General features: G+C 44.4%; 3 protein-coding genes across 3 annotated transcripts; 2 read left to right on the plus strand and 1 right to left on the minus strand.

The window, feature by feature from the left end:
* Positions 1 to 63,852: 63,852 nt before the first annotated feature.
* LOC129861468 (EMILIN-3) lies at positions 63,853 to 83,125 on the plus strand. Its single transcript, XM_055932844.1, has 6 exons — positions 63,853 to 64,708; positions 76,682 to 76,804; positions 78,419 to 78,744; positions 78,852 to 79,189; positions 79,450 to 79,797; positions 80,031 to 83,125. The coding sequence occupies exons 1-6, from the start codon at positions 64,509 to 64,511 to the stop codon at positions 81,174 to 81,176; spliced, it is 2,481 nt and encodes an 826-aa protein (XP_055788819.1). The 5' UTR covers positions 63,853 to 64,508; the 3' UTR covers positions 81,177 to 83,125.
* A 12,882-nt stretch (positions 83,126 to 96,007) lies between these two features.
* Positions 96,008 to 153,627, minus strand: b4galt5 (UDP-Gal:betaGlcNAc beta 1,4- galactosyltransferase, polypeptide 5). The gene is made up of 9 exons (XM_055932862.1): positions 153,083 to 153,627; positions 114,579 to 114,698; positions 109,137 to 109,250; positions 108,476 to 108,603; positions 107,239 to 107,355; positions 106,446 to 106,633; positions 106,156 to 106,278; positions 103,644 to 103,745; positions 96,008 to 103,141 (listed from the first exon to the last, which is right to left on the minus strand). Exons 1-9 carry the CDS (start codon positions 153,186 to 153,188, stop codon positions 102,991 to 102,993), a joined length of 1,149 nt encoding a protein of 382 aa, XP_055788837.1. The 5' UTR covers positions 153,189 to 153,627; the 3' UTR covers positions 96,008 to 102,990.
* Positions 153,628 to 160,078: 6,451 nt separating this feature from the next.
* On the plus strand, positions 160,079 to 186,523 carry slc9a8 (solute carrier family 9 member 8). Its single transcript, XM_055932850.1, has 16 exons — positions 160,079 to 160,432; positions 160,951 to 161,123; positions 162,615 to 162,695; positions 163,606 to 163,664; positions 170,840 to 170,923; positions 171,066 to 171,167; positions 171,795 to 171,829; positions 175,501 to 175,644; positions 178,383 to 178,521; positions 178,645 to 178,750; positions 178,853 to 178,969; positions 179,199 to 179,281; positions 181,320 to 181,431; positions 181,547 to 181,767; positions 184,471 to 184,617; positions 184,854 to 186,523. The coding sequence occupies exons 1-16, from the start codon at positions 160,197 to 160,199 to the stop codon at positions 184,965 to 184,967; spliced, it is 1,953 nt and encodes a 650-aa protein (XP_055788825.1). The 5' UTR covers positions 160,079 to 160,196; the 3' UTR covers positions 184,968 to 186,523.
* Positions 186,524 to 288,358: the final 101,835 nt, after the last annotated feature.

A 288,358-nucleotide genomic window follows, 5' to 3' on the forward strand; every position in this document is an offset into this window, starting at 1 on the left:
CAGTGACTAGACTTATACATTACACTGGGCAGTGACTAGAATTATACATTACACTGGGCAGTGACTAGACTTATACATTACACTGGGCAGTGACTAGAAGTATACATTACACTGGGCAGTGACTAGAAGTATACATTACACAAGGCAGTGACTAGACTTATACATACCACTGGGCAGTGACTAGACTTATACATACCACTGGGCAGTGACTAGACTTATACATTACACTGGGCAGTGACTAGAAGTATACATTACACAAGGCAGTGACTAGACTTATACATACCACTGGGCTGTGACTAGAATTATACATTACACAGGGCAGTGACTAGAATTATACATTACACAGGGCAGTGACTAGAATGATACATTACACAGGGCAGTGACTAGAATTATTGTCACGCCCTGGCCTTAGTATTCTTTGTTTTCTTTATTATTTTAGTTAGGTCAGGGTGTGACATGGGGAATGTTTGTGTTTTGTCGGTTTTGGGTGATTATATGGTAAAGGGGGTGTTGGGTGTATTGTATGGGTTTGTGTGTAGTGCATGTGTCTAGCGTTGTCTATGTAGAACGTTTGTAGCCTGTATGTGTATGTGCACAACGTTATTTAGCTTCACGGTCGTTTGTTGTTTTGTTTAGTTCATAAGTGTGTTTGTTTCGTTTGCCTTCTTCATCAAATAAAAGAAGATGGCTTATTTTCCAAATGCTGCGTTTTGGTCCGTCAATCCACCACACGATCGTGACAGAATTACCCACCAAAGGATCAAGCAGCGTGAATTGGAGCAGTGGCCTGCTACACAGGATTATTGGAGTTGGGAGGAAATATTGGACGGAGAAGATCCATGGGCACAGCCGGGAGAATATCGCCGTCCCAAAGCTGAGCTGGAGGCAGCGAAAGCAGAGAGGCGGCGATATGAGGAGGCAGCACGGAAACAAGGCTGGAACCCCGTAAGTCAAACCCAAAAATTTCTTGGGGGAGGGCTCTCGGGTAGTTTAGTTGGGTCAGTCGGGAGACGTGAGCCAACTCCTCCTGCTTACCGTAAGGAGCTGGTGAGGGCGGATTTGGAAGTGAGCGACGCAGAGACAGTAAAGGAATTAATGGAGAAATTGGAGGAGAGAGTTATGAGGGATGTACTGGTTTGGTGCATGAGGCACGGCATCCGTCCGAATGAGCGTGTTGGTGAGTTAATGTCACCGGGAACAGCTCTCCATACTCGTCCTGAGGTGCGTGCTAGCCGTCTGGTTAAGACAGTGCCTACAGCACGCACAAAGCCTCCTGTGTGTCTCCAGAGTCCTGTGCGTCCTGTTACTGTTCCTCCACGTACTAGCCCTGTGGTGCGTGTCTCCAGCACATTACCACCAGTGCCTACACCACGCACCAAGCCTTCTGTGTGTCTCCAGAGTCCTGTACGCACTGTTCCTTCTCCCCGTACTCGCCCTGATGTGCGGGTCCTCAGCCCGGTACCACCAGTACCGGTACCACGCACAAGGCCTATAGTACGCCTTGAGAGTCCAGTGTGCCCTGTTGTTGCTCCCCGCACTAGCCTTGAGATGCGTGTCCCTAGCCCGGTACCACCAGTTCCGGCACCACGCACTAGGCCTAATGTGCGTCTCCAGGGTCCAGTATGCCCTGTTCCTTCTCCCCGCACTAGCCCTGAGAAGCGTGTTCCCAGCCCGATACCACCAGTGCCGGCACCACGCACTAGGCCTAATGTGCGTCTCCAGGGTCCAGTATGCCCTGTTCCTTCTCCCCGCACTAGCCCTGAGATGCGTGTCCCCAGCCCGGTGCCACCAGTCCCGGCACCACGCACCAGGCCTACAGTGCGCCTCAGCCGGCAGGAGTCTGCCGTCTGCACAGCGATGCCTGAACTGCCCGTCTGCCAAGCGCCACCTGAGCCATCCGTCTCCCCAACGCCATCTGAGCCATCCGTCTCCCCAGCGCCATCTGAGCCATCCGTCTCCCCAGCGCCATCTGAGCCATCCGTCTGCCATGAGCCTGCAAAGCCGCCCGTCTGCCATGAGCCTGCAAAGCCGCCCGTCTGCCATGAGCCTACTGAGCCGTCCGCCAGACAGGAGCCGCTAGAGCCGTCCGCCAGACAGGAGCCGCTAGAGCCGCCAGCCAGACAGGAGCCGCTAGAGCCGCCAACCAGACAGGATCTGCCAGAGCCGCCAACCAGACAGGATCTGCCAGAGCCGCCAACCAGACAGGATCTGCCAGAGCCGCCAACCAGACAGGATCTGCCAGAGCCGCCAACCAGACAGGATCTGCCAGATCAGTCAGCCAGCCATGAGCAGCCAGATCCGTCAGCTAGCCATGAGCAGCCAGATCCGTCAGCTAGCCTTGAGCAGCCAGATCCGTCAGCTAGCCATGAGCAGCCAGATCCGTCAGCTAGCCATGAGCAGCCAGATCCGTCAGCTAGCCATGAGCAGCCAGATCCGTCAGCTAGCCATGAGCAGCCAGATCCGTCAGCTAGCCATGAGCAGCCAGATCCGTCAGCCAGCCATGAGCAGCCAGATCCGTCAGCCAGCCATGAGCAGCCAGATCCGTCAGCCAGCCATGAGCAGCCAGATCCGTCAGCTAGCCATGAGCAGCCAGATCCGTCAGCCAGCCATGAGCAGCCAGATCCGTCAGCCAGCCATGAGCAGCCAGATCCGTCAGTTAGCCGTGAGCAGCCAGATCTGTCAGCCAGCCATGGGCCGTCCCTCAGTCCGGAGCTGCAGTCCCTCAGTCCGGAGCTGCCATTCCTCAGTCCGGAGCTGCCATTCCTCAGTCCGGAGCTGCCATTCCTCAGTCCGGAGCTGCCCCTTATCCTGGTGCTGCCCCTTATCCTGGTGCTGCCCCTTACCCTGGTACTGCCCCTTACCCTGGTACTGCCCCTGACCCTGGTACTGCCCCTGACCCTGGTACTGCCCCTTACCCTGGTACTGCCCCTTAGTCCGGAGCTGCCCCTTAGTCCGGAACTGCCCCTTAATGCTATGGGGTTAATGTGGAGGGGGGTCATTTGGAGGAAGCTAAGGAGGCGGTTAGGGACTATGGTGACGTGGGGACCACAACCAGAGCCGGAGCCGCCACCGTGGATGGAAGCCCACCCAGACCCTCCCCTAGACTGTGTAATGATGCGCCCGGAGTTCGCACCTTAAGGGGGGGGTTATGTCACGCCCTGGCCTTAGTATTCTTTGTTTTCTTTATTATTTTAGTTAGGTCAGGGTGTGACATGGGGAATGTTTGTGTTTTGTCGGTTTTGGGTGATTATATGGTAAAGGGGGTGTTGGGTGTATTGTATGGGTTTGTGTGTAGTGCATGTGTCTAGCGTTGTCTATGTAGAACGTTTGTAGCCTGTATGTGTATGTGCACAACGTTATTTAGCTTCACGGTCGTTTGTTGTTTTGTTTAGTTCATAAGTGTGTTTGTTTCGTTTGCCTTCTTCATCAAATAAAAGAAGATGGCTTATTTTCCAAATGCTGCGTTTTGGTCCGTCAATCCACCACACGATCGTGACAATTATACATTACACTGGGCAGTGACTAGAATTATACATTACACTGGGCAGTGACTAGAATTATACATTACACAGGGCAGTGACTAGAATTATATATTACACTGGGCAGTGACTAGAATTATACATTACACTGGGCAGTGACTAGACTTATACATTACACAGGGCAGTGACTAGAATTATACATTACACAAGGCAGTGACTAGACTTATACATTACACTGGGCAGTGACTAGAATTATACATTACACAGGGCAGTGACTAGAATTATACATTACACTGGGCAGTGACTAGAATTATACATTACACAGGGCAGTGACTAGAATTATACATTACACTGGGCAGTGACTAGAATTATACATTACACACGGCAGTGACTAGAATTATACATTACACAGGGCAGTGACAAGAATTATACATTACACAGGGCAGTGACTAGACTTATACATTTCACAGGGCAGTGACTAGAATTATACATTACACAGGGCAGTGACTAGACTTATTGTAACAGTCCTGACCTGTTTTATGTTGTTTTTTATGTGTTTATGGTCAGGGCATGTGTTTTGGGTGGGCAGTCTATGTTATCTGTTTCTATGTTGGTTTCGGTTTGCCTGGTATGGCTCTTGATTAGAGGCAGGTGGTTTGCATTTTCCTCTAATCAAGAGTCATATTTAGGTAGGGCATTTTCACTGCTTGTTTGTGGGTGATTGTCTCTTGTGATGTCTTCGTTTGTGTTCGATATATTCACTTTTGGAGCTGTTGGGCTGTTCGTATGTTTCGATGTCCGTTCCTGTTCGTGAGTTTACGTTTGTCTATGTAAGTTTATGTTCAGGTTTCGTTGTACGTCGTTTTGTTATTTTGTAAGTTTTGAAAGTGTTTGTTTTCGTGTCATCAGTTTTCGTTATTAATAAATAAAGATGGCATATTTCCCGGACTCCGCATTTTGGTCAGAAGATCCTTCTCTCCTCACCTCTTCCGAGGATGAGGAGAGCGACAGCTATGACAGAATCACCCACCAAAATACAGAGACCAAGCGGTATGGGAATGCTCGACGGAGCAATAAGGATTTCTGGACTTGGGAGGAGATATTGGACGGTAGAGGACCTTGGGCTCAACCAGGGGAATATCGCCGTCCAAAGGAGGAGAAGAAGGCAGCCACAGCCCAGGAGCGCTGGTATGAGGAGGCAGCGCGACGACGCGGTTGGGAGCCCGTGAGTAAGACCCAAAAATTTCTTGGGGGGGCACACGAGGAGTGTGGCAAAGCCGGGTAGGATACCCGAGCAAACTCCCCGTGCTTACCGTGGAGGTAGAAGGCGTCGTACTGGTAAGACACCGTGTTATGCGGTAAAGCGCACGGTGTCCCCAGTACGCGTGCTTAGCCCAGTGCGGGCTATTCCACCTTGCCGCACTGGGAGGGCTAGGTTGGGCATCGAGCCGGGTGCCATGAAGCCGGCCCAACGTAGCTGGTCTCCAGTACGTCTCCTCGGGCCGGTGTACATGGCACCAGCCTTACAGGTGGTGTCCCCGGTTCGCCTGCATAGCCCAGTGCGGGCTATTCCACCTCGCCGCACTGGCAGGGCTACGGGGTTCATTCAACCTGGTAGGGTTGGGGAGGCTCGGTGCTCAAGAGCACGTGTCCTCCTTCACGGTCCGGTATATCCGGTGCCACCTCCATGTACCAGTCCTTCGGTGGCAGCCCCCCGTACCAGGCTGTCTCTCCGGGTTCTCTCTCCTGCTGTTTCCTCCTCTCCAGCGCAGCCGGTGCCTAGACCACGCACCAGGCTGTCTCTCCTTCTCCTCCCTACAGAGCTATCTGTCTCCCCAGCGCCATCTGAGCCATCCGTCTCCCCAGCGCCATCTGAGCCATCCGTCTCCCCAGCGCCATCTGAGCCATCCGTCTCCCCAGCGCCATCTGAGCCATCCGTCTCCCCAGCGCCATCTGAGCCATCCGTCTCCCCAGCGCCATCTGAGCCATCCGTCTGCCATGAGCCTGCAAAGCCGCCCGTCTGCCATGAGCCTGCAAAGCCGCCCGTCTGCCATGAGCCTACAGAGCCATCCGCCAGACAGGAGCCGCCAGATCCGTCAGCCAGCCATGAGCAGCCAGATCCGTCAGCCAGCCATGAGCAGCCAGATCCGTCAGCCAGCCATGAGCAGCCAGATCCGTCAGCCAGCCATGAGCAGCCAGATCCGTCAGCTAGCCATGAGCAGCCAGATCCGTCAGCCAGCCATGAGCAGCCAGATCCGTCAGCCAGCCATGAGCAGCCAGATCCGTCAGTTAGCCGTGAGCAGCCAGATCTGTCAGCCAGCCATGGGCCGTCCCTCAGTCCGGAGCTGCAGTCCCTCAGTCCGGAGCTGCCATTCCTCAGTCCGGAGCTGCCATTCCTCAGTCCGGAGCTGCCATTCCTCAGTCCGGAGCTGCCCCTTATCCTGGTGCTGCCCCTTATCCTGGTGCTGCCCCTTACCCTGGTACTGCCCCTGACCCTGGTACTGCCCCTGACCCTGGTACTGCCCCTTACCCTGGTACTGCCCCTTAGTCCGGAGCTGCCCCTTAGTCCGGAACTGCCCCTTAATGCTATGGGGTTAATGTGGAGGGGGGTCATTTGGAGGAAGCTAAGGAGGCGGTTAGGGACTATGGTGACGTGGGGACCACAACCAGAGCCGGAGCCGCCACCGTGGATGGAAGCCCACCCAGACCCTCCCCTAGACTGTGTAATGATGCGCCCGGAGTTCGCACCTTAAGGGGGGGGGGTTATGTCACGCCCTGGCCTTAGTATTCTTTGTTTTCTTTATTATTTTAGTTAGGTCAGGGTGTGACATGGGGAATGTTTGTGTTTTGTCGGTTTTGGGTGATTATATGGTAAAGGGGGTGTTGGGTGTATTGTATGGGTTTGTGTGTAGTGCATGTGTCTAGCGTTGTCTATGTAGAACGTTTGTAGCCTGTATGTGTATGTGCACAACGTTATTTAGCTTCACGGTCGTTTGTTGTTTTGTTTAGTTCATAAGTGTGTTTGTTTCGTTTGCCTTCTTCATCAAATAAAAGAAGATGGCTTATTTTCCAAATGCTGCGTTTTGGTCCGTCAATCCACCACACGATCGTGACAATTATACATTACACTGGGCAGTGACTAGAATTATACATTACACTGGGCAGTGACTAGAATTATACATTACACAGGGCAGTGACTAGAATTATATATTACACTGGGCAGTGACTAGAATTATACATTACACTGGGCAGTGACTAGACTTATACATTACACAGGGCAGTGACTAGAATTATACATTACACAAGGCAGTGACTAGACTTATACATTACACTGGGCAGTGACTAGAATTATACATTACACAGGGCAGTGACTAGAATTATACATTACACTGGGCAGTGACTAGAATTATACATTACACAGGGCAGTGACTAGAATTATACATTACACTGGGCAGTGACTAGAATTATACATTACACACGGCAGTGACTAGAATTATACATTACACAGGGCAGTGACAAGAATTATACATTACACAGGGCAGTGACTAGACTTATTGTAACAGTCCTGACCTGTTTTATGTTGTTTTTTATGTGTTTATGGTCAGGGCATGTGTTTTGGGTGGGCAGTCTATGTTATCTGTTTCTATGTTGGTTTCGGTTTGCCTGGTATGGCTCTTGATTAGAGGCAGGTGGTTTGCATTTTCCTCTAATCAAGAGTCATATTTAGGTAGGGCATTTTCACTGCTTGTTTGTGGGTGATTGTCTCTTGTGATGTCTTCGTTTGTGTTCGATATATTCACTTTTGGAGCTGTTGGGCTGTTCGTATGTTTCGATGTCCGTTCCTGTTCGTGAGTTTACGTTTGTCTATGTAAGTTTATGTTCAGGTTTCGTTGTACGTCGTTTTGTTATTTTGTAAGTTTTGAAAGTGTTTGTTTTCGTGTCATCAGTTTTCGTTATTAATAAATAAAGATGGCATATTTCCCGGACTCCGCATTTTGGTCAGAAGATCCTTCTCTCCTCACCTCTTCCGAGGATGAGGAGAGCGACAGCTATGACAGAATCACCCACCAAAATACAGAGACCAAGCGGTATGGGAATGCTCGACGGAGCAATAAGGATTTCTGGACTTGGGAGGAGATATTGGACGGTAGAGGACCTTGGGCTCAACCAGGGGAATATCGCCGTCCAAAGGAGGAGAAGAAGGCAGCCACAGCCCAGGAGCGCTGGTATGAGGAGGCAGCGCGACGACGCGGTTGGGAGCCCGTGAGTAAGACCCAAAAATTTCTTGGGGGGGGGCACACGAGGAGTGTGGCAAAGCCGGGTAGGATACCCGAGCAAACTCCCCGTGCTTACCGTGGAGGTAGAAGGCGTCGTACTGGTAAGACACCGTGTTATGCGGTAAAGCGCACGGTGTCCCCAGTACGCGTGCTTAGCCCAGTGCGGGCTATTCCACCTTGCCGCACTGGGAGGGCTAGGTTGGGCATCGAGCCGGGTGCCATGAAGCCGGCCCAACGTAGCTGGTCTCCAGTACGTCTCCTCGGGCCGGTGTACATGGCACCAGCCTTACAGGTGGTGTCCCCGGTTCGCCTGCATAGCCCAGTGCGGGCTATTCCACCTCGCCGCACTGGCAGGGCTACGGGGTTCATTCAACCTGGTAGGGTTGGGGAGGCTCGGTGCTCAAGAGCACGTGTCCTCCTTCACGGTCCGGTATATCCGGTGCCACCTCCATGTACCAGTCCTTCGGTGGCAGCCCCCCGTACCAGGCTGTCTCTCCGGGTTCTCTCTCCTGCTGTTTCCTCCTCTCCAGCGCAGCCGGTGCCTAGACCACGCACCAGGCTGTCTCTCCTTCTCCTCCCTACAGAGCTATCTGTCTCCCCAGCGCCATCTGAGCCATCCGTCTCCCCAGCGCCATCTGAGCCATCCGTCTCCCCAGCGCCATCTGAGCCATCCGTCTCCCCAGCGCCATCTGAGCCATCCGTCTCCCCAGCGCCATCTGAGCCATCCGTCTCCCCAGCGCCATCTGAGCCATCCGTCTGCCATGAGCCTGCAAAGCCGCCCGTCTGCCATGAGCCTGCAAAGCCGCCCGTCTGCCATGAGCCTACAGAGCCATCCGCCAGACAGGAGCCGCTAGAGCCGTCAGCCAGACAGGAGCCGCTAGAGCCGCCCGCCAGACAGGATCTGCCAGAGCCGCCAACCAGACAGGATCTGCCAGAGCCGCCAACCAGACAGGATCTGCCAGAGCCGCCAACCAGACAGGATCTGCCAGAGCCGCCAACCAGACAGGATCTGCCAGAGCCGCCAACCAGACAGGATCTGCCAGAGCCGCCAGAGAGCCATGAGCAGCCAGAGCCGTCAGAGAGCCATGAGCAGCCAGAGCCGTCAGAGAGCCATGAGCAGCCAGAGCCGTCAGAGAGCCATGAGCAGCCAGAGCCGTCAGAGAGCCATGAGCAGCCAGAGCCGTCAGAGAGCCATGAGCAGCCAGAGCCGTCAGAGAGCCATGAGCAGCCAGAGCCGTCAGAGAGCCATGAGCAGCCAGAGCCGTCAGAGAGCCATGAGCAGCCAGAGCCGTCAGAGAGCCATGAGCAGCCAGAGCCGTCAGAGAGCCATGAGCAGCCAGAGCCGTCAGAGAGCCATGAGCGTCGAGAGCCGTCAGCCTGCCATGAGCGTCGAGAGCCGTCAGCCTGCCATGAGCGTCGAGAGCCGTCAGCCTGCCATGAGCGTCGAGAGCCGTCAGCCTGCCATGAGCGTCGAGAGCCGTCAGTCTGCCATGAGCGTCGAGAGCCGTCAGCCTGCATGGACCTGCCAGAGCCGTCCAAACAGGACCTGCCAGAGTCCTTCAGCTGGGATCTGCCCCTTGTCCCGGTGTTGCCCCTTGTCCCGGTGTTGCCCCTTGTCCCGGTGCTGCCCCTTGTCCCGGTGCTGCCCCTTGTCCCGGTGCTGCCCCTTATCCAGGTGCTGCCCCTTGTTCTAGTGCTGCCCCTTGTCCCGGTGCTACCCCTTGTCCCGGTGCTACCCCTTGTCCCGGTGCTGCCCCTTGTCCCGGTGCTAGCTGTTTATTTAGGGGAGGGTAGTGTTAGGGTGGTCATTAGAGGGGGTAGACAGAAGAGGGGAGTGACTATGGTGGTATGGGGACAGCGTCCTGAGCCGGAACCACCACCGTGGTCAACTGCCCACCCGGACCCTCCCCTGGACTTTGTGCTTGTGCGCCCGGCGTGCGCATCTTGAGGGGGGGGTACTGTAACAGTCCTGACCTGTTTTATGTTGTTTTTTATGTGTTTATGGTCAGGGCATGTGTTTTGGGTGGGCAGTCTATGTTATCTGTTTCTATGTTGGTTTCGGTTTGCCTGGTATGGCTCTTGATTAGAGGCAGGTGGTTTGCATTTTCCTCTAATCAAGAGTCATATTTAGGTAGGGCATTTTCACTGCTTGTTTGTGGGTGATTGTCTCTTGTGATGTCTTCGTTTGTGTTCGATATATTCACTTTTGGAGCTGTTGGGCTGTTCGTATGTTTCGATGTCCGTTCCTGTTCGTGAGTTTACGTTTGTCTATGTAAGTTTATGTTCAGGTTTCGTTGTACGTCGTTTTGTTATTTTGTAAGTTTTGAAAGTGTTTGTTTTCGTGTCATCAGTTTTCGTTATTAATAAATAAAGATGGCATATTTCCCGGACTCCGCATTTTGGTCAGAAGATCCTTCTCTCCTCACCTCTTCCGAGGATGAGGAGAGCGACAGCTATGACACTTATACATTACACTGGGCAGTGACTAGAATTATACATTACACTGGGCAGTGACTAGAAGTATACATTACACTGGGCAGTGACTAGAAGTATACAATACACAGGGCAGTGACTAGAATTATACATTACACAGGGCAGTGACTAGAATTATACATTACACTGGGCAGTGACTAGAATTATACATTACACTGGGCAGTGATTAGAATTATACATTACACAGGGCAGTGACTAGAATTATACATTACACTGGGCAGTGACTAGAATTATACATTACACAGGGCAGTGACTAGAATTATACATTACACAGGGCAGTGACTAGAATTATACATTACACTGGGCAGTGATTAGATTTATACATTACACAGGGCAGTGACTAGAATTAGTCCTGTTGAGTTAGCTTCCAGGGTGTTACTTATGGACAGGACTATGATAATGTCCTGTTGAGTTAGCTTCCAGGGTGTTACTTATGGACAGGGCTTATCTATGAGGATACAGGCATGTAACACTGATCCTGATGCTCAGGCTTGATAACACACCTCTCACGCATGGGGATAGGAAAGTGTGTCTGTGTCTTCTCTTTCCACTCTGCGGTGGGTCAGGTCATCCCTTATGACACCAAAAGGTCAAAGGTAATTGCTATCTTCTGCAGATTTCATTCCCATGAATACTCACTTTCGCTTTCATTCTTATGCCATTCCCTCAACACAAGTTAAACACAGCACAAACACCACATTCCTCTTCATCCTGTCCAATTTGTAGACATGCGAGAACTCCAGCCAGTGGTTGTGCACTGCCTATCATTTCTCATTGGGGGATAGCTTGTGTGACTGTGTGTTGATTTACAGAGAGCAGTCAGGCAGCCCGCTGAGGCAGTCTCCTAATGGTGTGGCACTGTATGAGGAGATCTCTTGGACTGCTAGGCTTGTTTTTCCTGCTATGATTGTCTCTGGAGGCCACCCGACTTGATCGCTACCAGCCAGTTAATGCAACCGCTGTGTCAGATTTCAAAAACACTTTATGGATAAAGCAAACCATGCAATAATCTGAGTACGGCGCTCAGAGCCCAAGCAAAACAAAAAGATATCCGCCATATTGTGCAGTCAACAGAAGGCAGAAATAACATTATAAACATTCACTTACATTCACTTACCTTTGATGATCTTGATCTTCATCCCAGGAATCCCAGTTCCACAATAAATGTTTGTTTTGTTCGATAATATCCATCATTTATGTCCAAATAACTCAGTTTTGTTCGCGCGTTCAGTACACAATCTAAACTCATGACGCGCAGGCAGGTCCAGGCAAAAGTTCAGACGAAAAGTCATATTACAGTCCGTCGAAACATGTCAAACGAAGTATAGAATCAATCTTTAGGATGTTTTTAACATAAATCTTCAATAATGTTCCAACCGGAGAATTCCTTTGTCTTCAGAAATGCGATGGAACAGAGCTTGCTCTCACGTGAACGTGCATGGTCAGCGCATGTTCAGCTCATGGCAGACCTTGCTCAATCCCCTCTCATTCGGCCCCACTTCACAGTAGAAGCATCAAACAAGGTTCTAAAGACTGTTGACATCTAGTGGAAGCCTTAGGAAGTGCAACATGACCAATATCCCACTGTATCTTCAATAGGGAATGAGTTGAAAAACGACCAACCTCAGATTTCCCACTTCCTGGTTGGATTTTTTCTCAGGTTTTTGCCTGCCATATGAGTTCTGTTATACTTACAGACATCATTCAAACAGTTTTAGAAACCTCAGAGTGTTTTCTATCCAAATATACTAATAATATGCATATATTAGCAACTGAGACTGAGTAGCAGGCCGTTTACTCTGGGGACCTTATTCATCCAAGCTACTCAATACTGCCCCCAGTCATAAGAAGTTAACTGGCCACCTGGGAGCCCTGTTCGCTGAGTGTGTGCGTGTATGTTAAAACTTCTTGCGGATCAGTGGGACGCTACCGTCCCACCTGGCCAACATCCGGTGAAATTGCAGAGCGCCAAATTCAAATAAAATTACTATAAATATTAAACTTTCATGAAATCACAAGTGCAATACATCAAAATAAAGCTTAACTTGTTGTTAATCCAGCCGCCGTATCAGATTTCAAAAGGCTTTACGGCAAAAGCAAACCATGCAATTATCTGAGGACAGCCCCCAGCACACAAATGCATAACAAATAATTTTCAACCAGGGAGTTGAGACACCAAAGTCAGAAAAAGCGATATAATATATGCCTTATCTTTGAAGATCTTCTTCTGTTGGCACTACAAAAGGTCCCAGTTACATTACAAATTGTCCTTTTTTTCGATAAACTCCTTTATATCCATAAAAACTCAGTTTAGCTGGCACGATTCAGTCAATAATCCACTCGTTTTCACTCCTTCAAAATGCATACAAAACGAATCCCAAACGTTATTAATAAACTTATCCAAACAAGTCAATCAACGTATATAATCAACCCTTAGGTAACCTAATACACAAATAAATGATCAAATTTAAGACGGAGAATCGTTATTGTCTTTCCCGGAGAAAAATACCCAAGAACGCGCTCTCATTCACACGCTTGGAAATACTACAGCCAAAATGGGAGCCACCTAGAAAAACTACAATTTCTGGCTCATTTTTCCAAAAACCAGCCTGAAACTGTCACGACTTCCGCCGAAGTCGGTTCCTCTCCTTGTTCAGGCAGTGTTCGGCGGTCGACGTCACCGGTCTTCTAGCCATCGCCGATCCATTTTTCATGCTCCATTTGTTTTGTCTTGTTTTCACACACACCTGGTTTCAATTCCCTAATTACATGTTGTATGTTTTCCCTCTGTTTCCCCCATGTCCTTGTCGGGAATTGTTTATTGTAAGTACTCGTGCTATGTGTTACTGGTGCACTACGGGTTTTGTACCCATGTGTTTGTTGTTTTGTATGCCGTTAGTTTTATATACACTGCTCAAAAAAATAAAGGGAACACTAAAATAACACATCCTAGATCTGAATGAATGAAATATTCTTATTAAATTATTTTTTCTTTACATAGTTGAATGTGCTGACAACAAAATCACACAAACATTATCAATGGAAATCAAATTTATCAACCCATGGAGGTCTGGATTTGGAGTCACACTCAAAATTAAAGTGGAAAACCACACTACAGGCTGATCCAACTTTGATGTAATGTCCTTAAAACAAGTCAAAATGAGGCTCAGTAGTGTGTGTGGCCTCCACGTGCCTGTATGACCTCCCTACAACGCCTGGGCATGCTCCTGATGAGGTGGCGGATGGTCTCCTGAGGGATCTCCTCCCAGACCTGGACTAAAGCATCCGCCAACTCCTGGACAGTCTGTGGTGCAACGTGGCGTTGGTGGATGGAGCGAGACATGATGTCCCAGATGTGCTCAATTGGATTCAGGTCTGGGGAACGGGCGGGCCAGTCCATAGCATCAATGCCTTCCTCTTGCAGGAACTGCTGACACACTCCAGCCACATGAGGTCTAGCATTGTCTTGCATTAGGAGGAACCCAGGGCCAACCGCACCAGCATATGGTCTCACAAGGGGTCTGAGGATCTCATCTCGGTACCTAATGGCAGTCAGGCTACCTCTGGCGAGCACATGGAGGGCTGTGCGGCCCCCCAAAGAAATGCCACCCCACACCATGACTGACCCACCGCCAAACCGGTCATGCTGGAGGATGTTGCAGGCAGCAGAACGTTCTCCACGGCGTCTCCAGACTCTATCACGTCTGTCACATGTGCTCATGTGCTCAGTGTGAACCTGCTTTCATCTGTGAAGAGCACAGGGCTTCAGTGGCGAATTTGCCAATCTTGGTGTTCTCTGGCAAATGCCAAATGTCATGCACGGTGTTGGGCTGTAAGCACAACCCCCACCTGTGGATGTCGGGCCCTCATACCACCCTTATGGAGTTTCTGACCGTTTGAGCAGACACGTGCACATTTGTGGCCTGCTGGAGGTAATTTTGCAGGGCTCTGGCAGTGCTCCTCCTTGCACAAAGGCGGAGGTAGTGGTCCTGCTGCTGGGTTGTTGCCCTCCTACGGCCTCCTCCACGTCTCCTGATGTAGTGGCCTGTCTCCTGGTAGCGCCTCCATGCTCTGGACACTACGCTGACAGACACAGCAAACCTGAGCTGCACTACCTGAGCCACTTGTGTGGGTTGTAGACTCCGTCTCATGCTACCACTAGAGTGAAAGCACCGCCAGCATTCAAAAGTGACCAAAACATCAGCCAGGAAGCATAGGAACTGAGAATTGGTCTGTGGTCACCACCTGCAGAACCACTCCTTTATTGGGGGTGTCTTGCTAATTGCCTATAATTTCCACCTGTTGTCTATTCCATTTGCACAACAGCATGTGAAATTTCTTGTCAATCAGTGTTGCTTCCTAAGTGAACAGTTTGATTTCACAGAAGTGTGATTTACTTGGAGTTACATTGTGTTGTTTAAGTGTTCCCTTTATTTTTTTGAACAGTGTATTAAACTGCTCCGGCTATTCACCAAGTTCTGCTCTCCCGCATTTGACTTCCCTGCCACCAGTTACGCATCCCTTCCAGAAACTCTTTCTAAAGACTGTTGACATCTAGTGGAAGCCCTTGGAACTGCAATCGGGCACAATTTCGCCCTATTATAAAAGTTGGGATGGTTTGTCCTCAGGGTTTCACCTGCCATTTCAGTTCTGTTATACATACATTATTTTTACAGTTTTGGAAACTTTAGAGTGTTTTCTATCCAAATCTACCAATTATATGCATATCCTAGCTTCTGGGCCTGAGTAGCAGACAGTTTACTTTGGGCACGCTTTTCATCCCCCTATCCCAAAGAAGTTTTAACTGGGCAGCAGCAGAGAGCCAAGTCTTGTGACTGACTGAGGGACACTGTAATGTCTGGGATGGGGTCAAAGGTGAACATCAAAGGCATGCCATAGACAACTACAACAATAACAACAACATCAACAACCTCAACAACAACAACAACAATAACAACAACATTAATAACAACTGAAGTATTAACAACAATACAACAACTCCTCCAACTCCTTATTCCTTCGTCTCACTGCAGAATTGTCTCTAAACGTTACATTTCAAAGTGTTTTTGACACTCTGGGTTGACTCCTCCTGCTCAGTATCTTACCATTTCTGGAAACGTCAAATTTCGAAGTTGCTCCAGACGTCAAGTTTAGAAGGTTAAGGGTTAAGGTTTATTTTTTAAACACAGTCCTACTTGATGGTAACAGTGCTCACTGCTTCTACACCTGCATTGCTTGCTGTTTGGGGTTTTAGGCTGGGTTTCTGTACAGCACTTTGTGACATCAGCTGATGTAAGAAGGGCTTTATAAATACATTTGATCGATTGATTGTTGCTCCTAGTGGCTGGTTTTAAAGGCATTTCCGAACATCCTTAAGACATGGATAGACATCCAATTTTGAAGTCACTCTTGATTGATCTGCCTGCTGTGACTTACAGTTCGAGCATTTATCTTAAAGTTAGGTGGGACAACCACATACCTCAGTCATAGTAAGTAGATTTTTCCTCAATAGTAGCTATCAGCAAAGTCAGAGCTAGTAAAGTAGAAAAAAAGTAAAGCGCTAGTTAGTTCACAAAAAGTTAGTTAACATAATATATGTACATTTTTATAAAAATATTAATTGACGAGGTCGCGGGATGCTGTAGGATTATTTAACTTCTTGGCGCTGCGGATCTCGTTACCGGGATCATTTTCCTAAACAACCACTGAATTGCAGAGCGCCAAATTCAAAAATAATCCTAAAAATATTTATAATCATGGAATCACAAGTGAAATATACCAAAATATACCAAAACACAGCTTAGGTTGTTGTTAATCCACCTATCGTGTCAGATTTTGAAAATATGCTTTACAGCGAAAGCAATCCAAGCGTTTGTGAGTGTATCTGTCAATGCTAGAACAGTTAGCCTTATATTAGCTTGGTCACGAAAGTCAGAAAAGCAATAAAATTAATCGCTTACCTTTGATAATCTTCGGATGTTTGCACTCACGAGACTCCCAGTTACACAATCAATTTTATTTTTGTTCGATAAATATGAGTTTTATAACAAAGAAACGTCATTTGGGTTGCGCGTTATGGGCAGAAAACCACATGCTCATTCCGGTCCTGAAAGGCAGAAGAAAATTTAAAAAAGTATCATATTCAAAAAATAATACAACAAATATTTATAATCATGCAATCACAAGTGAAATATACCAAACACAGCTTAGCTTGTTGTTAATCCACCTATCATGTCAGATTTTGAAAATATGCTTTACAGCGAAAGCAATCCAAGCGTTTGTGAGTGTATCAGTCAATGCTAGAACAGTTAGCCTTAAAGCTTGGTCACGAAAGTCAGAATAGCAATAAAATGAATCGCTTACCTTTGATAATCGTCGGATGTTTGCACTCACGAGACTCCCAATTACACAATAATTGTTTTTTTTTGTTCGATAAATATTAGTTTTATAACAAAAAAAACGCCATTTGGGTTGCGCGTTGTGTTCAGAAAACCACAGCCTCGATCTGTTCCTGAAAGGCAGACAAATTCCAAAAAGTATCCATAATGTTCGTAGAAACATGTCAAACGTTTTTTATAATAAATCCTCAGGTTGCTTTTAACATACATAATCGATAATATTTCAACTGGACTGTAACCTACTCAATAAAAGAGAGAAAAAAAATTTGAGCTACCCCTCTCGCGCGCAGGAACTAATCAAAGGACACCTGACTCGTTTTGAAAAATCTTGCTAATTTTTCTAAATAAAAGCCTGAAACTATGTCTAACACCTGGTCACAGCCTGAGGAAGCCATTGGAAAAGGAATCTGGTTGATACGCCTTTAAATGGAGGAGGGGCAGGCAACAGAACAGGGATTTTTTTTTAAAGCACTTCCGGGTTGGATTTCCTCAGGTTTTCGCCTGCAGAATCAGTTTTGTTATACTCACAGACAATATTTTGACAGTTTTGGAAACGTTGGAGTGTTTTCTCATCCTAATCTGTAAATTATATGCATATTCTACGATCTGGGCCTGAGAAATAGTCCGTTTACGTTGGGAACGTTATTTAAAATAAAATTAAAATCTGTCCCCTAGCGTCAAGAAGTTAAGATATATTTTTTGAAGAGGTAGGGTTTCATAAGGTTTTGGAAGATGGGCAGGGAGTCTGCTCTCCTAGCTTCAGGGGGAAGCTGGTGCCAACGTTTGGGTGCCAGGACAGAGAACAGCTTTGGCTGTGTTGAGTGGGAGCTGTCCTCCCATCGAGGTGGGAGGGACAAGAGACCAGAGGTTGCAGAACGTGGTACTCAGGTTGGGGTGTAGGGTTTGAGCAAAGCCTGAAGGTAGGGAAGGGCCATTCCTCTTGCTGCTCCATAGGCAAGTACCATGGTCTTGTAGTGGATGCAAGTGGAGTGTGTGGTGGAGCACTTGGGTTGGTTGAAGAGCAGATGGGCTGCAGCATTCTGGATAAGTTGCAGGGGATTGATGGTACAAGTGGGGAGCCCAGCCACCAGAAAGTTGCAGTAGTCCAGACGGGAGATGACAACTGCCTGGATTAGGATCTGCGCCGCTTCCTGTGTGAGGTAGGATTGTACTCTAGGGATGTTGTACAGCAGGGATCATCAACTAGATTCTGCCGCAGGACGTTTTTTTCTTCAGGAGATGGTCAGGGGGCCGGAAACATAATTACAAATAATTTGTGTAGACTGCAAATTGACTGCAAGAAGCCCAGATATAATATTTGACTAAAACATAATAATTTAAAACCTTGCTTACATTTGTAGATGATCACGCGTCTCATATTTTCCATAGGAAAACTTGGGAACAGATTTCAAAAACAAAATCACTTGGTGCTGATTTCCTGGTGTTTTTACAGTCTTTTATGTCCAACAATAAAAATTCAAAAATAAACAAATATATACCGTACCAGTCAAAAGTTTGGACACACCTACTCATTCAAGGGTTTTTCTTTAATTTGACTATTTTCTACATTGTATAATAATAGTGAAGACATCAAAACTAGGAAATAACACATATGGAATCATTTAGTATCCCAAAAAGTTTTAAACCAATACAAATGTATCGCATGGAATAGCCTTAATATCTCAGAACAAGAATAGACTGACGAGTTTCTGGACATTTTGAGCCTGTAATCGAACCCACAACTGCTGATGCTCCAGATACTCAACTAGTCTAACTAGTCTTTAATCAACGCAACAGTTTTCAGCTGTGCTAACATAATTGCAAAAGGGTTTTCTAATGATCAATTAGCCTTTTAAAATGATAAACTTGGATTAGCTAACACAATGTGCCATTGGAACACAGGAGTGATGGTTGCTCATAATGGGCCTGTATGTCTATGTAGATATTCCATAAAAAAATCTGCCGTTTCCAGCTACAATAGTCATTTACAACATTAACAATGTCTACACTGTATTAATGATCAATTTTATGTTATTTTAATGGACAAAAAAATTGCTTTTCTTTCAAAAACATGGACATTTCTAAGTGACCCCAAACTTTTGAATGGTAATGTAGCTTTCTGTGCACATAAAGTCCAACCCACCATTTTGTACAAGGTGCAATGGTGGGTGAGTGATTTGGCATTTTTAATGAATTGCAAGGATGCGTGATAAAAAGAGTCCAGTCTGTGTAAAACAGAGGAGGTTGCATGCATATACAACAAGTCACCATAATCAATTACAGAGAGGAAAGAACTGAACAAGCTTCTTTCTAGCCATAAGCGGGAAGCAAGTCTTATTACGAAAATAAAAACCCAACCAAATTGTATTTGTAGGATGACACTTTTTCAATGGATAAGACACCAGATGTGACAATGCTAACCTCTGGCTGAATTTGAGCTCTGGTAAAGGTCATAGATTTCGTTTTTTGTACATTCAAGACCAGTTTGAGACCATGAAGGGAGGCCTGCTCTTCAACAGCCTGAACCAGAGAAAGAGCACATGAATATACACTATGACTGTATCATCTTCATATAGATGCAGCATTTAATTTCCCAGATTGTTAATACAATTTCAAAACAACACAGTGGATTAAATGGAACCAGGGGGCACACCTCTATTAATCTCAAGAAAGCTTGACTTGTGATTGTCAGCATATATACATATGGCAGAGGCGAGTCACTTGGTGTATAGTGAGAAGAGGAGAGGGCCTATAACCGAGCGCTGGGGGACACCTGTAGTGAGAGTATGTGGTGCAGACACAGATCCTCTCCACGTCACCTGGTAGGAGTGGCCTGCCAAGTAGGATGTAATCCAAGAGTGCAAAGTCTGAGACAACCAGCCCTGAGAGAGTGGAGAGGAGGATCTGATGGTTCACGGTGTGTCAATGGTTGCGGATAGATCTAGGAGGATGAGAAGAGAGGAGAGATAGTTAGCCCTTGGCAGTGCGGAGAGGCTCCGTGACACAGAGGAGAGCAGTCTTGGTTGAGTGACTTGTCTTGAAACCTGACTGGTTGAGGTCAAGAAGATCATTCTGAGAGAGATAGTGAGAGAGTTGGTCAGAGACAGCCCGCTCAAGTGTTTTGGAAAGAAAAGAAAGTAGGGATACAGGTCAAGTCGAAGAGGCAGAATCAGGAGACAAAGAGGAGAAGGATTTAGCAGAAGGGAGAGATGATAGAAACGGATAGAGTAGTGGGAGAGAGAGAGCGAAGATTGTGATGGCGCATTATCATCTGGGTAGGGGAGAGGGAGACAGAAAAGAAAGTACTGATCTGAGACCTGGAGGGGCGTTGCAGTGAGATTAGTAGGCGAGCAGCCTCTAGTAAACATGAGGTCAAGCATATTTCCTGCCTTGTGAGTGCGAGGGGACTGGGAAAGGGTGAGGTCAAAAGAGGCAAGGGGGGAAAAGAAAGAGTGTTGGGAGGTTGAAGTCGCCCAGTACGAAGAGCGGTGAGCCATCATCAGGAAATTAGTTTATTAAGATGTCAAGCTCATTGAGGAACTATCTAAGGCCACCTGTTAGGCGATAGATGACAACAATGTTAATCTTAAATTGACAAGCAATGACCAGATGCTCTCGGACTATGAAAGAACACGTTGTCAGATGAAGAGAGAGCAGCTGGAGTAACAGTGTTCTCTGGGGCGATCCATGTCTCTGTCAGGGCCAAATAGTCTATGGCAGCATTAGGCTGAGATAAACTTGCCGTTCTTGACCGCAGATCAGCAGTTCCAAACGTTTCAGGAGACCAGGAGTTGCACATGGGTTGTGCGCGCAGGGTATAGTAAATTAGAAGGGTTTCAGCCAAGGGGTGGGGAGCGTCTGTAACGCCTACAGGGAGAGGAGCGAACAGGTATAGAAAACACACACATAGTTGCCAAACCTACAAAAGAGCTAGATGAGATCATCTGAAAATAACTAGGTAAGAAACTCAAGTGAGAGAGTGGTGTGGAGCCTTCCTCTCTTTCCTGACTCGAATAACTCAGAAGAACAACTTGGCAGAACAATCTTAGTTTTGGTGACGAGACTGCCACTGACAAGAATGCAGCTGAAAACGTGAGACTGAAGTACTAACACTACTTGCTAATTGCTAAGAAATCACTCCCTCTCCTATACAGCCACTGATTACGAAACAACAACATTCACAAATTGCCCTGCCCCTTAATCCTGGTTGATGTGTAAACAATCACTTAAAGTAGATGGCCCTAGCTAGCAAAAAGAGAGTACTAGACAACAACAGATTAAGAAAACAATTATTCTTATCACTCCTGGAGATAAGGAGTCCTCTAGCAATGATGTGGCTCTGACTGGCTTAGAATGTAAACAAGCTGACAAGACACACACACAAAAACACAAACATACACTTCTTCTTTCCTCTCCTATCTCTGAAATATTTGTTCTGCTCCCTGGAACTACAGCATATTTCAACGTGTCGCCCTTCCTTTCTCTCTGATACTGGGCGTGTGTATGTGTGTGTGTGTCTGTTACTCTGATCCACAGATGTGGAGACGGGATATTTAGTAGTTATCTCCTCTACAGAGCTATGTACTAAACTCAGATAAAAAAAGAAATGACCTCTCACTGTCAACTGCGTTTATTTTCAGCAAACTTAACATGTGTAAATATTTGCAGACACGTGACTAACAGAAATGGAATAATGTGTCCCTGAACAAAGGGGGGGGGTCAAAATCAAAGCATTAAGTACTGCAGTGCATCTCCTCCTCATGGACTGCACCAGATTTGACAGTTCTTGCTGTGAGATGTTACCCCACTCTTCCATCAAGGCACCTGCAATTTCCCGCACATTTCTGGGGGGAATGACCCTCGCCTTCACCCTCCGATCCAACAGGTCCCAGACGTGCTCAATGGGATTGAGATCCGGGCTCTTCGCTGGCCATGGCAGAACACTGACATTCCTGTCTTGCAGAAAATCACACACAGAACGAGCAGTATGGCTGGTGGCATTGTCATGCTGGAGGGTCATGTCAGTATGAGCCTGCAGGATGGGTACCACATGTGGGAGGAGGATGTCTTCCCTGTAATTCACAACGTTGAGATTGCCTGCAATGACAACAAGCTCAGTCCGATGATGCTGTGACACACCGCCCCCGACCATGACAGACCCTCCACCTCGATCCCGCTCCAGAGTACAGGCCTCGGTGTAACTGTCATTCCTTCGACGATAAACGCGAATCCGACCATCACCCCTGGTGAGACAAAACCGCGACCATCAGTGAAGAGCACTTTTTGCCAGTCCTGTCTGGTCCAGTGACGGTGGGTTCGTGCCCATAGGCGACGTTGTTGCTGGTGATGTCTGGTGAGGACCTGCCTTACAACAGGCCACCAAGCCCTCAGTCCAGCCTCTCTCAGCCTATTGTGGACAGTCTTAGCACTGATGGAGGGATTGTGCATTCCTGGTGTAACTCGGGCAGTTGTTGTTGCCATCCTGTACCTGTCCCGCAGGTGTGATGTTCGGATGTACCAATCCTGTGTCGGTGTTGTTACACGTGGTCTGCCACTGCGAGGACAATCAGCTGTACGTCCTGTCTCCCTGTAGCGCTGTCTTAGGCGTCTCATAGTACAGTCATTGCAATTTATCTGCAGTCCTCATGCCTCCTTGCAGCATGCCTAAGGCACGTTCACGCTGATGAGCAGGGACCCAGGGCATCTTTCTTTAGGTGTTTTTCAGAGTCATTAGAAAGGCCTCTTTAGTGTCCTAAGTTTTCATAATTGTGACCTTAATTGCCTACCATCTGTAAACTGTTAGTATCTTAACGACCGTTCCACAGGTGCATGTTCATTAATTGTTTATGGTTCATTGAACAAGCATGCGAAACAGTGTTTTAAACCCTTTACAATGAAGATCTGTAAAAAAAAAAACTATTTTGATTTTTACGAATTTTCTTTGAAAAACAGGGTCCTGAAAAAGGGATGTTTTTTTTGTTGTTGCTGAGTTTACATGACTGTGGGCCTAATATAAGGTGGTGAATGAATTCTGAAGATAATTAGGTCATTGGATCAAGCTATTAAGGTCTGATAACGCTGTCGTGAGTCTATCACCGGCCTCATTTGACCTTGATAACCCTGGCTGCAAGTACAATTCAAACCAGACTCAAGCCAGACACCTCATAATTGTGTATCAGTAAAACTGTTCATGCACACTCCCCACAACCAAACCCCTACCTCTTACTCTGTTTAACTATGTGGCTTCACATGGTCTGTTGATACCATATACTTTAATATACAGTAGATGTTGTCTAATCTGTCTCGTTGAGGTTCTTACTAAAGCCTCATTCTATATGAGAGAGAGAGAGAGAGAGAGAGAGAGAGAGAGAGAGAGAGAGAGAGAGAGAGAGAGAGAGAGAGAGAGAGAGAGAGAGAGAGAGAGAGAGAGAGAGAGAGAGAGAGAGAGAGAGAGAGAGAGAGAGAGAGAGAGAGAGAGAGAGAGAGAGAGAGAGAGATGTGACAGTGCAGTGGAGGGGTGAGAGATTAGAGGGCAGAGTGTAGGGGGAGAGAGAATCCTCTAATCTGAAGAATGTGTCTCACGGCCTACATATGGCTGTAATGATGGAGGTAGACACACACACAGACACACACTGGCGTCTCCCAGCCTGAGCATATTCCACTGGGGCTGGATGATGGCACACACACATACCCTTGGCAGAGTGGGACCCCTCAGCATCCAGGATTGAGCCAAGATTTACCCCCACTCACACACACACACACACAGGCAGTTGTGTACTGAAAAACTGTTGGAGACGCCATATGGGACATTCTGCTGTAATTGAAGTTATTTGTTGTGGCACTCGGCAGTGCTGACGCTGTACTTATATTGAAGTCAAGCTGCGAGCATCTCAACTATTCAGAAAACTGTCAATTATCTAGCTGCCCCTTTTTCTCCCTTCTATCCCCCCTGCCCCATTTTTCCCCACTCACCCGTAATTTCCCCTTCTGACTCTCCCACTGTTTGCCCCATACTTCCAATGCAATCTGTTTTTTACACGTATCACGCCTTCCATCCGTGCTCAGTATCTACTTCTTTGGTCTCTAACACATTCTTCTCTACCCATAGCCTCCCTTGTGTCTCCTTCAATTCCCCCTCTATTTCCCATTTTATACCTCTCGGTTCTCTATCCGTGATGCAAAGCCGTAATAGAACCCTGTTGTCAATTATCACTGTCTCTCTCCTCATTATCAATTGTGGGAGAGGAATGTGATGTCGCAGACAGAGGCCAGCTGGTATGAGACCACCCTTACATCCCCTACCACCAACCCACCACTTGTAATGAACATGATGGGAGATAGAGAGCTGGTTTCAAGAGTAGGGAGCAGCAGGTGTTAATATGTAAGGGACCACAGGAGGAGAAAGGAAGCTGGATCCAGGGGCAGGCAGAAGGTCATACACATGGGGTCCAAAAAGGCAACATTACAGGCAGGGAAAAGGCTAGTAACGTCCTCCGGGAGATCAGGCAATAGGTTGATAACAGGAAATCCGAAAGGCTAAAGTACAGGCAGCAAATTGGCAAAAGGCGTCTTTAAGGCAGGCAAACACTATCATACACGGGAGGATCAAAATTGCAGGGAAACACAGCTCTCCAAATAGAAGTGTGTCACAAAACAAACAATACCTCACAATGATGGGTGCAAAGAACTGAACTAAATAGTGTGTGATTATGACATACAGATGTGTGAACAGGTGATCAGAAGTCAGGTGATTGGGATCTGGAGAGTGAGCTGCGTTCAGGGGATCTAGGTGTTTGAGAGTGTGAGCTGGAAGCAGACGTTACACCACTCCTGTTCATACCATGCATTAGTGGTGGTTGAGGTTAATTCTCCATCATTCAAAGGGTCTGGATAGGATAATATCTCTCACCAAATCCAAAATTCCCAGTTATTGATTCAGTAACTCCTAGCAGTCCTAGCAATTGTTTTGATAAATAATTCTCATCAATTATCTATCTATCAATTTAACACACAAAGTGTACCCAAACACGCTTCAGCCCAGTTTGAACAAAAATGGAATCAGGTGCTCGACTGAGGGACTGGGTCAAGGAATGTTTTTTGGACATTCCAAGTCTTTTTTTCCCACCAGTAATTCAACATTCCAGGTAGTCATCTCCCACACTTCCCAGAGAAACCCAAATCTGAATGGATCTCCGTAACCCCAGTCCTCATAGTGTCATCCAACATCTTTTCCCACTCCCATAGTGACTGGGCTAGGTCCATATCTCAGACCAGTTCTCTTTGATTCCAGTCTGACCACCAAACCTGACCCTGAGCTTTGAAAGACAGGTCTTCTTTGATGCTGTGTGATATCAGTATGTTTAGATTACGACTGGCCATAGGCGTGTGTATTCTCTCTGGAGATGTCTTGCTCTCAATGATTGATGTGATCAGAATGTAGATTTGAGTCTGGACCAGGGTTCAAGCATTTTAAAGACGATTCACAGCGGTCCAAATTTAAACTTGAACTTTCTCACAAATCTTCTATCTACACAGTATATGAATCCGTCATTTTCAGGAAAAGCTGAAGATGAGTGTATGTTTTTCTCAAGTTAAATGTCACTATGAATGTAGAACATAGACGTTATCATACACGTTAGGATCAAGATCATTTCTTAGAGCTGTGAGACGTAGTCTCAATTTCAGTCAAAACAGGAACTAATGTCTGATAGGAAAATCCTTTCGTCTGTATTCAACGAAACTGTTATGAAAGTAAAATGTGGTGCCAACTTTGTTTGCCAATCAGATCAGCAGACCTTGAGTCAATTTTTCCAAAGGCTCATTTTAGAGCAGGGACCGCCAGTGTCCAACATTCATTTAAAAGAACACAGAACTTTAGTAATGGATCAAAACATAATGTAGTCTTTATTTGTTGTTGCTTGTACTCATCTGTGGTCACATGGGTAAAGAGAAGATCATTAATGGGATAAACATGGTCATGGAATTGTAAAGAGAATACATAGTGTTGACATGGATGGGTAGAATAGATCAAATACTGACCCTAGTCTTTGTTTGTCTATAGCTGGGGTCTCTGAGTACAAGCTAGCAGACTGCTGCCTTTGTCAGTTACCCACTCTGCACATTGATGGTATCTTACCTTACATATACAGTAGGCATACATTTACCCATTAAGCAATTGATCAGCCCATTCTCGGGCCTTGGCATGTCGTGGTCCCACATGGGTAGAGGGCATGTGTGGAGTGCCCTGGGGCCCTGTTTGTGTATAGCTGTGGCCTCTGTATGCAGATCAGAAGACTCCTGTCTTCATTGGAACTGCTTTAGAGAGTAGGGTCTGAAAGTAGAGCCCATTCACTGACAGTAAACATAGTCAGAATATCAAACCAACAAAAGCAGCTGCCGTCCCTTTAACAAGAGTTTCCCTCTCTTTCTCTCAGTACATTTTTGCTTATATCCATTCCGTAACCCCAAATCCTTTTCTCTTGCTCTTTTTTTTCTTATCCATGAACAGTTTTTTCCATTTCAATTTGTTACTGTGTGCTTTGGGGCCCATTTGCCCATGAAAACATGTCCCACCCCTCTCTGTCCCAGCCTGCCCTCTCTGGTCAAGCACACACACATACGCATGCACACACTAACCCCCACCAACACACACACTCCCTCTGGGTGCGTTTAGGCAGAGTGTGGTTCCATCCATGCATCCCGCAGCAGCAGTTATAATGTTGAGGCTTGCTCTGCTCTGTAATTTCCCAGAAGGTCACTGCCAGCCAGTACACACATAATATCTCCATCAATACACATAATATCACTGGGCACTGCCAGATGAGAAAGCCAAGCCATCCTTATGATGTTGTATATGGCAGACATTAGGTCTGCCCATCCATGATTCATGGGTCACTGCATTATAAAAACGTGCAGTTATGCAGTTGCTGCAGGGGATCTGAACTTTGCTGTTCATTACGGATTGACTGATCTGCCACAATAACAAAGCCATGTTGCACAACCCAGTCTGTAGCTAATCCAGTCAACTACGTAACACATACTCACCCAACACTCCAAAGCTTCCTCACGTTAACCAAGATTTCTCTGCAGCCTGTCACCATGTATCTGTGCTGTGAGTGTTTTTGTTCAGATGGCCCTGCTGTTTTTTTACACTCTGCTTTTCATTGGCTTCATGAGCGCAACTGTAAATTCCTGAAGGGCTGGTCAGCGCTGTCACAATGGACGCCATCCAGGTTTTTCTCCAGATTTAGGAACCTCTCTTTCCAATGTGCAGTTGAAACAATAAAGTGGTCACCCAACCACTGTTTTGGTAGAAAGCAGAGGGATGGGGCTGGAGAAATGTACTGTAACCACTCTCAAATTCATAGACAGAGCTATGGATAAAAGGACTAACCATCCATGATATCAAATTATAGTTTAAACCATGTTTTGAGACTATACAGTGTTTGTTTACATTTATGCTGTTTACAAACTTTGGAGTAAAGCAAGCTTATATTTTTGGTTCTGATGTGATACGACAGTTGAACTAAGCTCATGAGGCATTTCTAAGTCATTTTGTTGAAGAATAAATGGGAATACGTGATTGATTTATAAGTCCAAAAAATGAATTTATGAACCCATTCAGCCAATTTACAATCAATCGATAATAAAATAGACGAACTACGAGCACGTACATCCTATCACAGGACATTAAAAACTGTAATATATTATGTTTCACCGAGTCATGTCTGAACGATGACATGATGAACATACACCTGGCGGTTTTAAGCTTTTTCGGCAGGATAGAACAGCGGCCTCACTATTTACCAAGAGAGTTTACATCTATATTTTTTACATACCACCGCAGACCTATGCTTGCGCTAAGACCACACTCAATGGGCTGTATATGGCCATAAGCAAACAGGAAAACGCTCATCCAGAGGCGGCGCTCCTAGTGGCCGGGGACTTTAATGCAGGGAAACTCAAATCAGTTTTACCTAATTTCTATCAGCATGTTAAACGTGCAACCAGAGGGAAAAAACTCTAGACCACCTTTACTCCACACAGAGAGACGCGTACAAAGTTCTCCCTCCCTCAATAAGAAAGTGGTCAGATGAAGCAGATGTTAAGCTACAGGACTGTTTTGCTATCACAGACTTGAATACATGTATGTTCCGGGATTCTTCTGATGGCATTGAGGAATACACCACAACAGTCACTGGCTACATCAATAATTGCATCGATGACGTCGTCCCCACAGTGACCGTTCCTACATACCCCAACCAGAAGCCATGGATTAAAAGCAACATCCACACTGAGCTAAGGGGTAGAGCTGCCGCTTTCAAGGGGCGGGACTCTAACCCGGAAGCCTATAATAAATCCCGCTATGCCCTCCGATGAACCATCAAACAGGCAAAGCGTCAATACAGGATTAAGATTGAATCGTACTACACCATTTCCGATGCTCATCGGATGTTGCAGGGCTTGCAAACTATTACAGACTACAAAGTGAAGCACAGCCACGAGCTGCCCAGTGACACAAACCTACCAGACGAGCTAAATTACTTCTATGCTCACTCCGAGGCAAGTAACACTGAAACATGCATGAGAGCACCAGCCGTTCTGGATGACTGTGTGATCACGCTCTCTGTAGCTGATGTGAGTAAATCCTTTAAACAGGTCAACATTCACAAGGCCGCAGGACCAGACGGATTACCAGGACGTGTACTCCGAGCATGCGCTGACCAACTGGCAAGTGTTTTCACTAACATGTTCAACCTCTCCCTGACCGAGTCTGTAATACCAATATGTTTCAAGCAGACCACCATAGTCTCTGTGCCCAAGAACACTAAGGTAACCTCCTTAAATAACTACGACCCACAGTACTCACGTCTGTAGCCATGAAGTGCTTTGAAAGGCTGGTTATGGCTCACATCAACACCATTATCCCAGAAGCCCAAGATCAACTCCAATTTGCATACCACCCCAACAGATCCACAGATGATGCAATCTCTATTACACTCCACACTGCCCTTTCCCACCTGGACAAAAGGAACACCTATGTGAGAATGCTATTCCTTGACTCCCGCTCAGCGTTCAACCCCATAGTGCCCTCAAAGCTCATCACTAAGCTAAGGACCCTGGGACTAAACACCTCCCTCTGCAACTTGATCCTAGACTTCCTGACGGGCCGCCCCCAGGTGGTAAGGGTAGGGAACAACATATCTGCCACACTGATCCTCAACACAGGGGCCCCTGTGCTCAGTCCCCTCCTGTACTCCCTGTTCACTTATGACTGCATGGCCAGGCACGACTCCAACACCATCATCATGTTTGCTGATGACACAACAGTGGCAGGACTGACCACCGACAACAATGAGACAGCTTATAGGGAGGAGGTCAGAGACGTGGTTGTGTGGTGCCAGAACAACAACCTCTCCCTCAATGTGATCAAGACAAAGGAGATGATTGTGGACTACAGGAAAAGGAGGACCGAGCACGGCCCCATTCTCATCGACAGGGCTGTAATGGAACAGGTGTAGAGCTTCAAGTTCTTTGGTGTCCACATCACCAACAAACTAACATGGTCTAAACACACTAAAACAGTCGTGAAGAGGGCACGACAAAGCCTATTCCCCCTCAGGAGACTGAAAAGATTTGGCTTGGGTCCTCAGATCCTCAAAAGGTTCTACAGCTGGACCATCGAAAGCATCCTGAGTGGTTGCATCACTGCCTGGTATGGCAACTGCAAACAGAGTGTAGTGCGTACGGCCCAGTACATCACTGGGGCCTAGCTTCACTGCTGTTTAATTATTTGTTAGTTTCATTTCAATGTTTTACTTAACACTTTTTTTTCTTAACTTCTTAAATCATTGTTGGTTAAGGGTTTATAAGTAAGCATTTCACTGTAAGGTCTACCCCTGTTGTATTTGGCGCATGTGACAAATGACATTTGATTTGATTTGAATGTAGCAACTGCGGATTTCCCTTTTAACTGCCATACCAAAAGTTGCATAGACACACCTTTCACTAACTCTGTTTGCCTTGTGGAATGTGTTCCACTAATTATGAAGCAGTAATGGGTGAGTGTAAAACTGCTGAGGGGTGTCGTGGTTCTGTTGGAGGAAAACAGGGCTTCCCTGGTCTCTCAATCACATAGTGTACTGTTTCCATGTAGTCAAATAAAGGCTCAGTCCAGTAACTATAAGTCATTATAACAAGAGGAAAGGATGATGACCAAAACAAGGACTGTAATTACTCAATACCTCACTCAGGCCACTTCTTAACATTGCTATGACAAACTCACAGTAATGACATTGGAGTATTGTCTCGGTTCCAATAAAAACAGCACTGACTACTTACTTCTATTCTGGGATGCTATGGAGATGTACAGTATATGATAGTCAAATTATATTTTATGGAGCTTATCTGGAAGATGGGATGGAGCCGTATAGTTATTGTGATGATGTCTGGTGATATGTCTAAGGAGAAGCTGTGATATAGGCTGACGTGTTCAGTTGTTAACAATGTTTTATAGAAGTGGTGGGGGACTGTACTGGGACCAGCTCTGGAGGAGAAAGTTGGGGGGAGAGAAAAATAGAGGGGAATGAGGGGCAGGGCTGGGGAGTAGCTGATTATAGTTACGTTACCAGCAAAAATATTGTTTATTCACCGATACTTTTTTAAAACTAGATGACTAGTTCTTGGATTACTTTTAAAATCAGAAAGGATGCTAGCAAAACAATACATTATGTTTTCTCAATGACATTCAATTCAGCATTGAAAAAGTTTATGTTTGTTCCACCTGAGCGAGTCTGACCACAAGTCAGAGACCACTATGATGACACACCAAATTAGTTTGATGGATGATTTTTGTCTTCCTCGAAAGCCTCTTAAGGGCAAAGTAATCCAAATGTAACTGAAAGCAATCAGATTTCGTTACTGAGTTTAGGCAATCAAAAAGTTACATTACTGATTACAATTTTGCACAGGTAACAACTGTAACAGATTACATTTATAAAGTAACCTACCCAACCCTGTTGATATGATAGTGAAGGGAGGGGTAAAAGAGGAATCTAATTGGGCTGATTGAGAAAGAGAGAGAGAGAGAGAGACAGAGACAGAGAGATAGAGACAGACAGGGGGGTAGCGAGTGAAGGAGAGAGTTTAGAGAGAGAAAGCAAGAGTTTTTTCGGTGGTTAAATGAGGAAGGTTCTTAAAGGTCAAGAGCAGCAGACTACAAGGTGTTGAAAGCGTTCCACAGGGATAATGACCCATGTTGACTCCAATGCTTCCCACAGTTGTGTCAAGTTGGCTGGATGTCAATTGGGTGGTGAATCATTCATGATATACATGGGAAACTGTTGAGCGTGAAAAACCCAGCAGCGTGGAGATTCATGACACCGGTGCGCCTGGCACCTACTACTATAACCCGTTCAAAGTCACTTACATCTTTTTTTTCTTGCCCAATTACCCTCTAAATGGCACAAATACAGTTCAAGTCGGAAGTTTACATACACCTAGGTTGGAGTCATTAAAACTCGTTTTTAAACCACTCCACAAATTTCTTGTTAACAAACTATAGCTTTGGCAAGTCAGTTAGGACATCTACTTTGTGCATGACACAAGTAATTTTTCCAACAATTGTTTACAGACAGATTATTTCACTTATAATTCACTGTATCACAATTCCAGTGGGTCAGAAGTTTACATACACTAAATTGACTGTAAAATTCCAGAAAATTATGTCATGACTTTAGAAGTTTCTGATAGGCTAATTGACATCATTTGAGTCAATTGGAGGTGTACCTGTGGATGTATTTCAAGGCCTACCTTCAAACTCAGTGCCTCTTTGCTTGACATCATGGGAAAATCAAAAGAAATCAGCCAAGACCTCAGAAAAAAAATTGTAGACCTCCACAAGTCTGGTTCATCCTTGGGAGCAATTTCCAAACGACTGAAGGTACCACGTTCATCTGTACAAACAATTGTACGCAAGTATAAACACCATGGGACCGCGCAGCCGTCATACCGCTCAGGAAGGAGACACGTTCTGTCTCCTACAGATGAACGTACTTTGGTGCGAAAAGTGCAAATCAATCCCAGAACAACAGCGAAGGACCTTGTGAAGATGCTGGAGGAAACAGGTACAAAAGTATCTATATCCACAGTAAAATGAGTCCTATATCGACATAACCTATAGGCCACTCAGCAAGGAGGAAGCAACTGCACCAAAACTGCCATAAAAAAGCCAGACTACGGTTTGCAACTGCACATGGGGACAAAGATCGTACTTTTCTGATGAAACAAAAATAGAACTGTTTGGCCATAATGACCATCGTTCTGTTTGGAGGAACGAGGGGGAGGCCTGCAAGCCGAAGAACACCATCCCAACCGTGAAGCACGGGGGTGGCAGCATCATGTTGTGGGGGTGCTTTGCTGCAGGAGGGACTGGTGCACTTCACAAAATAGATGGCATCATGAGGAATTGAAAATGATGTGGATATATTGAAGCAATATCTCAAGACATCAGTCAGGAAGTTAAAGCTTGGTCGCAAATGGGTCTTCCAAATGGACAATGACCCCAAGCATACTTCCAAAGTTGTGTAAAAATGGCTTAAAGACAACAAAGTCAAGGTATTGGAGTGGCCATCACAAAGCCCTGACCTCAATCCTATAGAAAATGTGTGGGCAGAACTGAAAAAGTGTATGCGAACAAGGAGGCCTACAAACCTGATTCAGTTACATCAGCTCTGTCAGGAGGAATGGGCCAAAATTCACCCTTCTTATTGTGGGAAGCTTGTGGAAGGCTACCTGAAACATTTTACCCAAGTTAAACAATTTAAAGGCAATGCTACCAAATACTATGAGTGTATGTAAACTTCTGACCCACTTGGAATGTGATGAAAGCTGAAATAAAACATTCTCTCTACTATTATTCTGACATTTCACGTTCTTAAAATAAAGTGGTGATCCTAACTGACCTAAAACAGGGAATTTTTACTTGGATTAAATGTCAGGAATTGTGAAAAACTGAGTTTAAATGTATTTGGCTATGGTGTATGTGTAACGGCTGTCTAATGCCTAATACGGCTGTCTAATCCTCATCCGAGGAGGAGGAGTAAGGGTCGGACCAAAATGCAGCTTTGAATGTAGACATGATGAATTTATTTGACAAGACGAACACTGACACGAACTACTCTTGATAATTAACAAAATAACAAACCAACGACGTATACTGACCTGAACATAAGAACTTACATATAGACACGAAGAACGCACGAACAGGAAAGACTAGCCAAACAAATGAACAAACAAAACAGTCCCGTGTGGTGCAACGGACACAGACACAGGAACAATCACCCACAAACAAACAGTGAGAACAGCCTACCTTAATATGGTTCTCAATCAGAGGAAACGTCAAACACCTGCCTCTAATTGAGAACCATATCAGGCAACACATTTAACCCCACATAGAAACACATAACATAGACTACCCACCCAGCTCACGTCCTGACCAACTAAACAAAGTTAAACAAAGGAAAATAAGGTCAGGAACGTGACAGTATGTAAACTTCCGACTTCAACTGTACACAATCCATGTCCCAATTGTCTCATGGTTTAAAAATCCTTATTTAATCTGTCTCCTCCCCTTCATCTACACGGATTGAAGTGAATTTAACAAGTGATATCAATAAGGGATCATAGCTTTCATCTGCAGTAAATTAGTTAATAGACCAATAAGACAGAGAGTTCTGAACCTTTCTGCCAATAACAGATAGTTTTCAGGGGGGTTTTGCTTGAAAAATTGCACTTTGCTAAGAAAAAAATGGTGTTTCATTTTTTAACAATTTTTATTGAAACCAATCACAGTAAGGTACTTCATTGTTACCCAGAAAAGGGATGACAAAGTGTTCTCTTGATACGTATGTGAATTTGACCATTTTCGTGTCCTGCTAAGCATTCAAATTGTAACGAGTATTTTGGTTGTCGGGGAAAACGCATTGAGTAAAAAGTACAATAGTTTCTTTAGGAATGTAGTGAAGTAAAAGAAAAAGTAGTCCAAAGTAAAAATGAAAAAGTAAAGTACAGATACCTCCAAAAACTACTTAAGTAGTACTTTGAAGTATTTTTACTTAAGTAATTTACACCACTGCAAACCGCAGGATGCTTAAATTAGGAAGATTCTTAGACCATCTGTTTTTGCAGATGTGTGTGTGTGTAGGTGTGTGTGTGTGTGTGTGTGTGTGTATGTGTGTGTGTGTGTGTGTTTATCTGTAACAACAGGAGGTGCATTGTACTCTGCTTAATTTGTGTGCATTCTGTTCTCATTCGTGACCCAGGGGGTACAAGTATTGGTTAAGAATGCACAGCAGGCCAGTTCCCATCTCACAAACACACACAAACACACTCCTGCCCAGGAGTGAACATTCCCAATGTCAAACCAGTTGGAGAACGTTCCTAGAACATTATCAAAATTGAAATGAAATGTAACCATGTTAGAACTATGTTTTTTGTCAAGTTCCTTAAATGTGCTGAGAATGTTCCAAAGCCAAGCAACTATCCTGCACTATTCCCAGAATGCTGTGGGAAGGTTGCATGCAAAATAACCATAGGACAACCACGCTTTCACCAAGCTCTAAGAAACATATGCTTCTCAGAATATTATTATTAAAAAATAAAAAATAAACATTCTCCCCAATTTCGTGGTATCCAATTGGTAGTTACAGTGTTGTCTTATCGCTGCAACTCCCGTATGGACTCGGGAGAGGCGAAGGTCGAGAGCCATGCGTCCTCCGAACCATAACCCAACCTAGCCGCACTGCTTCTTGACACAACGCACATCCAACCCGGAAGCCAGCCGCACTAATGTGTCGGAGGAAACACCGTACACCTGGCGTCTTGGTCAGCGTGCACTGCGCCCGGCCCGCCTCAGGAGTCGCTAGAGCGCGATGAGACAAGGATATCCCTGCCGGTCAAAACCTCCCTAACCCGGACGACGCTGGGCCAATTGTGCGTCGCCCCATGGACCTCCCGGTCGCGGTCGGCTGCGACAGAGCCTGGGGCTCAAACCCAGAATCTCTGGTGGCACAGCTAGCACTGCGATGTGCCTTAGACCACTGTGCCACCCGGGAGGCCGGTTCTCAGAACATTGTGCTAGCTGGGTAGTGTTTGTTGTAATCCCTAGCACCAAGGAGTGGTATATTTAACCTGATATCAGAGTCAGCAGATGAAAAATGAGTAGGAGACAGTCAGTTCAAAGTGTTCAGATGAGGCAGACAGGGGTTTGAGGTAATTGCTGGGATCTCTTAACATCCCAGTCTGACAGAAGAGTGGAAGTCTCAGCTGTAGGAGGCAAACATAAGCAGTGAAACAAAATATATTTCCAGCTATGTGGGGGGAGAGTATATTTAGTGTGTACAAAATACCATACTTACCCTTGAACCAGGGGCTAAAGTTCTGAATGACATTCCTTCTTGTGTCACTGGAGAGAAAGGGAAAGGGAGAGAATGGGACCTTTTTAAGGGAAAAGATGTGAAAAGAGAGAGAGAAAGGACTGGCAACCGGGTTGGAGTAAACAGGGCAGAAAGAGGAGATGAGGGGGTTAGGAACTGATCCATCTGCACCAGTGATCTCATCCCGATATCCTCCCAGTACTCTCCCAGTCCATCCACCCAAGTCGCATCCCTATTCCGATCCTGGTTTCTGCTGCTCTTTCCCATGATCAGCTAAAACCTCCATTATGTCTGTGTGTGTGCGTGTGTGCCTGTGTGTGTGCGTGTGTGCCTGTGTGTGTGCCTGTGTGTTTGTGTGTCTGTCCAGTCCATTCAGAGCTTCCTCTCTTTATTGGTTGCCAGTTTGGCCACGGAGTCTATGAGTTTCACCTTTGAGCCAGGCCTACCCACACTGTGGCCCCATCCCAGAAAGGAGGAGGAGGAGGAGGAGGAGGAGGAGGAGGAGGAGGAGGAGGAGGAAAGGGTAGAGGAGGGGATGAAGGAGGAGGAGAGGGAGGAGGGGATGGAAGAGGAGGAGAGGGAGGAGGGGGAAAGGAGGTAATAAGTTGGTGGGGAGAAGAATAATGAAGATTTAATTTAAAATTGTATTGACAGCACTTTTTACAAAATGTTAAATTACAAAAGTATCCTTACACACCTCACAGCAACAGCAGGAACCTGGAACTAGCCAGCCTAAGATCAAGACCAAACACAGGTGCTTTATAAAAATGCCATTGTATCAGAATGAATATCTAAAACAGACTGAAAGGAGAATAATGAAGAGGTTGTTGAAGTATGATCCTCCGTTGGCAGCTTTTCTCACGGCTCATTTTCAAGAATTCGTGAACCTTTTATGGTTGTTGGTATTGAAAGGCAGTTTGCTGAGCAGAGAAAATATGTGCTGATCCAACACAAACATGCAGATTACAGAAATACGGAATATATTGAAATATACAGTACATCTCCTGCTATGCTCACACAAAATAGAGAATGTTATTTGTTGTAAATATAATGGCACTCCATGTCCAAAATAAATGTTTTGAGCATATGGAACATTTTATGTATGCAGCTTATTAGTACAGACTGTTTGTGTGCATGCATGTATGCGTGGGTGGGTGGGTGTGCATAGGTGCAGGTGCATGTCCCAGGCTCCCAGACACACTTTGAAGACATGACTTCTACATACATTGAACCCCCTACTGTTTAAAGGAGCAGCTAATTGCCTTGTAGTAAAGTTGTGTGGGTGTGTGTTTGACATGAGCCAGGTGGCATTACAAAGTACCTTGTTGCTTTCTTTTCTTTGGGGAGTATATGGGTCGTACCTAGAAAGTTGTCTTCCATTAAGAAGGCATGGTAGTTCTCTGTTTATTAGCTCCTACGGTCCCATCTGACCGCCACCCCTTTTAAACATTGTGGGCACTATCGTAAAAAACCTAACGCAATGGTAAATCTCAGAGCTGGCGGTAGGGCTATAGGTCCGGGGGGGTGTCAGAAATATTTTTGCTATTTTCACTGTGGGAATTATGAGCGCAATAGCTGGCATATTGCGAAATGGCTGGGTTTTGATTAATAAATAAATTCCACTCACTGGCCAATCAACGCATTTCATGGTTTAACATCTTCACTTCTTCAGGATCAGTGGCGGATCCTTAAGAACTTCTTCGGGATCGGTGTCCCGTGCACGGGACGGTTGAGCTAACGTAGGCAAATGCGATTAGCATGAGGTTGTAAGTAACAAGAAAATTACCCAGGACATAATCATATCTGAAATTGGCAGAAGGCTTACATTCTTTCTAATCTAACTGCACTGTCCAATTTACAAGACCTATTACAGTGAAAGAATACCATGCTATTGTTTGAGGAGAGTGCACAATTTTGAACATGAAAAGTTATTAATAAACAAATTAGGCACGTTTGGGCAGTCTTGATACAACATTTTGAACAGAAACACAATGGTTCATTGTATCAGTCTAAAACTTTGCACATACACTACTGCCATCTAGTGGCCAACATCTACATTTCCCCTGGGCTGGAATAATACATGATGGCCTTTCTCTTGCATTTCAAACATGATGGTACAAGAAAAATACAAAAGAACATTTGTTTTTTTCTTTGTATTATCTTTTACCAGATCTATTGTGTTGTATTCTCCTACATTCCTTTCACAGCCAGCAGCATACCACCCTGCATACCACTGCTGGCTTGCTTCTGAAGCTAAGCAGGGTTGGTCCTGTTCAGTCCCTGGATGGGAGACCAGATGCTGCTGGAAGTGGTGTTGGAGGGCCAGTAGGAGGCACTCTTTCCTCTGGTCTAAAAAAAAAAATATCCCAATGCCCCAGCGCAGTGATTGGGGACACTGCCCTGTGTAGGGTGCCGTCTTTCGGATGGGACGTTAAACGGGTGTCCTGACTCTCTGAGGTCATTAAAGATCCCATGGCACTTATCGTAAGAGTAGGGGTGTTAACCCCGGTGTCCTGGCTAAATTCCCAATCTGGCCCTCAAACCATCATGGTCACCTAATAATCCCCAGTTTACAATTGACTCATTCATCCCCCTCCTCTCCCCTGTAACTATTCCCCAGGTCGTTGCTGCAAATGAGAACGTGTTCAACTTACCTGGTAAAATAAAAATATATATTTTTTTACACAAACCTCAAAGTGTTTCCTTTCAAATGGTACCAAGAATATGCATATCCTTGCTTCAGGTCCTGAGCTGCAGGCAGTTAGATTTTGGGTAATTTTAGGAGAGAAAAAAAAGAAAAGGGGATCGGATCCCTAAAACGGAATGCCGGAGTAGCTACTGCTTTTGGTTTGTATCCATCCCTATTTTCAATGAGTGCCTCTTTTCTGGTTACGCTCTCCTCCCAACAAATTATTCAGTCCTTTAAAGCCATATCAACGCTAGGCCTAGGCTATATCTTGCTTATTGAGAACATGCCTCACACATACAATCAGTGGTGGAAAAAGTACTCAATTATCATACTTGAGTAAAAGTAAAGATAACTTAATAGAAAATGACTCAAGTAAAAGTGCAAGTCATCCAGTAAAATACTACTTGAGTAAAAGTCTAAAAGTATTTGGTTGTAAATATACCTAAGTACCTAATGCAAAAGCATTATGGCAGAAGCCTCACGAGTAGGCCATTTCGAAACCTTTTATCAATAGGCTACTTGGCTAATGAATGGCCAGGAGAAGCAAGACAGCAGACACGTTGCTGTCGAACCAGTTTTCATTAAAGTAGGCTACGGGTAGCCTATTAGTGCTTGCTTTTTAATCAAATCAAATTGAAAACAAGCAAATGTTACAGTAAAATAACTTGGAGGGTTTTTTACACACAACCAAATTAACAACAGGAGCTGTGCAATAAAATAATGTACTATAGCCTACATAGATAAAAAGAGGATGCTCCAAACTGAATCTTTGAATAAAGCTTTGGTGATTAAGATTTACTTCAAAGGGGTCTCACGAGCCAAACCCTTTATGATAGTCTTGACTACTTAGCTAATGCACTGGGCAGGACACATACAAAAAGCCTTCTTTGAGGGAGGGGTGGCTACTCTTGGTTTTTAATTAAATTAAACGAAATGGGTAAAAAAACTAAAACATTTTACGTTTCTAAATAAGAGGTTTATGGGCACATAATGATATCTCACTTGTTCCAAGCTCTCATAAGACAGGTAAATTACCAATCCTGGCGCTTTGGTTTGAAAACAGAAGAGTGCCTGCTTTAAAGGTCGAAATTGCAAACAAGTTTGCGTTTAACAATTGCTATGACTTAATGCCAGCCGGAAATAGAGCCCGGTCTGTTTGAGCTACAGACTGCTGTTCAGAGGGTAGTTGTGCTGGTGAACTCCCATGTTGCCAAGCCTCCTAATTGCGGTTTAAGAGTGAAGAGAAACAGATGCAGTAATTAAACTCCCCACTTGGTTTAGAGTGGAGTAGACAGACGGAGTACAAACCCAGACGGTTGTCTGTGATGGCTGATCAAAAACATGACCCTTATCAAGGCTGTAATGCCAACACGTGTTTGGTCTTAATCAAAACTAAATAAAATGTTTTAACAAGCTTCTATTTTACACCAGAGTGGCTGGATATGTTTTGTATATCAAATTTTAAATTGTGCACCTTGGTTGGACTGAGAGGTAGCCAGCGGCAGCAGACTTTCTCTGTGTGAGATGATTGGTCACGCAGCACTCAAGCTGGCACAGGGTGTGACACAGGGGGATGTAAATGGGTGTAACACAGGAAATGCCTATTTTAGACAGAAATACCCAGTTCTGAGTCAGGAAACACTACACAATGACTCTATACAATGACATGTATACAGTACCAGTCAAAAGTCTGGAGACACCTACTCATTCAAGGGTTTTTCTTTATTTTTACTATTTTCTACATTATAGAATAATAGTAAAGACATCAAAACTATGAAATAACACATGGAATCATGTAGTAACCCAAAAAGTTTTAAACAAATCAAAATATATTTTATATTTGAGATTCTTAGTAGCTACCATTTGCATTGATGACAACATTGCACACTCTTGGCATTCTCTCAACCTGCTTCATGACGTTGTCACCTGGAATGCATTTAAATTAACAGGTGTGCCTTGTTAAAAGTACATTTTTGGAATTTCTTTCCTTTTTAATGCCTTTGAGCGAATCAGTTGTGTTGTGACAAGATAGGAGTGGTATACAGAATATAGCCCTATTTGGTAGAAGACCAAGTCCATATTATGACAAGAACAGCTCAAATATGCAAAGAGAAACAACAGTCCATCATTACTTTAAGACATGAAGGTCAGTCAATCTGGAACATTTCAAGAACTTTGGAAGTTTCTTCAAGTGTAGTCGCAAAGATCATCAAGCCCTATGATGAAACTGGCTCTCATGAGGACCGCCAGAGTAATGGAAGACCCAGAGTTACCTCTGCTGCAGAGGATAAGTTCATTAGAGTTACCAGCCTCAGAAATTGCAGCCCAAATAAATGCTTCACAGAGTTTAAGTAACAAACACATCTCAAAAGCCACTGTTCAGAGGAGACTGCGTGAATCAGGCCTTCATCGTCGAATTGCTGCAAAGAAACCACTACTAAAGGACATGAAATAATAAGAAGAGACTTGCTTGGTCCAAAAAACACGAGCAATGAACATGAGAACGGTGGAAATCTGTCCTTTGGTCTGATTAGTCTAAATTTTAGATTTTTGGTTCCAACCGCCGTGTCTTTGTGAGACGCAGAGTAGGTGAACTGATGATCTCCTCATGTGTGGTTCACACCATGAAGCATTTAGGAGGTGGTGTGATTTTGTGGGGGTGCTTTGCTGGTGACACTGTGATTTATTTAGAATTCAAGGCACACTTATGCAGCATGGCTACAACAGCATTCTGCAGCGATATGCCATCCCACCTGGTTTGAGCTTAGTGGGACTATCATTTGTTTTTCAGCAGGACAATGACCCAACACACCTCCAGGCTGTGTAAGGGCTATTTGACCAAAGAGAGTGATGGAGTGCTGCATCAGATGAACTGGCCTCCACAATCACCCGACATCAACCTGAATGACATGGTTTGGGATGAGTTGGACCGCAGAGTGAAGGAAAAGCAGCCAACAAGTGCTCAGCATATATTGGAACTCCTTCAAGACTGTTGGAAAAGCATTCCTCATGAAGCTGGTTGAGAGAATACCAAGAGTGTGCAAAGTGTGGCTACTTTAAAGAATCGAAAATCGAAAAAATATTTAGATTTGTTTAACACTTTTTTGCTTACTACATGATTCCATATGTGTTATTTCATAGTTTTGTAGAAAAGAGTAAAAATAAAGAAAACCCTTGAATGAGTAGGTGTGTCGAAACTTTTGACTGGTACATTACCACAACGTATGGTGCTCAATTGTAGTAAGCTACATATTTATCCCATCAGTCTCTATGATATCCATGCCAGCTGTAAAAGTATGAAAGGGTGTAGTGTGTGTATGTGCATTCATGCATAGGCCTATTTTGTGTGTATACCTACTAAATGTAGGATCCCAGACCATAAGAGCTAGGCCACTTTGATTGCACTCTACATTGGTACATTCTCTGCCTTCGATGGGCACAAACAAACAACCCAGAAGACAAACTGCATATCTCTCATACAACGATTGATATACCCTGTTTGGAGAGCTCTCAGATCACTGTCTGGTTGCGGTGAGGTTTAGCATAGTGTTGGCTACTGGCACCGACCAGCGCCCTTTCTCTCTGGTTAACTGGGTTGTTTTATATCTAATTGCTTGCCGCAGATGTGACAAATGATGCCAGGTACCACAAGGGAAATAAAACCAGCCATACATTATATACACACGCAAACACACACATGCACACAAGCATGCACCCACGTACCCACAAACACACATACACTTTTACCATATAAGATTTATAGGATTGGTGGGGAATAGTGGGGCTTATTTATAGAATGGTGGTTACTAGTTGTGGCCCCAGGGAATGGAGAGTGGCCAGAGCCTGTGCCAACAGTCTGTGGCACGTGGGAACAATTAACTACTCTCCCTGCTAACAATAATGAGTCTTTAGGACGTCCCCGGGACATCAAGAAATGGTCACCTAAAAGTCACCAGGACGTTGTGTCATGGTCCCCTGAAGGTTTTGTCTAGTTTACTGTGGTCCCAGAGGATGATTTTAGGATGTTCTTGGGACGTTGTGGCATGGTCCCCTGGAAGTTTCTGTCGGGTTCCCGGTTTGACCCGGGGACGTCACCTGATGGTCTCAAATAAACGTTCTCCCCTTACAAAATAAATAAATAAATAAAGCATTCTACCTAGGTTGCGTTCACCCCCCACACAAACAGTGCTTCGAACACACTGTGATTTACATTGTGTATGTTAATTCATACAGTAATTATTAATTAACATGTACTTTTTACTCCATACATTTTCCCTGACACCCAAAGTACTCATTACATTTTGACAGGAAAATGGTCCAATTCACACACTTATCAAGAAAACATTCCTGGTCATCCCTACTACATCTGATCTGGCGGACTCACTAAACACATGCTTTGTTTGTAAATGATGTCTGAATGTTGGACTGTGCCCCTGGCTATTCGTCAATAAAAATAAAAAAAGGAAATTGTGCAGTCTGGTTTGCTTAATATAAGGAATTTGAAATGATTTATACTTTTACATTTACTTTGATACTTAAGTGTTTTTAAAACCAAATACTTTTATACTTTTACTGAAGTAGTATTTTACTGGGTGACTTTTACTTGAGTCATTTTCTATTAAAGGTATCTTAACTTTTACTAAAGTATGACAATTTACTACTTTTTCCACACTGTATATGTATATAAATATATACTTTCACTATATATACAAAAGTATGTGGACACCCCTTCAAATTAGTGGATTCAGCTATTTCAGCCATACCTGTAGCTGACAGGTGTATAAAACCGAGCACACAGCCATGCAATCTCCATAGACAAACATTGGCAGAAGAATCTCCTTACTGAAGAGCTCAGTGACATTCAACGTGGCACCGTCACAGGATGCCACCTTTTCAACAAGTCAGCTTGTCAAATGTCTGCCCAGCTAGAGCTGTCCCGGTCAAATGTAAGTGCTGTTAATGTGAAGTGGAAACGTCTAGGAGCAACATCGGCTCAGCCTCGAAGTGGTAGGCCACATAAACTCACAGAACGGGACTGAGTGCTGAAGCACATAACGAGTAAAAACACTTACTACCGAGTTCCAAACTGCCTCTGGAAGCAACGTCAACACAAGAACTGTTTGTTGGTAGCTTCATGACATGGGTCTCCATGGCTGAGCAGCCACACACAAGCCTAAGATCACCAGGCGCAATGCAAAGTGTTGGCTAGATTGGTGTAAAGCTTGCCACCATTGGACTCTGGAGCAGTTGGAAGTCGTTCTCTGGAGTGATGAATCATGCTTCACCATCTGGCAATCCGACGGACAAATCTGGGTTTAGTGGATGCTAGGAGAACGCTACTTGCCCAAATGCATAGTGTCAACTGTAAAGTTTGGTGGAGGAGGAAAAATGTTCTGGGGCTGTTTTTCATGGTTTGGGCTAGGCCCCTTTCCACTAGATGTTGGAACATCGCTGCAGGGACATGCTTCCCTTCAGCCACAAGAGCATTAGTGAGGTCGGACACTGATGTTGGGTGATTAAGCCTGGCTCTTGTCGGTGTTCTAATTCATCCAAAAAGTTGTTCTATGGGGTTGAGGTCGGGGCTCTGTGCAGGCCAGTCAAGTTCTTCCACACCGATCTCGACAAACCATTTCTGTATGGACCTTGGTTTGTGCATGATGGCATTGTCATGCTGAAGCAGAAAAGGGCCTTCCATTTCCTGCATGTGTAGGTGTGTGTGTTTGTGGCTGAGAGGGAGATCAGTGAATCTACATTCCATAACTGGTCTTTAAGGGGAGATCAGTGATGACAACTGAGTGACAACTGAGTGAATCTTAATCTACCAAATTATTGTGACACTGAATCAGTTCATTGATGTCTCTTATCAATGGAGGATTGTTGGCCACAGTAAGTGGACACACTTATTTCTCCATATGTCCATTACAAGCTAATTTATCCTTCCTGTTAGCACATTTCCTATGTCTGACTTTAGGTTAACACCCTGCTCCTTCTGTATCTGTCCCTGTGTCTCAGAGACATGAATAGACACTCTATCATTTCCTATCTGCTCTGCTCTCTAAAGACACAAGTTCTATCACTTCTATATTGGTTCCTCTTTTTCAAATAGATAGAGAGAGCGGCTGTCTGTCGTTTTGTACTCATGTTCTCAAGAGATGGGTCCTGTCCTTGTACTGTCAGATCTCTATCTTATAGAGAAAGATATATACTTACTCAGGGCTCTGCTACTGCCTAGCCCAGCCCAGAGCTCATATTCTGCTCCAGTGTTTTAATAACTGGCGGCTGTGTGTTTCATGGTTTGATGCTGTACCTCTTGCATCCTGTTTCTGCTCCTAGGTATGCAGTCCAGGGTTTACTAACGTGGTGTATGTGTGTGTTGCGCGTGTTTGCGCATGTGCAAGCGTGCCTGCATGCATGCGCATGAGTGTGTGTGTGCGTGCATGCATATATGTGTGTGTGTGTGTGTGTGTGTGTGTGTGTGTGTGTGTGTGTGTGTGTGTGTGTGTGTGTGTGTGTGTGTGTGTGTGTGTGTGTGTGTGTGTGTGTGTGTATATGCATGTGGGAATTTGTGTGTGTATGTGTGTATGTGCGCCCCAGACTGTGGCCCGTATGAGCCAGTCTTTACTACATGCCGGCCTCACAGGAAATTGAGAAAAAAGCCAAAGCTTTAACTCTCAGACAGAGTTTTATGAAAATGTGCGGTGTGTGTAGCTTTCTTACTGAGTTGAAAGAGTTGGTACCTTTATTTTCTCAAATGTTTTGTGTTGATTGCAATCACCTCAATTAAGAACCTCAAATCAAGCTTTAAAACAAAAACCCCAAAAATACAAAATGTAAATATCTTCTACAGTATATGTGTGGAATTTTTTTTGCAAATGTCAAGTGTCAATGAAACACAAATTGTTGTGTCTTCAGGATTTTTACCCAGTTGGTCATTTCATTATATTAAGTGTGGTCTTGAACCCGTTCTCCAGTTAGGGGATTAGTTATAGGCATTAAAAACTCATCTACCCCATCATTGCTTTTAATGTTCTACCATAAATTTACCTGACAGAGGACTTGACAGAGGATATTTTACTAGAAAAAAGGAAGGAGCGGTTGGTGAGAACAAGCGAGAGAGAGAGAAAGAGAAACCGACTGACCATAGGACCAGCACAGATCAATCAGCACAGAGACAGCCTACTGTGGACAGGGCTATGGAGAGGAGGAGGGGAGGGGAGGTAAAGGTGGACAAACCAGGCAGTTGTCCCCTGCGCCTGTGTGTGTAAGTGCGCTCGCACTTGTGTGTATGTCCATAGACTGTGGAGGGCCAGAGGTTAAGTACTGTATGTAATCCTTCCTCTGATCCTTCACACGGCAGGGGAGTTCTGTCTTAAATCATGGAGACAGTCTTGTGGAGAGAAGAGAGCACATTAAAACTGTCCAAAAACTGTTGATTTTGGGCCCCAGCAATGCTGAGGCACATTCTTCACAATTGCATTTGAATCTGTCATCTAGAAGAAGATCATACTCAGTCCCACTTTATTGCCACACAAAACTGTTGAAAAAAATGATCTTGGTGATGTGCAAGGATAAAAACAGTAACAGAAACACACACTATTGTCAGTTCAGGGTCAATCAATTGACTGTGTGGAAGTTCTCCCACCAGCCGACCCCCATTCAGGGATCTGATGGCTGTCAGTGCGAGGCCTGAGTAAGGGCAATGCTTCATTGATGGGGCGTGCATGGAGGGAGGGAACTCCATTCCCCTCATTCAGACTCAGAATGGCCTACTCCAGTATATAGACCTGGGAAGGGCTATTTTAGTATGCAGCATCGTGGGATAGTCACTTGACCAGCCACTTTTGAGTTTACCATCAAACCCCACTGTTTTTGTGGGCCTGAAGTGAATAATGCTTTGGAGGCTGAAGGTTTGTTGTAAGATCAATGGTTGAGGAGACCATTCAGTGGAAATCTCTATAGCCAGTCCAGGACCTCCTCCAGCTCAATACAACCAGACACTGCTGCTGTAGATTTGGGGGGTCAGAGTATATTGTGACACCAAGCGCTTTGTTCCAATCCAAAGGTTTCTGGGCTGTCTTTGTCATTGTCACTCCAACCAAGCTCCTGGTTCTATGGTTCTACTCCAAACATTCCCCAGTCGTCTTGGCCTGTTCCCCAGTGTTTTGGAAAGCGGTGACATTGGTACCGCTCAATACTTCAGAATCAGCTTAGAACCCAAGCCAAGCCGGTGGCCAGGGAGAAACACTGGTCAGCCCACAGAACCAAACTCCATTAGTATGATGGAGAAATGGGGGTTAGGGGTTGGTGGGGCTTGTGGTTGGGTGGTGGGGTTTGGGGTGAGTGAGGGTGTGACTAAGGGATGGATTACTGGTCTTGGGGAGGTTGGTGGAGTGAGGGTAGGGGAGGAGAAGGTGGTGGGTAACATTCTCAGGCCAAGATGGAAGGGGTCAAAATGGAGCAAGTAGAGAGTGTGTTGGTGTGTTACTCTATTTTATAATACCAAAACAAAATGGATGAACTCATGGCCCTATATAAGACAAACACTTTCACTTCACACACCACCCACACGGTCTGTTTAGGTGACCTTGAGTGAACCGGACACATGCACGCCGGCACTCGTGCACGTGCACACAGACACGCACACGGGTGCTCACGCACACGGGTGCTCACACACGCACGCACGCACGCACGCACGCACGCACACACACACACACACACACACACACACACACACACACACACACACACACACTAGAATCTAGTGCCAAACCATTAGAATGATAGGCCCACTTGCAGAACATTGACCCAGAACCACAAAGGAGCAAACACATTTATTCCAGGCCCCTTCACTGACTACGACAGGACAACACCCCTCTTATCAGGAGCAAGTGTAACTTGGCTTGATTCATGTGCCTGATAATATAATCCTCAATGATTTACGTAACTCAAGCCACAGCAGGGTTGAAGTTTTGGTTCTCTGTTAAGTTCACAGCAGAGAGAGGGTAGGCATATGTGTGTCCACACAAAGTAAAGTGTTAAACCCATTGAACTTGACTCGCTCAACCATTTCCAAACACAGCTTCCAGACCCTTCATATGATGCTGGGCTTTCCCCTTTCATGTGTGTATCTATAGTCTTATTGGAGAGGAATCAGAGAGAATGGAGAAAGACCTTATCCCTCACATATGGACACAGTTATGCCACTTCACACAATGTGGAGTTTAGTGCTATCATGAGGATCTGCCTTCCGAGGTATTCCCACAGCAAAAACACATACCCTGCACATTCCCACCAGATCCCTGGATACCGACCCACAAAACCGGAATAATATTTAGCCTCGGAATATTCATTACACAGGGCGTTTATTTGTGGTATGAAAGGGAATAACATTGACGTTATTGCAAATTTCTTGCCTTTTCAGCCCAGCCTCGATTTGTAAAGGTCATCAGTGGGTTGAACTGTCCTAAAAGGTCACATACATTTCTCTGACTCAATATACAGGGGAGGCAATACATACAACCAAAATATGTAACGGAGCTAATTTACACTAAATGTTGATTGAAACTGTATACTGGTAGAGTGGGGGGATCAATCAAACATAAGATGATAGTTCCACACACTGCCTGTTATATGTGTTCTCAATGACCTACCAGGCTTATTACAGTTTTTTACAATCACTTTAGTACTAATTTCAGAACCTTGATGTCATTTTTCAAAACTCTGGACACAAAACTCACAACTGATGATCAAAATGCAAATGTTTTAAACCTCTAAACACTTTTACCAATTGCTTGGATACAATACACATAAAGCTAAGATCATTTGTTCATTGAACTAAAATCACCTGTTCAAAATTACAACTTAACATCAAAGTATTACCATTTCAAAATGCAATTCACACATTTCATCTGAGATTGTCATGCCCTGACCTTAGAGAGCCTTTTTATATCTCTAGTTGGTTTGGTCAGGGTGTGATTTGGAGTGGGCATTCTATGTTTTGTTTTCTATGTTTCTTTATTTCTATGTTTTGGCCGGGTATGGTTCTCAATCAGGGACAGCTGTCTATCGTTGTCTCTGATTGGGAATCATACTTGGGTAGCCCTTTTTCCCTCCTTTCAAAGTGGGTAATTATCTTTGTTAGTGGCACTTAGCCCTGTAAGCTTCAGGGTTGTTTTCTTCGTTTGTTGTTTTGTTGGCGTCATTTTTCTAAAAATAAAAGGAAAATGTACGCTTACGACGCTGCACTTTGGCCCACTTCTTTCAACGGCCGTGACAGAACTACCCACCACCAAGGGACCAAGCAGCGTGGCCGGGAGGAGCAGCGCTATCTGGAGGAATGGACATGGGAGGAGATATTGGAAGGCAAGGGACCCTGGGCACAGGCTGGTGAATATCGCCGTCCTAAAGAGGAACTGGAGGCAGCTAAAGCAGAGCGGCAACGCTACGAGGAATTGGCACAGCGTAATAAGCACGAGAGGCAGCCCCCAATTTTTGGGGGGGTGGCACATGGGGAGAGTGGCTGAGTCAGGGTATAGACCTGAGCCGACTCCCCGTGCTTATCGGAAGGAGCGTGGTACTGGTCGGGCACCGTGTTATGCGGTAAAGTGCACGTGTCTCCAGTTCGCTCTCATAGCTTGGTGCGCTACATCCCAGCTCCCCGCATCTGCCGGGCTAGGGTGAGCATCCAGCCAGGACGGATGGTACCGGCTCAGCGTGCCTGGTCTCCAGTGCGTCTCTTCGGCCCAGGATATTCTGCGCCGGCTCTGCGCACTGTGTCTCCGGTGCGTCTGCACAGCCCAGTGCGTCCTGTGCCAGCATCCCGCATTTGCAGGGCGAAGATAACCATCCAGCCAGAACGGGTTGTGCAGGCTCTACGCTCCAGACCTCCAGTGCGCCTCCACGGCCCAGTGTATCCGGTGCCTCCGCCAAGAACCAAGCCTCCAGTATGTCTCCCCAGCCTGGTGAGTCCTGTGCCTGCTGCCAGAACCAGGCCTCCTGTATGTCTCCCCAGCCTGGTGAGCCCTGTGGCAGCTCCACGTACCAGACTGCTCATACGTCTCCTCACTCCAGTGATGATCCATGGCAAGAAGCCTCCAGTGATGATCCATGGCACAAAGCCTCCAGTGATGATCCATGGCAAGAAGCCTCCAGTGATGATCCATGGCAAGAAGCCTCCAGTCATGATCCATGGCACGAAGCCTCCAGGGATGATCCATGGCAAGAAGCCTCCAGTGATGATCCATGGCAAGAAGCCTCCAGTGATGATCCATGGCACGAAGCCTCCAGTCATGATCCATGGCACGAAGCCTCCAGTGATGATCCATGGCATGACGCCTCCGGTGATGATCCATGGCAAGAAGCCTCCAGTGATGATCCATGGCACAAAGCTTCCAGTGATGATCCATGGCAAGAAGCCTCCAGTGATGATTTTTGGCACGAAGCCTCCAGTGATGATCCATGGCAAGAAGCCTCCAGTGATGATTTTTGGCACGAAGCCTCCAGTGATGAACCATGGCACGAAGCCTCCAGTGATGATCCATGGCACGAAGCCTCCAGTGATGATCCATGGAAAGAAGCCTCCAGTGATGATCCATGGCACGAAGCCTCCAGTGATGATCCATGGAAAGAAGCCTCCAGTGATGATCCATGGCACGAAGCCTCTAGTGATGATCCATGGCAAGAAGCCTCCAGTGATGATCCATGGCACGAAGCCTCCAGTGATGATCCATGGCAAGAAGCCTCCAGTGATGATCCATGGCACGAAGCCTCTAGTGAGGAGTCATGGCACGAAGCTCGCAACGAGGGTCCCCAGTCCGGAGTCTCCAGCGACGGTCCCCAGTCCGGAGCCTCCAGTGACGTTCTCCAGTCCGGAGCCTCCGGCGACGTTCTCCAGTCCGGAGCCTCCAGCGACGTTCACCAGTCCGGAGCCTCCAGCGACGATCCCCAGTCCGGGGCCAGCAACGAGGGTCCCCAGTCCGGAGTCTCCAGCGACAGTCCCCAGTCCGGAGCCTCCAGCGACGGTCCCCAGTCCGGAGCCTCCAGCGACGTTCTCCAGTCCGGAGCCTCCAGCGACGTTCACCAGTCCGGAGCCTCCAGCGACGATCCCCAGTCCGGGGCCAGCAACGAGGGTCCCCAGTCCGGAGTCTCCAGCGACGGTCCCCAGTCCGGAGCCTCCAGCTACGTTCACCAGTCCGGAGCCTCCAGCGACGGGCCCCAGTCCGGGGCCAGCAACGAGGGTCCCCAGTCCGGAGTCTCCAGCGACGGTCTCCAGTCCGGAGCCTCCAGCGACGGTCTCCAGTCTGGGGCCCGCAACGAGGGTGGCCAGTCAGAGGCCCGCAACGAGGTTGCCCAGTCCGGGGCCCGCAACGAGGGTGCCCAGTCCGGGGCCCGCAACGAGGGTGCCCAGTCCGGGGCCCGCAGCGAGGGTGCCCAGTCCGGGGCCCGCAGCGAGGGTCCCCAGTTCAGGGCCCGCAACGAGGGGCCCCAGTCCGGGGTCGGCGACCTGGGTCCCCGCACCAGATGTGCCACCAAAGTGGGGTGAGCCAGAGGTGGAGCAGGGTCTGCGTCCCGCACCTGAGCCACCACCGCGGATGTCCACCCAGACGCATGCAATGGATGACGCATGCACTGACATCACGGCAGACAGTGTCTGGATTCGACTGGATTTGCCATGGCCGAAGATCCTTCCCAAGATGTTTGGCTAATGAAAACATTCGTTGTGACGTGGGTGATAACCTGTGACCAAATCCACAAGACAGGGTTGATGGAAATATAGAAGTACAGTAGTCAATCCTGTGTTTTGCTTTTTACAGTACGCCAGGTGAGGAACACTGCAGTTGACATATACTGTAGTTTCTTTCTTTTTGTAGCTAATTATTTTTGCTTTGTTTCAAAGAAACCTATGTTGTGATTTTATTGTATTTCATCAATACAGTTCAGATTTTGTTCAGTGATTCCACTGTGTCTGTAGTATTCTCTCTACTAGTCATTTTACAGTGATGTATTTACGTGTAGTACCATAATGAAACAATGTTTTACATATTTTGTACTACAATATTTCATAGTTGTATGAACAACTACACAGTGAAACTATCGGTATCTTGTGTGTGGGTGATCTAAATGAATGTTCTGATGGTATTTCATGATAAATTAGTTATTTGAACCAATTATTCTGCCAGTGCAAGGTTTCTTTAAAGACATGAATGCACAATGCAATGTTTTGAACATTGGATATGCTGTGTTACAAGTGATGACCGTTTTCAGTTTTGTGTCTAGAGTTTTGAAAAATGACCACATGGTTCTGAAATTAGTGTCAAAGTGATTGTAAAAATCTGTAATAAAGTGAGCACAATAGAAAATCTGACCTCAGCGTTACCATGGCATTACAATCAGCACTCTACCTGCCTCCTGAAAAACCTGAGCGAGGTTTTAAAGTGCTCTGGAGACAGTGCATGCCCTGTGCATTGTGAAGGCAGTATGTTTTCTCTGCCAGACCTGGAAGGTGTGTGAACATCAGCATTGGTCACAGCTCCGCGGCCAGGGCAGCAGGAGGATTGCGTCAGAGGTAGAAAGAGGAACAGGACTGGTCCTGGCCAGTAAACTGCTCTTTAATTGCCATGCAACTGAGAGCACATTGGTCTGGAAAACAAGGGACCCATTGTAAAAGCATGTTCATCTCAACACACCTCATATTTTCAACACACCAGTTCTCCCCAGCCCGCCAGCCTTCCAGCCCTGCCAGCCCCACCAGCTCTACACACACACACAACCCCAGCAAGAGTCCACAACATTTACGAGCTAACACAAACAGAACAATTAGGATACATGAACGCAACAATTAAGATAAAGGATCCCAGTCCTACACGCACACACACACAGACACACACAGACACACACACACACACACACACACACACACACACACACACACACACACACACACACACACACACACACACACACACACACACACACACACACGTATGCGTGCAGGTACGCACACAGCAGTAATAGTGGTACTTTGGTCTGATAGCCTACAGCCAGCTCTTTGTCCAACGTGGTGAGGGGATTGAGGTATGTAAATGGTAAACTTGGCTCTGTCCCTAGATAAAAGGAGACATTGTGCTTGGATTTTTCAGGGACTGGAGAACGATATAATGAGGTATGGAATATGGCTGAGATGATGGCTGTATGTGCGTGTCTGTAGTGTGTCTGTTGTGTGACTGTGGTGTGTGTGTGTGTGTGTGTTGCAGTAGTTGTGGGGAGGGTGGTGGTGGTCTGCGGTAATCAAAGCCTGATGTTGAGTAGACTGTTGTACCCCCTGGAGAGAGAATGGCTCTGTGTGTTTCTATGTCTCTCTCTGTGTGTGTGTGTGTGTGTGTGTGTGTGTGTGTGTGTGTGTGTGTGTGTGTGTGTGTGTGTGTGTGTGTGTGTGTGTGTGTGTGTGTGTGTGTGTGTTTCTACAACGTGACAGAGAGAGTGTTGATGATAAATCCAATGTAATCACAAAGCCATAATGGCAAACCAGGGATGTCGTGCAAGTTAGTATGAGCTCATGTCTCGTATGGATTGATCCATCAATCATATGGATTTCATAGAATAACTGTACCGATAAGGACAGCTTGGCAAATGGAAAGCATAGATCTATGTATCTAGATCTGTGATTCAGACCTCTTTTACTGTAGATGCTTTTGGATCCATTTTGACATGTTAACCTAACAAGTGACCTGGACAGATTTAATCAATTTCATCTGTTGACCCATTTAGACGTAATTACATTTGGAGGCATGATTGATTTTTGATTTTTGGTAAGAACTTTTTATTTTTTTTCGCAAATGATTTTGTGTACCTTTTTTTGTTAACAATGCCACCACTGTTGCATAGGTTGACCTAGAAAGTCCCATTTCATTTTGTTGGGTATTTACACTATGATGAATCTGAAAGTTCTGGCAAATAATTAAATAAACGACTAAATGTAATCAACATATAAGTTCTCTCAGAAGAGGACATTGTGTTTATCTTTTTACAGAAGGTAACAAAGTCCCCCCTGTTTGTGTAAACCGCCATGAGGCCATCTGAAATTGAAAAACCTGGACAGGATTCGAGATTTGTATTAACCTTTATTTAACCAGGGGAACCCATTGAGACAAGGGTGTCATTTCCAATGGTGCCCTGAGAACAACAGTTCAAGCAATGTGAGCAACAATTCAAGCATGATCATTACAAATGTATTTACAACATTTCTGATGAATGATGTTGCATTCAAAAGGGCAGTAGAAACAAATGTATACAATCAATCAATCAAAACAAGTGCCGTTTTCATTGGTCACATTTTTTATTTACCTAAATTGATCTTTTGGGACCAAAGAATCAAGTTTAAGAGTTCCAGGACTGAGGAGTATAGTAACTGAAAGCAGTCTTCCCTAACTCAGAGGAGACCTGTGGAACCTCTAGAACCAACCAGTCTTGAGAGTGAGTCTTATAGTTAATACATTTCCATCTTAAAAGTGAGGTGATGTTTTTGGAGAATGTTGGGTCCTTCTGGTAGACAGAGACTCCCAGCCTACAGAACTATATAAGTAACAATAATGTGTACGGAAATCATCACCAGTGATAAAATGCAAGGCTGAGTGGTAGACTGAATCTAGAGGTTTTAACACAGAGGCTGTACATTGAGTCGCCATAGTCAATTACTGGGAGGATCTTCCCCCTATTTTCAAAAATGAGACTGGATGTATTTTTATACAGGAAACCAATATTTATTTGCTCATTTTTTGTCAGCTTATGAACGTGTGTTTTAAAGTACAGCTTATGATCAATCCAAAAACCTATATACATGTACGTATAATGGGGGACTAGCTCAATTTGGACTCTTCTCAAGGTGCAGAAACGCAGGTCTTCAGGATACATTGTACAAGACCCAGAGATAAACATAAACTTGGTTTTATCAATATTTACCACTAATTTAAGATCAGTGAGTGATTCTTGAATTGAATGAAAGCCAAGCTCATGAATGACCTTCTGCACTGAGGGGTCACGGTAATAAATAACTGTGTCATCCACAAAGAGATGTAATCCCCAGTTCTTATTATTCAGGGACAAACCAACATTATTCATGTAAATAGTGAACAGTAATGTAGTAGTTTGGTAATCTGCATCAGACTCAGTGATGACTGCTGTTTTGTATTGGACCTTAGTCATCAAACAACATTTTACAGTGTGTTCCTGTGAGAACAGGTTGTCTCTGTTTCAGCCTGGGTGTCTGTTGTCATAAATATCTCCGGTGTAGAATAGACACACAACTCTTTGACAGAGTCACAGCGAGAGGTAGCTAACTACCTCGTACACTTGCACATGGACTCAGTACTGGTACTCCCTGTATAGCCGTGTAACTTTTACTCATTATTGTTATTCCTTACTGACTGTGTATTTATTCCTTACTGACTGTGTATTTATTCCTTACTGACTGTGTATTTATTCCTTACTGACTGTGTATTTATTCCTTGTGTAACTATTTCTATTTTTATCTTCATCTTTTTTTGCATTGTTAAAAAAAGACTGGTTAGTAAGCATTTCAATGTTAGTCTACACATGTTGTGTGCTAAGCATGGGACAAATAACATGGGACTAGATTGAACAAACTGCTTTACTTCATAGAAAGATAATGAGAGAGAGCAGGGCTCATACGTAAACTGCTTTTCATTTGGGACCGTTGTAATTCTCTTAAAACCTGTTGAGGACAGAGGGTGCTGTTTTCACTTTGGGGGAAAATCGTGTCCAATTTAAACGGCCTCGTACTCAATTCTTGCTCGTACAATATGCATATTATTATTACTATTAGATAGAAAACACTCTCAAGTTTCTAAAACCGTTTGAATTATATCTGTGAGTAAAACAGAACTCCCTTTGCAGCAAACTTCCTGACAGGAAGTGGAAAATCTGAAATCGATGCACTGTTCTAGGGGCTGCCTATTAAAGTCCTTGATATTTATTAGTTTAGAGGCACTTCATACGTCTTCCACTAGATGTCGACAAGCAGCGAGAGAAGAAAATGAGTGTGTAACTTGATCTGGGCTCGAATTATAGCTCTTGGCATGACGTGTCACCAGTTTCCTGTTTTCTGGAGAGCGCGAGGAGGGACCTGGATTTGCCTTCTGATAAGCTGACGTTATGGACGACTAATATCTCCGGCTTTGATTTTATTTGATACATGTGACAATATCATCGTAAAGTATGTTTTTTTAATATAGTTTAATCAGATTATAAAAAAAAATTCAGGAGTTTTGCCGTGTTCCGTTCTCTTCCGTTTGTTGACGATGGAGAGATTCGTGCCACTTGGCAAGTGTGCTTGCTAAATCGAGAGGGAAAAAGGCTGTTCTAAAACCAAACAACGATTGTTCCCGACAAAGGACCCCTTGTACAACATTCTGATGGAAGATCAGCAAAAGTAGGACCCATTCTATGATGTTATTTCATATATCTGTCGTACATGTGAACTAGTCGTTTGCGCCCAGCTTTTGGGTACTCTCTCGCTATACCTAAGCTGGATGTCGTAATGAAGTTATTTTTAGAATTCTAACACGGCGATTGCATTAAGAACTAGTGTATCTATCATTTCCTATACAACATGTATTTTTTAGTTATATTTATGAATAGTTATTTGGTCAGAATATGTGTCAGAAAAATATCTGGACGTTGTGGGAAAAAGATGCTACGTTAGCACAACGTTAGCACAATGTATAACCACTGATTTCAGCTCTAAATATGCACATTTTCGAACAAAACATAAGTGTATGTATAACCTGATGTTATAGGACTGTCATCTGATGAAGCTTATCAAGGTTAGTCAAAATTATATATCTTGCTGGTTTATTCGCTATCGCTAACGTGCCTATTGCTATCGCTAACGTGCCTTGATGAATGAATGCGGTAGTGTGGTAGGCTATTGTAGTAAGCTAATATAATGCTATATAGTGTTTTCGCTGTAAAACACTTAAAAAATCGGAAATATTGGCTGGATTCACAAGATGTTTGTCTTTAATTTGCTGTACACCATCGATTTTTCAGAAATGTTTTATGAGTATTTAGGTATTTGACGTTGGTGTCTGTAATTATTCTGTCTGCTTTCGGTGCAATTTCTGATTGTAGCTGCAATGTAAACTATGATTTATACCTGAAATATGCAAATTTTTCGAACAAAACATAGATTTATTGTATAACATGTTATAAGACTGTCATCTGATGAAGTTGTTTGTTGGTTAGTTTGGTTGGTTCTTGGTTAGTTAGGTTGGCTTTGTGCATGCTACCTGTGCTGTGAAAAATGTCTGTCCTTTTTTGTATTTGGTGGTGAGCTAACATAAATATATGTGGTGTTTTCGCTGTAAAACATTTTAAAAATCGGACATGTTGACTGGATTCACAAGATGTGTATCTTTCATTTGCTGTATTGGACTTGTTAATGTGTGAAAGTAAAATATTTCTAAAAAATATCTTCTGAATTTCGCGCTCTGCCTTTTCAGTGGAATGTGGGAGGAGTTTCGCTGGCGGAACGCCAGCGCCAGACAGGTTAACGGTGGCCAGGATGCAATATGCCCCCTCCAATCACAACTGGGTACCTCTCTGTCTCACCTCACCTCTCTGTGACAACGTCCTCACCCTCCTCCCGTGCCCCCATTCCCTCTCACCCCTATTCCCTCCACACCTCCACCACAAACCTAACAGAGGGTGAGTAGTCATACACACCTGTCACAGGGACACTAAAAAACATGAGGGACTGTGTGGGTTGAACAAAGGAAAGAGGAAAGGAAAAGGTGAGCATTGGTTCTATATGGTGAAATGTTATTCCATTCCCACACCTATCTATGTCACATTCCTTTGGTCTTATTGTGGAGAAAGAGATATGATTTCATCACAGGAAGCCAACCTGTGAACCTAATGAAAATGTCTTTGTCCCTCTATCTGTGGGTGGCTAGAGGGCTGGTCTATAGGGCTGGTTGATAGGGCTGGTCTACAGGGCTGGTCTACAGGGCTGGTCTATAGGGGTGGTTGATAGGGCTGGTCTACAGGGCTGGTCTACAGGGCTGGTCTATAGGGCTGGTCTACAGGGCTGGTCTATAGGGGTAGTCTACAGGGCTGGTCTATAGGGCTGGTCTACAGGGCTGGTCTATAGGGCTGGTCTACAGGGCTGGTCTATAGGGGTGGTCTACAGGGCTGGTCTATAGGGGTGATTGTAGGTAATGTAGGTGTTTGCATACTGTATACCACACACACGCATACACACGTGTATGGTAGAAAATACTTAATGAAGTCTTTGAAATGGTGCTCTACTCATGGGGGAAAATGGAAGATAAATAAAATTAGACATATTTAGCCTTCATCAAGGTACCTTTTCCTCTGCTCATGTGAATGTCCACTACTCACCAACCATCCGTTACCCTGTATGTCCCCCCTCTTTGTGGAGATCATCTGTGGGCCTTTAATACCAGTGGTGTGTAAATTGGGGGGTAATTTATTGCTGTCCATCGTGAGCGGTTAAAGATGGGGGTCTGATTTTACAGTTGGTGTCAAATGTTAACAGCCAGGGTTTATAGTGGAAGTGTGTGTGTGTGTGTGTGTGTGTGTGTGTGTGTGTGTGTGTGTGTGTGTGTGTGTGTGTGTGTGTGTGTGTGTGTGTGTGTGTGTGTGTGTGTGTGTGTGTGTGTGTGTGTGTGTGTGTCAGATGGTAGCCCTTTAACTCCTACCTGTATTCAGGTTGAAAGTGGCCACTAATATGCGCCTGAACTGGAAAGTAGTGCCTGTACATAGATACATGACATCAGACCTCTGGCTCTGCCTTCAGAGTGCTGTGTGGGTTTTGACTGCCTTGAGTTGCCCCCATCCCTCCCGCTAATTGGGCAACTTTTACGTATTTTTTGTTGTCTAAGTGAGGGAAATATTGTAAATTAAAGGAGAAGTTTACTCAAAATCCAGAAACTTCCAAGTGATTCCATACATTGAAACTAGCGGCGATTTCCCTCTCCCCTCTCTCTCTGGAATGCAGGCAGCTGCAAAAACAGGTCACTTGTGACGTTGCTGGATGCAGGCCTCGCTCTGCTCCATTGTCAGTGAATACATGATTCACAAATCCGCAAAACTTTGGACAAATTCATTGTTTAATTGAAAGCATATGCCATGTGGCCAAATGATTTTTGTCAATTTTTGTCAAAAGTACTGTCAGTTTTGAGTCAAAATCTGTACTTTTACACCTATGTCATTATTTTATGTAGCCAACTGCCACAGTGGTGGAGATGTGTAACTGTGCATGTGCACCTTCATGGGGGAAAGCCTACCCACAATATGCCCTTATATGGAGCTTGACGTCACAGATTTATTTGGTGGGAGAAGGGGTTGGTGCAAAAGTTGATAGAGTTATACGTATCGCAGGTAAAGTTAGTTTCACAGAGTGGAAAAAGACATGGTATCAAGAGCAGGCTGGTGTTCAGTCTCTAGCTGCACTTTATACAGGAAATCAGGGGAAGGAGGCACCAAATGTTATTGTTTTCCCAGTAAAAGATATATATAGAGATGCAGAAGATCAAATCAAATCAAATGCGTTCAATATCCTTACTACTTCTACCCTCCAAAAAACATGAATCTCTGACATCCACCTCCATATAAGGGCATATTGTGAAGTTTCTACGTAGCAGGGTTTCCCCTACGAGAGCGCTTATGCTCCGTTGTTACCCATCTCCACAGCTGTGTCGGTCAGCTACATAAAATAATGACATAAAATTAATAGCAAATATTTTAGGTGGAAAAGTACAGATTTCCTGACTCCAAACTGATAGTACTTTGGACAAAAATAGCCAATTCGGCCGTACTCTTTCAATAAAACCATGAATTTGTCCACAGTTTGTGTATTTGTAAATCATGCATTCACTGACAATGGAGCTGAGTGAGGCCTGCATCAAGCAACTTCACAAGTCATGTGACCTGTTTTTGCAGCTGTCTCAGTTCTGCACTCCAGAGAGAGAGAGGGGAAGAGGGCAAACTCCACTGAACTAGTTTCAATACGTGGAATCACTTAGACGTTTCTGGATTTTTGTTAAACTTCTCCTTTAAGATGACTAGATGTAATTTGAAAGATAAGATGTTGAGAATTATAAAAAATACCGCTTTCATGTCATACAAGCAAGCCAAACACGCATGAGTGCAAATGTGCACTTCACATTTCCCTATCATAAAGCTCATGTCATATCCAGTGTCAACGTTTCTGATCACTGTGTGATGTACAGTTACAAGATGACATGGCGTCACACCCTGGTTGTTCTGAACACAATGAGCCTGTTAGTCGACTGAAGAAAACACCTGGATACACTCATGACTCCTTTCTATGTGCACCAAAGTTATCTGTTTCCCTGAATTGCCTTGTGAAAGCTGAACACTCATGACTCCTTTCTATGTGCACCAAAGTTATCTGTTTCCCTGAATTGCCTTGTGAAAGCTGAACACTCATGACTCCTTTCTATGTGCACCAAAGTTATCTGTTTCCCTGAATTGCCTTGTGAAAGCTGAACACTCATGACTCCTTTCTATGTGCACCAAAGTTATCTGTTTCCCTGAATTGCCTTGTGAAAGCTGAACACTCATGACTCCTTTCTATGTGCACCAAAGTTATCTGTTTCCCTGAATTGCCTTGTGAAAGCTGAACACTTTAAGATCGTATTTTATAACTTAGCTAGACATGTTGACAATAGAACAATCTTCAAATCATGCCCACCTGGCCCAGAGTGAGATCTATAATGGACAATTTTGGGATTGCGTAAACAACAACATTAATTGTGTGATGGCGGGGATGCAGAGTTATGTTCCATACAAAACAACTACAATTGTGCTTGCTCTAGTTCCTCAAAGGCACAGCTAGGAGAGCTCAAAAAAAGACTTTATAGTTGAACTCTTCTTTGAGTCATAAAAGTGGATTGAAATTACTTAGGAACTGTACACACTTTGGAGAGGTGTGTTGCAACTTGAAGACACCAGTTTAGTCCTCTCACCCAAACCCATGTAATGTTTTGAGTTGCACCTCCCCCACATTTTTCAGGAATAGTCATCATGTTACTGAATGTATCCAGAGTATTTTCAGACTTTGTTATCAACAAATGCGGCGAAAAGTACATTAAATGTAAAACGCAAAAAAAAAAAATCAGCAGTGTAATGTTTGGATTCAGTCTTGTGTCAGGTGAACGGTTGTGTCCTCACCTTTGGTCTAATAATGTTCCATTTTACTTTCAAACGGTTCCCTTTCAGTTGTTCCCATGATTATGCATCATTTTCATATTTCTTCTGTAAAAAACATTTACATTTAGCCCTATCCGTAGAGGCCAATTCCCAGGAGTAAAGGGTTAATGGCCAGGGTTTAAAGAGTAAGAGAGTGAGGTCAAATCCCGTAAAGGGTACGTCACACGAGGCAGACCCTATACTTTCTTTTACCTCACAGTTTTTTAGTTGATACAAGAATCAATGAAAACTGAAGTTCAGGCTACCTGAAAACCAACAATCACACATGCAAACACGCATGAACGCATACACACACACCCTCCCTCTCTTCCCTCATACACCACGAGGCTTCAAATGGCCCCATGTTCATTGGCAGAAGCATGGCGAAGGGAAATCAGCATATCACCATATATTAGAACTGATTATGTACACATGTGACCCAGGCCCATTCTCCACTCTGGCAGCAGCTGCTAAGCTGGAGCGAAATCCACATGCCTATGAAATCCATAATAACTTAAATAAATATTCTCTCCTTCTTTTTCTTCTTCCCTCTCTTTATGGAGAGAGGGTCGTTTCCCAGGTCACTACTGTGAGAATGGATCGAGTGTCCTAACTCTGAAATAAAAGGCTGATGTCACAACCCAGGAATCTCACTCTCTCTGTGTGTGTCTCTGTCTGTCTGTGTGTGTGTCTCTGTCTGTCTGTGTGTGTCTCTGTCTGTCTGTGTGTGTCTCTGTCTGTCTGTCTGTCTGTCTGTGTGTGTCTCTGTCCATCCGTCCGTCCGTCCGTCCGTCTCTCTCTTTTCTGTCTGAATCTAATAGAAGTGTGTCCAGAAAAAGCACAGGCTGATAATAGGAGGCAGTGATGGGTCATAGAAGGGTTACAGTAATGCAACTAATTGAGTGGTGTACTGTTTCGCTAAAGTGGTTTCATTAAGCCAGTCTCTGGTGGCTCTTTCAGCGCAGGACTGTTCACATTGTGTTGTGGGACCATAGCTGACAGTTGGGCTCAGGGAGCTCTCTAGACTTTAAAGTAGTGCTGAGAAACCTTGGAAAGCATTTGACATATTCACAAAGTGAACAATAGGAGGCCAATGCATGGATATAATCGGTTTGTTTTTGTCTCCTAAGTTCTCTTGGAGGTATGGACGCTATTTGTCCAGATAGATAAGAGTGCTTATTTGGAACTGCACACAAACGTTTTATAAAACTATGAAGCTACGAGGAATCTGAGTACCATATTGAACTGATCTACACCAAATGACAGAGAAATAACCAGAGAGAAGATGCATCAAACAAGAGAAAACAATCATGAGTATTATTATGGATTACCAGGATTCCTATCACCTTCATTTGTTTCTTCAAGTTTGTTTTATAACAACTTACCAATTTGATTAAAGTTCATATACCTGACAGCACAAATCACTCTATGTGCACACCTGCACTGACTAAACAGCAAAGCAAGAAAGCTCCCAGAAAGCAGAAAGCTCTGCTACAGAACATAGTCAAATATGTATTCTTCCATGATTTGATCTACTTTATTTCCCCACATAGTCCCTGACTGGATAGGCTAGGGTCTTAATAGCATCTGGTTTAGGAGTGGCTGGGTTGGAGACAGCCATCAAAGTCTCTTGTCAGTGATCCACCAGAAAGATGGCTTCAAAACACACTTCTCAAATGATCTCTCACTGCCAGAAAATACACTGTTGAAAAACCGTTTCCTCTTCACTTTTCACATTTGTCTTGTCTTGGAGGTGACACCGTTGAAAAACGGTTTCCTCTTCACTTTTCACATTTGTCTTGGAGGTGACAGTTATGGGGGTGACAAAGGGTGAATCTTCACCAACTGCCTCCGTAGACAGAATCAGTGTGTGTGTGTGTGTGTGTGTGTGTGTGTGTGTGTGTGTGTGTGTGTGTGTGTGTGTGTGTGTGTGTGTGTGTGTGTGTGTGTTTGCGTGCGTGCGTGCGTGCGTGCGTGCGTGCGTGCGTGCGTGCGTGCGTGCGTGCGTGCGTGCATGCGAGTGTGTCAGTTATTGGGAAGACAGAGAGTGAATCTTCATCAGCTTCCAGAATCTAGATCAGCGGCAGCATGAAGCTGCAGCGAAACAATTCTGCAGAAACCAACACTTTGGGCTTTTTGGACGAACAGTGTGTAACATTTTTTGTTTGCTAAACAGCTCTACCAGTGCATCGCTTTTATGAGATAAATTCCATTGCAAGTGTTGAGTGATATTCTTTGTGCAATTCAGAGGACAGAAAATGTGTTTGTGTGTGTGTACCTTTATGTGTGTGTGTGTGTGTGTGTGTGTACCTTTATGTGTGTGCATCGTTTAGAATAGTGTGAGGTGCTGTTTTCCTTTTACAATGGCTTACAGATGAAGAGCAAAGAAGACAGTGTAAACTATAGGCACATTGGTAAGAAGGGTCTCCCACATCAAACACTCAAACAAAGGGGTCGTTTCATACACCTGTCTCTCCCTTCACGACTCTCAGGATGGCTCTACTCTCTTCTCGCAGTCAACAATAAGACACCGTTCGGGAGGAGGGAAGGGAAGTGACATTTAGAACCCTAAACCAGACACAGGTGACCATCTACTTACTGGTTATTTATCCAGGTGTGACCAAATGACATTGCTATATTTTAAGCTGATAGGAGATATACAGAAAGCAAGGTGGTGTTTAACTGATAAGACTATGTGAGTTCTCTGACACTTGAGTATATTTGGGTTTACCAGGTTTATGAAAGACATGGTCGTATGGGGAACACTTTGGCTGACACTGTTTCTTTCACTGTTCATCACCTTAATTGTATGTGCATCAGTTTAATGTACTCCACTGTCGTTTTGTCATGTACTGTAAGTAGACATGTTGAAGATGGATGAAGTGGCTATATGAAGATGGATGAGGTGGCTATATGAATGCATCCAGTGGGGGCTGAGAGTTGTGGGGTAAGGAGTAAGTGGTAGAGGGAACACAGGGAGGCTGAGAGAGTGTCCATCCTTGTGTCTGGGTAGAGGCGCACATGGAAACCCCTCACTGCACAGTGGCTCCCCTTTGATGTCCAGCTGCTAGCGAGAGACTGGCGGAGAGGGATGGGGACGTATAGGAAGGAGGGAGTGGGGGACCTAGAGAAAGAGACAGAGAAGGAAGTGGATGGTAGATATGAGAGAGAGAGAGAGAGAGAGGTAAGCCTGCTGCAAGAGCTGGTGTGTGTGGAGAAGAAGAGAGAGAGGTAGTAAAGGGGGAGGAGGGGTAAAGGGAATGAGGGGTTAAGGAGGGGTAAAGAGAAAAGAGGGTAGGTTAGGAGGGTGGTGGCCTGGATTGCTCTGTTTTTCCATTTGAGTCTGGATGGAGAGAGAGAGAGAGAGAAAGAGAAAGAGAAAGAGAAAGAGAAAGAGAGAGAGAGAGAGAGAGAGAGAGAGAGATAGATAGATAGATAGTGAGAGATAGTTAGAGAGAGAGAGAGAGAGAGAGAGGGGAAAGCCTGCTGCTGCAAGAGCTGGTGTGTGTGGAGAAGAAGAGAGAGGTAGTAAAGGGGGAAGGAGGGGTAAAGGGAATGAGGGGTTAAGGAGGGGTAAAGGGAATGAGGGGTTAAGGAGGGGTAAAGAGAAAAGAGGGTAGGTTAGGAGGGTGGTGGCCTGGATTGCTCTGTTTTTCCATTTGAGTCTGGATGGAGAGAGAGAGAGAGAAAGAGAAAGAGAAAGAGAAAGAGAAAGAGAGAGAGAGAGAGAGAGAGAGAGAGAGAGAGAGAGAGAGAGAGAGAGAGAGACAAATAGGGGTTGTTCCCCTGTGTCTGGGCTGGGCAACATGTCAGGCCAGGGGTAGGGGCTGGGGTTTGGGAGGGATATGCAAATGACTGCTGCCTGTCAGCCTGCCCCCTCAGAGTCAGTAGTGGAGCACGCTGCTCCACACACCTCACACACACACACACACACACACACAGCATACAGAAGGCTGGGGGAGCTTAGTCAGCACGTCCCCCACTCACTCACACACTTGCGTTTGTGTATAGAGCTGTGGCATTCCTAAAGACCATCTCTGCCTCTCTATCTCTCTCTCCTCTGTCTGTCTCCCCCTTTTTCACCTGTCCTTTACTTTATATTTGGTTGTGCTCTCTCCCTCCCTCCCTGTTTCCCTCTTCATCTCATTCTCTAGGTTTTCTTCTGTTCTGCCTATGGCTGGCAGCGATGTGTTGAAGTGGAGAGATGCAGGACAGGTCAGATTGCTGTTGACACTGAAGATATTTGGACTAGAGGTTTCCCTCAGGGCTGACTGAAGACAAGACAACAACACTGCAGATGTTTGGACTAGAGGTTTCCCTCAGGGCTGACTGAAGACAAGACAACAACACTGCAGGCACCTGACACACAGCTCTTTTTTCAAATCTCCTTTCTAGGTATCAATCGGTTCCTTAATCATTTATATTGGTCCTCCTTTTTGGTGCTTTTCCACGGGTGCTATTTTGGCAGCCTCTACGAAGAGAAAATGAGGTCCAAGTTTTCTCAAGCTGCTCTGCAGCCCTTTATTCTAGGAGTGTTCCTGTCACTGGTGGACACCAAAGGAACCTTCTATGGAACAGGCCATGGGAACCCGTTCTTTGGAGGAAGTCATGGCAACAGATACAACCTGTACAAGGCTGGAGTCAACCCACACTACACCCCAGGAAAACCCATGACCCGCCACAAGTAAGTGCATCTCCTGAAACTGTGCATAGCGTCAACTTTACTAGTCATACATTTATACAGCACCTCTCCAAGTGATTTACAAGGCAATAAGGATTTCCATGGCAAATAGAATATGGGTTTATAGCTCTTTTCCACATTAATCTTATATCTTAACCCATGTTACGGATGGGTAATACAAATATGCTTTCGGTTAGTGTATCGCTTCAATAACACTGGCTGAATTGACTCTGTTTCTCTCTCTCACACCCGCACACCGTCAGCCTATCTCTGCGGTTAAAACCATCTGTGACTAAAGATAAACATTATGAAGAAACAATGACACGCTGCATTATGGAGACAAAGAGCTCATTATAAGAGGAGAGCTGAGCTGATGTCAGGGGTATTGATCTTCTGAGCTCTGTGTGTGTGTGTGTGTGTGTGTGTGTGTGTGTGTGTGTGTGTGTGTGTGTGTGTGTGTGTGTGTGTGTAGGGGGAGCTCAATTAGAAGCAGACATACAGCTGGGTACCCCTAGCCAGATGGGAGTGGTGCTAATAGAAGTCTAAACCAGTACCAAGGCTTGTTGCTTTTGGATCCTGTTTTAGTCATGTAATAATTCACAGCTCAATTCAATCAAACCCTTATTGAGGTATGATATATTTTGGGAAGGGAAAGACCTACTTCTACTACCTGACAGGCTTCCCTCACATTGAGTCTTGGGGCTTGTGTCAAAATAAGAAGTGTGTGTATGCTGGCTAAAGTTTGGTCATGAAGACATGACTGTGGTGAATTTGATTGAATTCCAGCCTCAGTGTAATTCAATACCAGGCTACAGTAGATTTACAGTAAGGGGTAAAAATGTGGGGACATACTTTGTGCTCCGACGCAAGTAAAGCTTTTGATCTCTTCTAGTCAGCACCAAATACTTAACCAAGTGATAAAATAGCTGGCTCTGGGGGGAGAATCTCTCGCTCCACTTCCTGTGGTTCTCTCCCTCGTTTTATTATAAAACCTAAAAACGACCATCATGGCAATTAATTGATTATACACACGAACGTAGGAATTGTTAGGTTGTTGGGCCCTGGGGTCTTTCTGTTGTCTCCTTTCTCTCATTCTCCTGCTTGGCTTCCCCTGAGAGCTGGACCACTCTGGACAGCTCCCTGCTGTTTTCCTCTACCAGCCCCAGCAGCCTGGCCCTACTTAGACGTTACCCTCACCACTCCCTCACCCTTCCCTCACCCCCTCTCTACTCACCCTTCCCTCACCCTCCTCCCTACTCACCACCCCCTCTTTACTCACCACTCCCTCATCCTTCCCTCACCCTCCTCCCTACTCACCACTCCCTCACCCTTCCCTCACCCCCTCTTTACTCACCACTCCCTCACCCTTTACCTCACCCTCCTCCCTACTCCCTCACCCTTCCCTCATCCTCCCTCTCACCCTTCCCTCACCCTCCTCTTTACTCACCACTCCCTCACCCTTCCCTCACCCTCCTCACCCTTCCCTCGCCCTCCTCTTTACTCACCATTCCCTCACCATTCCCTCACCCTCCTCACCACTCCCTCACCCTTCTCTTTACTCACTACTCCCTCACCCTTCCCTAACCCTCCTCCCTCCTCACCCCTCCATCACTCTTACCCTCTCCTCACCCTCCTCCCTTCTCACCCTCACCCCTCCTTCCTCACCCTCCTCCCTTCTCACCCTAATTCACCAAGCAGACAGACCCTGACCCAGCCCGACGTAGTCTTTATTCCGACTCTTAACCAGCCTCTATCACCCGCCTCACCCATACCCAGAGGTGGAAAGTAATAATTGAGTAGCTTTTCCAAGTACTTTTTGGACTATTATTCAAAGTCTGTAATTTTACTTCTACTTGAGTAGGATATTTCAGTATTCTTTCCATCCCTGGTGAGGGAGTGAAAGGGAGTGTGTGAGTGAGGGGGTGCGTGAGGGAAAGAGGGAGTGAGTGCAGTGAGGGAAAGAGTGTGAATGGGTGAGTGAGTGAATGTCAGCCGGTCCCATGGAGTAACAGAGGGGTGAACGAGGGATTGAATGGGTGAAAGAATTAGACATGTTTATTTCTGGAGTCTGAAGTATATTGAAGTCTGGAAATCTTATTGTTTATGCACCTCACTTTGCATTGCGTTTTTATTTATCAATACATTTGAATTGCTTTGAATGTTTAATGTTAATTGCATATTTTTGTCAAATCCTTAGTTTTCTTTTACAGACAGATGTACCTTATTGCAACTCATAAAAAAACGTAGTTCCTACTGTACATTCATTTCCTCTCTTCCTTTTTCAATGTAATGCATTGAAAAGATCATGTGTAACAATGTTCAGGTAACCTTAGCAAAATGAGCTCATTATCAAGGTCAATCATTACTTTTTCTCTGAGTACTTTTTAAATGAGCTACTTTTTACTTTTACTTGAGTCAAATGTAATTGAAGTAACGATACTTCTACTAGAGCAGGATAGTTCAGTTGTCAAGGCTCAGGAGAAGACCCTGATGCAGACAGTTTCAAAGTAACTGAGTAACAACAGTTTCAAAAGTTTATTACAAAAACGGGGGGGCAGGCGGAGGTCAGTAATCCAGGGTGGTGTGACAAGGTACAGAACGGCAGGCAGGCTCAGGGTCAGGGCAGGCAGAATGGTCAAAACTGGGAAAACTAGAAAACGGGAACTAGAGAAAGACAGGAGCATGGGAAAACCGCTGGTAGCCTTGACGAAACAAAAAGAACTGGCAACAGACAAACAGAGAACCCAGGTATAAATACACTGGGGATAATGGGGAAGATGTGTGACACCTGGAGGGGGGTGGAGACAAGCACAAAGACAGGTGAAACAGATCAGGGTGTGACATCAGTACTCTTTCCCCACCTGCCCTTATCCTTACCCTTATCCTTTCCTCACATTAATTCACCCAGAGAGGTCTCTCCTAATGTTGTCTTTATCCTGCCCTAATCCATATATTCACCACACCATTCCTCACTAGTTTTCACTCACTCTCTCTCTCCTTCCTCAGTCTCTCTAACCTCACCCTCAATCAATCACTCACTCACTACCTCTCCCTCTCCTTCACCTTCAACCACCTTCCTCCCTGTCACTCCATCTCACCCTCAACCTCCCCCTTCCTCCCTATCCCTCCCTATCCCTCCCTCCCTCTCACTCTCAACCTCCCCCTTCCTCCCTATCACTCCGTCTCACCCTCAACCTCCCTCTTCCTCCCTCCCTCTTCCTCCCTATCACTCTGTCTCACCCTCAACTTCCCCCTTCCTCCCTATCATTCCCTGAATGAGTCTCTAAAGAGTTGAGTGTGGCAATCTTTAATTCTGTGCCTTTAGCTGCAGTGGAGGCATAGTTGAAGGTAAACAAAAAGAGACAGGTGGGCATCTATCTATCCTCCAGTTGTATTAATAGGCTGTCTAACTCACCCAGGTCCTACAGGACCCTGGGGATCTGTCACAGGCAAACAGCCCCCGTAGATATAGGACTTCAGTTGGTGTCTGGGGCAGTGGATATGCCCTATATGACCGAAAGTATGTGGACACCTGCTCGTCAAACATCTCACTACAAAATCATGGGTATTAATATGGAGTTGGTCCCCCCTTTGCTGCTATAACAGCCTCCACTCTTCTGGGAAGGCTTTCCACTAGATGTTGGAACAAATTAACTTTTAACAAGGCACACCTGCATTCCAGGTGACTACCTTATGAAGCTGGCTGAGGGAATGCCAAGAGTGTGCAAAGCTGTCAAGGCAAAGGGTGGCTACTTTGAAGAATCTCAAATATAGAATATATTTACATTGTTTTTATTACCACATGATTCCATGTTATTTCATAGTTTTGATGTTTTCACAATTATTCTACAACGTAGAAAATAGTAAAAATACAGAAAATGAGTAGGCGTGTCCAAACTTTTGACTGGTACTTTAACTTGAATAATATCACACGCGCTGCAATGAGCCTGTGTGTGTGAGAGAGAGATTATCTGGAATTTCAAACACAGAAATACCAGTAATAACATAACACACATGTACAAAGCTAGGCTTTAGTCACTACTAGTCACTACATGGAATGAACACATCACAACGGTCTCCGTTCAGTCTTCAGCCGTTGGTTTGTTGGCCCTTTTTCTTGTTTTGCTTTTAACTGTCTTGTTGCAATGGAGCATGTGATTTGACAGCCGTTCAGCCCCATTCATGCCGACTATTTCCTGGTGGGAGGGAATGTGGCCCTCTCCTCATTGGTAGTAACAAGGTAGACAATGATCACAATGCCTACAGCTGGACTGCATGGGGACTTACACAGACCATAGAGGGCTACAGGGGGAGTATTGGGGAAAATGTTTGTTTTGCACTTAGCTCATTGGGATGTTGTTTGTAGTGTATTCTACTGCTGCCATGTGTCTGTCTTCATTTAAACACAACTCCAGAAATGTAGTGGTTGCAGACACAGCATTCAGAGGGAGGGCTCCACAGGAAACGTATGCAGTGCAGCCCCAAGCTAGATTCACATGGGACTGTATGGTCCTGTGTCATTCATCTCAAACTCAAGCAGGAGTCAAGCCAATTCAATGCAAGTTTAGCGTTTTGAGGTATTTCCATGTGAAAATATCATGGGATGCTGCTTATGATGGTACTGCTTTTTGCTTGGTCGTGTTCTGTTTTGTTGGTGGCCCTACTCACTGATGGTAAACAAATATTACAGTGAGGGAATATTACGTCTTCGGGATCGGTGTCCCTTCCACGGGATGGTTGAGCTAACGTAGGCTAATGCGATTAGCATGAGGTTGTAAGTAACAAGAAATCTCCCCAGGACATAGATATATCTGATATGGGCAGAAAGCTTCAATTGTTGTTAATCTAACAGCCCTGTCCAGTTTACAGTAGCTATTACAGTGAATGAATACCATGCTATTGTTTGAGGAGAGTGCACAATTTTGAACATGAAAAGTTATTAATAAACAAATTAGGCACATTTGGGCTGTCTTGATACAACATTTTGAACAGAAATGAAATAGTCCATTGGATCAGTCTAAAGCTTTGTACATACACTGCTGCCATCTAGTGGCCACAATCTAAATTGCACCTGGGCTGTAATAATACATTATGGCCTTTCTATTGCATTTCAAAGATGATGGTACAAAAAAATACAAAAGAACGGTTGTTTTTTTCTTTGCATCATCTTTAAACAGATCTATTGTGTTGTATTCTCCTACATTCCTTTCACATTTCCACAAACTTCAAAGTGTTTCCTTTCAAATGGTACCAAGAATATGCATATCCTTGCTTCAGGTCCTGAGCTGCAGGCAGTTAGATTTGGGTATGTGATTTTAGGCAAAAATTGAAACAAAGGGGGCGGGTTCTTAAGAGTAAGCTGATTCTCACAAACATCTTGTCAATAGACTCTGAAAATGGTTATGTGAGCTAGACCCAGATATGGATACCAGTGGGTAGGGGGCATAGGCTATACCGGGTCTGTCTGTCTGTCCGTCCGTCCGTTCATCTGATAAACTTGACAATTACAAGTTGTGTATACAGTATATTGTTAGATTTGCAGAGATGACAGCAGTGATAGACATTCTTGAAATTCTCCAAGATCAAATCAAAACAAATCTTACTGTCACATGCCACGAATACAACAGGTGTAGACTTTACAGTGAAATGCTTACTTACAAGCCCTTAACCAACAACGCACTTAAGAAAAATAAGTGTCAAGAAAGTATTTACTAAAATAAACTGAAGTAAAAACGATAGACAAAGTAAAAAATAAGAAAATAGAAAAATAACAAAAAAGTAAATGGCAACAATAAAATAATAGTAACAAGGCTATATGCAGGGGGTTCCGGTACAGAGTCAATGTGCGGGGGCACAGGTTATTTTTAGGTAATGGAGGTAATATGTAAATGTCGGTAGAGGTAAAATGACTATGCATAGATAATAAACAGAGAGTAGCAGCAGAGTAAAAATGGGGTGGGGGGGTGGGGGGTCAATGCAAATAGTCCAGGTAGCCCTTTGATTAGCTGTTCAGGAGTCTTATGGCTTGAGGGTAGAAGCTGTTAAGGAGCCTTTTGGACCTAGACTTGGTGCTCTGGTACCACTTGCTGTGCTGTAGCAGAGAGAACAGTCTATGACTAGGGTGGCTGGAATCTTTGGCAATTTTTAGGGCCTCCGTCTGACACTGCCTGGTATAGACGTCCTGGATGGCAGGAAGCTTGGCACCAGTGATGTATTGGGATGTACACACTACCCTCTGTAGGGCGTTGAAGTCGGAGGCAGAGCAGTTGCAATACCAGGCAGTGATGCAAACAGTCAGGATGCTCTCGATGGTGCAACTGTAGAACTTTTGGAGGATCTGAGGACCCATGCCAAATCTTTTCAGTCTCCTGAGGGGGAATAGGTTTTGTCGTGCCCTCTTCACGACTGTCTTGGTGTGTTTGGACCGTGATAGTTCGTTGGTGATGTGGACACCAAGGAACTTGAATATCTCAATCTGCTCCACTACAGCCCCATCGATGAGAATGGGGCTGTAGAGGCTTTGACATGGATGCATTCAGCTATAGTCAACTCTGCTGTTGTGTGCTGTATGGGTCCATAACGGAGAACCAGAGGTTAGAAATCACTTTTTAATACTCTTTAATATTTCTCAACAAGCAGTTGAGCTTGTCACTATGATTTTTATACTGCTTTCTCTTTGCTCACTCATAATGCGAAGTAGATGTCCGACAGACAGGCATGCATTATACTGTAGCAAACACAACATACTTTCCCACGATGGCAGTCATTTTACCCCCGGACTGCAATCCCTTACTTTTAGTAGCTATAGCCTAAAGTAGATTAAATGCATCAGGAAATACCTTGGGCTAAAGAGAGGTATTTAAATGGGCTAGCACAAGAACTCCCGGTGTTGGAGTCTTACTGTGCTTCTAAAGGTAAACAAGCCATAGGAAATGTGTGTGCCATTTGTAAGTGGGATAACACAACAGTGTGTGCACGGTATATGTCTGAGCTGAGTTCTGGAAAAACAGCCCCTGGATCGTTTCATTGTTCTAAGACAGGGATGGGCAACTACGGCCCGCATGACCACTTTTGAATGTTCTTTGATTTATTTGGGTGGGGGGGGGGGGCCTCAACTTACTTTTGCGAGTTAGAATTTTCTAAATTTGATTGTGCATCATCAGTTTTTCTCTCGTTATGTAAGTCACTGATAGTCAGTCAATTAGCCCACGCCAGCTAACATTTTTCAGATTGCTAAGTTAGTTTAGCGGCCAGCAATGTAAACTTGTATCATGGTTGAATAACCTGCTGGGGGGCCCCCATTGATTGTCTCACTCAGATATCATATTAAAAACTGCACCTGCATCATTTCATTGTTCTAAGACAGGGATGGCCGGGAATTTAGCTATAAAATTGCAAAATCTTCTCTCCACCCCATGGCAAACTGTTTATAATTGCACAAAATGTACTCTAAAACGGGGGGGGTGGGGCAACTGCGGCCCCTCGTGATGAGTTTCAGAAGAGAGAGAGACCGAGAGATAGAGAGACCGAAAGAAAGAGAGAGAGAGGGGCCGAGAGCGAGAGAGAAGCCAGGAGAGAAATCAAGAGAGAGATTTTGGGGATCATATGCAAGACTGATCATACGCAAGACTGTTGAAACTTTTTGGAAAGTTTCTTCCCTAGTCCGCTAATAAATCTGTCTGAGGTGACATGAAGGGACAGGCAGGAACCTTGCAGTTGAGAACAACATGTTAAAATCACACTTCACATTGTCTCTACAACTATGGAAGACAGCGAGAGAAGGTGTGGAATTTTCAATGTTGGACATAAAAGACTGTAAAAACAGGAGGAAATCAGCAGTGATATTCATTTTAAGAAATCTGTCCAAGTATTCCCATGCATCATAGAGTGACACGTGATCGTATACAAATGTAAGCAAGGTTTGAAATTATGTTATAGTCAAACATATGAGAAAGTTAGGAAATTAGATATAAATTGAGAAAGAGAGAATGAGGAGGAGGAGCAGAGAAAGAAGGAGAACAAAGTAAAGGGGAAATGAATTGAGGTAGGCCGTCATTGAAAATAAGAATTTGTTCTTAACTGGCATGCCTAGTTAAATTAAGGTTAAATAAAAAAAATGTAACGCCAATATTTTAGAGAGAGACACATTTTTCCCTCAGATTACACAGATCCACAAAGAATTCAAAAACAGACTCAATTTTGATAAATTCCCATATCTATTGGGTGAAATACCACAGGTTGCAATCACAGCAGCAAGATATGTGACCTGTTGCCACAAGAAAAGGGCAACCAGTGAGGAACAAACACATATTTATGTTTATTTATTTTCCATTTTGTACTTTAACCATTTGCACATCGTTACAACACTGTACTTAATATGACATTTGAAATGTCTTTATTCTTTTGGAACTTTTGTGAGTGTAATGTTTACTGTTAAATTTGTATTGTTTATTTCACTTTTGTTTATTATCTACTTCACTTGCTTTGGCAGTGTTAACATATGCCAATAAATCCCTTAAATTGAATTTTGAGAGAGAGAGAGAGAGAGAGAGAGAGAGAGAGAGAGAGAGAGAGAGAGAGAGAGAGAGAGAGAGAGAGAGAGAGAGAGAGAGAGAGAGAGAGAGAGAGAGAGGAGGAGAGAGAGAGAGAGAGAGAGAGAGAGAGAGAGAGAGAGAGAGAGAGAGAGAGAGAGAGAGAGAGAGAGAGAGAGAGAGAGAGAGAGAGAGAGAGAGAGAGAGAGAGAGAGAGAGAGAGAGAGAGAGAGAGAGAGAGAGAGAGAGAGAGAGAGAGAGAGAGAGAGAGAGAGAGAGAGAGAGAGAGTGGAGAAGTATTGGGAGAAAGGGTGAGGAAGGGACTGTGCTCTGTCTTTTGGGGGAGGTTGGGGGGGAGTGGTGTGAGGTGAGGCCTAGAGAGAGAGAGTGGAGAAGTATTGGGAGAAAGGGTGAGGAAGGGACTGTGCTCTGTCTTTTGGGGGAGGTTGGGGGGAGAGTGGTGTGAGGCATAGAGAGAGAGAGGGTGGGGTAGGGTTGAAGAGGAAGGGTTGTTTTGGGGAGAGAGCTTGGAAGGTGAGATATCTGTTCTGGGTAGTGTGGAATGGTTGAAAAGAATGACGAGTGAACTGTTTCAGGCAATAGCGTGTAGGGTTATCGACAGATCTCTGTTGTGTACACATCTTTGATGGTAAAGACGGAAAGACTGAGAACAGTGTGAAGTTTAATCCTCTCATCTCAGATCCTGGATCAGTTCATCCCTGTTCCCCAGAGTCAGGATTAACGCAGTCTTACCACAATAGACCAAGTCCAAATTCTCAGTACCAGGACAGCAGCTGAGACAATCACTCACACAGACACACACACACACACACACGGCTATGAAGCCCTCGTAATCTTTACGGCTCTTGCTGTGCGGTCTCAGTGGTCGTGAGGCGAGGAGGTCAGATCTTCAGTGTGTGTGTGCGTGCGTGCGTGCGTTGTTCTCAGGTTTATCTCATCATCATCTCCATTAACGTTCTCTGTTTCTCATTTACCCTATTTGCTGCTTTCCAAAGCAGATGGATTGGCCTTGAGGTGCTCTGGCCCAAATCACTGTCTGTAGAGAGACACACTGAGTTCACAGTATCTTAGCTCTCTCTCTCCTCTCTCTCGCACTCTCTTTCTCTCTCACGCTCTCTCTCATGCTCTCCCACTCTCTCTTTTTACCCTTCCTCCATCTATCTGTCTCGCTCTCTATCTGTCTTTGAGACACCTGCTAGGGTTGAATAACACACAGAGACCCAAATTACATTGACAGACCCATGAAATGGAAATGGGGAGCTGGAGAGAAGGGAGAAGGAGAAGAGGGGGTAAAAAGGGGGGGTGACAAGTTGGAGAGAAAGGAGAGAGTAAGTTTGAGAAGAAAGTAGAGGAAGAGGGAATGGGAGAAGGATGAGGGAGAGGGGGGGGGGTAATCAGAGTGGAGGAAGTAATGTGAAGGAGGAGGGGAGAGAGGGATGAAAGCAAGCAGGGAAAGAAGGAGAGGAGGGGAGCAGAGGCTTTCTGGTGGCTGTGCCCATTTGGATTCCTGGTCTTTAGGCCTCAGTGATAAGAATCTAAAGGCTGCTCACTCAGCCCAGATGTGCACCTGACACCACACAAATACAAACACAGTCCCCTTTCCATCAGCTGTCAATCACCTTAACTTCTTAACCCTAAAACAAGCCTTCTCCTTGCACTCTCATGAATTAACCAATAGCAGGAAGTAAACCTGTTTCATACTGTCAATAAAGCCAGCCTTTATAGGGAAGAAACTACCACCATAAAATACTCTTCAGCATTTTACTGTATGATTTTAAAACCAGTTGTGATGTTGTGCATTTTACTGTATGATTTTAAAACCAGGTGTGATGTTGTGCATTTTAATGTATGATTTTAAACCCAGGTGTGATGTTGTGCATTTTAATGTATGATTTTAAAACCAGGTGTGATGTTGTGCATTTTACTGTATGATTTTAAAACCAGGTGTGATGTTGTGCATTTTACTGTATGATTTTAAACCCAGGTGTGATGTTGTGCATTTTAATGTATGATTTTAAAACCAGGTGTGATGTTGTGCATTTTACTGTATGATTTTAAACCCAGGTGTGATGTTGTGCATTTTAATGTATGATTTTAAAACCAGGTGTGATGTTGTGCATTTTACTGTATGATTTTAAACCCAGGTGTGATGTTGTGCATTTTACTGTATGATTTTAAACCCAGGTGTGATGTTGTGCATTTTACTGTATGATTTTAAACCCAGGTGTGATGTTGTGCATTTTACTGTATGATTTTAAACCCAGGTGTGATGTTGTGCATTTTACTGTACAGGAGGTCTTCTACATGAGTGTGGGTGTGAGGGGGGGATGTGTGTGTTCATGTTTGCCTTGTCTGTGTATGTGTGCACAGGGATTTGCACTTTCTTGCTTTTTGTTATTTTGAGAAAATGGACACAGACTTTTCCAAAGGCACAATATATCCCTCCCACTAGAAAGTGGTGTTAGTGCAGTCCATTGACTCTAAGAACATCCCATAATACTTCACCAGGTCAGGCCACACGACAGCACCGCTAACTACTTCCTTGACGACGCACACCCCGGCAACAGGTTTCCTGCTCTGTATGAAAGGAGCCCAGTCATTCCTGCCCCAGTCCCCTATCAATAGAGTCAACACAGGGAGAAAGCGAGAGTTCACACACACACACACACACACACACACACACACACACACACACACACACACACACACACACACACACACACACACACACACACACACACACACAGAGAGAAAGCTAAGGGATGCCTAAACCAATAAGGCAGTGGTTTCTCATCATTTCCGATAGCCTGTCCTCTCTCTTTGCCCCATGAACCTGTTAACTTGGCATACACACACTTCTCTGCCTCAAACGTATTCCCTCATTTTCCTCCAAAACACTTCTGTGTGCCCTGGAACTGCTGTGGAGCAGTGCTACGTTTCACACTTAATAATAAGTATCCCTTGGAACCTCAACAGCGTCTAACGTCCTAAAGAAGCCAGAGCACTGCTTGATGTGTGGACCAGCCTAGGAACATTTAGCAGTTGCTATAGTTGCACTGGTGTCAAAGTGACAGAATGAGCCTGCAGAGCCTCTTGGAGACAGTCGATGGCTGAGTCTCAACAACACATATGTCTTCATGTAGGATTTTGGCCTCAAGAATAGTGCACTGAATGCGGGAATCAGTTTCATTGGAAATGTCTAACATGGGCCAGAATTCAACTTGATTTTCATCACGGCACTTTCAGAAAGTGTGGTACGGAATGAGTGAATTCCAACCTTGGCCATTGTGAAGAGCTGCTGTGTGTGCTGGAGTGGCAACCATCACTAATGTTGTTATGGACAGAGTTCTACAGGAGAAACAGCATTGGCTTGAGGACTTGATGATATCCTGTTGTTGTTATTGATATTCTCTCTCTCTATCAGAAACCACTGTGCGTATGTGGTCCAGAAGAACATCACGTGTACGACGCAGGACGGCATGGCCACTTACGTGACGGCAGAGTACACCACCAAGTGCATCTGGGGGCAGAAGTGTCCTGTCGTCATGTAAGTACACTTCACTTGCTCACGCGCACACATTTACACTGACTCTGCACACACACACAGGCACACATACTCACATGCAATCATCACATATGCTGCTGCTACTCTGCTATTCATACTGTATCCTGATGCCTAGTCACCTTACCCCTAAACATATCTACCTCTATCACTCCAGTATCCCTGCATATTAAATATGCTATTGGCACTGACCCTGGAACTGACCCTGTATATTGCTTACTTACTTTTTTTTATGGAACTATTGCATTATTGGGAAAGGACAATTAAAACATAAAACTTGAAACAATATAATTACTGTAGAGAATTCAGACCCAGCAGCCTCTGACATTCATACTAACAGTAAGAGGAGGTTGAAAAGGATACTGACAATGAGACTCAACCACTGTTGTACACTTTCCATGTAGTTTTGATGAGCATGGCAAAGCAGCCAGTGTGCTTTGCATTTGGACCAATGATATGTATAAATCATGGATGACTGACAGGGGGCGCTGTTTGGAAACAACCATGCAGCCATGATGATAGTCATATTGCAAACAAGATTTTGGAAGCTTTAGAATGACATGTTATAATATCTACATTCGTTTTTGAAAAGTATATTCTATTACATACACCTTATTGCATACTTTAAAATTATATTATGTGAACTGAACATCCTTTTTTAAAATTAGGTTAAAAATATTTTCCTTAAAGTGTTTTTGTGCTGCCCTCTGGTGGTGTCAGTGTGTACTACTAGTTAACGCCATACTGACCCCCCAGCTGCACACCCAACTGTGTTGTTTTGTCAGTGGCTCTGTGACTCTGAACCGGCCACATGGGTTTGAAAGTGTTCTTTGACCATTTCTTTTCATCCCAGTGGATTATAAACAAACATATATTATGGTTATTAATGTAATGAGGGTGTGAGCAGGGATGTCATATTCTCTCTGGTGTGACTGAAGCCTCTCAAAGGTCCTCTGTAGTGACATCACAGAGATAAATAGTCAAAGGATTTCTACTTCAAATAACATGGAGGGAATCAGAAAAACAGATTTTTTTTTTACAATGACAGCCTACCCCGGCCAAATCCTCCCCTAACCCGGACGATGCTGGGCCAATTCTGCGCTGCCCTATGGGACTCCCAATCACGGCCGGTTGTGATACAGCCCGGAATTTGAACCAGGGTCTGTAGTGACGGCTCTAGCACTGAGATGCAGTGCCTTAGACCACTGCGCCACTCGGGAGATGGAGGGAGCATGAGAGAAAGAGAGTAGAGATTACTATTCTTCATTAGAGTAGTGTAGACTCTTAAGTGAGATAACAGGTGTAGTGAGGGTAATAACCCTGGTAACAATCCCTCACTTGAGCCTGTATAATCTCCACACTACACCGTCTCTTTATCCCCTGATCTACTGTTTATACCCTCCACCATCTCATTATACACACCCTAATCCTTTGATCTATCCTGTCCTCTCATCTCACTTTCTGATCTCTTGTTATCTGCTCTCTCCTCCTCTCCACCCTCCACTCTTTCTCTCTCCTCCTCTCCACCCTCCACTCTTTCTCTCTCCTCCTCTCCATCCTCCACTTCTGCTCTCTCCTGCTCTCCATCCTCCACTCCAGGTACCGGACCTTCTACAAGCCTAAATACAAGGTGGGTTATAAAACCATCACTGAGCTGGAGTGGAGGTGCTGTCCTGGCTACTCTGGAGAGAACTGCTACGATGGACCCACCTCCCTGCCCGATATGATGCCCCCCTTCAGGGGTGGTGCCCCCCACCGCCCAGGAACGAAGGGATACCCTCACGGGCAGCCCCGACCCCCCTTGGGCCACAAACCTGTCCCTGGGGGGGCTAATCTGGAGCCTGGGAGGCCCTTCCCAAATCAGCCTGATAGTAGACCCATTCCCACTGGACAACTGCCCACCGGGAACGGCAAACCCAACTATGGTCAGACCAGACGGGTGGAATATTAACCAATTTATATTTTCAAACCCTGATTTACTCTTCCCTCTCCTCCCCTTGCCCTATGTAGTCATTGTTTTCTTTCTCTCTAGGTTTTAAAGTTGGTGTTAGTGGAGAGCGTCTGGACAATATGGAGGTGGACCTGCGTCGCCTAACCCAGGGTCTGGACACTCTGAACGGGGTGGTGGCTGGCCTGGAGGACCGCCTGCGCCTCTCTCTCCGGGAGGATACCAACAAGATGCTGGGCTCCCTGCTCTCCACTGCCCCCCGTCTCTCTGACTCCTCCGTTGGCTTCGGGGTGATCCCTGACGGGACTCCAGACAGCCTGAAGGGGGGAGAGGGTTTCCCCGGCTTTGGGGATCTGGCTGGGAGGGTGACACAGGTGAAGGATGAGCTCAGAGCCAAGGGACACATGCTGGAGGAGATACAGGTGGGTGCTGAGGTTTTGTGATTAGAATAGTTTATGCTAGATTATGGAAATGTAGAAAAACAAGTAGAAGTACAATTATAGATATATTATTGAACAAGTAGAATAATCAAACTTTTGGCACAATGCCGATCAGAACGATCCTGAATCTCACACTGAGATTCTGTATATCGTTGACTCCACACTGACCTATTTCCACACAATGTCAAGAGTTTGAGGAAAGTGCTACCTAAAACCAAACCATTGTCATTCTCATTCATTAGGGCATGGTTCTGGGCCATGACTGGCAGCTGAAGAGGATGTTGGAGGCTGCGACCGGCAGGCCCATCCCTGGATCGGGCTCTCCCTCCATCATGGAGCTGCTGGATGCTAAGCTTGCCGGCGTCCGCGCTGAGATCCTGGACGGCTTCGAGAGGCGTCTGTCTGGCCTGGAGAACCACTGTGAGGAGAGGATAGGAGAAGTCCAGAGACAGTGTCATAATGAACACATGGACGGACAGGAGCAGATTCAGCAGTCACTGGACGGCAGAGAGACTGGCCTGAGAGAGGAGCTGGGTACTCTGCAGGCCCAAATACAGGGACTGACCCTCACTGAGAGCTGCTGCGGACAGGTACCAATTCACTTTGGGGCTCTATTCAATCCGTATAGCTGAAATTTAAAGGCAATCTTCCCGCTTTAGCGGAGAATGCATTCACAGTAACTGCTGCATATGACAGCTCAATCGTAAATGTACTTTACATTTCTTTACATTTTCACACAATCTATAAATGGCTTAAACATGTACATGACTAAAGCATTGGCTTATTGCTACACTATATGCCTGACATATCACTGTCATTGCAGGTGAACAGCCTGTCTCAGCGGGTGTTGATGCTAGAGGAGTCAGTGACGGGGTTAACAGAGTCTCAGCACCAGCTCCAGGCTGCTCTCACTGACCAGACTATCCACATGGAGACCCTGATAGAGGCCCGTCTGGAGAACATGGATGCCCGGCTCAATGCCACCGAGTCTGGGGAAGTAGGGGTTGGCGGGGTGCCTTGGGACCTGGACGGCTTCAAGACCCTGCTGGAGGACAAGCTGAAGACCCTGGAGAACAGGGTGTTTGTGGCCGTGGAAGAGCTGAGAAACGCCACCGCCCCAGCTTTGCTGGAGGGTCAGGTGGTGCCTGCCCTGGAGACAGAGATCGAGTCAGTCAGGAGGAGGGTGGAGGGAGACCTGGACGGCATCCAGAAACAGCTCACAGACCTGGAGCTCCTCTGCACCTCCTCCTGCTCCCCCTCAACTCCCCCTGAAGGAGGCGCAGGGACAGGCCTAGCAGAGGAGGAGTGTGAGGAGGTGGAGAAGAAAGTGTCAGGTCGTCTGGACTCCCACGCCGACCAGCTAAACCATCTCAACACCACGCTGCAGACCCTTCTGAACCGTATCGCCCAGGAGCATGAGGAAGGCTCTGTCCAGGGAGAGATCACCCTCCTCAAGATCAATGTCAACTCTGTCAACCGCACCCTGAAGGGTCTGAGGGACTCTGTTAGCTTATTCACTAAGGGAGTGGGCCATGCTAATGCCACATGGACACACAGGGAGAACCAGCTAGCCACCGAGGTCCAGGGCATCACCCAGCTGGTGGGGCGCCAGGCCTCCCTCCTAGGGGCTGGGGAGCGCCGACTAGCCCAGCTGAAGGTGGAACTGGTGGGCCTGAGGAGGAGGCTGGCCGGAGAGCTGCAGGGCTGCTGGAGCACGGCCCTTGGGGTTCAGAGGGAGGTGAAGGAGGTGGATAGTCGCGTGTCCCAGGTGGAGGGACAGTGTGGCAGCCTGGGGGAGCTGGCGGACCACCTGGAGAGGATCAGGGCAGAGCTGGAGAGACACTCTGACTCGTACCTATCACAGGTGAATGGAACGCTGGCCAGTCACTCTACACAGCTAGCCGAGCTGAAGGGAGAGATCAAAGACTGTGTCGGTAAGCGCTCAGCCAATCATAGGGGAGACCAGTAGCAGCTGAGCTACAGAGAGAGACTTGTGTGTGTCAGTAGTGTGAAGAGGAGTCACATTTTCGTCTGCTTTCCTTCATCTCCTCTGATGGGAAAGGTGAGAAGAAATTCAGAGCAGGATTCCATCATATTGCTTTGACCTACCCAAACTGTTCAGATCAGGGAAGGAGAGGAGATGAGGAGAAGAGGCGATTTGAAACTATTGACATGCACCCTTGGTTGTATAGTTGGGCAATATTTTCCCTAAAGGGACATTTTTGTTGTTTTTCTGATATTTTTGTTGTTTTTACATTTTATTTAGATTTTTATTAACTGACTTTTTAACTTATATGAAGAAAAGATGGTTGCATTGTTATATCTTACGTATTAGAGGTATTTGTGTAAAACCAATAACAAAAACAAAGTGAATGATGTAAGTCTAATGAGCAGCTATGGGTTTCTACTGGCAAACACACTCCACTCTCTGTGTGGACTCTTCCTTTAAAAATACTGTAAGCCTATGTCAACATGAAAGGTGCTATAATATTTGTAAACTTTTTTTTTTTTGTAAAAAAGAAATGTATTTCTCCTTAAAGTTGTGTGTATTGTGTTTTCTTCTTTGGTCATTCTGATGTCTAAGACGTAATAGTATTATGCTGAAGAGTTTTGATACTAAAGGTGAACTAGTAGCCTGGTCCCAGATCTGTTTGTGCTTCTTCATCTCCATTGCTCATTGTCAAGCCAAACAATGAGTGACGGGCAGTTGACATGATGGCACAAACCGACTGGCACTCATACTAGGTCACTGGGCCTACTCACACAAAAAACCTCACATTACCCATGCAAGCTAAGGTAACTGAACTAAATGACTATCACCCTGTAGAACTCACCTTTGTCATCATGAAGCGCTTTGAGAGTCAAGGACCATAAAACCTTCATCTTAAACGACACCCTAGACCCCCTACAATTTGCATACCACCCCGACAGATCCATGTACGATTAAATCGCTTAAGCACTGCACACCACCCTATCCCACCTGGACAAGAGGAATACCTGTGTGAGAACGCTGCTCATCGACTACAGCTTAGTTTTCAACACCATAGTGCCCTCCAAGCTCGTCACTAAGCTCAGGGCCCTGGGTCTGAACTCATCCCTGTACAACTGGGTCCTAGACTTCTTGACAGACCAACATCAGGTGGTGAGGACAGGCAACAACACTTCTGCCATACTGAGCCTCAACACAGTGCTTACTCATCCCCATCCTGTACTCCCTGTACACCATGACTGTCTGGCCGATCACGACTAACTAAATCATCAAGTTTGCTGACGACATGACAGTGGTAGGCCTGATGACCAGAACAACAAGACAGCCACCAGGGAGGAGGTTAGAGCCCTGGCGAAGTGTTGCCAGGAAAATAACCCCTCCATCAACGTCAACAAAGCAAAGGTACATCCTAGCCGGGACTGAGAGACTGAGAAACAGCTTCTATCACCAGGCCATCACACTGTTGAACAGCCATCACTAGCCGGCTACCTGCCCGATACTCAGCTCTGCACCTTGAGACTAATGCCCCATGTGAGACATTGAACACTGGTAACTTCATATACTGTTTATATACTGTTGCTTACTCACTGTGTATGTATATACTGTATTCTCCAAATACCCCGTCCTAATATACCTACTATTGTACATACCATTTTCTTTTCCAAATGATATACTGTCTATAAAAATCACCACGTATTTATATTCTGTAACTGCTCACGCTAATATACAGTATCTTTGGATTATTAATTGGACTAGTTCTGACAGTTCTTGATTTATTGTTTTGATTTATTGATTATTTGTGTATTTGTATTGTGTTTGAGAGACATTCTACTGCCCTGTTGGAGCTAGTAACATAAGCATTTCACTGCACCTGCTATAACACTTGCAAATCTACGTAAGCAACCAATAAACTCTGATTTGATTTCTCATGTTCTGATGCAGATCTAAGAATAGCCAGCAGGAGGCATCAAATCCTCTGATAGGGACAGAAGTTTTGTGGTTTATTCTTTAGAATTTCAGTAGTATTTCCAATACACAAGAACAGTATGTTAAACCCTTCCACCTTATCAGGGACTGCACATTGCATACCATTCACTAAACAGAACAAGATGTTTTCCATGCCAGGTGGGCTAGACTATTGGACTACAGGGTAAACAGAAGGACAGGATGTGACTCAGCACAGTCACCAGGATTGGGAGGCTCCATAGGAGAATGAAAGGGTGGCAGTGAAAGGAGGGGGAGGGGGGGTGAGAGTAGAGAGATTGGAAACACTGCTGTGGTTGGCAGTGTTAGAGATGGAAGGGTGAGAGGGAGGAAGAATGACATTGGAAGAGGGGGAGGAAGAGGAGAGTGTTTGAAGAGCAGATGGGTGAACAGGCGTCACTCGTGTCCCTGACAAATATGCAGGCAGGAGTCACAACAAGGCTGTGGAATTACTGTGATGGGATGCGCACGCACACACGCACACACACACGCACACACACACACACACACACAGTTGAAGTCAGAAGTTTACATACACTTAGGTTGGAGTCAATAAAACTAGTTTTTCAACCACTCCACAAATTTCTTGTTAACAAACTATAGTTTTGGCAAGTCAGTTAGGACATCTACTTTGTGCATGACACAAGTCATTCTTCCAAAAACTGTTTCCAGACAGATTATTTCACTTATAATGATAGGCTAACTGACATCATTTGAGTCAATTGGAGGTGTACCTGTGGTTGTATTTCAATGCCTACCTTCAAACTCAGTGCCTCTTTCCTTGACATCATGGGAAAATGAAAAGAAATCAGCCAAGACCTCAAAAAGAAATCGTAGACCTACACAAGTCTGGATCATCCTTGGGAGCAATTTCCAAACACTTGAAGGGACCACGTTCATCTGTACAAACGATAGTATGCAAGTATAAACACCATGGGACCACGCAGCCGTCATACCGCTCAGGAAGGAGACGCGTTCCGTCTCCTAGAGATGAACGTACTTTGGTGCGAAAAGTGCAAATCGATCCCAGAACAACAGCAAAGGACCTTGTGAAGATGCTGGAGGAAACCGGTACAAAAGTATCTATAGCCACAGTAAAACGAGTCCTATATCGCCAAAACCTGAAAGGCCGCTCAGCAAGAAAGACGCCACTGCTCCAAAACCGCCATAAAAAAAGCCAGACTACTGTTTGCAACTGTTTGGCCATAATGACCATCGTTATGTTTGGAGGACAAAGGGGGATGCTTGCAAGCCGAAGAACACCATCCCAACCGTGAAGCACGGGGGTGGCAGCATCATGTTGTGGGGTTGCTTTGCTGCAGGAGGGACTGGTGCACTTCACAAAATAGATGGCATCATGTGGATGGAACATTATGTGGATATTGAAGAAACATCTCAAGACATCAGTCAGAAAGTTAAAGCTTGGTCGCAATGAGTCTTCCAAATGGACAATGACCCCAAGCATACTTCCAAAGTTGTGGCAAAATGGCTTAAGGACAACAAATTCAAGGTTTTTTTATTTTATTTATTTTACCGTTATTTTACCAGGTAAGTTGACTGAGAACACGTTCTCATTTGCAGCAACGACCTGGGGAATAGTTACAGGGGAGAGGAGGGGGATGAATGAGCCAATTGTAAACTGGGGATTATTAGGTGACCATGATGGTTTGAGGGCCGGATTGGGAATTTAGCCAGGACACCGGGGTTAACCCCCTACTCTTACGATAAGTGCCATGGGATCTTTAATGACCTCAGAGAGTCAGGACACCCGTTTAACGTCCCATCCGAAAGACGGCACCCTACACAGGGCAGTGTCCCCAATCACTGCCCTGGGGCATTGGGATATTTTTTAGACCAGAGGAAAGAGTGCCTCCTACTGGCCCTCCAACACCACTTCCAGCAGGTATTGGAGTGGCCATCACAAAGCCCTGACCTCAATCTCATAGAAGATTTGTGGGCAGAACTGAAAAAGCGTGTGCGAGCAAGGAGGCCTACAAACCTGACTTACAGCAGCAGGAGGAATGGGCCAAAATTCACCCAACTTATTTTTTTATTTTGTTTTATTTCACCTTTATTTAACCAGGTAGGCTAGTTGAGAACAAGTTCTCATTTACAACTGTGACCTGGCCAAGATAAAGCAAAGCAGTTCGACACATGCAACAACACAGAGTTACACATGGAATAAACAAACATACAGTCAAATAATACTAAAGTCATAATACTAAAGTCTATATACAGTGTGTGCAAATGAGATAGGATAAGGGAGGTAAGGCAATAAATAGGCCATGGTGGCGAAGTACTTACAATATAGCAATTCAACACTGGAATGGTAGATGTGCAGAAGATGAATGTACAAGTAGAGATACTGGGGTGCAAAGGAGCAAGATAAATAAATAAACACAGTATGGGGATGAGGTAGTTGGATGGGCTATTCACAGATGGGCTATGTACAGGTGCAGTGATCTGTGAGCTGCTCTGAGCTAGTGAGGGATATATGAGTCTCCAGCTTCAGTGACTTTTGCAGTTCGTTCCAGTCATTGGCAGCAGAGAACTGGAAGGAAAGGCGGCCAAAGAGGAGTTGGCTTTGGGGGTGACCAGTGAGATATACCTGCTAGAGCGCGTGCTACGGGTGGGTGCTGCTATGGTAACCAGTGAGCTGAGATAAGGCGGCGCTTTACCTAGCAGAGACTTGTAGATGACCTGGAGCCACTGGATTTGGCGACGAGTATGAAGCGGGGGCCAGCAAACGAGAGAGTACAGGTCGCAGTGGTGGGTAGTATATGGGGCTTTGGTGACAAAACGGATGACACTGTATCCAATTTGTTGAGTAGAGTGTTGGAGGCTATTTTGTAAATGACATCACCGAAGTCGAGGATCGGTAGGATGGTCAGTTTTACGAGGGTGTGTTTGGCAGCATGAGTGAAGGATGCTTTGTTGCGAAATAGGAAGCAGATTCTTGAATTAATTTTGGATTGGAGATGCTTAATGTGAGTCTGGAAGGAGAGTTTACAGTCTAACCAGACACCTAGGTATTTGTAGTTGTCCACATATTCTAAGTAAGAACCGTCCATAGTAGCGATGCTGGAAGGGCAGGCAGCGATCGGTTGAGGAGCATGCATTTAGTTTAACTTGCATTTAAGAGCAGTTGGAGGCCACGGAAGGAGAGTTGTATGGCATTGAAGCTCGTCTGGAGGTTAGTTAACACAGTGTCCAAAGAAGGGCCAGAGGTATACAGAATGGTGTCGTCTGCGTAGAGGTGGATCAGAGAATCACCAGCATCATTGACGTATACAGAGAAGACAGTCGGCCCGAGAATTGAACCCTGTGGCACCGAGACTGTCAGAGGTCCGGACAACAGGCCCTCCGATTTGACACACTGAACTCTATCAGAGAAGTAGTTGGTGAACCAGGCGAGGCAATCATTTGAGAAACCAAGGCTGTTGAGTCTGCCGATAAGAATGTGGTGATTGACAGAGTCAAAAGCCTTGGCCAGGTTGATGAATATGGCTGCACAGTATTGTCTCTTATCGATGGCAGTTATGATATCGTTTCGGACCTTGAGCGTGGCTAAGTTGCACCCATGACCAGCTCTGAAACCAGATTGCATAGCAGAGAAGGTACGGTGGGATTCTAAATGGTCGGTGATCTGTTTGATAACTTGGCTTTCGAAGACCTTAGAAAGGCAGGGTAGGATAGATATAGGTCTGTAGCAGTTTGGGTCTAGAGTGTCTCCCCCTTTGAAGAGGGGGATGACGGCAGCAGCCTTCCAATCTTTGGGAATCTCGTACCATACGAAAGAGGTTGAACAGGCTAGTAATAGTGGTTGCAACAATTTCGGCAGATCATTTTAGAAAGAGAGGGTCCAGATTGTCTAGCCCGGCTGATTTGTAGGGGTCCAGATTTTGCAGCTCTTTCAGAACATCAGCTATCTGGATTTGGGTGAAGGAGAAATGGGGGAGTCATTGGCGAGTTGCTGTGGGGGGTGCAGGGCTGTTGACCGGGGTAGGGGTAGCCAGGTGGAAAGCATGGCCAGCCGTAGAAAAATGCTTATAGTTAGGGATGGACATTTCAGGGTTTTTGGTGGTCTTCCTAAGCCAGGATTCAGACACGGCTAGGACATCCGGGTTAAAACAAACTTAGGGAGGAGGCTTCTAATGTTAACATGCATGAAACCAAGGCTTTTACGGTTACAGACGTCAACAAATGAGACCACCTGGGGAATAGGAGTGGAGCTAGGCACTGCAGGGCCTGGATTAACCTCTACATCACCAGTGGAACAGAGGAGGAGAAGGATAAGGTGACGGCTAAAGGCTATAAGAACTGGTCGTCTAGTACGTTCGGAACAGAGAGTAAAAGGAGCAGGTTTCTGGGCACAATAGAATAGATTCAAGGCATAATGTACAGACAAAGTTATGGTAGGATGTGAGTACATTGGAGGTAAACCTAGGCATTGAGTAATGATGAGAGAGATATTGTCTCTAGAGACGTTTAAACCAGGTGATGTCACCGCATATGTGGGAGGGGGAACTAAATGGTTGGTTAAGGCATATTGAGCAGGGCTAGAGGCTCTACAGTGAAATAAGACAATCACTAACCAGGACAGTAATGGACAAGGCATATTGATATTAGGGAGAGGCATGCGTAGCAGAGTGATCATAGGGGTCCAGTGAGTGGTTGGGCTGGCTGGCGATTCAGACAGCTAGCAGGGCGGGGCTAGCAAGCTAGCAGAAGGGCCTTAGAGGGATGTCGCGACGGTTTTAGCCTCCTCGTGCGGTGATGTCGATAGACCAGTCATGATGGATTAGTAGGATTCCGAGTAGCAGAGGGGTCCAAGTCCAATTGGCAAAATAGGTATAGTGGCCCAAGAATCTATTCAGCTAAAAGTCCAATATGCTCTAGACAGCTAGCGAGCCGCAGCTAGCAGGCTAGCTGATGGGCATTCAGGGGACGTCGCGACGGACGGGCCTGTTGGAAAAAAACCCTCGGGCAGATTACATCGGTAGTCCAGTCGTGATGGATAAGCAGGGCTTTGTTGAGCAAAAGGGGCCCAGGCCAATTGGCAAAATAGGTATAGTGGCCCGAGAAATTGGCCAATGGGCCTATTAGCTAACAGTCCGATACGCTCTAGACAGCTAGCGGACCACAGCTAACAAGCTAGCATATGGGCATTCAGGGGACGTCGCGATGTAGGAGCCAGTTGATTACCCCCTCGAGCAGATTACGTTGGTAGTCCAGTCGTGAAGGGTCGGCGGGGTTCCGTGCCCCGTACCGGCAGTAGAAGAGGTCCGGGTATTGTAGCCCAGGAGTGGCTGATGGGCCTCTTCAGCTAGTCAGGAGATGGGCTAGCATGGGCTAACTCCAGGCTAATTGGTGCTTGCTTAGAGACAGAGATGTTAGCAAGGAGTAGTCACTCGGATTGCAGCTAGCTAGCTGCGATGATCCAGGTGAAAAGGTTCAAAGCTTGCGGTACACACACACACACATGTAACAGTATAACTTTAGTATGTCCCCTCGCCCTCGGGCGCGAACCAGGGACCCTCTGCACACATCAACAACAGTCACCCACGAAGCGTCGTTACCCATCGCTCCACAAAAGCCGCGGCCCTTGCAGAGCAAGGGGAAACCCTACTTCAGGTCTCAGAGCAAGTGACGTAACCGATTGAAATGCTATTAGCGCGTACCCGCTAACTAGCTAGCCATTTCACATCCGTTACACACACATATACAGTTGAAGTCGGAAGTTTATATACACTTAGGTTGGAGTCATTAAAATTAGTTTTTCAACCACTCCACACATATCTTGTTAACAAACTATATTTTTGGCAAGATGGTTAGGACATCTACTTTGTGCATGACACAAGTCATTTTTCCAACAATTGTTTACAGACAGATGATTTCACTTATAATTCACTGTATCACAATTCCAGTGGGTCAGAAGTTTACATACACTAAGTTGACTGTGCCTTTATACAGCTTGGAAAATTCCAGGAAATGATGTCATGGCTTTAGAAGCTTCTGATAGGCTATTTGACATAATTTGAGTCAATTGGGTGTGTACCTGTGGATGTATTTCAAGGCCTACATTCAAACTCAGTGCCTCTTGCTTGACATCATGGGAAAATCAAAAGAAATCAGCCAAGACCTCTTGTAGACCTCAGCAAGTCTAGTTCATCCTTGGGAGCAATTTACAAACGCCTGAAGGTACCACATTCATCTGTACAAACAATAGTACGCAGTATAAACACCATGGGACCACGCAGCCGTCATACCGCTCAGGAAGGAGACGCGTTCTGTCTCCTACTTTGGTGCGAGAAGTGTAAATTAATCCCAGAACAACAGCAACGGACCTTGTGAAGATGCTGGAGGAAACAGGTACAAAAGTATCTATAGCCACAGTAAAACGTGTCCTATATCGACATAACTTGAAAGGCCGCTCAGCAAGGGAGAAGCCACTGCTCCAAAACCGCCATAAAAAAGCCAGACTACGGTTTGCAACTGCACATGGGGACAAAGATCATACTTTTTGGAGAAATTACCTCTGGTCTGATGAAACAAAAATAGAACTGTTTGGCCATAATGACCATTGTTATGTTTGGAGGAAAAAGGGGGAGGCTTGCAAGCCGAAGAACACCACCCCAACCGTGAAGCACAGGGGTGGCAGCATCATGTTGTGGGGGTGCTTTGCTGCAGGAGGGACTGGTGCACTTCACAAAATAGATGGCATCATGAGGAATTGAAAATGATGTGGATATATTGAAGCAACATCTCAAGACATCAGTCAGGAAGTTAAAGCTTGGTCGCAAATGGGTCTTCCAAATAGACTATGACCCCAGCATACTTCCAAAGTTGTGGCAAAATGGCTTAAGGACAACAAAGTCAAGGTATTGGAGTGGCCATCACAAAGCCATGACCTCAATCCTATAGAAAATTTGTGGGCAGAACTGAGTGCGAGCAAGGAGGCCTACAAACCTGACTCAGTTATAAGAGCTCTGTCAGGAGGAATAGGCCAAAATTCACCCAAATTATTATGGGAAGCTTGTGGAAGGCTAACCGTAACACTTGACCCAAGTTAAACAATTTAAAGGCACTGCTACCAAATACTTATTGAGTGTATGTAAACTTCTGGCCCACTGGGAAGGTGATCAAAGAAATGAAAGCTGAAATAAATCATTCTCTCTACTATTATTCTGACATTTCACATTCTTAAAATAAAGTGATGATCCTAGCTGACCTTGACAGGGAATTTGTACTAGGATTAAATGTCAAGAGTTGTGAAAAACTGAGTTTAAATGTATTTGGCTAAGGTGTATGTAAACTTCCGACTTCAACTGTATGTATGTATGTATGTATGTATATATATATACGTACACACACACACACACACACCCTAATAGAAAACACACAGCAGGATAGATAAAATACACAGCATGAGCAGAGCCCCATGGGCAGGGAACAGCTGGGTGCCCACTCCAGCAAACTTAACCCTCTCCCTCCCTGGGGATGCAGCGAGGCACAGAGGGACCCAACCATGGATGACCTAGAGAACAGAGACACAGGATGGAGAGAGAGAGAGAGCAGCTCTGAGGCTTGTCACTTTGTGTGCTGATATGAAGGGAAGTGACTGAAACACACACACACACACACACACACACACACACACACACAGAATAGGAACAGAGTGCTACCCATAGAATGAGATATTGCCATTCTTCAGCACTGAAGGCCAACTCTTTCATTAGTGGCATAAAGACTGCTGGAGAGAGGCACAAACGCACGTACATACATATACTGAACAAAAATATAAAACGCAATGTCAAAGGTTTGACTGAGTTACAGTTCATACAAGGAAATAAGTCAATTGAAATAAATTAGGCCCTAATCTCTGAATTTCACATGACTGGGAATACAGATATGCATCTGATGGTCACAGATCATTACAAAGCAGTAGGGGTGTGGATCAGAAAACCAGTCAGTGTCTGGTGTGACCACCATTTGCCTCATGCAGCACGACACATCTCCTTCACATAGAGGTGATCAGGCTGTTGATTGTGGCCTGTGGAATATTGTTAAACTCCTCTTCAATGGCTGTGCGAAGTTGCTGGAAATGCCTGTCCATACCATAACCCCACCGCCACCATGGGGAAACTCTGTTCACAACTTTGACATCTGCAAACCGCTCGCCCACATGACGCCATACACATGGTATGCGGTTGTAAGGACGGTTGTACTTACTGCTAAATTCTCTAAAACGACCTTGGAGATGGCTTATGACAGAGAAATTAACATTAAATTATCTGGCAACAGCTCTGGTAGACATTCCTGCAGTCAGTATACCAATTGCACACTCCCTCAAAACTTGACATCTGTGGCATTGTGTTGTGTGACAAAATTGCACATTTTAGAGTAGCCTTTTAATGTCCCCAGTACAAGGTGCAACTGTGTAATGATCATGCAGTTTAATCAGCTTCTTGATATGCTACACCTGTCAGGTGGATGGATTATCTTGGCAAAGGAGAAATGCTCACTAACAGGGATGTTAGCTTTTTGTCCATATTGAATATTTCTGGGATCTTTTATTTCAGCTCATTAAACATGTGAACAGCACTTTACATGTTGCGTTTATATTTTGGTTGAGTGTACATATGCATACGCACATTCCCCGGGCACCGATGAAATGGACTTCGATTACGGCAGCCCGCCGCACATCTCTGATTCAGAGGGGTTGAGTTAAATGTGGAAGACACATTGATCACATTCAGTTGTGCAACAGATTAGGTATACCCTTTCACATTCAAACACATTTTTCTAATAAAACCGTCAAAAGAAATGCGTGTCACTGCACAGAGTGTATATTTTTGGTGATTTTAATATTCATATGGAAAAGTCCACAGACCCACTCCACAAGGCTTTTGGAGCTATCATCGACTCAGTGGGTTTTGTCCAACATGTCTCTGGACCTACTCACTGCCACAGTTTTGTCCCATGGAATAAATGTTGTGGATCTTAATGTTTTTCCTCATAATCCTGGACTATCGGACCACCATTTTATTACGTTTGCAATCGCGACAAATAATCTGCTCAGACCCCAACCAAGGAGCATCAAAAGTCGTGCTATAAATTCTCAGACAACACAAAGATTTCTTGATGCCCTTCCAGACTCCTTCTGCCTACCCAAGGACGTCAGAGGACAGAAATCAGTTAACCACCTAACTGAGGAACTCAATGTAACCATGCGCAATACCCTAGATGCAGTTGCACCCCTAAAAACTAAAAACATTTGTCATAAGAAACTAGCTCCCTGGTATACAGAAAATACCCGAGCTCTGAAGCAAGCTTCCAGAAAATTGGAACGGAAATGGCGCCACACCAAACTGGACGTCTTCCGACTAGCTTGGAAAGACAGTACGGTGCAGTTTCGAAGAGCCCTCACTGCTGCTCGATCATCCAACTTTTCAAACTTAATTGAGGAAAATAACAACAATCCAACATTTATTTTTGATACTGTTGCAAAGCTAACTAAAAAGCAGCATTCCCCAAGTGAGGATGGCTTTCACTTCAGCAGTAATAAATTCATGAACTTCTTTGAGGAAAAGATCATGATCATTAGAAAGCAAATTACAGACTCCTCTTTAAATCTGCGTATTCCTCCAAAGTTTAGCTGTCCTGAGTCTGCACAACTCTGCCAGGACCTAGGATCAAGAGAGACACTTAAGTGTTTTAGTACTATATCTCTTGACACAATGATGAAAATAATCATGGCCTCTAAACCTTCAAGCTGCATACTGAACCCTATTCCAACTAAACTACTGAAAGAGCTGCTTCATGTGCTTGGCCCTCCTATGTTGAACATAATAAACGGCTCTCCATCCACCGGATGTGTACCAAACTCACTAAAATTGGCAGTAATAAAGCCTCTCTTGAAAAAGCCAAACCTTGACCCAGAAAATATAAAAAACTATCGGCCTATATCGAATCTTCCATTCCTCTCAATTTTTTTTGAAAAAGCTGTTGCGCAGCAACTGCCTTCCTGAAGACAAACAATGTATACGAAATGCTTCAGTCTGGTTTTAGACCCCATCATAGCACTGAGACTGCACTTGTGAAGGTGGTAAATGACCTTTTAATGGCGTCAGACCGAGGCTCTGCATCTGTCCTCGTGCTACTAGACCTTAGTGCTGCCTTTGATACCATCGATCACCACATTCTTTTGGAGAGACTGGAAACCCAAATTGGTCTACACGGACAAGTTCTGGCCTGGTTTAGATCTTATCTGTCGGAAAGATATCCGTTTGTCTCTGTGAATGGTTTGTCCTCTGACAAATCAACTGTACATTTCGGTGTTCCTCAAGGTTCCGTTTTAGGACCACTATTGTTTTCACTATATATTTTACCTCTTGGGGATGTCATTCGAAAACTTAATGTTAACTTTCACTGCTATGCAGATGACACACAGCTGTACATTTCAATGAAACATGGTGAAGCCCCAAAATTGCCCTCGCTAGAAGCCTGTGTTTTAGACATAAGGAAGTGGATGGCTGAAAACGTTCTACTTTTAAACCCCGACAAAACAGAGATGCTTGTTCTAGGTCCCAAGAAACAAAGAGATATTCTGTTAAATCTGACAATTAATCTTGATGGTTGTAAAGTCGTCTCAAATAAAACTGTGAAGGACCTCGGCGTTACTCTGGACCCTGATCTCTCTTTTGACAAACATATTAAGACTGTTTCGAGGACAGCTTTTTTCCATCTACGTAACATTGCAAAAATCAGAAATTTTCTGTCCAAAAATGATGCAGAAAAATGTATCCATGCTTTTGTTACTTCTAGGTTAGACTACTGCAATGCTCTACTTTCCGGCTACCCGGATAAAACACTAAATAAACTTCAGTTAGTGCTAAATACGGCTGCTAGAATCCTGACTAGAACCAAGAAATTTGATCATATTACTCCAGTGCTAGCTTCCCTACACTGGCTTCCTGTTAAGGCAAGGGCTGATTTCAAAGTTTTACTGTTAACCTATAAAGCGTTACATGGGCTTGCTCCTACCTATCTTTCCGAGTTGGTCCTGCCGTACATACCTACACGTACGCTACAGTCACAAGACGCAGGACTCCTAATTGTCCCTAGAATTTCTAAGCAACCAGCTGGAGGCAGGGCTTTCTCCTTTAGATCTCAATTTTTATGGAATAGTCTCACCCATGTGAGAGACGCAGATTCGGTCTCAACCTTTAAGTCTTTACTGAAGACTTATCTCTTCAGTAGGTCATATGATTGAGTGTAGTCTGGCCCAGGAGTGTGAAGGTGAACGGAAAGGCTCTGGAGCAACGAACCGCCCTTGCTGTCTCTGCCTGGCCAGTTCCCCTCTCTCCACCGGGATTCTCTTCCTCTAACCCTATTACAGGGGAGTCACTGGCTTACTGGTGCAATTTCATGCCGTCCCTAGGAGGGGTGCATCACTTGAGTGGGTTGAGTTACTGACGTGATCTTCCTGTCTGGGTTGGCGCCCCCCCTTGGTTTGTGCTGTGGTGGAGATCTTTGTGGGCTATACTCTGCCTCGTCTCAGGATGGTAAGTTGGTGGTTGAAGATATCCCTCTAGTGGTGTGGGGGCTGTGCTTTGGCAAAGTGGGTGGGGTTATATCCTTCCTGTTTGGCCCTGTCCGGGGGTATCATCGGATGGGGCCACAGTGTCTCCTGACCCCTCCCGTCTCAGCCTCCAGTATTTATGCTGCAGTAGTTTATGTGTCGGGGGGCTAGTGTCAGTTGGTTATATCAGGAGTACTTCTCCTGTCTTATCCGGTGTCCTGTGTGAATTTAAGTATGCTCTCTCTAATTCTCTCCTTCTCTCTTTCTTTCTCTCTCTCGGAGGACCTGAGCACTAGGACCATGCGTCAGGACGACCGGGCATGATGACTCCTTGCTGTCCCCAGTCCACCTGGCCTTGCTGCTGTTCCAGTTTCAACTGTTCTGCCTGCGGCTATGGAACCCTGACCTGTCCACCGGACGTGTTACCTGTCCCAGACCTGCTGTTTTCAACTCTCTAGAGACCGCAGGAGCGGTAGAGATACTCTTAATGATCGGCTATGAAAAGCTAACTGACATTTACTCCTGATTATTATTTGACCATGCTGGTCATTTATGAACATTTTGGCCATGTTCTGTTATAATCTCCACCCGGCACAGCCAGAAGAGGACTGGCTACCCCTCATAGCCTGGTTCCTCTCTAGGTTTCTTCCTAGGTTTTGGCCTTTCTAGGGAGTTTTTCCTAGGCGCCGTGCTTCTACACCTGCATTGCTTGCTGTTTGGGGTTTTAGGCTGGGTTTCTGTACAGCACTTTGAGATATTAGCTGATGTACAAAGGGCTATATAAAATAAACTTGATTTAATATGAATGAACAATGAGCAAATATGACACAGTAAAATTCTGTGGCATATGTCTCCTAGTGGTTTTGTATGATTGAATGGAGCCAAATGAAGAGGCGGGTGACTGCAGTGGGCTAACCTGAGATGTCCTGCTGTTGATGTTCTAAATGTCGCCCACTAAATGCAGCTGTGACCCTCCTGTCGGACTCTCTGGTTCCTGCTGTGACGGATGACACACACACACAAAATTAAACAACCAAAACCTTTGTCCCAGTCACTGATATGATACAGAACAGCTGTGCAGTGGAGAGTCCTGTTAACAGAAGACATGATTTGGTCTAGTTCTACTACAGTACTGGTGTGACTAGCTCTGACCACTCCCTCTTCTCCTTACTCCTCACATTTCTAGCCCTTTTCTGAGCCAACATGTCCCCCTTAATTTCAATCATTTCAGAGCACATGGACATCATTTAAAGTTAATTTTATTGGTGTACTTTGACAATAACGATGGTAAAAAAAAAACATCATACAAATGTTCAATAAACAAAAGATAATGCAGCCAGACAGACAGACGTAAGGCTGACATCGAGTTTTTACAAGTGGCTTCAGATGGCTTCAATTCAAGGAGAAATAAAGTCCTTACAATCAGAGAAAGATATATTAGTAATATAGTAATGACTTATTCATCTTTTAATTTGCCTTTATACAAAAACACATTTTGGGGGTGTATAATCTGGAGTTGGTAGCAGTTGGAACATGGTTTGGCTTCCTTGTCCCATTACTATAAGCATAATGGTGTTTTTGGCTGATGTAGTTCTCCCTATAAGCAGTGCTGGACTTGGACTGATATAGGTTCCGGTACTCATTTTGGGTGCCGGTACTGTTTATATTTAGGTGCAGGAGCTCCACAATACTTTTGAGCTAGTATTCTATAAGAGGAACAGGAGCTCAAGCAGTAGAACATTTGAGGTGCCGGGTACTCAGCTCCGGTGAGCTCCTCCCCAAGTCAAGCACGGCCTATAAGCTACACCTACACCGTACCACTTTAGACTACTGAGATGACCCACATCATCTACTTCACGACAATGGGAACTATTCCAGAATGCTGATGGGTTCTAATGCTGATGGACTAACCCTTACATTATTCCTTATCTACAATGAGTTTGGAACCAACAATGTGAAAGTGATTATGTAGTGCTTGATGAGGGTAAGCAGGTCCATGGCACCAGAAAGAACTCAGCGGAACCCCTTGTTCGTTAAGCATTTGTAGGGATTTAAGACCTTTAATTTCAATAACACTAGACACAATATTTACATAGTGAACATTTATCTTATATGCACCTTTTCCTTCAATTTACATAGATTTGCTCATAAAAAATGTAAGCGTGTGAAAACACTGAAAAAAACGAAAGAGGTTTTTATTAAGGCTTGCCAGTCTGTCAGGGCGCCAGTGCTTATCTCTGAGACGACTAGCCTCCATGATTATCCAGTCTGCTACATGTACATCTAGACAGAATAATAACAGTGGCTAGTCATACCAGGGAGGAGCAGCGCTGGGCCCTTCATTTGGACTGGCACAGAATGGATCAGATCATGGCTCTGCTAGGTCAGAGAGGAGCCTGACAAGACCGGGGCGTTGCAGCAAAGGGACACCCTGGCTGAGCTCACCACACTGACACAGGATCATTTAGAACAATCTAAACCCCATTGTCTTCCGGCAGATGCCGTTATTCTAACGGGACACGCCGTTAAGACAATCGTTGGGCTATCTGACGTAAGACCATGCCTAAACTAAATGTAAACCAAGGTGTCCCCAGTCCTAATCCTCGAGAGCTGCAGCACTGTAAAGACCAACCAATGTCACTGACAGGACAGAGTATACTACAGTACATGTTTACTTGGTTTCCCAGGTCTAGGTCACTCACTGGTTCAAGGCAAAGAAACAGAACCAGAGGCTGCAGGCCTCGGGGTCTGGACTGGGGCTAACCTTGAAGGTCTGGGGTTAACCTAGAAGTGACAGACAGCAGGGGGATTCACACCCAGGCCTCAGGTTAGCACTACTGCTGGGTTATATTCCTCTCCTCCTCCAGCAGTAGTGGAAACCTTAGGGCTCGAATCAGAACACTCCAGCCGACAAACTCAGGCTCTCTGAGCAGAGCAGAGCTTGAAAACAAACAAACCTAAATATTTACAAACAAAAAACAACAACCTCTTGTAAATGACACCTGGGCCCCTGGCATTGACAGGCTCCACCATTTCAATCAAACACACTCGAAGAGAAAGACTTTAGAAAAACTAGCAGCTAATGTCAACAACTCTCCACTAAGCACCTCCAACGTGATTGGCTACAGTAGGTAAGTAAACACATGCTTCTAGTTGGGTGACATTAAAAAGAGGAAGGATGAACCAATAAGAGGGGTACTTCCTGTAGCTATCTACACACAGGATTGGTTCCCAGGCAGCACGTAGTGAGTGGCTCCCCCAATCGAAGGGCAAGCAGATCAGCACCATTGATTATCGATGAAGAAACAGAAGGTGCTTAGCAGGAGGAAGTGACTTTAATTAGGCGTCTTCCTCTTCTTGTGGTTGTCACACAAAATGGCCTACGTCTACAGTGCCGGTTCAGCTGATTAACGAACATATAAAATCCAAAATTAACCCCTAGATCCTAATCTCTATGCATGTGTGTAGATCCAAGTGGATTGGACAGGTATAAGCAACATGGCAGACATTCCAACTAGCATTTTCAAAAAGGCATGGTGGAGCCGTTCCCATTTTGCTAATTGTATCAGATCTAAGTGCATAGAGTTTAGGGGCAGTGATTAATTTAGAACATATTTCCACACAGGTTGAACTTCCAATCTCACACCAATTTCACAACCACAAGTTTCAGTGCTTCTAACACAGCCTGTCTCACAGCAGGTTTTGTACTGAATCATCATCACCACAATATCAACCACAACAAAATCAATCAATCACAGGAAGTCATCTTTAAAAGATTAAATAAATAAAAGGAGGTCCCGCCTCCGTCATATCATGAGAACAAAAAAACTTTTTTCCCAAATGATAAATCTGAAGAAAGTCAATGTTTTGACAAGGCGATGTGTGTGAAATGAACTATCAGTATATTAAAGCTATGGAGACACAGAGACATGGATGGGCCGGTGTGTTGGAATATAGGCCTTTGAACAGAGACAACAGTAGGACCACATTTGATGTTACTTCAGTACTGTGACAAAACAAATTCACTCAAACACTGCCACACACACACGCTAGCACATGCACTCTACACACACACATACGTATGATGGGATTATAAATGTTCTACTGTAATAATGTTGTACTGTTTTATTTTTGCCTTCATTTGTTTGGACCCAGGAAGAGTTGCCATAGCAGCAGCTAATGGGGATCCTTAAAAACTACAAATACAAAAATACACATATCTGCACACACGAGAAGACGAAGGGCTGGAATTGCTGGAGATATTTGGAGCGGTGAATGTACCATAGTTTGTGAGGTCTCATGTAGCATACCACCCAAACACAAAAGCCAGTACTCAGACTTTTCCCACACACAGACATACACACTGGCTAAAGATTAACCACTTGCTAATGACTTCATCTGTGTCTGCAGTTACTTTCTGACCTTTGAGCAGTGCCTAAGGGCACCGTCATCATAGTCCAGCAGGATGGGGAGCGGGCTGGAAAGCATTGCCACGGTGTCGAACCAACGTCAGAATGACATTACACGAAGCGGCTGCAAACAGTGCGGTGTCTCTTTAAATAGACATTAGTGAAAGTGCCTCTGCAGGCTCCATCGCAAATGACCCTATAGATTAATAAACATTTATGTTTAGGGTAAAGGGGATATAACAGGGTCTCTAGTTTTAGACTACCTCTCAAACATAATCCTATTCCTATACAGTGTTACACATTATTTTGGAACACACAGGCCTATATGGAAAAGGGTGTCAATTGGGAGACAGGCTTAAACTGCATGGCATGATGTGAACAGTGAACATTTCAGTTTAGGAGACTCACTAAACATGTGTCTGACATCAGATAATCCCTCAAAGCAGTGAAAACAGGATGCTAACAAGCCCATGTGCATAGCTATCCCTCTCTCTCTCACTCATACATAGCTATCCCTCTCTCTCTCACACATATACATAGCTATCCCTCTCTCTCTCACACATATACATAGCTATCCCTCTCGCTCTCACACATACATAGTTATCCCTCTCTCTCTCACACACATACATAGCTATCCCTCTCTCTCTCACACATATACATAGCTATCCCTCTCTCTCTCACACATATACATAGCTATCCCTCTCTCTCTCACACACATACATAGCTATCCCTCTCTCTCTCACACATATACATAGCTATCCCTCTCTCTCTCACACATATACATAGCTATCCCTCTCTCTCTCTCACACATACATAGCTATCCCTCTCTCTCTCACACATATACATAGCTATCCCTCTCTCTCTCACACACATACATAGCTATCCCTCTCTCTCTCACACATACATAGCTATCCCTCTCACACATACATAGCTATCCCTCTCTCTCTCACACATACATAGCTATCCCTCTCTCTCTCACACACATACATAGCTATCCCTCTCTCTCTCACACATACATAGCTATCCCTCTCTCTCTCACACATACATAGCTATCCCTCTCACACATACATAGCTATCCCTCTCTCTCACACACATACATAGCTATCCCTCTCTCTCACACACATACATAGCTATCCCTCTCTCTCACACACATACATAGCTATCCCTCTCACACATACATAGCTATCCCTCTCACACATACATAGCTATCCCTCTCTCTCACACACATACATAGCTATCCCTCTCTCTCTCACACACATAGCTATCCCTCTCTCTCTCACACACATAGCTATCCCTCTCTCTCTCACACATACATAGCTATCCCTCTCTCTCTCACACATACATAGCTATCCCTCTCTCTCTCACACATACATAGCTATCCCTCTCTCTCTCACACATACATAGCTATCCCTCTCTCTCTCTCACACATTCATAGCTATCCCTCGCTCTCACACATACATAGCTATCCCTCTCTCTCTCTCACACACATACATAGCTATCCCTCTCTCTCTCACACATACATAGCTATCCCTCTCTCTCTCACACATATACATAGCTATCCCTCTCTCTCTCACACATACATAGCTATCCCTCTCTCTCTCTCTCACACACATACATAGCTATCCCTCTCTCTCTCTCTCACACACATACATAGCTATCCCTCTCTCTCTCACACACATAGCTATCCCTCTCTCTCTCACACATACATAGCTATCCCTCTCTCTCTCACACATACATAGCTATCCCTCTCTCTCTCACACATACATAGCTATCCCTCTCTCTCTCACACATACATAGCTATCCCTCTCTCTCTCACACATACATAGCTATCCCTCTCTCTCTCACACATACATAGCTATCCCTCTCTCTCTCACACATACATAGCTATCCCTCTCTCTCTCACACATACATAGCTATCCCTCTCTCTCTCTCACACATTCATAGCTATCCCTCGCTCTCACACATACATAGCTATCCCTCTCTCTCTCTCTCACACACATACATAGCTATCCCTCTCTCTCTCACACACATACATAGCTATCCCTCTCTCTCACACACATACATAGCTATCTCTCTCTCACACATACATAGCTATCCCTCTCTCACACATACATAGCTATCCCTCTCTCTCTCTCACACATACATAGCTATCCCTCTCTCTCTCACACACATACATAGCTATCCCTCTCTCTCTCACACACATACATAGCTATCCCTCTCTCTCTCACACACATACATAGCTATCCCTCTCTCTCTCACACACATACATAGCTATCCCTCTCTCTCTCACACACATACATAGCTATCCCTCTCTCTCTCACACACATACATAGTTATCCCTCTCTCTCTCACACACATACATAGCTATCCCTCTCTCTCTCACACACATACATAGCTATCCCTCTCTCTCTCACACACATACATAGCTATCCCTCTCTCTCTCACACACATACATAGCTATCCCTCTCACTCATACATAGCTATCCCTCTCTCTCTCTCACACATTCATAGCTATCCCTCGCTCTCACACATACATAGCTATCCCTCTCTCTCTCTCTCACACACATACATAGCTATCCCTCTCTCTCTCACACACATACATAGCTATCCCTCTCTCTCTCACACATACATAGCTATCCCTCTCTCTCTCTCTCACACACATACATAGCTATCCCTCTCTCTCTCACACACATACATAGCTATCCCTCTCTCTCTCACACATACATAGATATCCCTCTCTCTCTCACACATACATAGCTATCCCTCTCTCTCTCACACATACATAGCTATCCCTCTCTCTCTCACACATACATAGCTATCCCTCTCTCTCTCACACATATATAGATATCCCTCTCTCTCTCACACATACATAGCTATCCCTCTCTCTCTCACACATACATAGCTATCCCTCTCTCTCTCACACATACATAGCTATCCCTCTCTCTCTCACACATATATAGATATCCCTCTCTCTCTCACACATACATAGCTATCCCTCTCTCTCTCACACATATATAGATATCCCTCTCTCTCTCACACATACATAGATATCCCTCTCTCACTCACACTGTCAAAGACTTTCAATTTGCTAGGCTAGTATGTTTATTTAGCTAAAGGTGTGTCTACTGTGCAGTTTGCTGTGACCAGTCAGCCACTCTGCACACAAGTCACTCTCAAGCTAATGTTATACCTTTGTCCACAGCCTCCCTCTCTCCCCCTCCATGTCCTACACAGAGCCAGCTGTGAGGACCTACTCTGTGCGTGTCTGTTGTTCACAGGTTTAATAAATCAATGAAAAATATTCATGTCAAATATTCAAGGTCAAAATAAAATCAACGCCTAGGGACCGTGTCAGCAGATTTGTGTGTGTGTACAAACTAACTCCTTCAGCCACATACACAAACTACACTACTGTCCCCTCCACACCACAGCCCTATAGAGGGAACGTGTTCCTGTTATGGTTACAGTTGCCATCGTCTCCATGAGTGAATTAATGACTTACTGAACAAATGAATGAAAGAATGAATGCTAAAGGCCCAAAATGGTGTGGAAGGCAGGTGGAGACAGAAAAGTGGAGAAGCCCGGATGATAGAAACGATTGATGGACCACAGCACAAAACGAGTGCGGCTTTCTCCTTACACGTCACGAGGATTGATCAATCAACACCGTTCTGCATGTCTTCTTCTTTTGCTTAAAAAAACTGAATCAAAGTAAATTAACTAAAAAGTCCTAAGGAGTGCTGTGACTGGTGAGATATGGCTGACGTCCATAATGACTTCATTTCCCCAGAGGGCTGTGCGGCCCGCTGCTTCCTGGTCAGTTATAGTCTGCTATAGGGGCTAGCTTCCTGCTCAGGCTGACTGATATGTTGGTGTAGAGAGGCCTCCGGGATAATAGGGGGGAGTACTGCAGGTTGTTGAGCCCATCCAGACTCTGTCTCTCCTTAGAGCGCCTTAGAAGAGTGTACCTGGGAGGACAGAAGAAAGACAGGGATCAGACAGAGGAGGATGAAGTCTGCCGGCCTCGAGCCTAGACGCTGGTCCAAGGTCAGTTTGGGTCCCAGAGAAGATGAAATAGAAGAGACCAGAAGGAAGCCATGGAAGACTATTGGGAAATACCCCAGGTTTACGATGGCTCAATTTGACATGTTTGACCAACTGCTGACTTGTAAAAGATGTTAAGTATTTAGGAATGAAAGTAGAGAGGGTATGCTTGGAATGTAGCTCCCAAGCAAGTCACATGCAAAATCTTTGTAGGAGTGGAGAAATCCCTGAAAGCCACTAACTCGGACTCTTCATGTGACTGGCTCACATGGTTCCGGGGCTACATTCCTCTCACAAACACCCTCTTTATCCAAATCCCCAAGTATCATCGGGGGTGTGTGTTAGTGTACTAGAGAGTGGCGTGTGTGTGTGTGTGTGTGTGTGTGTGTGTGTGTGTGTGTGTGTGTGTGTGTGTGAGAGACTAACCTTCCCAGGAACTGCACCTCGCCACGGTGGTGGTGTGGGATTGACATGTAACGGCCCAACTCTCCATGCGGCCGACTGACCGTGTAGTTAGCATACTGCACCCTGTCAGACACACAGTAACACTAGAGTCACACACTCACAACGGCATGGTATAAACCATTCAAACACACAGCACAAACTGTACAGTACATACTGTAGTCAGTGATTGTGTAAAGCTTGGGGCGCAGTAGACACATCTGCTTCAGTGGGAGTGGACTCTGAGTCGTGTGTGTGGGGGGGAGGGGATAATAATGCTGTATGGCAAAGACAAATGGAGGAAGAATGCCTGCTGTGTGTCCAACTAGCTCTCACAGTCTCACTACACAACAAATTTCTAAGTTGTCCCAAATGTCAAATTTAGAAGTTTAAGATTTTGGATAGGGTTAAACATTAAGTTGAGGCACTCATTCTGAATGGTTAAGGTAGGGGTTAAGGTTTGGGATAGGGTTAAACATTAAGTTTAGGCACTCATTCTGAATGGTTAAGGTAAGGGTTAAGGTTTGGGATAGGGTTAAACATTAAGTTTAGGCACTCATTCTGAATGGTTAAGGTAAGGGTTAAGGTTTGGGATAGGGTTAAACATTAAGTTTAGGCACTCATTCTGAATGGTTAAGGTAAGGGTTAAGGCAGTGGTATTCAAACTTTCTCTGGGGACCCACTTTCTCTCCCAAGAATTTATTGCGACCCCAACCCACCTCAAATCTAATGACACAACCTTAAAAAATATCTGTCAATTTCGATTTTTACAACAACAAATAACCTTCAATTCATTGCATTTTTATCTCTTATCAAAATGAAAAGAAACCAATAAATACATTTACTCAAAAACATGTGAGAATGCTGTTCATCGACTACAGCTCAGCATTTAACACCATAGTACCCTCCAAACTCGTCATCAAGCTCGAGACCAAGGGTCTCGAGCCCGCCCTGTGCAACTGGGTCCTGGACTTCCTGACGGGCCGCCCCCAGGTGGTGAAGGTAAGTAACAACATCTCCACACCGCTGATCCTCAACACTGGGGCCCCACAAGGGTGCGTTCTGAGTCCTCTCCTGTACTCCCTGTTAACCCATGACTGCTTGGCCATGCACGCCTCCGACTCAATCATCAAGTTTGCAGACGACACTACAGTGGTAGGCTTGATTACCAACAACGACGAGACGGCCTACAGGGAGGAGGTGAGGGCCCTCGGCGTGTGGTGTCAGGAAAATAACCTCACACTCAACGTCAACAAAACAAAGGAGATGATTGTGGACTTCAGGAAACAGCAGAGGGAGCACCCCCCTATCCACATCAACGGGACAGTAGTGGAGAGGGTAGTAAGTTTTAAGTTCCTCGGCGTACACATCATGGACAAACTGAAATGGTCCAACCACACAGCGCGGGGAACAAGGCGCAGCAGCGCCTCTTCAACCTCAGGAGGCTGAAGAAATTCGGCTTGTCACCAAATACACTCACAAACTTTTACAGATGCACAATGGAGAGCATCCTGTCGGGCTGTATCACCGCCTGGTACGTCAACTGCTCCACCCATAACCGCAAGGCTCTCCAGAGGGTAGTGAGGTCTGCACAACGCATCACCGGGGGCAAACTACCTGCCCGCGAAGGACACCTACACCACCCGATGTCACAGGAAGGCCAAAAAGATCATCAAGGACAACAACCACCCGAGCCACTGCCTGTTCACCCCGCTATCATCCAGAAGGCGAGGTCAGTGCAGGTGCATCAAAGCAGGGACAGAGAGACTGAAAAACAGCTTCTAGACCATCAGACTGTTAAACAGCCATCACTAACATTGAGTGGCTGCTGCCAACATACTGACTCAAATCTCTAGCCACTTTAATAATGGAAAAATGTATGTAATAAATGTATCACTAGCCACTTTATATAATGTTTACATACCCTACATTACTCATCTCATATGTATATACTGTACTCTATGCCATCCACTACATCTTGCCTATGCTATTCGGCCATCACTCATTCATATATTTTTTTATGTACATATTCTTACTCATTCCATTACACTTGTGTGTATAAGGTAATTGTTGTGAATTGTTAGGTTAGATTACTCGTTGGATATTTTTGCATTGTCGGAACTAGAAGCACAAGCATTTCGCTACACTGGCATTAACATCTGCTAACCATGTGTATGTGACAAATAAAATTTAATTTGACATTGTATCTTTCTCAAAAACGTATTTAAATTGTCTCATACAATATGCACTGTGACCGAACTGAAGTTCTCCCGTGACCCCACTAGGGTTCGTGAGGCCGACTTTGAATTGCACTGGGTTAAAGTTCGGGATAGGATTAAACAATGTCAACACTATCAACAGCCTCGCACTGTAAACCTGTCACATGGGACATGGTGCCTGTATGGAGGTGTGTGTGTGTTGTTTATGTTCTGTATGAGTACAGGAAGTAATAAAAGGGAGGAGTGAAGCGTGTGGGTATGGAGGGCGTTCTCCTCACCTGTTCCAAAGGTCGTCGTCCTCTCCTCCCCAGCCCCAGAATGCATTGGGAAAGCCATTGATCTTGGTGAACTGTTCCACTGTCAGACCACTGACGCCACCAAAGAACTCATTGTAAGGAAGCCTAGACACACACACACACACACACAGAGTTAGCATTACACACACATATCTAAGAAAAGGTTAGGAGAAACCTGGACAACTCCAACTAATGGAAAAATAATGTGTGTATGTGTGTGTTAGCACGTGACAATACACACACGCGCGTCTGAAAGTTTGTGAGAGACTCACATGTAGGAGTACTTGTTGAGTTTGACAGCGAAGTGGCGAGGCATGTCTCCACAGCCGTAGTAGTTCCTGTCGTTCTCCAGCATGTGGTCTACATCGTGGAACACCATACAGTCCCAGTCCAGGTCCCGCATAGCCTCCCGGAAGCCCACGTTAAACAACATAGCCCTATTGAAGGGCTCACTACCAACCTAGGAGGAGAGGAGAGGGAGGAGTGGTCCGAGGGAGGGCGGGAGAGAGGAGAGAAAGGTTATACAGTGAGCCACACATACCCAAGCAGTTTTGTGGTTATCCAGTGAGCCACACATACCCAAGCAGTTCTGTGGTTATCCAGTAAGCCACACATACCCAAGCAGTTTTGTGGTTATCCAGTAAGCCACACATACCCAAGCAGTTTTGTGGTTATCCAGTAAGCCACACATACCCAAGCAGTTTTGTGGTTATCCAGTGAGCCACACATACCCAAGCAGTTTTGTGGTTATCCAGTGAGCCACACATACCCAAGCAGTTCTGTGGTTATCCAGTGAGCCACACATACCCAAGCAGTTTTGTGGTTATCCAGTAAGCCACACATACCCAAGCAGTTCTGTGGTTATCCAGTGAGCCACACATACCCAAGCAGTTCTGTGGTTATCCAGTGAGCCACACATACCCAAGCAGTTTTGTGGTTATCCAGTAAGCCACATATACCCAAGCAGTTCTGTGGTTATCCAGTGAGCCACACATACCCAAGCAGTTCTGTGGTTATCCAGTGAGCCACACATACCCAAGCAGTTTTGTGTGCGTGCGTGTTTACCTGCTCTACAACATAGAAGGCGAACTGTAACCTCTGTCTCTGTAGTGCTGGTATCAGGTGTCTGAGTAATATGGGCAGGTGCTCATGGCGGTTTCGGAATGGGACCAGTATCGCCACCTAGGGATAGGGAGGGGAACAACATTATTACACATCAGATAAGGCACAACCACTAAAGAAGTAAGGAAGAAGGCATTTAAGTATTTCAATAGGCCTTTCAAAAATATAAATTTCACACAATCAGATATGACATCTATTGATCATAGCATGGGGATAGGTGGATTGAAGGCCACTCTGGAGAGGGCCAACTAAATGCTTTCCCTGGTTTTGGTTTTTAGAAGAGTCATCTTAGTAACAGCAGCAGATTTAAAGAGATTATACAGTACTTTTGTATACTTCTTAGAAGTAGTTCTGAAAGAAGTGCTCACAAGCCAAAACTGATCCCAGTAAATTGTGTACTTGTGCACCACGTCATTGCTCTCTTTCTCGCTCTGCTGTGTGTGCATATTGTTAGCTGTCACTCAAATGGCAAGGAGCTGAAGCTCACTGGCTAGAACTCGAATTGCTAGAGGGCTGGCCCACTTGGGGGAACTTTTAGGGAAAATGGTGCAGCACAGGTTCCAGAAAAACGGTCACTTTCAAACTAGGGTTACGTGGCTAAGTGAGGTAAAACCGTAATTATTCTCAGAGATGATGCATGTATGAACTACACATTGACACATCCAGCCCAAAGCAGGAGGTTTAAAAAATACTTAGTAATTGCCAAAGTTCCAGAACATGTCTTTAGGTTTCCTTTGAAGCTGAGTAGTAGTAGGGAAATGGAGATGTTAACCATCACCCCCCTCTGGCTTGGACTGTAGTTTCCTCTGTCAATCAGCTGTCTTCCTGCAGAAACAGTGTCTGGTTCACACACATCTAGCTGGAATTTAGTGTCACTGTTAGGCTGCTCTGTTTTAAGAATGTGTGTGTGTGTGTGTTTGTGTGCCTTCATTTCCTTGAGAAGAAGTTAGACATGGGAGGAATGTAGTCCTGGCTGCACACTCTTCAATTGCTAGATATATTTCCAGTTCAATTTTAAAAGACTAATAAATACATTATCCAGGGCTGGCGCGTTGATCCAGAGAGGACTGTACAGTACAGTGCCTCCATCAGAGTCCTATACAGGCCACATGCATGTGCAGTATGACAGTGCTATTGTGGTGTGTGTGTGTGCGCTGGACTGCGCCAATCACTAACTCACCTTCCAGCGTGGGACACAGTCCCTGGGCTTCCAGTAGCCCCCCAGGGTCATGCTAGGCTCAGCATTCAACAGAACCCTCTCCACATCCTCCAGAGCCATCTCACTCATATTCACCTCCAGCCTCCCCTCTGAGAGAGACAGATAGGGGTCAACACTGAATGAACAGGACAGCACTCAACCATATATACACTCGTAAGACTAAATAAACTTACATTCAAGAAATGAGGTAACAGTCTTTCACTTAACTAGCTAGGTGAGCCCAGAGCCCAGAATAGAACTCTATAGGTATAAAATACCAATCTCATTGTGAAGTGAACTCTTTGAAAGTAGTGCTTGAAATAAATCAAACCTGTTTACACAGTGACTAGCTAATGGTTTAAGTCCAATATTCTAGAGTGTGTGTGTGTGTTTATGGTTTTACTATCCTTGTGGGGAACAGAAGTCCTCACAAGGACAATAAAACAATAAAACCAGTGGGGACCTTTTGCCAGTCCCCACAAGGAAAAAGGATATTGTAGGCTTAGGTTTACAATAGGGTTAGAATTAAGGTTAGGGATTTGGGGTTAAGTTTATGGAAAATCAGATTTTTAAATGGGAATCAATCGCTTGGTCCCCACAAGGACAGAAAAACAAACGTGTGTGTGTGTGTGTGTGTACTCACTCATGGAGGGCAGTCTCTCTGGGCAGATCTGTGAGGACAAATAGGTGAAGCTGTCGGGGAGGTATGTGGTGGGCGGCACATCACTCTCACTCAGGTTGAAGTCATAGGCATAATCTGGTCCCAGACAGAAGGAGAAATCAATGGCCTAACCTAAACACATTTCCACTACTGCCAGTATGTTGCTCAGTGTTAATAGTCCGGACACACAGACTGTTTACCAAAATGGCACACTATTCACCTTGTGCTCTGGTCAAAAGTAGTGAACTATAAAAAGGAATAGGATGCCTAGACGCAGCCAGAGAGAATTCATATTAATTATGACACCTTAGACTACTACAGTGAGCTCCAAAGGTATTGGGTTTTTGCTCTGTAATCCAGCACTTTGGATTTGAAATGATACAATGACTATGAAGTCAAAGTGCAGACTGTCAGCTTTAATTTAAGGGTATATTCATCCATATCGGGTGAACTGTTTAGAAGTTACACATTTCAAAAATTGTACATGGTCTCCCCCTTTTAGGGGACCAAAAGCATTAGGACAAATTCACTTACAGTACCAGTCAAGCGTTTGGACACACCTACTCATTCCAGGGTTTTTATTTATGTTAATATTTTATACATTGTAGAATAATAGTGAAGACATCAAAACTATGAAATAACACATATGGAATCATGTAGAAACCAAAACAAAGTGTTAAAAAAATCAAAGTATATTTTATATTTGAGATTCTTCAAAGTAGCCACCCTTTGCCTTGATGACAGCTTTGCACATTATTGGCCTTCTCTCAACCAGCTTCATGAGGTAGTCACCTGGAATGCATTTCAATTAACAGGTGTGCCTTGTTAAAAGTTCATTTGTGGAAATGTTTTCCTTCTTAATGCGTTGGGAACCAATCAGTTGTGTTGTGACAAGGTAGGGGTGGTATACAGAAGACAGCCCTATTTGGTAAAATACCAAGTCCTTATTATGGCAAGAACAGCTCAAATAAGCAAAGAAAAAGTAATGATTGACTGTAAATTTAAGACATGAAGGTCAGTCAATCCGGAACTTTTAAACTTTCTTCAAGTGCAGTCGCTAAAACCATCAGGGTGCTATAATGAAACTGGCTCTCATGAGGACCGCCACAGGAAAGGAAGACCCAGAGTTACCTCTGCTGCAGAAGATAAGTTCATTAGAGTTACCAGCCTCAGAAATTGCAGCCCAAATAAATGCTTCAGAGTTCAAGTAACAGACACATCTCAACATCAACTGTTCAGAGGAGACTGAGTATCAGGCCTCCATGGTTGAATTGCTGCAAAGAAACCACTACTAAAGGACACCAATAAAAAGAGACTTGCTTGGGCCAAGAAACACAAGCAATGGACATTAGACCATTGGAAATCTGTCCTTTGGCCTGATTAGTCCAAATTTGAGAGTTGGTGAACGGATGATCTCTGCATGTCTGCAGGTGTGATGGTGTGGGGGTGCTTTGCTGATGACACGGTCTGTGATTTATTTAGAATTCAAGGCACACTTAGCATGGCTACCACAGCAATACGCCATCCCATCAGGTTTGCGCTTAGTGTGACTATCATTTGTTTTTCAACAGGACAATGACCCAATACTCATCGCCAGGCTGTGTAAGGGCTATTTGACCAAGAAGGAGAGTGATGGAGTGATGCATCAGATGACCTGGACTCCACAATCACCCGACCTTAACCCAAATGAGATGGTTTGGGATGTGTTGGACCGCAGAGTGAAGGAAAAGCAGCCAACAAGTGGCTCAGCATATGTGGGAACTACTACTACTCAAGGCTGTTGGAAAAGCATTCCAGGTGAAGCTGGTTGATTGAATGCAAAGAATGTGCAAAGCTGTTATCAAGGCAAAGAGTGGCTACTTTGAAAAATATAAAATATATTTTTTACTACATGATTCCATATGTGTTATGTGATAGTTTATGTCTTCACAACTATTCTGCAATGTAGAACATAGTAAAAAATAAAGAAAAACCCTGGAATGAGTAGGTATGTCCAAACATTTAACTGGTACTGTATATGTGAATTAAAGTAGTCAAAAGATTAGTATTTGGTCCCTTATTCACAATGATTACAACAAGCTTGTGACTCTACAAACTTAATGGATGCATTTGCTGTTTTTTTAGGCGGTAGATCAGCTTTAATATTGCAGATAGATTGTGGGTTCCATCAATTCAATTGTCTGCATTATTTCCAATCACCATATATATTTGTTTGTAAATATATATTTTGTATATATTTTCCTTTATTATTTTACCCTAACCCTACAGCCCTCCCGTAACCCTACCACCCCTCCCCTAACTGGAGTAAACTAATGGACGACAACACTTAGGCTCCTACTTCTAGCTTATACATACATTTTATGGACACAGTATATTTTACAATAGTAGGGGTTGGGCCTGTTTGTTTTTAGTCCCACCCTTCAGCTCCCCTCAACCCCTCCCATTTTTCTCTGAACACCATCCAGGTTTGATTTCTATTTGCCATATCCTTTTCAACTGTGCTGTTTCACAAAAGTTCTGAACTTCAATACATTTTACGGACACAGTATATTTTACATTAGTTATGTTGTTTTTTAGTCCCACCCTTCAGCTTCCCTCAACCCCTCCCATCTATTTCTGAACACCATACAGTTTCTATTTGGCATATATTTTTCCAACTGTGCTGAATCTTTCTATTCTCATAGTTTCTACAGATTGTAAATTAAATATAAAATGTTTTGCTAAGAGAATAATTATATTATTGATCGATTGACTATAACTTTTTTAATTACCCATTTGCTGTTTGTTTTGGTTTCAAATCATTTTGTGCCCAACAGAAATGAATGCTAAATAATGTAGTCACTTTTTTGTAAAGAATAAGTTTCTAAACACTTCTACATTAATGTGGATGCTATTATGATTATGAAGAATCCTGAATGAATAATGATGAGTGAGAAAGTTAGACGCACAAATATCGGTGATGCACCGATATTTCATTTTTTGGCCGATACCGATATTTCCTTGCCAAACCCCCCCCCCCCCCGATATAACCGATATTAAAAAATGTTGCTGCCTTTTATGCATTCTAGTACAGTTAAATATTAACACACACACACGGCACTGCATCTCAGTGGAAGAGGCGTCACTACAGTCCCTGGTTTGAATCCAGGCTGTATCACATCCGGCCGTGATTGGTAGTCCCATAGGGCGGCGCACAATTGGCATAGCGTTGTCCGGGTTTGGCCAGCATTGTAAATAAGAATTTGTTCTTAACTGACTTGCCTAGTTAAATAAAGGCTACACACCACACTGACCAAAAAGTTATTTTGTTGACATTTACATATGTCCCCATTACCAGTAAAACATAATCAAGACCTATTTCTTTCACTTGCCGTGCTGTTTCGTTGTTCATTTGTTCAGTCGTTTCCTTCTCAACCAGGATTTCTATGGAGCGCCGTTCGGGTCTTGGCTACGGAGCGCCGTTCGGGTCTTGGCTACGGAGCGCCGTTCGGGTCTTGGCTACGGAGCGCCGTTCGGGTCTTGGCTACGGAGCGCCGTTCGGGTCTTGGCTACGGAGCGCCGTTCGGGTCTTGGCTACGGAGCGCCGTTCGGGTCTTGGCTACGGAGCGCCGTTCGGGTCTTGGCTACGGAGCGCCGTTCGGGTCTTGGCTACGGAGCGCCGTTCGGGTCTTGGCTACGGAGCGCCGTTTGGGTCTTTGCGTGTCAAAAAAAATATGACTTAACGTGTCAATTAAGCTTTTTGACCAATCAGGACCTGAATATGACTGCACGTCACATAATAATTTAACGCATTTATTAACTTTTTATGTTCACATTGATTACACTATCACTCGTATTTCATATGTCACAAAGATTAATCAAGACGTATGCTATGATGCTGGTAAAGTTGTCTCGCGCACCTACAGTGCTGGTCATAAAAATAAGCTAGTCAGCTCATGGATGCAGACAATGTTCTTCCCCAAAAACATAGCAAAGCGACAATCTGTTTCAGTAGCTATAGTTAGCTAGCCAACTATATACTGTAGCTAGGTGTCATCATCTAAAATAACCCTACATTTAAAAGACAGTTCGTATTTGATTCATGGTGGTCGGACCCATCTATGTGAAGCTAGCCACAATAAGGATTAGCCACAACAGTGTACTTTGCGGTTATTGTTTAAAATAAAAGTATGGCATAATTCTACTATTTGTATTCATTTGCATCACTGTCAATGACAATTTAATTTTGAAGGCAAACCGCGAATTAGACTATTGTTCCTAATCCTTATTGTGGCTAGCTTCACAACACATTGTCCGGTCGAGCCTCACTAGCAAGATGAAGCTAACTGGCTGCTTATAACGTTAGCTTTGGGCAACAGGGTTAAGTAGCTGGCTAGCTATTTATTTTCATGAACTAAAGTTCAATTTCAATAGGCGAACAACAAGTGGCAACTTAGCTAATACTTACTCACAAGGATTCCAAAATCGTTGATAAGAATAATGAAAATGACTACAGTTTCTACTGGTCATTGTTTTTAGGCTGGTTGTATTTGTTCTAGCTAGGTACCAAGGCTAAAGCTAGCTACCCCAGAAGTTGCAGTCTAACAAATGATGCTTTATTACCAACACGGTATTGAAAACATTGTTCGTGGCCGGTGTTTGCAGACTTTCTTGTACAGCTTTGACAGTGCTACTGTATCTTATTTTAACACGCAAAGACCCAAACGGCATTCCATAGTATGTATGTCGTGAAGCTAATAGCAGTGACGCTATTACTGTGCAACTCCGATAGGGCAACATCTGGAAAATAGCGCACTTTGTAGTGTGTACCGGTGCTCGACCAGTATGCGAAAGCCAACATCACCCACGACAGAGAACGGTTGATTGTCAAGGGCAATGAATTCCATTATCTTGGCTTTAATGGATTTCGCCTTTGAGTTGTCTCACTGAAATTTTCTTACTCTTTCAAATGACTGCTGGACTGGTTGACTGCTCGATCCACACAGCAGATATTGTGGGCCAGGTTAGGAATGCTGTGTTTCACGTGCAGTGCAACATTTTACGTGGCGTCATTACGTCATGTCCCTACATTATATAGGTATGCACAACAGCTTTGACATCGGTTTTGCACATCGGCGTTAAACTAGACATCGGCCGATACTGATGTTGGTATTTTTAGCTTATATCGTCCGATTCCGATATGTTCACCGATATATCATGCATCCCTACTCTTATGTTATTGTAATGGTGAGAGGTTATCATGTGTTATGGGTATGATATTGGTGTGTCTATCTCACTCATAATTTTTCACGATTCATTCAGGACTATCCGTAATCATGGTAGCATCCACATTAATGTAGAAGAGTTAAGAAACATATTATATGGAGAACCTGTGTAGGCAGTTGTGTGCCCTAACATTAAGAACCTGTGTTAGCTGTGTCTTACCTGTCCCATTGATATTGTAACCACCTCTGACCACCTGCTCTAGAACCTGAACACCGATATTCTTCACGTTGTCCTTGATGTGAATCCCTGTGGCCTGCACCATAAACAGGTACTCATTTACTACGGAGAGAGGAGGGAGGGAGGGGAGAGAAACGTTAGTTCATTGATAGTCATACTGTCCTGCTCTCAAAATTACCTGCAATTTGGTACATTTTCTGCCCAAAAAAGATTGAGAAGGATAATTAAAAACCATACCACTAACAGGAAGGATGAATATATATATATATATATATATAAGAATGTTTAGGAAGGTTAGATGGTTAACTCCTTGATCCTGCTTCGTAGGATACTGTACCCCTCTGGTCTGTTCTGACCCTAATTGATTATCTGCGTTGTGTCTTCACGAGGGGATTCCCCCAAACACAAAGGGTCTCTGCTGAAGCAGCTGACAGAGAAGAATGCTACTATGGAGTGAGACAGGGAGAGGGATGGGGGAGAGGGAAATAACATATATCTCATTTAAAATGGCAAGAAAGAGCGACAGAAAGAGGGCAAGAGAGAGCGCATTTGCCGGGCATGTGCCTCAAAACCAAATGTTACCTGGCTCACCACTCCCCCCTGGACTTGAACAGCCTTTACGATCAGGTCCACCTATACAAGGCAGCAATCCCAACATCTACTAGGACCCTAAAGGACTTAACCCTCAACCGTAGCCCCAACACCTCACATAGGAGCAACGGACACCACGCCCGGACCAGCGAGACATTCTCCCCGAACTCCAAGACACTGCACCAAGAGGATCCAGACCAAGGGGTACTACACCCAGACCACAGCGCCATCAGACACATCCCCACCCCTAACAGTCGACCTATCCCCAAACAAACCCTAGCCACACCCTATATAGACCCCACCAGCAAGTACCTCAACATGCCAGCCGCACATATGCCCAGGCCATGAACAGAGCAACAGGCCCAACCCCCACTAATAGACCCACCCAACCCCCATCCTGCGACCTAATAGGTATGTATCAGATGCTCAACATGCTCTGCTCACACCTACTGTAATGGTCAGAGCCTAAACCACAAGTAAACACTAGACACTATGGAACACAAAGCTTTTACTACTTGGAATATACAAGGTGTGAGTTCATCTGCCATTGGCCTAAAGAGCAGGAACACAGACTTTGTCCCCCAAAAATTCATACAGACATTGTAATCCTACAAGAAACATGGTATAGAGGAGACGGACCCACTGGTTGCCCTCTAGGTTACAGAGAGCTGGTAGTCCCATCCAAACTACCAGGTGTGAAACAGAGGTATGCTAATTTGGTATAAAGCAGACCTACCCCACTCTATTAAATGAGTCAAAACAGGAACATTTGACTAGAAATTAATAAGGAAATTATCTCAACACAGACAAATGTCTTCATGTGTGCCACCTAAACTCAGCAAAAAAAGAAACGTCCCTTTTTCAGGACCCTGTCTTTCAAAGATAATTTGTAAAAATCCAAATAACTTCACAAAATGAACAGAACGTTCAATGAACCATAAACAATTAATGAACATGCACCAGTGGAACGGTCGTTAAGACACTAACAGCTTACAGACGGTAGGCAATTAAGGTCACAGTTATGAAAACTTAGAACACTAAAGAGGCTTTTCTACTGACTCTGAAAAACACCAAAAGAAAGATGCCCAGGGTCCCTGCTCATCTGTGTGAACATGCCTTAGGCATGCTGCAAGGAGGAATGAGGACTGCAGATGTGGCCAGGGCAATACATTGCAATGACTGTCCACAATAGGCTGAGAGAGGCTGGACTGAGGGCTTGTAGGCCTGTTGTAAGGCAGGTCCTCACCAGACATCACCGGCAACAACGTCGCCTATGGGCACAAACCCACTGTCGCTGGACTAGACAGGACTGGCAAAAAGTGCCCTTCACTGACGAGTCATGGTTTTGTCTCACCAGGGGTGATGGTCGGATTCACGTTTATCGTCGAAGGAATGAGCGTTACACCGAGGCCTGTACTCTGGAGCGGGATCAATTTGGAGGTGGAGGGTCCGTCATGGTCTGGGGTGGTGTGTCACAGCATCATCGAACTGAGCTTGTTGTCATTGCAGGCAATCTCAAGAAGACATCTTCCTCCCTCACGTGGTACCCTTCCTGCAGGCTCATCCTGACATGACCCTCCAGCATGACAATGCCACCAGCCATACAGCTCATTCTGTGTGTGATTTCCTGCAAGCCAGGAATGTCAGTGTTCTGCCATGGCCAGCGAAGAGCCCGGTGAGGGCAATTCCCTCACCGGGCTCTGTTTGTGTTCACAAACACAAACAGAGCCCCAGGACAGCAATACAATTAGATCCAACCAAATCATGAGAAAACAAAAAGATAATTACTTGACACATTGGAAAGAACTGACAAAACAGAGCAAACTAGAACGCTATATTTGGCCCTAAACAGAGAGTACACAGTGGCAGAATACCTGACCACTGTGACTGACACAAAATGAAGGAAAGCTTTAACAGACTCAGTGAGCATAGCCTTGATATTGAGAAAGGCCGCCTTAGCCTGTCTTCTCTTGAGAGCCAGGTCTGTGTATGTGCACACTGCCCACAAAAACCAGAAAAGAGAAAAAAAGGAAAAAACAGAAACCCAACAATGATCAAGGGAGAGACAAATCTCCAGCCACGATCACCATGACGACAGACTCACACGGCTGCACTTGATAGATGAGAAAGAACAAAAATAAACAAACTTTCTATGCAGACCTGACTTCCAGTTCTGCCGTCTGTCCAATAAGAACATCTTATACTGATGGCCCCTCCCATTCTGTCCAATATGATTATTTTATGCTGATATGGCTCCTGCCCACCCTTCTCCCATCACTGCCCCTTGCCTAGTTCCTAACCTCCTGCCCACCCTTCTCCCATCACTGCCCCTTGCCTAGTTCCTAACCTCCTGCCCACCCTTCTCCCATCACTGCCCCTTGCCTAGTTCCTAACCTCCTGCCCACCCTTCTCCCATCACTGCCCCTTGCCTAGTTCCTAACCTCCTGCCCACCCTTCTCCCATCACTGCCCCTTGCCTAGTTCCTAACCTCCTGCCCACCCTTCTCCCATCACTGCCCCTTGCCTAGTTCCTAACCTCCTGCCCACCCTTCTCCCATCACTGCCCCTTGCCTAGTTCCTAACCTCCTGCCCACCCTTCTCCCATCACTGCCCCTTGCCTAGTTCCTAACCTCCTGCCCACCCTTCTCCGATCACTGCCCCTTGCCTAGTTCCTAACCTCCTGCCAAATATATGACCATATTAGAGACACGTATTTCCCTCAGATTTCACAGTCCCACAAATAATTCGAAAGCATATTGAATTTTGATAAACTCCCATATGTATTGGGTGAAATACCACAGGTTGCAATCACAGCAGCAAGATATGTGACCTGTTGCCACAAGAAAAGGGCAACCAGTGAGGAACAAACACCATTGTAAATACAATCCATATTTATGTTTATTCATTTTCCATTTTGTACTTTAACTATTTGCACATCGTTACAACACTGTATATAAACATAATGACATTTAAAATTTCTCCATTCCTTTAAAACTTGTGAATGTAATGTTTACTGTACATTTTTAAAATTGTTTATTTCATTTTTGTTTATTTATCTATTTTACTTGCTTTGGGAATTGAGAGAGTTTGCGTGCAGTAGAGGCAGACACGCAATAAAGAAGCACTAAAGTTTTTCCTAATTGTTTCTTGTATGTTTCTCTGGGGAGTCAGAGTAGAAAACAGGCCTGTTTCTCTCCCTTTAACCTTCTGTCAACCTTCACACATGACAACCTGCACCACATATAGGCAGCACCACACCCCATATACAGTTGAAGACGGAAGTTTACATACACTTAGGTTGGAGTCAATAAAACTCGTTTTTCAAGCACTCCACAAATTTCTTGTTAACAAACTATAGTTTTGGCAAGTTGGTTAGGACATCTACTTTGTGCATGACACAAGTCATTTTTCCAACAATTGTTTACAGACAGATTATTTCACTTATCATTTACTGCATCACAATTCCAGTGGGTCAGAAGTTTACATACACTAAGTTGACTGTCTTTTAACAGCTTGGACAATTCCAAAAAATGTCATGGCTTTAGAAGCTTCTGATAGGCTATTTGACATCATTTGAGTCAATTGGGTGAAGGCCTACCTTCAAACTCAGTGCCTCTTTGCTTGACATCATGGGAAAATCTAAAGAAATCAGCCAAGACCTCAGAAAAAAATGGTAGACCTCCACAAGTCTGGTTCATCCTTGGGAGCAATTTACAAACACCTGAAGGTACCACGTTCATCTGTACAAACAATAGTACACAAGTATAAACACCATGGGACCACGCAGCCATCATACCGCTCAGGAAGGAGACGCGTTCCGTCTCCTACAGATGAACGTACTTTGGTGTGAAATGTGCAAATCAATCCCAGAACAGCAGCAAAGGACCTTGTGAAGATGCTGGAGGAAACCGGTACAAAAGTATCTATAGCCACAGTAAAACGAGTCCTATATCACCAAAACCTGAAAGGCCGCTCAGCAAGGAAGACGCCACTGCTCCAAAACCGGCATAAAAAAGCCAGACTACTGTTTTGTGACGGCCGGCCGCCCAACAACCTGCCCGCTTGACCCTATCCCCTCCTCTCTTCTCCAGACCATTTCCGGAGACCTTCTCCCTTACCTCACCAACTCATCCTTGACCACTGGCTACGTCCCTTCCGTCTTCAAGAGAGCGAGAGTTGCACCCCTTCTGAAAAAACCTACACTCGATCCCTCCGATGTCAACAACTACAGACCAGTATCCCTTCTTTCTTTTCTCTCCAAAACTCTTGAACGTGCCGTCCTTGTCCAGCTCTCCTGCTATCTCTCTCAGAATGACCTTCTTGATCCAAATCAGTCAGGTTTCAAGACTAGTCATTCAACTGAGACTGCTCTTCTCTGTGTCACGGAGGCGCTCCGCACTGCTAAAGCTAACTCTCTCTCCTCTGCTCTCATCCTTCTAGACCTATCGGCTGCCTTTGATACTGTGAACCATCAGATCCTCCTCTCCACCCTCTCCGGGTTGGGCATCTCCGGCGCGGCCCACGCTTGGATTGCGTCCTACCTGACAGGTCGCTCCTACCAGGTGGCGTGGCGAGAATCTGTCTCCGCACCACGTGCTCTCACCACTGGTGTCTCCCAGGGCTCTGTTCTAGGCCCTCTCCTATTCTCGCTATACACCAAGTCACTTGGCTCTGTCATATCCTCACATGGTCTCTCCTATCATTGCTATGCAGACGACACACAATTAATCTTCTCCTTTCCCCCTTCTGATAACCAAGTGGCGAATCGCATCTCTGCATGTCTGGCAGACATATCAGTGTGGATGACGGATCACCACCTCAAGCTGAACCTCGGCAAGAAGGAGCTGCTCTTCCTCCCGGGGAAGGACTGCCCGTTCCATGATCTCGCCATCACGGTTGACAACTCCATTGTGTCCTCCTCCCAGAGTGCTAAGAACCTTGGCGTGATCCTGGACAACACCCTGTCGTTCTCAACTAACATCAAGGCGGTGACCCGTTCCTGTAGGTTCATGCTCTACAACATTCGCAGAGTACGACCCTGCCTCACACAGGAAGCGGCGCAGGTCCTAATCCAGGCACTTGTCATCTCCCGTCTGGATTACTGCAACTCGCTGTTGGCTGGGCTCCCTGCCTGTGTCATTAAACCCCTACAACTCATCCAGAACGCCGCAGCCCGTCTGGTGTTCTTACCTATCCAAGTTCTCCCACGTCACCCCGCTCCTCCGCTCTCTCCACTGGCTTCCAGTTGAAGCTCGCATCCACTACAAGACCATGGTGCTTGCCTACGGAGCTGTGAGGGGAACGGTACCTCCGTACCTTCAGGCTCTGATCAGGCCCTACACCCAAACAAGGGCACTGCGTTCATCCACCTCTGGCCTGCTCGCCTCCCTACCTCTGAGGAAGTACAGTTCCCGCTCAGCCCAGTCAAAACTGTTCGCTGCTCTGGCACCCCAATGGTGGAACAAACTCCCTCACGACGCCAGGTCATCGGAGTCAATCACCACCTTCCGGAGACACCTGAAACCCCACCTCTTTAAGGAATACCTAGGATAGGATAAAGTAATCCTAACCCCCCCCCCCCCCACTCTTAAAAGATTTAGATGCACTATTGTAAAGTGGTTGTTCCACTGGATATCATAAGGTGAATGCACCAATTTGTAGGTTGCTCTGAATAAGAGCGTCTGCTAAATGACTTAAATGTACTGTTTGCAACTGTATGGCCATAATGACCATCGATATGTTTGGAGGACAAAGGGGGAGCCGAAGAACACCATCCCAACCGTGAAGCACGGGGGTGGCAGCATCATGTTGTAAGGTTGCTTTGCTGCAGGAGGGACTGGTGCACTTCACAAAATAGATGGCATCATGAGGATGGAAAATTATGTGGATATATTGAAGCAACATCTTAAGACATCAGTCAGGAAGTTAAAGCTTAAACGCAAATGCATCTTCCAAATGGACAATGACCTCAAGCATACTTCCAAAGTTGTGGCAAAATGGCTTAAGGACAACAAAGTCAAGGTATTGGAGTGGCCATCACAAAGCCCTGACGTCAATATAGAATATAGAACATTTGTGGGCAGAACTGAAAAAGGGTGTGCGAGCAAGGAGGCCTACAAACCTGACTAAGTTACACCAGCTCTGTCAGGAGGAATGGGTCAAAATTCACCCAACTTATTGTGGGAAGCTTGTGGAAGGCTACCTGAAACATTTGACCCAATGCTACCAAATACTAATTGAGTGTGTGCAAACTTCTGACCCACTGGAAAAGTGATGAAAGAAATAAAAGCAAAAATAAATAATTCTCTCTACTATTATTCTGACATATCACATTCTTAAAATAAAGTGGTGATCCTATCTGACCTAAGACAGGGAATTTTTACTGGTATTAAATGTCAGGAATTGTGAAAAACTGAGTTTAAATGTATTTGGCTAAGGTGTATGTAAACTTCCGACTTCAACTGTAGGCAGCACCGCACCACATATAGGCAGCCCCGCACCACATATAGGCAGCCCCGCACCACATATAGGCAGCCCCGCACCACATATAGGCAGCACCGCACCACATATAGGCAGCCCCGCACCACATATAGGCAGCCCCGCACCACATATAGGCAGCCCCGCACCACATATAGGCAGCACCGCACCACATATAGGCAGCACCGCACCACATATAGGCAGCCCCGCACCACATATAGGCAGCACCGCACCACATATAGGCAGCGCCGCACCACATATAGGCAGCCCCGCACCACATATAGGCAGCCCCGCACCACATATAGGCAGCCCCGCACCACATATAGGCAGCACCGCACCACATATAGGCAGCCCCGCACCACATATAGGCAGCCCCGCACCACATATAGGCAGCCCCGCACCACATATAGGCAGCACCGCACCACATATAGGCAGCCCCGCACCACATATAGGCAGCACCGCACCACATATAGGCAGCGCCGCACCACATATAGGCAGCACCGCACCAGATATAGGCAGCCCCGCACCAGATATAGGCAGCACCGCACCACATATAGGCAGCACCGCACCACATATAGGCAGCACCGCACCACATATAGGCAGCACCGCACCACATATAGGCAGCACCGCACCACATATAGGCAGCACCGCACCACATATAGGCAGCACCGCACCACATATAGGCAGCACCGCACCACATATAGGCAGCACCGCACCACATATAGGCAGCACCGCACCACATATAGGCAGCACCGCACCACATATAGGCAGCCCCGCACCACATATAGGCAGCACCGCACCACATATAGGCAGCCCCGCACCACATATAGGCAGCACTGCACCACATATAGGCAGCCCCGCACCACATATAGGCAGCCCCGCACCACATATAGGCAGCCCCGCACCACATATAGGCAGCCCCGCACCACATATAGGCAGCACCGCACCACATATAGGCAGCCCCGCACCACATATAGGCAGCCCCGCACCACATATAGGCAGCCCCGCACCACATATAGGCAGCCCCGCACCACATATAGGCAGCCCCGCACCACATATAGGCAGCCCCGCACCACATATAGGCAGCCCCGCACCACATATAGGCAGCCCCGCACCACATATAGGCAGCCCCGCACCACATATAGGCAGCCCCGCACCACATATAGGCAGCACTGCACCACATATAGGCACTAAATCACAAGACCAAACGAATCAAGCATGTCTGAATTGTTATTATTCATTCTGTCAGCACCAAACCTGCGTTCAAATACTGCTTAAAATGTCTCAAATACATTTGAAGTAAGTATTCTGATTTTGTTTAATTTGAATATATTTGTATGTATTTGGAAATACACTTGGAAAGTATTTGAAAACACTAAAATACACTCCCATGCATAGGAATTTGAAAATAATGTCAAATAGATTTTGGTAGACTATTTGGTTTTTACAAAGAACCATTCAAATAAAATTCCTTTTTTGGGACTGTGTATTTGAAAGTACTCAACTACACAGATACCAGATACTCTAATAGACATGTATTTGAACACAGCTCTGGTTACCCAAATGAGAGCACTGGTTTCTTCTTGCACTGTAAATGTTTGGTTAGTGGTTTTAAACAGGGCCGGGTCCATCTGTCTGTCTGGGCGTGGGAACCACATGAGTGGGTTGACTTGGTTGTGTTGTCTGGAAAGTACATGCATAAAGGATGTGGTTCAACTGCTACACCCAGCTCTCACACACACACAGTATAATACACCTTTCCTAATATGGAGCTGCACCCTGTTTTGCCCTCAGAATAGACTCAATACGTTGAGGCATACACTCTACAAGGTGTTTAAAGTGTTCCTCAGGGATGCTGGTCCATGTTGACTCCAATGCTTCACACCGTTGTGTCAAGTTGACTGGATGTCCTTTGGGTGGTGGACCATTCTTGATACACATGGGAAAAACCCAGCAGTGTTGCAGTTCTTGCCACACTCAAACGGTTGCGCCTGGCACCTTCTACCACACCCCATTCAAAGGCACTTAAATATTTTTAAACCCTCTGAAATGGCACACATACACAATCTATGTCTCAATTGTTTCAAGGCATAAAAATCCTTCTTTAACCTGGATCCTCCCCTTCATCTACACTGATTGAAGTGGATTTAACAGGTGACATCAATAAGGGATCATAGCGTTCACTGGATTCACCTGGTCTGTCTGTCATGGAAAGAGCAGGTGTTCCTAATGTTTGGTACTCAATGTAGATTAATAGCACAATCAACCACGGCACTACAAAGGCCATACGTTCAGTATTTATAATAATAACAGCTGGAAAGCTGTCTATACATGTAATACTCCTTTAGTAAACAATGTACCTATGGTCTACATGTATCCATATCATAGCCAGTAATCAGCAGAGTGGTGCAGCACGGTGCATTGTTCATTAGACTGTTGCCTGAGAGACTGCAACAGTGGAAGGGTAGGACCACTACAACTGACAGATTCCTACAAAGCTGTGTATGTCGGCATCGCTGTGTATTAGTGTACGTACGGTGTGTGTGTGTGTGTGTGTGTGTGTGTGTGTGTGTGTGTGTGTGTGTCACTCGTTAGCTGAGTCACAAGGCCAACCTGATAAAGTCGAGGACAATGAGCCTTTGAGCCAAGAGGAGCTTTGTCTCAGCATGTGTGTTTCATATCTCTTGATGAATCTCATCAACCAATATCCCATTCCCAGCAGCATTCCACAAAACACTCGCTTTCTTTGTGTGTGTGTGTACACTGCCTTACATGCATGCTATCGTGAATGTGTGTAACTTCATGAAATGTGATTTATCAGTAATTATATTACCATGACATTCACATTGGTAGAGACCAATAATAGCCTTGGCTTGCAGAACTAGAGACTACAGACCACCAATAACTGAATCAATGTTCTCCTCTTATTACTGCAGAACACAAACATAGCTGAGATTCCAATAAAATACTCTGCATCCGTATCCATATCACTGTAGCGTTTCCTGTGTGTGTGTGTGAACACACCGTATCCATATCGCTGTAACGTCAAACGCTACAGTGATGTGGATACGGTGTGTACACACACACACACACACACACACACACAACATGGTGTGAGAACATGCATTTTGTGTGAGCATGAAGTGCATTGTGTTTGGGTGTACGCCGTCTGTGTGTAAGCATGTGTGTGTGTGTGGAAGCATGTGTGTGTGTGTGTGTGTGTGTGTGTGTGTGTGTGTGTGTGTGTGTGTGTGTGTAAGCATGTACCAATTGGAAAGGCTTTCCCTAGGGAAACATTTAATTCAAAGACACACAGCCTTATCCCAGTCCTTCCGATACACCCACTCCCTCCATATGGTGAAAAATGACAGAGCGGCTGACAGTATTTGATATAGCCTACAGGCACTGAAATTCTTCAACACACACTTTCCACATGCAGGCACCCAATCGTCACTCTGTGCCGATGCCAACTCATGTTATGCCTGAGCGTATCTCGGAGCTCACAGACAAGTCATGGTCTGTATATGTGTGTGTGTGTGGTGTGGGGGGGGGGGGGGGGGGGGGGGGGGGGCATTATGATTGAATCATCTGAGTAATGCTCCTTCTGGGTAAACAACAAAGAGAATAAATCTTTTGGGTGAGTCCAACTGAGACCCGTCTAGTAAAACCCTTCTCACATGACCAACACTGAACCCTTCTCATATGGCCAACACTGAGCCCTTCTCACATGGCCAACACTGAGCTCTTCTCACATGGCCAACACTGAGCTCTTCTCACATGGCCAACACTGAACCCTTCTCACATGGCCAACACTGAACCCTTCTCACATGGCCAACACAGAACCCTTCTCACATGGCCAACACAGAACCCTTCTCACATGGCCAACACTGAACCCTTCTCACATGGCCAACACTGAACCCTTCTCACATGGCCAACACTGAACCCTTCTCACATGGCCAACACTGAACCCTTCTCACATGACCAACACTGAACCCTTCTCACATGACCAACACTGAACCCTTCTCACATGGCCAACACTGAACCCTTCTCACATGGCCAACACTGAACCCTTCTCACATGACCAACACTGAACCCTTCTCACATGACCAACACTGAACCCTTCTCACATGACCAACACAGAACCCTTCTCACATGACCAACACTGAACCCTTCTCACATGACCAACACTGAACCCTTCTCACATGACCAACACTGAACCCTTCTCACATGGCCAACACTGAGCCCTTCTCACATGACCAACACTGAACCCTTCTCACATGGCCAACACTGAACCCTTCTCACATGACCAACACTGAGCCCTTCTCACATGACCAACACTGAACCCTTCTCACATGACCAACACTGAACCCTTCTCACATGACCAACACTGAACCCTTCTCACATGACCAACACTGAACCCTTCTCACATGTCCAACACTGAACCCTTCTCACATGACCAACACTGAACCCTTCTCACATGACCAACACTGAACCCTTCTCACATGACCAACACTGAGCCCTTCTCACATGACCAACACTGAACCCTTCTCACATGACCAACACTGAACCCTTCTCACATGGCCAACACTGAACCCTTCTCACATGGCCAACACTGAACCCTTCTCACATGACCAACACTGAACCCTTCTCACATGACCAACACTGAACCCTTCTCACATGACCAACACTGAACCCTTCTCACATGACCAACACTGAACCCTTCTCACATGGCCAACACTGAACCCTTCTCACATGGCCAACACTGAACCCTTCTCACATGACCAACACTGAACCCTTCTCACATGACCAACACTGAACCCTTCTCACATGACCAACACTGAACCCTTCTCACATGACCAACACTGAACCCTTCTCACATGACCAACACTGAACCCTTCTCACATGACCAACACAGAACCCTTCTCACATGACCAACACAGAACCCTTCTCACATGACCAACACTGAACCCTTCTCACATGACCAACACTGAACCCTTCTAAGCTTGATGGGAGACCTTGGTCGACCTTGTTCTCCATAGCTCTGTAAAAACACACTGTTCTCATGCCAAGTTCACCCCTACCTCGCTTCCCTTTATCCTATCCTCTTCTCTCTCCCAGTCTGTATTCTCCCTCCCCCTCTGTACATTTTCTGTCATGTTTCAACGTTCCACCGTGACAACCATCCGTGATGAATGTGAAGCTGTAAAGGAAGAGGCCTCTGGTAAGCTAGCAGCCATCCCAACTGGCATCCTACTGCTGGCTCACTTTCAAGCTATGCAGGGTTTGGTATTTTCAATCATTTGATGGAAGGCTAGTATCAGTTTGGTCTTTTAGATCATAATGATTATATGGAGAGGGAGGACCTGATCCTAGATCAGCACTACTCTGAGATGCTTTGTGAATATGGGCCCTGCAGATGCAGCATGATGTGCTTTTTAATATCTGCTCGGCTGTATTTCCATCTAGTACATGTGAATTCTCCTTGGTCATCTGCAGAGATTAAAATATTGAAAGAATGTTAACTGGCTTACAAGAACACGGCCACAAAATACTGCTATGAAGGCAATATTGACCGTAAACTCTCTCTCACTCACACACACACACACACAAAGCTCAGCAGTAGGAGATGATCCTGCTGGCTGTCTGATAAGAACTGAAAGGCCAGGTTTACAATAGGAACACACACATACAAGACTAAGGCTTTAAAGCTGTCATTCTGAAAAACGGTCATTTTTACCATCAGCCCATATCAGCACTTCCCACATACCTGCAACAGAGCCTGAGGACCTACAAACACAAAATACAAAGAAGGAGAGATAGCTGTTATTGGCAGAGAGGTTAGGAACTCTTATTGGTCTACCAATTACCAAAACAGGCTGACATTTCAGGCAGTGTTTTCAAACAGCTCTAACACCAAAAAGGCATTATCATAATTTTCACACTATAATTCCAACCTTAGTGTGGAAGTATATATAAAAAAAACACAGGAACATCAAAGTTCGACTACACAGGGCCTTTAAACCATTAAGCGATTCAATTGGACCGCAAATAATTACAACACAAACAGCACAATTATGAAGATTGATTGCTACTATAGATCAGAGAGTATGTCGATGATGATACTGATTGCTACTATAGATCAGAGAGTATGTAGATGATGATGGACCATAGAGTAGTGTTCTAGCATCAATAGGAGGTGCTGTAGCAGGTGAAAGGTTCCTGTTGATGCTAAACTATTATTGGATGTCCTCCCTGGAAACGCTAGCTTGACCACAGTAAGTGATGCCGAGAAGCCCCAAGGCAGTCCGAGATCGACATGCTTCACACACACACACACACACTTCATTTTGCTAAATTTAGATGTGAGCGGGCCCCTCTCGCTATCAAGACTGGTCGATACACAAACACTCCCTTAGATGAACCGGTCTGTACTTTCCGTAACAATGGATCCATTGAAACAAGCTCAAGCCTTGCTTTAATGTGGGTCATACAACAACATTAGGGATGATCTTTACTGTGGGTCATACAACAACATTAGGGATGATCTTTACTGTGGGTCATACAACAACATTAGGGATGATCTTTACTGTGGGTCATTCAACAACATTAGGGATGATCTTTACTGTGGGTCATTCAACAACATTAGGGATGATCTTTACTGTGGGTCATTCAACAACATTAGGGATGATCTTTACTGTGGGTCATTCAACAACATTAGGGATGATCTTTCTCGGGAACTAAAACAGTGATGTTAATGGTCTAGATGAAAACAATAAACTGTGTCTACTTTTATCAGGTAACAATAACTGCCTGCGCCAACGACTGCCACCTCATCCTCCAACAGAGAAGATTCTTCACAAGTGCTTTAATGTAATTTCATCTACTGTACATATGTGTTTCGATAGATATACACACACACACAGTTGAAGTCGGAAGTTTACATACACTTAGGTTGGAGTCATTAAAACTCATTTTTCAACCTCTCCACAAATTTCAGGTTAACAAACTATAGTTTTGCACGTTGGTTAGGACAAGTCATTTTTCCAACAATTGTTTACAGACAGATCATTTCACTGTATCACAATTCCAGTGGGTCAGAAGTTTATATACACTAAGTTGACTGTGCCTTTAAACAGCTTGGAAAATCCCAAAAAATGATATAATGGATTTAGAAGCTTCTGATAGGCTAATTGACATCATTTGATTCAATTGGAAGTGTACCTGTGGATGTATTTCAAGGCCTACCTTCAAACTCAGTGCCTCTTTGCTTGACATCATGGGAAAATCTAAAGAAATCAGCCAAGACCTCAGAATTTTTGGGGGTACATCTCCACAAGTCAGCCAAGGGAGTGGGCTCACTCACAATTTTTCCTAACACAGCTATGAATAAAGAATGGTACCAACACATCCTCCGAGAGCAACTTCTCCCAGCCATCCAGGAACAGTTTGGTGACGAACAATACCTTTTCCAGCATGATGGAGCACCTTGCCATAAGGCAAAAGTGATAACTAAGTGGCTTGGGGAACAAAACATCGATATTTTGGTTCCATGGCCAGGAAACTCCCCAGACCTTAATCCCATTGAGAACTTGTGGTAAATCCTCAAGAGGCGGGTGGACAAACAAAAACCCACAAATTCTGACAAGCATTGATTATGCAAGAAAGGGCTGCCATCAGTCAGGATGTGGCCCAGAAGTTCATTGACAGCATGCCAGGGCAGATTGCAGAGGTCTTGAAAATGAAGGGTCAACACTGCAAATATTGACTCTTTGCATCAACTTCATGTAATTGTCAATAAAAGCATTTGACACTCATGAAATGCTTGCAAATATACTTCATATATATATAATATACTTTTACTCCATAGTAACATCTGACAAAAATATCTAAAGACAGTGAAGCAGCAAACTTTGTGGAAATTAATATTTCTGTCATTCTCACAACTTTTGGCCACGACTGTACGGTATATTCAGAAAGTATTCAGACCCCTTGACTTTTTCCACATATTGTTACATTACAGCCTTATTCTAAAATTGATTTAAAAAAATAAAAATACATTATTTAATTTTTTTTACACACAATGACAAAGCAAAATGTTTGCAAAAAAAGGGAAATATAAGTATTCAGACCTTTTACTCAATACTTTGTTGAAGCACCTTTGGCAATGATTACAGCCTCAAGTCTTCTTGGGTATGATGCTACAAGCTTGGCACACCTGTATTTGGAGAGTTTCTCCCATTCTTCTCTGCAGATCCTCTCAAGCTCTGTCAGGTTGGAGGGGAAGGGTTGATGCACAGCTATTTTCAGGTCTCTCCAGAGATGTTCGATTGGGTTCAAGTCCAGGCTCTGGCTGGGCCATTCAAGGACTTTCAGATACTTGTCCCAAAGCCACTCCTGCGTTGTCTTCGTTGTATGCTTCGGGTCGTTATCCTGTTGGAAGGTGAACCATCGCCCCAGTCGGAGGTCCTGAGTGCTCTGGAGCAGGTTTTCATCAAGGATCTCTGTACTTTGCTTCGTTCACCTTTCCCTCTATCCTGACTAGTCCCTGCCGCAGAAAAACATCCCCACAACATTATGCTGCCACCACCATGCTTCACCGTAGGGATGGTGTCAGCTTGGCATTCAGGCCAAAGAGTTCAATCTTGGTTTCATCATTAATTTCTCATGGTCTGAGAGTCTTTTGGCAAACTCCAAGCAGGCTGTCTAGCTTCCGTCTTGCCATTGCTCAGTATGGCCAGGCGGCCAGCTCTAGGAAGAGTCTTGGTGGTTCCAAACTTCTTCCATTTAAGAACGGAGCCCACTGTGTTCTTGGGGACCTTCAATACTGCAGACATTTTTTGTTACCCTTCCCCAGATCTGTACCTCGACTCAATCCTGTCTCAGTGGGACCTTATACAGATAGTTATGCCTTTCCAAATCATGTCCAATCAATTTAATTTACCACAGGTGGAATCCAATCAAGTTGTAGAAATATCAAGGATGATCACTGATAACAGGATGCACCTGAGCTCAATTTCAAGTCTCATTGGAAATAAGGTATTTCTATTTATTCCAAAAACTTTTTTTTCTTTGTCATTATGGGGTATTGTGTGTAGACTGATTAAAACAACAAACAAACTCTGCAATTTTAGAATAAGGCTGTAGTGTAACAAAATGTGTAAAAAAAGTCAAGGGGTCTGAACATTTTTAGGCACTGCATATGGAAGCCCTACATCTCTATGTAACCGTTTCTGTTTTACACATGCACAAACACTTCCAGAAAGCATAGAATGACTGGCTTTGCATGCACTTTCAATATTTAACTGGTCTACAAAAAAAGTGGTTCTTTGTCACATTCCTTCTTTTTCATCTCTCTACCCTAGTTTTGTACTATCCCTCTCCCATGCCCTCCTCTCTCCCTCATGCCCCCCCCTCTCTCCCTCATGCCCCCCCTCTCTCCCTCATACCCCCCCTCTCTCCCATGCCCTCCTCCCCATCTCCCCCCTCCGTGTTATTCATCTCACTCTTTCATCTTGATCACTCGCTCTATTTCTCTCATCTCTTCTTTGTGCTGTATTGACCTGCATTTCGTTCAACAAATCTCCCTCTCTCCCTTGACATTTCTTTCAACAAATCTCCCTCTCTCCCTTGTCATTTCTTTCAACAAATCTCCCTCTCTCCCTTGTCATTTCTTTCAACAAATCTCCCTCTCTCCCTTGTCATTTCTTTCAACAAATCTCCCTCTCTCTCCCTTGTCATTTCTTTCAACAAATCTCCCTCTCTCCCTTGTCATTTCTTTCAACAAATCTCCCTCTCTCTCCCTTGTCATTTCTTTCAACAAATCTCCCTCTCTCCCTTGTCATTTCTTTCAACAAATCTCCCTCGTCATTTCTTTCAAAAAATCTCCCTCTCTCCCCCTTGTCATTTCTTTCTGCATCATCTCTCTCCCCCTTGTCATTTCTTTCTGCATATTCTCTCTCCCCCTTGTCATTTCTTTCTGCATATTCTCTCTCCCCCTTGTCATTTCTTTCTGCATATTCTCTCTCCCCCTTGTCATTTCTTTCTGCATATTCTCTCTCCCCCTTGTCATTTCTTTCTGCATATTCTCTCTCCCCCTTGTCATTTCTTTCTGCATATTCTCTCTCCCCCTTGTCATTTCTTTCTGCATATTCTCTCTCCCCCTTGTCATTTCTTTCTGCATATTCTCTCTCCCCCTTGTCATTTCTTTCTGCATATTCTCTCTCCCCCTTGTCATTTCTTTCTGCATCATCTCTCTCCCCCTTGTCATTTCTTCCTGCATCATCTCTCTCCCCCTTGTCATTTCTTCCTGCATCATATCTCTCCCCCTTGTCATTTCTTTCTGCATCATATCTCTCCCCCTTGTCATTTCTTTCTGCATCATCTCTCTTCCCCTTGTCATTTCTTTCTGCATCATATCTCTCTCCCTCTTACCCCTCTCTTTTTCCTCTCCTCTTCCCTCCATCCTTCGTGCTCCCCATCCGTCTGGTTGCCGGAGATTACATAACCTTAAGTTATCAGCTGTATGTGTTTGTCTTTCCCAAGGGGCCACTCTGTAGACACCCCCAGAGACACACACACACACACGGCTTCTAGAAGCGGGAATTAATTCCTCTCTCTGTCAGACACAAATAAATATCTGCTTCATGACCACACACGCACTTTACGCTGAATATGACTACTTCAACTCTTAGATTTAGAAAAGGGCCGGATGTCTGTACAACTTCGGTGGAGTTTCCCCTTCCAACCACATTCCAATCTTATGATTTCCCGCACTAACAAATTCCTGTCTTCCCCATCCCTTCCTCTCTCATCTGAGAGGGATTGAGATGGAAGAGAGAAATCTGTTCATTCTCACTTTAAGAGGAAAACTGCTCTCCCGTCTGTGTTCCATGATGACTTCACTCACCACAGCGCTTTTTGGCACCATGCCCACTTCGTGCCAGAGACAACACACAACACTTCCTCTTCCGTCCCTCTCCACCCCCACTCCCAATTCAGCACCAGGCCAAGCCTGATACAAGCCAGAGACCACACGCTATTCATGCAACATCCTCATCAACTCCTCATTAAATGTAGGCTATGGTCAAACAGAAACGGCAAGCGAGAGATGCGTGTTAGGGATCCCCTTAAGCCGAACAGCTACCGAGTAAGATCAACAACATTAATGCCATTAGTCACCAAATTAGCTCCGGCACTGATTAGGACAATCCTCTGAGTCAACCCAATAGCCCTAAACACGAGACACACATAAATAATGAAACTAACCTGTGAGCAGCAGTGAGTCATCTGTATTAGGAAACTAGGGACAGTACTTCCCCAGAAACCCATCAACCCTCCTTACTGGTAGATATGAATCATTCATTGACAATAGTGAGCAACACACACACAACACCCCCTTATGGGCAATGATATAGGAAGAAATACACACATAATCATTATCTAAAAAGAAATTCAAACACACATAATCATTATCTAAAAAGGGTCACTCACATTCTTTATCCATGTCAGTGTCAGCAGGTGTACTAGCCCTAAGGGGGGGGGTGTTGAAATGATACAGTGTCAACACTATAGGTCCCTGAACAGCCCAGATGCCAAATTGCATACATATCCAAAACCAGTTTGCACATCAGTGTTCTATGAATTTCTCCATGCATTTTACCCATATGTACAGTTGAGATGAAATCACCATAAATTATCTCCTAACGTCTAAATGCAGTTCTGAAGTACACGGGAGTGACAACAGAACTCCTGAAGTACACGGGAGTGACAACAGAACTCCTGAAGTACACGGGAGTGACAACAGAACTCCTGAAGTACACGGGAGTGACAACAGAACTCCTGAAGTACACGGGAGTGACAACAGAACTCCTGAAGTACACAGGAGTGACAACAGAACTCCTGAAGTACACGGGAGTGACAACAGAACTCCTGAAGTACACGGGAGTGACAACAGAACTTCTGAAGTACACGGGAGTGACAACAGAACTCCTGAAGTACACGGGAGTGACAACAGAACTCCTGAAGTACACGGGAGTGACAACAGAACTCCTGAAGTACACGGGAGTGACAACAGAACTCCTGAAGTACACGGGAGTGACAACAGAACTTCTGAAGTACACGGGAGTGACAACAGAACTCCTGAAGTACACGGGAGTGACAACAGAACTCCTGAAGTACACGGGAGTGACAACAGAACTCCTGAAGTACACGGGAGTGACAACAGAACTCCTGAAGTACACGGGAGTGACAACAGAACTCCTGAAGTACATGGGAGTGACAACAGAACTCCTGAAGTACATGGGAGTGACAACAGAACTTCTAACACAACTTTTGCAATGTAGAATTGACATAATGCAAAAGTGTGACAGGCAAATGAAAGTGACATCTAGCTACAGTATCCAAGCGTGGAGTTGGGTTTTATCATAAGTAACCTCACTGGCAGGCTTGCATTTAATTAAGAATGCTTAAAGGAGATATGGGGGGGAAGAGCTACACAGTGTACAAAATATTAGCAACACCTGCTCTTTCGTTGACAGACTGACCAGGTAAATCCAGGTGAAAGATATGATCCAGTATTGATGTCACCTGTTAAATCTACTTCAATCAGCGTAGATGAAGGGGAGGAGACGGGTTAAAGAAGAAGGCCTTCAGACAATTGAGACATGGATTGTGTGCCATTCAGAAGGTGAAAGTGCCTTTGAATAGGGTATGGTAGTAGATCCCAGGTGCACCCGTTTGTGTCAAGAACTGCAATGCTGCTGGGTTTTTCAGTTTCCCGTGTGTATCGAGAATAGTCCACCACCCAAAGGACATCCAGCCAACTTGACGACTGTGAGAAGCATTGTAGTCAACATGGGCCAGCATCCCTGTGGAACGCTTTCGACACCTTGTAGAGTCCATGCCCCCAACGAATTGAGGCTATTCTGAGGGCAAAAAGCTGGCTGGTTCAGGAGGGACGGGAAGAGAAGTGAGCACACACAATATGGCGCACACACTATTGAGGACATAAGCCAGCAGGGAGAGCAGGGGGCCGGCTAGAGTTCATGTTCAGTCTCACACCGGCCACTCTGCTCCTCCATCTGCTCTTCTGTCCCTTGTGTGTGTGTGTGTGTGTGTGTGTGTGTGTGTGTATGTGTGTGTGCCTCCTGAGTCATCCTGCACACAGAGCTGAGCCACACAACATGGCAGAGAAACATGGGGACCAGATGAAGAGAATAACATAAATACAAAACTAGAGTACCAGGAACACATTCTCACTTCTACTGTAGAATAACACTGGAAAATGAACTGAGGGACAGACAACTGTTGCCTTTCTCTTCACTCGCTCCTCTCTTCCACTGTTGGCTGTATCCTTGCTGTGGTAAACAGAGCAGGCGGTAGAACAAGACGCTCTTTGTTTCTTTCAGAGTGGGTTAGTGAAGCGATACCCTACGAGAAGAGGACAGAGCCCAGTTGACTTTACTCAGGTGAAAAAGGGTGAGAGAGAGAGCAGACAGAAAAATGGTTGGATACTATTAGGTAGGATTTTAAAAGGAGATAAGCCCACATCTCTCTCCCCCCCTCACAGAACCACTCTTTCACAACTGTTCTTTCCTGCCCGTCTCATCCATCCCTCCACCTCCCAATCCCTTCTTTTCCTTCCTCATCTGTTCCACAGGCACACCCTGCTCATCCCTAAATGACACCGTCTGCACACTGTAATCTCTTAAAGCTGGTTAACCCAATACCCTGCAACTGACACACACACATACGAATTCTATTTGTGCCCATTCAGGCAGCATTCAGTCTCATCGTCTCAGGGAGGTGAGCTTCCCTGTCAGACCACGCTACAGAGCAGTGATTCATTCCTACAGCATCCCCAGCCTCACCCCTTATCCCACTCTCCAACCCCCCTCCTCTGCAGGCAGAGTCTACACTGCACTTTTATTTGGCAGCTGTCCAGAGCAGTCTTGTGTTATTGCAGTAGCGCACTATGGCTCAGAAAAGCCACACACACACAACAACAAAAAAACACGCACACCCTCGTTCCCTCCATCTCCTGCTCTTCCTCAGCAGAAGAAGGGCGAGGTCTCCTCACAGCTGAGGGTTGCTACTGTTCATTGAACAAATGTGCCACAGCACACTCCGCTAACACTACATACAGAGCGGAAGAAGCTAACAACTACAGACATACAACTGCAAGATACAGAAGAACCCTATACTGCTAGACTGAAAACAGGACCAGAACATACATTGTTAGACACAGAGAATTGCTGCAGAAGCTACTACAAGCCTAAAAAAAAAACTTCAGCTAACTAGCTACATAAATAATGAATCCACTAATTGTAAGTTGCTCTGCATAAGAACGTCTGCTAAATGACCACTGCTAAATGTAAAAATACATCCACAGCTCCAGAGTAACACTGAAAGTATTGCAACTGCACTTTAACTTTAAATAATTCATGATTGAGCCGGGTATACTAAATTTGATGTAACAGCTGATGTAAATAGCTCAAAAAGGCATCAGTCCCAAAGCGGTCTTAATCCTTATTCATTTCCCTAAACTTATATTCTAAATCAGGGGTATTCAACCTGAGGTCCACGGCCATCTATGGGTCTGTGGGGGTACTGCAGGGGGTCCTCGAAGATGAATATCACTAGCAACAGAATAAACAAATTGTGAATTACATATTTACAGTAGAAAATAGTGGAATATCTTCTTTCTAATGACGTCAACTGAACATCTCAACTCCTAATATTGAGTATATTACACTCACTGAGTATCTGACATTGGCGTTGAAAAACCACCCGCAGCAAGTACCAGTCGCAGCAAGTACCAGTCGCAGCAAGTACCAGTCGCAGCACGTACCAGTCGCAGCACGTACCAGTCGCAGCAAGTACCAGTCGCAGCAAGTACCAGTGGCTGCTGGTTAGCTTGCGTGACGTTTTTTGCCAACACATGGCTAACCTTTGTTTAACCAGCTAAACAGCTGCTATTAGCTAAAAAGTATTTGGAGTTAACTTATTAGCTAGAAAGTTATGTTAGCATAACCCTGAATAGGCAAAATGTGTAGAATTGCAGAAAGATACCGGTTTTCCAAACTACATCTAGTCTACTACAATAGGTTCTTATCTGAGCAAGCCAAACCAGCCTTTCCTAATTAGCCCTAATTCACTTGGCGTTGGGTCTGAACACGACCAGGTCTGGGCACGACCAGGTCTGGGCACGACCAGGTCTGAGCACGACCAGGTCTGAGCACGACCAGGTCTGAGCACGACCAGGTCTGAGCACAACCAGCTAGCTACTCCCAATTATTAACAACTTAACTCCCCTCTAGAGGATTTACAGGGCAGCTCTAACAAGACTCTTTTTATACATGGTACCATGGGGAACAGACAACAGGAAAACACAGGAGTTCCTGAAAAGCAGATCGCTGAGACGGCATGGTCAACAACAGGATCTGTTGCAATGGCAAAGTGGAAAGGGTACATTGTTAAAATTGTCATCACCATCATTACAGTATTTGTCTCAACAACATTGTTTGTTATGCTGGTGAGGACAATGTCATCATCATCATCATCATCATCATCCCCCCCATCAACCCGCCCCCCTGGTCCCTATGAGATGAGATAACTGGGCTGTTCATGTTGTGGTCATGTTGTTGACATTAACAAGTGATTCCATTACCACCAGCTGCTGTGTGCCAGCAGCACAAGACCAGCGTAACCACGGCAGCAGTATCAATAACAAGGGGAGGGACGGGCCGCGGAAACAAAGAGATTCTTCTCCTGTCCCTCAGGTTACACTGGTGATTAGTGTCCATCTCCCTTACTCCAAACTACCCCCATCCTCACACACCTAATAAAAAAAACACCCTAGATCAGAGGACAACACATCTAAATGAAATAGATCTGAATCTGAGTGACAGAAGAAGTTGACATGTTTTGGAGTAGGATCATGTGGTTTTGCTAGTGTAGTCACTAGGTGGAACTAATCTGCGTCAGAGGTGGATAGAGACAGGATGTTGTGCTGAAACATGAAGACACAATGGTGACCTAGAGGTGCTGCCTATACTTTCAGTGAGGAAGCTGCCATGCAATAGTACACAGGTGTCAAACTCATTCCACGGAGGGCCAAGTGTCCGTGGGTTTTCGCTCTTCCCTTGTACTTGATTGATAAATTAAAGTCACTAATTAGTAAGGAACTTCACTCACCTGGTTGTCTAGGGATTGGTTGAGAGGAAAAACCAAAAACCTACAGACACTAGTTTGTATTTCTGAAGTATTCTCACAACATGATGGAAGCGTCCATTTATTTATGAGAGGTGTGACTGTTAGTGTGTATCTAGGAGGAGTCCGTGACATCATTGGTCTATCAGCCACTTTATTGGCCCACAGTAAATTAGATAGAAGTTTCCACATACATCATCTTTATTAGCCTACAATGTGTGTGTGTGTGTGTGTGGGGGGGGGGGGGGGGGGGGGGGGGGGGGCGCAGCATTGATAATGTACCAATAGATTGCTATAGATAACTAGATAAGTTGTCCATGCCATATCAGTGAGGAAGTGGGTTTCTCAACTATTTAGCCCTGCTTAATAGCCTCTCAAGAGAGCACTGTGTCCTATGGTAACCACACGAGATTATGCTCATTAAGTTGTGAGTGAGTGAGAGAAAGAGAAATTGCAATAGAGATAGTGTGAGTGTGTATGTGTGCGTGCTTTCGTAAAAGACGGATCACACGGTCAAGGAAAGGCTATAAGAGGATTTCTGGTGTTTGAGAGTGACTCGATAGGTGAACTAAATTCCTTTGTTAATCCAGCATTCAGCATCACATGTCCTTGGGCTTTACCTTACACACGCTTAAAACAATGGGTCCAATAGCAGCTAGGGCAGAAAGACATAGGCCCACCTACCTAACACTCTAGAGGGCAGTCAACTGGTTTCCATTGAACAAATGAAAAGTAATCAATTCATAGAGGTTTCACGGTTTGATTCCCCATGTGTGGCCATGTCACTTTGACAAATTGCTTGTTCTTTTGAAATGGCCATTTGGCAGATATGAATGAATAGGCCTACTATTATGGCAAAATGAGAAATCAAATCTAACCACACAGGGCGTAATCAATTTAATTCCAAACATATATTCAACTCCCTTCACAGCAGAGCAATAACCTATTCCAAACGCATGGGGACTGATTAAGTGTGTTTGGACGTATGCACCAGGCACAGAATAACTCTGCCTTTTCCATTTGGTTCTCTTGGGGACGACTGCAGTCACACACACACAAAGCACTGCGGCTGGAAGCAAAATGTTTGTGTTGTTACTGTGACGACAAAGATACACAAAGTCAGTGTTCCGGTCTGATCAAGGTCTTGGGGACCACAGTAACCACAAAAAAATGACAAACGTCAGATAGACAGACGGTAGGTATTATTGTCTAAAGAGGAGACATTCAATCTATGGAAAGTCTGCAGTGTGGGTGTGTGCCTTCCTCAAAAGTCCCCACAAGGATAGTAAAACAAGGACAATTCTCAATTTTCCAGGTCCCCAGAAGGACAAAGGTTATTTTAAGCTTAGGGGTTTGGTTAGGGTTACAATTAACTAGTGATTGGAAATTAGCCCTAAGAAGCCAACTGTGTGAATTGATCAAAGAAGCACCAGAGAGAAAATAAATTTGCCTCACTATTCGCCTCAAGGACTGGAGATGCACAGACCTGCTCTAAAGTAGAGCCACTGTAAGAGCACATCCTACAGACCCAGAAAGGCCTAAATATAGAACAAAAACACACACGTCAAGGTACACACTATGTTAACCCAGGTCCAAACCCGGTCCTCACCATTATGGAAACCACACAGGCAGCCGGGTCTATCAAAGTGGCAAGAGAAAAGAGCAGTATCATTATTCATCTGGGATAGTGTGTTGACATCATGGAGAATAGAGGACTTTATACACTATATAGGATGAGGCATCTTAGTGGTTGGAGGCTTCCTCTCCTCATCGTCTTCACCTTGACTGATGTAAAAACACATGAAAGAAATATGGTGGATGAAATATTCACAGAGTGTACAAAACATTAAGAACACCGGGGATCAATGGGGATCTTTCACCTGGATTTAGCTGGTCAGTTGATGGAAAGAGCAGGCGTTCATAATGTTTTGTACACTGTGTACATTCACCTGTCCAATTCTTTCACCTCAGATGTGACACGAAAGGAGACCGTTCAGACCATGGATGAAACAAACTGGATGGACTGAATGGTCTTGTTAAGCAGATTAATTCAATTTTGCATTATAAATCCCAAATAGTTGTTTGTAGTTTGTTGGCTCTAAAGTGCTGCCTCTCTGACCAACAAAGTTAATGAGTTAGACATTACCCTCAATGGTCATTATCTAGGCAGACTCCTAGTACCTACCAACCAGCTACACACGGACTGGAGGTCAACAAGACAGACTGACAGCCAGACATGGTTTTTGCCTCCATTCGCGTTTGCCAAAATGCAAAGCACCCTGCTACACACCACCATGGTCATGACATGAGCGCTGACACACACACACACACCCCCCTTTTGAGTTTACACAAATCAGGATTCAAATGATGCTATGAGTAGGATGCTGCTTTGCTGCCTTCCATTGTTAAGCTAAAATTGCAGCTTGGAAGGAAGTGGCTCGCTATGCACACACACGTGCCCACACAGACGTACACGCCTACACACACGTGCACGCCTACACACACGTACACGCCTACACACAGACACATACACAACGTAGTCTCAGAGCATTTTGTATTATTCTGTACGTAAATTTGAGAAACTCCATTTCGTATGATATGTTACGAATTTGCTAAATGTTTGATATGTTACGATTTCCAATTTGTGGGGCTAACATTAGCTAGGTGGCTGGCGCTAAATTAGCTAGCTTTAGGGGTTACGGTTAGGAGTAGGGTTAAGGATAGGGTTAGCTAGTAGTTGCAAAGCAGCTAAAAAGTAGTAAGTCATTGCAAAGTTGATAATTATCTAAACTGCTAAAGCTGTCCATGATGAGATTGGAACACACATTAAGTGACCTTCCATGTTATACAACATAGCATACTACATTTCAGTGTCCTGGATTTACGCTTACTATGTTACATGTAGTCTAGGAGACCAGTCTGGCACACAGGACAAATAAAAGCATGCACACACACAAAAATGAAACACAGCTATTAGTTGAGCTGCCTTGCAGGAAACTCAGGTGGGAAAACTGAAAAGCCTGGAGAGGCAAGCTATGCAGGAAGAGGGGTACAAACTGACCCTGAGTCATCAAGGAAACAACACAACTCAAATTCAACAGAAAATGAAAATGTAAAAACTTTGCATCACAGGCACAATATTTCTGCGAGTCATTTCCTTCACTTGGATGGGTTTTGCAAGCCTCAGGGTTTTAGAGTCAGGAAACCAGATTCCAAAACCTTTAAAGAAGCAGTCGATTTAGGCCCTGCATGAACAGATTTCAGCTGAAACCCTGCCAACTCACAAATTGACCATAGCTGTAGAGTCGTTTATCGAGATAAAACAAGCAGAGCCTGCCAAAACCAGACAACAGATTTCAAAGGTTCAAAGGTGGCATGCAGCAAGGAAACGGTGACGTAAGAGGGGTTGGCATGGAGACAAAGACACAGTCAAACAGAGAGAGACCAGTCAAACCAGGAGAGGCCAGTCAAACCAGGAGAGGCCAGTCAAACCGTGAAATAAGTTATTTTTGGGGGAGGGGACATACCCAACCAGAGCAGGTTGAGTGAAAGCTGAGCTAGCTCAAACTTTTCACTAGATGTTATCAGGTGAGCAAGACTATAACCTGTTATCTACACATTACAGATGCAGCTAGTGTGTGGAGCATAGCAACATCAGCAGGGCATTTGTGGTTATAGCATTGGGCCAGTAACCAAACGGTCGCTGGTTCAAATAACCAAGCCGACGAGGTGAAAAATCTGTCGATGTGCCCTTAAACAAGGAAACCATCATTTGCTCCAGGGGCGCCGTACTACGATGGTTGACCCTGTAGAACAACACATTTCACTGCACCTGTCCAGTGTGTGACAATAAAACAACATGAAATAAGCATTAGAGCCAACCCTCTGCTGCAACACTATGCATAGGCTTGTCTGTCTGTCCATTCTCTAGTAATACATTTTAGCCTCAGTCTCTCTCTTTGGGTATCCCGGGTCACCGGGGTCTGAGACAAAGAGGAGTGCTACCACTGGTCGCTGTGTGTGGGTGACTGACCGACCATAATAACACAGCCATAGTTACCACAGCAGGCAACATGAACTAACTGGCAGTTCACACCCACTCTCCCCCTGTAATTAACAGACTCACATGCTATCAGGATGGGAGAATTATACCATGGAGATGTATGCCATAAAACCATGGGCATCCGCCTGGCGTCGCAGGATAAGCTTTAGCAGTCAACACCTTGGCAATGTATGCAATGTCATTTTTATGAGGTGTGTGTGTGTGTGTCAGGGTAGTCAGTCACTGGCACTTAAGTAAGCTAAAGCACTGTTTTGCTGGTTCAAAGCATGTAGCCTTTACACTCGTACATGGGTTGAAAATGGCAGATTTGGGCACTAATAAGCACCTACATTTGAACGTAGTGGCTGTACAGTAATTCTTTCCATGATGTCAGAGCTCAGGCTCTGTGCGTCACAGTGCTGTGTGGGTTTTATACTGACTGAAGTTCTGAACTTGAGCACCATCCCTCCTGGTAACTGGGAAACTTTTTGGTTGTCCGAGTGAGGGGAATGCTGTAAATGAAGAGGACGATGTATTATGAAAGATGAGATGTTGAGGATTATAATAAATACCCACGAGTCCAAATGTGCACTTCACATTTCCATATCATAAAGCTCATGTCATATCCAGTGTCAACGTTTCTGATCACTGTGTGATGTACAGTTACAAGATGACATGGCGCCATACCTTGGTTGTTCTGAACACAATGTAACCTTTCAACCCAAAACCAACCATTGATCAATCAAACGATATCAAGTTACCAGAGTAACCTGACCACCAAGGCCCAACCTAAACAGGTTGTCACAGCAGTTAAAGGTGTGTGTGGGGGATGAGACTTATGTAAATAAGACAGAATTCCTGAAAGAACAAGACAACCTGTTTTAAAGTCATTTAGAGTTTACCCTGTCCAGATACAAGTTACCACAGAGATCACACATCCATACAGATAGCATCAGAGTTCTCCTCAGTGAACATTTACCACAGAGCTCACCCATCCATACAGATAGCATCAGAGTTCACCTCAGTGAACAGTTACCACAGAGATCACCCATCCATACAGATAGCATCAGTGTTCTCCTTAGTGAACATTTACCACAGAGATCACCCATCCATACAGATAGCATCAGATTTCTCCTCAGTGAACATTTACCACAGAGCTCACCCATCCATACAGATAGCATCAGAGTTCACCTCAGTGAACAGTTACCACAGAGATCACCCATCCATACAGATAGCATCAGAGTTCTCCTCAGTGAACATTTACCACAGAGATCATCCATCCATACAGATAGCATCAGAGTTCTCCTCAGTGAACAGTTACCACAGAGATCATCCATCCATACAGATAGCATCAGAGTTCTCCTCAGTGAACAGTTACCACAGAGATCATCCATCCATACAGATAGCATCAGAGTTCTCCTCAGTGAACAGTTACCACAGAGATCATCCATCCATACAGATAGCATCAGAGCATCAGAGTTCTCCTCAGTGAACAGTTACCACAGAGATCATCCATCCATACAGATAGCATCAGAGTTCTCCTCAGTGAACAGTTACCACAGAAAACATCCATCCATACAGATAGCATCAGAGTTCTCCTCAGTGAACAGTTACCACAGAGATCATCCATCCATACAGATAGCATCAGAGTTCTCCTCAGTGAACCCGTTTCAGATAGAATAATGCTATAGTATTCATGTTTGGTATCTATCACTCCTCTGGATACTGTAACGTAGATACATTTTGGACCCTCAGAGGGAGAAGTGCTGACTAGTCCTTGGGTATTGACTTTTGTTCCTGGACCATTTGCCATGCAGCTCCATGTAACAGAGAACACATAAATTAGGGCCGAGCCTACATGTGTACCAAACAAAACAACTAAAAGTGTGCTGGCTCTAGTTCCTCAATGGCACAGCTAGGAGTGCAACATTTGTTTTATTAAAAGCACCTTATAGTTGAAGACTGTTCGTTGAGTCATAAAAGTGCATTGAAATTACTTAGAAACTGTGGACACTTTGGAGAGGTGCGTGGCCCTGTCATTTTTTTCATGTTTATGTTCCAATCAACAGTGTCATGTTTGGATTCAGTCTTGTGTCAAGTGACCTCGTGTTCTCAACTTTGGTCTAATAATATTCCCATAAGCTCCAAACTGTTCTTTCATGTGCTCCCATGGTTATGCATATGCTTGTGTCTTCTGTAAGAAACATTTCCATTTAGCCCTATCCATTAGAGGCCAATTCCCACAAGTATAAAGGTTAAACCCATAGGACAATTATAAATGAATAACCAGACACAGAATGTCTTACACAAACGTACTGTGACCTACTTGTTCCTGGTACAGAGTGTGAACTTACTTCCTCAACACCCATATAAGGGAGCAGAATAAGGAAGTTGACACTTAAGCTGCATCAATATTTTTAAAGTAATACCTCCAATTTAGGTAGTAATCACACCTATCATCACACTCCATCTATGCTGCAGGGTTAGCTGCAATTTTAGCTTTGAAAACATTACCATGCATTGTGGTCAGTGTTTTATAAACATAGATTTTAATGACATGATGATGCCCAAATAAACAAATTATTACATAAAAATTGTATTTCCAATTTACTGTGAAATCTATAACACGCAAGCTCGCACGCTAGCTAGTTAGCAGACTGTAAAATCAAGCGTAACCAAAATGTTCAATGGGTTGTAGACTAGAGATTGCTTTAGGGCAGGAACTTGGCTATCCCTGTGAGTGAATGCACGATGGAACTGTGGCACACACCATGAAGTAGTATAACATCCCCTTTATTCAGTACACCTGGGGGTTCACCTACAAACAACAAATCCCACACACACGGCACTGACACACACGGCACTGACGACACACACGGCACTGACGACACACACGGCACTGACGACACACACGGCACTGACGACACACACGGCACTGACGACACACACGGCACTGACGACACACACGGCACTGACGACACACACGGCACTGACGACACACACGGCACTGACGACACACACGGCACTGACGACACACACGGCACTGACACACAAGAAGCACCTGGTTTTCTCGTCTCGCTTGCTCTGAGTGTGCCAGTGCGTGGGTGTCTCTATAAATAGGGCTTGTGCCTTCCCCAGCTCCGACGGGATCCTCTCATGTTTTAATTAAGTAAACTGCAGCCATCAAGACCAGCTGTGGCCTGCATCCCCGGCCTCCCAACTGCATCACAGCATCCATGCTCCAGGGCCACAGAGAAGCTGAGCTCATATGAGTATGTGTGTGTGTGTGTGTATCACGTGAGTGACGCAGTTTGTTGTGCTTGTTGGAGGGGGTCTATACATGTTTTTATGACTACACTCCAGTGACGAAGAAACTAGGGACTGAGCCTATGGGATAGGGGAATTCTGGGTAAAACATACTGGTGTTTCGGGAAGCTCCCCTGGAGTGTAACAGAGAATGAGGGTACTCCTGATCTGTCTATCTCTCCCCCCTCATCTCTCCTCTCTCTAGCCATCTATTTGTTTCATTCTCCTCTGGCATCTCTTCACCTACTCATCCCAGAATTCTCCCACCCTCCCCTGTCCCTCTACCCCCCCTGCTCTCTGCACCCACTACGTTCCTCATACTTTTCTGACTACCTCCCATGTACCTACCCCTTATACTCTCCCCTCCACCTACCCCATATACCCTCACCTGTCTCTCCCCTATATCTACCACCTACACCCTCCCCTGTATCTAACATCTACACCCTGCCCTGTCTCTTCCCTCCCCTGTATCTAACACCTACACCCTCCCCTGTATCTAACACCTACACCCTCCCCTGTATCTACCACCTACACCCTCCCCTGTATCTAACACCTACACCCTCCCCTGTATCTAACATCTACACCCTGCCCTGTCTCTTCCCTCCCCTGTATCTACCACCTACACCCTCCCCTGTATCTACCACTTACCCTCTCCCCTGTATCTACCACTTACCCTCTCCCCTGTATCTACCACTTACACCGTCCCCTGTCTCTTCCCTCCCCTGTATCTACCACTTACACCCTCCCCTGTATCTACCACTTACACCCTCCCGTCTCTCCCCAACATCTACCACTTACACCCTCCCCTATATCTACCACTTAGACCCTCCCCTATATCTACCACTTAGACCCTCCCCTATATCTACCACTTAGACCCTCCCCTATATCTACCCTCCCCTGTATCTACCACTTACACCCTCCCCTGTATCTACCACTTACACCCTCCCGTCTCTCCCCAACATCTACCACTTACACCCTCCCCAATATCTACCACTTAACCCCTCCCCTGTCTCTCCCCTGTCTCTACCACTTACACCCTCCCCAATATCTACCACTTAACCCCTCCCCTGTCTCTCCCACTTACCCCCTCCCCTGTCTCTACCACTTATACCCTCCCCTGTCTCTCCCCTCCCCTGTCTCTACCACTCCCCTGTCTCTCCCACTTACCCACTCCCCTGTCTCTACCACTTATACCCTCCCCTGTCTCTCCCCTCCCCTGTCTCTACCCCTCCCTTGTCTCTCCCACTTACCCCCTCCCCTGTCTCTACCACTTATACCCTCCCCTGTCTCTCCCCTCCCCTGTCTCTACCACTCCCCTGTCTCTCCCACTCCCCTGTCTCTCCCACTCCCCTGTCTCTCCCACTCCCCTGTCTCTCCCACTTACCCACTCCCCTGTCTCTACCACTCCCCTGTCTCTACCACTCCCCTGTCTCTCCCCCTTATAACCCCCCCTGTCTCTCCCACTTATACCCTCCCCTGTCTCTCCCCTCCCCTGTCTCTCCCCCTTATAACCTCCCCTGTCTCTCCCCTCCCCTGTCTCTCCCACTTACCCTGTCTCTACCACTTATAACCTCCCCTGTCTCTCCCCTCCCCTGTCTCTCCCCTCCCCTGTCTCTCCCACTATTACCCTCCCCTGTCTCTCCCACTTACCCACTCCCCTGTCTCTACCACTCCCCTGTCTCTCCCCCTTATACCCTCCCCTGTCTCTCCCACTTACCCACTCCCCTGTCTCTACCACTCCCCTGTCTCTACCACTTATACCCTCCCCTGTCTCTACCACTTATACCCTCCCGTCTCTCCCACTTATACCCTCCCCTGTCTCTCCCACTTACCCACTCCCCTGTCTCTACCACTCCCCTGTCTCTCCCCCTTATACCCTCCCCTGTCTCTCCCACTTACCCACTCCCCTGTCTCTACCACTCCCCTGTCTCTACCACTTATACCCTCCCCTGTCTCTACCACTTATACCCTCCCGTCTCTCCCACTTATACCCTCCCCTGTCTCTCCCCTGTCTCTCCCACTTACCTCCTCCCGTCTCTCCCACTCCCCTGTCTCTACCACTTATACCCTCCCCAATATCTACCACTTACCCCCTCCCCTGTCTCTACCACTTACACCCTCCCCTGTCTCTACCACTTACACCCTCCCCTGTCTCTACCACTTACCCCCTCCCCTGTCTCTACCACTCCCCTGTCTCTACCACTCCCCTGTCTCTACCACTTATACCCTCCCCTGTCTCTCCCACTCCCCTGTCTCTACCACTTACCCCCTCCCCTGTCTCTACCACTCCCCTGTCTCTACCACTTATACCCTCCCCTGTCTCTCCCACTCCCCTGTCTCTACCACTTACCCACTCCCCTGTCTCTACCACTCCCCTGTCTCTACCACTTATACCCTCCCCTGTCTCTACCACTTATACCCTCCCGTCTCTCCCACTTATACCCTCCCCTGTCTCTCCCACTTACCCACTCCCCTGTCTCTACCACTCCCCTGTCTCTCCCCCTTATACCCTCCCCTGTCTCTCCCACTTACCCACTCCCCTGTCTCTACCACTCCCCTGTCTCTACCACTTATACCCTCCCCTGTCTCTACCACTTATACCCTCCCGTCTCTCCCACTTATACCCTCCCCTGTCTCTCCCCTGTCTCTCCCACTTACCTCCTCCCGTCTCTCCCACTCCCCTGTCTCTACCACTTATACCCTCCCCAATATCTACCACTTACCCCCTCCCCTGTCTCTACCACTTACACCCTCCCCTGTCTCTACCACTTACACCCTCCCCTGTCTCTACCACTTACCCCCTCCCCTGTCTCTACCACTCCCCTGTCTCTACCACTCCCCTGTCTCTACCACTTATACCCTCCCCTGTCTCTCCCACTCCCCTGTCTCTACCACTTACCCCCTCCCCTGTCTCTACCACTCCCCTGTCTCTACCACTTATACCCTCCCCTGTCTCTCCCACTCCCCTGTCTCTACCACTTACCCCCTCCCCTGTCTCTACCACTTACACCCTCCCCAATATCTACCACTTACCCCCTCCCCTGTCTCTCCCACCCCCCTGTCTCTACCACTTATACCCTCCCCTGTCTCTCCCCCTCCCCTGTCTCTACCACTTATACCCTCCCCCTCCTTCACAAACTCCTCCTCCTCCTTCCTTCCCTGTATGGCCATTAGTTTAAGTTGAATTTATTTGCACCAAAGAAAGTGATAGACAACATTACAGACAACAATACAGATGAAAACACATTTTTTTTTAAATGGTGTGCAGGTTGTGGTTGGAAGCCCAAGGTATTATATGAAAACCACACCACAAAAAAAGTACTAAAATAAAGATTTGTTAAAACACATAACAAAATCTACCAATTATAAATGAGTAAATTAATTAAATATATTTGTTTTGTTTAAATGTGTGTGTGCATGTGAGAGAGTTAGGCTATATGGAGGATGTCTCTCTCTCCATCATTCTTCCTCCCCATGTCATTCCTCCCTTTCCTAGTCAATTTCCGCCCTTCTTCCCTAACCCCATTGTATTCCCCACCCCAGAACTACTCTACTCTGACCTCTTCTCCTGTATCACCCCTCTGTGAGGCCCCAGGTGTTGGGGTCTAAACTGTAGCTTTTAGTAGCAGCAGTCCTGCTCCTAGTTACCATCCATTATTAATGGCCTGCTGCTAGTTCTGTTTCTGGCCCTATCTTACTTTCAGGGGTCACGCAGCCATTAAAACACTACAATCAACACCCAGGAGAACCAGAGAGAGAGAGGGAAGGAGGGGAAGACAGGATAACAGAGGGAAGGAAAACTCTTTGCACTAACAAATGGAGATCATCAATAAATGAAGTTTAAAAAAAAAAATGGTGGTAAACGAATGAAGCTAATTATGGTTTTAGAACGGCCGTCAATTGTTCAAAGAGTAATCTGGCTGACATTTAAGAAATCATAGACAAGAGTCAGGGTAAAAACCTCATGACCTGCAAAGCCAATTCCTATCAGTTGATGTGTTCCCCCATATGAACATTGATTCAATTATTGATTAAGTCAGCTTGAATAGGTAAAAAGCACAGGTGGGTCAATAGCCATTCTGATGACTTAGGGAGATCAGCTTACCCGTTGATGATTTGTAAAGTCCCAACATGTGACTTACAAGGGAGGAACTGAACAGCCAATGGGTTGGAGCAGGTGCTGGACATCAAAATGTTTACCAACAAATACGCCTGCTGAACTAGGACTCCGTCTTTATAATAGCTAATATCTGACTATAAATCATTATTTCATATGCTTATAATGCTTTATACATGTATTATATGTCTGTCCATGGACAATAGTTTGGGGGTTGAGTAAGGGGAGGTCGGCATTATATAGGTGTGTGCCTTTAGTCCCAGTGAAGCAGTATAGCAGCGTTAAAAGATCATTAGAAAAGCAGGATGTTCTACAGTGAAGTGGTTGAAGCACAATATCCGGGCTTCAATGAATATGAGCTTATTGAATAAATAGGAAGTAGCTTCTGATCAAGAGACAAGTCAGAACAGTTTAGTCTACATTGTACGTTGATGGCTGTATGTTGAAATAGAAGTGATGTTCTGACTATTTTCTCTTAAATAATACATTTATAAAGCATTATAAGCATATTAAATAATTATTTAAAGGAGTCCAGGACAGAGGGAAATATGGTGCTGTCCAAAATCCTTACTTTACCAATACACAATAATTTCCTATACTAGATCCTCAGAACCCAGAGGGGTGCACGTTTTGGTTTTTGCCCTAACACTACACAGCTGATTTAAATGATAAAAGCTTGATGATTAGTTGATTATTTGAATCAGCTGTGTAGTGCTAGGGAAAAAAATATATTACCACGTTGTTAGTTGTTTGTTTTAGCAAGGCCATCTTTGACTAATCGTGAAACCATTCATGATCTACTGTACAAAACATATGCCCTATAGTAACCCTTCTTCCCTGCCTCTGATTGGGTCCGCCTCTGCCGTTTGAATAGTATGAACCATGTGATCGGTTATCTCACTTCAACTAAATAACTACTAACTTGTTCTTTATCATAGGAATTGTTACTCGAAACAGTTATGTCATTTGTGTCAGATTTAATGCATAATGTAAAGCTGCACATTGATTCATGTCCAAGCTTCTCAACAGCATGAGGCTGGAGTGCTATATGCTCAGAGTTGAAGTAGAGGCTTGATCAACCCTCCTCAAATACAAAACTGACCTTAGATTAAGGGCAACTTCATCCGTCTCAGCACAGTAGTACATACTAGTTTACTGAGACACGCCCACCCTGGTGATTAGCTTACTCAGTCATACATCTGTCCAGTGGTGTAAAGTACTTAAGTAAAAATACTTGAAAGTACTACTTAAGTAATTTTTAGGGTATATATTTTTGAGAACTTTTACTTCACTACATTCCTAAAGAAAAGTATGTACTTTTTACTCCACACATTTCCCTGACACTCAAAAGTACTCCTTACATTTTGAATGCTTAGCAGGACAAGAAATTGTCTAATTCACACACTTATCAAGAGAACATCCCCAGTCCTCCCTACTACCTCTGATCTGGTGGACTCACTAAACATAAGCTTCATTTGAAAATTATGTCAGAGTGATAGAGCGTGCTCCTGGCTATCTGTAAATGTAAAAAAAAATTAGTGAAATTGTGTCATCTGGTTTGCTTAATTAATATAAGTAATTTTAAAATGTATACTTTTACTTTTGATACTTAAGTATATTTAAAATCAAATACTTTTACTCAAGCAGTATTTACTGGGCGACTTTCACTTGAGTAATTTTCTATTAAGGCATCTTCACTTTTACTCAAGTATGACAATTGGGTACTTTTTCCACCACTGTATCTCTCTTCACTCTCTGTGGAAGTCAAACTGTTCTGATCATTCATTAAATAAATAATAACACCACTAATTAGGTCTAATCAAGAAATAACTATATTTTCTAAACAGTAGCCTAGCATGTTGTGGCATTAACATTATCGTAATAACTGTGACAGTTTGCTGTGTTAAACTCTCACAGTGACACATGCAGCATAAGACAGGCAATAAATTGTCAAGAATCATCCCACACAACAAGATAAGAGTTATAATACAGTACAGTGTGGTGTAATAAAACAGCTGACCTTTGGGCCACACATAGAAACTCATGACTACAGCTGGACACCTCAGCTGATAAACTGGCCCTCTAGGAGTGGGAGCAGCCCAGCTACGTTACTGTACAGTCCTCTAGGAGTGGGAGCAGCCCAGCTACGTTACTGTACAGTCCTCTAGGAGTGGGAGCAGCCCAGCTACGTTACTGTACAGTCCTCTAGGAGTGGGAACAGCCCAGCTATGTTACTGTACAGTCCTCTAGGAGTGGGAGCAGCCCAGCTACGTTACTGTACAGTCCTCTAGGAGTGGGAGCAGCCCAGCTACGTTACTGTACAGTCCTCTAGGAGTGGGAGCAGCCCAGCTACGTTACTGTACAGTCCTCTAGGAGTGGGAACAGCCCAGCTACATTGCTGTACAGTCCTCTAGGAGTGGGAGCAGCTACATTGCTGTACAGTCCTCTAGAAGTGGGAGCCTCACAGTTACGTTACTGTAAAGTCCTGTGGGAGTGGGATCCGCCCAGTTACGCTACTGTAAAGTCCTGTGGGAGTGGGAGCAGCCCAGTTACTGCAAAGTCCTGTGAGAGTGGGAGCAGCCCAGTTACTGTAAAGTCCTGTAAGAGTGGGAGCCGCACAGTTACTGTAAAGTCCTGTGAGAGTGGGAGCAGCCCAGTTACTGTAAAGTCCTGTGAGAGTGGGAGCAGCCCAGTTACTGTAAAGTCCTGTGAGAGTGGGAGCAGCCCAGTTACTGTAAAGTCCTGTGAGAGTGGGAGCAGCCCAGTTACTGTAAAGTCCTGTGAAAGTGGGAGCAGCCCAGTTACTGTAAAGTCCTGTAGGAGTGGGAGCAGCCCAGTTACTGTAAAGTCCTGTAGGAGTGGGAGCAGCCCAGTTACTGTAAAGTCATGTAGGAGTGGGAGCAGCCCAGTTACTGTAAAGTCATGTAGGAGTGGGAGCAGCCCAGTTACTGTAAAGTCCTGTGAAAGTGGGAGCAGCCCAGTTACTGTAAAGTCCTGTAGGAGTGGGAGCAGCCCAGTTACTGTAAAGTCCTGTAGGAGTGGGAGCAGCCCAGTTACTGTAAAGTCATGTAGGAGTGGGAGCAGCCCAGTTACTGTAAAGTCATGTAGGAGTGGGAGCAGCCCAGTTACTGTAATCTAGCCTGGGTACCAGACTGTTCAGCTATCATTCCACTCCTTGCCACTCCAGTTTTTTGCCAAATCATTGCCAAAGACTTGGCAAATGACAGGAGTGGAAGGAATGAAAGCTAAACAGACTGGTACCCAGACTAAAAATCAATCCTCTATAACAAAGTATTCCATTCCATTAATTATATTCTATTCAACCATGCATGTTGTACTTGACCTTATGTTTCCAACGTTAGTGAGGATAATAACATCACCAATAATACAAGTAGATTGATCCAATATGCTACTTTGCTCATCTGCAAAAGAGCAGTTTCCTGCTCCTACACTCCTAAAGCCGTTCTGATTATCCTCAGAGGCAGAAAATCAACAATGACTTCGCCATCATCACGCAGGTGCATTGCTAGCATCCAGTCGCGTCCCGGAATCATGAGCCATAAAATTGTCTGGAGACTGCCAAGCAACCTAAGCAGAGAGGCGCGCGGCTTCCCAAGCCTGTGAAACACTCCCATTAGTTGCCAGCGCGAGCTGTACATGATTTTAACACACAGACGTGAGGATCTCATTATAATCACATAAAGGGTGATTTCAGTGTATTACAGATCAATGGGGACTGACTTACCGATACCAGGCGCTGAATAGATGAAGTATAATGCGGTGGTGGACAGTGAGAAGAGGAATATAAGCCCAAGGAATGACCTTCTTCGAAATCGCAGATGTGTCGGCATTATATAGTCGCAAAAACACGTAGACACGTTTTCTTCTTTACAGTAGAGATAGGCTAACAGTAGGCCTCAAATCTCCCGAGCGTGTCCAGATGTAAACGCAATCCGCGAATAATCGGTTTTATTTGTCGACTGCAGCAGGGGATCTGCGGGAAAGATGAGTGGCCAAGCGAGTAGGAAGTCTAGCGAATAGAAAGACAGAATCGAAAGGTAGACAGCTAAAGCCAGCTTTGATTCAGTTTAGAAGAAGTCCCAATGTGGAACAGCTAATCGCGACAATGCAGTCAAAACTGTCGGTGTTGTATTCAGTGGAAGGACATCATTAGCCTACAGTCAGACGCTGGGTACTCGGCCGCTCCGGCGGTGGTAGCCTACTATGAACGGAAAGCTACTAGCGTCTACCTTCCACCCAAAAAATGTGCCATGCCTTAATGAGGAGGCGTCTCGTTTCCCAATAGGGAGTGTGTGCAAACTCTTTCACTACGTCACTGATACCGATTGACTTTATGCAGTGGTGGAAAATGTACTCAATAGTCATTATTGAGTAAAAGAAAAGATACCTTCATAGAAAATGACTGTTTAATGGCTTCTGTTTCTTTTTTTTCTTTTATAAAATAATAGCTAATCAGCATTGAGCTAAACTGAGTAAGCTCATTTGTGACATCATATTTAGCTTACATTAATTGGACTAAATCGTTTTTGGTATATTTTAGTTGTCACTGTATTAGACTACGCATAGGTGATTAAATTATGTTGAAATGGTGCAAGAATAGTGGAGGCGTCGTCTGTTATCTTTGCAACTTGCGGTAACTCTCCATGGTTCAAAGTCAATAGTTGTTTAGTAGTCCGAAAATGTCGGAAACATTAACTTGCTTGACCATGCTGTAGGTCATGTAAATTTTTGTTACACATGCAATATGTTTTATGGACTTCACCGGACAGATGTCTCCGGTTTTGTGATGAAACAAAGGTGTGGTTGAATTTATTCTGCCACTGTCTTCTTATTGTCACGGCCTTAGGCCTATATATCACGGTGTCAAGGCATACAGTAGGAACTAACAGGTTATAGAGCAAACAACGCAATTATCCCAACACATAGGTTGTAATATGGCTTTTTTTCCTGGCTTGGCTTCTCTGGTGATTTTACCCACACAACACTACTGTTTGTGATTAATGAGTCCGCCTGATCAGAGGAAGTAGGGATGACGAGTTATATTGATAGGCGCACGAATCGGACCATCATTCTGTCCTGTCTAAGCATTCGAAATGTAACGTATACTTTTTGGTGTGAGGGAAAATGTATGGGAGTAAAAAGTACATATGTTCTTTAGGAATGTAGTGGAGTAAAAGTAAAAGTTGCAAAAAAATATGAATAGGAAAGTAAAGAACAGATACGGAGAAAAAAAGAAAAAAAATGAAAGGGCAACTCCGCCACTTTTCAACTTCATATTCATTAGCTGCAACACCAAACTACTGTCTAAATATGTGAAAACTGAGCATTTCTTCATTTAAATGTAGAGTTAAAAAGTTCTCTGATGATATCATCAAAAGTTTATACATTTTAAAAACAGTGATTTTTAAACATTGAGATTTGCGTTGACATGGTTAGCAAGAAAAAATCCTATGGCTAGAAACTCGTTACAAGTTTTGAAAATCACTGATGTCACAGAGACACATTTTTTAGGCCTTATCATTTTAACCACAGATCATAGAAACACACTGGAATAAACATACATTGCCTTTGGAAAGTATTCAGACCCCTTGAATTTTTTCACATTTTGTTAGTTCACAGCCTTATTCTAAAATTGATTAAATAACCTTTCCCTCATCAATCTACCCCATAATGACAAAGCAAAAACTGTTTTTTTTTTAGCTAATATATATATGCATATATATATATATATATAAAAACTGAAATATAACATATACATAAGTATTCAGACAGTTTACTTAGTACTTTGTTGGAGGACCTTTGGCAGCGATTACAGCCACAAGTCTTCTAGGGTATGACGCTACAAGCTTGGCACATCTGTATTTGGAGAGTTTCTCCCATTCTTCTCTTCATATCCTCTCAAGCTCTGTCAGGTTGGATGGGGAGCGTGGCTGCACAGCTATTTTTTCTCCAGAGATGTTCAATCTAGTTCAAGTCCGGGCTCTGGCTGGGCCATTCAACGACATTCAGAGACTTATACCAAAGAAACTCCTGCGTTGTCTTGGCTGTGTGTTTAGGGTCGGTGTCCTGTTGGAAGGTGAACCATCACCCCAGTCTGAGATCCTGAGTGCTCTGGAGCAGGTTTTCATGAAGGATCTCTCTGTACTTTGCTCCGTTCATCTTTGCCTCGATCCTGACTAGTCTCCGAGTCCCTGCCGCTGGACAACAACCCCACAGCATGATGCTGCCACCACCATGCTTCACCGTTGGGATGGTGCCAGGTTTCCTCCAGACGTGACGCTTGGCATTCAGGCCAAAGAGTTCAATCTTGGTTTCATCAGACCAGAGAATCTTGTTTCTCATAGTCTGGGAGTCTTTTGGTACCTTTTGGCAAACTCCAAGTGGGCTGTCATGAGGTTTTTACTGAGGAGTGGCTTCCGTCCGATTGGTGGAGTGCTGCAGAGATGGTTGTATTCCTGGAAGGTTCTCTCATCTCCACAGAGGAACTCTATAGCTCTGTCAGAGTGAGCATTGGGTTCTTAGTCACCTCCCTGACCAAGGCCCTTCTCCCCCGATTGCTCAGTTTGGCCGATTGGCCAGCTCTAGGAAGAGTCTTGGTGGTTCCAAACTTCTTCCATTTAAGAACGATAGAGTCCATTGTGTTCTTGGGGAACTTCAATGATGCAGAACTTTTTTTGGTACCCTTACCCAGATCTGTGCCTCAACACAATCCTGTCTCGGAGCTCTACGGACAATTCCTTCGACCTCATGGCTTGGTTTTTGCTCTGACATGCACTGTCAACTGTGAGACCTTATATACAGTTAAAGTCAGAAGTTTACATACACTTAGGTTGGAGTCATTAAAACTCATTTTTCAACTACTCCACAAATTTCTTGTTAATTAACAAACTATAGTTTTGGCAAGTTGGTTAGGACATCTACTTTGCGCATGACACAAGTAATTTTCCCAACAATTATTTACAGACAGATTATTTCACTTATAATCCACTTGTCAGAGCTGCTAGGAGTACTAGGTGGAGGAGTCAAGCGCAGAGAGCAGGGTTTCAAGAAAGTGGATTTATTTTCCAGTTGACAGGAAAAAACGATCATGCCCTAAACACAAGGGCGCATGAAAAGACGAGTCCAAAAACACCGGACTAAACTGTCCAGAAAAAATAAATAAAATCCACATAACAATCCAACACCAAATAACAGAGAAACAAGCCCGCACAAAAGCCAGCGGGCTTACTGCCCTTAAATAGCCTACCCACAAAACTAAACTCAAAACAGGTGCACCCAATCAGCCCAAACTAACAGAAACAAAAAGAAAAGAATTGATGGCAGCTAGTAGGCCGGTGACGACGACCGAGCGCCGCCCGAACAGGAAGACGCACCATCTTCGGCGGGATTCGTGACACCACTGTATCACAATTCCAGTGGGTCAGAAGTTTACATACACTAAGTTGACTGTGACTTTAAACAGCTTGGAAAATTCCAGAAAATGATGTCATGGCTTTAGAAGCTTTTGATAGGCTAATTGACATCATTTGAGTCAATTGGAGGTGTACCCGTGGATGTATTTCAAGACCTACCTTCAAACTCAGTGCCTCTTTGCTTGACATCATGTGGAAATCAAAAGAAATCAGCCAAGACCTCAGAAAATACATTGTAGACCTCCACAAGTCTAGTTCATCCATCCTTGGGAGAAATTTCCAAATGCTTGAAGGTACCACGTTCATCTGTACAAACAGTAGTACGCAAGTATAAACACCATGGGACCACAGAGCCGCCATACCGCTCAGGAAGGAGACGCGTTCTGTCTCCTAGAGATTAACTTACTTCGGTGCAAGAAGTGCAAATCGATCCCAGAACAACAGTAAAGGACCTTGTGAAGATGCTGGAGGAAACAGGTACAAAAGTATCTATATCCACAGTAAAACGAGTCCTATATCGACATAACCTGAAAGGCCGCTCAGCAAGGAAGAAGCCACTGCTCCAAAACCGCCATAAAAAAGCCAGACTACAGTTTGCAACTGCACATGTGGACAAAGATCGTACATTTTGGAGAAATATCCTCTGGTCTGATGAAACAAAAATAGAACAGTTTGGCCATAAAGACCATCATTATGTTTGGAGGAAAAAGGGTGTCGCTTGCAAGCCGAAGAACACCATCCCAACCGTGAAGCACGGGGGTGGCAGCATCATGTTGTGGGGGTGCTTTGCTGCACGAGGGACTGGTGCACTTCACAAACTAGACGGCATCATGAGGATGGAAAATGATGTGGAGATACTGAAGCAACATCTCAAGACATCAGTCAGAAAGTTAAAGCTTGGTTGCAAATGGGTCTTCCAAATGGACAATGACCCCAAGCATACTTCAAAAGTTATGGCAAAATGGCTTAAGGACAACAAAGTCAAGGTATTGGAGTGGCCATCACAAAGCCCTGACTTCAACCCTATAGAAAATTTGTGGGCAGAACTGAAAAAGTGTTTGCGAGCAAGGAGGCCTACAAATCTGACTCAGTTACGGCAGCTCTGTAAGGAACTTATTTTGGGAAGCTTGTGGAAGGCTACCCAAAACGTTTTACCGAAGTTAAACAATTTAAAGACAATGCTTCCAAATACTAATTGAGTGTATGTAAACATCTGACCCACTGGGAATGTGATGAAATAAATAATAGCTGAATTAAATCATTCTCTCTACTATTATTCTGACTTTTCACATTCTTAAAATAAAGTGGTGATCCTAACTGACCTCAGACAGGGGAATTTTACTAGGATAAAATGTCAGGATTTGTGAAAAACTGAGTTTAAATGTTTTTGGCTAAGGTGTATCTAGACTTCCGACTTCAACTGTAGATAGGTGTGTGCCTTTCCAAATCATGTCCAATCAATTGAATTTACCACAGGTGGATTCCAATCAAGTTGTAGAAACAACTCAAGGATGATCATTGGCAACAGGATGAACCTGAGTGCAATTTCGAGTCACATTGCAAAGGGAATAATTTTGCAAACATTTCTAAAAACCTGTTTACTCTTTGTCATTATGGGGTATTGTGTGCAGATTGCAGAGAATTTGTTTTCATTTTATCAATTTTAGAATAAGGCTGTAACTTAACAAAATGTGTAAAAAGTGAAGGGGTCTGAATACTTTCCGAAAGCACTGTATGTAGACACTGGTTTGGTGTTGGAGATAATTAACATGTGGCGGAGTTGCCCTTTAAGTAGTACTTCAAAGTATTTTTACTTAAGTACTTTACTCCACTTATTTTATGCCAAGTTGGAGGAGCCATTATAGCCCTAGACCAAAATGAAATAACAAATATTAACAATATTGCCAGGATGAATGCAAAATGTATACTTTATTAGGTTTTATATTGTATCTTTATTCCCCAATATGTTTCATTACGCAATAAATTTTCTATAAGATATCAAATAAAACATAAAGCCATGATGTGCTCTTGTGGTACTCAATCCTAATATATTTATTTTGTGTGTGTGTGTCTGTGAGAGAGAGACAACATGTGACTGTGTGTGTGTTGTTCGTGTGTGTGTGTGTGTGTGTGTGTGCGTGCATGCATGCATGTAGCATATGTGTTTGTTCACATTTGTGTATCTGTTTATGTGCAAATGTGTGCATAGGTCTGTGATGGTCCTGTAGATTATACATGGAAGTAAATATTTCCGCTTTCAAGTTTGTAGAAATGTGCATTTTGGCATGTGTCGTGTAGACTATGTGAACATGTTGAGCACAAGGTCAGACCAGCCTATCCCTCAGAGTACGCTTTAAATAGAGCATTTTAAGAGAAATGCCAGGGGATGGGGAACTATGGGAGAAAGAGAGAGAAGGAGAGAAAGAGATGTGCCCTGGGCCATGCCAAAGAGGAAATGGTAAAGGGAGAAAAAGAGTAGTGTTGGTGTGTGCGTGATCAACACAGTCAGTCACCACCTACATTCATAACTTCTGCCTTAGGCATGGCTCAGCACAAACCAGGCATTCAAATGTTGGCTACCGTAATTTGACTGGCAACCAACAGCATAACAGCATCCCGATTTAAATGGCAGGCCTGTTGGTACAAAGAAGCAGTGAGCATCTGGTTTAATTTACTGTACGACCCATTGAATGTGGAACAATGGGCAGTGTGGGGCTGGGCTGAAGATTGCCTTTCATTGTTTGTAGGCCTATCAAACATGTTCATTTCAAAACAATTTTTTTACTGACTATTGAAAATGAATTGATATTTAGAGTCTGACATTGACACCCAATGCAACTAGTCTCGAATTTTCTCCATGTAAAATAGCCTAGGCCTACTCGTTCCAGTCCAGTCACTATATAATGCAGGACGGCTCTTTCTTCAGAAACTACAAATCCCGTGAAAAGTCATATCTTATTGCGCATTATTATTATTTTTAAATTGTATATTACCTTTATTTAACTAGTCAAGTCAGTTAAGAACAAATTCTTATTTCCAATGACGGCCTAGGAACAGTGGGTTAACTGCATTGTTCAGCGGCAGAACGACAGATTTTTACCTTGACAGCTCCGCGATTCGATGGAAATTACCTGAAGGCAAAGCCCATAAGCCACTCTAAATATTAAATTCGATGTGAAGATAGTACAGTGTGACTGTTGATATTACTATTTTTGGCGAGTTTATATATTATATCCATAAATCAGCACATAAAATGATCTAGTCAATTTGAAGACCTTCCTGGTGGCAGTAAAAACTACAACTCCCTGCTTGTTCAAACAGGAAGCAGAGTTGTGATGTGGCCAACATGCGATGAAACAGAAATGGATGTGCAAGTATTTTCTCTTATAACCATCGCTTTACTGTTTTAAAAGTATTATTTGAAGAATGAAAGGCTCCGGGTATCATCTTGCTATTTGTCTTTTGTTGACGTGGCCAAATTTGTGCACGACAGAACGAGTTGAGAGACAAGAATCGTTGTTAGATTTGCACGACAGAGACGATGTTGGATTGGAACAGGATCATACAATTATCCCCGATGACAACAAAAAATCCTCGAGAAACGAAGGAAATATAGTTTCTGCCAACCCTCATCCAGACGGCCACGCAGAGCAATCAACCAGGTGTGATTATAGCTTTTTAATGCGTTGCCCTTGACTGCAACGGGTGAAACAGCTGTCGTTATTCGTGGATGACGTTTGTAGAGCAAGGATAGGGGTAGCTGACTAAACTCCACTCCGATGAAGTTAGAGTTCATCAGACACTTCCTTCACCGTGGAGTTTAGTCGGCTACAGTCATGTTTGGTAGGCCAAGGTGACCCATTGCATACTCTTGGTAGCCTAGCTAAAATGTAGTATTGTATGCTTCCCAAGCCTGGGCGATGAGGTTACCTAAAATGTAATGTCAGTAATGATACTCCTTTACATTGAGACATATTCTTATCACACAGAATAAAAACACACAGACAAGTTACTCTCAAATGACACCCATGTATGCAGGCATAGAGCAGGCTGCACTATGCCTGACCAGAGCCAGGTGCACTTCTGTTTTAGCCATAGGATGTCATTTGATAGCCTATTTACCCACGTGTCTCAAAATGACACAAAAAATGATAACTCTTATTCTGTCTCCTTGTTCCAGCCTGTTAAATGACACAGATAACTCCAGTAATGACACCCTCCACGCTACCACTGTGGGTGTCAAGGCAACCCCTAAGCCAACCCCGAAGCCCATCCTGCCAGGTGCTGGGGTCAAGGCCCAGGAGGAGGAGCAGTCTAGTGGGATGACCATATTCTTCAGCCTACTGGTAATCGGTCAGTAGTGTCTGTCCGTCGGTCTTCTGCGTATTATTAAAGCGCCTATGGATTTTGAATCTTTAAAAAAAAAAAATATTGACAAGAAAGTACTAAATTGTATAGCCTATATTCCGTGTTCATGACCCTTTATCCATACCCCATCGTTGCAACACTAAAACACTACCACTCCCTCCGATTAGGGTGATCCCTCACGAAACTCTAACAAAAAATAGATTTTGGGGGGGGGGGGGTTTCACTACATTTAATCCATAGATTGGCCTTTGGAGGAAGGATTGTTGACATATGTTTGACATTTGTATCTTAAAGCATAATTAAGAAGTAATTCATTAAAGTGGGAACATAATGCTGTATGGATTAAATTGTGACAATCCATAAAATCATGGTCTTTTTGTTTTAGTTATATTCGAATCACCCATTAGTAGTGTTTTGGAGGAAGCAAGGAATGGATGATGGGGAATGATGTGGTAGCACTTCAGACAATCTAGAGAGGACATAAGCCTACACTACATGTTCTGCCTCTTAGGAATTCTAGTTCTCTGCATTAGTATCGATTAGGGCAGCCTCCAGAGTTAGAAGATATATTCTAAATCAGATGACCAGTGTTTCCCAAATGGTGGGTCGGTCAGAGGTTGTGGCTGAATCATTTTGTCGAGGCTTAGGACTGGATCCTAGACTGGTTCTTAGACTAGATATAGCATATTTGTTGTGTTAAGTCAGTGGGTCACAAGTACATAAAGGTTTAGTTGCATGGCGGCCGAGCACAATAAAAGAATATCCATAGAATTAATTCAACAAAACCAAATACTCTCACGTTGCTTCTGCAAAACAATTGTATTGTATATGAGGCTCTGTCAGGAAAGCTAGCCTACACAATGCTTAACACTTCCTTTAGCTGCCAATTCATCTTTGGTGAAAGTCAACCTTTAAGTGAGGGGTTTAAATGGATTGAGTGCTTTTTTATTCCTAAATACTCGTTAGTCTATTGGCTACACTACAGCTTTCAGGAAATGACTCAAGACCCAAAATCATTAGTCTAGCTCATTAGTAAAAGGGAAAACCAAAGTGTTTGGTCCACAGGTTGATGCAAGCGTTCTAGCCTGACGGTTTTCAACTTTTATTTTCACGACACACAAATGGAAGCAGTGTTGATCAGCATAATTCAGTATGCTGATTCCCAGCACTTAGGGAGATAAGAGGTTAGACGTTTGATGCTGTGAACAGTCTGACTTGGGAGACTAGACTCGGTGGTTGGACACTATTTGGATGTTAGACTAAGTAGATTATTGCAGATTAGTTTATGTTGGTCTAAAGACATGGATTGGTTTCATTTTAAATCAAATAGTGAAATGAAGCTATAATAACGTAAATGCATTCCTCAGCATTTTTGGTTTTCTTGAAGTCAAATACTGTATTTTGTCTATTTAAAGTGTGATCTTAACTATGTTTCATTCCCACATTGACACTGTCCCATTGTATCGGTTTTCTCAGGTATCTGCATCATATTGGTGCACCTGCTTATTAAGTTCAAACTACATTTTCTGCCGGAGAGTGTGGCTGTTGTGTCCTTAGGTAAGTGCCACGTGTAATCTGTCGTACTACTTTAGGTTCATACTGTTTGAGCACTCATTGGACCGAAATCCTTTTTCTTGTCTTACAATTGAGTTTTATTCATTTATTACACCATTATTTCTGTCTTCCAACCCCAATTGGGCTGTATGTCATATCTTCATTTAGATCTTTGCAAGGGCACGGCATCTGCAACAGAAATAGCCTTGCAGGTTGACAGAGTAGAATAGATGGTTGTACAAGATATTACACAGAGAACTCATCTAGATGGAGAAGATAGTCAACTGTGAGGTCATTTTCCAGATTGAAGTTTTTCTGAAGAGGAAATAGTGTTGTATAATTAAGCAATAAGGCCCGTGGGGGGTTTGGTATATGCCCAATATACCACGGCCATGTGCTGTTCTTAAGCACGACGCAACGTGGAGTGCCTGGACACAGTCCTTAGCCGTGGTATATTGGCCATATACCACAAACTTTGATGTGCCTTATTGCTATAATATACTGGTTACCAATGTAATTAGAGCAGTAAAAATAAATGTTGTCATACCCGTTGTATGCAGTCTGATATACCACGGCTGTCAGCCAATCAGCATTCAGGGATCGAACCACCCAGTTTATAATGCCTGTCACACACACACACATCACACACAAACAAACTAACCCCTTTCCTCAACCCTGTGCCCAAGGGGACTTCCACAAATAAACTTTATTAGACAATAGCTTTCTTATTTTTTAAAAGATGATACATTGATACCCTACTTGGTATTAACATCCACACACTGATGGTCTTTAGTAGTTGGTATTTCCATTTTATGGAAATGTGGCATTTTCTTAGCTTTGATAATGTGAGACCTTTAAAACTGTCATGGAGATGAGTTTTTAATGATATCTTGTGGTTGTCTTTCTCTTCCAGGGATCCTGATGGGAGGCTTCATAAAGATCATTGAGTTTCATGAGCTAGCTAATTGGAAGGTACACTACACACTTTGCTGTAAATGTTTAATTCCTGCTTGTTGAATAGAGAGTCTCCCTTAAAAGGGCCTATTATTCTAGGAGTGGACTGATTACTCGTGCACAGAATATGTGAATGTTTGAAATGTCGTCTTGTTTTTACAACTTTCTTACTGTCTATTGGAGTATGCGTCTGTGTCTGCCCCAGATTCCCAGTGCTCGTGCGTCTGCCCCAGGTTCCCAGTGCCCGTGCGTCTGCCCCAGGTTCCCAGTGCCCGTGCGTCTGCCCCAGGTTCCCAGTGCCCGTGCGTCTGCCCCAGGTTCCCAGTGCCCGTGCGTCTGCCCCAGGTTCCCAGTGCCCGTGCGTCTGCCCCAGGTTCCCAGTGCCCGTGCGTCTGCCCCAGGTTCCCAGTGCCCGTGCGTCTGCCCCAGGTTCCCAGTGCCCGTGCGTCTGCCCCAGGTTCCCAGTGCCCGTGCGTCTGCCCCAGGTTCCCAGTGCCCGTGCGTCTGCCCCAGGTTCCCAGTGCCCGTGCGTCTGCCCCAGGTTCCCAGTGCCCGTGCGTCTGCCCCAGGTTCCCAGTGCCCGTGCGTCTGCCCCAGGTTCCCAGTGCCCGTGCGTCTGCCCCAGGTTCCCAGTGCCCGTGCGTCTGCCCCAGGTTCCCAGTGCCCGTGCGTCTGCCCCAGGTTCCCAGTGCCCGTGTGTCATAAAAAGCGATTCATGCTTCAAGACAGCCCCTCAATTTGTTTAACCCAATCTGGAGCCAACCTAAACCATTCCATGTCTGATATACGCACGGACTTGTTGTTTACTATGTGACGGTGACTCAACCTTTAATATCTGAGAGTTATTTCATGAGTCTCTCACGCTCCTACTCTTTCTCTATCTTTTTATTCTCCTCTCTTTTCTCTGTCTGCCCTCTCACTCCCTGGCCCCTCTTTTTGTTCTTCCTGCTCATCTCTGTCCCTCTTTCTCTTTCACCATGTGGCCCCTGGTCCTCCAGAGCTGGTACTGGTGGCAGACTATTGGATTGCCAGATAGGGGTCTTTGGGATGCCGTTTCTCACTTACTGTAGTTGTGATCCATGGGTACTGGTTCGAATCCCCATATCGACAGTGCTAACCTCACACTGAGCTGTTTCTCTGGCGCTACCCCCCAGGACCATGCTGCTAACTGCCAAGGCCATACTCTACCAACCCCTCAGGCAATGACATCCTGTCTTCCCTGGCTCTGCCCTCATCCTTTTCCATTCATCCCTCCTCCTCTCTTCTCCAACATGTCTACTTTTCCCTTATGTGCTTCCCTCCTGTTATCCTTTCACTCGCTCCCTCCATCTCCCATTTCTCCTTCTGTGTCGTTTCTTTGCCGGCAGTCCTTTTTTTTCCCGCATCCTTTCCTCCTCCACTCCATGTTGTCTCTTCCCTTATGTCCTTACCTCCTCCACTCCAACATGTTGTCTCTTCCCTTATGTCCTTACCTCCTCCACTCCAACATGTTGTCTCTTCCCTTATGTCCTTACCTCCTCCACTCCAACAGGTTGTCTCTTCCCTTATGTCCTTACCTCCTCCACTCCAACAGGTTGTCTCTTCCCTTATGTCCTTACCTCCTCCACTCCAACAGGTTGTCTCTTCCCTTATGTCCTTACCTCCTCCACTCCAACAGGTTGTCTCTTCCCTTATGTCCTTACCTCCTCCACTCCAACATGTTGTCTCTTCCCTTATGTCCTTACCTCCTCCACTCCAACATGTTGTCTCTTCCCTTATGTCCTTACCTCCTCCACTCCAACATGTTGTCTCTTCCCTTATGTCCTTACCTCCTCCACTCCAACATGTTGTCTTTTCCCTCCCTTATGTCCTTACCTCCTCCACTCCAACATGTTGTCTCTTCCCTTATGTCCTTACCTCCTCCACTCCAACATGTTGTCTCTTCCCTTATGTCCTTACCTCCTCCACTCCAACATGTTGTCTCTTCCCTTATGTCCTTACCTCCTCCACTCCAACATGTTGTCTCTTCCCTTATGTCAGGGGTGTCAAACTCATTCCACGGAGGGCCTAGTGTCTGCAGGTTTTTGGTTTTTCCTTTCAATAAAGCCCTAGACAACCAGGTGTGGGGAGTTCCTAACTAATTAGGGATGTTAATTCATCAATCAAGTATAAGGGAGGAGCGAAAACCCGCAGACACTCGGCCCCCCGTGGAATGAGTTTGACACCTGTGCCTTATGTCCTTTCCTCCTCCACTCCAACATGTTGTCTTTTCCCTCCCTTATGTCCTTTCCTCCTCCACTCCAACATGTTGTCTTTTCCCTCCCTTATGTCCTTTCCTCCTCCACTCCATCCATAAATCCATCTCCCCTCTTCAGCATGTGTAGTTTCTGTTCCTTTTGTTTTTCCCTGGCAGTCCTTTTTTTAACTAGGCAAGTCAGTTAAGAACAAATTCTTATTTACAATGGCGGCCAAACCCGGACGACGCTGGGCCAATTGTGCGCCGCCCTATGGGACTCCCAATCTCGGCCGGATGTGACACAGTCTGGATTCGAACCAGGGACTGTAGTGACGCCTCTTGCACCGACATGCAGTGCCTTAGACAGCTGCTCCACTCGGTAGGACAAGAACTCTTGAACATCAGATCGGACCTTACCTACCCCAATTCTGCCTTCTACTTCGACTCATCTGCCCTGGGCTCTCTGCAATTCAACCCAATTTCCGGGCTACCCAAGAGAAAATGTACGTATAGTCACTTAATAATAAGATGGATGACCTCAGATCGTGGATTTGCTACCAAAGGGACTCTCGGAATTGCAAATATTCTTTGTTTTTCAGAAACCGGTGCATCAAGTCTGACACCAACAGGCTCTTGAACAGCTTCTATTCCCAAGCAATACGACTGATAAATAGATAACAAAATGACTACACAGACTGAGTTTACCTTGTAACTTCATTGACCTTTTATTTCAGTATTTGCACTGTCTCTATGCACACTCACAGGGCCCTACACACACGCACACACACACGCACACACACACACACACACACACACACACACACACACACACACACACACACACACACACACACACACACACACACACACACACACACAGTCACTCCATGTCCTCGCACATACAGTGCATTTGGAAAGTATTCAGACCCCTTCCATTTCCACATTCTGTTACGTTACAGCCTTATTCTAAAATTGATTAAATATTTTCAATCTACACAATACCCCTTAATGACAAAACAAAAACGGATTTTTAGAAATGTTATTAAATGTATTAACAATAAAAAACAGAAATGCCTTATTTACCTAAGTATTCAGATCCTATGAGACTCGAAATTGATCTCAGTTGCATCCTGTTTCCATTGATCATCCTTGAGATGTTTCTACAACTTGATTGGAGTCCAACTGTGGTAAATTCAATTAATTGGACATGATTTGGAAAGGCACATACCTGTCTACAAAAGAACCCACAGTTGACAGTGCAAGAACCAAGTCATGAGGTCGGAGGAATTGTTCGTAGAGCTCAGACAGGATTGTGTCGGCACAGGTCTGGGGAAGGGTACCAAAAGATGTCTACAGCATTGAAGGTCCCCAAGAACACAGTGGCCTCTATTATTCTTAAATGGGAGAAGTTTGGAACCACCAAGACTTCCTAGAGCTGGCTACCCGGCCAAACTGAGCATTCGGGGTAGAAGGGCCTTGGTCAGGGAGGTGACCAAGAACCCGATGGTCACTCTGACAGATCTCCATAGTTCCTCTGTGGGGATGGGAGAACCTTTCAGAAGGACAACAATCTCTGCAGCACTCCACCAATCAGGCCTTTATGGTAGAGTGGCCAAACGGAAGCCACTTTTCAGTAAAAGCCTCATGACAGCCCGCTTGGAGTTTGCCAAAATGCACCTAAAGGACTCTGACCTACAAGATTCTCTGGTCTGATGAAATCTGAATGCCAATCGTCACATCTGGAGGAAACCTGGCACCATACCTACGGTGATGCATGGTGTGGCAGCATCATGCTGTGGGGATGTTTTTCAGTGACAGGGACTTGAAGACTAGTCAGGATTGAGAGAAAGATGAACAGAGCAAAGGACAGGTTTTTAATGAAAACTGTTCCAGAGCACTCAGGCTCCAGAGCACCTCCCATCCAAGACAATGCAGGAGTGGCTTTGGGACAAGTATCAATGTCCTTGAGGCCCAGCCAGAGCCCGGACTTGAACCCAATCGAACATCTCTGAAGAGACCTGTTTAAATATTTGCGCAGCAATGCTCCCCATCTAACGTGACAGATCTTGAGAGGATCTGCAGAGAAGAATGGGAGAAACTCCCCAAATACAGGTGTGCCAAGCTTGTCATAACCGAGAAGACTCAAGGCTGTATACGCTGCCAAAGTGCTTCAACAAAGTACTGAGTAAAGGGTCTGAATACTTACTTAAAAGTGAATATTTCTGTTTTTTATTTATAATACATTTTTAAACGTTTCTAAAAACCTGGTTTTGCTTTGTCATTATGGGGCATTGTGTATAGATTGAGATTTGTTTTTCTTAATCCATTGTAGAATAAGGCTGTAACGTAACAAAGTGGAAAAAGTCTAGGGGTCTGAATACTTTCCGAACGCACTGTACATTTTATACTGACTCTACACATCTGCACACCCACTCGCATACAAGCTACTGCTATTCTGTTTATCTTATATCCTGTTGCCTAGTCACCTTACCCCTATACATACTGTATCTACCTCCATCACTCCAGTTTCCCTACACATGTAATATGGTATTGGAACTGACTTTTTAAATATTTCCTGTATATAGTATGCTTACTTTGTGTGTGTGTGTGTATATATATATATATATATATATATATATATATATATATATATATATATATATATATATATATATATATATATATATATGGTTATTGCGTTGCTGAGTTTGCAAGGAAGGCATTTCACTGTACTTAAAAATGTGAAACTAAAATTGCATTAGAAGATCTAACTAATTAACTGAACTAGAAACAGTTCCTAATTCTTATCCAGAATATAAAGCTTCAGTCTATCTACTTCCTCTCTGTAGAGTGGTGACACAATGTACCTTAGTAGTCAAGCCTTGTGACTAATCAACCTGCTCTACGGTTGGGATTAGATAGACCTGTTTGCTCAGAAATCTGCTTTGCATGTCAAAACTGCCCTGTCAGCACAAAGCAGACAGGTTAGCCTAGTAGAAACAGATTACAACATCAAAGATCCACCACCATATTTTACATTAGGGATGAGCTATTTTCTGCATATGCATTGTTCTTTTGAGGCCAAGCCCACCTCTGGTGTGCGGTGGGTTTGGGTAGATCTCTAATTTCTTGTCATATGACCATTAGCACTGGTTCCAATCCAAGTGCCAATGCTGTTTAGCACCGCCTGGAGTTTGCTATGTTCAGATGACAGGAAAAAGAGCTGTTTGAACGCACGCTCCAATGGCCTTCGAAAGAACAATGCATATGCAGAAAATACCTCATCCATACTGTAATATATGGCGGTGGATCTTTATGGGGCTATTTTGCTTCCACTGGGCCTGGGGCCCTTGTTAAGGTCAATGGCATCATGAGATTTACCAAGTACCAGGACATTTTTATCCCAAAACCTGGTTGCCTCTGCCAGGAGGCTGAAACTTGGCCTCAATATTATCTTCCAGCAAGATAATTACCCTAAGCACACGTCAAAATCGACAAAGAAATAGTTAATTAACCACAAAATCAACATTTGCGATTTCCATCTCCGGACTTGAACCCCATTGAAAACCTGTGGTTGAAGAGGACAGTCCATAAGCACAGATGAAGGTTATCAAGGATCTGGAAAGATTCTGTATGGAGGAATGGTCTAAGATCCCTCCCAAAGTTTTTTCCAATCTCATAAAACATTTTAGAAAAAGGCTGTATCATTATCCTTGCAAGGGGAGGGTTCTGGAGTATAGAAAACAGGGGATCCTACTTCTTAGTCTCTCCCTGAGTGATTTGTATTATAATTTGTATTTTATTTTTTAGCATGGAATATAGCTCAGTATTTGTATCATTTATTTTAGTTTTTTTTTGTCTGTCATTATCAATGGATCCAATAATTCTGTACCCTACTGGATATGGTTTTCAGGTTGACTATGCATATGTAACAGTATAACTTTAGTCCGTTCTCTCGCCCCGACCCGGGCGCGAACCAGGGACCCTCTGCATACATCAACCACAGTCACCCACGAAGCATCGTTACCCATCGCTGCACAAAAGCCGCGGCCCTTGCAGAGCAAGGGGAACCACTACTGCAAGGTTTCAGAGCAAGTGACGTCACCAACTGAAAGGCTGCTAGCGCGCACCACCGCTGCCTAGCTAACCATTTCACATCGGTTACACATAACAATAATATGATTGTACACACTTAGTTACACCTGAATCACTAACATGTCGTACTTATTGTCACGCATGTCGATATTCATAGTCAGCATCGATATAGTGGGCCGATTTACAATCCCCACACACAACGTAATGCAACAGCACATGACACCTACTCCTGATCCAGGAGCCTAGACAATTTAGCTGAGAGCCAACAATGATTTAATTATATCCTATTAACCTAACGTAGCAGGTGTACAAGAAACGCATGAGCGGAGTCCCCACATCCAGTTTTCAGGGGAAACGGGCGCTAGGTTGAAGATGCTGCATCCCTGGAAAACCGGATGTTTCGTCCGACCCCGATCCCCCCGCATAAATGATGAGAAAGAGGTCACAGGTCAGGGTACAGTGTGAGTCAGATAAAGTACCATACTGTGTGTGTAAATCTCTGAGTATGTACGTTATGTATGCATGAGTAGGTTTGTAGACGTGTGTGCCCCTGAGGGTCTTATCATGTGCGTCATGGTGGTGCTGGGCTAGGTCAAACTCAGTCTTGTGTTTCTAAGGGGAGCCTCACTATGATTCATTAGTGTGTGTGTGAGAAGCTCTCTTGAAGTCGAAGTGAAAGATGTGTTTTGACAAATCGAGGTCTGTTGCTAACTTAAATAGGCCCTCTTTCCTGTCTCATCTCTCCTTCTCTTTTCATTTTCTCTCATCCTTTCCACTCCTCGCTCCCACTGACTGCAGTCACCTGAATTTTTTGTTGTTGCAAAAAAATTATTGCTGAAGATGAAACGAAGTTGAGTGTGTTAACCACCATGTCCCCTGATAGGAAGAGGAGATGTTTCGTCCCAACATGTTCTTCCTCCTGCTCCTGCCGCCCATCATCTTCGAATCAGGATACTCTCTACATAAGGTGTGTGTGTACTTGCGTGCGTGCATGCATGCGTACGTATGTGTTTCTGTGTGTTTACGACCGCGTGTCTGCGTGTGTTTCCTCTTGGTGTATTGGGATATTTGGTGCTCATCTCTCCACCTCCATGTGTTCTGGTTGCCAGGGTAACTTCTTCCAGAACATTGGTTCCATCACACTGTTTGCTGTCATTGGGACAGCCATCTCTGCCTTCATCGTAGGAGGAGGGATCTACTTCCTGGGACAGGTGAGGCTTACAGAACTCTCCATTATGGTTGTGGGGTCCCCTGCAATTCCTGGGACAGATGGGCTTCTAGAACTCTCTATCTCCCCATTCCTCATCTGTTGTAGCTAATCCACCACCAGGGCTTTACTGATAAGTAGTTAGTTGTCTAGTTTTGGACTTTAATGTAGAATGTCTTGGAAATCACTGAAATAGAAGGGCTTGGGGACCCCGGAGACCAGCTTGGAAATCGCTGTTCTAGAATTAAATTGATTTGCAATGAATTGATTTGTGTAAAAATAATTTTAAAAAACATATTCAAGATGTACAATGTATTGCCAGAGGTGATGGCACTTAAGTATGAATTAGAACGCATGTTTCCAAAGGTGTCCTCGACAGTAACATGTTTTTGGTAACATTTTTCATATGTTACCAAACATTTCACTGGCATTGACACAAGTGTGATTGCATTGTCAGTCTAGGAATATGTGTGAGAAACTGACAAACCTTTTACAAAACAACCACGAAACAAAGTGTGTGTGAGCAATCATTTGAGACATGCAGCTCTGTGTTGCAAACTGTTGTGCAATCCCACAAAATGGTTTGTATTGTAAATGTGTGATGTGTCCTGTCTTTCTCTCTTTCTTACAGGCTGATGTGATCTACAAGATGAGTATGACTGACAGGTGAGGAGATCAGCATGACTGTCTGACTGACAGGTGAGGAGATCAGCATGACTGTCTGACTGACTGGTGAGGAGGTCCGCATGACTGTCTGACTGACTGGTGAGGAGATCAGCACGACTGTCTGACTGACTGGTGAGGAGATCAGCACGACTGCCTGACTGACTGGTGAGGAGGTCAGCACGACTGCCTGACTGACTGGTGAGGAGGTCAGCACGACTGCCTGACTGACTGGTGAGGAGGTCAGCACGACTGCCTGACTGACTGGTGAGGAGGTCAGCACGACTGCCTGACTGACTGGTGAGGAGGTCAGCACGACTGCCTGACTGACTGGTGAGGAGGTCAGCACGACTGCCTGACTGACTGGTGAGGAGGTCAGCACGACTGCCTGACTGACTGGTGAGGAGGTCAGCACGACTGCCTGACTGACTGGTGAGGAGGTCAGCACGACTGCCTGACTGACTGGTGAGGAGGTCAGCACGACTGCCTGACTGACTGGTGAGGAGGTCAGCACGACTGCCTGACTGACTGGTGAGGAGGTCAGCACGACTGCCTGACTGACTGGTGAGGAGGTCAGCACGACTGCCTGACTGACTGGTGAGGAGGTCAGCACGACTGCCTGACTGACTGGTGAGGAGGTCAGCACGACTGCCTGACTGACTGGTGAGGAGGTCAGCACGACTGCCTGACTGACTGGTGAGGAGGGCAGCACGACTGCCTGACTGACTGGTGAGGAGGGCAGCACGACTGTCTGACTGACAGACTGACAGATGGGGAGTTTACCTGTGTAGCTACTAGGGTTGGGTGTTATCCTGATTTTTATACCTCATACCGTTAACACATATATATATATATATATATATATATATACTGCTCAAAAAAATAAAGGGAATACTTAAACAACACAATGTAACTCCAAGTCAATCACACTTCTGTGAAATCAAACTGTCCACTTAGGAAGCAACACTGATTGACAATAAATTTCACATGCTGTTGTGCAAATGGAATAGACAAAAGGTGGAAATTATAGGCAATTAGCAAGACACCCCCCAAAACAGGAGTGATTCTGCAGATGGTGACCACAGACCACTTCTCAGTTCCTATGCTTCCTGGCTGATGTTTTGGTCACTTTTGAATGCTGGCGGTGCTCTCACTCTAGTGGTAGCATGAGACGGAGTCTACAACCCACACAAGTGGCTCAGGTAGTGCAGTTCATCCAGGATGGCACATCAATGCGAACTGTGGCAAAAAGGTTTGCTGTGTCTGTCAGCACAGTGTCCAGAGCATGCAGGCGCTACCAGGAGACAGGCCAGTACATCAGGAGACGTGGAGGAGGCCGTAGGAGGGCAACAACCCAGCAGCAGGACCGCTACCCCCGCCTTAGTGCAAGGAGGTGCACTGCCAGAGCCCTGCAAAATGACCTCCAGCAGGCCACAAAGTATACAAAACATTATGAACACCTGCTCTTTCCTTTATGTAGAGTGACCAGGGGAAAGCTGTGATCCTTATTGATGTCACTTGTTAAATCCATTTAAATCAGTGTAGGTGAAGGGGAGGAGACAGGTTAAAGAAGTATTTTTAAGCCTTGAGACATAGATTGTGTATGTGTGCCATTCAGAGGGTGAATGGGCAAGACAAAAGATTTAAGTGCCTTTGAACGGGGTATGGTAGTAGGTGCCAGGCGTGCCAGTTTGTATCAAGAACTGCAACGCTGCTGGGTTTTTCATGCTCTAGTTTCCTGTGTGTATCAAGAATGGTCCCAGCGTCCCTGTGGAATGCATTTGACACTTTCAAATGTTTCTGCCCAGACGAATTGAGGCTGTTCAGCTGCATAGCTGGAGCCCTGAGCTGGATATCATTTTATTTGTGATAATTTATTATAGATGGTTAACAGTGGTCACCCTCCCTCAAACTCCGGTATACATATAAGGCTCAAGCATAGTAGCTACAGTGTTATCACGTAACAATAGTGGATCCTTAGCAGATATTTTCCTCTTTTATTTGATTTATTTCACCTTTTATTTAACCTGGTAGGCCTGTTGAGAACAAGTTCTCATTTACAACTGCGACCTGGCCAAGATAAAGCAAAGCGGTGTGACAAAACAACAACACAGAGTTACACATAAACAAATGTACAGTCAATTACACAAAATAAAATAAAGAATCTATGTACAGTGTGTGCAAATGTAGGGAGGTAGGCAATAAATAGGCCCTAGAGGCTAAAACAATTACAGCTTAGCATTAATATTAGAGTGATATGTGCAGATGATGATGTGCAAGTAGAAATACTGGGGTGCAAGTGGGAAGGTATTGGGGATGAGGTAGTCGGGTGTGCAATTTACAGATTGGCTGTGTTACAGGTACAGTGATGGGTAAGCTGCTCTGACAACTGATGCTTAAAGTTAGAGAGGGAGATAAAAGACTCCAGCTTCAGAGATGTTTGCAATTCGTTCCAGTCATTGGCAGCAGAGAACTTGAAGGAAAGGCAGCCAAAGTAGGTGTTGGCTTTGGGGGTGACTAGTGAAATATACCTGCTTGAGCGCCTGCTACGGGTGGGTGTTGCTATGGTGACCAGTGAGCTGAGATAAGGCGGGGCTTTACCTAGCAAAGACTTATAGATGACCTGGAGCCAGTGGGTTTGGTGACGGATATGTAGTGAGGGCCAGCCAACGAGAGCATACAGGTCACAGTGGTGGGTAGTATATGGGGCTTTGGTGATAAAACGGATGGCACTGTGATACACTCTACTCAGCAAACTGGATGTAGACTTGGGGGCTATTTTGTAAATGACATCACCGAAGTCAAGGATCGGTAGGATGGTCAGTTTTACGAGGGTATGTTTGGCAGCATGAGTGAAGGAGGCTTTGTTGCGAAATAGGGAGCCGATTCTAGATTTAATTTTGGATTGGAGATGATTAATGTGAGTCTGGAAGGAGAGTTTGCAGTCTAACCAGACACCTAGGGATTTGTCGTTGTCCAAATATTGTAGGTCAGAACCGTCCAGAGTAATGATGCTAGTCGGGCGGGAGGGTGGGGGCAGCAATCGGTTGAAGAGCATGCACTTAGTTTTACTAGCATTTAAAAGCAGTTGGAGGCCACAGAAGCAGTGTTGTATTGCGTTGAAGCTCGTTTTGGAGGTTTGTTAGCACAGTGTCCAAAGAAGGGCCAGATGTATACAGAATGGTCTGCATAAAGGTGGATCAGAGAATCACCAGCAGCAAGATCGACAAAATTGATATATACATAGAAAAGAGTCGGCCAGAGAATTGAGCCCTGTGGCTCCCCCATAGAGACTGCCAGAGGTCCGGACAACAGGCCCTCTGATTTGACACACTGAACTCTATCTGAGAAGTAGTTGGTGAACCAGGCGAGGCAGACTTTTGAGAAGCCCGGGCTGAGCATATGGATTGAGCATACTTCCAAAGGAGGCAGCAGCCGAAGTGGTGTGTTTTGAAGGTTCACCCAATGTCTCTGTAGTCACATGCTTTGGAGTGTGTGTTTTCAGTAGTCAGTCTGTTTTCGTGAGTCACTCTCTGCCTTTCTGTCTATATGTTTTCACTGACTGTGTTATCTACCCTGTTCCTACTGTTTTTAACCATGATTAGAACAGCCTGTAAAATAATTACAATTCCAAAGCTTTGTCCAACAAATTCTTGTCCCTCTCCCTCCTGAAGCTTTGCGTTTGGTTCTCTGATCTCGGCTGTGGACCCCGTAGCAACCATCGCCATCTTCAATGCTCTCAACGTGGACCCTGTCCTCAACATGCTGGTGTTTGGAGAGAGCATCCTCAACGATGCTGTCTCTATCGTACTCACCAAGTACGTACTCCTCATCCCCTCTTTCCTCTTCCTTCTCATACTGTTTTATCAAGGCACTAGATTTTATCTAGGCACTAGATTTTATCAAGGCACTACATGTACATCTTCTGGTGAAGGCCAGTATAATGTGTGTAATTCTTAGTCAGTGCACTCACCCTTTGTCCCTGTGTTGTAATTCTAAATGTCAGATGAGCTACCATGCCTTGGAGTTGGTACCCCCCTTTTGCGACTATAACAGCCTCTACTGTTCTGGGAAGGATTTACACTAGATGTTGGACCATTATTGCAGGGACTTGCTTCTATTCAGCCACTAAAGCATTAGTGAGGTCGGCCACTGATATTGGGTGATTAGGCCTGACTCGCAGTCAGCCTTCCAATTTGTCCCAAAAGTGTGCGATGGGCTTGAGGTCAGGGCTCTGTGCAGGCCAGTCAAGTTTTTCCACACCGATCTCGACAAACCATTTCTGTATGGACCTTGCTTTGTGCACTGGGGCAGTGTCATGCTAAAACAGGAAAGGGCCTTCCCCAAACTGTTGCCAATAAGTTGGAAACACAAAATTATCTAGAATGTCATGGAATGCTGTGGCGTTAAGTTGTCCCTTTACTGGAACTAAGTAGCCTGAACCATGAAAAACAGCCTTTCCTCCACCAAGCTTTACAGTTGGCACTATGGATTGGGGCAGGTAGCTTTCTCCTGGCATCCGCCAAACCCAGATTCCTCTATCGCACTGCCAGATGGTGAAGTGTGAATCATCACTCCAGAGAAAGCGTTTCCACTCCTACAGAGTCCCATGGCAGCGAGCTTTACACCAATCCAGCTGAAGCTTTGCATTGCACATGGTGATCTTAGGCTTGTGTTCTTCTTAGGTCCTGAAGAACAGTTCTTGTGCTGACGTTGCTTCCGAAGGTAGTTTGGAACTTGGTAGTCAGTGTTGCAACCGAGGACAGATGATTTTTACGAGCTACATGCTTCAGCCCTCAGTGGTCCCGTTCTGTTAGCTTTTGAGGCCTACCACTTTGTGGCTGAGCCGCTGTTGCTCCTAGATATTCCACTTCACAATAACATTGCTTACAGTTGACCAGGGCAACTAGCAGGGCAGAAATTTGACGAACTGACTTATTGGAAAGCTGGAATCCTATGACAGTGCCATGTTGAAAGTCACTGAGCTATTCTACTGTCAATCTCTCTCTGTCATGGTGCTCTCACGTGTTGCCTCGCCTGTATACATTAAATGAACCCATGCACAGTTGGCTGCTGATAGCGGGTGTTACCCACTTATGGGAACACCTTCCTAGAGCGCAGCAGACTTGGGAGGCCGATGACATCACGGATTAACATCAGAGTAACTCCTTGAATGCCCTACTGCTTAAAGTTTGCAGTTCAATGAGCACTTTGCACTGTTTCTCTAGAGTTACATCTGATCAAGCCTGAACTGTGCGATGTAGTAGGGAGTTGTAGTTTCCAACAGGCCAATATTCTACGTAGTTTAGTGTAGAACATGTGGTAATTGACTACAATGATCAACTTTGTCCAGTCTTTGTTTCTTTTATGCCTACTACACTAGGTTGTAGCTTCGGGTGTTGCAGACACTGAGAGTGATGAGACAGAAGAGGGATAGAGAGCAGTTGCTACTGTATCTCTACCTGAAAATACATGATCTAAGAGTGAGTGATAGTTGGTATTTAGCAGTCATAAAAATATGCCTTATTTACTTTGAAGAACTACAAAATAGTGATTTTGTCAGACAGCATAGGCAGCAGCTCTGCAGAGATGAGATGATGACTTGGAATTAAATAATAAAGTCATCAAATAAAACAAATGTAATACAACCTGAAATATTTTGGTAAGGTAATTGTCAGTAAGTGATAAGCAGTAATGGGCTGTCACTACCATCATGAGACTTGTATTAATTTTTTTTATTCAGTGTTACAACGTTCAACCCATATAATGCGGAGTGCATTTAATGTAAAAAATAAATACAAATTTGATTTAATTTTTTTATGATCTAAATAAAACTGAACCGACCTCCAAAAGCACGAATCACTCAGTACTACAGGTTAGTTTTAGAGTTCTCAGAAAATGACCTTGTTTGTATTCAGACATCAGATATACTGTGGTCCTTGTGTCATCTTTGACTGGCTAGGTCACAGGAAAATACTTGTCACGTCTACGATGTGTACAGAGCAATCTGATAACCCTGTGTTGGGAGAACAGGTTCTCACACAGACGGGCAGGAAGACACACACACACACTTATGCACATTGCAGATAGTAGATTGAGAGAAGGTTAACCATTTTGTTTTTGTGATGCAACGTGACTGCCCTCTTGTGTGACATCATATTAGTGCATGAATGAATGAATGACATTTTTTATTTTCAAGTCAAATCGCCAATTGGCAACCCATCCCTTATGGTATTAATTGACACATAAGCAAACATTAAAACAATTCACTATGGTAATTAAATAAACAATTCTTCCGGTGTTATCTGCATTGCGCATCACATATGGAGTGAAAAAAAACTGCATGTTAGATGAGTTACACTATGGCCTTCTGGCAAAATAAAAAGCATATACACTTGAAGGCTGAGTCTTTTAGGTCAAATGGGTTACATATTCCCTCCCCAAGGTAATGTATTATATTTCCCAAGTAATTATTGACTAACAAAACCATATGAAACGCTCTATACCTAACATCACCATGATGTATTCTTTCTCTCTTTGTCATTGTGTCGTTCAGTACGGCCGAGGGCTTTGCCCGGGATGATAACTCCATGGTAACGGGCTGGGAGACATTCCTCCAGGCGTTGGGATACTTCCTCAAGATGTTCTTCGGTTCCGCTGCCCTCGGAACCCTCACCGGACTCATATCTGCCATTGTATCTTCTCTGTGTGTGTGATTGAGTGTTTTGTGTAGTATGTTGATAATATTCCCATTTAACATGTTCATACACCTTGTAAACACGAGCCTGTTACTGTTTTACCCTTGACCCCTGTGCCAGTTCCTGAAACACTTTGACCTGAGGAAGACTCCGTCTTTAGAGTTTGGCATGATGATCATCTTTGCCTACCTGCCCTACGGCCTGGCAGAGGGCATTAAACTCTCTGGTGAGTCCTCATGTCAGTGTAATATCAAGCACACAATGGAATGTCATGAATTGTTCTATGCATTTGCTCCCCTCTTGTTCACCCCTCTATCTCTCTGTGTAGGTATCATGTCTATCCTGTTTTCGGGGATCGTGATGTCACACTACACCCATCACAACCTGTCTCCTGTCACTCAGATCCTAATGCAGCAGACCCTCCGCTCGGTGGCCTTCATGTGTGGTTAGCACTTGTCTTTCTGCCTCACAAGTCCTTTCCCCCATATCCTGTTGTAAAAACACTGACTTGTGTTATTTATTTTTAACCAGGTAAGACCCATTGAGGTTAAAAACCTATTTTTCGAGGGCAGCCTGGCAAGAAGGCAAAACAGGGAAATCGCAGCGTGAACATAAAATATTACAGACATATACACACAAAAGACAGTGTCACAAGTTTGTCTTCTACTCCACAGAGACTTGCGTGTTTGCTTTCCTGGGTCTCTCCATCTTCAGCTTCCCTCACAAGTTTGAGCTTTCCTTCGTCATCTGGTGTATAGTAAGTACTCCCAATCTGTAGTGGCCAGGTATAGCCTAGCATTACTACTGTAGTGACCAGGTATAGCCTAGCATTACTACCAACCTGTAGTGACCAGGTATAGCCTAGCATTACTACCAATCTGTAGTGACCAGGTATAGCCTAGCATTACTACCAATCTGTAGTGACCAGGTATAGCCTAGCATTACTCCCAATCTGTAGTGGCCAGGTATAGCCTAGCATTACTACCAACCTGTAGTGACCAGGTATAGCCTAGCATTACTGCCAACCTGTAGTGACCAGGTATAGCCTAGCATTACTACCAATCTGTAGTGACCAGGTATAGCCTAGCATTACTCCCAATCTGTAGTGACCAGGTATAGCCTAGCATTACTGCCAACCTGTAGTGACCAGGTATAGCCTAGCATTACTACCAACCTGTAGTGACCAGGTATAGCCTAGCATTACTCCCAATCTGTAGTGACCAGGTATAGCCTAGCAATACTACCAACCTGTAGTGACCAGGTATAGCCTAGCATTACTACCAACCTGTAGTGACCAGGTATAGCCTAGCATTACTACCAACCTGTAGTGACCAGGTATAGCCTAGCATTACTACCAACCTGTAGTGACCAGGTATAGCCTAGCATTACTACCAATCTGTAGTGACCAGGTATAGCTAGCATTACTCCCAATCTGTAGTGACCAGGTATAGCCTAGCATTACTCCCAACCTGTAGTGACCAGGTATAGCCTAGCATTACTACCAACCTGTAGTGACCAGGTATAGCCTAGCATTACTACCAACCTGTAGTGACCAGGTATAGCTAGCAATGTTCCCTCTAAGATGCTCCCCGGGACTGCCAAGCAGAAGAAATATCAGCGCACACAGAGAAACACGAAATGTAACTTTTCCCCGTCAACACTATCAACGTTTCCCTTTACTGTGGGAATTGTGATCGACTCAACACAATATTAGCCACTTTCAATGCAACATACCGAAACTGACTATTCAAGACTTAGTGTGCAAAAATAACTATGCAAGAGATATTGTTGTAGGCAGAACCCATCAGAGTAGTATTTTATTGCATTGACAGGCACACCACAGGCCCGGTGCGCCATAACCAATCAGGCCTGCAGTAGGCCTATATGCAAATTCACCGTTGCCTTATATGTATCTGAGCCATTCACTTTGAACTGGACTGTTTTTTTACAGCATGACTGGTCGTGAGTAGATGCGCTTGTTTTGAGATCCAAGTGAGAGCTACATGTAGGGACATGTGCACATATGTACATTTGTTCATATCCTTTGCTCGTTAGTGGGTTATTAACCCAGTTATGGGTAATTTGTTGTCAGCAATGGGGGAGTTATTGCTTCCTACAAGAGCACAAAACGTGGACATTTCTAGACATCTTTGAAAAGTGACTTAGGTATAAAAAAAAGCTTCTTTTTTTTGTCTTAAAGGGGCAGTGTTATATTTTGAGAGGCTTGAATAAGCTAAGTAGCCAATGGTCAGAGGGTAGCATCATTTATGATTCTCTGTAATAATGGTATGGGAATAATGATGCATTTTATGTTTGCATCAAACACAGCAGAACTTTCACAACTTTCAAGTTTGCACTCAGCAGACTTGCAATTTGCTCAGTGATGAGGGAACATTGCCACCTAGTGTTAGCATTCTATACTACAACGGGTTGAGCCGAGATGTGGACATAAGGGTAGGGTTGGGGTTGAACCAGGATGAGGACATGAAGCTAGGGGTAGAGGTTAGGTGTTTAACCAGGATGTGGATGTGAAGCTAGGGTTAGGGTTGAACCAGGATGTGGACCTGAAGCGAGGGTTGAACCAGGATGAGGACATGAAGCTAGGGGTAGAGGTTAGGTGTTTAACCAGGATGTGGATGTGAAGCTAGGGTTAGGGTTGAACCAGGATAAGGACATGAAGTTAGGGTTTGTCCAGGATGTGGACATGAAGCTAGGGGTAGAGGTTAGGGGTAGACGGTAAGGTGAGGGGCAAAGGTTACTGTTTGTGCTGAGCTTTGTATTCTACCTCTTTCCAGGTGTTGGTGTTAGTAGGTCGGGCCGTGAACATTTTCCCGCTCTCCTACCTGCTCAACTTCTTCAGAGATCACAAGATCACGCCCAAGATGATGTTCATCATGTGGTTCAGTGGTAAGTAGAGCATTTCTTCACTACTCTAATACACCTCCATCGGTTTGGCTCTACTCTCCATCCCTCTCTGCCCTGTTCTTGTCTCGCTCCATCCCTCACTCCTTTCCTCTGTTAGGTCTGAGAGGTGCCATCCCCTATGCCCTGAGTCTTCATCTTGGTCTAGAGCCAATAGAGAAGCGCCAGTTGATTGGCACCACCACCATCATCATTGTCCTCTTCACCATCCTCCTCCTCGGCAGTGGGACCATGCCCCTCATTCGCATCATGGACAACGAGGAGAGCCAATCCCGACGCAAGAGCAAGAAGGACATCAACCTCAGCAAGACTGAGAAAATGGTAAAAAATAAAATCCTGGCAGTAATTTACCCTAGTTTATGTAGACATACACAAGCAGACAGATGTTAATGAACACACCAGCACTCTCTTTCTGGTAAAGAGGTATCTTGTGGTGTTGCCTCCTCTCATATGCTTCAGTTCCTTCCTTTTGTTTCAAGTTTTGTCACATGCACAGGTACAGCGAAATAACTTTCTTGCTAATTCTAAACCCAACAATGCAGTAATCAGTTCCACTGTAGTACTAAAGATAACATACGGTAGAACAAAAACACACGAAAAATAAGAACAGGAGAAAGTAAGAAGCTATCTACAGGGTCAGTTCAGTACCATATTTACAATGTGCAGGAATACTGGAGTGGTAGAGGTAGATACTGTTGTACATATAGTGTATGTGGATACACCTTCAAATTAGTGGCTTCGGCTATTTCAGCCACACCCGTGTATGAAACCGAGCACTCAGCCGTACAACCTCCATAGACAAACATTGGCAGTTGAATGGCCTTACTGAAGAGCTCAGTGACTTTCAACGTGACACCGTCAGTGGATGCCACCTTTCCAACAAGTCGTCAGTTTGTAAAATGTCTGCCCTGCTAGAGCTGCCCCAGTCAACTGTAAGTGCTGTTACTGTGAAGTGGAAACATCTAGGAGCAACCGGCTCAGCAGCGAACTGGTAGGCCACACAAGCTGACAGAACGGGACTGCAGAGTGCTGAAGTGCACAGCGCGTAAAAATTGTCTGTCCTTGGTTGCAACACTACCGAGTTCCAAACTGACTCTGGAAGCAACGTCAGCACAAGAACTGTTTGTCGGGAGCTTCATGAAATGGATTTCCATGGCTGAGCAGCCTAAGATCACCATGCGCAATGCAAAGCGTCAGCTGGATTGGTGTAAAGCTCGCTGCCATTGGACTCTGTAGGAGTGGAAACGCATTTTCTGGAGTGATGACTCACACTTCACCATCTGGCAGTCCGATAGAGGGGTCTGGGTTTGGCGAATGCCAGGAGAACGCTACCTGCCCGAATGCATAGTGCCAACTGTAAATTTTGGTGGTGGTGGTGGTGGAATAATGGTCTGGGGCTGTTTTTCATGGTTCGGGCCCCTTAGTTCCAGTGAAGGGAAATCTTAATGCTACAGCATACAATGACATTCTAGACTATTCTGTGTTTCCAACTTTGTGGCAACAGTTTGGGGAAGGCCCTTTCCTGTTTCAGCATAATGTGTTGGAGTGTGAGTGTGTAGAGTACCGTCATTTCAGTGTTGTGGTGTTGCTTCTCCTCTCATATGGCGTCAGTCACTTCCTGTTGTTTGTGTTGTGGTGTTGCCTCATCTCGTATGGCGTCAGTCACTTCCTGTTGTTTGTGTTGTGATGTTGCCTCTCATCTCGTATGGCGTCAGTCACTTCCTGTTGTTTGTGTTGTGATGTTGCCTCATCTCGTCTGGCGTCAGTCACTTCCTGTTGTGGTGTTGCTTCTCTCGTATGGCGTCAGTCACTTCCTGTTGTTTGTGTTTTGATGTTGCCTCATCTCGTATGGCGTCAGACACTTCCTGTTGTTTGTGTTGTGGTGTTGCCTCATCTCGTATGGCGTCAGTCACTTCCTGTTTGTGTTGTGCTGTTGCCTCTCATCTCGTATGGCGTCAGTCACTTCCTGTTGTTTGGGTTGTGGTGTTGCCTCATCTCGTATGGCGTCAGTCACTTCCTGTTGTTTGGGTTGTGGTGTTGCCTCATCTCGTATGGCGTCAGTCACTTCCTGTTGTTTGTGTTGTGGTGTTGCTTCTCTCGTATGGCGTCAGTCACTTCCTGTTGTTTGTGTTGTGATGTTGCCTCATCTCGTATGGCGTCAGTCACTTCCTGTTGTTTGTGTTGTGGTGTTGCCTCATCTCGTATGGCGCCAGTCACTTCCTGTTTGTGTTGTGGTGTTGCTTCTCCTCTCGTATGGCGTCAGTCACTTCCTGTTGTTTGGGTTGTGGTGTTGCCTCATCTCGTATGGCGTCAGTCACTTCCTGTTGTTTGTGTTGTGGTGTTGCTTCTCCTCTCGTATGGCGTCAGTCACTTCCTGTTGTTTGTGTTGTGGTGTTGCCTCATCTCGTATGGCGTCAGTCACTTCCTGTTGTTTGTGTTGTGGTGTTGCTTCTCCTCTCGTATGGCGTCAGTCACTTCCTGTTGTTTGTGTTGTGGTGTTGCCTCTCATCTCGTATGGCGTCAGTCACTTCCTGTTTGTGTTGTGCTGTTGCCTCTCATCTCGTATGGCGTCAGTCACTTCCTGTTGTTTGGGTTGTGGTGTTGCCTCATCTCGTATGGCGTCAGTCACTTCCTGTTGTCTGTGTTGTGGTGTTGCTTCTCCTCTCGTATGGCGTCAGTCACTTCTTGTTGTCTCAGTGTTGTGGTGTATGGCGTCAGTCACTTCCTGTTGTCTGTTGTGGTGTTGCCTCTCTTCATATGGTGTCAGTCCCTTCCTGTTGCCTCAGTGAGAGGAACACTTCAAAGGCCTTACACATGCAAGCATCAGTCAAATGAGACCAGAGGACGAGGCAGATTGCAAACAATAGAAACATTTCGTCAGCCTTTTCATCCTCCCTCAATCTCTTTCTCACTAGTTCATTCATCCCTCTGCTTTCCCCCTCTTCCTTGTCCCCCCTCCCTTCGTTCTCCTCCTACGTCCCTCCCTCTGTTCTCCTCCCTTCTCTTCCCTCCCCCTGTCCCCAGGGTAATGCTTTAGAGTTGGAGCACCTGTCTGAGTTGACAGAGGAGGAGTATGAGGCTCAGATCTACCAGAGACGGGACCTGAAGGGCTTCATGTGGCTGGATGCTAAATACCTCAACCCATTCTTCACACGACGACTCACACAGGAGGTAACGGCCATTTCAACAGCAAGTGTGTGAGACATGTAATCCCACCTTGGTTTTAGCAGTGCCACTCTCCCTGACCCCATGTTTTATTGGTGTATACACGTGCATGCACACATGTTCATATTTGATTCATAAGCACCCAGTCATATTAGTTTGAAAGATGCCTATATCTGCCTTGACTTTCTCAGATGTATTCTGTTGCTGTGAGTTTGAGTTTATTTTCTCTGTGTGTGTTCCAGGACCTCCTGCATGGTCGGATCCAGATGAAAACTCTGACCAATAAGTGGTACGAGGAGGTCCGACAGGGCCCGTCTGGTTCTGAGGACGTTGAAGACGAGAATGAGCTACTCTGAACCCAACACACACGCACCTGAGTGTTGATGAATGGGCGGGAAGATGAACCGAGCGTGTGTCCTGGATTCAGAGTGTGTATGAAATGACAGGAGACTGCAGAGAGGAACGCTTGTGGAGGAAAACCACTTGATTCTGTTTCTTCCTTACATGTGTCACCTGTGTGTTCTTGACCACTAATCCCCCCTCTTCACACCACTACCACTCCACTACACTGGAGCACACTATTTGATTTGAGCCAATCCAAAATGCTCTGTCTGTGATGTCTGACAAACTGGGTGAAACTGGGAACTGGCGATCACACATGAATTTGCCATTATACCATGTAATGATAGTAAAATAGTTTTGACGATGAGGCTTTTCCATGTGCCAGCATGTTACTACTCAGCTCTACACAGTAACTACAGATAAGGTACATGGAACATTGATTGAATCGTGGCTAAAGGATAGTGGCCAAATTCTGACCCATGTGTGTCTATGTAGTTACATTACTTTTCCCAAGAAAACAGATTCTATGTAACTCCATTTTATTTGAGAGGTTTAGAGGACACGAGTTAGAAAAGCAGGTTGAAGGGAATCAGAAAGCAACTCCTGTGAAGAGAGAAGCCTCTAGTGAAGCAATATTGGAGTTACCGTTTAGTTCACCTTTCAATGTGCTTTTACATATATTGATAACTAGATGTTCTGGTAACACAATTTGAATGTTTGCTTTATAAACTACTTATAAGCATTATTGCAAGAATATATATTTTTTGTATGATACCAGGTAATATTATAACATTATGTAGTTATGATTATTTGATTATAATTGTGATAGTAGTTGAAAACAGTTTATAAGCAGGATCTTTAATAAGGCGATATCAGAGTTATTTTTTTTCATGTGAATCACTTTATGATGGAGACAAGGCACCAATGAATGTCTGTGTGACGGGGGTGGAGGTCTTGTTTAGTTGTTTATTTATCTTTTATATTTAATTTGTTGCAGGGATGAAGGCTTTTCTGTAAACTCTTGTTGCACTGCTGAATAACACGATGATGAGGATCATGAGAGAATGTGGTATTTTTAATTTGAAAGGAATTGGCTTGGAGTTATACATAATACAGACATGGCATGTGATTCATTCTTGGCTTTAGTTATTCCTCACGCCTATCCAACTCTCTCAGATCAACGTGAAGTGCCTAGCCGTAGGGGTGAGGGGTCGATTTGGAGTCAGGTAGAAATGTATAATGAAGATTTGTTCAAAGATGTTTAATGTTCAAAGATACATCACTTTCTAAAAGTGAACATGCTACATTTGACTTTGATCGTACACACGCACATGCTCGCTCTCTCTCTGATCAATCTTAAGCTGCTTAAGTTTCCTATCCTATGACCCAAGTAACATAATCCGACCAATGATATGATTGCTTTTACGAGGACGACCCCAGGCATTACTCTGGGATAGGCATAAATCCAGTTTATTTGATCATATTCATGGAAGGCAGAAGTTGTTTTATGTTCAGATATGTTTTTGTCAGTTTCATGCAAAGGAATATAAAGAACCCTGCCTCTTCTGTATGTTGCAATTCTAGGTGTAAGATTTTCTAAGGTTGCCCCAGGCAGGTTATGCCTGTAGATGCTGCATCTACACTTGTTATCTAGATACTGCTTAATGACTACACATGTTATCTGGATACTGCTTAATGACTACACATGTTATCTAGATACTGCTTAATGACTACACATGTTATCTGGATACTGCTTAATGACTACACATGTTATCTAGATACTGCTTAATGACTACACATGTTATCTAGATACTGCTTAATGACTACACATGTTATCTGGATGCTGCTTAATGACTACACATGTTATCTGGATACTGCTTAATGACTACACATGTTATCTGGATACTGCTTAATGACTACACATGTTATCTAGATACTGCTTAATGACTACACATGTTATCTAGATACTGCTTAATGACTACGCATGTTATCTGGATACTGCTTAATGACTACACGTGTTATCTAGAGACTGCTTAATGACTACACATGTTATCTGGATACTGCTTAATGACTACACATGTTATCTAGATACTGCTTAATGACTACACATGTTATCTAGATACTGCTTAATGACTACGCATGTTATCTGGATACTGCTTAATGACTACACATGTTATCTGGATACTGCTTAATGACTACACATGTTATCTAGATACTGCTTAATGACTACACGTGTTATCTGGATGCTGCTTAATGACTACACGTGTTATCTGGATGCTGCTTAATGACTACACGTGTTATCTGGATGCTGCTTAATGACTACACGTGTTATCTAGATACTGCTTAATGACTACACATGTTATCTAGATACTGCTTAATGACTACACATGTTATCTGGATGCTGCTTAATTTTACAATTACATTTAAGTCATTTAGCAGACGCTCTTATCCAGAGCGACTTACAAATTGGTGCATTCACCTTATGATATCCAGTGGAACAGCCACTTTACAATAGTCCATCTAAATCTTTTAAGGGGGGGGGGGGGGGTTAGAAGGATTACTTTATCCTTTTCTAGGTATTCCTTAAAGAGGTGGGGTTTCAGGTGCCCCCGGAAGGTGGTGATTGACTCCGCTGACCTGGCGTCGTGAGGGAGTTTGTTCCACCATTAGGGTGCCAGAGCAGTGAACAGTTTTGACTGGGCTGAGCGGGAACTGTACTTCCTCAGAGGTAGGGAGGCGAGCAGGCCAGAGGTGGATGAACGCAGTGCCCTTGTTTGGGTGTAGGGCCTGATCAGAGCCTGAAGGTACTGAGGTGCCGTTCCCCTCACAGCTCCGTAGGCAAGCACCATGGTCTTGTAGCGGATGTGATCTTCAACTGGAAGCCAGTGGAGAGAGCGGAGGAGCGGGGTGACGTGAGAGAACTTGGGAAGGTTGAACACCAGACGGGCTGCGGCGTTCTGGATGAGTTGTAGGAGTTTAATGGCACAGGCAGGGAGCCCAGCCAACAGCGAGTTGCAGTAATCCAGACGGGAGATGACAAGTGCCTGGATTAGGACCTGCGCCGCTTCCTGTGTGAGGCAGGGTCGTACTCTGCGAATGTTGTAGAGCATGAACCTACAGGAACGGGCCACCGCCTTGATGTTAGTTGAGAACGACAGGGTGTTGTCCAGGATCACGCCAAGGTTCTTAGCGCTCTGGGAGGTGGACACAATGGAGTTGTCAACCGTGATGGCGAGATCATGGAATGGGCAGTCCTTCCCCGGGAGGAAGAGCAGCTCCGTCTTGCCGAGGTTCAGCTTGAGGTGGTGATTCGTCATCCACACTGATATGTCTGCCAGACATGCAGAGATGCGATTCGCCACCTGGTTATCAGAAGGGGGAAAGGAGAAGATGAATTGTGTGTCGTCTGCATAGCAATGATAGGAGAGACCATGTGAGGTTATGACAGAGCCAAGTGACTTGGTGTATAGCGAGAATAGGAGAGGGCCTAGAACAGAGCCCTGGGGGACACCAGTGGTGAGAGCACGTGGTGAGGAGACAGATTCTCGCCACGCCACCTGGTAGGAGCGACCTGTCAGGTAGGACGCAATCCAAGCGTGGGCCGCGCCGGAGATGCCCAACTCGGAGAGGGTGGAGAGGAGGATCTGATGGTTCACAGTATCAAAGGCAGCCGATAGGTCTAGAAGGATGAGAGCAGAGGAGAGAGAGTTAGCTTTAGCAGTGCGGAGCGCCTCCGTGACACAGAGAAGAGCAGTCTCAGTTGAATGACTAGTCTTGGAACCTGACTGATTTGGATCAAGAAGGTCATTCTGAGAGAGATAGCAGGAGAGCTGGCCAAGGACGGCACGTTCAAGAGTTTTGGAGAGAAAAGAAAGAAGGGATACTGGTCTGTAGTTGTTGACATCGGAGGGATCGAGTGTAGGTTTTTTCAGAAGGGGTGCAACTCTCGCTTTCTTGAAGACGGAAGGGACGTAGCCAGCGGTCAAGGATGAGTTGATGAGCGAGGTAAGGAAGAAGGTCTCCGGAAATGGTCTGGAGAAGAGAGGAGGGGATAGGGTCAAGCGGGCAGGTTGTTGGGCGGCCGGCCTTCACAAGACGCAAGATTTCATCTGGGGAGAGAGGGGAGAAAGAGGTCAAAGCACAGGGTAGGGCAGTGTGAGCAGAACCAGCGGTGTCGTTTGACTTAGCAAACGAGGATCGGATGTCGTCAACCTTCTTTTCAAAATGGTTGACGAAGTTATCCGCAGAGAGGGAGGAGGGGGGGGGGATTCAGGAGGGAGGAGAAGGTGGCAAAGAGCTTCCTAGGGTTAGAGGCAGATGCTTGGAATTTAGAGTGGTAAAAAGTGGATTTAGCAGCAGAGGCAGAAGAGGAAAATGTAGAGAGGAGGGAGTGAAAGGATGCCAGGTCCGCAGGGAGGCGAGTTCTCCTCCATTTCCGCTCGGCTGCCCGGAGCCCTGTTCTGTGAGCTCGACTACACATGTTATCTAGATACTGCTTAATGACTACACATGTTATCTAGAGACTGCTTAAGGACTACACATGTTATCTGGATACTGCTTAATGACTACACATGTTATCTGGATACTGCTTAATGACTACACATGTTATCTGGATACTGCTTAATGACTACACGTGTTATCTGGATACTGCTTAATGACTACACGTGTTATCTGGATACTGCTTAATGACTACACGTGTTATCTGGATACTGCTTAATGACTACACATGTTATCTGGATGTTGCTTAATGACTACACATGTTATCAGGATACTGCTTAATGACTACACATGTTAGGTTGAGTGTTGTCTGCTCTCCCTCCATTCCCAGGCCAGGTTGTCTTGGTTAACTACTAGTTTGCCTGAGGCGTGTTGCAATAATGAACACGTCCCTTCTCGCTCCATCTCAACCTGACAGATGACATGCTATTAATACAGAATACATGCTATTAATATTGATGTACGCTGGCTTTTAGCACAAGACGTCCATATGATTTATTGACAGCTTAAGGTAGTGGATGTTTCTCTGTCGTTAGCTTGTTTTCTCCATCCAGCGGCATGTACAGTACAGCAGCATGAGCCAATTATCCCCAGTCTCTCCATAGAAGGTTAAAGAGTATCTTGACAGGATAACAGGGGGGTTCGCTTGGCACCCTAACTAAGCACAAGATCATTAGACTACTGAAATAGGTGAGAGTGTGGTCATGCTGTGTGCTTCTAAGCCTGACCAGATATAGGAAATGGCACACACCACCGGTCAGGTCAAACCTCATCTCAGGTTATTTTGAGCAGCTTCCATATCCAGAAAATGTGCTTAATCACATTATTCAAAGATCTGAACATTCCATTTAGTCCCACACTGGGATGATCAGTAGTTGTAGTAATCAATTTCTGACCAGTAGGGGGAGCTATGTTCACAATTTGTCCCAACATAGGGTTGTGAAGTGTGGTGTTACAAGAGTCACGTACATACGTTCTGTAAAACTTCTTTCATCAAGGCTTTCAATGTACTTTGCAGAGGCACTGTTTAAACTGTGTAAGATTAGTCAATCAATCAAATTTACAGTGCCTAAGGAAAGTATGCAGACCCCTTGACTTTTTCCACATTTTGTTACGTTACAGCCTTATTCTATAATGGAGTAAATAATTGTTTCCCCTCATCAATCTACACACACTACCCCATAATGACAAAGTGAAACATGATTTTTGAAATACCTTATTTACATAAGTATTCAGACCCTTTTCAATGAGACTTGAAATTGAGTTTGTGTATCATGTTTCCATTGATCCTCATTGAGATGTTTCTACAACTTGATTGGAGTCCAACTGTGGTGGACATGATTTGGAAAGGCACAGACCTTTCTATATAAGGTCCCCCAGTTGATAGTGCATGTCAGAGCAAAAACCAAGCAATGAGGTCAAATGAATTGTCCATAGCGCTCCGAGACACGATTGTGTTGAGGCACATCTGGGGAAGGGTACCAAAAAATGTCTGCAGCATTGAAAGTCCCCAAGAACACCGTGGCCTCCATCATTCTTAAATATAAGAAGTTTGGAATCACCAACACTCTTCCTAGAGCTTGCCGCCCAGCCAAACTGAGCAATCAAGGGAGAAGGGCCTTGGTCAGGGAGGTGATCAAAAACCCCATGGTCACTCTGATAGAGCTTCCAGAAGGAAAACCATCTCTACAGCACTCCAACCATCAGGCCTTTATGGTAGAGTGGCCAGACAGAATTCACTCCTCAGTAAAAGGAACATGACAGCCAGCTTGGAGTTTGCCAAAAGGCACCTAAAAGGACTCTCAGACCATGAGAAGCAAGATTGAACTTCTTTAGCCTGAATGCCAACCTGGTACCATCTCTACGGTGAAGCATGGTGGTGGCAGCATCATGCTGTGAGGATGTTTTTGAGCGGCAGGGACTGGGAGACTAGTCAGGATCGAGGGTAAGATGAACGGAGCAAAGTACAGAGAGATACTTGATGATAACCTGCTCCAGAGCACTCAGGACCTCAGACTGGGCGAAGGGTTCACCTTCCAACAGGACAACGACCCTAAGTACACAGGCAAGACAACGCAGGAGTGGCTTCGGGACAAGTCTCAATGTCCTTGAGTGGCCCAGCCAGAACCCTATTGAACATCTCTGGAGAGACCTGACAATGCTGTGCAGCAATGCTCCCCATCCAACCTGACAGCGCTTGAGAGGATCTGCTGAGAAGAATGGGAGAAACTCCCCAAATACAGGTATGCTATGCTTGTAGCATCATACACAAGACTCAAGGCTCTAATCGTAGCCCAAGGTGCTTCAACAAAGTACTGAATAAAGGATCTGAATACTGAGGTAAATGTGATGTTTCTTTTTTATCATTTTTTTATTTGTAATTATGGGTTGTGTGTAGATAGGAAAAGGAAAAAAAAAACTATTTCATCCATTTTAGAATAAGGCTGTAACAAAATGGAAAAAGAATGCACTCTATTTATGAAGCCCTTTTTACATCAGCAGATGTCACAAAGTGCTATTCAGAAATCCAGCTTAAAACCCCAAACAGCAAGCAATGCAGATATAGAAGCACGATGGCTAGGAAAAACTCCATAGGAAGGCCGGAACCAAGGAAGAAACCTAGAGAGTAACCAAATCCAAATCAAATTTTATTTGTCACATGCGCTGAATAGAAGCCCTTAACCAACAATGCAGTTAAGAAAAATAAGAGTTAAAAAAACATTTACTAAATAAACAAAATTAAAATAAAAAAAAAGCAACAAAATAACAATAACGATGCTATATACAGGGGGTACCGGTACAGAGTCAATGTGCGGGGTACAGGTCAGTTGAGGTAATACACTTAAATGTCCTTGTTTTTGAAACAAAAGCAAAAAAAAATTTGGTCCATTTTAAAATGACATCAAATTGATCAGAAATACAGTGTAGACATTGTTATAGTTTTAAATGACTATTGTAGCTGGAAACAGCAGACTTGTTTTATGGAATATCTACATAGATGTACAGAGGCCCATTTATCAGCAACCATCACTCCTGTGTTCCAATGGCATGTTGTGTTAGATAATCCAAGTTAATCATTTTAAAAGGCTAATTGATCATTAGAAAACCCTTTTGAAATTGTTAGCACAGCTGAAAACTGTTCTGATTTAAATAATCAATTCAATTGGCCTTCTTTAGACTAGCTGAGTATCTGGAGCATCAGCATTTGTGGGTTTGATTACAGGCTCAAAATGGCCAGAAACAAATACCTTTCTTCTGAAACTCGTCATTCTATTCTTGTTCTGAGAAATTGCCATGAAACTGAATATCTTGTACAACACTGTGTACTACTCCCTTCACAGAACAGCGCCAACTGGCTCTAACCAGAATAGAAAGAGCAGTGGAAAACCCCGGTGCACAACTGAGCAAGAGGACAAGTACATTAGAGTGTCTCGTTTGAGAAACAGAAGCCTCATTAAATTTAAGTTTCATTAAATAGTACCCGCAAAACACCAGTCTCAACATCAACAGTGAAGAGGCGACTCCGGGATGCTGGCCTTCTAATTACAGAGGAACTTCTTGATGCAATTAAAGCCTTTAAGTCCGGGGAACTCCAGGGCTGGATGGCATACCAGTGGAAGACCAGTATTAGCATGTTTTAACCACTCCTATATAAATGGTAGATTATCAGACACTCGACAAGATAGTCTGATTTCATTATTACTGAAACAGGATCCAAGTGGTATATATACTGCTCAAAAAATAAAGGGAACACTTAAACAACACAATGTAACTCCAAGTCAATCACACTTCTGTGAAATCAAACTGTCCACTTTCCATAAATTTCACATGCTGTTGTGCAAATGGAATACAAAAGGTGGAAATTATACGCAATTAGCAAGACACCCCCAATAAAGGAGGTCATTTTGCAGGGCTCTGGCAGTGCTCCTCCTTGCACAAAGGCGGAGGTAGCAGTCCTGCTGCTGGGTTGTTGCCCTCCTACGGCCTCCTCCACGTCTCCTGATGTACTGGCCTGTCTCCTGGTAGCTCCTCCATGCTCTGGACACTACGCTGACAGACACAGCAAACCTTCTTGCCACAGCTCGCATTGATGTGCCATCCTGGATGAGCTGCACTATCTGAACCACTTGTGTGGGTTGTACACTCCGTCTCATGCTACCACTAGAGTGAAAGCACCGCCAGCATTCAAAAGTGACCAAAACTGGGATTTTTGCTCACCGTTCTTGTGATCATTTTGACCCCACGGGGTGAGATCTTGCGTGGAGCCCCATATCGAGGGAGATTATCAGTGGTCTTGTATGTCTTCCATTTCCTAATAATTGCTCCCACAGTTGATTTCTTCAAACCAAGCTGCTTACCTATTGCAGATTCAATCTTCCCAGCCTGGTGCAGGTCTACAATTTTGTTTCTGGTGTCCTTTGACAGCTCTTTGGTCTTGGCCGTAGTGGAGTTTGGAGTGTGACTGTTTGAGGTTGTGGACAGGTGTCTTTTATACTGATACCAAGTTCAAACAGGTGCCATTAATACAGGTAACGAGTGGAGGACAGAGGAGCCTCTTAAAGAAGAAGTTACAGGTCTGTGAGAGCCAGAAATCTTGCTTGTTTGTAGGTGACCAAATACTTATTTTCCACCATAATTTGCAAATAAATTCATTACAAATCCTACAGTGTGATTTTCTGGATTTTTTTTCTCATTTTGTCTGTCATAGTTGAAGTGTACCTATGATGAAAATTACAGGCCTCTCTCATCTTTTTAAGTGGGAGAACTTACACAATTGGTGGCTGACTAAATACTTTTTTGCCCCACTGTCCACTAAGTTGACTGTGCCTTTAAACAGCTTGGAAAATTCCATGAAATTATGTCATGGCTTTAGAAACTTCTGATAGGCTAATTGACATCATTTGAGTAAATTGGAGGCGTACCTGTGGATGTATTTCAAGGCCTACCTTCAAACTCAGTGCCTCTTTGCTTGACATCATGGGAAATGCAAAACAAATCAACCAAGACCTCAGGAAAAAAAATTGTAGACCTCCACAAGTCTGTTTCATCATTGGGAGCAATTTCCAAACGTCTGAAGGTACAATGTTCATCTGTACAAACAATAGTATGCAAGTATAAACACCATGGGACCACGCAGCCGTCATACCGCTCAGGAAGGAGACTCGTTCTGTCTCCTAGAGATGAACTTACTTTGGTTACGAAAGTGCAAATCAATCCAAGAACAACAGCAAAGGACCTTGTGAAGATGCTGGAGGAAACAGGCACAAAAGTATCTATATCCACAGTAAAACGAGTCATATATTGACATAACCTGAAAGGCCGCTCTGCAAGGAAGAAGCCACTGCTCCAAAACCGCCATAAAAAAGCCAGACTATGGTTTGCAACTGCACATGGTGACAAAGATTGTACTTTTTGGATTAATGTCCTCCTGTCTGATGAAACAATAAGGGAACAGTTTGGCCATAATGATTATCGTTATGTTTGGAGGAAAAAGGGGGAGGCTTGCAAGCCGAAGAACACCATCCCAACCGTGAAGCACGGGGGTGGCAGCATCATGTTGTGGGGGTGCTTTGCTGCAGGAGGGACTGGTGCACTTCACAAAATAGATGGCATCATGAGGTAGGAAAATGATGTGGATATATTGAAGCAACATCTCAAGACATCAGTCAGGAAGTTAAAGCTTGGTCGCAAATGGGTCTTCCAAATGAACAATGACCCTAAGCATCCTTCCAAAGTTGTGGCAAAAGGGCTTAAGGACAACAAAGTCAAGGTATTGGAGTGGCCATCACAAAGCCCTGACCTCAATCCCATAGAACATTTGTGGGCCGAACTGAAAAAGCTTGTGCGAGCAAGAATTCCTACAAACCTGACTCGGGTCAGCTCTGTCAGGAGGAATGGGCCAAAATTGTGGGAAGCTTGTGGAAGGTTACCCAAAACGTTTGACCCAAGTTGAACAATTTAAAGGCAATGCTACCAAATACTAATTCAGTGTATGCACATTTCTGACCAACTGGGAATGTGATGAAATAAAAAAAAATCTGAAACAAATCATTCTCTTTACTATTATTCTGACATTTCACATTCTTAAAATAAAGTGGTGATCCTAACTGACCTAGACAGGGCATTTTTACTAGGATTAAATGTCAGGAATTGTGAAAAACTGAGTTTAAATGTATTTGGCTAAGGTGTATGTAGACTTCCGACTTCAACTGTATATAAATTCAGAAATTTTGTGAAATAGCAGTTACAAATATATGGTAAATAGAAATCAAACTGGATGGACCTCAGAAATAGAGGAAGGCCAGGACTAAAAACAAACAAAATATAACTATTGTAAAATAGATTGTGTCTGTAAAATGTGTCAGTATGTGTAAGCTGGAAGTAGAAGCCTAAGTGTTATTGTTTATTTGATTACTCCATTTGGGGGAGGGGTGGTAGGGTCTGCAGGGAATAATAAAGGAAGGTGTGTATATATATATAAAAAGTGTAGATGTATGTATGTGTATATGTTTGAATGTTTATATGAGTGTGTGTATGTGTTTGTGTGTATATACACTGCTCAAAAAAATAAAGGGAACACTTAAACAACACAATGTAACTCCAAGTCAATCACACTTCTGTGAAATCAAACTGTCCACTTAGGAAGCAACACTGATTGACAATAAATTTCACATGCTGTTGTGCAAATGGAATAGACAAAAGGTGGCAATTATAGGCAATTAGCAAGACACCCCCAAAAAAGGAGTGATTCTGTAGGTGGTGACCACAGACCACTTCTAAGTTCCTATGCTTCCTGGCTGATGTTTTGGTCACTTTTGAATGCTGGCGGTGCTCTCACTCTAGTGGTAGCATGAGACGGAGTCTACAACCCACACAAGTGGCTCAGGTAGTGCAGTTCATCCAGGATGGCACATCAATGCGAGCTGTGGCAAAAAGGTTTGCTGTGTCTGTCAGTGTAGTGTCCAGAGCATGGAGGCGCTACCAGGAGACAGGCCAGTACATCAGGAGACGTGGAGGAGGCCGTAGGAGGGCAACAACCCAGCAGCAGGACCGCTACCTCCGCCTTTGTGCAAGGAGATGCACTGCCAGCGCCCTGCAAAATGACCTCCAGCAGTCTTTCTTCCATTTATAGGGGTATCAACCATATTCCTTTTCCAATGGCTTCCTCAGGCTGTGATTAGGCTTTAGACATAGTTTCAGGCTTTTATTTTGAAAAATGAACGAGATTTTTCAAAACTAGTCAGGTGTCCTCCGAATAGTTCCTGCGTGCGTGAGAGGAGCTCTCCATTTTCCGTTTGTCTCTTAATGAATAGGTTACGGTCCGGTTGAAATATTATCGATTATGTTTGTTAAAAACAACCTGAGGATTGATTATAAAAAACATTTGACATGTTTCTACGACAATTACGGATACTGTTTGGAATTTGTCGAACGGAACAAGGCTTTGGTTTTCTGAACATAACGCGCAACCCAAATGGCGTTTTTTGGTAATAAAAGTATTATGTACCGGATAAAAATAACATTTGTTGTGTAACTGGGAGTCTCCTGAGTGCAAACATCCGAAGATTATCTAAGGTAAGTGATTCATTTTATTGCTTTTCTGACTTTCGTGACCAAGCTAATATAAGGCTAACTGTTGTAGCATTGATTGCTACACTCACAAAAGCTTGGATTTCTTTCGCTGTAAAGATTATTTTCAAAATCTGACACGATAGGTGGATTAACAACAAGCTAAGTTGTGTTTTGGTATATTTCACTTGTGATTGCATGATTATAAATATTTCTAGTAATATCTTTTAATCTGATACGTTTGGAAATTTTCTTCTTCCTTTCAGGACCGGAACGAGGCTGTAGTTTTCTCAACATAACGCGCAACCCAAATGGCGTTTTTTTGTTATAAAAGTTATATTTATCGAACAAAAATAACATTTATTGTGTAACTGGGAGTCTCGTGAGTGTAAACATCTGAAGATTATCTAAGGTAAGAGATTAATTTTATTGCTTTTCTGACTTTCGTGACCATGCTAATTTGGGGCTAGCTGTTCTAGCATTGATTGATACACTCACAAAAGCTTGGATTTCTTTCGCTGTAAAGCATATTTTCAAAATCTGACACGATAGGTGGATTAACAACAAGCTAAGCTGTGTTTTGGTATATTTCACTTGTGATTGCATGATTTATAAATATTTTTAGTAATATTTTGCGTCCTGCAATTCAGTGGTTGTTTAGGAAAATGATCCCGTAAAAAAGGGATCCGTAGCGCAGAGAAGTTAATCAACATACCAGGGTGTTCACAAACACTACAGGAACAAGACCATTCACATGTATTAATCACATTTTTACTAAAACTGTAGAACTTGGTTCTGAAGCTGTATCCGTACCCATTAGATGCAGTGATCACAGGAAAGCCAGTGTTCCAAAAGCTGGAACTGAAATAGTCTATAAGAGATCATACAAAAGATTTTGCTGTGACTCTTATGTTGTTGATGTTAAAAATATTTGTTGGTCTGAAGTGATTAATAAATCTTCTTCAGGCTAGGGTCTATTTTTCTCCACTTCCTGTCTGATGACGTGCCAAAATTAAACTGCCTGTTACTCAGGCCCAGAAGCCAGGATATGCATATAATTAGTACCATTGGATAGAAAACACTTTGAAGTTTGTAGAAATGTTAAATCAATGTATGAGACTATAACACAATTCATATGGTAGGAGGAAATCCAAAGAAAAACCAACCGTAATTTTTTGTTTGTTTGAGATCCCATGCTCTTTCAATGGAAAGCTATGCAAGTCCAGCTCCCAGACTGCAATTCCTATGGCTTCCACTAGATGTCAACAGTCTTTGTTCAAGGTTTCAGGCTTGTTTCTTCCCAAACGAGGAAGAATTTTGAGTTTTGGTACTGGGAGTCAGAGTTGGAAATCAGTCTGTGCGCGCGCGACGAAGAGGACTCACACTTGCTAATTTTGCTTTTCTGGTGAACATACTTCCTTCCGTATTAAATATTATAGTTTAATTACATTTTAGAGTACCCGAGGATGAAATAGAAACGTATTTTGACTTGTTTTAACAAAGTTTAGCGGTAGCTTTTTGGATTCTTTTCTCTGCATGTTGAACGAGTGGATTACTCAAATCGATGGCGTCAACTAAACTGGCTTTTTGGGATGTAAAGAAGGATTTTATCTAACAAAACGACCATGCATGTTGTAGCTGGGACCCTTGGGATTGCAAATCAGAGGAAGATTTTCAAAAAGTGAATATTTAATCGCTCTTTGTGATTTTACAAAGCCTGTGCTGGTTGAAAAATATGTTGATGTGGGGCGCCGCCCTCAAACAATCGCATGGCATGCTTTCGCTGTAAAGCCTATTGTAAATCGGACAAAGCAGTTAGATTAACAAGAATTTAAGCTTTTAACCGATATAAGACACTTGTATGTACCTAGATGTTTAATATCCATAATTTTTATGATTATTTATTTGAATTGCGCAACCTTCAATTTCACTGGAAGTTGTCGACAGGTGTCCCGCCGCCTAGCCATAATTTCAGGAGTACCCAGACGCTGCACTTTATGAATTTATACAATTACTTCTTCCAATTATTGATAAACATGCACCTGTTAATTAAGAAGCTGACTTAGAACTGTTGAGGCTCCATTGATTGATGAGAAATTAAAAAACTGTATCGTTGAAAGAGATGGGTCAAAAGGAGTGACTAATAAGTCTGGCTGCACATGTGACTGACTGATACTGCAAATTGAGAAATTATGTGACTAAACTCAACAAAAAGAAGAAGAAACTATATTATGAAGCCAAGCTCAATGATATAAAGAATGATGGAATAAACTTTGGAGTACTTTAAATGAAATTATGGGCAGAAAGACAAATTCAACTCCATATTTCATTGAATCAAATGGCTTATTCATCACAAAACCATTTATTTGAATAATTACTTAATTGGCAAAGTGGGCAAACTTAGGCAGGAAATGCCAACAATGAACAGTGAGTCATCGTACTCATGTATAATTAAAAAATAATAATAATTAAAGAAAATTATTGCAAGTTTGAATTTTGTAAAGTTAGTGGGAGAGGTGGAAAAATGATTGTTATCGATCAATAATGACTAACCTCCTGGCAATGACAACTCAGATGGGAAGCTACTGTGTGTGCATATAGCCTGGCGGATAGGAGCATTCGGTCAGTAACCAAAAGGTTAATGGATTGAATCCCCGAGCTGACAAGGTAAAAATCTGGCGTTCTGCCCCTGAGAAAGACACTTAACCCACTGTTCCCTGGGCGCCGATGACCTGGATGTCGTTAAAGACAGCCCTCTGCACCTCTCTGGAAGACACATTTCAGTTGAATGCATTCAGTTGTACAACTGACTATGTATCCCCTTTTCCCTACTGAGGATGGTAGCTGACTTTATGGCCACTCCTATCTGTCATATATTTAATCTGAGCCTAGAGGAAAGTATTTTCCTCAGGCCTGGAGGCAAGCCAAAGTAATTCCGTGGTTAAGTAGCCTTTACTGGTTTTAACAGCAGACCTATCAGCTTGCTGTCAGTTCTTAGCAAACTGTTAGAAAAAAATGTGGGGAGCAAATACAATGCTTGTTCTCTGTAAACAAATTAACAACATACTTTCATCATGCTTATAGAGAAAGGCACTCAACATGTACTGCACTGATACAAATTACTCTTGATTGGTTGAAAGAAATTGATAAGAGGCAGTGGGAGCTGTACTGTTAGATTTCATTGCAGCCTTTGATATTATTAGCCATAACCTGTTGTTGAGAACTTATGTGTTATGGCTTTACAACCTCTGCCATATCATGTATTCAGAGCTATCTATCTAAAAGACTTCAAAGGGTTTTCTTTAATAGAAGCTTCTTTAATGTCAAACATGTAAAGTGTGGTGAACGAACAGTTCTGTAAGGTGAAGACACAAAACAGAAAACAACTACCCACAAACACAGGTGGGAACAGGCTACCTAAGTATGGTTCTCAATCAGAGACAACGATAGACAGCTGCCTCTGATTGGGAACCATACCAGGCCAAACACATAGAAATACAAAATAAGGACAACATAGAACACCAGACATAGAATGCCCACCCAAACTCACGCCCTGACCAACCAAAATAGAAACATGAAAAGGATCTCTAAGGTCAGGGCGCGACAGTACCTACCCCCCCCCACCCCAAAGGTGCGGACTCCGACTGCAAAACCTGAACCTATAGGGGAGGGTCTGGGTGGGCATTTCACCGTGGTGGCGGCTCTGGGTCTTGACCCACTTAGGTGGCGCCTCTGGAGCGGGGACCTTTACCGCCGACCCTCGCAGCGGGCCCCGGACAGGAGGGCGACTCTGGCTGCTCCGGACAGGAGGGCGACTCTGGCTGCTCCGGACAGGAGGGAGACTCTGGCTGCTCCGGACAGGAGGGAGACTCTGGCTGCTCCGGACAGGAGGGAGACTCTGGCTGCTCCGGACAGGAGGGAGACTCTGGCTGCTCCGGACAGGAGGGAGACTCTGGCTGCTCCGGACAGGAGGGAGACTCTGGCTGCTCCGGACAGGAGGGAGACTCTGGCTGCTCCGGACAGGAGGGAGACTCTGGCTGCTCCGGACAGGAGGGAGACTCTGGCTGCTCCGGGCAGGAGGGAGACTCTGGCTGCTCCGGGCAGGAGGGAGACTCTGGCTGCCCCGGACAGGAGGGAGACTCTGGCTGCTCCTGACTGAAGCCCGTCGCTGGAGGCTCCGGACTGACGTCCTTCGTTGGAGGCCTCGTGGCATGGATCTGGAGGCTTTGTGCCATGGATCATCACTGGAGGCTTTGTGCCATGGATCATCACTGGAGGCTTTGTGCCATGCATCATCACTGGAGGCTTTGTGCCATGGATCATCACTGGAGGCTTTGTGCCATGGATCATCACTGGAGGCGTCGTGCCATGGATCATCACTGGAGGCGTCGTGCCATGGATCATCACTGGAGGCGTCGTGCCATGGATCATCACTGGAGGCTTTGTGCCATGGATCATCACTGGAGGCTTCGTGCCATGGATCATCACTGGAGGCTTCGTGCCATGGATCATCACTGGAGGCTTCGTGCCATGGATCATCACTGGAGGCTTCGTGCCATGGATCATCACTGGAGGCTTCGTGCCATGGATCATCACTGGAGGCTTCGTGCCATGGATCATCACTGGAGGCTTCGTGCCATGGATCACCACTGGAGGCTTCGTGCCATGGATCATCACTGGAGGCTTCTTGCCATGGATCACCACTGGAGGCTTCTTGCCATGGATCACCACTGGGGGCTTCGTGCCATGGATCACCACTGGAGGCTTCGTGCCATGGATCACCACTGGAATGGAGAGACACACAGGAGGCCTGGCTCTGGGAGAAGGCACAGGACTCACCAGGCTGGGGAGACATGCAGGAGGCCTCTTCCTTAGCCGAGGCACCAGATACACTGGGCCGTGGAGGCGCACTGGCGGTCTCGAGCGCAGAGCTAGCACAACTCGTCCTGGCTGGATACCCCCTGTAGCTCGGCAAGTGCGGGGAGTTGGAACCGGCCGCCCTGGGCTGTGCTGGTGAACTGGGGACACCATGCGTAAGGCTGGTGCAGTATAACCCGTGCCGAGGAGACGCACTGGAGGCCAGAAGCCCTGAGCCGGCATCATCCCTCCTGGCTCGATTCCCACTCTAGCCCGGCCGATGCGAGGAGCTGCGATGTAGTGCACTGGGCTATGCGTGCGCACTGGGGACACTGTGCGCTTCACCGCATAACACGGTGCCTGCCCGGTCACTCTCTCGCCACGGTAAGCACGGGGAGTTGGCTCAGGTCTCCTACCTGACTCCGCCAATCTCCTCATGTCCCCCCCCCCCCCAAAAAAAATCCTGGAGCTGCCTCACGTGCACTTTTCCTCAAGCCAACTCCTCATAGTGTCGCCGCTCCGCTTTGGCTGCCTCCAGCTCCTTTTTAGGACGACGATACTCTCCCGGCTGTGCCCATGGTCCTTTGCCGTCCAAGATTTCCTCCCATGTCCAGGAGTCCATTCCACCACGCTGCTTGGTCCTTAGGTGGTGGGTAGTTCTGTAACGATCCTCTTCGTCTGATGAAGAGTAGTCATGATCGGACCAAAACGCTGCGTGGTAAGTGTCAATGTTAATATTTCTTGTAACTCAGAACACTGAGACAAAATAACAAAAATAGACCAACACGAAACAGTTCTGTCTGGTGCAGACACAGAGACAGAAAACAACTACCCACAAACACAGGTGGGAACAGGCTACCTGAGTATGGTTCTCAATCAGAGACAACAATAGACAGCTGCCTCTGATTGAGAACCACACACGGCCAAACACAAAGAAATAGACAACTTAGAACACCAGACATAGAATGCCCACTCCAACTCACGCCCTGACCAAACCAAAATAGAGACATAAAAAAGGAACTAAGGTCAGGCCGTGACAGTGAGTGTAATGCTTACTGATAGTTTTTATTGTTTATTTCACTTTATTTCCTTATTATCTACCTCATTCGCTTTGGCAATGTTAACATATGTTTCCCATGCCAATAAAGCCCCTTGAACTGAATTGAATTGAAAATGAGACACAGACATACAGTTGAAGTCGGAAGTTTACATACACAGTAGCCAAATACATTTAACATACATTCACAATTCCTGACATTTAATCCTAGAAAACATTCCCTGTCTTAAGTCAGTTAGGATCCTCACTTTATTTTAAGAACGTGAAATGTCAGAATAATTGTAGAGAGAATGATTTTATTTATTTCATCACATTCCCAGTGGGTCAGAAGTTTACATACACTCAATTAATATTTGGTAGCATTGCCTTTTAAATTGTTTAACTTGGGTCAAACGTTTCAGATAGCCTTCCACAAGCTTCCCACAATAAGTTGGGTGAATAATTTTGGCCCATTCCTTCTGACAGAGCTGGTGTACCTGAGTCAGGTTTGTAGGCCTCCTTTCTCGCACACACTTTTTCAGTTCTGCCCACAAATGTTCTATAGGATTGACGTCAAGGCTTTGTGATGTCCACTCCAATACCTTGACTTTGTTGTCCTTATTAAGCCATTTTGCCACAGCTTTGGAAGTATGCTTGAGGTCATTGTCCATTTGGAAGACGCATTTGCGTTTAAGCTTTAACTTCCTGACTGATGTCTTGAGATGTTGCTTCAACATATCCACATAATTTTCCATCCTCATGATGCCATCTATTTTGTGAAGTGCACCAGTCCCTCCTGCAGCAAAGCAACCTTACAACAAGATGCTGCCAGCCCCGTGTTTCATGGTTGGGATGGTGTTCTTCGGCTTGCAAGCCTCCCCCTTTGTCCTCCAAACATATCGATGGTCATTATGGCCAAACAGTTGCAAACCGTAGTCTGGCTTTTTTTTATGGCGGTTTTGGAGCAGTGGCGTCTTCCTTGCTGAGCGGCCTTTCAGGTTTTGGTGACATAGGACTCGTTTTACTGTGGCTATAGATACTTTTGTACCGGTTTCCTCCAGCATCTTCACAAGGTCCTTTGCTGCTGTTCTGGGATTGATTTGCACATTTCGCACAAAGGTACGTTCATCGGGGGGTCACGTGATGCCGCGGAGCTGAGCAGACGTTGACAAACCGGGCTCTTCAAAGTTATTCTATTATTACCTAAACAACAACGTTGAAACAATATTCTAACATCGGCTGATAAATTGACAAGTACTTACCTTCCCAAATAGCCATGGACCGCCGAAAGAGAGGCAAGAAGGACGACCAAAACGTCGTTGACTCCCAAGATAACGATAACGCTAGCAAGATTAGCATTAGCCCTCATAACTCAAACGACAGTTCCAGACTGTTGCTCTCGGCCTCTTGCGAGCCTGCCGACATGCTGGCTACTCTCCTCCGGGAAATTCAGGATGGTAACAAAGGTCTTTCTATGAAAATCGATAAGAGAACGGCCGAACTCCATTCTTCCATTGACGACCTGAAATCCTCCATGAATGATCTCCTTTTGAGAACGACTGAGGCAGAGTTGCGCATTAGCACAGTTGAAGACACCATCGCTCGACATGACCAGGTCTTGATACAACTGCAAAAGGACAATGCCTACCTCAAAAACAAGGTAGATCAGATGGAGAACCAGAGCAGACGTAGTAATATCCGTGTGGTGGGATTGAAAGAGGACAGCGAGGGCCGTGACCCGTCCGTTTCTTCACTCAATGGATCCCGGATGTCCTAGGCACAATCAACTTCACCAAGCCACTGGAAATCGAACGCGCCCACAGAACATCAGCGCCGAAACCCCGGCCAGATGAGCCCCCACGGGCCGTCCTGGTCAGGTTCCTCCGTTTCCAAGACAGAGAGAAGGTACTGCAACTCGCAAGAGCCAAAGGGGACATAACCATTGATGGCAAGAGGGTCAGCCTTTTCCCGGATATGAGCGCGGATCTCGCAAGACGTCGCAAGCAGTTCAGACCTGCCGCCAAGGCACTGAAGGAGAAGAACATCATCGGCTACCTCATCCACCCTGCGCGGATGAAAGCTCAGTACAACGGTCGAAGCCATCTCTTCAACACGCCGGGAGAAGTGTACACTTTTCTCAAAGAACTGAGCAATGTCTGAGCCAGAACGGTCTCTTTGGGGGATAAGATGCAGTTTGTTTGTTTTCTCTTTTCCGGACTGAACCGCTGATATCCTCCTGGTCGCTATAATTGGTTTGTACATTTTCAACTAACCGTATCTTTCCGGGGTGAGTTCTATTACATTTACAGGAGAGTATATTTTGGTTTAGTACATATCACTGGGCGAAGCAAATAAGTGGGTTTTGGCCCACTGCTTTCCCCCTCATTTATGTTAATCTTTCGAAAAGAGACTCAAGCAGCCCTTACCGTGGGCAGTAAATATTCAGCCATAAATGTCTATTCACAACGTTTGTTTTCAATTTAGAGAGCTCGCAGGTTTTAGTTTACGCCAAGGTTTAGCTAGTAAGAGCAAGATGGAAAGCGAGCAGCAACGTATCTCTACAAGTGTATTCATGTTTGATTGTTGGGATTGTGGTTTTAGCCTAACAATCGGGGTGGGTGGGATTCTTTATTTTTTTCCCCTTTTTTCTATGTTTATTGTTTCCTTCCTAAAGAGACACATAGGTCACTTCTGTGTTCAAACCAATGTTGAAACATTTCCTAACTATCTACATATGATAGATTTCCATTCAGTTACATATTTGAAACCCTACTATGCTTAATCCACTAAAATATGTCACATTCAACGTAAAAGGTCTTAACAGCCCGATTAAAAGGAAGAGAGTCTATACATACCTTAAGAAATGAAAGGCTGACATCGTGTTTTTACAAGAAACACATCTTACAGCCAGTGAACACAAGAAATTGAAGAGGGAATGGCTAGGACAAGTTTTTGCGTTCTCTTTTAACTCCAAAGCAAGAGGAACTGCAATTTTGATAAGTAGACACATCCCCTTCTGCGTTAGCAACACCATCTCTGATCCCTCTGGCAGGTTTGTTTTGGTGCAGGGGCATATGTTTTCAGAGTCTTGGACCCTATTGAATATTTATGCTCCTAACTTCGATGACCATATGTTTATTCAGAATGTCTTTCTTCAGGTCGCTCAAGCACCACCAGGATGGTTACTGGTTGGAGGAGATTTTAACTTTTGTTTAGATACAGTTCTTGATAGGTCCTCTGATAAACCTTCACTTCTTACCAAAGCAAGCAAGCTCACCATGTCATTCATGAAAGATCTCAATTTACTAAACATCTGGAGACAGTTGCACCCACAGGATAGGGACTACTCTTTTTATTCACACCCACACAAGACACACACACGCATAGAGAACTTTTTACTGTCGACACAACTGTTTCATAGAGTGTTAGATGTCGAGTATCTCCCCAGATTGCTTAGTGACCATTCTCCCCTGGTATTATCAATCTCCATTCGTACCAAGGTAAATGGAGCATATAGATGGAGACTAAATTCTACACTCCTAAAGCAACCTGAATTTTGTGCATTCATCAAAGAGCAGATCAATATTTTCACTTTGACAAACAAACCCTCTGCTCCTGACAGTTTCATTCTTTGGGACACATTGAAGGCCTATCTGAGGGGACAGATCATTTCCTATACTAAAGGGCTGAAGAGAAAACACTGAGTGCCCTTGAATCTGAAATCTCAGAGCTAGAGAAAACCTACCAAAGAGGCCCAACTAAAGATCTATACAGGCTTTTGGTAAATAAAAAACTGAAATACAATATTCTGAACACATATCAAGCTGAGAGGGCCATCACTAAATCAAAACAGCGTTATTACGAGCTTGGAGAGAAAGCACACAAAGTATTGGCATGGCAACTGAAAGCAGAGGAAAGTAAGAGGACAATTAATGCTATAGAAACTCTCACTAATGAGATATCTTTCGACCCTACTGAAATTAATAATACTTTTAAGAAATACTATGAAGACCTCTACACTTCCCAATCAAGCAATGATCTATCAGAGATCGACTCCTTTCTCTCCTCTCTCAACCTCCCATGCCTGTCAGGGGAAGACAGCGAGCGCCTGAGTGAACACTTCTCAGTTCCTGAATTGTTGGAGGCCATTAAATCATTACCTTCTAATAAATCTCCTGGGGAGGATGGCTTCCCTCCAGAGTTCTATAAAGAATTTAGGGAACTGTTGGTCCCCTACCTTATGGAGGTACTTAAAAAAGCCAGGGAAGACAACTGCTTTCCAGAGTCTTTCTTTCAAGCAGTGATTACTGTAATCCACAAGAAAGGGAAAAATCCACTGAAGTGCGCCTCATATAGACCAATCTCTCTCCTTAACACAGATTGTAAACTGGTCACCAGGATGGTATCGAAGAGACTGGAGTTATGTCTTCCCCTGTTGGTCAACCCAGACCAGACTGGCTTCATAATTAATAGATTGCCCTCCAACAATCTCAGAAGGTTCTTTGATATAATTCACCTTGCTAACAAAAACAAAATACCTAGTGTCGCAGTCTCCCTCGACGCTGAAAAGGCCTTTGATAGGGTTGAATGGCCATACCTCTTTCGCGTCTTGGAAAAGTTTGGTTTAGGTACCGGGTTTGTAAATTTGATAAAATCACTCTACAAATCTCCTAAAGCTAGGATTGCTACCAACGGGATTACTTCCTCCTCTTTCCCTCTCTATAGGGGGAACAGACAAGGTTGCCCAATTAGCCCCCACCTCTTTGCCCTCGCCATCGAACCGTTGGCTGAGGCTATTAGAACGTGCCCTGACATACATGGCTTTGAGGTGGGCCCCCATACCCATAAATTATCACTCTTTGCGGACGACCTTATCTTATTTCTAACAAACCCAGAACACTCCCTCTCTCACTTGCAGATCCTACTACAGTGTTATAGTTCTTTCTCTGGATATAAGGTCAATTTAGATAAAAGCGAAATCTTACCGTTGTCTGTCTTTGACCATCATACAATCAAGCACATGTTTCCTTTTAGATGGTCGCCTATGGGCTTCACATATTTGGGCATAATGGTGGATGGTAACCTGAACAACCTCTATAAACTCAATCTGGCCAATTTGTTGCAAAAGGTGGAGGGTGACCTTTGTAAATGGATGGACTTACCTCTCACTCTACTGGGTAGAATCAATGTAATTAAAATGAATGTCCTGCCCAGATTTCAATCAATCAATCAATTTTATTTTATATAGCCCTTCGTACATCAGATAATATCTCGAAGTGCTGTACAGAAACCCAGCCTAAAACCCCAAACAGCTAGAATGCAGGTGTAGAAGCACGGTGGCTAGGAAAAACTCCCTAGAAAGGCCAAAACCTAGGAAGAAACCTAGAGAGGAACCAGGCTATGAGGGGTGGCCAGTCCTCTTCTGGCTGTGCCGGGTGGAGATTATAACAGAACTATGCCAAGATGTTCATAAGTGACAAGCATGGTCAAATAATAATCATGAATAATTTTCAGTTGGCTTTTCAGATTTCTATATATGTTTCAATCTCTCCCTATCCCTGTTCCCGCAGCATTCTTTTCCTCTCTCGACAAGATGACCAGACGGTTTATCTGGCACGGCAAAACCCCTAGGGTTGGCCTGGATAAACTGACCCTTGATTACAGTCAAGGGGGCTTAAACCTCCCCAACTTTAGAATGTACTACTGGGCAGCACAGTCTAGGTTTCTGGCTCAGAGGTTTGACAAGGGTCCCTCTCCCTCATGGTTGAACATTGAAAAGCTTGAGGTAAATGATGACACTGGGGCAGAATTGTTTTACAAATGGGACAGAAAATCTATAAAAACCATCACAGACAACCCTTTAATCATACATTCTGTCCTGGCATGGGGCAAACTACATGAGCTGTTCGGACGAGGGGGATTCCTTTCCCCTAAAACCCCTTTATGGAACAATAGATTGATTCCTATGTTTTTCCAGAATAGTAACTTTAGACCATGGTCTGATAGGGGGATCACTCTTCTGGAGCATTGTTACGAGGAGGGAGTTCTTATGTCTTCTGATCAGCTGAAACAGAAATACCACTTGCCTAATAGGGACTTCTTTAGCTACCTACAACTACGAAACTTTATTAGGGTGTCTCTCAAGGGACAATGGAACCTACCTAAGATGTCACCTATTGAACAACTCTGCCACGCAGACCAACCACTGTTCAAGACCATTTCCCGTGTTTACGATGCTCTTATGTCAGGACTAACACTGCCTGGGCTAGATAAACCCCGACTTAGATGGGAAAAGATCTGGGTATTGATCTCGATGAGGGTCTATGGAGTGACCTATGCAGGGATGGTGTTACATCCACATTGAACTCCAGATACAGACTGATTCAGTTTAATTTCCTCCATCAGCTTTATATCACCCCATCTAGACTGCACAAGTTCAACCCTGATATCTCCTCCCTATGTTTTAGATGTGGCTCAGATGAAGGAACATTCCTCCATTCCACTTGGCAGTGTTCAAAACTACACAGTTTCTGGCAGGGGTTATGCGATACCATATCCTCAATTCATGGGGTTGCATTCCCTCTAGACCCGGAGGTCTGTCTACTGGGCAACTTTACTAACACCAATCTTAGGCAAAGCCATACTATAAAGCTAACAGAAATATTGTTAGCGATTGCCAAGAAATGTATCGCCTTGAAATGGAAATTGGATTCCCCCCTGCCAGTTGCAATGTGGCTATCAGAAGTTAATAGTTGTATCCCACTGGAGAAAATTACTTACCGCTTGAGGAATAAGTTAAATACATTTTACAGAACTTGGCAACCTTTTATTGACTATATGGAGAATCTCCCCCCACATCACATTGAATGAACCTCTAGATTATCCTTATATAATGTTTCACACGTAACGTATAATATGTAGCCTACGGCAGGTGACCTTATGATCCAATGTCTCATTATTATTTTTATTTTTTATTGTATGTCTGTATATATAATTATAATTTGTTTTATTTTTTCTTTCTTTGTTACGCTCATCTGTTATTGTCACTTTGTCCTATTGTTGTCTAATATCTTGTCATGTTTGTCTTGAATGTTGTTAATTGGAAAATGCAAAAATAAAATACTTAAAAAAAAAAAAAAAAGTACGTTCATCTGTAGGAGACGGAACGCGTCTCCTTCCTGAGCGGTATGATGGCTGCGTGGTCCCATGGTGTTTATACTTGCGTACTATTGTTTGTACAGATGAACCTTCAGGCATTTGGAAATTGCTCCCAAGGATGAACTAGACTTGTGGAGGTCTACAAGAGATCTTGGCTGATTTCTTTTGATTTTCCAATGATGTCAAGCCAAGAGGCACTGAGTTTGAAGGTAGGCCTTGAAATACATCCACAGGTACACCTCCAATTGACTCAAATGATGTCAATTAGCCTACCAGAAGCTTCTAACGCCATTACCAAATGGTCTTGAATTTTCCAAGCTGTTTAAAGGCACAGTCAATTTAGTGTATGTAAACTTCTGACCCACTGGAATTGTGATACAGTGAATTATAAGTGAAATAATCTGTCTGTAAACAATTGTTGGAAAAATGACTTGTGTCATGCAAAAAATAGATGTCCTAACCAACTTGCCAAAACTATAGTTTGTTAACAAGAAATTTGTGGAGTGGTTGAAAAACGAGTTTTTATAACTCCAACCTAAATGCATGTTTACTTCTGACTTCAACTGTATACCTGCTGGAGCGCGTGCTACGGGTGGGTGTTGTTATTGTGACCAGTGAGCTGAGATAAGGCGGAGCTTTACCTAGCATAGACTTATAGATGACCTGGAGCCAGTGGGTCTGGCGACGGACATGTAGCGAGGGCCAGCCGACTAGAGCATGCAGGTCGCAGTGGTGGGTGGTATAAGGGGCTTTGGTGGCAAAACGGATGGCACTGTGATAGACTGGATCCAGGTTGCTGAGTAGAGTGTTGGAAGCTATTTTGTAAATGACATCGCCGAAGTCGAGGATCGGCAGGATATTCAGTTTTACAAGGGTATGATTGGCGGCGTGAGTGAAGGAGGCTTTGTTGCGAAATAGGAAGCCGATTCTAGATTTAATTGTGGATTGGAGATGTTTAATATGAGTCTGGAAGGAGAGTTTACAGTCTAGCCAGACACCTAGGTATTTGTTGTTGTCCACAAATTCTAAGTCAGAACCGTCCAGGGTAGTGATGCTAGTCAGGCGGGCGGGTGTGGGCAGCGAACGGTTGAAAGCATGCATTTGGTTTCCTTGCGTTTTAGAGCAGTTGGAGGCCACGGAAGGAGTGTTGTATGGCATTGAAGCTCGTTTGGAGGTTAGTTAACACAGTATCCAAAGAAGGGCCAGATGTATACAGAATGGTGTTGTCTGCGTAGAGGTGGATCAGGGAATCACCGGCAGCAATATACAGAGAAAAGAGTTGGACCGAGAATTGAACCCTGTGGTACCCCCATAGAGACCGATTTGACACACTGAACTCTATCTGAGAAGTAGTTGGTGAACCAGACGAGGCAATCATTTGAGAAACCAAGGCTGTTGAGTCTGCCGATAAGAATACGGGGATTGACAGAGTCGAAAGCCTTGGCCAGGTCGATGAAGACAGATGCACAGAACTGTCTTTTATCGATGGCGGTTATGCTATCGTTTAGTACCTAAAGCGTGGCTGAGGTAAACCTGTGACCAACTCGGAAACCGTATTGAACAGTGGAGAAGGTACGGTGGGATTCGAAATGGTCAGTGATCTGATATTAACTTGGCTTTCGAAGACTGTAGAAAAGAGAGAGAGAGAGAGAGAGAGAGCGAGAAAAACACAGGCAGTTATATAGAGAGAGAAACACAGATATATATATATATAGAGAGAGAGAGAAACACAGATATATATATATATATATAGAGAGAGAGAAACAGAGAAACAGTCAGATGTGTATATACACTGCTCAAAAAAATAAAGGGAACACTTAACCAACACAATGTAACTCCAAGTCAATCACACTTCTGTGAAATCAAACTGTCCACTTAGGAAGCAACACTGATTGACAATAAATTTCACATGCTGTTGTGCAAATGGAATAGACAAAAGGTGGAAATTATAGGCAATTAGCAAGACACCCCCAATAAAGGAGTGGTTCTGCAGGTGGTGACCACAGACCACTTCTCAGTTCCTATACTTCCTGGCTGATGTTTTGGTCACTTTTGAATGCTGGCGGTGCTTTCACTCGAGTGGTAGCATGAGACGGAGTCTACAACCCACACAAGTGGCTCAGGCGGTGCAGCTCATCCAGGATGGCACATCAATGCGAGCTGTGGCAAGAAGGTTTGCTGTGTCTGTCAGCGTAGTGTCCAGAGCATGGAGGCGCTACCAGGAGACAGGCCAGTACATCAGGAGACGTGGAGGAGGCTGTAGGAGGGCAACAACCCAGCAGCAGGACCGCTATCTCCGCCTTTGTGCAAGGAGGAGCACTGCCAGAGCCCTGCAAAATGACCTCCAGCAGGCCACAAATGTGCATGTGTCAGCATATGGTCTCACAAGGGGTCTGAGGATCTCATCTCGGTACCTAATGGCAGTCAGTGTTCCCTTTATTTTTTGAGCAGTGTATATAGAGAGAGAAACAGAGAAACAGACATAGAAAGATCTGAGAGAAACAGAATCACAGACATATATATATATATATATATAGGTAGAGAAACAGAGAAACAGACACCTATGTAAGAATACTGTTCATTGACTATAGCTCAGCATTCAACATCATAGTACCCTCCAAGCTCATCACTATGCTTAGAGACCCTGGGTCTCAACCACGCCCTGTGCAATTGGGTCCTGGACTTCCTGACGGGCCGCCCCCAGGTGGTGAAGGTAGGAAACAACATCTCCACTTCGCTGAACCTCAACACTGGGGCCCCACAAGGGTGCGTTCTCAGCCCCCTCCTGTAATCCCGGTTCCCCCATGACTCTGTGGCCATGCTTGCCTCCAACTCAATCATCAAGTTCGCAGACGACACAACAGTAGTAGGCTTGATTACCAACAACGACGAGACAGCCTACAGGGAGGAGGTGAGGGCCCTCGGCGTGTGTTGTCAGCAAAACACTGTCTTATTCAACGTCATCAAGGACAACAACCACCCGAGCCACTGCCTGTTCACCCCGCTACCATCCTGAAGGTGAGGTCAGTACAGGTGCATCAAAGCTGGGACCGAGAGACTGAAAAACAGTTTCTATCTCAAAGCCATCAGACTGTTAAAGCCATCACTAACACAGAGAGGCTGCTGCCTACATACAGACTTGAAATCATTGCCACTTTAATGATCGCTAGTCACTTTAATAATTTTTACATATCTTGCATTACTCATCTCATATGTAAATACTGTATATTATACCATCTATTGCATCTTGCCTATGCTGCTGTGTCATTGCTCATCCATATATTTATATGTATATATACTTGTTCCATTCCTTTGCTTAGATTTGTGTGTATTAGGTAGTTGTGGTGGTACTGTTAGATTACATGTTAGATATTACTGCACTGCTGCACATATTTGCTACATTCGCAATATCATCTGCTAACCATGTGTATGTGACTAAGAAATTTGATTTGATTCATCAGGCTTGAGACATGTTTCAGTCAGGCCAATCACATCAAGATTATGATCAGGGAATAGTTCATTGACTATGACTGCCTTGGAAGTGAGGGTTCTAACATTAAGTACCCCTATTTTGAAATGTGCGATATCACAATCTCTTTCAATAATGACAGGAATGGAGGTCTTTATTCCAGTGAGATTGCTAAGGTGAACAGCACCATGTTGAGTTTAGCTCTACCTCGATCGAGGCACAGATACGGTCTCAATGGGGATAGCTAACCTGACTACACTGACTGGCGAGTGGCAGACTCCACTAAGCTGGCAGGCTGGCTAACAGCCTGCTGCCTGGCTCATTGCGGAGCTAGAGGAGTTAGAGCCATGTCTACATTGATGGATAAGATGAGAGCAATTTGACTTCAGATTCTGACGTTTATCCACCTTTCTCAAACTTCAAAAGTTACTCCAAACCAGTGTAAATTTCATCAGCAAAAAAAGTGAATGAAAAATTCATCAAACACCTATGTTTCCGTGGCAATTGACGAGACTATAACTGACTAAATAGACCCAGAAAAAAAACTAACTAATCAAAAACGAGACAAAATTATCTCTGTGACTAAAATCTTACGTTTAAGGTTTAAGGACAAAACAGTACAGATAAAACAACTGGTAAAAAACAGAGGTTGGAACCCAAACGGGCTTATATGAAAACCACATCAGAAATATAAGTAGAAAACCCATGTTCGATCATGTGTGTGCATGTGAGTGTGAGAGTTAGGCTTCATGGAGGGGATTATTGGGTAGTTTGGTTCATCAGGCTGACACACAGTCTTTGCTTGAAGTTACTGAGGGATGATGAGGTTTTGGCAATGTGAAGATAAGAATTCCAGAGTGCGGTACCTCTGTGTCTGATACAGAATTTACTATGTGACGTGCAGCTGTGGGGACGGTGAAGGTTATTGCAGTGTCTTGTGTGATATAGATGGATTTCAAAATTAACCTGAAATAATCCACTAAAGGGTTTAGGTATACTGTCTGGGAGGTATGAGTATTTGTAGATGAAAGTGCATAATTGGCGTACATTAGTGTCAAAAATAGACAAAATATTGAGTTTCTTAAACAAAGGTTCTGATGAAGCCAGGTAATTAGAGGAGGTGGCTAGTCTGACTACAAATGGACTGGACAAGAGTTTTTTGGAGAGATTGAGCGCTTTTCAGTGATAATCAAAATTAAAATTAGCAGCACAGATGTGCAGAGCAGTTATCTTCAGCAGTGGGAAGGATACTCTGTGCCCAGTGTGAGCCTTCTAGTTAGCTACCCTTTCAGTGGTTAAGAAACACAAGCAGCTTTACAAAATGAAAAGCAATAGCAGCAGTGTGTTTTAATAGTAAAACAACCCATGAGTATAGAAAAGTTGTCTGTCGTTGAATTTGTAGTCTCGATCAACTCTCTGACTTTCCCCACTGTATTTCATAGCCAACTTAGACAAGTCTCCCTCTTTTCCTCAGAGAAAACGGTTGTTTCTAGCCCTTACCATTCAAAAGATATGACCCATAATACCGGCTCTACATTTTTGTCTTATTATTGTGCATTGCTGGGCCGCATTTTACATTCATAAAGCATATCGTGGGCTGTTTTAAAACTAGGCTACTTGTGGACCGGACCATTAACCATTTGTTTAGGCTACACATTATTCAGTCATGTTACCTCATTAGCCAACTATGGCTAACAACTTGGGGGCACGTTCAGCAAGACACAACGTTTTAGAACGTTCAGATAGAAATCTGCTAAGTAAAACAAAATTGCCTCTCTGAGATGTTGAAAAAGGAATAATGTCATCTCGATTAATTTAATTTCTATCTGCAACGTACGAGAACATTTTGCAACTGAACGTGGCCCTGGTAACTTTATCAGTAGCCTATATGCAAACATTTGGTGGCACAGAAAGAAAGGAAAAGGGATAGCAAACAATTTATTGACTAAATTCCTCTTGCGACTACACTATATCTGACTGGGTAAATTGCTTTATTTTGAGTTAATGTGAATCAGCACTTGGACCAGGACTCGAGCACTGGGACTTGGATTTCAGCCATAGGAACTTGTGACTCAACTCGTAACTTGACCATTGGTGACTCGGACCTGGACTTGAGCACAGGGCACTTGGGACTCGTTTTGGACTCAAGGTTTAGTAACTCGACTACATCACTGGGCGAAACAGTCCTTGTAGCTCCTGGCCCCCGGCCTGTTCTACTTCTGGACATCAAGGTGGCTGAGGCATTTAAGGAACGTTGATAACAATGGAAATGACGCGACCGTGTGACGGAGGTGCAACCCATACTACTTTACCAATACTTTGCAGGACCATCTGGTTATTGTGCTTCTCGCGCTCTCGCTCTTTCTCTCGCTCTCTTTCTCTGTTTATTGTGTATGTAATGTGTAATATCTATGTAGGCTGAATTAGGAATTTACATGGCCAGATAATTCTTATATATGATTGTCATATTTCTGCTGTTGGGAAGAGATTAGGGTGTTATGCAGCAAAAATATGCTTGTAGGACAAGGCTATGTATGTGTGTGTACACGGAAGTCAGTGATTTATGTTTACTATAGGTTAACACGGCAATACAAATGTGACGTGACTCAAATGTTACTAAAATGAAGGGGCATTTAGTTGACTAAAATGGCCTACTGTTCTCGTCATTTTGACAATAACTAGATTAAATCATTATTCAAATGTCAAAAATGAGACTTAATGATATTTTAGTAAAAATGACTAAGACTAGACTAAATCTAAAAAAGAGTGGCAAAATTAACATTGCTCCAAATGTCAAATTTTGAAATGTTTTTGACACCCTAGGTTGCTCCTCCTTGTCCACATTGCTCCATTTCTCCAAACGTCAAAATTCGAAGTTGATAGGGTTAAAACATTAAGTTTAGACATTCATTCAAAATGGTTATGTTAAGGTTTGGGATAGTATTAAAACATTAAGTTTAGACATTCATTCAGAATGGTTATGTTAAGGGTTAAGGTTTGGGATAGGGAAAAACAACACACAAAAAAATATTATCTATCATGGAATTGAACACGCAACCTTTGGATCCAGAGTCATGGGATTGCATCTAATCAGAGGTAATGTTCTGTAAGTGCGGTGCCACATCATTGATATCAGGCTGTGCCATGGACTCATACAACCCTGCGGAAGTCAATCTCTTTCTTCACTACCAGGACATTAAAGAATAATGACGGACTTGGAATTTTGTGATTTACATTGATGGTTGTGAAGTTTGTAGGAGATGTGCAGGAGGAAAATGAGTAGAGGGCAGAAACCGGGGGCTTTGGTAAACACAACGTATCAGCATCAACACTCTATCCCCCTTATAAAAAAAATAAAAATTGATGAGCAAGGTCTTCAATTACAGTATTTCTATGTCATTCATATTCCTTTCATCCAGCTCAATGTAACATTGATAGTGACATGTCTCTAGTATCCTTAATGGGAAGAGATGCTATTTTCAAATTGATTACCTAACGTTTAAATTAAATTAATCAGGCAATAACTAACTCGTTCAGAATCCGGGGCACCACGGAAGCATTAGTTTATATGGAGTGGATATCTCCCGAATCCACTCTTACAGATCTGTAGATCTTTTATATCAATAGCAGTCAATCATTAATTGTTCATTGCCTTCTATCAGTCTCATCTCAACGTCGTAAAATTCTTGGTTCTCTGCACGAACCCTAGCATAAATTATGAATCAGCAATATACAAATTGGCTTAATTATTTATTTACTAACTAATCAAATCACAGAAATACATAACAAACAAACAGTAGATATTATACATTGGGTTGCTACATGATACAAAGAAAAGTCCCTAGCGGACGAAACCGATATGACGGTTTGGTAGACAAAAGAAAGGGGAGGGCGGTTCAAGAGCGGGAAACTCACAGGATTACTTCACTCATAGAAATTGCTAATACTTTACATGAACGACCACTCATTCGAAAAGAAATTGCAAATTATATTTACGCCCGTACGTCATTGTCTTTTCTGTTGGAATCCGGTCCGACTACTGGAGAGTTCATCAGAGTCTCTATGGTTGCGATTCGCCGAAGATCAAAGTATCTTGTGGGTTGTTAGAATGGAAATGTTCGGAAATGTTCTCATAGAGTAGATGTTTCGGCGGTTGTCTGTATTCTTTTCTTAGGTTTACGTAATTTCTAGCTGCGGACTAGTAATTCTTGTCGCCTAGAATTTGTGACTTATTCTGTAGTGAATCGATAGTCTCAGAGTTGAACCATTTCTAGCCGTGTAGCCAATGCTCCACAAGGGATGGTAATCTAGTCTTATTGTTTGTAGAGGTTTTAACCATTCAAGATGTCCGGCTTACTTGGGGTCTCTTTGGCACCTTTGTAGTTTATTAAACCACTTCACACACCAGCGTCACCTGGCATGTTTTGGTCTTAGAAATTCAACCATTTGCATCCTTAGTTTACACTGTGATTTGCGTGATCTTGTGTGAATTTCATCAGGAGTGGGTTTTATACGTTTCAGTAGAAATAGCGGTCCATGACGCCTAATGTGATGGCTGGGCTCACGGGGGTGTGGCCACTGACTAGTTAATCTTTATATGAAAATCCATACTCTCATTTAGAAGGTTATTATAACATGAATCTTTTCACAAATAGTTTTGTGTTTAAGCACATACTTTTCACAATATTTAGATGTAAACCTGACAGCTGGGAAATGTACACTTGAAGAGATACCATTATGTGTGTTTCCTGTCCTTCATGAGATCACCAAATGAAACAAACTGGTCATAACTTTCCCTTATGTGTCCACGGACCATTACCACATGCTCAAAAGTAAAGTAGAAGTTGTTTAATTCTCCCATTTTGGGGAATTAGGAGTTTGGTCAAGTGAAGTCCTTTGTTCTCTCTTTTTGCTCTTCCCTCTCTTTCTGCATGACCAGGGGGAGAGTCTCTGCCAGGAATGTATGACCTGAGATAACAAAACCTGGGTTTAGGAAAGTCATGACAATAGTTTTAGGCTACAACATGATACAAACATATTCCCTCTACCCATCATGAAGTTGTTACAACCTAGCCTGTGAAGGGAAGGTTAGAACGTATGTGAACAGGTCGAGAGAAATTTGAGTTATAAAAGTGACAGAGAGTGACACATACATTCATTACCGCCTTGCACATTCTTTCCTGCATGTAGCTCCTCTATGGTGTAATCATTGGTCCAAAAGTTGCGAACAAGAGTTTCTATTGGACAAATCCAAGTATTTTTATCCCCATTTCGTTCCGTTTGCTTCCTTTTTAAGAAATGTTTTCCAACTGAAACAGTGGAAAGAAAACACCCCTGATCAAACACAGTTCACTTTCATAACAGCCACATACAAACAGCATGAACATTTTGCTCATTGTATAAATCCTTCTCACGCTCTCTCCTCCTCTCACCTTTCCCCTTTGCTCATGGACTTCACTGCACAACACATCAGCTGTCTGTGCGAAAAAGGCGAAAAAGCCAAACCTTCATATCATAAATGCTAACCGCTACACACAGCCTACATTGTTGTCACTGTATTAGCTAACAATGTTAGTAACGTCTTAGTCTACATAGCTACTAGAACTAACACATTAGTAAACCCGCTACAACCATGCATTACTGTGTACAGTCAGCAAGCAGTTTAGCAGTTATACCGGCAGGCCCCAGTGGCAATAAATGAATACATTTAAAGCTTACCTTGACTTGGAAGAGTTCCAGTGTTGTATATCTATAGCCAGCTAGCTAACATAGCAGTCCTATGAGTTTGAGCCGGGTGTTTGAGTAGGCTAAACTAGCTAGCTGCATTTGCTAGCTCTCTCTCTTGATTCTTATTTTTTAAAGAATTGATTTGTTCAAAACTGTTCAACTATTGTGTTCTCCCTCTTTGAGTCAACTACTCACCACATTTTATGCACTGTATGGCTAGCTAACTGTAGCTTATCCTTTCAGTACTAGATCCTTCTCTCGTTATCTGATCCTTTGATTAGGTGGACAACATGTCAGTACATGCTACAAGAGCTCTGATAGGTTGGAGGATGTCCTCCAGAAGATGTCATAACTACTGTGTATCTAAAAAGGATAACTTTTTAATGTTTCACTATTTTTATTTTTATGAAATTGACTGAGGATCTTCTCTCTCTTTTTCTCTCTTGCTTCTCCTTAATTTTTTAAATAAATGTATTTAAAAACTGTTCCACTATTGTCTTTCTCTTTGAGTCAACTACTCAACATATTTTAGACAATGCAGTGCTAGCTAGCTGTTGTCACGTTCCTGACCTTATTTCCTTTATTTTGTCTTTGTTTAGTAACACCATAGTACCCTCCAAACTCGTCATCAAGCTCGAGACCCTGGGTCTCGACCCCGCCCTGTGCAACTGGGTCCTGGACTTCCTGACGGGCCGTCCCCAGGTGGTGAGGGTAGGTAACAACATCTCCACCCCGCTGATCCTCAACACTGGGGCCCCACAAGGGTGCGTTCTGAGCCCTCTCCTGTACTCCCTGTTCACCCACGACTGGGTGGCCATGCACGCCTCCAACTCAATCATCAAGTTTGCGGATGACACTTCAGTGGTAGGCTTGATTACCAACAACGACGAGACGGCCTACAGGGAGGAGGTGAGGGCCCTCGGAGTGTGGTGTCAGGAAAATAACCTCACACTCAACGTCAACAAAACAAAGGAGATGATTGTGGACTTCAGGAAACAGCAGAGGGAGCACCCCCCTATCCACATCGACGGGTCAGTAGTGGAGAAGGTAGAAAGTTTTAAGTTCCTCGGTGTACACATCACGGACAAACTGAATTGGTCCACCCACACAGACAGCGTTGTGAAGAAGGCGCAGCAGCGCCTCTTCAACCTCAGGAGGCTGAAGAAATTCGGCTTGTCACCAAAAGCACTCACAAACTTCTACAGATGCACAATCGAGAGCATCCTGTCGGGCTGTATCACCGCCTGGTACGGCAACTGCTCCGCCCACAACCGTAAGGCTCTCCAGAGGGTAGTGAGGTCTGCACAACGCATCACCGGGGGCAAACTACCTGCCCTCCAGGACACCTACACCACCCGATGTCACAGGAAGGCCATAAAGATCATCAAGGACAACAACCACCCAAGCCACTGCCTGTTCACCCCGCTATCATCCAGAAGGCGAGGTCAGTACAGGTGCATCAAAGCAGGGACCGAGAGACTGAAAAACAGCTTTTATCTCAAGGCCATCAGACTGTTAAACAGCCACCACTAACATTTAGCGGCCGCTGCCAACATACTGACTCAACTCCAGCCACTTTAATAATGGGAATTGATGGAAATTATGTAAAAATGTACCACTAGCCACTTTAAACGATGCCACTTAATATAATGTTTACATACCCTACATTGCTCATCTCATATGTATATGTATATACTGTACTCTATATCATCTACTGCATCTTGCCATCTTTATGTAATACATGTATCACTAGCCACTTTAAACTATGGCACTTTATGTTTACATACCCTACATTACTCATCTCATATGTATATACTGTACTCTATACCATCTACTGCATCTTGCTTATGCCGTTCTGTACCATCACTCATTCATATATCTTTATGTACATATTCTTTATCCTTTTACACTTGTGTGTATAAGGTAGTAGTTGTGGAATTGTTAGGTTAGATTACTTGTTGGTTATTACTGCATTGTCGGAACTAGAAGCACAAGCATTTCGCTACACTCGCAATAACATCTGCTAACCATGTGTATGTGACAAATAAAATTTGATTTGATTTGGTATGGTCAGGACGTGAGCTGGGTGGGCATTTTATGTTATGTGTTTCTATGTTTAGGTTCATTGTTAATTAGCCTGATATGGTTCTCAATCAGGGGCAGGTGTTTTACGTTTCCTCTGATTGAGAACCATATTAAGGTAGGCTGTTCACACCGTTTGTTTGTGGGTGATTGTTTTCCGTGTCAGTGTTTGTACCACGCGGGACTGTTTCGTTTGTTTAGTCTGTACCTGTTCGTGCGTTCTTCGTTATAGGTAAGTTCACATGTTCAGGTCTGTTGACGTCGTTTGTTGTTTTGTATAGTTTGTCAGTGTTCTTCGTTTCGTCTTTGTTAAAATAAATCAAACATGTATTCTCCACAAGCTGCGTTTTGGTCCGATCCATGCTCCTCCTCAGACGAGGAGGAGAACAACCGTTACAGCTGTAGCTTAGGCTTTCAGTACCAGATACATTCTCTCGTCCATCTTTGCACAACAGTGTGTTTTAATCAATTATTTGGTGATGTTGTAACGGCTGTCTACTTCCTCCTCCTCGAAGGAGTAAGGGTCGGACCAAAACGCAGCGTTGTATGAAGACATAAATGAATTTATTAAACAAGACGAACACTGACACGAAATACACTTGAATAACTACAAAACAACAAAACGACGTAGACAGACCTGAACATGGAACTTACATAATAACACGAAGAACGCACGAACAGGAACAGACTACATACACGAACGACAACGAAACAGTCCCGTGTGGTGCGACATACACAGACACGGAAGACGATCGCCCACAAACAAACAGTGAGAACAGCCTACCTTAATATGGTTCTCAATCAGAGGAAACGTCAAACACCTGCCTCTAATTGAGAACCATATCAGGCAACACATTAAACCCAACATAGAAACACATAACATAGAATGCCCACCCCAACTCACGCCCTGACCAACTAAACACATACAAAAACAATGGAAAACAGGTCAGGAACGTGACAGATGTGAATATATTTAGTATAGTTTCATCTAAAAAGGATATATCTTTTTTATCTTTCACTATTGACATTTTTATGAAATTCACTGAGGAGGATGGTCCTCCCTTCCTCCTCTGAGGAGCCTCCACTGATGTGTTTATGATATGTGAACACGTGCATTTATGAGAGTGTGTGTGAGGAGATCAGAGAGTGTGTGTGTGTCTGATTGGTTTTCCAAACAGTAATTGGTAGTGTATCAGACTCGGCGGTCCTGGCTTCTGGCTTCTGGCTCATGGCATTTCTCCCATACAACTCTTCACTCCAAAAAGACTATACGTGTGTGTGTATGTGTGTGTCCGTGTGTCTATCTGTCAGTGAAATATGTTTACTGTAGGTTAATGAGGCAATACAAATGTGATGTTACTAAATTGTGACTAAAATGAAAGGGCATTTAGTTGACTAAAATGTCATTTTCACAAAAACTACAGTAGACTAAATAATTATTCAAATTATAAAAATGTGACTTAATGATATTTTAGGCAAAATGACTAAGACTAGACTAAATCGAAAAAAGACTGGCAAAATGGATTTTGGAAAGGGTTAAAACATTAGGTTTATACATTCATTCATAATGGTTATGTTAAGGGTTAATTTTATGGATAGGGTTAAAACATTGTTTAGATATTCATTCAAAATGGTTAAGGGTTAAGGTTTGGGACAGTGAAAAACACAAAAAAACGAGTGTCTATCACTAGAATTGAAAACGCAACCTTTGGATCCAGAGTCATGGAATTACATCTAATCAGAGGTAATGTAGTATAAGTACAGTGCCACATCATTGATTTCATGTTCTGCCATGGACTCGTACAACCCTGCTGACGTCAATCCTTATCTTCACTACCAGGACTTTGAAGAATAATGTCTGACTTGGAATTTTGAGAGATTTACAGTGATGGTTGTGAAGTTTGGGGCTGTTTGTAGGACACGTGGAAGAGGAAACTGATCAGGGGGCAGCAACAGGGGGCTATGGTAACCCCAATGTATCAGCATCAACACTCCATCCCCCAATTACTGAGAAGCTTTCTGAGCCTTGGGTTAGTATCAGTGGAGGCTGCTGAGGGAAGAACAGCTCTTAATAAATCGCTGGAAGGGAGCGGATGGAATGGCATCAAACACCTGGAGACCATGTGTTTGATGTTTGTAATACCATTCCATTGATTCCGCTCCAGCCATTACCACGAGCCTGTCCTCCCCAATTAAGGTGCCACTAATGTCCAGTGGTTAGTACACACATGCAGGCACACACACACACAGAGACATGTACACGCACACACAGACAAATAAAGACTCAGACACACACACGCATGCAAGCACGCGCACACGCGCACACGCGCACACACACACCCAGCATTGATCTTCTTTTGACTCCTACAGCAGATCAGAAAGACTTTTGTCCTGCCTTTACCAGAAACATTCTTCTATCCCCATTAGGTTAATGTGTGTGTGTGTGTGTGTGTGTGTGTGTAAGGGAGTGTATACAGCTCTAGAAGAAATTAAGAGACCAGTGCAAAATTACCAGATTCTCTGTTTTTGCTATTTATAGATATGTGTTGGGTAAAATGAACATGTTTGTTTTATTCTATAAACCACTGACAACATTTCTCCCCGATTCCAAGTAAAAATATTGTAATTTAGAGCCACCCCAGGACAATCTTGTACGTGGCTTGATTCATGTGTCCTTCACAAAGACAAAGCTGCCTGATTCCAGCCTTGCTGAAGCACCCCCAGATCATCACCGATCCTCCACCAAATTTGACAGTGGGTGTGAGACCTGGAGAGGCCTACAAGCCACAGTCTCGCACCCACTGTGACATTTGGTGGACGATCCGTGATGATCTGGGGGTGCTTCAGCAAGGCTGGAATCGGTCAGATGTGTCTTTGTGAAGGATGCATGAATCAAGCCGCGTACAAGGTTTTCCTGCAAGAAAACCCCATTGAAAACCTCTGGAATGTGTTCAAGAGGAAGATTGATGGTCACAAGCCATCAAACAAAGCCGAGCGGCTTGAATTTTTGCGCCAGGAGTGGCATAAAGTCACCCAACATCAACACGAAAGACTGGTGGAGATCATGCCAAAATGCATGAAAGCTGTGACTGAAAATCAGGGTTATCTCACCAAATATTGATTTCTGAACACTTCCTAAGTTAAAACATTAGTATTGTGTTGTATAAAAATGAATATGAGCTTATTTTCTTTGCAGTATTCGAGGTCTGACAACATGCATCTTTTTTTTAAAATTTTGACCAGTTGTTGTCATTTTACAAATAAATTGTCTAAATTACAGTATTTTTATTTGGAATTTGCGAGAAATGTTGTCTGTAGTTTCTAGAATAAAACAAACATTTTCATTTTACCCAAACACATACCTATAAATGTAACGGAGATCCTCCTCCTCTCCATCTTCGGAAAAGGAGGAGTATTGAGGGAACCAAGGCGCAGCGAAGTTTGAACACATATTTATTAAACAAGACGAAAAACGAACACGAACTACACTTGAAATGATACAAAATAACAAACGACGTAGACTGACCTAAACATGAGAACTTACATAGACACGAAGAACGCACGAATAGGAAACAGACTACATAAACCGAAACAGTCCCGTGTGGTACGAAATAACATACAGACACGGAAGACAATCACCCACAACGAACACTGTGACAACGCCTACCTAAATATGACTCTTAATTAGAGGAACGCCAAACACCTGCCTCTAATTAAGAGCCATACCAGGCAACCCAAAACCAACACAGAAACAGAAAACATAGAATGCCCACCCAACCTCACGTCCTGACCAACTAACACACATAACAACTAACATAAATAGGTCAGGAACGTGACATTACCCCCCCCCCATAAGGTGCGAACTCCGGGCGCACCAGCACAAAGTCTAGGGGAGGGTCTGGGAGGGCATCTAACCACGGTGGTGGCTCAGGCTCCGGGCGAGGTCCCCACCCCACCATAATCCATCCTAGCTTCCATCTCCCTCTAAGAATGTCCACCCTCCTTTTACCCCCACAAAATCTTCTTAGTAACATCACTAATAGGGACAGCACCGGGACAGAGAGATAGATCAAGACAGAGGGATAGATAAGAATATAGAGGTAGATCAAGATAGAGAGGGAGATAATGATAGAGGGGCAACTCCGGACTGAAAGGCAGCTCCGGACAGAGAGACAGCTCTGGACTGATGGGCAGTTCTGGGTATCTAGCCGTTTCAGGCTGAAGGGCAGCTCATGGCTGACTGACGAATCTGGACGCTCATGGCAGGCTGACGGCTCTCGACGCTCATGGCAGGCTGACGGCTCTCGACGCTCATGGCTGGCTGACGGCTCTCGACGCTCATGGCTGGCTGACGGCTCTCGACGCTCATGGCTGGCTGACGGCTCTCGACGCTCATGGCTGGCTGACGGCTCTCGACGCTCATGGCTGGCTGACGGCTCTCGACGCTCATGGCTGGCTGACGGCTCTCGACGCTCATGGCTGGCTGACGGCTCTCGACGCTCATGGCTGGCTGACGGCTCTCGACGCTCATGGCTGGCTGACGGCTCTCGACGCTCATGGCAGGCTGACGGCTCTCGACGCTCATGGCAGGCTGACGGCTCTCGACGCTCATGGCAGGCTGACGGCTCTCGACGCTCATGGCAGGCTGACGGCTCTCGACGCTCATGGCAGGCTGGCGGCTCTGGCTGCTCATGGCTCGCTGGCGGCTCTGGCAGATCCTGTCTGGTTGGCGGCTCTGGCAGATCCTGTCTGGTTGGCGGCTCTGGCAGATCCTGTCTGGTTGGCGGCTCTGGCAGATCCTGTCTGGTTGGCGGCTCTGGCAGATCCTGTCTGGTTGGCGGCTCTGGCAGATCCTGTCTGGCGGGCGGCTCTAGCGGCTCCTGTCTGGCGGGCGGCTCTAGCGGCTCCTGTCTGGCGGGCGGCTCTAGCGGCTCCTGTCTGGCGGGCGGCTCTAGCGGCTCCTGTCTGGCGGACGGCTCTAGCGGCTCCTGTCTGGCGGACGGCTCTGTAGGCTCATGGCAGACGGGCGGCTTTGCAGGCTCATGGCAGACTGGCGGCTTTGCAGGCTCATGGCAGACGGATGGCTCAGATGGCGCTGGGGAGACGGATGGCTCAGATGGCGCTGGGGAGACGGATGGCTCAGATGGCGCTGGGGAGACGGATGGCTCAGATGGCGCTGGGGAGACGGATGGCTCTGGCCGGATACGGCGCACTGTAGACCTGGTGCGTGGTGCCGGAACTGGAGGCACCGGGCTAAGGATAAGCACCTTCCTACTAGTGCGGGGAGCAGGGACAGGGCACACTGTATTCTCAAAGCCCACTCTATACCTGATGCGAGGTACCAGCACTGGTGACACCGGGCTGAGGACAAGCACATCAGGATTAGTAGGGGGAGAATATACAGTGTGTTCAGGGCTCTGGAGACGCACAGGAGGCTTTGTGCGTGGTGCCGGAACTGGAGGCACCGAACTGGATACACGCACTACAGAGAGAGTGCGTGGAGGAGGAACTGGGCTCAGGAGACGCACTGATAGCCTAGTGCGTAGTGTAGGCACTGTAGGTACTAGGCTGGGGCGGGGAGGTGGCGCCGGAAATACCGGACCGTGGAGGCGTACTGGCACTCTTGAGCATTGAGCCTGCCCAACCTTACCTGGTTGAATACTCCCGGTTGCCCGACCAGTGCGGGGAGGTGGAATAACCCGCACCGGGCTATGTAGGCGAACCGGGGAAACCATGCGTAAGGCAGGTGCCATGTATGCCGGCCCGAGGAGACGCACTGGAGACCAGACGTGTTGAGCCGGCCTCATGACACCTGGCTCAATACCCAATCTAGCCCTACCAGTGCGGGGAGGTGGAATAACCCGCACTGGGCTATGCACTCGTACAGGAGACACCGTGCGCTCTACTGCGTAACACGGCGCCTGCCCGTACTCCCGCTCTCCACGGTAAGCCTGGGAAGTGGGCGCAGGTCTCCTACCTGCCCTTGGCCCACTACCTCCTAGCCCCCCCCAAGAAATTTTTGGGAGTTACTTACGGAAAAGCTTCCGTGCCAGACGCGTTCCCTCATAGCTCCGGTTCCTCTCTCCAGTAGCCTCTGCTCTCCTCAGTGCCTCCAGCTGTTCCCATGGGAGGCGATCCCTACCAGCCAGGATCTCCTCCCAAGTGTAGCAACCCTTTCCGTCCAATATATCGTCCCATGTCCATTGCTCCTTCTTTTCCTGTCCCTTACTCCATTTACTCCGCTGCTTGGCTCTGGAATGGTGGGTGATTCTGTAACGGAGATCCTCCTCCTCTCCATCTTCGGAAAAGGAGGAGTATTGAGGGAACCAAGGCGCAGCGAAGTTTGAACACATATTTATTAAACAAGATGAAAAACGAACATGAACTACACTTGAAATGATACAAAATAACAAACGACGTAGACTGACCTAAACATGAGAACTTACATAGACACGAAGAACGCACGAATAGGAAACAGACTACATAAACCGAAACAGTCCCGTGTGGTACGAAATAACATACAGACACGGAAGACAATCACCCACAACGAACACTGTGACAACGCCTACCTAAATATGACTCTTAATTAGAGGAACGCCAAACACCTGCCTCTAATTAAGAGCCATACCAGGCAACCCAAAACCAACACAGAAACAGAAAACATAGAATGCCCACCCAACCTCACGTCCTGACCAACTAACACACATAACAACTAACATAAATAGGTCAGGAACGTGACATTAAATAGTAAAACCAAACAATTTTGCAGTGGTCTCCTAATTTTTTCCAGAGCTGTATATCTGTCTGACTGCTTATTTATACAGCTGTGCCTGCCTGCTTGCATGCATGCACATGTGATGTGTGAACATATGCGCATTTATGAGAGTGTGTGTGAGGAGATCAAAGTGTGTGTGTGTGTGTCTGATTGGTTTTCCACACAGTAATTGGTAATGTATCAGACTTGGCGTCCTTGGCTTATGGCTTATGGTTTATGGCTTTTCTCCCATACAACTCTTCACTCCAAAAAGATAAGCAAGAGCCTGTGTAGTATATGTGTGTGTGTGTGTGTATGTTTTTGTGTGTCTCTGTGTGTGTGTGCATGCGTGTGTGTGTGTGCGTATATGTGTATACAGTACCAATCAAAAGTTTGGATACAACTACTCATTCAACGTTTTTTCTTTATTTTTACTATTTTCTACAGTGTAGAATAATATTGAAGACATAAAAACTATGAAATAACACATATGGAATGATCTAGCAAGCAAAAAAGTGTTAAACAAATCAAAATATACTTTATATTTTATTTTCTTCAAGTAGCCATCCTTTGCCTAGATGACAGATTTGCACACTCTTGGTATTCTCCCAACCAACTTCACCTGGAATGCTTTTCCAAAAGTCTTGAAGGAGTTCCCACATATGCTGAGCACTTGTTGGCTGCTTTTCCTTCACTCTGCGTTCCAACTCATCCCAAACCATCTCAATTGGGTTGAGGTCGTGTGATTGTGGAGACCAGGTCATCTGAAGCAGCACTCTATCACTCTCCTTCTTGGCAAAATAGCCCTTGTTTGGTCATTGTCCTGTTGAAAAAGTAATTATAGTCCCACTAAGCGCAAACAAGATGAGATGGCGTATCGCTGCAGAATGCTGCGGCAGCCATGCTGGTTAAGTGTGCCTTGAATTCTAAATAAATCATAGACAGTGTCACCAACAAAGCAGCCCCACACCATCACACTTCCTCCATTCTTCACGGTGGGAACCACACATGCGTTGATCATCCTCTCACTTACTCTGCGTCTCACAAAGACACGGCGGTTGGAAACAATATAATATAATATAATATTTGGACTCAACAGACCAAAGGACAGATTTCCACAGGTCTAATGTCCATTGCTCATGTTTTTTGGCCCAAGAAAGTCCCTTCAATTCGACCATGAAGGCCTGATTCAAGCAGTCTCCTCAGAACAGTTGATTTTGAGATGCGTCTGTTACTTGAACTCTGTGAAGCATTTATTTAGACTGCAATTTCTGTGGATGGTAACTCGAGTGAACTTATCCTCTGCAGCAGAGGTAACTCTGGGTCTTCTTTTCCTGTGGTAGTCCTCCTGAGGACCCTCCAGTTTCATCACAGCGCTTGATGTTCTTGAAATCTTCCGGTTTGTCTGAACATCATGTCTTAAAGAAATTATGGACTGTCTTTTCTCTTTGCTTATTTGAGCTGTTCTTGCCATAAGATGGACTTGGTATTTTACCATTAAGGCCATCTTCTGTATACCACCTCTACCTTGTCACAACACCTGATTGGCTCAAACACATTAAGAAGGAAATATATTCCACAAATTAACTTTCAACAAGGCACACCTGTTAATTAAAATGCATTCCAGGTGACTACCTCATGAAGCTGGTTGAGAGAATGCCAAGAGTGTGCAAAGCTGTCATCAAGGCAAAGGGATATATTTAGATTTGTTTTTATACTTTTTTGGTTACTACATTATTCCGTGTGTGTTATTTCGTAGTTTTGATGTCTTCATTATTATTCTACAATGTAGAAAATAGTAAAAATAAATAAAAACCATTGAATGAATTGGTGTGTCCAAACTTTTCACTAGTACTGTATATGTCTGTGATTTATGTTTACTATAGGTTAATGAGGCAATACAATTTTCATGTGACTAAAATGTTACTCAAAATTCAAAAGGCACTTGCACACTTGAACTATCTGTTTTGCAGATGCACGGTAACAGTTTATTTATTTTTTATTTATTTATTTATTTAAATTTTATCCCCTTTTCTCCCCAATTTTCATGGTATCCAATCGCTAGTAATTACTATCTTGTCTCATCGCTACAACTCCCGTACGGGCTCGGGAGAGACGAAGGTCGAAAGCCACGCGTCCTCTGAAGCACAACCCAACCGAGCCGCACTGCTTCTTTAACACAGCACGCCTCCAACCCGGAAGCCAGCCGCACCAATGTGTCGGAGGAAACACCGTGCACCTGGCCCCCTTGGTTAGCGCGCACTGCGCCCGGCCCGCCACAGGAGTCGCTGGAGCGTGATGAGACAAGGATATCCCTACCGGCCAAACCCTCCCTAACCCGGACAGCCCAATTGTGCGTCGCCCCACGGACCTTCCGGTCGCGGCCAGCTGCGACAGAGCCTGGGCACGAACCCAGAGACTGGGAGGCACACGGTAAAAGTTTAATAAAATGAGAAAAAAGAAGAAACCCGCAGACTGCTCTTGATAGTATCTTATAAGCTTTACGTATCGGCCTCACGGCTTATTAAAGTGATACTATCAAGAGCAGTGTGCGGGTTTCGTCTTTTTTCTCACTAAAATGTGACTAAAATGAAAGGGCATTTAATCGACTAAAAAGGCCTGCTGTTTTTCGCATTTTGACAACCACACTCAGTCATTATTCAAATGACAAAAATGTGACCGGAGCTGTGCTTGAATACTCATACTAACCACACTAACGGTACTGTTTGTGATGTAAATTGAGTATGGAGTATGCTTATTTGTCATAGTATGGATATAGGTTGTATGCCAAAAGTTCCCGGATGTCGTACTACATTCTCCATAATACGAAGTATACAAGCAGTGGACACTATTTCCGTGCTTTTAGGGCCCATAATGCAATTCTTCAGAAAATGGGCGATGCGTCCCAAAAAAATCTGAAATTGAATAAAATGGACGAAAATATGCAGGCGAAGTCCGACGAGAGCGGATGCAAATTCATTGCTTTAACTAATTATGACAAATGTTAAGAAAACATTGAGCAATGGAATAAATTAATGAATTTTCAAATAAGTTACAAATAAGTTGTGAAGTTTTGGGCTGTTTGTAGGACACGTGGAAGAGGAAACTGATTAGAGGGCAGCAACAGGGGGCTATGGTAACCACAACGTATCAGCATCAACACTCCATCCCCCTATTACTGAGAAGCTTTCTGAGCTTTGGGTTAGTACACACATGCACACACAGACAGACAGACTCAGATTTGTGCACACACACACACACACACACACACACACACACACACACACACACACACACACACACACACACACACACACACACACACACACACACACACACACACACACACACACACACACACACACACACACACACACACACACACACACACACACACACACCTAGCATTGATCTTCTTTTGACTCCCACAGCCACTGCTCAAAAAGGGATAGCAAATTCGAAAGACTTGTGTCTTGTCATTACCAGAAAAAGTATTGTAACCCCATTAGGTTAATGTGATTGTGTACAGGTATGTGTTCTGTATGGATTGTGTGTGTGGATTGTGTTTGTGTGTGTGTATATGTCTGTGTAGCTGCTTATTTTTGCAGCTGTGCCTGCTTGCATGCATGCACATGTGAGGAGTCTGAACTTATGAACATTTATGAGAGCATGTTTGAGGAGATCAGAGAGTGTGTGTGTTTGATTGGTTTTCTGATTGGTAGTGTATCAGCCTTGTGGCTTTTCTCCCATACAACTATAACTATCTCTCTCTCTCTATATATATAACTATCTCTCTCTATCTCTCTCTCTAACACACACACACACACACACACACTAAATTGCACACATATTTTTGGAGATTTATACCTTCGTCAGTCTTGCAAACATACTTTCATGAATCCATCAAACCAATAACTATGTATTCACATGGAAATCTGATCCCCCCCCCAAAAAAAACAGTTGGTACATTTACAGGCATAGTACATTTTTAGTAGTAAAATTATTAGAACATTATATTGCTGAAGCCGTTTTCCCTCATGTGTTTCCTTCATGTGTTTGCATTCTCCCCTTTATGTGCATAACTCAAATCCCAGTGCTAAGCACTACTTTGTATTTGTTTCTGTTTTACCCTATGCCAAATCTTAACCCTTGCCTTAACCACTCCAAATTATTTTTTGGTTTCACTTTTATGCAGTTTGATTGACAGCTACAGTATCATACAGTGGATTCAGAAAGTATTCAGACCCCTTGACTTTTTCAACATTTTGTTACGTTACAGTGTCAAGGCACAGATCTGGGGAAGGGTACCAAAAAAAAATCTGAAGCATTGAAGGTCCCCAAAAACACAGTGGCCTCCATCATTATAAATGGAAGAAGTTTGGAACCACCAACACTCTTCCTAGAGCCGGCTGCCAGGCCAAACTGAGCAATTGGGGGAGAAGGGCCTTGGTCAGGGGGGTGACTAAGAACCCAATGGTCACTCCGACAGAGCTCAAGAGTTCCTCTGTGGAGATGGGAGAACCTTCTAGAAGGACAACCATCTCTGTAGCACTACACCAATCAGATCTTTATGGTAGATGGCAGATGGAAGCCATTCCGCAATAAAAGGTACATGACAACGTGCTTGGAGTATGCCAAAAGGCACCTAAAGACTCTCAGGCCATGAGAAACAAGATTCTCTGGTCTGATGAAACCAACATTGAACTTTTTGACCTGAATGCCAAACATCATGTACGGAGGAAACCTGGCACCATCCCTACGTTGAACCAGGGTAGTGGCAGAATCCTGCTGCAGAGATGTTTTTCAGCAGTAGGGACTGTGAGACTAGTCAGGGTCGAGGGAAATATGAACGGAGCAAAGTACTTAGAGATCCTTGATGAAATTCCTCCTCCAGAGTGCTCAGGACCTCAGACTGGGGCGAAGATTCACATACTAACAGGACAACGACCCTAAGCAGACAGCCAAGACAACGCAGGAGTGGCTTCGGGACAAGTCTCTGAATGTCCTTGAGTTGCCCAGCCAGAGCCCGGACTTGAACCCGAACAAACATCTCTGGAAAGACCAGAAAATAGCTGTGCAGCAACGCTCCCCATCCAACCTGACAGAACTTGAGAGTATCTGCAGAGAAGAATGGGAGAACCTCCCCAAATACAAGTGTGCAAAGCTTGTGGCGTCATACCCAAGAAGACTCAAGGCTGTAATTGCTGCCAAAGGGGCTTCAACAAAGTACTGAGTAAAGGGTCTGAATACTTATGTAAATGTGATTTTTCATTTTTTAACATTTTTTTTTAAACATTTGCTAAAATATCTGAAAACCATTTTTTTCTTTGTCGTTATGAGGCGCCACACAATTGGCCCAACGTACCCCAAGGGGTAAAACAAATTAACACTGGTTCACACCATAGAGATACAGTACACACAATCATTATTTTCATTATCTTCTTTGGGGTTGGAGAGGCATATGGGGCATGTGTTGTGATGAGGTAGAGGAGGGGTGATTTGTGGAGTATTGTGGTAGTGTGGAGGTAAACGGAGAGGTTCTAATGACAAGGAGAGTGGGATGAGGGATGAGAGGAAATAAAGGTGTTGAAGAAGGCTGAGGCATGGTGTTGTTGTGATAGGGGATAGTGATGGATGTTATCTGCTGTTGTGATAGGGGATAGGGATGGTTGTTCTGATAGGTGATAGTGATGGATGTTATGTGTTGTTGTGATAGGTGATAGTGATGGATGTTATGTGTTGTTGTGATAGGGTTAGTGATGGATGTTATGGGTTGTTGTGATAGGTGATAGTCATGGATGTTATGTGTTGTTGTGATAATGATGGATGTTATGTGTTGTTGTGATAGGGTTAGTGATTGATGTTATGTGTTGTTGTTATAGGTGATAGTGATGGATGTTATGTGTTGTTCTGATAAGGGAAAATGATGGATGTTATGTGTTGTTGTGATAGGTGATAGTGATGGATGTTATGTGTTGTTGTGATAGGGTTAGTGATGGATGTTATGGGTTGTTGTGATAGGTGATAGTGATGGATGTTATGTGTTGTTGTGATAGGTGATAATGATGGATGTTATGTGTTGTTGTGATAGGGTTAGTGGTGGATGTTATGTGTTGTTGTGATAGGGGATAGTGATGGATGTTATGTGTTGTTGTGATAGGTGATAATGATGGATGTTATGTGTTGTTGTGATAGGGTTAGTGATGGATGTGATGTGTTGTTGTGATAGGTGATAGTCATGGATGTTATGTGTTGTTGTGATAATGATGGATGTTATGTGTTGTTGTGATAGGGTTAGTGATTGATGTTATGTGTTGTTGTTATAGGTGATAGTGATGGATGTTATGTGTTGTTGTTATAGGTGATAGTGATGAATGTTATGTGTTGTTGTTATAGGTGATAATGATGGATGTTATGTGTTGTTGTTATAGGTGATAGTGATGGATGTTATGTGGTGTTGTTATAGGTGATAGTGATGAATGTTATGTGTTGTTGTTATAGGTGATAGTGATGGATGTTATGTGTTGTTGTTATAGGTGATAGTGATGAATGTTATGTGTTGTTGTTATAGGTGATGGTGATGGATGTTATGGGTTGTTGTGATAGGTGATAGTGATGGATGTTATGTGTTGTTGTGATAGGTGATAATGATGGATGTTATGTGTTGTTGTGATAGGGTTAGTGATGGATGTTATGTGTTGTTGTGATAGGGGATAGTGATGGATGTGATGTGTTGTTGTGATAGTCATGGATGTTATGTGTTGTTGTGATAATGATGGATGTTATGTGTTGTTGTGATAGGGTTAGTGATTGATGTTATGTGTTGTTGTTATAGGTGATAGTGATGGATGTTATGTGTTGTTCTGATAAGGGATAATGATGGATGTTATGTGTTGTTGTGATATGTAATAGTGATGGATGTTATGTGTTGTTGTTATAGGTGATAGTGATGAATGTTATGTGTTGTTGTTATAGGTGATAGTGATGGATGTTATGTGTTGTTGTTATAGGTGATAGTGATGAATGTTATGTGTTGTTGTTATAGGTGATAGTGATGGATGTTATGTGTTGTTGTTATAGGTGATAGTGATGAATGTTATGTGTTGTTGTTATAGGTGATAGTGATGGATGTTATGGGTTGTTGTGATAGGTGATAGTGATGGATGTTATGTGTTGTTGTTATAGGTGATAGTGATGAATGTTATGTGTTGTTGTTATAGGTGATAGTGATGGATGTTATGTGTTGTTGTTATAGGTGATAGTGATGGATGTTATGTGGTGTTGTGATAGGTGATAGTGATGGATGTTATGTGTTGTTGTGATAGGTGATAGTGATGGATGTTATGTGTTGTTCTGATAAGGGATAATGATGGATGTTATGTGTTGTTGTGATATGTAATAGTGATGGATGTTATGTGTTTTTTGTTATAGGTGATAGTGATGGATGTTATGTGTTGTTGTTATAGGTGATAATGATGGATGTTATGTGTTGTTGTTATAGGTGATAGTGATGGATGTTATGTGGTGTTGTTATAGGTGATAGTGATGGATGTTATGTGTTGTTGTTATAGGTGATAATGATGGATGTTATGGGTTGTTGTGATAGGTGATAGTGATGGATGTTATGTGTTGTTGTGATAGGTGATAATGATGGATGTTATGTGTTGTTCTGATAAGGGATAATGATGGATGTTATGTGTTGTTGTGATAGGGGACAGTGATTTATGTTGTTTCGTGACATGGACCAGAAGCACAAACATGTAAACAGTGCAGCAGTCCCCATGGACAAAGTATATGTAGGGTTGTCTAAGGCTACTGAGATAGTTACAGGTAGATATGGTTTCTGGTGTTAATTATTGGATAAATATTCACTGGATACTGAAGACCTGTTTATTGAGTCAGTGATGTAGATGGTCACATGTTACCACATGAAGCCCCACCTGAACAGACATGTATGTTATAGGTTTAGATCCTGGGCAACATATGCTCCATGACCAAAAGTATGTGGGCACCTGCTCGTTGAACAGCTCATTCTAAAATCATGGCGATCAATATGGTGTTGGTCCCTTCTTTGCTGCTGTAACAGCCTCCGCTCCGCTGGGAAGGCTTTCCACTAGATGTTGTAACATTGCTGACAGGGACTTGCTTCATTCAGACACAGGAGCATCAGTAAGGTAGGGCACTGATGTTGGGCGATTAGAACTGGCCTGTAGTCGGCATTCCAATTAATCCCAAAGATGTTCGATGGGGTTGAGGTCAGGGCTCTGTGCAGGCCAGTCAAGTTCTCGACAAACCATTTCTGTATGGACTTAGCTTTGTGCATGGGGACATTGCCACGTCGGCCCACTACTACACATTGTGGTCCACTACTACTACACACCCACTACTACACGTATGACACTACTACATACCAACTACTTCATGTACGCCACTACCACAAGTACTACACACCCAATACTACAAGTACTACACTACTACACACCCACTACTACAAGTACCACAATACTACATACCACTACTACAAGTACTAGAATGGTACACCCCCACTTCTACAAGTACAACACTACTACATACCCATTACTTCAAGTACGACACTACTACACACCCACTACTACAAGTACACACCCACTACCACAGGTACTACACTACTAAACCCACACTACTACAAGTATTACAAGACTACACACCCACTAGTACAAATTCTACAAGTACTACACACCCACTACTACAAGTACTATACTACTACACACCCACAACTACAAGTACTACACACCCACTACTACAAGTACTACAAGTACAACACACCCACTACCACAACACTACATACCCACAACCACAAGTACTACACACCCACTACTGCAAGTAATACACTACTACACACCCGCTACTACAAGTACTACACTACTACACACTACTACTACAAGTACTACACTGTTACACCCCCACTTCTACAAGTATGACACTACTACACACCCACTACTACAAGTAATACAAGTACAACACACACACTACTACAAGTACTACAACACTACACACCCACAACTACAGGTACCACATTACTACAAGTACTACACTAGTACACACCAATACTACACGTACTACACTGTTACACCCCCACTTCTACAAGTACGACACAACTACAAGTATGACACTACTACACACCCACTACTACAATACCACATACCCACTACTACAAGTACGACACTACTACATACCCATTACTACAAGTACTGCACTACTACACACCCACTACTACAATACCACATACCCACTACTACAAGTACTACACTACTACACTAGTACACACCAATACTACACGTACTACACTGTTACACCCCCACTTCTACAAGTACGACACAACTACAAGTACGACACTACTACACACCCACTACTACAATACCACATACCCACTACTACAAGTACGACACTACTACATACCCATTACTACAAGTACGGCACTACTACACACCCACTACTACAATACCACATACCCACTACTACATTGCTACACTACTACACACCCACTACTTCAAGTACGACACTACAACAAGTGCTACACACCCACAACTACCAGTACTACGCACCCACTACTACAAGTACTACACTACTACACCCACACTACCACATGTACTACACTACTTCACACCCACTGCTACAAGTACTATACTACTACAATTACTACATTGCTACACACTCTCTACTACAAGTACTACACTACTACACCCACACTACCAAACGTACTACACTACTTCACACCCATTGCTACAAGTACTACACTACTACACCCACACTACTACAAGTATTACACTACTACACACCCACTACTACAAGTTCTACACTACTACAATTACTACACTGCTACACACACTCTACTACAAGTACTACACTACTACACTTTGGCATTATCCTCAGAGTGTTTGTGTAATTCGAGCTGACTACAGAGATCATGACCATGGCTACAGTGTTCCTTCACCTCCCATCTGACTAAACCTCTATCTCAGAGTCTCAGCCCCAGCCCCAAAAGGTTTGGATGACATCACTGGTTACTCCACTGTATGGCGAGGAAGTCACAGGTGCGTGCAGATGAGACTCGTTGTAACTAATTGCAGAATACCGTGATTAAATTATCTTCATCTTCCTCCTCATCCTTTACTTCTCGTCATCTACCTGTCTGTTTCATGTATTCTCTCTCTGTTCTGTTCAGCTGTTGTATGATGCACATGTTGGTAAAAGGTTTCAAAGAAGAGCAGGAAAACCATGATTATGGTTCAATTGTAGGGTAGGTAACAGAGAGAGATTAGTAAAGAGAGAGGAGAGAGTGTACGTGTGTGTGCGCCCGTGTGCGTGTGTGCACGTGTGTGTATGTGTGTGTATGTGTGTGTGTGTGTGTGCGTGCGTGTGTGCGTGCTTGTGTGTGCACGTGTGTGTGTGCTTGCGTGTGTGCGTGTGTATGTGTGTGTGTGTGCGCATGTCTGTTTGTGCGTGTGTGTGTGTGTCTGTTTGTGCGTGTGTGTGTGTGTCTGTTTGTGCGTGTGTGTGTGTGTGCGTGGTGCCAGTCAGGTGGCAGGAAGTGGTAGGGTAATGAGTAGTGAGGTCAGAGACCCCTCTAAAGGGCTGCAGTAATTAGGATTCTGAGGAACAGCAAAAAATCCCAAGATGATCTCATTAAAAAGATAACATCCTCTGCTAATTTCTCTCTTTTATCCATCGCTCTCTCTTTCTCTCTACTCTGCCATCTCTTTCCTCTGCCTCTTCTATCTCCTCTCATTTCCCCAAAATGTTCTCTCTTCCACACAGTTGTCTCCTCTCTCTTCCTCCTCTACCTCTGTCTCCATACCCTCCCCTCCTGACCCTTCACTTTGCTTCCTTCTCTTAACCCTTCTGCCCTCTATCATCAGCACCCTCTACTCTCGCCCCCCCGTCTCTCTCTATCATCAACCCCTCTTCTACGCCTCTAGTCACTGTGGAAGTCAAGACAGAAAAAAGCCATTGCGTTGTTTGCTCTATAACCTGTTAGTTCATATGCCTTGGGATCGTGATATATAGGCCTAAAGCCGAGACAATAAGAAGACACAGTGGCAGAATAAATTCAACCACACATTTGTTTCATCACAAAACCGGAGAGCATTCTCTGTCCGGTGAAGTCCACAAAGCATATTGCATTTAAACAAACAGTTACATGACCTAGAGCATGGTCAAGCAAGTAAATGTTTGACATTTTTGGACTACTAATCAACTAATGATTTAGAACCACGGAGAGTTACTACAAGTCGCAAAGAAAACAGGTTCTGCCTCCACTATTCCAGCACCATTTCAACATCATCAAATCACATATGTTTAGTCTAAAACGACACCATTCTTTCACAAGAAATTCCGTAATGTGGTGTTTTGTTGATGGTGTTGGAAAACGCTGTTTCAGGTGTCACTCCAGAATCTCCCATAAGTGTTCAATTAGGTTTAGATCTAGTGACTGAGAAGGCTATGGCATAGGGTTGACATCATTTTCATGCTCATCAAACCATTCAGAGATCACTCATGCCCTGTAGATGGGGGCATTGTCATCCTCAACAAGCTCTCAAAGAAGTTAAGGGTTAAGTTTAGGCACTCATTGGTTAAGGTTTGGGATAGGGCTAAAACATAAAGTTTAGGCCATAGGAGGCTGCTGAGGGGAGACCGGCTCATAATAATTGCCAGAATGGCGCAAATGGAATGGCATCAAATATCTGGAAACATACCTCTCAACCATACAAACAGAAAGAAATTAACAAAACAGGGAGCTGATGAGACCAAGGGAGAAACGAACGCAGGTGAAAATCAATGAACAAAAATGAAAGACAGGGCTTATGTTCCAGAACACAAAGGAAAATAACACAAAGTTGACTAAGAAAAGGAAAGCAGAACCTTACTGTACCCCCCCCCCCCCTCCCCCCCAAGGGAGGCTCCTGGTGACCCAACCGCACCGGAGTGTGGAGCAGACGGGCGGTGGAGCAGAGGTGGACGCCTACCTCGGGGGCGAGGTTCGGCAGGCTGGTTCGACAAGGTCGTGGACTGACCCAACGTTCTGCATCGAGGCTGATGTCCAGTGGGACTGTTTGAAGGTCTGGGAGCTGGACGATCCAAACGGTTATGGTGAAACGCCTGAATCATCTCTGGGTCAAGGATGTCTTGGTCGGGGACACAGGACCGGTCTTCAGGCCCATAAGATTCCCATTCCACGAGGTAGTGGATGCGACCTCTCAGGCATTTGGAATCAAGGATGGCCCGTGTGGCTTGGTCAGGTTCCCCTACCGACATCCAATGGTCGGGGCGCACTGCGGGTAGGGACTTGAGGATGAAGAGGACTGTAGGTGACCGGTTTTATCAGAGACGCATGGAAGGACGAGGAGATTTTATACTGACGGGGTAACTGGAAGCGGTACGTGACAGGGTTGATGCGATGGGTTATTTTCAAGGGACCAAGCAAGGACAGAACATTTTGCAGGGGAGGCGGAAGTCTCTGGTAGTGAGCCACACATGCTGTCTGGGGTGAAAGACTAGCGTTGGTCGGCGGCGTCTGTCGGGAAAGCGTTTCTGGGTATTAGAGGCTCCTGCAGATGCCGGTGATTGGTCTCCCATACCCGCTCACTACGCCGAAACCAGTCATCGATAGCTGGGACAGTACCAGGCTCCGCCTCCCAGGGAAACATGGGGGGGGGGGGGTTGGTAACCAAGGACACACTGAAATGGATTAAGGCGGAGGCATGAGTGCATGAGTGAGTTCTGAGCGTATTCGGCCCAGGCCATATACCAACTCCAGTCGTGTGGAGACGCAGAACATTGTTGGCGGAGGTACTTAACTATTTCTTGGTTCAGGTGGTCCGTCTGCCAATTGGTCTGGGGGTGGTACCCAGAGGAAAGGCTGAGGCCGACCCCCAGTTGGCAACAGAAGGCTCGCGACACCCGGGAGACAAACTGGGGCCTGCGGTCAGAGACAATGTCCTCCGTAATCACATACAGACAGAACACCTGCAGGAACATACAATCCGTCAATTCCATGGCTTTAGGTAGATGAGGAAAAGGAACCAGACGGCACATTTTTTGAAAAACAGTCTACTATGACAAGGATGGTGGTGTCACCAGAGGATTCAGAAAGGTCTGTGATGAAGTCAACAGCTATCTAGGACCAGGGTCTGTGAGGGATTGGCAAAGGTTGAAGCTTCCCGGAAGGGAGATGACGAGGGCTTTTGGTTTGGGTGCAGACTGGACAGGATTATATGTAATCCTTTACGTCGGATGCCAGTGAGGACAACCAGAACTGCAAGGCTAGAAGGTCGGTGGTTTGTCTAAAGCCCGGATGTCCTGACCGCAAGGACGTGTGACATCAGTGCATCAGTTGGTGTCTAACAGTTGCTGGTATGTAACTCTTCCCAGTTAGTGTCTCAGGAGGGGCTGGGTCTGAGGTTACATACCAGGTTACATGAGGTTACATGAGGTTACCTCTGGCTCCGGACTGGAGACCGCCGCTGGAGACTCCGGACTGGAGGCCGTCGTTGGAGGCTCAGTGCCATGACTCCTCACTGGAGGCTTCGTGCCATGGATCATCACTGGAGGCTTCGTGCCATGGATCATCACTGGAGGCTTCGTGTCATGGATCATCACTGGAGGCTTCTTGCCATGGATCATCACTGGAGGCTTCGTGCCATGGATCATCACTGGAGGCTTCTTGCCATGGATCATCACTGGAGGCTTCGTGCCATGGCTCCTCACTGGAGGCTTTGTGCCATGGATCATCACTGGAGTCTTCTTGCCATGGATCATCACTGGAGGCTTCGTGCCATGGATCATCACTGGAGGCTTCTTGCCATGGATCATCACTGGAGGCTTCTTGCCATGGATCATCACTGGAGGCTTCGTGCCATGGATCATTACTGGAGGCTTCGGACTGGAGGGACACACAGGAGGCCTGGCTCTAGGAGCAGGCCCAGGACTCACCAGACTGGAAAGACATACAGGAGGCCTGGTTCTGGGAGTGGGCACAGGATACACTGGGCCGTGGAGGCGCACTGGAGGTCTCGATCGTAGAGCCTGCACAACCCGTCCTGGCTGGATGGTTACTTTGGCCCGGCACGTGCGGGGCGCAGGCACAGGACGCACTGGGCTGTGCAGACGCTCCGGAGACACAGTGCGCAGAGCCGGCGAAGGATATCCTGGGCCATAGAGACGTACTGGTGGTCAGATGCGCTGAGCCGGCACCCTCCGACCTGGCTGGAGGCTCACTCTAGCCCGGCCAATTCGGGGAGCTGGAAGGTAGTGCACCTGGCTGTGAACGCACACTGGAGACACCGTGCGCTCCACCGCATAACACGGTGCCTGACCAGTACGACGCTTGCCACGGTAAGCACTGGGAGTTGGCTCAGGTCTATAACCCGACTCCGCCAATCTCCCCGTGTGCTCGGGCTTCCTTGCTAGCCATGTTCCCTCGTAACGATGGGCCCCTTTAACAGCTGCCTCCGCCTTCCTGGCTGCTTCCACCTGTTCCCATGGAAGGCGATCCCTTCCGGCCAAGATTTCCTCCCATGTCCAGGATCCTTTGCCGTCCAGGATGTCATCCCATGTCCAGTCCTCCTTTTTACCACACTGCTTGGTCCTTTTGTGGTGGGTAGTTCTGTCACGGCCGATGCTGGAAGAAGACCAAGGTGCAGCGTGGTGAGTGTACATATTCCTTTTTATTTGAATGTCGCCAACAAAACAATACAAAACGACGTGAAGCTTATCAGGGTTATGAAGGCTCTAACAAAGTTAACTACCCACAACGAAAGGAGGGAAAAAGGGCTACCTAAGTATGGTTCCCAATCAGAGACAACGATAGACGGCTGTCCCTGATTGAGAACCATACCCGGCCAAAACATATAAATAAAGAAACATAGAAAACAAAACATAGAATGCCCACCCCAAATCACACCCTGACCAAACCAAATAGAGACAGAAAAAGGCTCTCTAAGGTCAGGTGGTGACACTCCCACTGTACCGGTCCCATAATGCAAGAGGAAGGAAGAATGGGTGTAGGGTCGGAGTTACTGGGCGGAAGGTCAAACTGGCGGGAAGAGCATCAGCTTTTACTTTTTTCCCCCCAGGGATGTAAGTAACATGAAAATGGAAGCATGTGAAGAAGAGAGCCCAGCGGGCTTGTCTGGAGTTTAACCTCTTGGCCCCTCTGATATATTACAGATTATGATGATCTATTAGGACGAGAAAGGGATGTTGGTCGCCCTCATTCCACCTGCGCCACTCCTCGAGGGCCAGCTTGATGGCAAGGAGTTCTGTTCCCCACATCGTAATTCATCTCAGCAGGGGATAACTTCCTGGAGAAGAAGGCACAGGGATGTGATTTGAGAAGTGTTCCCACCCGCTTAGAGAGTATGGCTCCTACTCCTAAATCGGAGGCATCCACCTCCTTGGTGAAAGGAAGGGTTGGATCAGGTTGGTGAAGGACAGGAGCTGAGGTGAAGAGGCGTTTCAAGTTGTTGAACGCAGTCAGGGCGGTATCAGTCCATTGAAGGGTCCGGGTCTTTTGGCTAGTAAGGGCAGTGAGGGGAGTGGCCATAGAACTGATGTTCCGAATGAACCGGCAATAGATGTTGGAGAACCGCATTCGGAATTTTGGATGAAATGCATGCCCAAATTAAACTGCCTGCTTCTTGGGCCCAGAAGATATGATATGCATATATTTGGATAGATAACACTCTAAAGTTTCCAAAACTGTTAAAATAGTGTCTGTGAGTATAACATAACTGATTTGCAGGCGAAAACCTGAGAAAAATCCATTCACAAAGTAGTTTTTTTTTGGTTTTGTGGTTTTCTATTTAATGCCTTTACAGTATCCATTGACTTAGGACTCAAATTGCAGTTTCTATGCCTTCCACTAGATGTCAACAGTCTTTAGAAATTGTTTCAGGCTTGTAACCTGAAAATGAGGAAGTAAGAACAGTCTGAATGAGTGGACCCTAAAGTGTCACAGAGCTTTTTCATGCGCGAGACTGAGAGAGTGTCTTTCTTGTTTACCTTTTAAATTGATGACGTTATTGTCCGGTTTAAATATTATCGATTATTTAGGCTAAAAACAACCCGAGGATTGAATATAAACATCGTTTGACATGTTTCTATGAACTTTACGGATACATTTTGGATTTTTTGTCTTCCTGTTTTGACTGCGTTTGAGCCTGAAGATTACTGAAGAAAACGCGCTAACAAAACGGAGGTTTTTGGATATAAAGAGACTTTATCGAACAAAAATAACATTTATTGAGTAAATGGATGTCTGCTGAGTAAAACCATATGAAGATCATCAAAGGTAAGGGATTAATTTTATCTCTATTTCTGACTTGTGTAATTCTTCTACTTGGCTGATTACTGTTTGTAATGATTTGTCTGCTGGGCTATGTTCTCAAATAATCGTAAGGTATGCTTTCGCTGTAAAGCATTTAAAAAAATCTGACACCAGGGTTGGATTCACAAGAAGTTAATCTTTAAACCTATGCAAGATATGTTTTGTTTTCTGAATTTTTATAATGAGTATTTCTGTATTTGAATTTGGCGCCCTGCAGTTTCACTGGCTGTTGAAGATGTGGGACGCTACCATCTCACGTACCCAAGAGAAGTTAACGGTGGTGGGTTTGGGCCACTTACTGACGGCGGTGACTTTTTTCTCATCCATGCTGACCCCTCCAGGTGTCAGTACAAAATCGAGAAAGTTTACCGAGGTTACATGGAAGGCACTCTTCAGTCTTCAAATAAAGGTTATGGTCAAGGAGCCGTTGAAGAACCTTTTTCACATGCTGTATGTTTTCCATCATGGAGTAGGAGTAAATCAGGATGTCATCGATGTATACAATGATAAAGCGGTTGATCATATCCTGGAAAACCTCATTCATAAAGGATTGGAAGACGGCGGAGGAGTTCGTAAAGCATGACCAAGTACTCGTAGTGCCCTCGAGCGGTGATAAAGCCTGTCTTCCATTCGTCACCTTCACGTATGCGGACTAGGTTATATGCACTTCACAGGTTGAGTTTAGTATAGATGTTGCCGTGGCCCACTTGTTCAAGGGTCGCTGGGATCAGAGGAAGAGGGAAACGGTTCTTGACCATGACGTCATTCAGGGAATGATAATCAATACATGGATGGAGACCACCGTCCTTTTTCCCATCAAAGAAGCTGGACGCAGACAGGGAAGAGGAAGAACGAATTAAACCATTTGAGTGATTCATCAATGTAGTTCTCCATTGCCTCATTTTCCTTGATAGATAGGTGGTAAACACGGCCCTTCGGTGGGGACACTCCAGGGAGTAAGTCAGTAGCACTGTCTCCTGGGCGATGTGGAGGCCTTGGTTTTGCTGAAGACATTGCTGTACTGGGCGTATTCAGATGGTATGGTAGGTGGCACTGCCGAGGCAGAGTCCTCAATGGTGGTGGCTCCTGCAGGGTAGGCTGAGACAACTGGAGAAGCAGGTAGAAGACCAGGACAGTAGTTCAACTTGTGGCCACAAGATGGCAGTGTCGTGACGACAAAGCCAGGGGTGTCCGAGTATGAGTGGCTGTTTGAGGGATGAGAGTTCCATGAGTAGAATGGTCTCGGTGTGGAAGACTCCAATCTAGAGGGGTGACGCTCTGTGTCAGGTGCGTGATGAAGCCCGTGCCTAATGGCTGCCCGTCCAGGGTGTTAATCCTTAAGGGAGAGGTGACAGGTGTTAGATCAATCACAAACTCTTGTACAAGCTCGATAAAATTACCTGCTGCTCCCGAATCTGTCAAGCCTTCTACGCACTTGGTAACCCCCTTCACGGTTATCAATACTTGGATGGAGAATTGCTTCTGGGAGATATTTATAAATAAGGACACTCATACCTGCATGGCTGTTACGCACACCTCTATGAAGAGGGAACGCAACACCCTGCTACAACTCAACTCCCCGTGAAGTGAAATAGGTATGGGACTGTAGGTGCGAGAAAGGACGACAAAGGCAGAATTGACCGTTTACTAGGAATTTATTCCTTTACACGGTAATATGGGGAAAAGGGGCTGGACTGAACCAAAGCAACGAAAGTAAATATCAAAGCTCCCCCTCTCCTATCTAACCTGCCTACCCACTACTTACCTAATTTAGCACCGCCTGGTGCGCTAACCAAAATACAGGGGGTGGTCCGCCCAGGTCTTACCTAGTGTGCCTAGACAGTGAATATACTACGGGTATATGTATGCCCACGGGCCTCTTGCCTAAGCACTCCCTAGGTGCCTTCCCCTTTCCCCCTGGGAACAAATGAAACAGAATAACAAACAATTACTCAAACAAACTAAGAAACCAAGGACATCAAATAAGCTCTATCTGATAATGCAACAAACTAACACAGTACATACCAAATAACTTTCTGAGAAACAACCAACACTATATAACCCTCTGCTCCCTGAAAAACGACCAACACCGCTCTCAGCAATTGAATTCTCTCTATCACAATCAAATTCTTTCTGCATTCTCCTTTTGAGCTACAGAACACTGGCTTATATAGCTTCAGAAGAAATGGGTAATTGGAGACAGCTGCGTCTTGACGAGGGGGCGGGGTCAGCTCCAATTAGCCATGGAGTCGACCAATCAGCTGCTTGGGGAGAATTCAGGAAGCTATCTCCTGAAACACACACACTCAAATACAAACTACAACACAGAAACTGGGGAACGTAACAATGGCAGTGGGGGACCCTTCTCATCTCTCTGTGGTGGGCAAACAGGGCAATGGCTGAGTAGATGATTTGTCCCTCCACAGTATAGGCAGAGCCCTTCTTGGATCCGCTTTTTACGTTCGATACACGGGAGAGGTGGCCCAACTGCATGGGCTCTGGAAGACTCGGACGGGATGACGAGATGACGGAATAATGGAAAGAGAAGGTTTCGGGTTCCTGAGTGGCAGAGTTCTTCGGCGGTCGGTGATGAGGTGGTCGATGGAGATGGACATACGAATGTAGATTTAAATCCTGAAGGTCACCTCTACAGGCCAGCACCGACTGAAGTTCCCTGTTGAGCCCTCTTTGGTAGACGGTAAGCAAAGCAGCCTCATTCCATCCACTCCCTGCAGCCATGGTGCTGAACTCGGAGGCATACTCGGCAGCTGAATTGTGTCCTTGTTGAAGTTCTATGAGGAGGTCTCCTAGAGTGATCAAATACCTCTTTGAAGAGGGTGTGGAAATGGGTCTCGGATCCGAGTTCTGTGCTGTTGGCAGTCCATATGGCAGTGGCCCAATCCAGGGCTTTGTCTGTGAGTAGAGACAACAAAATCCACCCTGCTCTTGTCGGTGGCGAAGTTAGTGGGGTTGTGCTCAATGTATTTGCTGCGTTGCATCAGAAATCCCTGACATGTCCCAGGCAAACCTTCATATTTTACAGGCATGGGTATAAACGAAGGAGGGCTATGGGTTACGATACCTGGCATCGGAGTAGTAGGGATAGGCTGGCGGAGATGATGGCAAATTTCCTCCATAAGCTCCTCTTGCTGGGTTAGGTGCCACTGTAGCTCCGCTGAATCCATTCCGTTTTAAGGTGAGGTATTCTGTAAATTGTGTAGATTCAACTGCAGAGGCCGGCAGATGTTTATTAATTTATGGCTGCAATCCCGGTAATGGGATCGATATGACAACAGCCAGTGAAAGTGCAGGGCGCCAAATTCAAAAAACAGAAATCTCATAATTAAAATTCCTCAGACATACATGTGTCTTATACCATTTTAAAGGTAATCTTGTTGTTAATCCCACCAAAGTGTCCGATTTCAAATATGCTTTTCAGCGAAAGCACTACAAACGATTATGTTAGGTCACACCAAACCACAATAAGCACAGCCATTTTTCCAGCGAAAGATAGCAGTCACAAAAAGCAGAAATATAGCTAAAATGAATCACTAACCTTTGATGATCTTCATCAGCTGACACTCATAGGACTTCATGTTACACAATACATGCATGTTTTGTTTGATAAAGTTCATATTTATATAAAAAATCTGAGTTTACATTCACTAGTTCCAAAAACATCCAGTGATAGTGCATAGCCACATCGTTTCAACAGAAATACTCATCATAAATGTAGATGATAATACAAGTTATGCACATGGAATTATAGATATACCTCTCCTCAATGGAACCGCTGTGTCAGATTTAAAAAAAAACTTTACGGAAAAAGCAAACCATGCAATAATCTGAGACGGAGCTCAGAACAAGAATCAAATCAGCCGCCATGTTGGAGTCAACAGAAACCAGAAATTACATGATAAATATTCCCTTACCTTTGATGATCTTCATCACAATGCACTCCCATCCCAGGTCCACAATAAATGCTTGATTTGTTCGATAATGTCCGTTATTTATGTCCAATTAGCTACTTTGGTTAGTGCGTTTGGTAAACAATTCCAAAGTCACAAGGCGCGTTCACAAAAACGTGACGAAATGTCCAAAAGTTCCGTAACAGTCAGTAGAAACATGTCAAACGATGTATTGAATCAATCTTTAGAATGTTGTTAACATGCATCTTGAATAACGTTCCAACCGGAGAATTACATTGACTTCAGTTGAGCGATGGAACGGAGCTGCCTCTCACGTGAACGCGCGTGGTCAAAGAGTGGTCACCTCATGGCAGTGGTTACTCATTCCTGTCTCTTTCGGCCCCCCTTCACAGAAGAGTCATCAGACAAAGTTCTATTGACTGTTGACATCTAGTGGAAGCCGTAGGAATTGAAAACTCATCCATATCTCGCTGTAATTTCAATGGGAGCTTGGTTGAAAATCTACCAGCCTCAGAAAAAATCCAAACAGGAAGTGGAACTTCTCAGGGTTTTGCCTGCCATATGAGTTCTGTTATACTCACAGACATAATTTCAACAGTTTTAGAAACTTCAGAGTGTTTCCTATCCAATACTAATAATAATATGCATATATTAGCAACTATGACTGAGGAGCAAGCCGTTTACTCTGGGAACCTCTGTGCACCTTTCATCCAAGCTACTCAATACTGCCCCTGCAGCCATAAGAAGTTAAGCCTTCGCAAAAGGCAGGAATCGTGATCACAGGCAGGCAATGGTCAAACACAGGTAGGCAATGGTCAAACACAGGTAGGCAGTCAAAAACAAACAATACCTCACAACCAACAGAAAGAACTGAACTAAATAGGGACCTGATGAGACCAGGTGAGAAAGGAACACAGGTGAAATCAATGAACAAAAATGAAAGACAGGGCTACGTTCCAGAACACAAAGAAGAAGCACACAAGATTGAATAAGAAAAGAAAAGCAGAACCTTACAAGTGGCAGGTCATTGGTAACAATAGAAAGAGGGCCTAGAGAGCTGCCCTGCAATTGATCAAGGCAATTTACCCTAATTGTTCCTGTAAATTGTTCTGGATTAGAGCGTCTGCTAAATGGCTAAAATGTTTAATTCAAAATGGTTACGGTAAGGGTTAAGGTTCGGGATAGGGTTAAAATAAAAAAATAAAAACAGTGTTTAAATTCAACATTCTGATCCTTAGGTCCAATTTCGACGTGAATCTTGAACCTGGCTGCTCATCTTATAGGGGCATAGCCATGGTACCCAAAATAATGGCCTACCCAGCTTTTTTATAGATGACCCTAAGCAAGATGGGATCTTAATTGCTAATTAACTCAGGAACCTACTCTCTTCATTCCTTCTCCCCTCCCTTCTTCCCTCCCTCGCTTCAGTGGACCAGTGTGTATCACCTGGCCAGGCTGTAGCATGTGGAGGTAAGCCTGGAGAAGAGCACCTGAGGAGATCACAGCAAATGGAGAAAAAAAAAATTGAGTGCGTGTGTGCCAATGTGCGTGTGAGTGAGTGTGCGTGCGTGCGTGTGTGGCGGTAAGCCTGGAAAAGAGCACAGGGCAGAAGAATCCAATATGGACAGTAAATATATTCTCTTTAAACACTTTTAACACTCCAGACGGTTACACACACACACACACACACACACACACACACACACACACACACACACACACACACACACACACACACACACACACACACACACACACACACACACACACACACACACACACACACACACACACACACACAGAGAACGAGAGAGAAACAAAAAGAGAGAGAGTGATACGGTTATTGGAGTTTGTTTAGAAATCCTTAGAGGACTCATACAATTCAAGTTAATACTCTGGGGTATTGCCGTCCCTACAGTATAATCGAATGAGCATTTCTTCAATTAAATGTAATTAAATGTTCAATTCAATATACTTTATTGACATGTAAAGTAAAATACTTACATTGTCAAAGTGAACACACACACACACACTATGCAAACCATCACAAGCTACTCAACCCTTTGCTATCGGGTAACAAAGCACACATTCATATATTAACTAGCTGTAACATACTGTATGTATTAACTACTAATATGAGAAATAGATAGCTCCCACATACATATGTGAACATAGAGCATTAAAACATCAAATCTACTGTATGTTTGATTCCGAGAGGTTGGGTTAAATGCGGAAGACACATTTCAGTTGAATGTATTCAGTTGGACAACTGAATACAGTAGGTATCCTACTTTCCCTTTCCTTTCCACACATATTGAAATGCTAATATGTTATAGTTGCCTAACAAGCATAGATCCACATATTGAAGTGCGTGTATTGTTTCAATACGGTTGGTGACTGTCACCTCCATGTTTGTATAAGTTGTGAAGAATCGGCCACACCTTTTTGACATGGGTTGGACTGTGTCTAAAGAAGGTAGGTGACGGACAGGTGTGCTGGGTGTGTGGTCCCTCACACCAGGTGATGTGCCATAATCATGGGGTGCAGAGCCCACCTGGTTATTACACATATTTACAATTCAGGGCACACCCCCTACACACTACACATAACACACACACAAACACATGAATGAATGCAAGTACCCAACGACCACGGTTCATCATCCTTTCCTCTGATGATTTTACAGGGAGACATTTAGTAGGGGAACAAGTGTTATTTATGCCCAAGGACACCTCTCCTCTCTTCTCCACTACAGTCATAACGTAATACTACCAAGTATCCCCTTCCCTCCTTTGTGAGTTCAGGGAGTCTCTGTGAGGGAGGTTGAAGGCCTCTAGTACATCTCTGAGTCTGTCTGCTGGGCATCTGGGCTCACGTACTGTTGGTACTGAGTCTACATTGGGTACTTAGAACAGACTATAGTGCAGACAGTACAGAGGATGTATTTCTTTATATCTGGCTCTTGCCAAAGCATTTCAAAAGAAAGGAGAGATACTATCTTAAAAAAATGATACCAGCACGCTGTTTAGATGCCCCCTGAGTAGGGCTATGGTGGTCATGACATTTTGTCAGCCGGTGATTGTCAAGCAAATAACTGCCGGTCGCACTATAATTGACCATTAATTAACATAAACACGTTTAGCATCTCATGGCTTCCACACATAGCCTACAAGCCACTGATGCAGACCTTTGGAACATCTGCATCTTAGAAAGTCTAATATATCCATGTAATATAGCCTACATCATCACAATAAATCACATGATTTATTTTAGACAGGTCTAAAGAAACATGAAATAAAATAAATGTAGTCTATTTCAGAAGAACAGAATAGCATACTCTGAGTTGTCCTTATGTTAAGTCCTGATCTGGCTAAGCCATATGGCTGTGGGCTACACTAGTTCATCTAGCAGACAAGATTAGCTTAGTATTCCGTGGCATTATTTTATATTATGAAGAATACAATTGAACAAAGCTCAATAGAATAGAAAGGATATCTTCCTGTGTTAAGTTCTTAACGAAGAAACAGGTATTCCTCTATGCGTAATTGAGAGTTATTTATGCAACTTTAGTTGTGATGCAAATGTTGGGCTATATGTTTCGCTTTTTAATACATTCTAAGGCGGCGTGATACAACTGTAATGATTATTCCCCCAAAATTACATGAAAGGCATGAACTATGCTTTGTTTCTTAAGCAGGCTGCACACACTTCATATAGTGCTTGTCAAATTCACAATTTGACAAGCACTATATAATATTCTCACCAGACCTCAAATGTTCTGGCAGTATCCCCCTTGTTTGGCCATAATGTCCCCTAAAGAAATCCATGCCTTTTGTGGCCAAAGTGGCCGTTGCGTCCTTCGGCTGAATATAATCATTATAATTCCCTTTTAAAAGCAACGAGGCTGATGAAACAGATCAGAACGTTTAGCGTAACATTTGGATAAACCATTAGGCTATTTCTTATGCCAGTTAGAATCTACACCCGTTGTACATTCATTTTAAGAAGTTATTTGGCCTCTTTATTTGTGATACAAACCTTATCAAAACATATAGACCTGCGGACTATGCTACATGATGTGTGCGACTATGATTTGAAAAGAGAAGCGATGTGCTTAATATTAGGTCAGTTGAGAAATAAATATAGTAGACCTAGTCTATATAAAGCTTATGGAATCCCCATCCGTTTAAAAGAGGCCATCAAAGCTCTGTTTTCTCATACAATTGCATAGCCTACAGAAATGTTGCACAACATGAGCTCAGCGCTCTCGTGAAGTGTTTGATTTGATTTTCAAATACATTTGCATTGATGTCAGAGTGATTGGAGGGACAATGGAGTGCTGAGTACCAGGCAGTTAGCAAGTTTGGTATGCTAGTAATGACAATCAGCAGCATCAGAGCTTGGAGCCGCCTAGTTACTGTGACTAAACGGTCACATGGAATTTGACTGTGATCATGACTCCTGACCTCCGGTGTGGTGGTAATACAGTCACTGTAACAACAGTTAGTAGAGGATGCCTAGTTATTCTTTAAAAGTGCCTTCCTCACCATCTTAAATAAGCATGCTCCATTCAAAAAATGTAGAACTAGGAATAGATATAGTCCCTGAATCACTCTAGACCTGTCTGCCCTTGAACAGCACAAAAACATCCTGTGGCGTTTTGCATTAGCATCGAACAGCCCCCGTGATATGCAACTTTTCATGGAAGTTAGGAACAAATATACACAGGCAGTTAGGAAAGCTAAGGCTAGCTTTTTCAAACAGAAATTTGCATCCTGTAATACAAACTCCAAAAAGTTCTGGGACACTGTAAAGTCCATGGAGAATAAGAGCACCTCCTCCCAGCTGCCCACTGCTCTGAGGCTAGGAAACATTGTTACTACCGATAAATCCACTAAAATTGAGAATTTCAATAAGCATTTCTCTACTGCTGGCCATGCTTTCCACCTGGCTACCCCTACCCCGGTCAACTGCCCGGCACCCTCCACAGCAACCTGCCCAAGCCCCCACCATTTCTCCTTCACCCAAATCCAGATAGCTGATGTTCTGAAAGAGCTGCAAAATATTGACCCCTACAAATCAGCCAGGCTAGACAATCTGGACCCTCTCTTTCTAAAATTGTCTGCCGAAATTGTTGCAACCCCTAATACTAGCCTGTTCAACCTCTCTTTCGTATCGTCTGAGATTCCCAAAGATTGGAAAGCTGCCGCAGTCATCCCCCTCTTCAAAGGGGGTGGCACTCTAGACCCAAACTGCTGCAGACCTATTTCTATCCTACCCTGTCTTTCTAAGGTTATTGATGAGTCGTAAAAAAAGCTTGCGCTCTATTCTTTGCCTCAGGCTACTACACAAGCTGTTCTCTCATCAGGTGATCGTATTTTCACGCATCAGTACTATTCTTAATTAAATCTTGTCTTTACTAATATGTAAAATTAGTTTAGATTTAGAATGGCTGATTATCAAATCGTCAGGAACAGGGGCAGGGGAAGAAAGACATAGTGAATGGGGGCCGCTCTCCCGTGGTTCGTTTTTTCAATAATTCAGGGTAGGCTACTTCGTTTTATTAGAATGTGCTTAAGAGCAGTTGAGAAATACATATACATATATATTTTTAGTGGCAACCATCAAATCTCAGGTGAAACACCTCCCAAACGATGTATGTCATGGGCTCTCCAACCCTCTTCCTGCAGCTACCCAGTGGTTAATTTGGGAAACCAAATGAAATCTGTTCGGTAACATCGATAGTAACATGTTTTCACAACTAAACGTATTTCATTAAACTGTTGATAGCCCCTCTCTCTACTAAATTCACTATAATTGTAGGCAACTCTGTAAGCTGCCCTGCACAATAACTGAACCAACAGCATCGCATAGGCCTACACAGTCTCTCCCAGATTCATGGATAGAAAGTTTGGAACGTAGCATACGGTAACCAGTCCATCCAGTATGCGTAATAAAACAGTCCACACTCAAAGGCCATTACTAGAATGTGTTGAATTTTGGAGTATTACATACAAAATACATCTTGAATATGTTTTCTTTTAAAGGTTTTCCTGCCGTGTGTAATATGCGGCAGATGATTAGATTTTTGTTGGGGTGGGGGGGGGGGGGGGGGGGGGGGGGGCTCATATATAGGCCTATGCATAAGCTCTAATATGCATATTGGTGTTTTGAATTAATCATCACCTTAGAAATCGCTGTCCAGTTGGCTTTGAAACAACATCCACAACAACCATGTTTTCCACTCAGATTCAACCTGTATTGTGAACTTCTTTCTTCAAATTGATCAATCACCATGAGGTGAGTTTTTAAAGCATGACACTGTATTGATGATAAGTGTTTGATGTGATTTTCGATTGCATTGGCTTTGACGTCAGAGTGGTTAGAGAGACAATAGAGCGCCGAGTACCAGGTCATTTTGTTTTTAAATGTAACCTTTATTTAACTAGGCAAGTCAGTTGAGAACACATTCTTATTTATAATGACAGTCTAGAAACAGTGGGTTAACTGCCTTGTTTAGGGGCAGAACGACAGATTTTTTACCTTGTCAGCTCGGGGATTCGATCTAGCAACCTGACGATCGTTAGAGAGTTGGGTACTACTAACGCATGCCCAGAGTGCATAAGAGAAGATTACCGTGACCCAGCGGTCACGTGGAAGTTGACTGCGGTCATGACTCACGACTGCCGGAGTGGCGGTAATAAGGTCACTCCAACAGCTGTACTGCGGTAGGAGGCAACTACTAACTACCCCCCCCCCTCCCCCTCTTCAAAGGGGGAGACACTCTAGACCCAAACTGTTACACCCTGCCTTTCTAAAATTTCGAATTCGAATCCCAACATACCTTCTCCGCTATTCAATCTGGTTTCCGAGCTTGTTATGGGTGTACCTCAGCCACGCTCAAGGTCCGAAATGATATCATAACCGCCATCATTAAAATACAGTACTGTGCAGCCGTATTCATCGACCTGGCCAAGGCTTTTGACTCTGTCAATCCCCACATTCTTATTGGCAGACTCGACAGCCTTGGTTTCTCAAATGATTGCCTCGCATGGTTTACCAACTACTTCTCTGATAGAGTTCAGTGTGTCAAATCGGAGGGCCTGTTGTCCAGACCTCTGGCAGTCTCTATAGGGGTGCCACAGGGTTCAATTCTCGGGCCGACTCTCTTCTCTATATACATCAATGATGTCGCTCTTGCTGCTGGTGATTCTCTGATCCACCTCTACGCAGATGACACCATTCTGTATACCTCTGGCCCCTCTTAAGACACTGTGTTAACTAACCTCCAGACGAGCTTCAACGCCATAGAACTCTCCTTCCGTGGCCTCCAACTGCTCTTAAATGCAAGTAAAACTAAATGCATGCATTTCAACCGATCACTGCCCGCACCTGCCCGCCCGTCCAGCATCACTACTCTGGACGGCTCTGACTTAGAATACGTGGACAACTACAAATACCTTGGTGTCTGGTTAGACTGTGAATTCTCCTTCCAGACTCACATTAAGCATCTCCAATCCAAAATTAAATCTAGAATCGGCTTCCTATATCGCAACAAAGCATCCTTCACTCATGCTGCCAAACATACCCTCGTAAAACTGACTATCCTACCGATCCTTGACTTCGGCTGTCATTTAGAAAATAGCCTCCAACACTCTACTCAGCAAATTGGATGTAGTCTATCACAGTGCCATCTGTTTTGTCATCAAAGCCCCATATACTACCCACCCCTGCGACCTGTATGCTCTCAATGGCTGGCCCTCGCTTCATATTCGTCGCCAAATCCACTGGCTCCAGGTCATCTATAAGTCTTTGCTAGGTAAAGCCCCGCCTAGTCTCAGCTCACTGGTCACCATAGCAACACCCACCCGTAGCAAGCGCTCCAGCAGGTATATTTCACTGGTGATCCCCAAAGCCAACTCTTCTTTGGCAGCCTTTCCTTTCAGTTTTCTGCTGCCAATGACTGGAACTAATTGCAAAAATCACTGAAGCTGGACACTTATATCTCCCTCACTAGCTTTAAGCATCAGCTGTCAGAGCAGCTTACCGATCATTGCATCTGTACACAGCCCATCTGTAAATAGCCCACCCAAATACCTCATCCCCATGTTGTTATACATTTTTTTGCTCCTTTGCACCCAGTATCTCTACTTGCACATTCATCTTCTGCACATATATCATTCCAGTGTTTATTTGCTATATTGTAATTATTTCGACACTTTGGCCTATTTATTGCCTTACCTCCCTAATCTTACTACATTTGCACACACTGTATATAGATTTTTCTATTGTTATTGACTGTACGTTTGTTTATCCCATGCGTAACTCTGTGTTGTTTGTGTCACAGTGTTTTGCTTTATTTTGGTCAGGTCGCAGTTGTAAATGAGAACTTGTTCTCAACTGGCCTACCTGGTTAAATAAAGGTGAAATAAAAAAATAAAAGTTGATGTACCAACTAAACTGAGTAATCAAATGAATCAAACGGTTCAGTGGAATCAACCCGTATTGCCGTTCTTACATGTATTCACACAGTAGCTCTTTTTCCCCATGATCAATCACAGAAGCGTTCTAGATGTTGTAATATCTCACAGTATGTACTACTATCACATTGACTCCCCCTACAGGTAGATGCTACTAGATTTCAGAATAAGTTGTATGTCTATTAATGGACACAATGAAATACTGAGAGCTTGGGGTGCCAGGCACTCAATAACACCTAATACCACCCACACAAGCCCTATTATATTTCCGTGGTACAGACAATCAGTATCAATGTATAATTGAAAAGCTCCAGCATTAGCCCCAGTAATACAGTTTTGAAGGAGGAATGAAACGTGTCCTGGGTTAGCCCCATGATGTATCTATGGACAGGAGGGATGTGCTTGTGGGATGACGTGCCATGATGTGACACACAAATAGTTATGACATGGACAGGGCTTTACCTCCATTCACTACAAAGCACCTGGTCCTTAGCTGTGGGACAATGTGGTCAGAGTCTCCCTATGGTGTACATGTAGCGGAGTTAAGTGACTCGGTTACATGCGGTCTCCACTCTGCAGCTAATACATAATGGATGTAAACAGTCAAATAAAGACAGGATGCCATGATGTCCTCTGGGAACAAAAATGTTCCCCAAAATGTAGGTTGTATCGTGATAATGTGGGCGTGGCTGACTTTGTGACAGGAGACTATATGAAGTCATAAACTGGCCATTTACACAAGTCTCTCTCTCTCTCTCTAATGTGAGCATGGCTGACAGTGTGACATAAGACAATGTGGGTCATAACCTTCGAATTTACACAACTCACTCACTCACTCACTCACTCACTCACTCACTCACTCACTCACTCACTCACTCACTCACTCACTCACTCAATCTCTCCATACTGTTCCCTCCCAGCTCAAATAGCTCAGCTTCCTAGTATGCTACTGCACTTTGCCATCATGTTAGGTAAGGGCAATTTGACGATGATGCAAATTCCAAGGTTACCTCATAAGTTCATCTCTGCAAACGCTTGTCAGGACACTTTGAATATTCACTCAGAGATGCTGCGCTGTGGAAAAACAGCAAATTGCACACAGGCCTGTTTATTTATGTATTTACTTATATACTTAGCAAATCATCCCCTTAGCGCAGGAGTCAAGGGTGGCGTGTTTTCACTCACCGTAATGCAACTCAACATCATGGAATTAAAGCTGAGTATGTAAATGATGCATGTTCGCTGAACAGTTGTGCTCTAAGGCATTTTAGAGGGATCTGCTGAGCTGTGAGCTCCTCCCTGCTAATATGGGTGACCATGTTCACTCCTCTTGCCTTTTATTAAAGAACAGGGGGCATTGACCCCACGAAGGCCATACATATCAATCATGGATAAAGTGCTAGACGTAATCGATAGGGTATAGGTCTTTGGAGATGTGGAGAGAGGAAGAGGATGTCAGTCATGGTTAGATTAGTCTGGGTATCTACAGTAATCAATGGCACGTGTCCTCTTCTGTCATTTAGAGGCCTTCTCCAGCTCAGTGGTTGTTATGGTAGAAAAGACCTAAGTCCCTTTTCAGATATAGGCACTGTTTTCTAATGAGTCTATGACTTTGTGTGTGTGTGAGTGTGAGTGTGAGTGTGAGTGTGAGTGTGAGTGTGTGTGTGTGTGTGTGTGTGTGTGTGTGTGTGTGTGTGTGTGTGTGTGTGTGTGTGTGTGTGTGTGTGTGTGTGTGTGTGTGTGTGCGTGTGTGTTGGTGTGTGTGTTTGAGTGAGTGAATAGAAAGGGGGAAGGAGAAGAGAAAAGAGAATTCCGTCCTCTCACTTTCTCAAAAGTCTTACTCATCTATGATGAGGCGCTGTTTTGTCATTTCAAGGCACTACAGTGGAAAAGCTCTATTTGACCCCATTTGAGAAATCCCAATTCTGCCCGGCACCATCTTCCTGTCTCTGCTAAAGGTTGTGACTCTCTCTCTGAATAGAACAATTAAAGACACAAAATAAGGATTCAATTACATACTTTTTATAGAGTCTGCATCCGTTTGTTCACTAACACAATACGTTTCTATTTTATTATAAAACAGTGACTCTACTTCTGTTATTTTACAGCAAACAAGTCTGACCAGTGGACACCATGACTAGCTTTCTTCTCTGTATTGCCTGTCAGGTGCAGCTTGTTGACAATCAAGGGCAGGGCTTTGCATTAATTCACAGGTTTCTCTTGCCAGTGGAAGCTAGTGATAGGAGCTGGAGGAGGACAGGTTCATTGTATTGGCTGGAATCGAATTAATGGAACGGAGTCAAACATGTGGTTTCCATTTGTTTGATACCGTTCCATTCATTCCATTCCAGCCATTACAATGAGCCTCTCCTCCTATTTCTCATTCCACCAGCCTCCTCTGTCTCTTGCTGTGTGGAGGTTGGCGTCTCATTAATTGTAAGTAATGTATATAGGGCAGGTAAACAAGGAAGTTATGGAGTCCAGGTGAGTCTGATGACTCGCAAGTGTGCGTAACGATGGTGACAGGTGTGTGCCATAACGAGCAGCCTGGTGACCTAGCTGGAGCACACGTGACAAAATGTAAAATAAAATGCATTTCTCTTTGAATTTGTTGCCTCTGTTTACATGCTCCTCCTTGATAAAAAATAACCTGTTTTATATTGTTAGTATACTGAACAAAAATATAAACGCAACGTATTTCCCATGTTTCATGAGCTGAAAAAAGATCCCAGAAATGTTCCATACGCACAAAAATATTATTTCCCTCAAATGTTGTGAAGAAATTTGTTTACATTCCTGTTAGTGAGCATTTCTCATTTGCCAAGATAATCCATCCACCTGACAGGTGTGGCATATGAAGAAGCCAAATAAACAGCTTGATCCTTACACAGGTTCACCTTGTGCTGGGGATAATAAAAGGCCATTCTAAAATGTGCAGTTTGTCTCTAGTTTTGAGGGAGTGTGTGATTGCCATGCTATCGGCAGAGATGTCCAACGGAGCTGTTGCCAGATAATTCAATGTTCCTTTCTCCACCATAAGCCGCCTCCAATGTCATTTTAGAGAATTTGGCAGTATGTCCAACCGGCCTCACAACCGCAGATCACGTGTAACCATGCCAGCCTAGGACTTCCACATCCGGCTTCTTCCCCTGTGGGATTGTTTGAGACCAGCCACCCTGGGGAGTATTTCTGTCTGTAATAAAGCTCCTTTGTGGGGAAAACTAATTCTGATTGCCTGGGCCTGGCTCCCCAGTGGGTGGGCCCAATGAATTTATTTCAATTGTCTGATTTCCTTATATGAGTTGTAACTCAATAAAATAGTTGAAATTGTTGCATGTTGCGTTTATATTTTTGTTCAGTATATTTATCCGAGGACCTCACTTTTTTTTTCAGCTTTACTATTGCACATTGTGGGCTATATCAATGTTATTGTCTGTATCATTTCTAATAGCCCATTTATATATTTTTTTCTATATTTGTTTCCTTCTTTATTATTTTCCCCTAATCCTACCACCCCTCCTCTAATTGGAGTAAAATAATGGACAACAATACTTAGGCTTCTACTTACAGCTTATACATACTATATACATTTCATGGACATGGTACATTTTACATTAGTTATGTTCACAGTACCAGTCAAAAGTTTGGACAGACCTACTCATTCAAGGGTTTTTCTTTATTTTTGCTATGTTCTACATTGTAGAATGATAGTGAAGACATCAAAACTATGAAATAACACATATGGAATCATGTAGTAAACAAAAAAGTGTGAAACAAATCAAAATATATTTGAGATTTGAGATTCTTCAAAGTAGCCACCCTTTGCCTTGATGACAGCTCTATTTAAACAAAATAAATAAAACATATGTCCTACCCTTCAACTACCCTCAACCCATTTATCTGTGAAAACCATCCCGTTTTGATTTCTAATTGCCATATATTTTTCAACTGTGCTGTAACTTTTCACAAAAGTTCTAAATCTTTCTATTGTCATAGTTTCTACCGATTGCAAATTAAAGATTAATATTTTTCTAAAATAATTATTTTATTATTGATTGATTGACTGGCTTTTCAAGTCACCCAGCATGTTATTTGCAGAGGTAGCTCCAGGTAAATGTTGCATTTCTTCAGCCATTCCTGAACCTGTAACCAGGGGCAGCCCCAGAACAAGTGTTCTAATGATTCTGTCTCATCTCAGCAAAATCTGCATGTGTGACATAACTCCACCAGTCGTATTCATGATGTCATTAACAAAGATTATACTTTTAAAATTTATTTTATAACAATTTATTTGTATTTTTATCAAATAGTATATTTTAGTTTAACCGTAATATTTGTTGTAATATTTATTCTGTCTTTTAAGGTGGATTAAATTTAAATTGTTTTAAAAATAGATATATTCTGGAGATTATTTTATTTCCCAAAAAACAAAAGTGAGAGGTTGCATTCTGAATATAGGAAAAAATGACATTTTTTAACATGGGGTTAGCCATCTTTACTAATCTGCTGGAAAACCAGTTCGGATGTAAGTAACATTTTTGTATGATGGAAGCCTTTAGTAACAGGTTCAATGCTTTAATATTTAATAATTTCAGCCCTCCGAATATTAATTATATAAATAGGCCAGTTTAATTGTGTCTGGCTTGTCATTCCAAATAAAGTGGAATATGCTTTGCTCATGTAATTTATAAAAACAAGTTGTTCGTTGTAGGCAGGGCTATAAGTAAAAAGGACTGCACCTTGTTAATTAAAGGTGGCTTTAGGACTTAGGTGCTTGATGCTACATTAGGGAGGCGGGCCATCAACAGGGTGGTTGCCAGTTTGAGTCTTACTGAACAAATCTGGAACGGTTGTCACCTGGCAACCAGAGGGTATTAATGAAGAATAAAGTAGTCTTCTTAGCAGTAACAACAACCTTCCCCATTAAACAGCCTATGTATAACAGAGCAGTGGAGATCACATCCCCTCCGGAGCCACATTGAAATGTTCCAATGCAATGATGATTTAAAAAACAGATCAATGGTGGCCATTAGAATATGCCGGAAGGGAACACCAAGTCTTCTCTGATTTATTAATTTTGTGACCAGCTAGAAAGCAACACGTGGCAACCTTTATCTAGCCTGGGACACAGAGGCATGTTTTGGAGAAGACGGGGACATCTGTGTTTGTTGCTAATTATAGGTAATCTATCTATAGATTATAGGTAATATGTCTACAAAGAGATCTTCATAATACAAATAGTGATTTGCAGACAGAGCCAGACAAGGAAGTGTGTAACGTTATACAATGCATTACATTGTTGTTTTATACGTTTCAACGGATATGCAAATAACATATGTTCAGGGTACTTAGAGTCTATATGTCCCAAAAGGGATTAAGATGATTTGGTAAGTAATGATTTGTTTTTATTTGGATCCAATTGAGGGTCTGTTCTATTCAGACAGGCTTTGAACAAGTTACATAAGGAAAACTGTGAAGCATAGACCCTTGCATAAGCATCAGCATTGGTAAACCTCCTGTGCATATCCTATTGGATATATTAGCTCTCCTTCGAGAATGGCTCTGTCAGAACGAATTCTCATCCAATTCAGGTTAGCTTTGCATAAGAGATCATGTAGCTCTTGGCTTTAAAGCCTTCTTCTAAAATGGTATCGCTAATTCATATTCAGAATTCACCTCTCTCGAAACACAGCCTCTATAAAAATGTATATGCCTGATGTTCTTTTATTAAACAGGTTTTTGTTTTTGCTGATTGCAGGGATGAGACTCTTCTCATACGGCATGAGTCCAGTTCCCCTGAGTTCACTCCTCTCACAGCTCATATGGGTGTAACATGTACTGAAAGTCTTCTGAGAAAGACAGAAAGCCTTTACACTGTCGATGTACAGTATGTAGTCCTGGGAGCTACTGTACCAACTCAGCCTGGACTCCATACCATGCTCCCACCTGCTCTCAGCTCTCTAAAGTCAGTCAGTAGCTGTCACTCACATTAAATACAACTCTGAAGTTTATTTTCTGACTGCATCTTGAATATCATGTTTTAAATAAATGCAGGACTACCAGCTTTTGCAATTCCCAAAGGGTATGCACAAAGCTGGGAGAGAGTACAGTAAGAGAGGATGAGGGACAGAAGAGAGTGAGGGCAGGAGCCGGGAAATCTTGTGGGAGAGTGGAGAGGAGGGGAAGGCAAGAAGGGGATAGAGCAGAGATAGGAAGAGAGGAAGGGAGTTGTGGAAAAGGGGAGAGAGTACAGAGAGACAGGATGAAGAGGAGATAGGGAGAGAGCGAAGGGGAGGGGAAGGTGAGAAAGGGAGAAATCGAAGAGAGGGGGAGGGTGAGAGGGGGTGATGGGCGATAGTGAGGTAGTAGTTAAAAGAGAAGGTGAGGTGGCCTTGGGGGCCTGGCCAGGTCTGCCTAATGATATATGTACATTTAATTTAAAACACAGACTTAACTAGAATGTTCTGCTTCTCCTCTTAACTGCCCTGGAGGTAATTTATTTATCCCCTCATGTTGCTAATTTCTCAAATGCTGGAGTTTTCACTTCAAGAACGGAGGTGAAATAACATGGCCTCAGGCAAAACTTGTCAGGACCAAAACAAGAGGGTAATGTTATTATTCCATTCAGACACAATTAATGGTATATTTATTTATGAACGCATAAGCAATTTAAAATGTCAAGAAGCAAGGCTAAAGAAAAACACTTCCAAGTAAATAATTCTTATAGTAATTGCGTGTTTGCCTGTGTAAAGAAGGAAACAGGTAAAATATTTCAATAAAGTCAAGTTTGATATGTCATCTTTAATTTACTCTTTACCTTATGCACATGGTGCAAATAAGAATTTAAATCAATTTCAAGTTGATCGACATATGAAATCTTAGAGGAGCATGGGCATGGTACTAGGTGCACCGGTTTGTGTCAAGAACTGCAATGCTACTGGACTTTTCACGCTCAACAGTTTCCCATGTGTATCTAGAATGGTCCAGCACCCATAGAACATCCATCCAACTTCACACAACTGTAGGAAACATTGTAGTCAACATGGGCCAGCATCCCTGTGGAACGCTTTCGAAACCTTGCGGAGTCCATGCCCTGACGAATTGAGGCTGTATTTAGGGCAAAAGGGGGATGCAACTCAATATTAGGAAGGTGTTCTTAATGTTGTGTACACTCAGAGTACAATATAATATTCCACTTAGCATGCTTTTAACCAAAGCGACCTATTTACATTGTGTTATATAACCTCAGTGGAAAGGGAACATGTGCCCCTTGCATTGCTGGCGCCATGCCCCTACAAACAGGACCAGGTCTACTATGTTTGTTAAAGGTTAAACGACTGACTGAGCTTCTCAAACACCTGTCTCTTCTGGCCCTTTACAGTTTTTCCCAATTGCTAAAACACAATTTTGCAAACTAGGCTGGTTTTATCAAAATACTTAACACAATTCACAAAACCACACCCCCAAACTGCAAAATACCTAATATATCCTGCAAAATTAAGCACTGCAACCTAAACTACATATAGCATTATCAAAATCAAACGTTTGCACGAAATGGCACACACTTCATTCATATTACCAGATTTTTGTCTAACCAACTACACACTGCTGGGCATAATGAAAAGCACTCTCATCTTTAGTATGCTTTGCCATAATACTAAAATAGTTCAAATTGTAGAAAATTCTTCAGATGCACAGAAATATTTGCAGATACAGTACACACACATGCTGTTGAAACATTTTGTATTTTTTATTTTTCCTCAAACAAGTCAGTGCAACATATGCACAGCAGATATATTTACATTGGACTGAACAAAAATATGCTCACAAAAAAACAGTAAACTGAAAAAGAAAATTGCAGAAGAAATGTGCAGAAAAAATATATAGAAAAAAAGAGGCAAGAAAAATAATTAGGCAGCATCTTGCCGCACAGCTGGGTCTGGCCACAACGCCTCGTCCACATCACAGCTGGGTCTGGCCACAACGCCTCGTCCACATCACAGCTGGGTCTGGCCACAACGCCTCGTCCACATCACAGGCAATATCTTCCCTTGCCAGACATCGAGGGAAGAAGCGCCTTGAGTGCCTTATCCATCCCTGAATCGCACCCACATCAATCTCATCACATGCCTCTTCCATAGCCTGCACAAGAGGCATGCGCACAAAGGGCTGCCGATCGTATACCTTCCACCGCCGAAAATACCTCTTCTATGGGGTTCAGAAATGGTGAGTATGGTGGGAGGTATTGCACGAGAAATGGTGGGTGGTCAGCAAACCAGTTTTGGACTGGGGCTGCACGATGAAAGCTCACGTTGTCCCATACTACAACGTACCAGGTTCTTTGATGGTCTGCATCATTCATACGCTCTGGTGGTATGAGAATGTTGTGGAGTCTGTCCAGAAATGTGAGAATATGGGCTGTGTTGTATGGTCCAAGGTTGGCATGACGGTGGAGTACACCATGCGTATTGGAGATGGCAGCGCACATTGTGATGTTCCCACCACGTTGGCCAGGAACATCTAGAACAATGACGTTTCTTCCCCTTCTTCTGGTCTTTACTAGGTTGAACCCAGCCTCATCTATAAAGATGAACTCATGTGGGATTGCATGAGCATCCATTTTCAGTACTCTTCTTTGAGAGTTTCTCTCAAACGGCACCTTATAAAGTTGTTTCATTCTGATTTGGTTTCGCTTGAGAATGTGAGTGTAACGGTCGTCTTTCGGACAGTTAGTAGACCAAGGCGCAGCGGGTGATGAATACATAATACTTTATTGCAAGACGAAGACAGACACGAAATACACTTGACTAAATATACAAAAGAACAAAACGAACTAGACAGACCTAAACTACGAACTTACATGAAACGAAGAACACATGAACAGGAACGACCGAATGAACGAGACGAGACAGTACCGTGTGGTGCAACGAACACAGACACAGCGACAATCACCCACAAACAAACAGTGAGAACAACCTACCTTAATATGACTCTCAATTAGAGGAAAACGCAAAACACCTGCCTCTAATTAAGAGCCATACCAGGCAACCCAAAACCAACATAGAAACAGAAAACAAAGACTGCCCACCCAAAACTCACACCCTGACCATCACACACATACAAAACAACAGAAAACAGGTCAGGAACGTGACAGAACCCCCCCCTCAAGGTGCGAACGCCGGGCGCACCAGCACAAAGTCCAGGGGAGGGTCTGGGTGGGCATCTGACCACGGTGGTGGCTCAGGCTCCGGACGCTGTCCCCAAACCACCATAGTCACTCCCCGCTTCTGTATCCCCCTCCCAATGACCACCCTCCAACTAAAACCACCTAAATGAAGGGGCAGCACCGGGATAAGGGGCAGCACCGGGATAAGGGGCGGCAAGTCCTGGCTGAGGGACTCTGGCAGGTCCTGGCTGAGGGACTCTGGCAGGTCCTGGCTGAGGGACTCTGGCAGGTCCTGGCTGAGGGACTCTGGCAGGTCCTGGCTGAGGGACTCTGGCAGGTCCGGGCTGAGGGACTCTGGCAGGTCCGGGCTGAGGGACTCTGGCAGGTCCGGGCTGAGGGACTCTGGCAGGTCCGGGCTGAGGGACTCTGGCAGGTCCGGGCTGAGGGACTCTGGCAGGTCCGGGCTGAGGCACTCTGGCAGGTCCGGGCTGAGGGACTCTGGCAGGTCCGGGCTGAGGGACTCTGGCAGGTCCGGGCTGAGGGACTCTGGCAGGTCCGGGCTGAGGGACTCTGAAAGGTCCGGGCTGAGGGACTCTGGCAGGTCCGGGCTGAGGGGCTCTGGCAGGTCCGGGCTGGGTGGCAGGTCCGGACTGGGTGGCAGCTCCGGACTGAGTGGCAGCTCCTGACTGTAGGGCAGCTCATGACTGTAGGGCAGCTCATGACTGTAGGGCAGCTCATGACTGTAGGGCAGCTCCTGACTGTAGGGCAGCTCCTGACTGGCTGGCGGCTCTGGCAGCTCCTGACTGGCTGGCGGCTCTGGCAGCTCCTGACTGGCTGGCGGCTCTGGCAGCTCCTGACTGACGGACGGCTCTAGCAGCTCCTGACTGACGGACGGCTCTAATGGCTCGGGACAGACGGGCGGCTCTAATGGCTCGTGGCAGACGGATGGCTCAGAAGGCGCTGTGCAGACGGATGGCTCAGAAGGCGCTGGGCAGACAGATGACTTAGACGGCGCTGGGCAGACTGATGGCTCAGACAGCGCTGGGCAGACAGATGGCTCAGGCGGCGCTGGGCAGACAGATGGCTCAGGCGGCGCTGGGCAGACAGATGGCTCAGACGGCGCTGGGCAGACAGATGGCTCAGACGGCGCTGGGCAGACAGATGGCTCAGACGGCGCTGGGCAGACAGATGGCTCAGACGGCGCTGGGCAGACAGGCAGTGCAGAAGGCGTTGGGCAGACAGATGGCTCAGACGGAGCTGGGCAGACAGGCAGTGCAGAAGGCGTTGGGCAGACGGCCGACTCTGCCCTGCTGAGGCGCACAGTAGGCCTGGTGCGTGGTGCCGGAACTGGGGGTACCGGGATGACGGCACGCACTTCAAGGCTAGTGCGGGGAGCAGGGACAGGGCACACTGACCTCTCGAAGCGCACTATAGGCCTGGTGCGTGGTACCGGAACTGGAGGTACCGGGCTGAGGGCACGCACCTCAGGGCGAGTGCGGGGAGAAGGAACAGTGCGTACAGGGCTCTGGAGACGCACAGATGGCTTAGTGCGTGGTGCCGGAACTGGAGGTACTGGGCTGGGGCGAGGAGGTAGCGCCGGAAATACCGGACCGTGCAGGCGTACTGGCTCCCTTGAGCACCGAGCCTGCCCAACCTTACCTGGTTGAATGCTCCCCGTCGCCCGACCAGTGCGGGGAGGTGGAATAACCCGCACCGGGCTATGTAGGCGAACCGGGGACACCATACGTAAGGCTGGTGCCATGTAAGCCGGCCCAAGGAGACGTACTGGTGGCCAGATATGTAGGGCCGGCTTCATGACATTTGGCTCAATGCCCAATCTAGCCCTACCAGTGCGGGGAGGTGGAATAACCCGCACTGGGCTATGCACCCGTACAGGAGACACCGTGCGCTCTACTGCGTAACACGGCGTCTGCCCGTACTCCCGCTCTCCACGGTTAGCCTGGGAAGTGGGCGCAGGTCTCCTACCTGCCCTCGGCCCACTACCTCTTAGCCCCCCCCCCAAGAAATTTTAGGGTAGTACTTGCGGGCTTCCAACCTTGCTTCCGTGCTGCCTCCTCATAACGTCGCCTCTCCGCTTTAGATGCCTCCAGCTCCTCCTTGGAACGGCGACACTCCTCTGGCTCTGCCCAGGGTCCTTTACCGTCCAGGATCTCTTCCCATGTCCAATCCTCCTTTTCCCACTGCTGCTGTCGTTGCTGTCCGTTAACCCGCTGCCTGATCTGGGTTTGGTGGGTGATTCTGTAACGGTCGTCTTTCGGACAGTTAGTAGACCAAGGCGCAGCGGGTGATGAATACATAATACTTTATTGCAAGACGAAGACAGACACGAAATACACTTGACTAAATATACAAAAGAACAAAACGAACTAGACAGACCTAAACTACGAACTTACATGAAACGAAGAACACATGAACAGGAACGACCGAATAAACGAGACGAAACAGTACCGTGTGGTGCAACGAACACAGACACAGCGACAATCACCCACAAACAAACAGTGAGAACAACCTACCTTAATATGACTCTCAATTAGAGGAAAACGCAAAACACCTGCCTCTAATTAAGAGCCATACCAGGCAACCCAAAACCAACATAGAAACAGAAAACATAGACTGCCCACCCAAAACTCACGCCCTGACCATCACACACATACAAAACAACAGAAAACAGGTCAGGAACGTGACAGTGAGCCAATGTGGACAGACTGACTCTTTGAATGTTGTTGAATATGGTGTTGTCTTGGATGATGTGGCTTTAAATTTCTCGTAATCTGATTTCATTATTTTCCAAAACCAAGTTTACAATGGCAGCTTCCTGTCCCCGGTGAACATTTGACCCCTTCCTCTACCATGGTTGCGTCTCTCAGTCCTTTAGAAAAACAAAAAAACAAAAATATAGGGCTTGGACAATGCAGCCTAAAGATATTTCCCCCACAGTAGAGTAAATTCTACAGGAAATTTGTGCAGTTAGTGTATGACATCAGCCATTCATGAAGTAAAGAGGTGTCACCCAACTGATACACTATGACATGGGGTGTACTACATAGTGTGAAATAAATGTTGGTTACATACCTGTACTCCAGTCTAAATGTCCGGATGACACAGGCGACAGTAAAACGGCTCAAGTTGGGCTGCACTCTCTGTCCAGCCTCTCACATTGTCAGCCCATGGTTGATGACATGATCAACTAAGGTTGGGCTGCACTCTCTGTCCAGCCTCTCACATTGTCAGACCATGGTTGATGACATGATCAACTAAGGTTGGGCTGCACTCTCTGTCCAGCCTCTCTCATTGTCAGCCCATGGTTGATGACATGATCAACTAAGGTTACTCTGATTCCAGCCTCTCACATTGTCAGCCCATGGTTGATGACATGATCGACTAATGCTGCTCTGATTTCATTTGAAAGTTGTTGTCTTCTTTGGCCATGAACTCCTCTACCAGCTCTACCCCTACCTCTCACTCTTCCTCCCCCTCTCATTCTCACCTATCCTCTTCCTCTTCAACGGCTTCCATTGTTGTTGTAAAACAAAAGCTGCTCACCTGTGGTCTTTTCATAGTGCTTACTTCCTGATTGAAGTGGTAACAATTAACCATTGAGGTGTTTGGCCAGGTGGCAAATGTATTGGCCAATTAGCTCATGTAGTGTCATTTTGAATGGCAGTGTTTTGAAATGGCAAACATGTGACTTTATGTCAGATTGTTGTGTCTTAGGCAGAGAATCGTGTGAAGTGCATTTAAAAAGTGCCATTTCGAATTGCAAAATGTGTGTAAAGCAGAAAATGTGTTTAGAGTTTTGGAGACTTGAGAAGAGGTTTTGCTCTCTGTGTCTCAGTTTAAATAATTGTGCTGTGCATGTCATTTTAGTGTGTTAGCAATTGGAAAAAACTGTAACAAACACATTATATGAGAGCTCCTTGTGGATCTGTCAGGCCAGAGGGGTGTGTGTGTGTGTGTGTGTGTGTGTGTGTGTGTGTGTGTGTGTGTGTGTGTGTGTGTGTGTGTGTGTGTGTGTGTGTGTGCTGATGGTGGACTCAACCTCTTTGAAATCTGGAAGATGCTCCTCAGTGAAGTGCTATTGTGGATGCTGGTTCATATCTGCTGTGTGTGTGCGCATGTGTGTGACTATGTGCACATACAGTAAGTCTGTGTGTGGGTGTCCAGAGTCTTTGTGTTTGTGTAATTGATTATCAAAGTGCTGGACCCCAGGAATGTGAGAGCTCCTTGTGGATCTGTCAGCCCAGAGGTGTGTGTGCGTGTGTGTGCTGATGGGGGACTCGGTGCAGAGTCTTTGTAGTTGTGTAATTGATTATCAAAGTGCTGGACCCCAGGAATGTGAGAGCTCCTTGTGGATCTGTCAGCCCAGAGGTGTGTGTGCTGATGGGGGACTCGGTGCAGAGTCTTTGTGTTTGTGTAATTGATTATCAAAGAGTTGAAGTGATGAGATGAGCTCCTGAGAGCCTCTTCAGACAAGTGCTATTGTGGATCCTAGTTCATACTCACTGTGTGCGTGGGTGTGCACCATAGGTATGTTTTTGTGCCTATAGTGAATCCCTATGCCCTTCCCCTGGCCTCTCTCCACAGACTGTAACAATATCCATATTTATCACATGGTCCTACAGATTAATTCTATTCAACTGACGCTGCTTTGACAGCAAATCACAGAGCGACACCACCGGGTGTATATATTGAAATATGGAAAGATTGTTTGAGTCCCAGCCGAAACCTTTGGCAGCTCCCAACGCTAATCTACACATGGAATCCTTTTCATGGAAGCGTGAGCTGATCGATGCATCAATGCAATTTCAGCACACTCTTCCCCTTAAGCCAGTCTGTCATGTAAAACAGCAGCCTCAGGTTATGACACCAGCACCTTGGATACATTGACTGAGTGATTATATGTGTGTGTGTGTTCGTGTGTGTGTGTGTATGCATCCTTATGCCTAGTTGATTAATCCCATTTAAGAGTTAAAAGAAAATAGAATGTGTCCTGCTGTAATATAAGCCTCAATCTGGTGAATCATGACCTTCATCTGCTCTAATTCTCTCTTAACCTAGCAATGTTGCCAGAATCACAACCAATTGGATGTGTGTGGATAATAGCAGTGTGTGTGTGTTGGGAGGGACATGTCTGTGAGATGAATGTAAGGTACATGAAAATAGTGCTCTCTGTGGCAGTGGAAGAGTGATGCATTGAGACGCTCTTTGAAAAGCTGCTAAATTGGCTTTGGCATCTCTGAAAGAACCCTCTAATCTGCTTGACTGTGTGTGTGTGTGTGTGTGTGTGTGTGTGTGTGTGTGTGTGTGTGTGTGTGTGTGTGTGTGTGTGTGTGTGTGTGTGTGTGTGTGTGTGTGTGTGTGTGTGTGTGTGTCTGTGTCTGTGTCTGTGTCTGTGTCTGTGTCTGTGTCTGTGTCTGTGTCTGTGTCTGTGTGTGTGTGTGTGTGTCCTTGTGATAGAGAGAGCGAGAGAGAAACATAGAGGGGGACATGAGTGCAGCGAGCGCACAGGTCGGTCAAGAGTGCAGAAATTTGGTTGAAAGAGCAAAAATTTGGTGGAGAGCAGACATTTGGTTGAGAGAGCAGTAATGTGGTGGAGAGAGCAGTAATGTGGTGGAGAGAGCAGTAATGTGGTGGAGAGAGCAGTAATGTGGTGGAGAGAGCAGTAATGTGGTGGAGAGAGCAGAAATTGGGTGGAGAGAGCAGTAATGTGGTGGAGAGAGCAGTAATGTGGTGGAGAGAGCAGTAATGTGGTGGAGAGAGCAGAAATTGGGTGGAGAGAGCAGTAATGTGGTGGAGAGAGCAGTAATGTGGTGGAGAGAGCAGAAATTGGGTGGAGAGAGCAGTAATGTGGTGGAGAGAGCAGTAATGTGGTGGAGAGAGCAGAAATTGGGTGGAGAGAGCAGTAATGTGGTGGAGAGAGCAGTAATGTGGTGGATAGAGCAGAAATTGGGTGGAGAGAGCAGTAATGTGGTGGAGAGAGCAGAAATTGGGTGGAGACAGCAGTAATGGGCTACAAAAGAAGATCAAATAACTAGCTACCCCCCAATGCTCTGTTGCTGATGTAACGGATGTGAAATGGCTAGCTAGTTAGCGGGTACGCCCTACTAGCGTTTCAATCAGTTACGTCACTTGCTCTGAAACCTAGAAGTAGTGTTGCACCTTGCTCTGCAAGGGCCGTGGCCTTTGTGGAGCGATGGGTAACGATGCTTCGTGGGCGACCGTTGTTGATGTGTGCAGAAGGTCCCTGGTTCGCGCCCGTGTCGGGGCTAGGTGACGGTTTAAAGTTATACTGTTACACTGATGACTGGGATGAATGCAGGAGCAGATTTCAGGAGCAGGACAAGACACCCTCTTTTTAACTGATGACTGATATAAGCGCCTGCATGTGACAGACCTATCTGGCTTAATTAATTATGATGGTCATAACGATACTTGACAGTCTCATAAAGTGTATTTTCTTAGTCCAAGTAATGTAACACAGGATGGTCATAATGCTTCATAACAGTGTCATAAGTTATAAAAAATAGTATGAAAAAGTGACAGTAAAGAATTCATTACAACAACAACAAAGGATTAAAGAAACAAACTTTTAAACGAAGGACACTCTTATGTAGGTGTCATAACCAGCAGTAAAATAACACAATATATGTCACAACAGGTGTAAATATATGTATCATGACAGTGTTATGACCATACTATGACAGGTTATGACAAGTTATGTCAGCTGTTATGACATAGTATGACATGGTTATGACCGTGTCGTAATGTGTTATGACACTTGATGTCAAGTAAAGTGTTACCATTATTTATATTAATTCTGACTTTGTGTCTGTGTTACCTAGTGACAACCATGTTCATTGGCTAGAATTTTCACCTCTAATAAAATTATAGTAAAATATTGCAGGTGCGAGAGCAAGATACTTTGGTGTGAGAGGATAAATCCATGTGAGATGCGGGGTACTTGTGAGAGTGCATTAACTTCTGAGTCTTGACATGTCCAAAGTATCTCTGAAAAACAAAAACAAAAATCTCTGCTTTCTAATTAATATTTTAGTGAAATACAGGCATAATGATCATGAGAACATTGGACTTGGACCATCTCCAGGTAAAGTCTCAGTGCCAATGGCAGTCTGGGAAAGAAAAGGCTCAAGTACATATGACAAGTTTCCAGTCATGTGATGGAGAGTCAGGTGATGCTGTAACTTGTGTTACTGGTATTCAGCTAGTCTGTGAAAGTTGTGTAATAATTTAAAGGACAATTCCACTCAAAAATATTTTTGTATTTTTTTCATTAGTCCATTGTTGATACAGTCCAAAACTGTTTTGCATGTCAGCAGTCAAGTTTTCAAGGTACATCAAAATACAGAAACCATCACAGTATGATGCGTAATTGCTTGATTGCTGACATGCAAAACATTTTGGGACTCTATTAAAACCTGTTATGGCTGCAGGGCGAATATTGAAAAAACTGGAAAATGTGTGCACATTTTCAAACGGCCTCCTAAGAAACTTTTTATTTTCCAATATGCATATATTTACTACTGTTGGATAGATAACAGTCTGTAGTTTCTAAAAAGGTTTGAATTGTTTCTCTAAGTCGAACATAAATATTTTTTACAGCCATTTTCCCAGCCGAATTGAGTTTTCCAAAATGCGATGTGTCTCTTTAAGACCTTCTCTATAAAAGGCCCTTTGACTTAGGACCATAGGGACACGTCACAGGCGTTTGTCAGACTGTAATGCGGAAGTGAGAATTGAAAGGAGTCGAATATCTCGTCCATGGACTGAATAACACACCTTCTTGTGAGACCTGCGCAGTTAAAAAAAAAATCCGGGCGCGAAGGATAATTTGTTCTCGGCTTCTGGAACAAGGTAGATAACGTTGAATATGATGCCTGACTACGATATTATTTGATACATGTCACAAAATCATCCTAAAGTATGTTTTTTCAATATACTTTAATTATATTATTGCAATTTATTCTGGACTTTAGATGTGAAACGACGGAAGAATTTTTTGAAGAAACGCTTTCTAGCTCCGCAATGCTATCGTGCCTGCTAACCCAAGAGGGAAATAATTCGTTCTGGAACCCAACTAAAGACTCTACTGGACATTGGACCCCGTTACAACATTCTGATGGAACATCAAGAAAGATAAGACCCAATTTGGGATGCTTTTTCATATATATGTCGAACTGTTGAATGCTAACTCTGCTAACTGTGCTAGGCTAGCGCTTGACTAGAATCAATGCTGCCTTATGCTAGCTTATGTTGTTAGCTAATATAACGATATATTGTGTTTTCGCTGTAAAACACTTCAAAAATCGGAAATGTTGGCTTTATTCACACGATATCTGTCTTTCATTAGTTATCCACCATATGTTTTTCTGAAATGTTTTATGAGGTGTAATTAGTAGCCGACGTTGGTGTATGTATTTTCTCTGGCTACTCCCGGCTGGATTCAGACTAGCTATGTATTAGCATTTTTGGGTAGCATCAATGTAAAACTGATTTATAGCTAAAATATGCACTTTTTATGAACAAAACATAGATTTATTGTGTAACATGTTATATGACTGTCATCTGAGGTAGTTTTTTCTGGGCTCTTTAGGTTGGTTTTAGTTTATTTCGGTTGGTTGTGCATGCTACTTCAATCATAATTCATACTTCATAATCATAATTCATACGTGTCTGTCCACTTTTGTATTTGGTGGTGAGCTAACATAAATATATGTGGTGTTTTCTCTGTAAAACATTTAAAAAATCGGACATGTTGGCTGGATTGACAAGATGTTTATCTTTCAAATGCTGTATTGGACTTGTTAATGTGTAAAAGTTAAATATTTTTAAAAAATAGATTTTGAATTTCGCGCCCTGCAGGGGTGTCATTTTCGGCCGATTTCGGGCTTGTATCCCAAACAGGTTTTAACAGTGGACTAATTAAACAAATACCAAAAGGTAGTTTTTGAGTGGTATTTTCCTTTAATGTCCCAAGCTCTGAATTCAAAGAAGGACTAGTCCATACTGGATCAGTATATGTCTGAATATGTTTGGGTGTGAATATGTATGACAGACAGATAGGAAAATATATAGACTAATATGGTTTCAAACAGAGCAGGGATGGACAACACTTGTCTTACCGTGCCAATTGTCTGTGCAAGTTTTTGTTCCAGCTTCTGGTTCAGTCAGATGTCTTTACAGACTCTGTGGAGGAAATGTGAGAGCTGCCCCTCCTCAGAAGACATCCAGGCCCATTCAGTTTGTCACGCCTGCTCCCGCTCTACTCTCCTGGCGCGCGGGGGCGCCGGGCCCCCCAGTATTACGCACTCCTGCCACCATCATTACACACACCTGCTACCCGTGTGCTGATGCTATTCCTGTGTTGTTCCTTGTCTGTTCCTCATTAAATGTTTGACTCCCAGTACCTGTTTCTCAACTCCAGCGTTGGTCCTTACACAGTTGGCACAAAACTGGGGGGAAACGTAGGCATATTTGAACTTTCTCTCACGCTGTCTGTCTGTCTGCCTGATATGTCTCTCTGCCTCTGTTTTTCTGTTTTTCTGTCTCCCTGTCTGTCTCTCTGTCTATCTGTCTCTGCCTCTTCCTCTTCCTCTGACTCTGTTTCTGTATTTTTTTGTCTCTGTTTTTCTGTCTCTGCCTCTTCTTCTGTCTCTGTCTCTGTTTTTCTGTCTCTGCCTCTGTCTCTCTGTAACTGTTACTGCCTCTGCCTCGATCTCTGTCTTTTTCTCTTTCCATATATATCTCTCTCTCTAGTGATCTGATATCTAGTGATTTGATAAGCCACTGTTAGTATAATGCTTTGGTGTTACAGTCATTTGTAGAGATACTTCCCGGTAGTGTACAGAGCTGGCTTTGTTGGTGTTGGTTTACTGCACACGGCTATGCATGTGGTTGTTTTCTACGCATCCAAAAGCTTCTCAACAAACGGAGTCAAAGAAATTGTAAATATCTCATGACTGGTATCCAAATGTACCATTCACGGCTATTTTAGGTTTTGCAAACAATTCGCATGGCAAGTCTGAGCTGTTCATATTCACATAGTCAGTAAAAAGTTGTACATTTTAAGACAGAATGAAAAGTTTGAATCAGCTAAATAAATTCACAATTAAAATCAAACAACAACAAAAATATGAATTTCAATAACAAATCGGAGCGGCCATGGTCAAATTGCTTTTGCTTGAAGGAAAACAGAGGGATAAAAAGTGTTACACTATCCCAGATAATTCTAAAAAGTCAATTAGGGTCATTAAATAGTTGCTAAACAAATAACATTTATTTGGGGAATATTCACACACACACAGAGAGCACAAACATACAGTTAGTCGTGCTGGACACTCAGACACCATAGAACCCACTGAGAGACCCTTGCACACACACGCACACGCACACGCACACGCGCACGCGCACGCACACACACACACACACACACACACACACACACACACACACACACACACACACACACACACACACACACACACACACACACACACACACACACACACACACACACACACACACATCCCCGAGGCCATATCATCCACTTGGTCAGCACAGGGGACAAACCAAGGCCAAACCCAGCAGTTTCTAGGAAAGGGCTTCAGTTCATGTTTGATACGTGGAGGTGTTCTGGCCTTCTCTTTCCATCAGAGAGGTACTACATCAAATAGAGACTAGCAGACAACAGTGCTGAGGGCTATAACAGTAATGTATCTCTACCTGGGATACTAGGAACGTTTGTGTGTGTGTCTTCTGGTCTGCTTCCAGCTACCTATTCATGAGTTTGCACCTCCATCACTCGGTCGTTTCAAGTAATTGTTGTAAACATACTCAAGATGCTCTCAGTCAATTGTTGTGCCCGAAAGTCAAGTGATGCAGAGTCATTCTTAAGTAGGTAATGATTGTTTGGTCTAAACTACACTGTAGTGGCTTAAAATATGATGACATTGCTACAGTAGACTACAGTAAATAATTATTAGGAAACAACTTTGTCATCATTATTATGTCGTAAAATTTACTTTAGACAGATGGCAATGCTGTCTTCAGCTAGCAAAGTTTATCAAAATTACCTAGCAAAGCTAACATTAGCTAACTGAAATGCAGTGCTCTCTCCACACTCTTAGATAGCTAGCTAATGTTATGCTACATCTAAAGTCAAACGGACAATATCAAAATTAGGACAAAAGGTTTTCCTACCAATTATTTGCCTACTTTAGAAATGTCCTTGTGTTTCCAAGTCACTATAAAAGACTTTAGATTAAATCTTAATTAGTGGCAATATAGAATGCATTAGAACATTCAGTCAATCACCAAATCTCAAGACAAAACGTGCAACCCATGAATTAGAGATTTAAAAGTGGTCCTGGGGGACTGGAGCAGATTGAAAGTGGATCGGTGGGGAAGGAGGTTGAGAGGGACAGAGAAGGATGGGGAATGAGGTGTGCGGTGTTGATTTGGGTAGTTAGCAGAAAAATAGATGTTAAGCTTTCAGACTGTAAACAGAACAATTAGGGGTACGTGGCTTGCTCAAAGGTACATCAACAGCAGTGGTGGTCAGTGCCATTTCAGATGACGGAGGACGATTATTTTCCCATGAAAATGGCCTAATTTCTATTACAACATATGGGATGACTGTCATTCATATTCCATTCACCCAGTTAAATGTAACAGCGATAGGTTTAGGCTTGATACTCACATTTTCCCTATACTCATCATGAGGTTGCTACAACCTTAGCTTATGAATGAAAGTTTATAACGTAGGTGCACACAGGCCGAGAGACAAATTTGATGTGACAGACAGTGACACATGGACAGACTGACATTCAATACCGCCTTGCACACTCTTGCTTGCAAACGAGAGTGTCTATTTGACAAATTTAGGTATGTTTATCCCCGTTTTGATCCGTTTACTTCTGTTTAACTTCTACTTCCTCCCAATCCCGGGTCCGGGAGCACCCCTACCAGTAAAAAAGCTGACTAGCATAGCCTAGCATAGCGTCACAAGGAGATAGTAGCATCTAAATATCATTAAATCACAAGTCCAAGACACCAGATGAAAGATACACATCTTGTGAATCCAGCCATCATTTCTGATTTTTAAAATGTTTTACAGGGAAGACACAATATGTAAATCTATTATCTAACCACGATAGCAAAAGACAACTTTTTTTGTCCACCATTTTTTTCCTGCCTAGGTAGCTATCACAATTTCGACCAAATAAAGATATAAATAGCCACTAACCAAGAAACAACTTCATCAGATGACAGTCTGATAACATATTTATTGTATAGCATATGTTTTGTTAGAAAAATTTGCATATTTCAGGTATAAATCATAGTTTACCATTGCAGCCACCATCACAACTCTCACCAAAGCAACTAGAATAACTAGAGACCATCGTGTATTACCTATTTACTCATCATAAAACATTTCTTAAAAATACACAGCGTACAGCAAATGAAAGACACAGATCTTGTGAATCCAGCCAATATTTCAGATTTTCTAAGTGTTTTACAGCGAAAACACAATATAGCGTTATATTAGCTTACCACAATAGCAAACATCACAACAGCATTGATTCAAGCCAAAAATAGCGATAACGTATAAACCACCAAAATATATTAATTTTTTCACTAACCTTCTCAGAATTCTTCAGATGACAGTCCTATAACATCATATTACACAATGCATATAGAGTTTGTTCGAAAATGTGCATATTTAGTGGCACAAATCTGTCACGTTCCTGACCTGTTTTTCCTTTCTCTTGTATTATTTTAGTTGGTCAGGGCGTGAGTTGGGGTGGGTTGTCGATGTGTTTGTTCTTTGTTGGGATGTTTGTGTTCGGCCAGGTATGATTCTCAATCAGAGACAGCTGTCAATCGTTGTTCCTGATTGAGAATTATTCTTAGGCAGCCGGTGATTCATGTGGTTTTTGTGGGTGGTTGTATCGTGTGTCTGTGTTAGTACCACACGGGACTGTTTGCGGTTTGTCACGTTTGTTGTTTTGTATGTTGAAGTGTTCAGTCTATTTTCATTAAATATGAACACTAACCACTCTGCATATTGGTCTGATCCTTCTCGCCTCTCCTCCTCGTCCGAGGAGGAGGATTACGACGATTGTTACAAAATCGTGGTTATACAATGAGAAAAGTTGCCAAGCTGCCCAGAAAATGTCGGGAGAAATCTTTGGAGAGGCACCTATTCTAATCAGTAACTAATCCAAAACTTGACAAAAAAATACAGGTTGGACAGCAAATGAAAGACAAATTAGTTTTTAATGCAATCGCTGTGTTACATTTTTAAAATTAACGTTACTTCAACATACAGCGTGCGCTAAAGCGAGACCACACGGAAATTAATGGCGGAATTATTATTTGACATTTGTCAACATAAATACGAATTAACAACATAAAGATTGCTTACTATTTGCTGAGCTTCCATCCGAATCTTGGGCAAGGTGTCCTTTCTCCAGAACAATCGTCTTTTGGTTGAAAGATGTCCTCTTCTCCTGTAGAAATAGCAGCTAATGCTAGCCCTCCACCTGAAAGGTGTCCAACTCGTGATAGCGTGTGACAAAGAAACCCCAGAAAATCGCAATAAACTGATATAAACTGCTATAAGTCGGTTTAAATTAATTACCTTATGAAGTTTTTAAGACAAAAATCAAATTAAATCAGAGCCGGAGATACAGAACTGCTAAAACGAAAGCTTTTCAGAACGCCATTGTGATGTCCCTCTTGCGCCAGGCACCCCGTTGAAAAGAACGGTACTTCCGTTCCATGAGCCTTTATAGTGTCCCAGATGGTGCAATCCAGTCCATTCAAATTCTCACCGCTTACTGACATCTAGAGGAAGGCGTATGCAGTGCATGTAGCCCCATAGCTTGCATGGGGAATTATAAACTGACCCTAGAACAGGGACCTCGATTTCAGAAATCTCACTTCCTGACAGGAAATGTGCTGCAGAATGAGTTCTGTTTCACTCAGAGAAATAATTCAAACGGTTTTAGAAACTAGAGAGTGTTTTCTATCCAATAGTAATAATACTATGCATATCGTATGAGCAAGAATTGAGTACGAGGCAGTTTAATTTGGGAACGTAAATATTACAAAGTCCCAACAGCACCCCCTATTGAGAAAAGGTTTTAAGAAACGTTTTTCAAAAGAATCGGCGGAATGAATACACCCCTGATCATGCGTAAACACAGTTCACAGTTTCATAGCAGCCACGTTGTAGTCCGTCTCACATCTACGTTATGTACTCTCCCCCTTTCACCTCTTCCCTTCACTTGTGGACTTCAATGCACACCACATCAGCAGTATGTGACCAGGCAAAAAAAACTTTCCAAGCCAAACAGCTACACACAGACTACATCTTTGTAGCCATATTAGCTAAAGTAACGTCATAGTAAGCATAGCTAACATAACTAACCCGTTAGTAAACCCACTATTCATGCAGTAACATTACAGTGTATAGTCAGTAAGCAGTTAGACCGTCGGGCCCTGGTGGCAATAAATTAGTAAAACCAAAAGCTTACCTTGACTTAGAAGAATCCGAGTATTGTGTTTGGATAGTCATAGCCAGCAAGCTAACATAGCATCACTCTGTTTGAGCATGGTGTTTCAGTAGGCTAAACTAGCTGCATTTGCAAGCTAAGTAAGTGAAACTGAAGAAAATTATGAAATCTCTCTCTCTATTTCTCTCTTGCTTCTCCTTCATTTAGGAATAAATTAATTTGTTCAAAACTGTTTTCTTTCTCTCTCTTTGAGTCAGTTACTCGCCACATTTTATGCACTGCAGTGCTAACTAGCTGTAGCTCATGCTTTCAGTACTAGATTAATTCTCTGATCCCTTGATTGGATAGACAACATGTAATTTCATGCTGCAAGAGCTCTGACAGGTTGGAGGACATTTGTATTGAAGTCAATGTACTCAGAGGAGGAAGGAAGCTAGCTGTCCTCCGGCTACACCATGGTGCTACCCTACAGAATGGACCTTCTTTGCAAAATAGTGTGTTTTAATCAATTATTTGGGGATCTAGCCGGCTATCATCCTATACTCTACCCTGCACCTTAGAGACTGCTTTTCCCTATGTCCCACAGGAGGTTGGTGGCACCTTCATTGGGGAGAACGGGCTTGTGGTAATGACTGGAGTGGAATTGGTGGAATGGTATCAAATACCACATACCTGGAAACCATGTGTTTGATGCCATTCCATCTGCTCCATTCTGGCCATTATTATGAGCCGTTCTCCCCTCAACAGCCTCCTGTCTATGTACATAGAGAAATTGAACACTGGTCACTTTAATAATATTGACATACTGATTTACCCACTATATGTATATGCTGTGTTCTAGTCAAGGCTCGTTCTATATACTGTAACTACTGCTGTGCACACTTTTTATATCATATACTGTCCATACTGTCTATACACACCAGAGTATGTGAGCGGAGTTGAGCGGTTGGAACTCACACGCATTGCTCTGGCACTCCAAATCCTTTCCAAATGCTCTGCTAAAAACCGCTGCATGCTCACAGGAAAACAAAATGCTGCACCAGATTCGCTCCATTCATTAAAATCACAATTTAACCAACAACCATCTATTTTTGTGACTACCTAGACCTACCATTTGGTTTTGAAGTATTGAAACCAAAACACATCATTTAAATGAAAAGTATTTTAATAAACATGAAAAGGTGAATAGAAGAAGTGCTCATCATTTCAAATAGGCTACATGTCATATTAAACAGAATATAAACACTTTAAATAGGTCAGGAGCCAGACAGGGAGCCTAAGAAGGAGATGAATTATTGAGGCTGTATTATTTCAGTTATTTCAAGGCTATAGGCTACAAAGAAATACATTGTGAAGTATTTGCAAGTGAGACACACTAGGCCGGTAGGGAGTCAGGGATATTCAGCGCTCAGCATTTAAACAACATTTTGCTGTATTTAATCAGTATAGTCTATAAATTGCGCATATAGACTGTGACTTACTTAGAATTAAATACAAATTACACGAAAAATGCCTTATTAGTCTCAGTCTACAGTGCCTTTGAATTCATTTTTAGAAACACGAGTTTGCCAGAGTCTGTGGGAAGCCCCGGAGTGGGAAGCCTAGACCTACCATTTGGTTTTGAAGTATTGAAACCAAACCACATCATTTAAACTGAGAAACTGAGCAAGAAGACAAGTACATTAGAGTGTCTAGTTTGAGAGACAGACGCCTCACAAGTCCTCAACTGGCAGCTTCATTAAATAGTTCCCGCAAAACGTCTGTATCAACGTCAACAGTGAAGAGGCGACTCCGGGATGCTGGCCTTGTAGGCAGAGTTGCAAGGAAAAGCCATATCTCAGACTGGCCAATAAAATGAAAAGATTAAGATGGGCAAAAGAACACAGAGACTGGACAGAAGAACTCTGCCTAGAAGGCCAGCATCCCGGAGTCACGTCTTCCTCTTTCTATTTTGGTTAGACGATTTGCGCTGTACTATGAAGGGAGTAGGACACAGTGTTATACGAGATGTTAATTTTCTTGGACTTTTCTCGAATGGAACAGCCTTCATTTCTCAGAACAAGAACAGACTGATGAGTTTCAGAAGACAGTTCCTTGATTCTGGCCATTTTGTCGAACTATTAAAACATCTTTATTTGTTTAACACTTTTGTGATCACTACATGGTTCCATATGTGTTATTTCATTGTTTTGATGTCTTCACTATTATTCTACAATGTAGAAAAAAGTACAAATAAAGACAAACCTTTGAATGAGTAGGTGTTCTAAAACTTTTGACCGGTAGTGTATATATACAGTGCATTCAGAAAGGATTCAGACCCCTTGACTTTTTCCACATACAGCATTATTCTAAAATGGATTTTTAAAAAACTTTTTCCTCGTCAATCTACACACAATACCCCACAATGAAAAAGCAATAACAAGGTTTTAGAAATAAAATCAGAAATACCTTATTTACATAACTATTCAGACCCTACTATGAGACTCGATGTTGAGCTCAGTTGCATCCTGTTTCCATTGGTCATCCTTGAGATGTTTCTACAACTTGATTGGAGTCCACCTGTGGCAAATTCAATTGATTGGACATGATTTGGAAAGGCACACACCTGTCTATACAAGCTCCCACAGTTGACAGCGCATGTCAGTCAGAGCTAAAGCCAAGCCACGAGGTCGAAGGAATTGTCCGTAGTCTTGGCTAAAGCCAAGCCACGAGGCACAGAGGCAAGTGGCACGTGTCGAGAAACAGATCAGGGGAAGGGTACCAAAACATTTCTGCAACATTGAAGGTCCCCAAGAACACAGTGGGCTCAATCATTCTTGAGTGGAAGAAGCTTAGAACCACCAAGACTCTTCCTAGAGCTGGCCGCCCGGCCAAACTGAGCAATCAGGGGAGAAGGGTCTTGGTCAGGGAGGTGACCAAGAACCCGATGGTTACTCTGACAGAGCTCGAGCATACCTCTGTGGAGATGGGAGAACCTTCCAGAAGGACAACCATCTCTGCAGCACTCCACCAATCAGGCCTTTATGCTGATGTGGCCAGACGGAAGCCACTCCTCAATAAAAGGCACATGACAGCCCGTTTGCCAAAAGGCACCTAAAGGACCAAGATTGAACTCTTTGACCTGAATGCAAAGCATCACGTCTGGAGAAAACCTGGCACCATCCCTACGGTGAAGCATGGTGGTGGCAGCATCATGCTGTGGGACTGGGAGACTAGTCAGGATTGAGGGAAGGTGTTGAACAGAGAAAGTAGAGAAAGAACCTTGATGAAAACCTTCTCCAGAGCGCTCAGGACCTCAGACTGGGGCGAAGGTTCACCTTCCAACAGGACAACAACCCTAAGAACACAGCCAAGACAACACATGAGTGGCTTATGGACAAGTCTCTTAATGTCCTTGAGTTGCCCCGGACTTGAACCTGATCGAACATCTCTGGAGAGACCTGAAAATAGCTGGGCAGCAACGCTCCCCATCCAACCTGACAGAGCTTGAGAGGATCTGCAGAGAAGAATGGTATAAACTCCTCAAATACACGTGTGCCAAGCTTGTAGTGTCATACCCAAGAAGACTCGAGGCTGTAATAGGTGCCTAACTTCTTCGGGGTAGGGGGCAGCATTTTCACTTTTGGATAAATAGCGTGCCCAATTTCAACTTCCTTCTACTCATCCCCAGAATATAAGATATGCATATTATTAGTAGATTTTGATAGAAAACACTCAGAAAATTCTAAAACTGTTTGAATCATGTCTGTGAGCATAACAGAACTTATGTAGCAGGCAAAACCCCGAGGACAAACCATTCAGAATTATTTTTTTTTTGAGGTCACTGTCTTTTAAAATGTGTTTTCATTGGGATTTCTAAGGGACTTGTTTGCAGTTCCTTCTGCTTCCACTGGATGTCACCAGTCTTTGGAAATTGGTTGAGGTTATTCCTTTGTGTAATAAAGAAGTACGGCCATCGTAAAGGAGGGTCACTTGAAGTAAATTGTTTGAGAGAGGCACATTACCAAAAAAGTTGCGTCAGTTTGTTTTCTTTTTGTATTGAACACAGATCATCCCGTCTTCAAATTGATCGATTATTAACGTTTAAAAATACCTAACGTTGTACTACAAAAGTAGTTTGAAATGTTTTGGTAAAGTTTACATGTAACTTTTGATATATTTTGTAGTGACGTTGCGCAAGTTGGAAGCTGTGTTTTTCTGGATGAAACGCGCCAAATAAATTTACATTTTGGATATATATCAATGGAATTAATTGAACAAAAGGACAATTTGTGATGTTTATGGGACATATTGGAGAGCAAACAAAATATTTTTGTCAAAGGTAAGGCATGAATTATATTTTTATTTCTGCGTTTTGTGTCGTGCCTGCAGTGTTGAAATATGCTACTCTCTTTATTTACTGTTGTGCTATCATCAGATAATAGCATCTTATGCTTTCGCCGAAAACCCTTTTTGAAATCTGATAGGTTGGCTGGATTCACAACGAGTGTAGCTTTAATTTGGTATCTTACATGTGTGATTTAATGAAAGTTTGATTTTTATATAATTTTATTTGAATATGGCGCTCTGTATTTTCCCTGTCTATTGGCCGGTGGAACGATTGCGTCCCACCTACCCCAGAGAGGATTATACCCAAGAAGACTCGAGACTGTAATAGGTGCCTAAGGTGCTTCAACAAAGTACTGAGTAAAGGGTCTGAATACTTATGTAAATGTGATATTTCAGTTTTTTATTTTGAATACATTTAAAAAAATGTTTTTTGCTTTGTCATTATGGTGTATTGTGTGTAGATTGATGAGAACATTTAAAATATATATATTTTAGAATAAGGCTGTAACATATCAAAATGTGGAAAATGTATTTTATTATTTTAAAACTTTTCTCATGAAAATAACAGTTTGAGACGATTACTCATAAGTCGAAGTGAGTGAATTGATAGGGGGGGACTGAATGATAATGGAGTAGTGGAACTGGTCTCGTCATGCATCAGGCACCTGTGTCATAGACATGGCCACCTAATCATCCCCAGCTTCCAGCAGGCTCATTCAACCCCCTCACCTCTCTGCTCCAACACTCCCATGGTTATTATAGATGAGAATGTGCCATCAAGTAGCCAGGTAATATGAAGGTGATTGGAAAATGTGTTAATTAACTAGTTAATGTAATATACATATGTCTCATTATTCAATCAGCTATGCCTCATGGTAAGTTCATTTCCAGAGAGCTTCCTTCTTTGAATACATGCTCATGTTTATATTTTACATCCTCAAAAAGTTGTCCCAACTCAAATTGAACTTGGGGGGACTATATAAAATCATATTAGTTATATGTGTCTCTGTGCAAGGCTGCCTGGGACCATGTCCGCTAAGCTTCAAGGGGGTACTTAGTGTGTAGTATATATCCAACCGTTGCTTGTCATGTGTTTCCTATGGCCTGTGTGACTGATGGACAGCGTAATCAAAGTGACTGAGGATGAAGCCGATCTAATGATGGCTGCTGATGGACAGCGTAATCAAAGTGACTGAGGATGAAGCCGATCTAATGATGGCTGCTGATGGCAGCGTAATCAAAGTGACTGAGGATGAAGCCGATCTAATGATGGCTGCTGATGGACAGCGTAATCAAAGTGACTGAGGATGAAGCCGATCTAATGATGGCTGCTGATGGCAGCGTAATCAAAGTGACTGAGGATGAAGCCGATCTAATGATGGCTGCTGATGGACAGCGTAATCAATGTGACTGAGGATGAAGCTGATCTAATGATGGCTGCTGATGGCAGCGTAATCAAAGTGACTGAGGATAAAGCCGATCTAACGATGGCTGCTGATGGCAGCGTAATCAAAGTGACTGAGGATGAAGCCGATCTAACGATGGCTGCTGATGGCAGCGTAATCAAAGTGACTGAGGATGAAGCCAATCTAATGATGGCTGCTGATGGCAGCGTAATCGAAGTGACTGAGGATGAAGCTGATCTAATGATGGCTGCTGATGGCAGCGTAATCAAAGTGACTGAGGATAAAGCCGATCTAATGATGGCTGCTGATGGCAGCGTAATCAAAGTGACTGAGGATGAAGCCGATCTAATGATGGCTGCTGATGGCAGCGTCACTAGGCAGATGTTGTACTGTACAATTAAATATTTAGTAATGTTGAACACTCACTGAACAATTGGGGGCCTAATGTTCAATGATGCTAATTCCAATTTAAATTGTGTGAAATCCCTTATGGGCATTATTCCCCTTTGACATCCAAATATTAAACAGCGGTATCATTTCTGTACCTAGTTGACCTCCCCTGGCGGGCTGCTGTCCTGTTTTGTTTCTACTGGTCATAGGGAGCCTAATTATACCATTTTGGTGGCAGGTGACCAAGCTTACTGTTGTGTATGTGACCAGCACACCTGTGTCTGTGTGTCTCTGTCTTTACTGTGTTGAGTGGGAGAAAAAGGTGTTGCCAAACTGAGTGTGTTTGAGTGATAGAGAGGCCCATCTGGGCAGACCCAAGGGCATCAATCACTCACACGTAAATTGATCTCACTCTTTTTCGATCTCTCTCTCACACACTTACACACATGCAGACATATCCAATCTCTCCCTCCCCTGTTCTGGGCAGGGTGGCGGGATCTTTGAGCCCCACACTTCCTGAAAGGGTGGAAATTTGATCCCATGGTTTATGCGCAAAAGGGGGATTATCCAGGATTACGGTAGCAGATAAATAGAGTCAGTAAACTGCAGAGGTGACCTCCCTATAGATCGGCCACCACTGGGCCAACGCATGCTAGACACAATGAGAGGGAAAACAGGAGGGAAAAGGATGACAAAAAATAAATGAGAGAAAAGAGAGACAACTTATTTTTTTAAATATCTGAGTGCAGTTTGACGCTTTGAGCCAGGGATGATTATGTGGCCAGGGAGAAAGAGTGGGAGCCTTTTAATTGACATAGGGAGGAACAGGAGGAAGAAGAAGAGGAAGAAAGCGATAAAGAAGGAGAGATCCTGATCCCCCCCCACTGCCTGGGGCGGGTGTGAAATTTGTTGTGACAGAGAAAGGAGAGAAGAAGACCGTTTTTCTGCTCTGCCAGGGAACTCAAATTGATGATCCATTGTTGGAGAGGTAGAGAGAGGTGGGATTGTTCCCGATCCCTTGCTGTATTAAACACAGACACACAGTTGCATGCAGGTAGACTTACACATAAACACAGTCACTCTTTTGCGCTTTCTCTTTCTTTTTATCTCTCTCTCTCGCCTTATGTCTGTCTCCCTACTCTCACTCGTTCTATCTGCCCTCCACTCTCCCTCTTCTAATCCATCTCACTTTACAGTGTATTTGACATCTGCCCTGGCTGTCTGCCTGCGTTTCTGTGAAGGTACAGATGATGTCCTTCAAGTTATTCCCAGCCTCTCCAGCAGCAGTACAGTGGCTAGTACAGTCCTGTGGCTGGTCAGTAACACTTTCTGAGCTCAGGCTTAATAAGACACCACACTGGGAGGACAAGGCCACTGACACCTCTCAGAATACTGTCAAAATACTGACACAATACAGAGAAACAGACAGACACACACACACACACACACACACACACACACACACACACACACACACACACACACACACACACACACACACACACACACACACACACACACACACACACACACACACACACACACACACACACACACACACACACACACACACACACACACACACACACACGTTGTACATCTTTTCCACTTGTGCTCTCTCTCACCACCCAC

The sequence above is a fragment of the Salvelinus fontinalis genome, chromosome 8, assembly GCF_029448725.1.
Source record: "Salvelinus fontinalis isolate EN_2023a chromosome 8, ASM2944872v1, whole genome shotgun sequence".
In the NCBI taxonomy this organism is placed as follows: Eukaryota; Metazoa; Chordata; class Actinopteri; order Salmoniformes; family Salmonidae; genus Salvelinus; species Salvelinus fontinalis.

Coding starts and splice junctions, on each gene's coding strand:
- LOC129861468 (XM_055932844.1), top strand. CDS start 64,509: ATGAGGTCCAAGTTTTCTCAAGCTGCTCTGCAGCCCTTTATTCTAGGA. Junction 76,805..78,418: donor CAGAAGTGTCCTGTCGTCAT/GTAAGTACACTT, acceptor CCTCCACTCCAG/GTACCGGACCTTCTACAAGC. Junction 79,190..79,449: donor ACATGCTGGAGGAGATACAG/GTGGGTGCTGAG, acceptor CTCATTCATTAG/GGCATGGTTCTGGGCCATGA.
- b4galt5 (XM_055932862.1), bottom strand. CDS start 153,188: ATGCCGACACATCTGCGATTTCGAAGAAGGTCATTCCTTGGGCTTATA. Junction 114,699..153,082: donor CTATTCAGCGCCTGGTATCG/GTAAGTCAGTCC, acceptor CTCTCTCCGTAG/TAAATGAGTACCTGTTTATG. Junction 106,279..106,445: donor CTCAACAAGTACTCCTACAT/GTGAGTCTCTCA, acceptor GTGTGTGTCTAG/GCTTCCTTACAATGAGTTCT.
- slc9a8 (XM_055932850.1), top strand. CDS start 160,197: ATGAAAGGCTCCGGGTATCATCTTGCTATTTGTCTTTTGTTGACGTGG. Junction 175,645..178,382: donor GTCTCTATCGTACTCACCAA/GTACGTACTCCT, acceptor TGTGTCGTTCAG/TACGGCCGAGGGCTTTGCCC. Junction 178,751..178,852: donor AGAGGGCATTAAACTCTCTG/GTGAGTCCTCAT, acceptor CTCTCTGTGTAG/GTATCATGTCTATCCTGTTT.